The sequence below is a fragment of the Chelonoidis abingdonii genome, chromosome 3 (genome assembly GCF_003597395.2).
Source record: "Chelonoidis abingdonii isolate Lonesome George chromosome 3, CheloAbing_2.0, whole genome shotgun sequence".
Taxonomy (NCBI): Eukaryota; Metazoa; Chordata; order Testudines; family Testudinidae; genus Chelonoidis; species Chelonoidis abingdonii.
The window spans coordinates 198,690,283-198,971,691 of NC_133771.1; the positions used below are offsets into that span (position 1 = coordinate 198,690,283).

At 43.1% G+C, this 281,409-nt stretch overlaps 2 protein-coding genes across 2 annotated transcripts; one reads left to right on the top strand and one right to left on the bottom strand.

The window, feature by feature from the left end:
* The first annotated feature begins 20,054 nt into the window (after positions 1-20,054).
* PCSK2 (proprotein convertase subtilisin/kexin type 2) lies at positions 20,055-226,889 on the top strand. The gene is made up of 12 exons (XM_032806360.2): positions 20,055-20,369; positions 55,631-55,735; positions 133,714-133,827; positions 135,711-135,819; positions 140,172-140,209; positions 181,769-181,845; positions 189,747-189,835; positions 194,026-194,201; positions 212,840-213,055; positions 214,779-214,879; positions 216,716-216,943; positions 224,798-226,889. The coding sequence occupies exons 1-12, from the start codon at positions 20,193-20,195 to the stop codon at positions 225,282-225,284; spliced, it is 1,917 nt and encodes a 638-aa protein (XP_032662251.1). The 5' UTR covers positions 20,055-20,192; the 3' UTR covers positions 225,285-226,889.
* A 4,910-nt stretch (positions 226,890-231,799) lies between these two features.
* BFSP1 (beaded filament structural protein 1) lies at positions 231,800-272,437 on the bottom strand. The gene is made up of 8 exons (XM_032806363.1): positions 272,067-272,437; positions 258,294-258,354; positions 246,399-246,494; positions 244,824-244,916; positions 243,504-243,611; positions 238,843-239,063; positions 234,906-234,991; positions 231,800-233,222 (listed from the first exon to the last, which is right to left on the bottom strand). Exons 1-8 carry the CDS (start codon positions 272,435-272,437, stop codon positions 232,315-232,317), a joined length of 1,944 nt encoding a protein of 647 aa, XP_032662254.1. The 3' UTR covers positions 231,800-232,314.
* Positions 272,438-281,409: the final 8,972 nt, after the last annotated feature.

Below are 281,409 nucleotides of genomic sequence, written 5' to 3' on the forward strand. Positions count from 1 at the left end.
CACTGTTTGACAAGCAATCCGACGTATCCAGATGCACGTCCAGAGCGCCCGTTAGTGTGACTGTGGGGGAAACTTATTCTCGATGCACAGATGTCTGCCCGGAGGCCAATAACATCGATTTCCGTCCACACTAACCATAATCCGATATGTTAATATCGAATTTAGCACTACTCCTCTCATCGGGGAGGAGTACAGAAATTGATTTAAAGAGCCCTTTATATCGATATAAAGGGCGTTGTAGTGTGGACGGGTACAGTGTTAAATCGATTTAACGCTCTTTAAATCGATTTAAACGTGTAGTGTAGACCAGGCCTGACACTTCAAAAGCTCTTAGCATGTGGCGTCAGCCTTCATCCTGCACTTGCCAGTAGTGCCCTTGTTCAGCTAAATGTGGGGAGGCAAGTAAAAATCTGCTCAGAACCAGTTTATAGCAGTGGGTGTGGATCATACCGTATCTGGCTCAAAACAGGGTAGGCAAGAGCTCCTTGTGCCACTGCAACCAGCTTGTGCTATGACACCTTAAGTCCAGATTCTGATGCTGTTACTCAGTAGGCATAAGCGTATCAGAATCTGTTTTAGCATCTGAAGCCTGGTGGTAAATCATTATTTTTTAAACTGCCTGTAAAAGGTGACCATCTATCCCTTACTTTAAAAGGCATCCTTTGTCTGATGCTTAATGTTCAGGATGCACTTTATCCCATATCTCAGCAATTATCATACACTGGATCATACACTGTGATACGCATGCGTGATTTCGTGATGTAAGATTTTGTACCACCAATGCAACACTTGAAAAATGAGCTTTGTCCTGTATCTTTCATGACATTCTCCTTTGTTTCCTTGAATTGCTAGTGGTCGATCAATATCTAAGATGTATTTCAATGAAGTTATAATGGCCTTTATTAATATAATTTATTTGAACTACTCTATATTCTGCTGTGAATTAGAAGACTGAATCAATAATTTTCCCATTCAGAAGCTTCTCTCTGTAGTGGTGTTAGTTTGAGGGATGGATGGACTCCTTGGGCAATATCTAGTTCCCCTTGCTCACATGAGTAGTTCCAGTGACTTCTAAGGGTTGGCTCTTGAGTAAGGGGAGCTGGATTTGGGTCCTAAGAACTGACCACATCAAATCATTGTATAAACTAACCACTTATGTCAAAGGAGTGAGTTTTTATTGTTTGTGTTACAGTAGTGCCCAGAGAGCCCAGCAAGCTGGTGATCTGTTGTCTGTACGTTGCCTGGCACATAGCTAGAGACCCACCCTGCCCTGATGAGCTCACCATCAAAACTGACAAAAGGTCAGAGGGGAAACATAGGCACAGGGGGGTGAAGTGACTTACCCATGGTCTTGCCAACTAGTGGCAGAGGTGGGAATAGCACTTAGGTTTCCTAGCTCTAATGCCAGTGCCCTAAGCTACTAGGTCATGATGCCTGAAGACTTGGGTGTGTCTGGAATGCAGGGTCAGGCTCCTCTTTCCTTCTCATTGGTCCTGTTCTGTGCTTTTCTCTGAATAAAACCATAATCTGAGGACTGTTCAGATACCTTTACATATATTGGCCCTGAATTGTTTTTAGCTCTGCTCTCACTTCAGACTGAATGACATAAAGAGAGTTATCATGACCCTTTTGAATGACAAAGTGCTGACAAATTATTCTGAAGCTTGCCCTCCATGCTAACCCTGCAGTTCTGATGGCTAAAATGCTTCTGCTTGCAAATCTAATTAGATAGCAGGGTATAAATATCTGTGCCTTTCTGTCATTGCCAGATTTTTGAAGAATTCTCTTCTTATTGTTTTCACTCGCTTGCTAGTTTTGTCAAGAATGCCCCAGGTTGTAGGTATGGTAAGAAACCTGTAACTGAGTTAAGTTAGAACTCACTCCACAAGTTATGCATTCCCAATTTTTGGGATGCTCCCATTGTAATTCTAAGGCAGACAAAGCATTGTTTTCCTTATAAAAAGGAACCCCCCTCAAATATTGATCAGATAAGAGTTGTCTGAAACAAATGAAGTATTTTCCCTTCCCTTTGGTTTTATCATCCTTTCTGTTTATGTGGCTCCAGATTTGACTACCCTTTCACGTGTTAAGTAGTACGTTGCTCTGTGAATAGTTCCGTTTGGCTTCAAGTCAATCCGACTACTTCTGAAGCAAGGTGCTACTCACCATAAAGATGCACTGACAAATGTAGGCCTACATATGCTGCTGCACATTCCTGGTACCTCAGGAATCCTACAGTTATTTGAGCAGAGACATCACTGAAAACAAACCCAACCAAAATAACTTTTAGGGGATTTGTTTGCTTTTATGCCAAAAATCCAAATACATCTGCAGACAAAATTATTGCTTTAGGGGAAGATTTTCAAAGGCACAAATAAGTGTTTAGCATCCAACTCAAATATCCGCCTGGTCCTTGTACCTTTGAAAATCCTCCATATTTGCTTTCCATTTTTCTATTGCAATAGCACTTATGAATCCTGTGCAGGAATTAGGACCCATTGCACTGGATACCAAACAAACTGATAACATAAACACTCCCTGCCCTGGATTACTTACAATTTATGATTTTACACTGAGGTGGGCAAACTGCTTCAGCTGGGGAGTAGGATCAGGGGCCGCTCCACACAGTTCCCAGAAGCAGCGGCATGCCCCCCTTCCTGCTCCTACACATGGGGCAGCCAGGGAGCTCCATGCTGCCCCTGCCCCAAGCGCTGCCCCCACAGCTCGCATTGTCTGTGGAAGGGGCAGTGTGCAGACCCTCCAGGCTGCGCCGCCGTGTAGGAGACACTGGGGGGACATGTCGCTGTTTCTGGGAGCCACTTGCCCCAGCCCCCTGCCCTGATCCCCCTCCCATCCTCCGAGCCCATCGGTCTCAGCCCAGAGCACCCTCCTGCACCCCAAACCCCTCATCTCCAGCCCAGAGGCCCCTCCTGCACCTGAAATCCTCATTGCTGGTGCCAGCCCAGAGCCCGCACCCCCAACAAGAGCCCTTCCCCACCGCAACCCCAATTTTGTGAGCATTCATGGCCCACCATGCAATTTCTGTTCCCAGATATGACCCTGAGGCCAAAAAGTTTGCCCACCCCTGTTTTACACAATATGCAACAGGTGAATAAACAGATGGGGCAGGATGGAGAAAGTAACAGTAGTTCTATTTACACCATTAGCAGTTCATTTGGCCTTCATAGTCCCGGGGTGCCTCCATGAGTTCTTCTTTCTGACAATCTCAATCATTTTCAGTGAGAAGTGGCTCATGTTCTCCAACTGGGGCTGCTCCTCTAATGAAAAAGAAACTACTGAATTTTTTGCTTCAAAATTCAGCCATCGGGTGGTGGAGTGAATGAAATATGAAGCACTTTGCCTCTATCAGCTACAACAATGTGTCTGCTGCCTAGGAGATGATAAAGGCCAAGACATCCACATCAAGGACAGTTGGCAGTTCACAGGAATGAGCTGGAGAAGTTTTCCAGGTCCACCATTGTTAACTGCTAGTGGCATTGACATTCTGCTCTCACCAATTATATGTGAAATCAAGATGGAAGGTAAGTACCGAACCATCCACAGCTGTTGAAATGGTTGGATTGATCTTTGACAGCCCGCAAACTCTCCTCACTGCTGCAAGTGTCACTCTCATAAATTCTCTGTGTAGATTATGAAAAGCATTAGTCTCAATAGTGCACAAACAGAGAAACCAAACAACTTGTGCAACCAGTGATAAGGAAATGAGAGCCGAAAAGCTGGAATGAGGTTAACAGATTACTTGGACCCATGTGCTGCAAAGGCGGCAGGCCAGGGATTGTAGTCTTCACTTAGTTGTGTTGAGGAAAATATACTGCACTCTGAGTTATGGGACGCTGAGCAGGTATTTTGAGTTTTAATCAGGGGAACAGTGGTAGAGGGACTGCAAATGACATGCCAAAATATGGTTGATGTCTAAAAATCACAAACAGTTCTAAGTATCTGCATTGTTATACAAAATGATTTTTTTGCAAGTCTCTCTTATAACATCTAGCCCAGTGGTTAGAGGGCTCATCCAGGATGAAAGAGGCACGGATTCAATTAATCTCTCTGCTTCACATGGAGGGGGCATTTGAATTTGGGCTTTTCACATCTTAGGGGAGTGCCTTAATTACCGGGCTACGCTAGTGTTGGGCTCTTTCAAGCTTTTCTTTTCCTGCTGAAGCTTTGAATAAATAATTAAATCTGCATTAGGCCAGAGTGACTGAGAATTAGTCTGGACCCCGATGGTTAGGAGGCTCACCTGAGGGGGAGGAAACCCAAATTCTAATCCCTGCTCCCCAATGGAAGAAAGGTGGGGACTGGACCTGGATCACCAACATCCAGGGTGATACCTTAACCACAGGGCTAAATGGGGAGGCTGCTGCTGTGTTTCTTGCAGCAACAGCAACAAAAACAACAAAAAAAGGTTTAGACACCTAACTCCAGGAGAGAGTTCATGGCTGTGAATCCCAAGTGCAGATAGGCACCTCCGTCTGGCCCCAGCCTTAGGCATCTAACTCCCTGAGAGGAGCGGAGCATTTCCTAATAGCAAGTTTAGGTGGGTCCCCTGCAATGCTTAAATCCCTTTGTGGATCTAGCTCTAAGTACCTTGCTGAACTGGGGCCTGAATTCTGCTGGGGAGGTGGAATTTGCTGGCAGAAGGTCACCAGCCAAAGCCCATTGAAGTGAATGGGCATCCATTGCCTGCAGTGGACATTGGATAAGGCCCATAACGAATAGCAGATGTTGGCTTCTGTCCCATTAATTTATCCAACCTTAAGACTGATGATGGAAAGGGGAGAATATTGGAGTGTTGGCTGTGGTCTGCAGTGTGCAGGAAGTCAGACAGATGATCATGATGAGCTCTTCTGGCCTTTAAGTCTATGAAAATCTATGAGAAACAATACTTAGCACTTATAGTGTATAAGTCCAAAATGCTGTAAGAAGTGTCCTACTAATGGTTTCACGTATCAGAGGGGTAGCCGTATTAGTCCATATCCACAAAAACAACGAGGACTCTGGTGGCACCTTAAAGACTAACAGATTTATCTGGGCATAAGCTTTCATGGGTAAGAAGCCCACTTCTTCAGATGGATGGAGTGAAAATTAGATTCAGGCATAAATGTACATTGGCACATGAAGAGAAGGGAGTTAACTTACAAGTGGAGAGCCAATGTTGAAGGCCAACTGAGTCAGGGTGGATGTGGTTCACTCCCAATAACTGATGAGGAGGTGTCAATACCAAAAGAGGGAAAATTGCTTTGTGGTGAGCTAGCCACTCCCAGTCCCTATTCAAGCCCAAACTTATGGTGTTAAGTTTGCAAATGAATTGTAGCTCTGCAGTGTCTTTTTGAAGTCTGTTTTTGACTTTTTTTTGTTGAAGAATGGCTACTTTTAAATCTGTTATAGAATATCCAGGGAGACTGAAGTGTTCTTCTACTGGCTTTTGTATGTTACCATTCCTGATGTCTGATTTGTGTCCATTTATCCTTTTATGTAGAGACTGTCCGGTTTGGCCAATGTACATGGCAGAAGGGCACTGCTGGTACATGATGGCATATATCACATTAGTAGATGTGCAGGTGAATGAGCCCTAAGATAGACATTGGCGGAAATGCGGTTGTATCTTAGGGCTCATTCACCTGCACATCTACTAATGTGATATATGATGGAAATAATTATTGATTTGCTTACTGAAAAATATTATTCTGGGACATTCTGCTTCAAGCAATTTTGGGGTTGTTTGAGATTTTTCACACACAATGAGATGGGGAAACTAACAGCTGGTCAGCAGCATTCTCATGGGGGCTAAACTGGGAATGTGTGAAATCAGTATGAAAAAGAAAATGGACAAACTTGCCCAAGACATGCCCCAACCCATTTGGGGGCTTCTTAATACCTTGTTCCTTCTGGCAGCAACTGACAGAAGAATGACTGGAACAAGAGTAATCAAAGAAGCGGCAGCAGAGATGGAGGGATGTTCATTTTTCTTCCACTGGCCTTTCATTTTCACTGAGCTATGGAATTTTATCTGAAGTAGAAAATATTGAGCTTTAAGGGTAAATCTCTGTTAAAATGATATTCACCCAAACTGCTTTTTAATCTTTGTCACTGTGCCAACATGAATAAAGAAAGCAAGAAGACATCTTCATGGACCCTTTAGAAAGCCAGGAGAGTCAAAATTAAGGATAAACTTGGAAAAAAAAAAACCCCAAACTTTTCAACATATGGAACTACTTCACTCAAACAACTTTAACTTTGCCCCGTAGAGACCCTGGCTTCCTGTCCTTCCCATTTTTGAGTTCCCTTCTTGTCTGCTTTGTAACTTGTCATTTGATCAGACTGTTTTCTTAGCTTTTAATATAAAAGGCTGTAGTCTAAAAAAGCCATGTAGCAGACCCCTTAAATTTGAAAATGCCGGTAACTGTATCACTGCCTTCCTCTATCTTCCCTGGATCATCCTCTTCTATAAAGGCTTTAACAAGTCTGCAGGTAATGAGGATCCTGCACTAGTACTGCTGGTGGGGTGAGTATTAAAAATGTGCACTCCACAGCATTGGTTTGGGAAGTGGTTTAAGTCGCAAATGTCTCAAATGCTACATGACTCCTCGGCACCATTTTGCTTTCTTCATTTACATCTACTTTAGGATCCAGACCTAGACATTTTGTGTGCAAAGAGATGTTTGTTTATCCCACTCCGGACTCTCTGCCAGTTAAAAGGGCTGGCACATTGTAAAAGGGCCCTAAAAGCCTTTCATCAGCTGGAGGGAGGATTCGCACAGAACAGGCACTGTGGAAGATGCCGTTAGGGAGTGGCCTCTGAGGACCTCCTTGCAAAGCTCTGGCATAAGGAGTATCTGGGGTGGGGTGTGTTGGGGTGGGCCACAGCAGGCAGCTCTGGAGAGATTCTTGGAAGGGCTGTGGCCAGTAGGGCAGCCTGGGAAAACTGTTGTAAATATGAAAGGTCTTAATGACTGTTTAAATAGGGCTGGGGCTCCTAGAGCTGGTCAGGATGAGCAGGACACAAAGGTGGCTTCAAGCTGTCTTAGGCTATCTCTACCCCTACTTGAGTACACATAAGGCCTGGTCTATACTACAAGTTTGTCGAATTTAGCAGCGTTAAATCGAATTAACCCTGCAGCCATCCACACAACAAAGCCCTTTACTTCTATATAAAGGGCTCTTAAAATCCACTTCTGTACTCCTCCCCGACAAGGGGAGTAGCGCTGAAATTGACATTGCCATTTTGAATTAGGGTTAGTGTGGCCGCATTCTGACGGTATTGGCCTCTGGGAGCTATCCCACAATGCACCATTGTGACCACTCTGGACAGCAATCTGAACTCGAATGCACTGGCCAGGTAGACAGGAAAAGCCCTGTGAAGTTTTGAATTTCATTTCCTGTTGACCCAGCGTAGAGAGCTGATCAGCACAGGTGATCATGCAGAGCTCATCAGCCCAGGTAACCATGCAGTCTGAGAATCAAAAAATAGCTCCAGCGCATGGACCATACGCGAGGGGTCCTGGATCTGATCGCTATATGGGGAGGGATTCCGTGCTAACAGACCTACTGTTCCAAAGACGAAATGCCAAAACATTTTTGAAAAATCTCCAAGGCCAATTTTGATGGAGAAAGGCCACATAGGGACTCATATGCAGTGCCGTGTGAAGTTAAAGGAGCTCAGACAAGCGTACCAGAAACCAAAGAAGCAAACGGAAAGGTCCGGGGCAGGGGCCGCAGACATGCCGCTTCTACGCTGAGCTGCATGCAATTCTGGGGGGGTCTGCCGGGGGGGGGGGCACCACCACTACCGCACCCCTGGCCGTGGATTCTGAGGCTGGGGTAATCTCAGCCATGGCTGAGGATTCTGTGGACGGGGAAGATGAGGAGGAGTAAGAGGATGAGCTTGTGGAGAGCACACAGCACTCCATTCTCCCCAACCGCCAGGATCTTTTTCTCAGCCTGAATGAAGTAACCTCCCAAGGCAGTACCCCAGACCATGAAGCCATGGAAGGGACCTCTGGTAAGTGTACCTTTGTAAATATAAAACATGGTTTAAAAGCAAGCGTTTTTTAATGATTAATTTGCCCTGAAGACTTGGGATGCATTCGCGGCCCGTGCAGCTACTGGAAAAGCCTGTTAACATGTCTGGGGATGGAGCGGAAATCCTCCAGGGACATCTCCAGGAAGCTCTCCTGGAGGTACTCCAAAAGCCTTTGCAGAAGGTTTCTGGGCAGGGCAGCCTTATTCTGTCCTCCATAGTAGGACACTTGACCACGCCATGCTAGTAGCAAGTAATCTGGTATCATTGCATGACAAAGCCTGGAAGTGTATGGTCCCGGTGTTTACTGGCATTCAAGCAACATTCATTCTTTATCTCACTGTGTTATCCTCAGGAGAGTGATATCATTCATGGTAACCTGGTTGAAATCGGGAATTTAATTAAGGGGACAGAGATGGCTGTTCCTATGGGCTGTTTGCCTGTGGCTGAAAAGAAATCCTTCCCTGCAGTTAGCCAAGCCAGGGGTCGGGGGTGGGGGGTGCATTGGCGCTGAGCTTTTCACATTTGGCTAGCAAGGATCTTCCCTGATACCAGCCATGCAGTGGGGGGAGGGGTAAAGCGATCATCCCAGAGAATTGGATGGGGTGGAGGGCTAGTTTGGTTTCCGCTGCTGCATGTTAACAGGAAAACCGCAGCACTCAATGGGCTTTGCCTGGTATGTGGGAAAGGGGGTGCGCTGCTTTTATAAATGCTGCAGAAGCCAAAAGATAATGGCTTGCTATGGCCACATGCAAGCCGAATTCTGATGCCTGTACCTGCATCTGTGATCTCTAACACCAAAGCTGCAGGCACTCAATATTAAGATGCAAAATGCGACCCTTGTACCGAAATCACATGTGCTATGTAATGTGAATAGTGTTGTTCACTGTGAAAGAGTATAAGCATTGTTCTGTAAAATGTATCTTTTTAAATACTTCTCTCCCTTTTTTCCCTCCCTCCCACAGCTGCAAATTTTTCAAGCCTCCTTCCTCCGTCCTGAAGGCTATCTCCGATAAGGCGGCGAAAAAAACGGGCGCAAGATGAAATGTTCTCTGAAATCCTGGAATCAACCCACAATGAAAGAGCTCATCTGAATGAGTGGAAGGACACAGTATCACAGTACAGGAAAGATGCCAATGAACGTGAGGACAGGAGGGACCAACGTGAAGACAGAAGGGACCAACGTGAGGAGAGGAGAGATGCTCGAGATGAGAGGTGGCGACAGGAAGATCAGAGGAGGCAGGATGCAACACTGGGGCTGCTGCGTGATCAAACTGACATGCTCCGGCATCTGGTGGAGCTTTAGGAACGGTAGCATGATCACACAGTGCAGCTGCAGCCCCAGTATAACCGCCCTCGCCCCTCACCATGTTGCATAGCCTCCTCACCCAGATGTGTAAGATTGCGGGGGGGGGGGGGAAGGGGTTGCCTTTGTAAAGCACCCCAGTGGACAGCCCAAGCAAAAGGCTGTTATTTTGAACTTTTTTAAGTGGCCTTTTCTTCCTCCCTCCCTCCTCCCAAACCCACCGGGCTACCTTGTCAGTTCTCTCCCCTTTTTTATAATCAATTAATAAAGAATACATGATTTTTAAATGATAGTGACTTTATTTCCTTAGAAAGCAAGCTGTGATCGAAGGGGGGGTGGGTTGCTTACAGGGAATGAGTCAATCAAGGGGTGGGTTTTCATCAAGGAGAAACAAACAGAACTTTCACACCGTAGCCTGGCCAGTCATGAAACTGGTTTTCAAAGCTTCTCTGATGCGCAGCGCTTCCTGGTGTGCTCTTCTAATCGCCCTGGTGTCTGGCTGCACGTAATCAGCAGGCCAGGCGATTTGCCTCAGCCTCCCACCCCGCCATAAAGGTCTCCCCCTTACTCTCACAGAGATTGTGGAGCACACAGCAAGCAGCAATAACAATGGGAATATATTGGTTTGGCTGAGGTCTGAGCGAGTCAGTAATGTGCACCAGCGTCCCTTTAAAACGTCCAAATGCACATTCTACCCCATTCTGCACTTGCTCAGCCTGTAGTTTGAACAGCTCCTGACTACTGTCCAGGCTGCCTGTGTATGGCTTCATGAGCCATGGCATTAAGGGGGCTGGGTCCCAAAGGATAACTATAGGCATTTCAACATCCCCAACTGTTATTTTCTGGTCTGGGAAGTAAATCCCTTGCTGCAGCCATTTAAACAGTAGTGTTCCTGAAGACGCGAGCGTCATGAACCCTTCCCGGCCATCCCATTGATGTTGGTGAAACGTCCCTTGTGATCCACCAGTGCTTGCAGCACCATTGAAAAGTACCCCTTGCGGTTTATGTACTGGCTGCCCTGGTGCTCCGGTGCCAAGATAGGGATATGGGTTCCATCTATCAGCCCCACCACAATTAGGGAATCCTATTGCAGCAAAGTCATCCACTATGACCTGCACATTTCCCAGAGTCACTACCTTTGGTAGCAGCAGCTTAATGATTGCTTTGGCTACTTGCATCACAGCAGCCCCCACAGTAGATTTGCCCACTCCAAATTGATTCCTGACTGACCGGTAGCTGTCTGGTGTTGCAAACTTCCAGAGAGCTATTGCCACTTGCTTCTCAACTGTGAGGGCTGCTCTCATCATGGTATTCTGGTGCTTCAGGGCAGCGGAAAGCAAATCACAAAGTTCCATGAAAGTGCCCTTACGCATTCGAAAGTTTCACAGCCACTGGAAATCGTCCCACACCTGCAACATTATGTGATTCCACCAGTCTGTGCTTGTTTCCCAGGCCCAGAATTGGCGTTCCAGGGCTAGAACCTGCCCCAGTAACACCATGATCTCCAAAGCACCGGGGCCCGCGGTTTAAGAGAATTTTGGGTCCATGTCCTCATCACTCTTGTTGCCGTAGCTGCCTCCTCCTCACCTGGTTTTTCAGGTCCTAGTTCAGCATAGACTGTATGATAACATGTGAGGTGTTTACAATGTTCATGACTGCTGTCTTGAGCTGAGTGGGCTCCATGGTTGCCGTGGTATGGCATCTGCACAGTTCACCCAGGAAAAAAGGCGCGAAATGGTTGTCTGTCATTGCTTTCATGGAGGGAGGGAGAAGATGTATCCAGAACCACCAGCAACAATGTTTTTTACCCCATCAGGCACTGGGATCTCAACCCAGAATTCCAATGGGCAGGGGAGACTGCAGGAAATTGGGATAGCTATGGGATAGCTACCCACAGTGCAATGTTCCAGAAGTCAACACTAGCCTCGCTACATGGATGCACACTGCCGAATTAATGTGCTTAGTGTGGCCACATGCACTCAACTTTATACAATCTGTTTCCAAAAATCGATTTCTGTAAAATTGGAGTAATCCCATAGTGTAGACCTACCCATACTTACACTAGCTCTCCTCCAGCTAGCATGAGTATAAATTGCAGTGTAACCACCGCGGAGGCACAACTGAGCTGTGCTGAGTGCATACCCACCAGTGTCAGGTGAGTTTGTACTCAGCATGACTCAGCCATGCCTTCACTCCTGATACCCGTACTACCATGCCTATACTGCTACTTATACTCACGCAAGCTCTATGAGAGCTAGAATGAGTTCTTGTATGTGAGCTGGAGAATTACCTCATTAGCTCACAGTGTAGACACAGTCTTAGTTCTTTCTCTAAGAGGCTCAGCACAGACTTCTTCCCTTTTAGGGACCCTGTATTACTGATGGCATGCAAATTTACCCGAGTGATATGTATTCTCAACCTTGACACCAATTCAACAAAGCTTATTCCAGGGATTATGCAGAGATACAGTATCTATTGTACATTTTGTATCTTGTAGCATCTTCTAACTACTGGGAGTATCTTCTAACTACAGGCAGCACAAAAATTAATTGAACACAACTCCCTACAATTATTGGGTGGAAGAGGAATAAAAGGTACCTTAACCCCCCTCCACCTGCTACGTACATGTACCAACAGTATCCATCCTTTCTCCTGACCATGGATTACTGGTTGTCTTACCCTTCTCTACAGCTGGGAGAGAGTTATTTTGGCTGGACACAGGCCAGTGTTTTAGTGCTTTATGGGTAACACCCACTACAGGGTCTTGATTTCTTATCCTTTTTCAAGTAGTTTTTTTTTAACTTGTTCAGGGTTAAAAGATGTGGGGGAAAGAAACACCAGTGATGATGTGAGTCAAATATATCCCTGCCACCTCTCCATTTACTTTCATGGGCTTAACCCAATGATGAATTTGACTTCTTACTCCCCAGCCATAAGCAAACATGTTGTCTAACTAAAGCAATGATTTCTTAACAAGAAGATCTTGATTGCACTAAGAGCCTCTTTCTTCCTCAGCTCTTTCAGAATCAGCTTACCTCTTCTTTGTACAAAACTTCAGCTTCTATCATATCTCCCTTCTTATGCTGACTCTGGTGCTATGCAAACTATTCTGCTCTTGGAACAAGGGGCTGATGATAACATCAACATGTACAGCAGAGTAGCACTGAAAATCTGGAAAAAGGCACTTACGCTTTCCTTAGAAAATATATAAATTCCACTGTTACTGTCCTTTCTGCTATGAAAAATCTGATGATCGCTAGGGACAGGGCCAGCGCTTCCATTTAGGCGACCTAGGCAGTCGCCTAGGGCACCAGGATTTGGGGGGGGTGGCATTTTGCCGCCCTTGGCAGCAATTTGGAGGTGGGGGGTCCTTCCGCGCTCCAGGTTTTCGGCGGCAATTCTGCGGCGGGTCCTTCACTGTCTCCAGGACCCGCCGCCGAAGTGCCCCGAAGACCGGGAACGCAGAAGGACTCCCCCGCCGCAGAATTGCCGCCAACGACCGGGAGCGCGGAAGGACCTCTGCCTAGGTGCCAAAAACCCTGGTGCCGCTCCTGGCTAGGGAGGGGCCAAATACAAGAGTAGGATTCTCTCATCCCTTTCCAAGCAAACAACAAGTATCTCCTGAATCATGGCAGCTAATGTGTATACTGAGGGAAGGTGTAATTTCAGCGTGCCATGTTTTTCAAGGTTAGAGTTTATGTGGGGGGAAGGAAAATTCTGAAATTTTGAAATTTGTTTTCATTCAAAATTGGAACAAAAAGTTATTTGTATGATCATAATGTCTACTCGTGGTACAGGACACTAGTGAGATAAGGGTTGTACAAACAGAACAAAAGTGACGGCACCTACCCCATGTAGCTTAAATAGAAATGTCAACATTTCTCGCAGAACAGAAATTCAGAATAAATTTGATTTGGAAACTTTGAGTTGTTTTGTTTTGAAAATGTAAAACAACTATGATATAAATTATATATGAAAGACTTTGACATTATTGAGATTAAATCAGTAAGTTGAAATGATTCATTTTCACTCTTTCCCACTGAAAATTTCATAGGAATTGATATGTTTCTGAAAAACATTTTGAAATTGACAAAACTGCATTTTCCCATCAAAAACTTTGTTAAACTTTTCAACTGGCTTTATTCAGGTTAAGTTTAGAGCTCTGATTGGGTTGAGCAGGTATTGGTATGTGCATTATCTACATGCCACTCGCCCTCACTGCTGATATTATAGAAAGGAAGAAGAAATTACAAAAGCTGGGAAAGTTAGAAGGGGATGTTACCATCCCCCCATACCCCCTCCCCCCATCCCAGTTCTATTGTTCTTTTAGAGCAAAGCTTGCAGCTTCCATACACACTGCTTTCCGACCAATGAGTAATTTGTTACTGTTTTGTCATCTCAGTAGCTGGATTTTCTCAGAAGCCTGTTCTTTGGGTTCTCTAATTTCTTCTTCTGAACTCCACACTTAATCACTTTGAACCTTACTCATATATGACCTGTACCTCTCTGAGCCAACCCTGTATCTTTTCCAATTTTATCCTGGCCTCTTACCAGCTGTCCCCATTGTCTTGGATTTTGGGTTTCCTTTTTCCTTGGCCCTCCACCAAGTTATTTTCCCTTAAGTGTTTTCTGATCTTTTCCACAGCATTTTCCAGTCTCATAGGAGTCCTCTCCTCATCCATTGTTATCTTCTAAAATGTCACCGAGACACCATCTGCTCCAAGCCTCACTGATTTTTCTGAGCAATTCTAGGTCTAAAATTACCCTCACAGACCTCCCCTGCAGACTCTTTCTAACAAGTCATAAAAATGATACAAGAGTGTTGAATCTGACAAGCTTATCTTTTAAATACAAATGCGTCATACAGATAGAATGATTTAAATTCATCACTTTAAGGTAAACTTTCTGCATTGGCTATTTATGGCCTGATTCAGAAAAGCACTTAAACATATGACTAATCACATCTATTTTTTGTGTTCTATTTAGTAAAATAGTTAATTACATTAATTAAATCTCATTGAAGTTAGCCAGGCTTAAGCTCCTGCTTAAAGTAAAACGTACTTTGCTGAATCAAGGCTTAAGCACACGGCCTCTGTGATTTTATTGTATAGATTATAGTTTAACAGTGTTTCACATTGTTCTCATCACGCTTCCGAATACAGCAGGCACATAGGCTGTAATGTATCTTTAAAACCACCTTTCATCTTTTTGGATCATGTGCATGTGAAAGTAAATATAATATTAGGTATGTGGAACTGCTTTTACTGATTACATTAATCATTCTCTACTACGTACTTTGCCATGTCATTCTCTTAGTACTTATAATTCCATGTTACTAAGATAGCTGACACCATGGCACCTGTATGTACTTGTACAATAAATATCCTGTGTTTTGCTGGTTCCTTCTCTGAGGAATGTAGGATTATGAATCCCAGAAACTGTAGACTGGAAAATTGTTAGTGGGCAGCTGAACTTCAAGTGTTCTTCTATGTTTTGAAGGACAATACAATGCTATACAGGGATGATAGGGACTTATTTTAATTGCAGAACCAGTTAAATGCCAACCTCTTAGATTCATACACCATAAATGCAAAGCACTATCTGTTTTAATCCTCTCTCTCTCTCTCCCCCCATTATAGCTTATTTTGAGGCAAAATATGCAGACAATCAGGAGCCAGTTACCTTTAAATGCTGTTGTCAGCATTAATAAATCTATAATCAAAAAGTCCAATTACATCAAACAACAGAGGTCTGTTCAAATTGTTACACCACCAACTAGTCCAGCCTGGGGTTTTTCAAATGCCACAAGACACTCTAGAAACCCTCTAGAGTAAGTACACCAAGCACATTAGAGGACTGATCCTTGGTCTAGAGAAGCACTTCTTGGTTTGATTAGTTGATTTGCTATGATTGTTCAGATTACTGTTCTCTCCATTGTTGTGGCTGAATGTCCCTGAAGCCATTTTACAACAGTTTTAGTATCAGTGCTTATTTTGACAAATCTTCTCAACCCAAGCAGGGTTCTATTAATATAACATACATTAGTCTAAATTTGTCAAGCCTGTGCTCCCTTCTGTATGCACTAAATTACATACATGCATACATACAACTGCCCCTTGTTGATTTAGACACCTGTGCACCCACTAACACCTGCACACACACTTTAAATAGTACATACATATTTAAAAACACACACCAGCAAAATCAATTGGCCTCTGTGACCTTCACAGGTGCCAGTATGAATGTGTACAAATATTAGACTGTTTAAAGTGAGCATTCAAGTATTTTGCATCTGCACTGTACAGGTGCAAGTATGTGACTATTTCTTTACTACCAAGAATAGTTGCCAATTGTAAACCTTTGTTAACCGAGGAATGTTACTGCTGTATTCATAGTATTCTCTAAGCATTTTCTGTGTAAGTACTGCAAGTCCCATGCTGGTGTTATTTAGTTATTAAAAGCAAAGTACAGAAGATTTGAGAGATGACTTCTTTACTTGGAATTGTACTGGCATCTTTCAATTTACTACAGCACCTAGCACAATGGAGCCTTAACCGTTGTAGGCTTCCAGGAATGCAATGTAAATGCCTGATAGCAGAATTTGTTGGACCCGTATCAGTCTATGCTTCTGTCAATACACAGCTCTCAAACAGTATTTAAGGGGCTTGCATGAACCTTAAGATATTGGCTGTTTCTGGGTTAAAGTCTCTCTTTTTAAATTTGTTCTCTTAGGAGTAGGGTGACCAGATGTCCCGATTTTATAGGGACAGTCCTGATTTTTCTTATATAGGCTCCTATTAACCCCCACCTCCTGTCCCGATTTTTCACATTTTCTGTCTGGTCACCCTACTTAAGATAAGCACAAAAGATGGGGGCAGGGGCAATGTCTGTCATTTTTTAGTGAACCCATCTGGTGGATATGAAGAATAGCACTGATAGAAACCAGAGTGAACCTGCCCCCCACAAAGTGAAGGCAGATAGAATGAAGAGTCTCTGGGCCAAGAGTGGAAAAGACTAGTAGATACTTATTGGTCTTTCTCTTTGAGGAAAATAACCTTGGCTAAGATGTGATACTAAGGGTAAAATGGGCATTCCTTGGAAACCTAGCCTGTTTGTTACAGCACTACTTTGAAGTGATTTTTGATCCTATCGTTACTTGAAGTAGTCACAGCATAAGTTTTCCTTCGTGGTCTCCCACCTCCTAGATGGTTCTGGGGAAACCTTTGCCCAGGCACCCACTCCAGTATCCCTGGTACACAGTAGGTACATGGCTATACCACCTTGCACTTAGTTTGTCTTCAAATGCTGTTATTCTCACTTCCCATCTTAATAACTTCTAACATGAATGTCCAGCTTTCTAAAGTGAAGCAATGCCACTTCATGCCATTAATTGCTAAGATGTACTTGATACCTTCATTTCAAATCTCCCCATAACCCCTTGTTTATCCCTATATCTGTTGCTACAAATCCAGGTATTATCTTTGATGCTGCTTCGGATTCCAGTGAGAAATACGGTTATATTCTCATTTGGCAACTTCAGAAAAAATATGTCCAAGGGAGACCCAAGCTTGTTCAAAATGATGCTCGGATGATGATTCATTCTTTCATAACCAAGCTATTGGATTATTGTAATGTTCTGTTTTCAGCTTTTCAAAATGCCACTGCTCACATGCTTACTAGCACTATTAGAGATTTAAGCAATTTAAATCTTGTTCTCAGAGAACTCCACTGGCTTCCACACAGAGAAAAAGCATCTAAAATTTGCTTTATGAGATATTGGACATTCTTTGGCACAATATCATCCAATTCTATTGCCCCAAAACACTTAACTAATGTTAGCATTTTGTTGGCCATGTACTAATTCCAGCTTTCTTTTTGTAAGAAAATGAAGTGAATTTAATTGTTGGGATAGGTAATGGACTGGCTACCCTGGGTTTGTCTGTAGAGGAAGTACAGGAGGAACAATGGCAGGGCACATTTATCGGGGTGCCCCACCAATTTGCCCTGCCAATAGGGTTATTCAGTTGCGATGTCCATTCATTTATAGCATCTTAACTTGAGCTGCCAGTTATAATAGTGTTTTTAAGTTATAGAAACTGATCCACTGGGTTCTGGACTGAGATCACAGACTCATAACTACCATTTTTCTTTAACTGGGAGCATGTAATGGACTTTTCCCAGCCTGAGGTTACACAGCAAGCCCCAGATCCACAACCTAAATACCTTTTGAGGATCTGGGCCCAGGTCTGTCTTAGAGCTGGGAACTGAACCCAGGTATCCTGAATCTAAGTCCAGTGCCTTAATCACAAAGCCCTCTACCTCCCTGCTCTTTCCCTTCCTCCCTTTCTCTTTCTAATATCCCTCCCTTTTTGTTCTCCCCCACCTCAAACAGTTGGCAAACTCTCTAAGGCAACCAGAAATGGCAGGAAGCCATGTTCCCTTGCCCCTGACTATAGTGCTGGGAGCTCTCCATGCTGAGTTAATGGAGCCATGTCCACTCCTGAACAGCTTTTTCTTACTGATGCTCCACCTTCTATATGTCAGCAGCAAAGTGGAAAGCCTCAATCAGAGGAGCAGTTTTAGAGGGCAGGGACCCTTCTAAACATTTTTATAGGGAAGTTAGGATCCTTTGAGGCAGGTAGATCCTAGAAATTTCCCCTTCTATCCCTGAGAAACTGTGCAGAAGTCACTACAGTCCTTGCTTCCTTTCTGGCAAGCTCTAATTAGTGCTAATCATCCTGTAATTTCACCAGCACCAAAACTTCCCAGGAACATGTCAAATGCTTTAGTAGTAAAAAAAAGCATTTTGCAATGGGAATGTCACAGGATCAATTAAAAAAATAACTTGGATTTTTTTTATAGTATGTGACATTATTTTCAGTAAATACCTGCTCTTTGAACAGGCATCTAAAAACCTGCAATTCATTGATATAAACTCTTTAATAGGCTGCAGAGATTGCTTTTCTCCTCGATATTCCATTTGTAATGCATATTTTTTTAGCATTAGTAATTCATTTTAAAGCTTTCAGTTTGGTTTAAATGTGTTTTGGATCAGGCCCTGGGTTTCATTTTTCTTCTGCCTGAGTAGGGGATTTTTATGCAGAGGAAGGAAATCAATAATTTTGTTACAATAAATCAGTTCCCATTTGTTTTTGGAGTGTCCATTCTATCACTGTGATTATCTGTTCCCTCCTTCTCTTGAGGGTATTTTAGGATAATGAAAATAGACAACCCATATACCTTTAATCTTTACTGTTCTACAAATTCTTTTATGAAGATTGTTTTAATCTCTGCTCCACTATAACCATTCCTAAAATGGATTACCACATGTCTACTGTTCTATTTATTTCAGAATTAATAACCACGTTGCACACTCTCTATAACAACACAATTGTTACATCTCAAAGGAGTGTATTTTTCTCTGTTCCTCAGGGAATGTCTCTTCCTTTTTACAATAGGATGGGGCAACTGAAGGATTTTATCTTTCTGAGTGATACATTAATAAATACATTTGTGTAAACCTGCAGAAACGCACAGTAACATCATAGGATCCAGTTTTCTGTGTTATTTATTCCCATTGGAGTTTTGAAAATTGACTCTGTGCAGGCTTTTAATGCTTATTTTCTAAAGAACTGAGTTTCCACCCCCTTTTAAAGCTCTATCTCTTATATGAAGCCCTGCTAGTGCATTGTGTGTCCCCCCCCTCATCCTTGACTGCCTTATTTAAATGACAATATCCATTCTTATCAATGTTTTGCCCATACATTTAGCTCGGAATATCTCATTGGGTGCTTACAACACTCGTAGGTTGCATGGGCTGTTGCTTTGTTTCTCTTCCTCTCCGTGTGCTGGAGGGTTTGAGAGTTTATTAGATAGAATATACATCCAGGTAGGTTACACACACACACACACCACATGTGTTTGCTCCCTCATGCAGCCACCAATAGAGGAAACCATCTAAGTCCTTACTACTTTAACTGCCAGTACATCGTTCATTTCGTTAAAAGCTCTGAATTGGTTTCGCTTCGCTTTACTCCACTGGCTCAGGGAGGAAGGTTTTGTTTGTACATTCCCTGACACGGATTTATATTTCCCTCTGCACAGGGCACAACGTGGTCGGCTCTTGCACTGTCTGTGCTGCTCAGCGTGCCCTCATCTAATGAGGAGACGAGAGAAGCTGGAGTGCAGGCTGGGCAGTGGCGGACCTGGAGTGCACTGTAGTCTGCTGGGCATTGGGAGCAGAGCACGGCTGCTCGGTTATGGGCTGGGGAAAGCCCGTGCAAGGAAGGCAGCCCTGGGTGTACTGATGTCAGCATGTGGGACTGGAGCATCTCCTGCCGCCTAGCTCAGCATGGTCCCCCCAGGGAAACAAGCCTTTAGCCCCCAGTGCAACCCACCACGGGGGTAGCGCTGGTGCTGATCACAGCGCGTGTCTCGCCCTGCCCCGGGAAATGGAGGAATTCTCCAGGGTGCTGAATCAGGCAGCAGCGGGAACCGCTCGCCTCGGGTTAGCCCTAGCGCAGCCCCCACCCCGCCCGCACGTGATTGGCAGCGCTGCAATCTCACCTCGGCCCGGTTGGTGCTTCCCTGGAGCCGCCGCTGAACTAGCGGCGAGGAGGAGCTGACAATGCAGATCTGGCCGCGAACCCCCTGCGCGCAGACCCACCCGCGGCAGCTCACGAGCCGCCCAGCCGACTTCCCCCGCCTCGCCGCGCCAGCTGCCGAGGGAGCGCACACGCTGCTGTGCTGCATTCAGCAGCGCCCTGCCTAGCCTCCCCCCAAACCTCTACTCTCCTCGGCGGCGGGCTTGTGTATTTATTCTCTCCCACTCACTAGGCAAGAGCCATGAAGGGAGGATGCCTTACCCCGTGGACGATCGCTGGGCTTCTCTGGCTGGGGCTCCTTTTGGCAGCCGCTGAGAGAGCCGTCTACACGAATCATTTTTTGGTGGAGTTGCACCGAGGGGGCGAGCCAGAAGCGAAGCAACTCGCGGCCGAATATGGCTTTAGTGGGGTCCGGAAGGTAAGACCCTCTCGCTGTTTAATTGCATTGACAATTAAGGCCGTGGCGTGGTGCATTGTTTTGATAACAGCCGCCCCGCTGCACGTTGATGAGATCTCTGCACGCATTTTATAACAGGGCAGGATACATCTGCAGACAGAACCCTGGTGGGTTGTGTGTGTTCCCGCCCCCCCCCCCCATGTTGTGTAATTAAAATGCCCTTCAATTTGTACTAAGGTCATGCTTGAATGTTGTGGGTCTCTGCACCTGAGAACTGGCAGTTTTCAGAGAGAGAGCAGGAAATCGTTTGTTTGAACACACCCCTCCGTCAGCCCCGCTAGCAAGTTAATGTAAAGGAATGAAAACAAATAAGAGCTGTTTTAAAATCGCTCCTTAATCCCTGTGGTGTAACATATTGAAATAGTGGATGTGCAAAGATCCACTACACGCTACTCATCAGCGGCGACACCATATGATTCAGATCAGGGCTTCTTGGACTAAAAACAAGGAGTTTCCCCGCATGGTTAGTTTAGTACCTAGTAATTCCTGTGTAAACATCCTCCAGTTTAACTCCCATCCTGAAATACTATTAAGCAATTTCTGGGACTGAACAAAAGAATACACGGTGCACACCCATGCGCTTCCTAAAACCTACATACACTGATCACTAATTGAAATTGCTTAGAAACTGCACCGCTATAAAAGATTTAAAGGTAACTAACCGAAGGAGCTTACATAACTTACACGTGAGGGCCGGTTCACATTTGCTTTGACACTCAGAGCCAGGCTGACAGAGGCATCGATATTCATGGTTTTCTCTAAGAGCAATGTGAGATTTTAAGACAAGAGAATTTAGTAAAAGGTAATGCAGGAGCCTACACAGTTATTTGACCTGGAGAACTTGAAGCACCTTTTGACATTGTTTTGTTTCTGATTGCTGAGAAGTCAACCCAGGCAAACCCAAACTGGCAATCTCTCCAGATCAAATGTTAATTAAACCTAGATGTGGATCCCTTAATCCAGGTTATCTGAATAATAATAATTAATAGTATAATTAATAAATAGATTAAACTAGGGAACAGGTTTGATTAAATGCTTGAGGTCAATACAACTGTAGCAGTCAGGGTAAGGCTAAACTCCCAGATGGGAGAGGAATTGTGTTAGCATTGCTGCTCTTTGGTGTTTTTGTTTTCCCAATACTTATGCAATAAGAGCCTGATCCAACTTCCATTGTACTCAATGGGAGTCTGGTCATTAACGTCAGGGAGCGGTGGATTGGGTCCTTCTGTTTAGATCAAAACCAATGTGTAGTTAGACTGCCTTCTCCAGAGCAACTAACTGCATCTGGGCTGTATTGTGGCAGCTCCACTGAGATTTCATTAGAGAAATTAAGGCAAAATAAATTACCACTTTGGCCTCATTCCAACTCTGACTCTGATACTGTTCTGGTTGGTAATACTGAAATCCTCATTCTGTTAGTAACAGGAATTCATTGCTTGTGCTTTTTGGAAGTGATCCTGTACCTGAGCCTCTGTATACTGCTGGGGTTTGTTGGATGTGACATTTTCACCCTCAGCCTCCCCTGTTCTTCCCAGCCTGCTCCTTCACCACCATGTCCTGGGACCTGTCACTGCTTGTGCTGACTAGTGAGGTTGTGGGTCCATGGCAGTGCTTATTTTCACCTTTGCTTTTTTAATTGTATATTCTTATGATCCAGGTGGGGAAAATTCAGAGGAAAAAGAGAAGGCGGTGGGGAAGGGCCACTCCCCAGCAGCCTGGGGGCAAGAGTTCTGATCCTGTCTGAAATCCACAGCCGGGGTTGTACAATTTCACACTTCTCCTATGCATATTAAGAATTGTCCCAGGTATATTAATTTTACATTAAGAACAAGCCTGGCTCCTATTCTTGTATCTTCTCACAACAGAGAGCCAAGACAAAGTTCTTGGTCTCCTAAGGTGTCCAACAGAGCACCTGCTTTCCATGTAATCTGTGCAGATAGAGCTATATTCCATGAACATGCTTCTATTTAGGAGTAAAACCTTCCAGGTAAAAAGACAAAAGCAGTGCCAAGCCAGCAGACTAGCCCACAGCGATGTGTGTGCATGCCCAGGAATCACACTCATAAACTATTCTGCTGTGGTTCACACACTGCACTGAGAGACTTCTAGGTTATGTGATGTTATTCCCAACCAACCTGTGCCTTCTTCCACCCCCTCCCTCCTTACTGTCTCTTTCTCTTTCTCTCTCTCTCGGGGCAGAGGAAATATCAGTGCAATTTTTAAAATGTGTTGCATTTAGCAAGGTCTGTAGCAGAGGATAATACAGAGGAGGCTGATTATTGTCTTCACTTTGATGGCGGAATCCTCACTATGTCTGGCACAGAGTTTGATGGCTCTGATTCAGTGCTCTGATCTCTGCTTTCTTTTGGCTTGTGCCAGCTGCTCTGGTGCTTTTTCAGTATTTGTGAACTCCGGAGACTCTTATCTATCATGTCTTCATTGGTCTTATCTAGTGTCCTTTCAGATCTTGATCCTGCAGAGGCAGCTTTAATGGGACTACTCAGTGCAAAAAGTTAAAAGAGGGCATATGTAGCGTATGTCTGTGCAGAATCAGGGCCTTCAGTTCTAAACTCTTCAGGATAGGTACCTTCAACTATGGGCACCATATCCAAATATTTTAAATAGATCTTTTTATTGAAAAGTTCTAAATTGTATAATGAAACATACAGAAAATACCCAAAATATTAAACTATAGACCAGATAGCACTGATCCTGGTTACATTCTTCAACCGCAAGGGTTGTGTTTGACAGTCTGAAAAATTATTCACTCAAGCCAAATTCTGCCCTCTGTGCTCATGTTGAATAGCACCTCACTCTGCAAGTAGTCACATTTATTTCAAGGGTGTTTCTTGCAGAGGAGGTGCTTTTCACCAGGAGTAAAGCTGGCAGAGTATAGCCCTCATTTGATAATATGTCATACTTATTTGGTCTTATATCTGTCTCTTCACAGGCACAGAATATCATATATGTAAATATAGGATACATATGAGAGAGAGGGTTTACCTTTTACATACTTCAGACAATAATTTTTTTGATAATTTAAGCTATTTGTTTCATAGAAGATTTTTAAAAATATCTAATTCAATGTACGCAGGGTTCATTCATAACTGACAAATGAGATAATATAGCAGGTTGTTTAGCAGCAGATTTCCAGTGATACATAACTGAGAAATTTGTAATGAGGGCTAATATTATGCCTTTTAGCTGTTCTTTGAGAGGCCAGACCCTCTTTGGGTAGGTCTACAATGCAAAAAAAAAAAAAAGGGGGGGGGTTCTTACCTTTGGTTAGCTAACCCTAGTTAACTAATTCAGGCTGAACTGGCAGTGAAGATGCAGCAACTTGGCTCTTAACTCTAGTCAGAAGCTCAAGTTCAATCTTTCGATCCCCTGTGCGCTTTAACTCCAGCTCCGAATCTGAGTTAGTTATAGTCCATATTTGGGCACCTAAATAAGTGGCTTGATTTTTTTTCTAATGCCTAGTGCTCAAGGACTTCAGTGGGAGATGCTGGTTGCTCAGCCCTCTGGAAAATCAGGTGCCTAAATAAAGATCTTGTATTCTGGCATTAGGCACGGATTCTTGAAAATCTTAACTTGAATTTATCTTATTTCAAATAATCCTAAACTCCCTTCTTTTCTTTAATTACATTTTAATGATGTACTTTGATTTGTAAGGTTGACAGCTTTCCAATTTATCTGCCCCTTCCTAAAACAACTCTAAATTTCCTCATAAAATGGTCACTCTTATAAACCACATTCATTTCTTCACGTTCCCACTCCTTCTAAACCTAAACATTCAAAAATCATGAAATTTAAAAACAAAAATGTTCGGAGGGCTTTTTATTTGCTTTTGAACCCTTGAAGCACTCTTGCATCATGTTTTCATGCTTTTGTCCATAACCCTGAAGGCTAGGAAATGAGAGCTGTGCATCCAGTAACTGGGGCTTGAAGAATAATAGCAAATATTGTTAGACTCATGAAAAAATTGTAAGACTTGGCAACTGTGCATTACTATACTTTGCACAGAAAAGTCTGTTAAATTATGTCATACTTCCGACTAGTCCATTACACAATCAATAAATTGTAATTGGGGGGGAAAAGATTACCTAATCTCTACCCAGGATTGTTCTATATTTTTCATTTGCTACTGTTCGTATTCTCTATTCAAGCAAATTAAACTTTGGTTTATTACATGAAGCAATATTCACAAAATATGTGTTTCCACAATAGAGCTTTTCTCAGTACAGATTACAGAAACAAATGTTTAAATTCTACTTCTTGATTTTGGCATCCTCATTCCCAGTTCTTCGCTCTTCTCTCATGAGGCAGTTGCAGATGGCAGTCACAAAGGTCTCCTAATCATAACAGATTTTTCTGCAGGTTTTTAAGTAAGATCAACTTCCCTCCACATTTTGTTTTCATTAGCTACATATCTCATAGTCATGACAAAATGCTGCCATGTCTAAATACTCCACCTTTGCTCATCTTGCAGAGGTGAAATGCTTTGACCAATCAATGGTCAGTGTTCTAAAAATCTCAAAACATTTTGTGTTTGCTGTTTCCAAACTATGGGCCAAATCCTGCATTTGCTGAAAATATGTAGAAGAGCTGTGCCGATGCAGAAAGCAAAGATACATATCTGAGCAGGCAGTGGCTTTTCTTCTCATTTTGCTTAACACCAGCTGGCCTAACTGCATGTCTTTATTTATTCCAACAAGTTCGGCACACAGTTTGGGGATTTGCTCTGAGTGCAAGGGTTCAAAAAAGAGCCAGGTAAGTTCAGGGAGGGTAGGTCCATCAATGGCTATTTGCCAGGATGGGCAGGGATGGTATCCCTAGCCTCTGTTTGGCAGAAGCTGGGAATGAGCAACAGGGGATGGATCACTTGATGATTACCTGTTCTGTTCATTCACTCTGAAGCACCTGGCATTGGCCACTGTCAGAAGACAGGATACTGGGCTAGATGGACCTGTGGTCTAACTCATGATAGTTGTTCTTATTTTCTTATATTCAAGCAACCCTGTCGATGACTACACTGCACTGCTTATGATACATCCCGTTTTCCCTCTTTTGAGCCACACCACTAACTTAGGGAGTACAGAGTGTTGGTCAGGAGTTTCTATGGTGCAGAAATATAGATGAGTGGCAGACTGCCAGATCTGCAGCTGTGGAAGCTCTACGACAGACAAAATCCCCTCCACTCCCTCTTCCAAAGTGGTCAGGCTCCTTCTTCCTTCTCATTGGTCCTGTTTTGTGTTTTTTCTCTGAATAAAACCATAATCCAAGGATTGTTCAGATACTTTTGTGTATTCAGGCCCTGAATTGTTTTTAGGTCTGCTCCCACTTCACACCGAATGCTAAAAAGATAGTTATCACAGTGGTCAGATCTGGATCAGCCCCTAAATCTTGAACGAGGCTATTTTGGGGATACATGCATAGATTATAATGCCAGAAAGGACCATTGAGCTCATCTAGTCTGACCTCCTGTACAGCACAGGCCATAGGTCTTCTATTAACTCCTGTTTAAACTAGCACATATCTGTTAGTAAAAACGTCCAGGCTTGATTTAAAAATTGCCAGTGCTGGATAATCCACCACAACACTTTTAAAATTGTGCCAATGGCTAATTACCTCCATTATTTAAAATGTGCCTTATTTCTACATTTAAGGTTCAGTGCTGCATTTTTGTGCACTGAAAACAGTCTGGGATTGAAATGAGGAATTTTGCCTGAGTAAGGAATGCAGGATTTGGCTCTTGAGAATTTCTTATTGATTTTACTCAAATGTTTAGCTGCCTGTTTGGAGGTCAGTGTTCAGCCAGACTTCTACCTGAGCCTTTGTGCGTGTACCTTCCCAATTTTTTGAGCACATACCTGTGTCTGCACTTTGCGGGTAGGCCCACCAGTGCAGAGATTGCACACATTTCTAACCCTGGAAAGTGCTGATTTTGCATAGGCAAAGTACAGATGTTAGAATGTTTACTATCATGGGAGCAGGTCAGATGCAAAAGGGGAGACCAATCTTTGGGAATTTAGGCCTTTGTGTGTGCACCATAGACATGTATTGTTTTAAAATATAGGATCTGTTTCTGCCATGGGCAGCTCTAGCTTTCTTGCCGCCTCAAGCACGGCAGGCAGACAGCCTTCAGTGGCTTGCCTGTAGGAGGTCCGCTGGTCCCGCGACTTTGGCGTACCCGCTACCAAATTGCCGCCGAATCTGCGGGACCGGGGACCTCCCACAGCCAAGCCGCCAAAGGCTGCCTGACTGCCGCCCTCGCAAGGACTGTCAGGGCGCCCCCTGCGGCTTGCTGCCCCAGTCATGCCCCTGGAGCGCTGGTGCCTGGAGCTGCTGCTGATTTCTGCTCCCATTGAAATCAGTGAGCTGAAGATCAGGCCTCAGACTAAAGCACACCCTAATAGAAGTTCAATAATCGATTTTATGTCATCCTAGAAGATTCATTCACACAAATATTCCTTCATTATGAAAATAGGAAAACCTCTCATTAAAACTTTAAAGACATGATCAGCCAAAGGTACACTTTGATACTTAAATTTCATGAGGAACCCAAGACTTTAATTTCACTGATCAGAATTTAATAATACAAACTGCATTAAAAGGTATGAAAAAGTAAATGTCCTACGTATTTGAGTAGCAAGAGTTTGGTGGTTCTTATGTGTCCAGAAGGGAATGTTGCATGCTCACGCTTCTTGGTGTCTGAACTGATGTGCTCAGAAGATAGGAAGCAATTAGCCAGTAGGAAATATATGATCTGGCTGCTAGAGTTGCACACTTCTGGGTTCTGATGAACCGTTATCCATTTTAGAAAAAACTGGGAGGAAAGTAACTGAGAGGAGAGACACAGCGGGCTAGATTTTGAGGGATCCTTCCGGTTAGAGAAATACATTTCTTAGTACCTGGCATCCAGTCACTGAATGGGGCCAAGATATAGAGCATAGAGGGCTTTTTTGCTCTCATTTACACCAGTGAGTTATTCTGTTGATGTTAGTGGAGTTAGTCCAGTATGGCACAGGGGTAGCTGGGAAAAGCACTTGGCCCATAATGTCTGGACATTTTTTTTGTGTGCATTCTCCCATGGATTCAGCTATAGCACTAGTAGGAAACACTTTAAACTGCTATTCAAGCACAAATAAAAACAAATCAGTTATTGTATGTATACACACAAACACACAGAGCAGAAAAAAAGAAGGAAGAATTTGCAACACAGCATAAAGAACATCTATGAAACAACTTCTCATTTGCTATAGACCTGAATAATGCAGCATCCATTGGTAGTGAACTCTGTAGTTAAGGTTGAAATAATTAACTCCTCAGCTGTAGTTTTCAATTTCGTTTAAGAGCATAGAATGTAAAACGAGAAGTTCATACTTCCCTATTGCTGTTCCCCTCTGTAATTGCATCTCTTATTGTTTAGAAACATGAGTGATTTCTGTTTTCTGGCAAAATACACACATTCAATGGTTGCTTCTAGAAATAACTCCATCAGAGTTTGTTATTGTTTGTGTGCTGCAGATTTGTAATCATGTAGATGTTCTAATGATGCAAACTCTGGCTGCTTATATAGTTGCACGAATTTGTGATGTTGTTTACCGCACATCACCCGAACTCTTGATAATGTTATATTTATAGCAACGCTTTCAATATACTGACAAAATTGATTATAGGGCAAAGACCCAGCAAAGACACGATGGATTTTTTTTCTTTTTCACTTTTCTTTTAAATGATACAGGGCTGAACTGGGAATATACACCTACTTATTTTTACTTCAAAATTGTGTTCAGTTTTCTCAGTGTCAGAGAAAAAATCTTCAAGAGAAGAAATATAAACATGTAAATAACTTCCAACAAACGGAGGATTTAGAAACAATGGGTCAGACCCCGAACTGGCATATATTGATCTAGCTCTATTTACATTAGGTGAAGAGCAGGCCCAATGAATGTTGCCTAAGCCATGCTAGAGTTTGCTATATAACCATAGAGCCTGCCCCAAGTATATGGTCAGCCCAGCTAACTGGGCAGCACCCTGGGGAATTCTGTGGAGATGAGGAATCTACACCCACAGGCAAAGCTGCTCAGTGTTCACCACTACTGATCTGAGGCTACATTAGCTCTGTCAGCTCATGTACTTGGGATTTATAGATGGCCTTTGAAAGGTGGATGTAGGATGTAGGATGTAGGATGAAAGAACTGCTCCCACTGATGGAGCTGGAGGAGGGTCACGTGACTCCCTTGTTTCAGAGGAAGGAGCATCTTGAGAAAGGTAAGCACCTAGGCCTGGATGCACAAATTTTTAGGTGCCTAGAAAATTACTGGGATTCACAAAGCCTGAGGTAAGCACCTAGGCTCCCTATATAATAAATGTGGGGAAATAGGCACCTTGTGTTATGATTCACAAAAGCCAGTAGGACTAGGTACTGAGATGCCTAAGTTACCAGTGGGAGATGCTGGCCAGAAGGTTGTGTGCTCTCACCAACATCTAAGGGACAGCCACTCACCAAAATACTCTTTCCTCACCCACCTATCCCACCCATGGTGACCTGACTAGCCACCACATTGCCAGATGCCTCAGGATGACCAGCCTATAATCACAGCTGCCCATGGAGACCAAAAACCACCTGCTTGCCCCCTGGAGCTGCTACTGTGAGAAACATCTGCCACCTAAAGAAGCCTCCATGATAAGTGATGGGCTGAGGAGCCCAGGGCGAGGAGAGGAGATGAAGGACTGATGTACTGAATTGGGGTTGGTGAGAGCCTGGAATAAATAGACTCTAAGGAGGAGTAAGAGTGGAATTTTTGGTAGGAGAAGGGAAGAAAGAATCAGAGATTAATGGATATTTTGTGGGCAGGAGGGTGCAGGGAGACTATTTTAACCAGGGAGCCCCACATGTTTTGACATTAGATGCTGAATTTTTTGAGGGAGTTCCTTACCACAGCTCAAGAAAATCCACTGCAGAGCTTTGATCCATAGCATGCAGTGAGCTCAACCCCCCTTCCAAATCTTTCCTCTCCCCTTCATACCGCTAAGTGACAAAACCAGTACAGTTCTTCTATGGCTGGAGACTTCTGTGCTCACATGGTTTGTGTCAGGATGCGCTACCTGAGGTGATAGGGTTGATGCAGATGAAATAGCTCTTTCTATTTCCCTTATTTTTACCCTATGTATTACAGTACTAGAGTTTCTTTAGATTATTTCATTCTTGGCTCTAGGCCACGAAGTCATGATTTCAATACCAGAACTGGATAAACACAGATCAAATTGATCATCCTCGACATCAGTGGAGTTACACAAGGGCTGAATGTGTCCGAAAGTGTGGACACTGCAGTGCTGTACAGAAGAGGGATTGTTGCACTTTTAAAAACGCTGTCTTTTCAGGGAAGCATTGAGCTCTGGCAGCAGGCCAGGTGGAAGTTAAAAATCCCATTGCAGTAAGGAGAAAAATAAGCACCAAGGGGACAGGATGGTATAGATGAAATAGAGCAGTGTTTCTCAAACAGGGGTTGCCACTTGTGTAGGGAAAACCTCTGGCGGGCTGGGCTGGTGTGTTTACCTGTCCCCACTGCAGGTCCAGCCGATTGTGGCTCCCACTGGCCGCGGTTCGCTGCTCCAGGCCAATAGGAGCTGCTGGAAGTGGTGTGGGCCAAACAGGGCCGGCTCCAGGCCCCAGCGCACCAAGCGTGTGCTTGGGCCAGCATGCCACGGGAGGCACTCTGCCGGTTGCCAGGAGGGCGGCAGGCGGCTCCAGTGGACCTCCCACAGGCGTGCCTGTGGAGGGTCCGCTGGTCCCGCAGCTCCGGTGGCGCATCTGCAGGCACGCCTGTGAGAGGTCCACTGGAGCTGCGGGACTGGCGAGCGGCAGAGCGCTCCCTGTGGCATGCCGCCGTGTTTGGGGCGGCGAAATGGCTAGAGCTGGCCCTGGGGCCAGGGACTTATTGGCCTCTGCTTCCAGCAGCTCCCATTGGTCCAGAGCAGTGATCCGCGGCCAGTGGGAGCCGCGATCAGCTGGACCTGTGGACAGGGCAGGTAAACACACCAGCCCGGCCCACCAGGGGCTTTCCCTACACAAGTGGCGACCCCTGTTTGAGAAACCCTGAAATAGAGCCTTTGATTACTAGGTCATAGTTTCAAATCCAGCATAATTCAATAGTGATAGGTGTAAACTGACAGACCAGATCCTAAGGATAAGTGACTCTATCACAGGACCAACAGTATGTTTGATATGAATTTGTTGGCAGACTTAACTGAGAGGCTGTGACACTTTGGGGTTCAACCCAGACCAGTAAGGGGTTGTCACTGCTTACCCTGACCATGGATAGCTGCCCTCCCTCCTGTCTGGGAAAACACCTTTTTCTCCCATCAGTCCCAGAGTTTAAAGCATAATATCAGTGAGTATCCATAATGCCCTTACATTTCACAATGATCTTAATCACCAGTGTGCCACAGGTTTTCAGAAAAGACCTTACTTGATACACTTTTATAGTGCAGTAACATTACAATCAGTTGATTCAATTGCCTATTTTTGGGGTTCAGACCCTCTCTTCTTTCTCTTGGGTGTCTTGACCCCAAGTGTCAGAGGCCAAGGACTGAATGGACTTGGACACTGACCTACTGTCCCAGTGCTAGACTCGAGCCTTCCAAACCAGGTCTGAGGCCCTTTAGCTGACATTGTGGAGATGCTTGAATTTTGGTGCACCTCAGAGATATCCAGAGCTGCCAATCTGCCACCTTTCAGGAGAATCAACTTCTTTTTAAGTGTAGGAGATAACCTGGTGTCCTGTACAGTTTTTTTCCTCACTCAGACAAGTTGTAAGGTATAAGACCTTGCCTATACATAAAACATTTGCTGCTTTAACTATGCTAGCATTGTTTAAGTGGCAAAAAACGAAAACAAAACCAAAAAACCCTAGTGTATGTTGCTATATCAGTGTAATAAAAGTACTTATTCTGGTACAGTAAAATGAAATGAGCTACTGTGGTGTAAAGCACCTTTTACTTGTATAACTGTGTCTGCACGAAGGCTTTTACCAGCATAACTATCTAAGTAAAAAATCACTGACATATGCTTTACAGATCTGTCGCATCTTACGCGCGTTTAACATGTGCGATTTCAGCTTTACGTGGTCGGCAAAAACAAAAAAAAACAGAAAAAGAGAGAAAAATAACAATTTTAATACTGTACCTGTAGTGTGGGTGATTCTGCCTGCCACTCAACTCAATGTAATTTTGACTATACGCGGTTTTCACTTTACGCACTAACCGTAGATGGAACTCCTGCATAAGATGAGACTCACCTGTGCTGACATAGTTATACCAGAAAACTTTTTAAGCATAGACCAGGTATGCTACACTTTTACAGATGCCTATAGTGAATGCTTTTTCTGCTTAAGCATTTACAGGATTATTCTAAAAATCCCTAACCATTGCAGCTCACATTTCAAATAGTTGCAATGAAGTACTTGCAAAGTAGTTGCTGCATTATATCTGGAAATTTCTTTGGTGGATTGTTTCAAGTAACAGATCCTGAGAAACTTGTCAGCTGATCAGAGACAATTTCGCTAACCCCCAAATCAGCTAAATTAATCAAATGATTGGGTATGATTCAGTCAGCTGTAATTAAAAACCTTATACATCAGAAACCCGTCTGTGAAATTTCTGTTTGTAAAATAATATCTTGGTAATTGCTGAAAGAATCTCAAATGCAAAAATGCTGTGCAATATGTTGTCGGTATAACTGATCTTTTTCCTGCACTATTCTCCAAGTCATTTCTAAAGCATATTATGAATTGTGTCAGGTCCCCAGAGGACTTGGGTATGCAATGATTTTATGAAGGGTGTAATGACCTGGCTAAGGGGTATGTATATCTGTCCCTCTACTGGCAGGAATAAGAATGCTCAAATGTTAGTCTCTGAGGTGCCACAAGTACTCCTGTTCTTTTTGCGAATACAGACTAACACGGCTGCTACTCTGAAACCCCTCAACTGTTTGTCAGTCTCTCTACACAGGATTTTCAAAAGTTTCTAAGGAACTTTGGAGTTCAGCTCTTAATGTAAATCAGTGGATGCTGGGTATTCACTCCCTTGTCTGCTTTTGAAAAATCCCATTCTATAGTGCTAAAATTGTAGCTCAGCTGGTGAGGGTTTGTGCTTTGGATTAGGAGGATCTGAATTCTATCCCTGTTGTTGCAAGAAGTTCTACATGGCTGTCATGTGCAGTTTAGCAGCAAGCATGAAATCTTTGTTGACCACAGATTTGTTACATTATTATGAAGCTGGCCCCACCCACTTGAACTCTTCAGTCAGTATTGGAGGCTTAGTAATAATTGAATAAGGAAACTGGGTCCTGGCCCATTATTCTCACGTTTCATTTATTTATCCATTTGTATTTTGTATGCCTACAGTAGGTGGGGATATTTTTCATTTTTACAGCCAAATCATGAATAACTAGGACACAAAGAGATTTGTCATGTATTATCATCCTTCCCCGGTAAAATTTCCATGTATATGTTATGTTCTTAACTTGCTTCATTGCCCACTTAAAACAAATAGAAATAATGACCTAACTGCCCATAGATAACCTGTTTTCAGGCAGCCAATAAGTGTTCCAGCTACCCACGACTGAACTAGAGCATTTACTCACCAGTTCAGTACAAGAAGGTAACTATGCAAGACCACACTCTATTATAGCCAAAATTATATAACCATAATTTAAAAACCTGAAACAAAATAACATTTAAAGTTGTAAAAAAAAAATTCTTGATGAAAAAAGAGAGAGAGAGAGAAATGGACAATATTATTTGGCGTTGTTTGGGTATTAAGCTAGAGCCAGATGGTAGAGACTCTAATTCTTCCAGGTGCCTAAGAAAAAAGAGCATGTATTATGCAGCCTACTCTACATGTGCATCCTCTAGCTATTCTCTTATCTTCTCAGACAATCTTTGTGGAAGTACATGTGTGAAATTAATGAGTCTTTTCACAATTATGATTCCTAGACCATGAGATCTCTGGGGCAGAGACTGCCTTTGTTTTACTTGTTTATGCAATGCCTAGAATGATAGAAATCCCTGACTAGGACTTCTACACGTAACTGCAACATAAGTACATGCAACATTTCTGTACTATGCACATATCATACTTTCCTTCATCACTGAATGTCTAGTTATGGGCCTGAGCCAACCCACACTCAATCTGAACCTCTAAATTTGTGCTGGAGGTATTCAGAATCAGAACGTAGGTCTAAACTCAGTTTTGTCAAGGCCTCTATCATTAAAATGGGTAGATCCAAAACCCCAGATCTAAACAAGCCTGAAATTTTGGGCATTTGAGATCCAGATCTACATTTTTGCATTGTGAGCCAATCTCAAAAATCCCACAAACAGCTGTTTTCTTTCTCTCAGACACATATGCAGTCAACTCTTTCATACAGTTCCAAATCACAGTCTGTCTTCCTGTCTTTCCTGAATCCCAAAGTGCATGGTACCCCAGTAGAGTTTTCCAGGCTCTAAAGGCTGAAACATGCTGAGTAGCTAATTAAAAGTCTACATTTGCCTCACTTGATTGATGTAATTTAAGAAAGATAAGTATCAGTACATACTATATTAACTTCAATTTATGATGGCAATAAACTGCTGACATTTATTAATTGGTATTAACAACCAATAAAGTCTTATTCTGCAGCTGCCTCAAAAATCAGTAGGCAAGGCTCTTGATGGTGGGGTGCCATTTTCCCCCCTTTAACCTCCAGCAACAGTGAGTTTAGTTCATCTTCATTCTTTCAAGAACAAGCTCTTAAATCTACTGTGTTTCCTGACAGAGGGTTAGATGCTCTGTTATACTGGTGCAAATCTGGAGTAAATCCGTTGGGTTCTAATGAATTACTTTAGACTCATGCCGGTGTAAATGAGAGCAGAATTTGGCCAGGAGTTATAATGTGACAATGCTAAAGAATCTCAGTAAATTGCTTTCTTCTAACACTAAACACGAAACTTTACTAGAATGAAGAAAACAGCCTTATCTCTGAAACCACCTCTGTATGAATTCTGGGGTAAATATGGTCTCAGCTTTCACCAGATCTGTTCTCTTTATTGTGCAAACAACCAGGTCACTTGTATCGACAAAGAAAAGGGAGGAAAGGTCATCTGGTCAAATGATCCTTTGCTAGGAGGGGGCTGTTGTTTTTGGTGATCCCAATCCTGCTTAGACAGGAATATATCATTTACCCCTAAATTCTGAGAAGATAAATTGCTAGGAGAGTTGCTTAAGCTTGGTAACATGGCTTTTCCTTTAGGCAGATGTGGCTGTTATGATGAGGAAATTGATGTCATGTATTATTTAAATTTTTAAAAATATTTATGAATATCTATTGCCAGACAAGCACCTGAATATATGAATGTAATGATTATGCTTTGCACTTAATATTTTCAAAGCACTGTACAAACATTTGTGAATCCTAACAGGTGACGTAGGTAAATATGTGTAATTACCTTCGTATTACAGGCAAGACAACTGAAATGTAACGAGGTGAATGATTTGATTTGTAGAGGCTCTAAGCACCTGCAACTCTCATTAAAGTGGTTGCTTGACACATCTGAAAATTAGGCCATTATGTACCATAGCCAAGTTGCCAGTGAGTATCAGAGCCATGATTAGAAACTCAGGTGCTACAGCACAGGCTCCGTCCAGCGGAGAGAACACTGCCTCTCTCAGGCAATGATTCATTATAATGGTGCAGCAGCACTGCTATAGCTATAGCTTGGGTCTTGACTTCTGTTTAAAGGCTGACCTTGCTAAATTCTGAAAAAAATGACATGCTTAGTCAAATTCCTTGAATCTTAGTGTGCCTCAGAAGGGTGCAGGGCAGGGTTAGTGACCCATATGGGGGATCATTTGATCCAGTGGTTGAGGTGATATAAGCCAGGAAAAATAACCATTTTTCAAAAAATGCTTTTTTCTGGCACAGCGCTAGAGATCAAACTCTTGATGTAACACAGGCGAAAAAGGTCTCAGTCTGCTGAATTTTATCCAAGGCAGTCCATGATATGCACTAAATCAGTGGATGTGATATATCTTGACTTTAGCAAAGCCTTTGATACGGTCTCCCACAGTGTTCTTGCCAGGAAGTTAAAGTATGGATTGGATGAATGGACTATAAGGTGGATAGAAAGCTGGCTAGTTTGTTGGGCTCAACGGGTAGTGATCAATGACTCAGTGTCTAGCTGGCAGACCGGAGAGTCAAGCGGAGTGACCCAGGGGTCAGTCCTGGGACTGGTTTTGTTCAATATCTTCATTAATGATCTGGAGGATGGCGTAGATTGCACCCTCAGCAAGTTTGAAGATGACACTAAGCTGGGGGAACAGTTAGATATGCTGGAGGGTAGGGATAGGGTCCAGAGTGACCTAGACAAATTGGAGGATTGGGCCAAAAGAAATCTGATGAGGTTCAACAAGGACAAGTGCAGAGTCCTGCACTTAGGATGGAAGATATCTCCCCATGCCACCTGCTACAAGGCTGGGGACCGTTACTGGCTAAGCAGTAAGTTCTGCAGCCAAAAGATCTGGGGATTAACAGTGGATGAAAGCTGGGATATAAGTCAGCAGTGCCCTTCTCAAGAGGGCTAAATTGGCATATTGGTCTGCATTTGTAGCAGCATGCAGAGATCGAGGAAAGTCGATTACACCCTCTATTTCCCGCCACACGTGGTGAGGCCACATCTGGAGTATTGTGTCCAGTTTTGGTCCCTCTACTACAGAAGGGATGTGGAAAAATTGGAGAGAGTCCAGTGGAACGCAACGAAAATGATTAGGGGGTTGGGGCACATGACTTACAAGGAGAGGCTGAGGGAACTGGGCTTGTTTAGCCTGCAGAAGAGAAGAGTGAGGGGGAATTTGATAGCACCCTTCAACTACCTGAAGTCGGGTTTAAAGAAGATGGCGCTTGACTGTTCTCAGTGGTGGCAGATGACAGAACAAGGAGTAATGGTCTCAAGTTGCAGTGGGGGAGGTCTGGTTGGATATTAGGAAACACTATTTCACTAGGAAGGTGGTGAAGCACTGGCATGGGTTACCTAGGGAGGTGGTGGAATCTCCCTCCTCAGAAGTTTTTAAGGCCTGGCTTGACAAAGCCCTGGCGCGGATGATTTAGTTAACGCAAGTCCTGCTTTGAGCAGGGTATTGAACAAGATGACCTCCTGAGGTCTCTTTCAACCCTAATCTTCTAAGATTCTGTGAAATCTTTGTGGGACCCAAACGGGCAAGGTTATTAAGAAAATGTAAATATTTTTTTTCACGATGTGCCTTCCAATACAGAAAAACAGGTGGAGTTTTATATGCTTCTGTAAGTGCTCTAAAATCAGAGCAGTTACCTGGATTGCTTTGTATGTGGGCATGGGGTAATGTTAGGGTCCAGATATTGGGTCATTTTCACGGAGAGGTTACTGAGTTACAGTCGTGTCTGTCTCCCTCCTATCCCCCCCTGTTAAACCATTTCCTTCAGTTGTCTTGTAGTGTTAAACTGGGAGGTACTAATGACTAGATGAATCACAGACCTCTTTGAGATTGATGGCTGTGAACTGTCCCTTCAATTAACATAACTAAGGATAAATTAATCACAGTCCTCCCACCTAAGATAAAAGTAGTTTTATTCTAGGGGTAACGCAATCAAAGTATCTGGAGGAAAAATAGGCATGTGAATGCTTCCTGGCCGGGCCAGTGCAACCACTAGGCAAACTAGGTGGCCACGTAGTGCGCCAAGATTTGAGGGCGACAAAAAGTGGTGCCCAAAATGTCTGGGATGTTCATCTGGCGCCGGCTAAACATGTAACCCTCTTCCCTCTTCTGTGCGAGGGAGCACTGCGGCTTTGATCAGCTCCAGCCAGCTGGGAAATGATGTCATTCCTCCTCTGACCACCAGGGGCGCTGCACTGCTCCTTGCTGCCCTGGCCTTTCCCCAGGGCCCCTGCCCCTGCTCAGCCCCGCCCCGCCCCCACTCTCCTGGGGGGTGGTTCCCCCCTCCCCTCCAAGCCAGTGCCGCACCCCCATGGAAGCCTGGCACCCCCTGCTCCCACAGAGGTCTGGGGTCCCCCCTCCCACTCCCCCCAGGAGGCCTGGGGCACTACACACCGCCATGGGGGGGCTGCGTAGGGCCCCAGAATATCTAGGGGTGGCCCTGGTACTCACCACCCTGCCCGCAGTCAGACCCTGCCATACCCCCCAGCCCAAAGCCAGCTAGCCCCATGCCCCCATCTCCAGCCAGGCCCTGCCACACCCCCACGCCTGAAGCCAGCTCTACACCCCGTCTCCAGCCATCCCCCGCCGCACCCCGCTACCCAAAGCCAACCAGCCCCACACTATGTCAGGTTATTCATTCATTTATTTTCATTAAATATGTAGACTAGATGATGAAATTAATAAATTTTCAAGCCAAATGTGTATTAATTCTAATGAACAATGCCACATTATGCTGTATTCATTTTTGAAAGTTTATAAAGTGGGGATGGGGGTGCAAGATGGAAGTTTCTTCTAGGGCACAAAATATCCTTGTACTGGCCCTGCTTCCTGGAGGGGAAGGGTCTTGGAGGGGAGCAGTGGAGGAATGGGAGTCCTAAACCTTTCTTCCCCTATGGGGAGGGGAGATATAGGGAGTGGATAAATGTGATAAGGAGAAGGGAGAGAGGCTGTGGGATCAGGTGAGAGAGGTGTGGCACCCACAATTCTGCCAGTGCACCTCAACCCCCTTGCACCCCAAACTTCCTGCGCCCCACAATTCTGCCTGTGTACCCCAACCCATGAACACATCTTGTGCACACTTATACTGTGAGCTCCTTGGAGTACAGATTGTCTTGGTTGTTACTAAAATGGTGCAGCAGTGCCACTATAGATAAGGTTGCATCATGACTTCTGTTTACAGGTCAACCTTTCCAAGTCCTCTAAACCAACATGCTTGGTCAGAATCCTTTGAAATTTGATGTGCCTCAGAAGGGGGCAGGATAAGGTAAATAAGCCACATTTGGGATTGTTTGAGCTTGGCTGTAGAGATATAAGCCCTTCCCCCCATTAGCCATTTTACGAAATGTTTGTAGGTGAGGTTTTATTGGCACAGAGCTAGAGATCAAACTATGATGTGGGTCCAGATGGCTCAATTGGTCAAATTTTACCTAGGTTAGTGCCTGGGACCCACTTGAGTCTTTGCGGGACTCAACTTCTGAATGGCATTTAAGAACAGGATCGCTTCTTCCCTTGTGCAGATGTGCAGCCTGGAAGAACTACAGTGCACATGCACCAAGAAAGGAAAGAAACCCCAAAACAATGAGATGGTTTCTGTGCAGTCACTTCTGTTTGTCTGGGATAGTTTGAGGCAAAATGCTGATGCCATTCCTCATCGGTGAATGCCTTGCCAATGGTGTTTCCATCTATGCAATAAAGATTTAATGACTCCTGGTGTCTGTTGCAATATAACATGTTTATTTTATGGGGACATTTACTGTGAGCACAGCAGAATAGTCAGGAGCTGGTCTAGCAGCATTTTTGTTAGAATGGGTTGGGAGAAGTCAGAGACAGTGGACTTTGTGTGTGTGTGTGAGAGAGAGAGAGACAGGGTTGCGGGGGTGGAATGGAGATTTAGGGACTGGGAGAGGGGTTATGGCTGCAGAGGGACAGGAAATGAGGGTGGGTGGTAGGCAAGGCTTAGATTGGTTGCTTGAGAAAATGTGTATTTTGCTAGCTCCTGGTGGGTGGTGGGGAGAGGAAGAAAAGAGATGGTAAGTGACTACTTCCTGATCTTGGGGCAGATTAATGTGATGTTTCCCAAGATGCACTGCACAGACATTTGGAACTGACAGCACAGGTACCTTGGCCACTGAAGGGAAAGAAATATATGTGCTGCCAGGGTCACCAACATATGGATTCTGGGCAGTTCTTGGATCTCAAGGTTGTAGAAGTTTGCGAGAGAGCAAGGAGTACACCATGACATGAGGATTGCTGACTACAGGGTGGAGAGAGGTAGCCTGCACTGGAACCACATTTTGCCCACTCTGCATCATCTATGACCACTGACTTAGGAGATGGTGAAAAACCATTTTTGGTGAATCCCTCAGGTGGAGATGATTTGGGCTTTATTCCTGGTGTACACCTCATACAACCTCTGAGTGCAGATTTGGACCTTATCAGAGATTTGTGTCCAAGAGCTGTGACAGTTTCCTCTGATTTGGATGAGCATTGGAATAATCACTACAGTGACAATATGAAAGCTAGTAAGAAGTACTGGAAGAACATTAATCAGGAAATTGGAGGCTTCATGGCTGACCGGACTGTATGGCATAGAAATATTACCAGCTCTGACACCTTGTTTCTTGGAGATGGTGTACATTTATTGGACACAGGTCAGAAAAACCTTTCTCTCAAACACAAAACTCAATATTTTGGAACAGAAACCCAATCTGTGATTTCTGTCCGGCCCTAATCTCAGCATTGTAGCATCTGAGGGCATGTCTACACTATAAACTTAACTTGCCCTATGTTAGGTCGACATACAGCCACTGCAGTCATTACTGCAGTGGTTCACACAATCATAGAATTGTAGGACTTGAAGGGACCTCCAGATGTCATCTAGTCCAGTCCCCTGCATTCATGGCAGGACTAAGTATTATCTAGACCATCCCTGACAGGTGTTTGTCTAACCTGCTCTTAAAAATCTCCACTGAGATTCCACAGCCTCCCTAAGCAATTTATTCCAGTGCTTAATCACCCTGACAGTTAGGAATTTTTTCCTAATGTCCAACCTAAACCTCCTTTACTGCAATTTAAGTCTATTGCTTCTTGTCCTATCCTCAGAGGTTAAGAAGAACAATTTTTCTCCCTCATTCTTGTAACAACCTTTTATATACTTGAAAACTGTTATCATGTCCCCTCTCAGTCTTCCCTTTCCCAGACTGAACAAACCCAATATTTTCAGTCTTCCCTCATAGGTCATATTTTCTAGACCTTTAATCATTTTTGTTGCTCTTATCTGGACTTTTTCCAATTTGTCCACATCTTTCCTGAAATGTGGTACCCAGAACTGGACAAAATACTTCAGATGAGGCCTAATCAGTGTGGAATAGAGCAGAAGAATTACTTCCCATGTCTTGCTTTCAACACTCCTGCTAATACATCCCAGAATGATGGTTGCTTTTTTTGCAACAGTGTTACAATGTTGACTCATATTTAGATTGTGGCCCACTGTGACCCCCAGATCCCTTTCTGCAGTACTCCTTCCTAGGCAGTCATTTCCCACTTGTAATACCAACAGACCCTGGTCACCAGCAGGCAGGATCGAACCTGGGCCTCTGGAGCTTAGTGCATGGGGCTCTACCTCATGAACTAAAAGCCAGCTGACTCTTAGGTAAGGCTGTAGAGCAGACTCATTTAACTCTCTCTAAGTGGTCTCGATGCCACTAGATGGGACAGAACACCACGTCCAGGAGGTGTCTAGGTTACATATGCACTGAGTCTCTATACAGAATGAACCCTGATGTAATGAGTAAGGATAATCCAACTGATCTTTGTCCTGGTGGGACAGGAATATGAAAGAAAGTCATACAGAAAGATTCTTTGCTGCTAAGTCCTTAAGAGTTCTTTATCATTAACAAGACCATGGAAGTTCTCCACTTACTCATAGCAATGGAATGTTGCATAGGACAGGTATTATTCACTCCCATGCACCTGTATTAAGGAGCTGGTGAACAGCATGATGTATCATAAGCTTCTGAATCAACTTCAGGGGAAGCCTAAGAAGGAGAATACTTTAATATTCTCTGCTGGAGGTGACAAAGGATATATGTCTATGGTGAGTTTCACGTTTGTGAGGTGACTTCTGCAAATGACTTGGAGATGTCAATAATCACTTTGGGTCATTATTGAAGCATGGGTTAGCATTTCCAGGGTGACCTCGAAGTTCTGTAATGGTCCGACAAGTGGTGGCCTCACTGATGAAAGTTCTGTGTTATAGATTTTTAAGTATTGGGATCTACCAAATGGAAGTGTTGAACAGAGAATCCAGAAATACGAAAGAGTAAAAGGACTGTTTATGGATATGGGTCAAGGGGAAAAAATCTAATTAGCTTAGGGTAATTTTCACAGTGTAAATCAGATAAGAACAGAGGTGATGTGGGTAATGTATTATGCAGATTTCTGGTTCTGATGTCATTTACTGTTCACTAATTGAGGAGTAACTCCACTGACACCACCATCAGCGTAAGTGAGATCAAAAAGCATGCCCCTGTCGTCTAAAGAAAAACATTTTACTTTCTTTTTTCAGTTCACATAGTGACCAAAATGCACCAAAATTGTCAGTCTTAAATTTTGCACCATTAACCTCTGTTTGAGATAACTGTGTTGATTTCAGCTTCTGGTGGAATCATATTTACTTTATTATTCTAAATAATGTAGCATGTTTGCCTGCTGTATATGCAGCAGTTATGGAACCATTTAGTTGAATTATTTTATGAGGCTGTTTTTCTTATTCCCAGTGGCCATATGTTGCTGCTAAAAATGGAAGAAACTCCTATCAGACACCCACAACGACTGTACCCTTCTGTGTTCTATCTCTTTCTTGTTTCTTGGCATGGTTGAAGAATTCTCTTTTTCCTGTAACATTGTTGGTATCAGTGCACAGAGAAGTAACCACTGTTTCTAGGCCTCCAATTCAGGTTTTTGACTCAATGATAACAGTTGTCATCTTCAGGCAATGATCTGCTCGATCAATAAACAGTGCAAGACTAGTGCAAAAAGGGGCAACCTCTTATGTACAAATACTTAAAGGGGTCGCTCATGTTCTCCAAACCTGAAAACTATTGGCTCGCTTTGGTTTGATTTGACATTGTTGGTCGTGGTGACAGTACCAGGTTTCAGGGTTGTTGGAATATAATAGAAAAATCTCTCTAAGTTGTGCAGATGCTTTTATGTAAGTTATGCAAACATTTATCACAGGCTGACATGTTTTTTTCCTCCAGCAATAAACTAACAATGATGATCAGTAATCCACCACCTTTGTACTAATTCTTTATACCAGTGCCCAGTATACTGCGGAATTGAACATTCAAATGATCAAGTAAACTGAAGTGTAAATGCACTTGAACCTATATGATTCACAGCACCGAAACCTAAATTTTAACTGTTTTAATTCAGAAATCAGATGTAAATCACTACACAAGATGCAAAGCAGAGGATAATTAGGCTTTAAATATCTATTAACAGGATAACCTGTACAGATGATCAGTGATAATATAAGAATTGGCATTTCTTTCTTTTTTATTCCTTTCCCCTGCCCCCATTTACTGAACTTCTCATGACCAACAACTGCGCCACCCATGCCCTTTCCTGAGGTAGTATGTACAGGAGGAAGGGGTGAGGGAAAGGACATAACTAAATAAATACAAAGGCAAAGATTCCAAGGAGTCCATGTATTTCGACTTTGAGTCTACTCATTAGCTTTTCTTGCAGAAGTTTTTCCACTGCAGATATAGGACTATTCAGAGCCCAGTGAAGTCAATGTGATTATTTCTGTCAACTTCAGTGGGCTTTGGATCAAGCCTGTAAGTCAGGCCAACATGCATTTTTAGGATAATCATGATGTACCATAACAAACGTTCACATTATAGTATATGTTACACGATTTCCATTGACGACTTATGCAAAAAAAAAGAAGAACAGATCAAATAGGACTAAACCAAATAGGTCATAATGTATATTTATTGCTGTCTGAAACTCTTATTTTCCCTAAAGAAGAGGGTTGGATAAGACATATTAAATAAAGCTATAAATACAGATAAACCACTAGCCATACATTTATGAATTATCTTGTGGGAGAAACATTATAAAAATATATAATGCCATTGAAAGTATTTTGGAAGAACAATCTTATGTTAAACACTAATGAGATTAGTGTTGACTTTGCTACAGCCTATCCCTTCAACATATCAGATTTTCCAAGATAAACAACGCCAGGCCTCATTAGTACCTGGATCATGTAGCATTTATAATACTGACAGGTTGGTATTACCAATGGAATCTTAAACCACAGTGATCTGTGCCAAAGTTTCACACTCCCTAATGGCTACAGTATCAGATTAGCAGGGTGAGAATCACGATTAGATATATCATTACGTTTGAAGATCTGAAGCACATGGGGAAGAATGACCAAAAGTATTACATTCACATGTTATCAAAGTCCTTTTATTAACAATTTCATTAAGCAGATGATCAATGCCACAACTGTTAAAACATAGACAGAGATAGAGACAAACTATAAGATGTCCAGCATCAGTGATTTCACACTTACATCCCCTGGGGAAACATAAAGATGAGTAGGATGACCATCAGGTGGCCATCCCCTGGGAAGTTCCCTACCCTCCTGGGGTAGGCAACATCTTTTATCCTGAATTTCTTTGACACCAACCATGCATATGCATAAGAGTGTCAATCCCGTTCTCCTTATTTGCACTTCCACAACCCATGAATTTTAGGGTGCCCCATTTCTCATGGGCTACCCCTATTGTTCCCGTTATTCTCATTAACATCTACATCAATGAGTTACCATAGCAATTTGAAGTTATTACAGAATCCCCTGAAATGTTATGGGGCATCTTGCAATATTAACTGGCAGATTGTGGCATATTTTCCAGTCTATTGCTGCATTGTTTTCAAAATATCAGCACATAACACATTGTTTATTATAATCTTACAGTTTACTGGTACAGGGTTATCTCTTGGTCATCTAGTCATGCCGACCTATTTCCGGCCTGAGACCTTGTGTGACCAAGCTGCATATCTTACCGATCTAAAGCCTGTAGGCCTTGTGTTATAGTCTTATCTTCCTTATATACCTACTATTCTCTCACCAATAATACATGCTTATCAATCTCATATCCCTATAACACTATCCTACATATTTCTATACTTGTACCTACAGCTTAAATCTATTCATCATCCATTGATTACCTACGGGTTAACTACAACAATAAATAATAAAATTACTTGATTATATAGGATGATTAGCTACAATGGGGACTGCAGGGAACACCAAGATATGGCATGAATTATGCCTGGTAGGCCCAAGTCACAAAGTTCAGAACTGGACCTGACCATTGCCAGATTTCAGAAGTGTTTGGGTCTGAAGCTTGGGCTGATCCTTAGAGTTGACAATGTTTTGCCTTCTCGGTCAGGACTAAAACAATGACAAAGTATGGTGCTAGGTAGCTTTGGGCAGCCGGGATGCTGTGTTTTGAATAAAATGCCAAACTGAAGTCCAGATCTGGTGCCCTGGACAAATAACAAATTAGATTTCTGGTGAGTTGTGTGGAAACCTTTGAAACAGCAGTACGCCTAAGTAATATTTTCCAACAATTTATCCAACAATATTTTTAGTCCTTTCTTAATTTTCCTTTGCTTTGTTATTTCTGTATCTTAAAGTGCCTACCTTCCTGTCTATTTCCATACTTATATGGCCCTTATCACTATAGCCGTGAGTGCCTTTGGCTTCAGGCTTGGCTTTCATCTGTGTATTTAAAAGTAAAGCAATTGCTAATGCTAACTGGAGTGAGAGAGAGCTTTAAAATGCATATTAAATATTTATAAGCCTCCTCAGAGCATTTTGTAAGTGGGATGAAAAGGTTTCTAATTTCTGCTGCAAGGTAGTTCCTAGTTCTCAGACAACTGTAACAGAGCCAGTCAGTTCACCGGGGAAATGTGCATCTTCCGAATGCATTTACTACTGTAAGATAGAGATTTTCTTTTCCTTTGGGTGGAAATAGGGCACAAGTAATAGGATGAAAGGAAACTATCTCACCATATTTATGGCCCACTCAAAAAATGAGTTTGAGATCTAGATCAACATCTCAGATATTTGACATTTGGATTGGATTGGGCTCTGGCAAAACAACTATTACGTGCTACGTGATTTTGAAGTTATTCCTGTCTTAATCCTCAGTGCACAGAAAGAATTAATTTCAAACAGGGATCTTTAATGGTTGCATAGCACAAGTGTTTGCTTAGATGTTAATTCAGTTAAATAGTTAAGCACATGCTTAAAGTTAAGTGTGCAAGTAGTTCTACTGAAGCTCCTATTTAGTTTAGGGGCTGTGTTGCATCTGGGTATGTTATGAACCTGATTCACCATTCAGACAGAGTTGCACCTCTCAGAGAGTACATCAGACACAACTGTTCTAAGGAACAGTGGCGAAAGGTGATGCAGGACTATATTTTAGATTGATAGTGCATTTTCTGCCAGATACAGTTCAAATCTGCATCCCCTAGTCACTCCGGATCAACTCTTGCGTGCCCTGCAGAACAATCATATAAACCAAAAGAAGCTTCTTTGTTACAACAGATTACATGTAGGAATGTAGTTATTTCCTGCTCTGAAACTAAGACATTTTGGAAAGCTATTGGAGACTCCATAAAGGACATAATGGAATCAGGTGTTAGATAATCCCTTAGTATTTTTATTAAATTGTCCTGAAAACTCTGAGTCTCGTAAAAACCATGAAAAAACGATCACTCATCTCCAAGATGCTGCTGGAACTACCACAGCCAGGTGATGGAAGAGGAGTGACTCCTCTAAAACTATTGACAGATATAAAAAATGTGGGATATTCTGGATCTAGAAAAACTAACTCATCGTGTTAGAGTTCTACAGGGGAGAAGGAAAAAGGATAGCTTCTTAGTAATGTGGTGGAACTTCTTGTAGTTTTCTGGAAGAAGGTAATTGCCTGCCACCAAACCTGATAGTTTGAGAACTTTTTTTGAAGGGAGAAACCCCTTCAACAATGCTCCAAATTAATATCAACATTAAGATATTAAAATAAGGAAAATAGGAGGAAAAAGAAGAGTAGTTTAATATCGCATAGAGTTTTGACTGGACCACTAATAAACAGATTATACATCTAAATGTAAGAGAAACATAAGTTTGGACCTAAACATGAGATAATAAAAGACTTTAACTGACACTATCAACTGACAAGATGGGAGAGGAAGATGAACAGTAGAAATACATCAGCTACAATATGTGATCAATACCACAAAGTTGAAGAGAGTGACTGGTAGCTTATCTCATCAATATCACTTCTTTAGGCCAATTTATAATTGTGTATTTGTCTCTATATTAAGTTTATCTGTGACAGGGTGGACTAGGCCCTGAGGCTCCCTGGAGGCCTTGTGGCCCTGCCACACCTGACCCCAGAAAAGGGCAATAGAAAGATCCTACAAGCTGCCTAGAGAAGCTGCAGGGGAAGCAACCAATCAGGGCCCAGTAGGCTAGTATAGGACAAGCTGCAGGGCCAGACTGAGATCAGTTCTTTGCTAGAGCTGGAGGAGAGTGGATGGTGCTCCAGGCTGGCTACTGGAACTCCACCAGGACAGGCCCTGAGGTAAGGGTGAAGAATATGCTGGAGTCGTGGGGAAGTGGCCCAGGGAATTGTAGCAGCAATGCAGTTTATTTAAAGGGAGATGGCTGCTATCTGTAGGATCCCAGAGTAAAAGGTATGCCTGGGTCCCCTGAGAAAATGACCTGGACTTTGAGGCACCCCAGAAGGGGAACTGAACTATAATGGCCCAGCTGGAGAGCTGTGGCCAAAAAGGCCCTGTGAGGGTGAAGACATTGCCTCCACGGAGGGACCCCTGGAGCATCACTCTGCACCAGAGCCGGGACAACTTGAGAGAGATGTTTCAGAGGGCACGGAGAGAGGCCCCTGTTGGCCTTGCACTCTGAAAGGAGTTTGCTTTGTTTTTTTCTCACTGACAGACTGTGTATGACTAGGCCTGAGGGCTGAGTCACTGACGACCCACTACAAACAGGTAGAGAGAGTGTGCAGGCACATGCACTTGGCCAGGGGGCGCTCGCGAGAGGTGAGTGCACCTCATTACAACTGGCAACATACAATGAAAACACTGTGATATATAATACAGTGGGATAGGCTGACCAATCGGCAATGTATCATTACAGTTCAATTTTAAGGATATTATAAGCCTGAGACCCTTGCTTTCTCCTTGTTTGTTAATTACTTCATTTATGTCACTTCTTAAAAGTGGCTACAGACTTTGAATGCAGCATCTCTCACTGAGCCTCAAGTAATACTGATTCCACTGTGAGCTTTAGCTGTTTTTAGCTATTGCATCATAATATGCTTGTTATGCATGTACCTTCATTCTGATTATACTAAATTCTTTTGCAGTCTTGTTGGCTACTGTTCCCTTTGCTGGTTAAGGAATGAATTCTTCTGCTGTAGAATAAGGAAGTTACCATCAAAGATAGGGTCAGTTTCTAATCTTACATGCACCATGACAGCACTGTGTGTGTGTCTCAAAATATGCTATTGCACATCTAAAATCTAAATTTGGCCCTTCATATGGTTTCTTTTCATTAACATCTGCACTGAGTCTGTCTCTTATTCAAGAAAAACCCCTTTCGGTATCAACAAATGTTTTATCCAAGTAAAGATTGAAAAGGGGTTAAAGGCAGGATTGTAACTTGTACTTTACACATGTGCAGGGGAACAAAAAGGAACAAGAGCACCCCCCTGCCCTCTTACAGTCCTATTCGGGACACCCACACGTTGGATCCAGGTGCAGATGAGCAGGTGTGTGCAGTACATCTGTTTATTCCCTCCTCAAAAGAGGGCGGCATTGAGTGGACAGAAAATGAGTGGAGACTTGGCTCCACCTCATGCTTTTTTTGACTGTGCAGCTGCTGAACCAACCCTGGGGCTGCAGAGGGGGTATTTGCTGATGGGATAGGCCAACAGCAAATTACCCTCCTTGAGTTATGGGGCAGCAGCAGGAGAATTGTGGCTGCCTAGGTTACAGTTCCTTTCAGAGATACTTACGTAGCAGCACAGCTACGCACTACCCTTCTCTATGGGCTGTGTGCTTGTGACTGAGGCTTTGTCTACACTTACAGTTTTGCAGCGCTGGCAGTTATAGCTGTGGTCGTACAGCTGTGTATGGCCAGCGCTGCAGTGTGTCCACACTGACAGCGACCAGCGCTGCAGTGTGTCCACACTTGCACCAGTTGCAGCGCTGTTGTGAGTGGTGCATTGTGGGCAGCTATCCCACAGAGCACCTCGTCCATTTTGTCGTCTGTGGGAAGGGACAGTACAGCGTGGGTCTTCGCTTCTGTTTCCAACCGACCCGTGCTGCAGGAATCGAGTCCCGCGCCTAAGCAGGGCCCCGCACCTTAGGACCCCTTTTAATTTTTTTTTTTTTTTTTTTTACTTCCCGCTCCCAGCTTGCAGGTCGCTCCGAGGTCCGTGCCTCTCTGGACGTGAGCTCCGTGCGGCGAGCGCGCTATGTGCCCCGCCATCTCCGCTCAGAGCTCAGCCGGAGCTCGGCGGGCCTTGGCGGCGCTTCCGGCGAGCGGACTCCAGCCATGAAGTGGGGCGGCTGGGGCCTTTGTTCCGCTCCTCGGCCAGAGAGCGCAGAGTCCGCGGAGTTGCCGTTCCGCTCGCTGACCGGCGTCCTGCGGCGAGCCAGGTGGAGCGGACTCGCGGGACTTCGCCGGCTTCTGCCGGGGCTGCCTCCGATGCCGCGGCCGAGCGGCGGGTGCGCGGAAGCTCTGCGCGCGCTCTCGGCTGGGAGTGCCGGCCAAGGCGCACGGTCTCCAGGCCGGAGGCTGGCAAGGCCGCTTCCCGGTCTGGGCTCGGCCGATGCGCGCGAACCGCCAGCGACCCCGCGTGGAGCTCTGGGCCTTCTAGAAGCCCCCTGAGCCCTGAGGCAGTGACGGGGGTATTTAAAAGTCTGGGCTCCAGCTGCCTCTGCCCCCCTGTCCTTCCTATAGCCGCCGTGCCCCGCTCCTCTTGCCATTCCCCAGCGCTCGGCGCCCGTATTTAAAAGGTCCCGCGAGACGTAGATTTTAGGAGGGTTGGGCTATTAAGGCTGGGTTCCAGCTGCCTGTCTGCACCCCATGACCTGCCACACCGGTCCGGCCGCCCCTGCTGCTGCAGCCAGTCTGCACTCCTCCCCCAAGCCACCTCTCGTGCCAAACGACCCGTCTGTCTCAGCCAACCATGCCCCACCCCTGCAGCCCTGCCGCACACGCCAGCCAGCCCCCCACACACTGCTGCCCGCACCACTCCGCACAACTGTTGCCATTCCCGCACCCCTGCATGCCTGTTCCGAGTCACCCCTGACTGTCACCCCCTGCTTACGGGGAGTTCAGCACGCCCGTCCCCGAGCCCTGTCCCAATCGCCCACCTTGCCCTGCCTGCAGCCAGACCCTTCCTCAGTCAAGCCCTGCCCTGCTTCAGGCCGCCCATGTCATGCTGCCCTGCGTTTCCAGGCATGTAGACCCTGCGGACGCAGCTGTCACACCACACTTCCCACCCAGCTGGGAGCGTGGCTCAGACCGTCGACACAATGTGAACAGCAGTCATAGAGTACACCAATCCACTCGTGTGAGCTAATGTATTTACTTGTTATTATTGCTGATATGTTATGGACAAGTAATACGTACTAAAATGAGAGGCTTTTTTTTCCACTGTTTTTTCTTAAGTGATCCCCCCCCATGCGATCTTGTGTTGTCTTGGTAGTCATTCCTTTCTCTTGCGAGCCTTATCATTTATCTTGGCGCCTGTGTCCTTTTTCATGGTTGCCTTATCCGCTCGTCTTTCAATTTTATGTTTCTGTGGAATACAAGTTCATAACTCGCTTTCACCTGCGTCTTCTTAGTCTTCCTTGGTTTTTTTCTTAAGCTTTGCAGTCTTTCAGACGTCTGCACTGATGAGCAGTATTCAGGTTCACTTATAAAAAACACAGAGAGATAAACTGTTAATGACAGAGCCTGCATTGGTTTTTAGAGTTTTTGTAGCAATCATTTATACACTTCTGAGCATAGCACAGAGAGGCCGCAGCTGCAGATAGAGATGGTGGTTTCCCCACACGCGGCTCACAGTGGAAGGGGGGGCTGCCACGTAGCTCACCTGGGAAGGGGTGGGGGTGGGGTTGCTTCACTGTGGAAGCCATGGGGTTTCTGTGACTTGTGGAAAGCAAAGAGCAGCTAAGGGAAATAACACTGGAACCCTACACCACATCTGCCACAGCAGCTACTCTCAGAGCCATCTTGCACACGCAGCTCACCTGGGAAGGGTGGGGGTGGGGGTTGCTTCACTCTGGAAGCCATGGGGGTTTCTGTGGCTTGTGGAAAGCAAAGAAAGCTACAGCAGAGATCAATGGGCTTTCCAATCTCAGCTGCTTGCAGGCAGCATAGCCCCACTGCTCCCAAAACATTTGCATCCTTATAATAAAAAGCTCTTTACAGGAATGGCTCCTCTGCTGGTTCCTCACTGCCAGTCCAGCAGCTGCAACTGGCTAGCTTCTTCCTGGCTGGAAAATATGCTCTGCCTGCATGACTCTGGGAGTCTCCAACACACCTCAGTAGCCTCCCTCTCGGGTTCCTCTACAACCTCCCCCTCCTCTCCAGGCTCTGAGTCCAGGGCAGTGGAGTGCGAAGCGATGACCAGAGAGGCTGGAAAGGAATGCTGGGATAAGTCTATACCCTGGAGGCCAATAAAAACGCTGGTGAGGTTCCACACCTGATGACCAGCGCTGCATCACCAGCGTGTCTCGCTACAGCGGAAGCAGACCCAGGTGTACAGAAAACCAGCCTGCAAACAGGGAGTTGCAGCGCTGGCTGAGCTTTTAAGTGTAGACACCTGCTAAGTTGCAGCGCTGTAACCCCCTCGCCAGCGCTGCAACTTGCAAGTGTAGCCAAGCCTTGATGAGCCTCTCTCAGTAAATTCTTCACCCTCTTTTCTGCATCTGGGAAGGAAGAATCACAGAACAGGTGGAAAGTTCGTGAGCAAATTAAAAAAGCCATTTGAAACCAAGATAATTTTTACCTTGCAGAGTATGGGTTTCAGGAAGAAGGTGCAGCTAGGGGCTGAGGCAGGTATAACTTATGTACTTGCCTCCTACACAGACTTTAATCATGTAATTGTTCCCTGGCTTATCAGTTGGAACAGTAGCCTGAGAAGCAACAAAGACATCCCAGAGTCACACGCAAGCAGTAACAGCACCCAGTGGAATACTTTTCACTTCTGTAAAATGTAATCTTGCTTCTGTAGTTAAAAATACGTTCGAGTAATTCCTGTCATTAGCAAAGCCTCTACCCTTTCAATGTTTTTTGTTTCCCCTTTTTAGTTTGTAATTAGGTTTTAAAATTTATTTTTAGAGGTGGTTCCTTTACAGGGTTGCCAGCAGTTTAGGGCAGGGACTTTCTTTTAGTTCTGTATTTGTACAGCATCTAGCACAATGTGGGTTCCGGGCCATGATTGGGGCTGGCAGGTGTGACTGCAGTTGTAATAATAAAGGAAGAAGCCAAACATGACTTTATTTTTACCATATTGTTGTTTATATTATTAACTGGAGAATAAAGAATTAGGGGAGTGTCATCTTGGAAGAGTTGAGATAAGCAGGATATAGAGAAAGCAGCAGAGAATCCTGTGGCACCTTATAGACTAACAGACGTTTTGGATCATGAGCTTTCGTGGGTGAATACCCACTTCGTCAGAGGATATAGAGAGACTCTTTCATGATTTTGCAGTATCTCTTCAAGGTTTTTATAAAATTTACAAGAGTGGTTGCATCAGAAGAGTTGATTGTAAGGAAGTGTTGAACATGATCAATATAAAATATGCCTGAAATCCTTCGAGGCTTATTCTTACCTTGATACACATGGAGAGTACTCAGTGCTATGTTATATTTGTACATCAAGTGGAGATTAATCTGTTTTGCTGTTCTGTTCTATGTAGGTACTTTCATGGCCCTCATCACCTTAATATCTGAGACCCTCAGAATAATTAATACTGTACTTAATCCTCCTTACAACTCTCTCTGAGGGCCCATTTTATACATGAGGAGCTGAGGCACAGGGCAGAGTAAGAGACATGCCAAAGGACATATGGGAAGTCTGTGGCTGGCATTAGGGGGTAGCAAGCAGGGCTGTTGCCCATAGCCCCACGCCATGGTCCACACAAAGCTAAGGGGCTCGGGCTGGGCTTGGGCTTTGGCTTTCTGCCCTGGGCCCCAGTGAGTCTAATGCTGGCCCTGTTTGGCCCTGAAACCTGCTTGCAGCCCCCAGGGGGTTGTGGACCCCCAGTTGAGAACCACTGCTCTAGAGTGTCCTTCCTCCTTATTGGTCATGGAGTTACTGGTTACTGACATTTTATTTCTTTTTTGTAACAGACATGAATCCTTTCATTCTGATTTCACCCTAGTACAAAGCAATGGTCAGCACTTCCATTTGCAAAGCCCCAAGTCACTGGTGGAGAGTAATATTGTACCATTAGTTTCTTTCCCCTGTGGTCTCACTGGTCCATGAGAGATTGCTGAATCAGGACAGGACTTCGGGAAGCCATCTCAAAAGCAGAGGGCCCAATACGGCTGTTTGTGGGTTTGAGCAACTAGTTAAGTCATATTCATCAAACTGTTTCATCTTCTTAGACCTAGTTTTGTGTGTGATCTCTTCCTGATTTCTCTCAAGAGCTTCATTATTTGTAAGTGTTCACTGAAGAGTTTAGACAAATGATTTTCAGACAATTGTTGGTTCACAAACTGTTTGCAAATTGTTCACTACCACTATTAATTACTGACAGTTCCTGGTAAGCAACTGGTCATTTGGTCTTGTTTCCTTACCATGATTGAAGCCTTTCAATAGGAGACTAATAAATGACCAATAATAATGAATAATTCCAGTGCAAATTCACAAAGCTTTTGGGATTCGCAAATATAATGAAAACCGATGGTCCTCTGGCTATTAATAAATGAGTACTGTCACTCTCTGAATTACAATAAATCAGATTGAAGTAGCTCATTTGTGACTATGTTCCTGAATCTGTGATTTTCATTACTTGACTTGGTCTAGTTGCTTTTGCTTACGTTCAAGTCCTCTACATACCCATAGTTGTTTTGCTATACTGTACAATATGTAGGTTCAGTCCAACAAAATGTGCATAGAATGAGCCATAGGGGCCTATTATTTCTCTCCAGATGTGTCCAAAATAGCCAAGAGAATACGTTTCTTTGAAAGCATCAGAAATGAATTCTTGATAGGAACTGATTTGGATGCTTGGTAAAAAGGAAAAATAACCTGACTTCACTGGGGGAAATAAGGAGGAAACCTGACCATGGATTTATGAGAGCTGGAATAATCCTTGTAGTACCCTCTGTTGAGATGAGGGCAGTGTAAATACATAACAAGTCTTCCACAGTGGGGAGTCAGCAGGACCTTCATCACCAAAAGTGAAAGTCTAGGTCACTTGAGTTAAAGAAGTAACTAGTAGAAGACTTTTATTTGCTGTGTGATATAGTTAGTCATTGTGTTACACTCAGATTGTTTCCCCGAATGGTGAGAAGTTCTCCATGCCCTCTCCTTCCTCTCTGGCTTGATGACCTTGTCACCTGCAAAATTTGGTCTCTCTTCTTTCCCTCTCTCGCTTTGTAGTTTTACTGTCCCTGGGTTCAACTGTACCTCTGAGGCGCAGCTCTGTAATGGGGGCAATGTGGAACTGCACTTTTTTGTGGGGAGGTCTAGAGAGGAGATCCACGTAATGGAGGAGGACTTCCCTCCCTCCCCCCCAAAGCCTCCTAGCAATGCTGCGAGAGTGCAGCTCCTATTACACCGCTTTATAGAGAATAGCCTGCTTGCCCTGCATGCTGATGTCAGTGCAGAGATGGGTCCAGGACTTCACTTCCTCCTGCATCTTTTGAGAGCTGTGCACTGCCAGGCCCCATATATACTGTAGCTGTAGGGGATGCAGAGATGGCAGTCAAATGAGGCCCTTGTGTAGTATGCACAAGGAGAAAAAAGATATGTTGTGGCCTTCCACTCTGCCCCTGCATACACTGTGCAGCTATAAAAGGGTAGGCACAATCTTGGCCCAGGTTAGCATTAAAGTCGATCTAGTCAGTGTATTTCAAATAGTAACTAATCCAGCTTTTTTGCTTATCCTCTATGTTCACTGTACATCTTTGCAGTATACACAAATATATCCTGTGTGATCAGTCTAAGGGCTTTCATCTGGAAGACCAGGATTTAGCATCGTACTCTGGATTCTGGGAATTACCATGATAAATAGCTACCCTTTTTGTGAAGGTTCCCCTTTTAGACTATTTTTACTTGAATCACTGTAAAACTAATTTACAAATAAGTCTCAAAGACAGGCAGAGTCTTGGCCCTGTGAGCTGCTGTTTGATGTTACGTATCAAGTGCAGTAGACTCTTGGATATGAGTAGACCCTTTGGAATCTGGCCCTTGATCTCAATTTTCAATCAGAAAAGTTGAATCACGATTAATAATTTCCATGTTTATATTTTCATAAGTGTTACAGACTCATTGATAAAATGTTTTGGATTTGTTTTGATTTAAAACATTTTTAAAACCCCTATGAATATTTGTAATTTTTCTTAATTATTCCCTTGATAATGCCACTAAATTAAGTCCCTGAAACAGAAATATTAGCGTCATTACATACAGCTTGTTTTGAGAAGTAAAAATTTTAGGTTGCCAAAAGGAGAATTAAAAAAACTTTTGGTAGATTTAAATAATTTATTGGACTCTGCCTGTGAAAATAGAATTATCAGAAGGCTTTAGAACTTGAGACACAAGTGGAGCTTTCTGATAGGCTATCAGAAATGTTGTACCATGCTAATAATGCATGAGACCATCTCCTCCCCCCCTTATTTTTCTTTATCAATTTCATTCCACAGTATTGAGAAGAAACTCCAGACACTGCCTTTATCTGGTAGAGAAAATCACTCTTTCTGCCCTAAGTCTTAGAACTTCATTTTAGGTGCAATATAATGGCTCGAAAAGCATTTCTGTCTTGCCTTATTGCTGAAATACAATTTATGGTAATTCTAAGTCATTTGCAGTAGAGAAAATTTTGTCCTTTTAGTTTGGATGTTTCAGGGAATAAGAAATAATTCTGATGTAATTTGGAAGCCCTGCAGAAATACTGGTACTGCAGACCTTGAATGCGGAGTGACATTGATACCAATGTTTACAGGTGAAACAATACATTTGTAGCAAATAACCTTAATGTTATAGGGTAGAAGTGCCTAAGTGACTTAGGAGCCTGTCTTTAAAAAGTGAATAGGACTTGGGCTTCTTTAAAAAAATTCTCTATTGTTCTTAAGTGTATTTGTTTTGGCTTTGTTTTTGTTTTTAATTTGCTCTTTCTCTTCCCCAGCTTCCCTTTATAGATGCTGGGTACCATTTTTATCATAATGGCATCTCCAGAGCCAGGAGAAGACGCAGTCTTCAGCACAAGCTTCATTTGGAAAAAGACCCGAGGGTAAGCTTTTCCCATTGATTTGCCATCCAGCAATCATGATTTCCATGCCAACCAACTGTGCAGTATGGGATCAGATAACCATGAAGTCTTAACACAGGTAATTCCATGCCTGAGCCAAGCTCCATGGCTGCTGAACAGAAGTTAAAACAACCTAAGCTTTGATTTTTAACTTGACAACAACAGTCACAGCTTCGAGCTTGAGTCTTCCACCAATGCTCACACTTATTAATACTGCAATCTCTGCTAGTAGCCTCACTTGCAGTCAATGAATTCCAAAAGGCATGTTTCAAACATAAACAAGACCAGCTGTTCATTTCAGCCCAGCAGACTTTTGACTTTTATTCTAGAAACTCCAGGTCCCACTTGCAAATGAAACTTCTAGTTTTAAGAAGCAACCTCCCTTCCCTCCCCTCCCCCTCAGCATTCATCTCACTGGTGGAAAGAAAAGGTCCTTTACCATAATTCAGTGATCTAGCAGCAGTTTCTTCTCTCTCTCTCTCTCTCTCTCTTCAGAGTTTTTGCTATTATACAAAACCTTCTTAGAGGTTTTAAGATCAGGCTTGACAACCCTGGCTGGATGATTTATTGGGATTGGTCTTGCTTTGAGCAGGGGTTGGACTAGATGGCTCCTGAGGTCCCTTCCAACCCTGATATTCTATGAAGATAAATACTGGGCTGGTCAGAACCAGCTAGCACAAAAAAGTGTTTCTACTGCCCAAAAAAAATAATCTTCTGGCATTCATCTATAAAGCAAATAGATGATCATTTATTCCCCTGAATACCCAACTCGTTTTGTTGGTGTGGGAAAGAGTTTGTGCTGTTCCTTCTACCTAGGTTTTTGTTGCCCTGCCTATCATCATGGGATCTGAGCACCTTTCAAATTAATAAATGAATAAACAAGAAAGTTATTTTAACTAAAATGAGAAGCTGCCTGTTGCTATGTTGGGAGCGGTTGAAGATTTCCAGCTCACTCTCTCTGCCTTTGCAGGAGATGGTTAAAATAATTTGGGCACAGATCCAGCCAACAGTATAGCACCCCTCCTGTCATAAGGTAATTTTCCCAAATCTAACCTTAGCGTCCAAATTGGGTACCTGCATGAAACCTCTAAGCTTAATACCAGCTTAGATCTGATTGCCTGCCACCACCAAAATATAGGTTTGGGGCACTCTGATCTCCCCAACCTTCCCTGGCCCCAAGAACCCAAATCCCTTGGATTCTTAAAACAAGGAGAAATAAACATTCCCCCTTCTCCTCCTCCCAGACTTTCCTGAGAGAGACAGTATCCTGGCAGAGAGAAATTAGCCTCTCTCCCTTCCTCTCTCCCCACCAGTCCTGGTGTTTAAAACCAATCCCTGGATAAAACAGGGAAACAAGGAAAGATCAATCAGTTCTCTAAAAAAATCTTTTAATAAAAGAAGGAAAAGTAAAGAATTATCTCTGTAACTTCAAGATGTAATATTTACAGTCTATAGTTTACAGACAAAGGAAGAAACCCTTCCTCCAGTACCAATACAAATCAAAATATTCCCAGCAACTACACACATAAAAGTTAACCAGCCAAATCCACATGTGCAAATAGAGTAAAACAAACAATTAAAAAGCCTAAATCGCCTGTTCTACTTACTATTTGAACAGAGCTTTAGAGAGCCTGTAGTAATGTCTGGTCCCTCTCATATCCCCGAGAGAAAAACAAAACAAAACACAGAACAAAGGACCCACACCCAAACTTCCCTCCACCCAAGGTTGAAAGTATCTTGTCTCCTGATTGGTCCTCTGGTCAGGTGTTTAGTTCCCTATTTGTTAACCCTTTTCAGGTGAAACAGACATTAACCCTTAACAATCTGTTTATGACACCTCCAAATTGTAGTCAGCCCATCTGACAGCTGGTAATGTGTGTTGCACTGGCCGCTTTATCTGAAACCAAGCAACTGCCAGCTGCTGGCCACCCCCACTTCCTTTAGGTCACACTCTGTTGTGATACTGAGCTCAGTGAGGCATCATGGGTCCTGTGTCAGTATCAGTCAGGTGTGCAGAATGTCTCTTGGTACTCTGAACTACCATCTTCAAGAGTTAAAGGATCTCCATGCCCATTCACTCCTGGGCTTCTTTTCTAAGACTGCCAACAAGGGCACCAACTAGAGTTTGGGTATGTGTGGAATGCAGACCCCTGCCCCCTTAGCATTAAACTGAGATTCTCAAATTCATTTAATACAATTTACCAAACAAGGACTGGACAGTAACAACTTTCAGACAATAACGCCTATTGCAGGATACTAATGAGTGGACTGAGAAGTAAAAGTCTCCAGTTTTCCTTAACCATCCAGTCCTTAAATAGACAGTTTATTAAGAACTATTTAATAAAGAACAGGAGTAGGCAAATATTATACGAGCCAATGGCTGCGTAGCTCTATGTACTTGAAACAAATATTTCTACTTCTCTATAGAGGTCTGTGTAAATCAGACGTGTCCCTTAAGTTGTCATTTTGGCCCTCAATATTGCAAAGGTGGGCCTCCCGGTATTAGTTTATAGTAGACTTGTTGTTGCGCTGACTACGCTTGAACTGTTTGACTGCATAATGTGAACATAGGTCAATACGGAGATTGTTTAATTACACGCGGCCTACATTTCAGAGCTGCTCTATTTTGTATCCATTCAATGGAAGTAAAGAGGACTTCAGGGTCATCAGGGGTCTCAGTCTGGGACCTTTCGTAACCAACACATTCACTTGAATTTTTGGTTTTAATTTCCACTGCCTCCTGATTGTCCCGCTGATTCCTGCACTGCCACATAGTGTAATGATGACTTAGCTTTACGACCTGCTGACCTGCTCCCCCTTGCTGAATAAACCCATATCATAAAATATCCCCAAAATGTGGCAAAGCATGGCCATGGATAAACCCTGATATTTGGTACACCGTTCAGCTTCAGACAAAACTACTGATTTGCTTTAATTTCCAAATTGGAAGCACACTCTGACCTTTCTGATTCTTTCCTATCTTTCTGTGTTGCTCAGTAGGCTCTTTGACTTTTTCTCTGTGGCCCTCCTAACAACTTCATGTGTAGCCTCCCATCTCTCCTAATACTCTCCTGGTGCTTTTAGGACACTCTTGCTTCCAATGAACTCGTGGCCTTTCAAGCTTCTCCTTGCTCTTAGAGTTCTTGATGTTTCTCACCACCATCCTAGTATCTCCTCTCCATCCATGCTGAAAGGTCATCCAAGAGAACTTGGATTTTTGGCTCCTAATGAGATGATTTTTGGTCAAAGCACCATGACTTAGAGAACAGTAATTATTAACACTCCAAAGTGTGATTTCAGTGCCATAGTAATTCATCTCTCATGAATGGTGAGATAATGAGGGGATCCGGAAAGCTCCCATGGGACTTCAAAATAAGAAAACAGTTGTACAGGTTAGTCACTTTTTATTATACGTGTTCTGAGCACAAATAAAACAAGCTCTGATCACAATGATCAGCGTGGGAGCTGTCATTAAAGCTCTAGCCGTGTGCATGGATAAGAGCAAATGTGAACTACAGACACAGCACTCTACTTTTGAACTCCAAAAAGAATCTCTGCAGCCACTAGTGCACCTAAGTGTAATGACTTCCCTCTAGACCATTTCCCCCAATGTGTGCTAAGGAATAAATGTCAGCACTGTCATGGTTAATAAATTCAACACATGAAACTAAGATTAAAATACTATTAAATTGTCAGCATAGCCAGAAAGCAAACTGACTATCTTCAAATCACACGGTCCACTGAATCTCTAATGAGCCACTAAGATTAATTTAGTATTTGTATCTATTTCCACCCAATTTTTTTGAGAAAGTGAGAAATAAAATCTGTGGGTATGAGCTGAAGTGGTAGTCTGTATGTTTTTCAGTTTGAAGAGACTACAATTCCTATCTAATTTTAATTATTAGTTGAAAACAGTGCAGATGTTCATTCAATTAATTAATGTTCTTTAATCAAGTAAGTCCCTTGAGGAAACCATGTCAATTCTGCAAGAGTCCTGGGAGACAGGCCGCAGAATGTACTACGAAGAGGTTACTTTATAATCTCCATACACTGCAGCTGCAACAAGATGTCTTTAAACTTCTTGAAAAGGATCAGTTGTGTAAATGTTCTCTATGTTTGGTGCCAAAATAATTTTGAGATATGACAAATGTATTCAGAATTTATATGACAAAAATCACTGCTGTTGAGAGAGCCAAGTTCAAATGTATGTTAAAATGTCTTCATAGAGTTCGAACAGTGCTTCAGTTCCTGCTGGGAGGAACAATCTTACTACCATTTGTTTGGCAACAGCTATCTCAATATTAATGAAGTATGAAGCAGTATTAACAGTAGAGGGTAGTAGACACAATCGTGTCACAGACTGCAATATTGCTGGGGACTGGTGAAGATTTGGAAATGGGCACATGAACCTCATGAAGGTATTAAACCTCCACACAGTATTTTAAATATTTCTTCCTCTTAGAATGGCAAGTACCATAATAAATTGCACTACTTTCAATGGTGGAAATCCACTCTTGATCTTGTTTTAAAAGATGATTTCTTAAAGTAGGCATATCACAAAAGGATTACAAGACCTGAAATCCATTTACAATTGCTTAAAATACTTTTCTGCCATAAAATGTTTATCAGGTAAAATTCAGGCTTGGATTCATGTGTGTGTTGCTGACTATCCTGTATACTTACAGTAAACACTGAAAGAAGATTATGTAGAAAAGAAGTGCCAAGTATAATCAGAAAGTGTCAATGGACTATTCTAGCAATTTATTCATGATTCATTGTGACAGACCCAGGCCAGTGGGGTACAGGAGTCTGGTCGAGGGCAAATATACTGGTCACTGGATGAGTAGTTTTCTGTTCCCTGAGTGACCAGAGTAGGGGCTGCACTAGAGTAATCAGGAACCTGCTAGAACCAATTAAGGCAGACAGGCTGATTAGATACTGCAGCCAATCAAGTCAGGCTAATCAGGGCAACTGGGTTTAAAAAGGAGCTCACTCCAGTCAGGTGAGGAGGAGCCAGAGGAGAAAAAGTGCATGTGAGGAGCTGGGAGCAAGAGGCACAAGGAGCTGAGAGTGAGAGGGTGTGCTGCTGGAGGACTAAGAAGTATAAGCGTTATCAGACACCAGGAGGAAGGTCCTGTGGTGAGGATAAAGAAGGTGTTTGGAAGACGCCATGGGGAAGTAGCCCAGGGAGTTGTAGCTGTCATGCAGCTGTTACAAGAGGCACTATAGACAGCTGCAATCCACAGGGCCATGGGCTGGAACTCAGAGTAGAGGGCGGGCCTGGGTTCCTCCCAAACTTCCCAGCTCCTGATCAGACACAGGAGGAGTTGATCCAAACTGTGGGGAAGATCACTGAGGTGAGCAAATCTGTCAAATAAGCACAGGACCCACCAAGGCAGAGGAGGAACTTTGTCACATCATATACGGTATCATCATGAAAAGACCACTGAGGCTGAGAGGGGAAACAGAGGAAGGAAATTCACGCTATCACATTCTTGCAGTAGCCAAAAGTGATCATTTGGACTAAGCAGCTCCATCATGCTGCACACAAGGTCAGCTCCTGTCTCCCCCAGGACCCAGCTAGATATCAGGGGAGAGCTCATCCAAACCCTGCTTACATCTTGAAAGCCATCATTTAAAACGAAGAACTAAGTATTAGCTGGTGTTTCGGGGGATGGCGGGTATTTTGTTTGTTTCTGGAGAAGAGGAGAAAAGAGTTTGTTATACCTGTGGAAACAGGCTTCTACAGAAATGCTTAACAAGGGTGTATGCTTCTCCTCTTCTAAATCATTTGACACACTTTCAGTCAAATCCTGATTGCTTTGCTCCCTGCCTCCCCTGTTATCTCTCCAAAGAAAAAGGAGTATAGCAAGGACGTTCTGCAATGTGAATTTTGCCACATGGCCTGAATTTGTAGAGCATTCCTCTATGAGGATTTTTCTGCAGACGGACAACATGTCCTTGGGGAAGGTCTTGTACTGCAACCACCCCTCTGCATGCTGGGCATCACAAATGGTGAAGCACAGCAAAGCTGTCTGCCTGTTCTGCAGCAGTCATGCCTGATGGACCCAAGTAGTTGCACAGCAGTTAAGTAGAACCCATTCAACAAGGAACCATTTCTTAATCTCCTGCTGCCTCTTCTGACCCGTCAGGACATTGAAGATAATGGGTTGGGGAGGGCTTACCCCCTGGAAAGACAATAACTCAGTGTACTCCTGTGATGGGATATTCACCCCACACCAGCATAGAAGGGGTTTATGAGAGTGAGGAAAGGCCAATTAACCATATAGGCCCCATCTGAGGGGAATTAATGGTTTTAATAACCCCTGAGTAATGATAGAACCCAGTTGGAATGGAATAGGCAGCGCTAGGATAAAGCTAGAAGGCTGGCAGTAGCATGGAACTGTAGTGAGGGAGCCTGTACCCACTCTCTGGACAGTAGATTAAGGAAAGGAAAACTGGTGGAAAGGGTGTAGGAAAAGGATTAGGGAAAAGGCAGCAAGGTTTAAGGAGGTACAGACCTTAGCTGCTGATTAGAGGGTCCCTGAGCTAGAACCCAGAGTAGAGGTTGGGTATGGGTTCCCCTCCCAGCCACTGGGGAAGTGGCACTGATTTGGGCAGACAAGGGAAGGCTTCATCTTGGAGGCAGAGACTTTGATACCCCAAAAGAGGAAAACACAGTCATCTGGCTGGAGGGCCAAGCCACAAAGATGGAGCAACCTGAGTCGCAGACAGAGAGAGCGAGAGGCAGCAGCAGTAGAGTAAGCAGCAGAAAAGAGTTGGACCTGGAATGAGCTAATCCCCAGAGTGGCCATGAGGAGGTGCCCCTAGCAATGAGTGCACCCCAAGACAACTCCTTATGCCAAATCCTTTCATCTATGCTAAAAGAACAGTGCTGGACTTATGGGTGGCTATAGGTTATACCAGAAACCATGCCAATCATATGGTTCAACCCTGTGTCCTGAACACTCAGTCTTAGTGACCACAGAATCCACTTATGCTGGTGTTGCTGGTGAAGGTTTCAACAGCTCTGGCTGATTGTAGTCATCTTCACTGCTGTCCACAATGATATCTGCTGGGTGAAGAAGCTGTGGATGTCTGCCACGTAGCTATTTCCTGGCAGTTTGGGTGCCAGAATCCTAGATACTTACCCCAAAGGTGAAAAGGCCAGGATTACAGGGCAGATGAACGATGTCTGGGAGCAAGAACAGGAGTGGCAGAAGGTTTGTGTGAACAGACACGCCCTTCAAGAGCATATCAACCTGCTGGTGAAAGGACTGGAGCTCACCCATGGTGGTTGCTAAGATCACAGTAGCGTTTGGGATAGCAGTATGAGTAGGAGGCAAACGATGAGGATTGGGGTATTTACCAGCCAGAATACAACAATTGCAGTTCTATAACAATTTTAGTGAAAGTAAAAGTGCATCTTCCCCCCCATTGTTTTTATTGTTTTATTTATTTGGGGTGCCTGATTCTCTGAAGTGTAATCTTCTTCAGTCAACAAAGAAAATATGAGTTGATTGCAGAGTAGAGACTGTGCCAAGACCAGAGACCTTCCCAGCCTTGTAGCTGCAAGTAAACAATGGCTTTTCCTTCCTTCATGCACATTGTAACATCTTAAAAGAGACCTCACAATCCCGCCTCCTGCTGGGAGGCCTAAAGGTGTTGTTAGCAAATGTTTTGAAAATGAACATGAATGTTAAGAATACGCAACTCTTATTTCACTTTTTAGGTGAATTAATTTTTAGTTTTTTGTTTGTGCTGGTGGTATGTAGTGCCTCTCATAAAAGGACAAGGAGTTGAAACTCAATTTGTAAAACCTATTTGTTCTATCCAAGATTGCTTTGTTTTCTTTCAAGTTTTAAATGAAGACATTTTCCTCCCACACAGACTCTCCTTTCAGGAATCTGCGTACATTAATTCCACTCAAGAAAGAAGCTTTAATATAGGGAAGAGAACTGGTTCTATCTTCACATAGATGCATGCGTTCAATTCTGAACATGGTGCCTTGATGCTGTGGTGAGGAGTCCATTAGAAACACACATCCATATGAATAGCCACCTACCAGTGATTACTACAAATGTAATGGTTTAGAAAGTGAGCCTTAAAGGGTAAATGTGTAAGGGCCGTGTCAGCAGTAGAAGGAGAAGACTATGTAGGGTTTCTGGGGCTCTGTGACCAATGGACACAGTTTGGAGGAGCCCTTAAACTGCTCTAAATGCTGCCAGGGCTGAGGCAAGGACAGAAAATCAGAGAGCCATAAATGTAGAGAATCTGGCCTTTAGTCTTAAAAAAATCCTTGTTTTATGCACTTTTACTATATTTTAGATATACCCTCATTGGTGCGACAGCTTATTCAGAGATGCCCAACCATTTTGCTGGAGCCCTATTTGGGTGGATTGACATTTGGGTGCCCTCACATCCTAGCAATTGTCACGTTCTTCTTCTCTCTATGTTCTCTCTTCTGTCCTTATATTTTTATGTCTTTGTGCTTTGATATGTGATTGTGATCGTCATTCCCCCTACTCTCCAAAAAGCTGCATGATGCGTAAGGGCACCTGTGGTACCCAAGCTAGCTTGAATCAAGCTAACTTGCATATGTCTGAGTGAGCTGCAGACACACCCTGAAATTTCAGTGCAGACACACCCGGAGTCCGAGACCCTGCATGTTTAAGGTATTTCTGTGGCCAGCTGCATTTGGGGAAGGAAGGCAGGCAGCAGTACAGGAATCACTTGCCAATTGGCCTGCAGCAGCACTTTTGCAGTGGGAGATCAGGGTGGATCTTCGTTCTACTAATGCTTTTCAAGTCCCCGTGGCACCTCTCCTGCTCTGCACGCATGCATGTGCACATGTGGACTAGTCTGCCATTTCTCCCAAAGGGCCAGGTCCCCAGATTGGGAAGCACAGGATTAAGGGCCTGATCCAAAGCCAATTGAAATGAATAGAAAGACTCCCGTTAACTTCAGTGGGCTTTGAAGTAGGACCTTAGGTCTTTACAGTCTGTACAGTGCCCTAACAGTGGGCACAATGCACTGCAAAAGCAGCTTCCCAAAAGCCACACTGGGCTTACTGCTCTCCTTCTGGACAGTTGTATATAGGAATGGGAAAAGATGGCTGACTGTAATTAGCCAAAGGAGATTTCTTCTCTATCTAATATTCAGAAAGAACAGCTGCATTGAAATAACATATTCAGGTACTGTCCTGGGGTGCATATATTTAATTGACCGTGTCCCATTATTAGAACTCAAAGTGCATTGCATATATTTGTGTATGCACATAAAATAGTTAAGAGAAATGATTGTTTTAATGGATGTCTTGTTCTTGGAGGTTGAGATTAAACCACCTGTTCTTGTCCTAAGACAGGAATAATTTAATTGATCATGCTTAGTAAAAACATATCTCAGAAGTGGAAAGACATTGACCAATTTGAAAAGGCTTACAAAATAGGACCAAAGGATAGGAGCATCAGCTGTAATCTGATGGCAAAATGAGAAATATTGGGAGGATAATGGGAAATAATCATTTAATATTTCTGTGTAAGAAATGGTGTAGAATGTGAACTTAGGTCAAAATTATCAAACTTGGGTGTTCAGTGTTCAGGCATCTTAAATAAGTGGCTTGATTTCCGAAGATGGGGGAATTTGCAACGTCATTTGAGTCTGTTAGAAATTGGTGTGACAAATACCCATGAACCACACATTCTTTGCATTGTCTGTCTTTCATGCATGCCTCTTTGTCATTAGTGTCTTGTACAGGACAGCTTCCTGTGGAGTTTCACATATATTTTAAATTCAAAACTGTTTAACACAAACTTTCTTCACATGAAAATATCACGAGAGGTAGACTGTGCCTTGTGTGTCTATGAATGAAAGATCTGCTGGTTGCCTTTTGTTAAGAAAGTGTCAAAGTTAGAATCAGGACTCACAATTTGTCAGACCACTCTGTTTTATTAGCACAGCGCTCTGCCAATAACACCCAGATAACACTGCTCTACAGCCAAAATGCTTCTGAAATAAATGTAGTCAAACTTTACTAATTCTGGGTCTGAGAACGAAAATGATGCTTAAAATTGTTGATTGGCTCTAGTCTAGCTGTTGGGCTCCAGACTACAGCAGTGGAATCTCCTGGCAGGTGATGTTAGGGTTTCCATGTTCCGTGACTGTCAAATGGATCTTGTCCCATTCTTCTTCATGGAAGGTGATCTTGTAGCCTGCAACAACATCGATGGTGTGATGGCAGCCCTCAACATCGTTCACGATCCAGATGAGTGGAGACTGTTCATTGATTCATCGAAGATCCTCGTAAGGAGGGATTACCCGTGCACATTGAGGATATTACTCCTCATTTGCAGATACCTATCGTAACAAATGGATGCAATCGACTCATCCAGCCCTAATAGGCCATCATTGGGTTGTGGAACCAAAAGCTTATACTGTATTACCAGCTAACTGGTCAGGTATCTGTTATCCAGCCCTAAGCATCATGTAGCCATGCAACATCAAATCTGAATGGGATAGAGGGACTGTAGGATAGGAACAATTAAAAAATGAGTCAGGTGGTGGCTTGGTAAATGACAATAAGGGAAAACATGAAGTCGCCACACGATGGCGAGCACGTGCTAACACAACGCGATGAAGCAGAATATATCTAGTGGTAGCGGAGCAGCTAACAATGGCACCCTCAAATCGGCTCACCATCCAGACAAGTATGGACTTGCTGCCGTGACTTTTCATTGATTCATCGAGACGGTCTTAAGTCTGTTTATAATGGCATGAATATAATGCATATCTGTGTTTTTGCCATTCCAAGTCCATTGGTTCATGCGGAAGTCTCATGCCAGAACCTAATGACAAGAGTATTACATTACCAACCCTTTTGAGGCTGCATAAAACTGAATAACGCAGGAACAATCTGCGGAGTGGCAGCTTCCAGCAATGTGAGCGTTGCATCAGCAGTTTGTTGCTTCGTGTGGTCTTGGTCTGCAGAGGCTGGTATTACACAATATGTATTAGCTGAATGTTTGCTGCTCGCGTTCATGGGAGTCTAGCTCGATAGCAAGAGATTCCCACTAAATCAAGATAGGATCTGCACCACTCTAGAACGTCATTGGAGGTCTTGCGTGGATGGGAAAAGTGCCCGCTCGAGCTCACGACTTGTTGAATCTGAGAGAAGATTTTGGTTACCTAGCGCCGTTACACATCCAAGCCTGTGGCTAACTGTCATGACCGCAACATTCCTCTTTGCTTTGAAGGCCGATTATGACAAAACACCGAAGCAGCATTCAGTGGGTACCCTTTCCTGTGGGAAAATGTCCCTAAGCCAGAATGTGTGGACTAGCCTAATATAAAGAGAGAGGTGTCTTGTTGGTTCCTCAGATTTGGGAACTTTCTTCAGAGATGATGCATTTGAACCATGCAGATCTGCGTGGCGCTTGAAGCGAAAAGATCGGTGCATGCGCAACAGTCTATCCAGATTTGACGTGGCACAAGAGCTTCCTTCTCTGAAACACCGCGCAGACAACTACAGGCTGTTGGTGGCAAACCTCCTCAAGGCCTACAACAAGCCTTGGTGGCCAACATATTCAGCTCAGTACAATTCCCCTTTTGCCACTCTCATCTAGATTTTTTTAAATCCGGACGACCGAACTGCGTGGAGTCCTGGCCAACCCAAGCGGTTGTGCGCCCGAGACCGGACCTGGTCGAGAGCGATTTCAACCCAGACGAGCATTGCAAACATATGGGAGAAACCATATCTCAGTGGTCAAATTGGAGCCCGTCACTCGACTTGCATACCTAATTGCCCACGTGGACCAGTGACAAGACGTTGCGTCCATATTCAGAAATGGGATACAAGAGCACCAGAGCAAGCAGCCGGGGTCCGAGATAGACACTCGTACATAGGATTTAAACCTATTGTAACATAATAGTTTTTATATAGCCTTTTGTTTCATAATACATTTTATATTGTGATATAACCCTCCTTTGCGGAATGATTTTTAAAGTGGTTACATAACAGGCACACAGGTTGAAAGATATATCAGTTAAGGTTCAACCTATATTACACCATTGAAAAGACTTTCCATAGGGTTTACAATTTGTCGTTTGAAACACTCTACTACTCGTACACATGTTACATAGATCATAAAACATGGCTCAAAACCACGTGTAGAATAATCTAGGATCTAACTTCTTAAGTAGGCCAATTCAGTTGTTTTATTGTCCAGTATTTGAATTTCAGCACACAAAATACATAATTAAATACCACACTTTAGCTCTGAGCAGATGACTTCTCAAAAATTGTAGACCAGTGTAATGTTGAGGGCCATGCAAGACCCAACACCCAAACAGTTTATCTATACAGATATAAATAAGAGCGGGAATTAGACAAAGGGGACACAGAAAGCCAAAACAGTAACATTCACCTGGGGACGCGTGGCATTAGGGTCCTACTTTTCTTACTAACTGCTTGATCGATCTCAGAGGCTATACTTCACCAGTTGCCCTTAAACAGTGTGCAATTGCTTCTATGTTAATGTCTGTCTATCCTGACATTGGATTGCAGCATTTAATAATTGGCTTTAAGGTACAGACAGGGCATTCTTTATATCCTTTCTATTTTCACAAATATTCATCTACTTTCACAAGCCCTCCTTTTGGGTCACGCTTCACCATTGACCACATCCTGGACTGGTTCCACATATTACCGTTCCTTATCTCTTTGTTCATCAGCGATATTCAAAATCATCATATTAGCACTCTGTTTTGGGCAGTCACCTGCGGTTGACTACAATTTTGATACAACAGGAGGATTAACTTGAAAGGCATACAAAAATCACTAAGATTCCAAACAGGCTAGTCAGGGCTCCCTGAAAACAACAGTTTCCTATGCCAGAGAAATTGAACAGGTTACTTAGCACTTCCATAAAAGAACTCGCTCTTTCTGGGGAAGATATGCGATTTGTTTCTAAGTGACTATGCAGCGATTGTTATCTCATTGTATTGTCAGGGTATAAACACCAACATTTCTTTTCCAACTGAGAGCACAGGTCCACCTTTGGCCGCCAGCACTATGTCCAATGCCTGATGGTTTTGGTGAGGCCACCTGTCAGATCGCCCCTGTTTCCTTTGTCCAGGGTTTATTTAAACTTTCTCCGAGTTTCATTTGGCCATTATTTCAACTACTGCTTGTAACCTCAGGAGTCTCTTTGAGGTGTAGTACTCCCAAGTGCGGATTAAAGGAAACCACCAATGGCCTCTCCCAAAGGGTTAAGGGCTTACGTTTATTTATTATACCCTTGCGTGCATTGGTGAAGTCCTTCTTTTCGCCTGAAATTACAGCAGGCGTTTCTCTATTGGGAGGGCTCTAGTACTCGGAATTGTGGGAAGAGTCGGGCGATAACAGATACCTGGCACCCGTTAGCTGGTAATACAGTATAGCTTTGGTTCCCACAACCCAATGGATGGCCTATTAAGGGCCAGTAAGGTCATTGCAAGCCATTTGTTACATAGGTATCTTACAAATGAGGAGGAATAGGCTCCAAAGGGCCACAGCGTTAATCCTCCTTACGAGGGATGGTGGTATTTTTGTATGGCATTGGAAGATTGTATTATTTTTATTAAGATTACTGTAGGGGGAACATGAGATTGATTTTTCTGTTTGATCCCAGGTTGAGAAAAAATTCATATCCCCATACCAGGCCCGCCACTCTTTAGTTTCGTTTGAATATCTCATACACCACTGGCCACAATATGCTGAAGGCAACGGCTTTTTCCCAGATGCAGCCGTGTCCTATTACACACCCAACACCAATGACCTTTTCCCTCCACCACACTTATCCATTTAGATACATTTATTCCCACTGCTTCCCAAGTGTCATTGCTGTTCTATGTTTTGTTAAATGGACGAGGTCCTCCAGTGAGGTCTGGGGAATTGAGTGGGATAGCCAGGACAGGAACACCAGCTTGAGAGTGGTCTGGGATGTGGCTGCAGACCCAGCATTTAGAAATATTAAGAGTCTCAGCTATCCACACTTGCTTCTGGATAAAAGAATTGTCATTGTGGGCTCCCCAGACCTTAAGACACCAGCAGCCGAGGAACAGGAGCCACGAGAGGCGCATGTTGGAGGCAAGGCCCTTCTGGTTCTGACAACCTCAACTGAGGGAACCGCAGTCACAGTTTTTTGTCCACCAGGCAACAGGTGCTGGGCTCACTACTGCTTCTTTTGGTGGGCCTTGCTTTAGGTTGTTGTCTGCTTCTGGCAACCCTTACGAGAGTGTAGATTGTAAGGTATTGCAGGCTGTTCCTTTAGGTCTTCTTCTGGAGTCAAAACTGACTCAGTGCAGTTCTGAGGTGTTGATTGGTTCGCCGGGGAGGGTGTCTTCTTACACTGTGAAGCATGTATCCACGCTGCGATGCCAGATAGTTTTAACAGCTGTCTGGGTAGTAAGCAGTACCTGATGAGGACCCTTCCTCCGAGGTTCCAAGGCGTGTTTTCAATGGTGGTGCCGTACGTAGACCCAGTCACCTGGCTCAAGGTTGTGGCTGGCGTCAGAGGTGGGTTCCATCGGACTCGAACCTGTGAATGGAAGTGACTTACAGCTTGCATTAATCTCTTGCAATATTGAAGGAGCGTACTGTGAGTCAAGTTCAAGTCTGGAACTGGAGTAATGGTAGCCACAGCTCGCATAGGTGTCCCATAACAATTTCAAAAGGACTCTGTTTATGCCTTTGGGATGGAGTGGATCGCATTTCCATAAGGGCTAGTGGTAAAACGGCTGGCCAGCTTAACTCTGTAGAGTCACAAATCTTAGCAAGCTTATTCTTATGTACACCATTTCGCCTTTCCACAGCACCTGCACTTTGTGGGTGGTAGGGACAGTGCAGCAGGTGTGTGACATGTAATATACGATCCAGGTGTTGCACAATTTGTCTGGTAAAGTGTGTACCCCGGTCACTGGACAGAGTGGCAGGAATTCCCTTGGCAGGCATAATATGGTTTAACAAACATTTAGCAACGGACAGTGAGTCAGCCTTGCGACAAGGAAAGGCTTCAATCCAACCAGAAAATAAACATACCATAACCAAAATAAATTCATATCGTTGACACTTAGGCATTTGTACAAAATCAAGTTGCCAATGCAAGAAGGGTGCTTGGGGCAAGCCCCGGAATCCCTGAGCCACTTTTACAGGTTTATCAATATTGTGGCTTTGGCAAGTGGTACAGGTGGCACAGTGGCGGGCTGCAAAAGAGCTGAAATAGGGGGCGCGCCATCCAGCCTTAGTTAGAGCAGAGACCATCACCTCCTTTCCGACATGCGAAACACCATGTAGCAGGGCAGCCAGCGATGGGTAGAATGAAAAGGGGGCCACAAAGGCACTAGTGGGCGAACGCCAAAGGGAATCAGGATGTAGAGAGCAACCCCGGGCAACCCAGGAGTCTTTCTCAGTTTCTGGGGCAGAGTCCTGGAGCAGAGTGAGGTCAGTGAGGGACGGCGGTGGTATAGAAACAGAGAGGGAATCTAGAAATGCATCTGGGGAAGGTTCTATGTCAGCAGCATGTTTAGCAGAGGCATCAGCAAATGCGTTACCATTAGCAACGTCAGTGTCTGCCATTGAGTGGCCAGGGCACTTAACAATAGCCAGGGCAGAGGGAAGTAAAACTGCATACAGGAGACCAGCGATATAGGGGCCGTTTTTAATAGGGGTACCGGCAAAGGTAAGGAAACCCCGAGCTTGCCAGAGGGTGCCAAAGTCACGTACAACCCCAAAAGCATAGCGGGAGTCAGTGTAAATGGTGGCGGAGCGTCCCTCTGCCAAAAAGCAGGCACGGGTGAGGGAAACTAATTCAGCAACTTGCGCTGAGGTAACAGAAGGTAAAGGCGCAGCTCCTAGGGTTTCAGAGAGTGACGCTACAGCATATCCTGCAGGAAGATAACCTTGGTTGTCTCGAAAACAGGAACCATCAGTAAACAAAACAAGGTCGGAGTTAGGGAGAGGGACATCAGAAAGGTCAGAGTGCAGGACGGTGATAGCAGAGACAGTTGAAAGGCAGTCGTGAGGATCACCGTCATTAGACAAGGGAAGGAGAGTGGCAGAGTTTAACTGAGAACAACGCTTCATGGTGATATATGAAGCCGATAGCAGTAGAAGTTCATACCTGGTAAGGCGAGCAGAGGAGAGGTGGCTTGTATTGCGTTGTAACAGTAGAATTTCCACAGAGTGAGAGACCATGAGAGTAAGGGGGGAGCGAAGGACAAGGGATTCAGACATTTTGACTAGGCGTGCTGCGGGGTTAGGCCTTGGGTGACAGGGTCCAAAGTGGCAGAGAAATAAGCCACTGGGCGGTTCTTCCTCCATGCACCTGAGTGAGAACTCCAAGTGCACATCCAGATTGTTCATGGCAGAAAAGGGTAAAAGGCTTAGAATAGTCTGGCAGCGCTAAAGCGGGGGCAGAAGCCAAATCTTGTTTGAGGGAAACAAAGGCAGAGTCTGCTTCAGGTGGCCATGGCATGGGATTAGGCACAGAGAGTCAAGTGAATTCCTGGAGAGGTTTTGCAAGGGAGGCATATTGGGGAATCCATTGCCTGCAATATCCAGCCATGCCCAAAAATTTTCGGACCTGGCGTGGGGAGCAGGGTCGGGGAAAGCGAAGGATAGCCTGGACGCGGGTGGGAGAAAGCGTACGGGAACCCTGGGAGAGGAGAAAACCAAGGTATGTGACAGAGGCTTGACAGAGCTGTAGTTTAGAGTGAGAAGCCTTGTGACCTTTGTTTTCTAGGGCAGTAAGGAACACTAAAGAATCAGTTTTTGAGGCAGATAATGAGGGGGAACAGAGGAGTAGATCATCTACATATTGGACTAGAGTGGACCCGTATAGGAAAACAAGATCAGCTCGGTCTTGGGCTAATGCCTGGGAAAAGTAAGATGGACTTTCCGTATATCCCTGAGGGGGTGTGGTCCATGTATATTGCTGTCCCTTGTAGGAAAAGGCAAAGAGGTACTGGGAGTCAGGATGAACCGGAACAGAAAAGAAAGCAGAACACAAATCAACAACAGTAAAATGAGTTGCAGCTGGTGGGATAGAAGCCAGGATCGTTGCTGGGTTTGGGACAACAGGAAAAGTGGGTATGACAATACAATTAATGGCTCGAAGGTCCTGAACAAATCGCCCATGATTTGCCATCAGCTTTTCGAACGGGGAGGATAGGAGTGTTACAGGGACTGGAACAGGGAACAATAATGCCTTGCTCCCTCAGGGCAGTTATGACCGGAGCAGTGCCAGCCTCTGCCTCAGGGTTTAAAGGGTACTGAGATAGGCGAGTCAGGGGTTTGGAGGAGTCAACAGTAATGCAGATGGGGTCAGTATTTAAGCGGCCCACCTTAGAGGGATGAGTTGGCCCCAGAGAGGATGGGACCTGCGAAATTAGGTGTTCAAGGGACGGGACCAGTGGGCAACAAGGGACCGGAGTGGAAAGGGACGTTTCAGACAGCAGGGAGGCTACAGAATCACTCAGGGAGGACTGGGAAATTTGTTAATAGACCCCATCCGGGGAACAGTATATGGTGCAGCCAAGCTTACATAACAGATCCCGACCCAAAAGGTTTACCGGAGTGGAATCAGAGAGAAGGAAGGCATGATCCGCAGAAAGGGGACCAACTTGGACCGGTAAAGGTTTTGAAAGGGGATAAGGGGTTGGGACTCCCGTAATGCCCACAGCGGACATGGTTTTTCCGGAGCAGGGAACCGCAGGCAGGTCGGTAGTACAAACTGCAGAGAGCGAAGCTCCTGTATCAACAAGGAAAGGGAGAGAAAGTTCATTGATAGTTAACACACACTCACCCGTGGGAGTGAGAGGTAGTAAAGGAGCTAAAATTTCCTGCGGTTCCTCGGCTTTCCCATCATTGCTGTGAGGCAAAGGAAGGCTGGGGACTGATTGGCTGTGCTGGCAGGGGGTCCAACTGGTTATTCACAGAGTTACCAGGCCAGCTCGGACATTCATTCTTCCAATGTCCTGGCTGTTTACAGTAATTACCAACATCCCCATAACCCGAAAATCCAGTTCCCTGGCCCCTCCCACGACCACGTCACCATCCCTGGTATTTTCCCCGTCCCCGGTACTGTTTGCCCTGCCCTGAATAATGCTGTATTTGCAAGGCCATTAACTGTTGAGATGATTGTTCTTCCTTTCCTTTTAAAGTACGTTGGCAGTGCTCTGCCACTGTTTGCAATTTGTCCATAGTTTCGGTCTCCCACCCAACACTTATTCGTTTTAGCATATTGCCAATAGCGGGCAGGAGGCCATTAACAAACGCACTAGCCAGGGCGCTCTGTCCATTTCTATCTGGTTGCTGTATACCAGAATGTTGCAGAAAAATGTCAGTTAGCCGGGTGCGATAGTCGCCCAGGTTTTTTCCCTGTCGTTGCTTACAGCCATTCGTGGCCGTCCAGTTGGTTTTAGGAGTCCATACCTGAGGGATGGCTTCAAATAGATTTTTTGCTCATTCCCTACACTTTTTTCAGTATTCAGCATTAGGACCAGTATCTGGTAAAGTAGAGTGGCAGTCAGCAGCGAGCCAATCTGCTGCTGTGAGCCATTTTTCATGCTCACTAGGGGCTGCTACAAGTAGCTTGCACAGCTGCAGGAGGTCTGCCTCAGAGGGTTCATATGTATCACACACTAACAAAAATTCCTCTGCAAATTTGGTAGGATTTTCTTGGGGCTTTGGAAAGCCTTTTACAATTGAAAGGAGCTCTGTGCAAGTCCAGGGTTTATAGCTCCAAGTGGGACCCCCGTCTTGGCCCCCAGTATGCAGGATTCGAAGGGGAGCCTGGATATTTTTAAGGCCCAAGCGCAAGCTTTTACAAGGCAGAGCGAGTCCAGAAGAATGGGCCTCGGCAGTACCGGACGATCCAGACAGGTCTGAACTGGAGATCTCTGGGAATTGTTCCTGAGCCAGGAAATCTAGTGACAGTTGTGCCTGAGCTGGGAAATCTTTTGACAGTTATTTCTGAGCTGGGGGCGTGGGTGGCCGTCTATTGATTCGACGCAAGGCTGCCAGGCCAATTAATGCGTCTTCTTCATCCCCGTCCCCGGAATCTAGCAAGGGGTTTTCTTTCATCTTTTCCCATCAAGAGACAAGAGTATGAAGGGGGGTCTGCTCGGAGAACCGGGTAAAGGGGAGTGCTCGGTCCAGTGCTGGGAGAGGAGGTTTCCAATAAAGCTTTTAAATTATCATTTGAATCTTTGAGAGAGGCGAGTTTCGATTCTGTCCATCTACAATTTGCCTCTTCCCACCGTTGCATGAAACAATCGACCTCTCCTTTTGCCAATTTAGTTTTAGATTGTCCGAGTTTGTTTTTTAAGACATCTACTCAGTCCTTGTCCCAAGATCCTAACAGTGGTCACTGAGTTTTGGGATCTCCTTGAGTTAGCCTAGACCATTTTTCCAGAAATTTACAGGAATCTGGATCCTTCCTAAAATACATAAAATGAGCCGGCGTTCCTTTAGGGAACTGCCCCGACTTAGACATCTGGTTACTCATACAAGAGGACTTTACACACCAATCACACAAGAAGGAAATTCGGGTTCATCAGAGTGATGCCCGGTGCAACACACAAAAGGAGCCCACAATCTACTGCCTCAATCGCCCTTGCTTTCACACCAACGGTTTTACCCAGGGTGCGGTGCGGTTGCGACTGTGCAGATTTCACTCACTCGGACCGCGGGGACAGGAACCCCTTGGCCGATCCCCGGACGGAGATGGCACCCAGACTCAAACACTCCACAGAGAGGACAGATAGACACAGAGATAGGACAGTCCTCAGTTCGGATAAAACACAGAAATAATTACCTGACCAGATTCCTGATGTCAGATCCCAGGATCCCTATCAGAATAGAGTGGGAACCAATAGGTTCGATGGCGTAGACCTCACTGTGGTCATGCACCCTTCCGTTCAGAAGGAGGACCGCTCGGGCCAAATGCCCAGGTGCTGGCTGCCACGGTTATCCCACAAAATGGTCAGGAATCACACGGCCCCAGTGAAGACGGTTGCCATCTCGGTAGAACCTCCAAATTGTCAAAGTTAGAATCAGGACTCACAATTTGTCAGACCACTCTGTTTTATTAGCACAGCGCTCTGCCAATAACACCCAGATAATGTGAGTGGCCATGCAAGACCCAAACAGTCTTATTTATACAGATAAGAGCGGGAATTAAACAAAGGGGACAAAGAAAGCAAAACAGTAACATTCACCTGGGGCATAGCATGCATATCCTACTTTCTTACTAACTCTTATCGATCTAAGGCTAGTACTTCACCAATTGCCCTTAAACGGTGCAATTGTTCTATGTTAATGTCTGCATTCCTGACACCTGGATTGCAGCATTCCAACAATTTTGCTGAAAGGTACGGACAGCATTTCTTTAATCCTTTCCATTTTCACAATATAATTCATTCTACCTTCACAAAAGCAAACAGCCATAGAATACTCCATAACTGCTGGTACATTTGAAAATGAATAGCTCTGTAATATTGAAGTGTATTGCCCCTGTTTATAAGACTTTCTGTTACAAAGCTAGCTTCAGTATAAATGCTCTGATTGAAACTTCATGGTTCACAACTCAGGACTGAAACATCCCCAGTTTTACAAAAATCAAAACCTTAACTAGTCTTTAACTCAAAAGCTGGCATCCTTAGCACACTTCCACAGCATTTCATTAGAAATTAAAAATAAATGAATGTGACTGAGTGTAACATCTTGCCTGTTTTATTTTTAACAAGTACAATGGCTATATTTTTCACCTACATTCCTTCCTTTGGTCCCTTATCCCTATGCGTGTGCTGAAAACAATACAAAAAGAAATTTATTAATTGTTTCATCATCCTTAGCCCACATCCTGCTTTGACCTTTATCAAGGACACAATTGCATTAGGACGCTGTGTGGTCATTGAATCTTCCTGGCAGTGAGGGAGTTTTAATTCATTTTTCAGGAGCCCCAGTGCTATCTGCAGCCCCATAAGACTAAAAAGTAATATAGCTGGGGTCTGAAATACCTAAAACTACAAGTAGCAATTTTAAATAAAAGCTTTTTAAAAATCTAGTGAAGTTGCTGGGAAAAGGTATTTGCTTCGTCCCGGGCTGACCACATGGACAGAAGATGCCATGTGGAACCTTACAGTTTGTCTAGAATGACTGATAATGTATAAGGGAAAAGGCAAGCAAAAAAGCCTATGCACACTTGAATAGATTGGGGCTTCAGGGGGTGAAGAAAGTTTTATTTCATTTTCTTTATTTGTGGTCCCAAGAAAGCTGCCATACCTTATGTAGTACTCGAAGATGAGTGGGTTGGAGTACAGGTTTTCTACCTACCAGATGTATCGAAAATAGGGTTTGTTTAAGAAGAAGGGCCTTTTTGCATAGTCAGTAAATATATCAGTATGCAAATACCAATTTATTTGCTTCCAGCGATTCTATCTACCTTTTTTTGGCCAGTCTGTTAACTGGTACCAGTTTTGTCCCCTGGCTTCATGAGCTGCCCTGTGATGGTGGACCTGATGAGGTATTTCAACAACCCCTGTAATCCATCTGGAGTACTGGAACCAAGAGGGTAAGATGTTGGACAAAGGAGGTGTATCCATTACTTCTCTGGTCAGTGTGCTGTGCCTGTCTGAGAGTCAAATCACACCACAGCCTTCTCCTTTCTCCGTGTGTCTTCTGTTTGTTGTTCATGTAATTTCCTTTGGCCTTGGCAGGTGCAGAAAAGTGTTTTACCATGGATGTGACCATTGGTTACGCAACATGAATCTTGGTGATGTTCCAAGTCGCTGTCTGTCACTGGGATGAAAACGGTTGGGTTCCTAAAACTGATTGATTTCAGTGTTGTTGTAGCCATTTTGGTTCCAGCATATTAGAGAGACAAGGTAGGTGAAGCATTGGATCAACTCTGTTGGTGAAAGAGACAAAGGTTTCGAGTGACACAGAGCTCTTTTTCAGGCCCAGAATATAGAAGAAGAGTGCTGTGCAGCTTGGGAGCTTGTCTCTTTCACCTCGCCCACCTTGTCCCGCTAAAATCAAAGAGGCATTCCTAGTGAAATTCACCCCTTTTTACTCAGATTCTGCTGAAATATTTAATTTCTATAGTTAGGAGTTGTGATAAAGCAGAGAAACTGCCAGCCCAGCACAGCGGGGGTTAAAGAAGGCTTTTGAGCTGGGCCCAGCTAGCCCCGCCCTGCTATGCTTGCAGCCAATACCAGACCTGGAGGCAAGATAAAAGAAGGGAGCCTGGTTCCCAGGCTCAGTTCAGGGCTGATTGGCAAACAGGCAGGAGCTAGTTGTCTCCCTGTCTGAAGGGACAGACCACTGGCCTGCCAGTCAGGTCAGCCATCTGGAAGTAGCACTGGTTTTCCAGCCAAGGGAGATTGTGGAGGAACCCCCAGCAAAAGAGGGAACTGAGTGAGTGAACCCCAGAGATATATTGGGGACTTGTCCTCACCAGCTTGAGGCTGCCCTCCCCGAAGTAGCCTGGGACCCCAGCAAGGCACTATCTGAATGCCAGAGGGAATCCTGGGGGAATCAAGCCCCCCAGTAGATTGGACTAGAGGGGCTCAGGCCTAAACTGAACGGACTGGTAGGAAGTAACCCAGGGCAGTGGATTCTGACTCCCTCCTGGGAGGGATTCCAACCCCCTTGTTCCAGCCTCCAGTTGCCTGGGCTGGGATCTAGTGGAGAGGAAGGGCCCAGGTCCCTGTCTCCTCCCCACAGCCTTCAAAACTGAGTCCACACAGCCTGCAGGAGTCTGAGAACCAGACAATCTAATCCCTGAGCCGCTTGGCTACCTGAGCCCTGTTACAGGAGTCTTGTTTTAGGTATTAGTCCCGGAGGTTAGCTGTTCTTTCTTGAATCTTGGGTGCAATGTTTGGCGTTGAGACACTATCCAGTTTTCCAAAAGCGTGGAACTTACTGTCTCCATATTACCAAACAGAACAAAAGGCCTTTCCCATTTTCTGATTTTTTGTGTGTGGATAATTATGCAGTAAACTCATGTTCCAGGTTGTGAAGCTGACAGACTTCCCTAATTAAGACTATTTAATGTAGAGTATGAAAAATGATTTAATTGTGGTAGCAGACCAATAGAATCACGCATAGGCAAGGTTTGTTGCACCCATAAATTTTATAGCACTGTATGACAGCATTGAGAGAGCACTGCCATAATCTTTTTAAAAGGAAATGAAACATTAATCAATAAGGGGCTTTGTTTAAGTAGTTTTAATAAATAATGAACAAGCAAAGAAACCAGATTAGTGGATATGTCTCTTTTCCTATATTTATAAAAACCCACACACTATTGGATAAAAAATATTGCAAGCTTTTTTCATCAAACAAGAACTGAAGTATTTTTCTCATCTGTCACATTGCAGAGTATAGTGTATTCTGCAGGAAACAAGTAATATTTCCATTATGAGTGAAGCACTATATCATCTAGCATGTCTTCCTGGGGCAAGTTCTCTTGTGCTTTATCTGCGCTGTGTGAGGGTTGGCTTTTAGGAGAGTGTTCCAGCTAGGCCTGAGTGTTGAGTTTAGAGCTTTATCAAGTTTATTTCATTGTGATCATCATTTATTTCCCTTTATAGCTCAGTTCAGAGCCTCCTTGCAAGACTTTTTTATGCCAGGTGTGCTACATCGCATTAGAAAATAGTCTATTAGATTCTGTAACTAGCAGGACACACACACTGAGGCCTGGTCTACACTACGTATTTAAACCAATTTTAGCAGCGTTAAACCGATTTAACGCCGCACCCGTCCATACTACGAGGCCCTTTATATCGATATAAAGGGCTTTTTAAATCAGTTTCTGTACTCCTCCCCAACGAGAGGAGTAGCACTAAAATCGGTATTACCATATCGGATTAGGGTTAGTGTGGCCACAAATCGATGGTATTGGCCTCCAGGTGGTATCCCACAGTGCACCATTGTGACGGCTCTGGACAGCAATCTGAACTCGGATGCAGTGGCCAGGTAAACAGGAAAAGCCCCGCGAACTTTTGAATTTCATTTCGGTTTGCCCATTGTGGAGCTGTGATCAGCACGGGTGGCAATGCAGTCCCAAATCCAAAAAGAGCTCCAGCATGGACCATACAGGAGATACTGGATCTAATCGCTGTATGGGGAGATAAATCTGTTCTATCCGAGCTCTGTTACAGAAGACAAAATGCCCAAGCGTTTGAAAAAAATCTCCAAGCTACACAGTGCTGCGTGACAAGTGTAACGGAAAGCCAAAGAATCAAATGGATGCTTATGGAGGGAGGAGGGGTACTGAGGACTCCACTATCCCACAGTCCCCAGCAGTCTCCGAAAAGTATTTGCATTCTTGGCTGAGCTCCCATACCTGTAGTTCAAAACACATTGTCCAGTGTGGTTCAGGGTATAGCTCGTCAATTTACTCCCCCTCCCCATGTGAAAGAAAAGGGAAAAAAATTGTTTCTTGACTTTTTTTAATGTCACCCTGTGTGTACTGAATGCTGCTGGTAGACGCGATGCCACGACAGTAAAGAGCAGTATCCACTCCTCTTCCCTCCCTGGTGTCAGATGGTACAATATGCTTGATAGCTGCTGAGTACTCCTGGCTGGCCTCAGGTGAGGCTGGCCGGGCGCTGGGTAAAAATAGGAATGATTCCCAATCATTCCCAGTAGATGGTACAGAACGGCTGGTAATCATCTTCATCCTAGCAACTGGGGGCTGAGCTCCATGAGCCCCTCCCTTTCATGCGTAAAGAAAAGATTCTGTACTGCCTGGACTATCATAGCAGCGGGATGCTGGGCTCTCTCCCCCACACCGCTTAGTGTCCTACCTGGACTCAGCAGCTGGAGGCTGCCTCCCCCTCATTTGATCTCACTAACAAGTCAGTGTTCTTATTCCTTGCATTCTTTATAACTTCATGACACAAATGGGAGGACACTGCCACGGTAGCCCAGGAAGGTTGGGGAGGGAGGAAGCAACGGGTGGGGTTGTGCAGGGCACCCCTGTGAATGGCATGCAGCTCATCATTTCTGCGGGATCTGACACGGAGCGCTTGCTCTCTGGTTCTTGATACACGGTCTCTAGTACACTTGCCCATATTCTAGGCAGGACTGACTCTATTTTTAGATACTATAAAGGAGGATTGAACTCGGGACTCATTCCCATTTTGCTTTGTGCTCCCGCCAGCCTCAGCAGGGCCACCCATAATAGCAGCAGACGGTACAGAACGACAGATAACCACATCTCATTGACATTTACAATGGCCACAGACGGTACAGAACGACTGATAACCATCTTTGCTATCATGCAAAAAGCAAATGATGCTGCTGCGTAGCGCTCAGTATTGCCTGTGTCACAGCACCAGTACACATAACGGTGACAGTGACAAAGGCAAAACAGACTCCATGTTGCCATTCTATGGTGTCTGCCGGGCAATCCAGGGAAAAAGGCATGAAATGATTGTCTGCCGTTGCTCTTCCCGAGGAAGGAATGAACTTCGACATTTACCCAGAACCACTCCGAAATGATTTTTGCCCATCAGGCACTGGGATGTCAACCCAGATTTCCAAGGGGCAGGGGAGACTGCGGGAACTATGGGATAGCTACCCTCAGTGCAATGCTCTGGAAATCGACCCTAGCCTCAGACCATGGACGCACACCGCCAAATTAATGTATTTAGTGTGGCCGCGTGCACTCGACTTTATACAATCTGTTTTACAAAACCGGTTTATGTAAAATTGGAATAATCCCATAGTGTAGACGTACCCTAAAGGTAGATACAAACCCCTTTGCTTTCACAATGTTTGAACCATTTGCAACAGTCACAGTTTTAAGGATAGAATGTAAATACTGTGAACTAATCAGAAGCAATATGTGGAGGGACAAAATATAACCTTCACATCGAATGTGGAGGAAGACCGGTTGCAGTCAACAGAACAAAAATGTAACAGTTATACAGTATGTCAGCTTGAGTCAGCTGGTACATATCATTCCAAATAAGGGAAATGAAGTGGAGGAAAAATCAAGGCTGAATAGAGTGCTTTGGGTGACTGAGCCGTGGAAAGGAAGTTCTCTCACTGTGTTTGGCATCTTGATTCTGCTGGCAGTGATCAGTGGACTAGAAATAGTGTCACGCATCAGGGAGATGGTCCAGGGTTTGGTTTCTGCTCTGTGAGTTTTGGCATGTTTGGGATCATGACTAAAGAAAGGAGGACAAACCAAATAGAGGAGGAAAATTCTGTAGATGTTGAAGTTAAAATAATGACGTTATAGATACATAGGGTGGAGTGCTGGTGTACATTGTGCAGAAGAACCTTCTCTTGTCACTACCACATCCTCACTCTCTCTCTCACCACTAGGATTATCACATTATAGGAACCTTTTCAAAGCATCCGTTTCTGGGGCAGGCCCTTTAAATTTGCTAGGGCCAAGTGGCTGCAGCCCTAAGAACAAGTCAATGGGAGTCTTTCCATTGATTTCCAAGGGGTGTGGATTAGGCCCCTTAAGCAGCCATTTTGCAATTGATTAGCTGTATCTGACTCTCTTTCATCTAGATTCTAGTAAGTATTCTTGTATGTATTTTGCCTCTCTTGCCACTTTGAGGCTTTGCACATGCAAATAGGATGTCACTGAAAATGAACTGCTTTCAAAAGTTTCTGTTCAGCTAGATTTGTAAATATATTCTACAAGTGCCAATTTTTACATTGTGTCAAAGTGAAAGCATTTAAAAAAAGAATGAGACCTTGATTCACCAAAACAGTTAAACTCATGCTTAGCTTTACCCACATGAATAGTTCTACTAATCCTAATGGGATAAAGCACATGCTTAAAGTTAAGCACATAAGTATTCTCCTGGATTGGGCTTGAATCGCCTATGTTAACTACAGCGTAACTCCTAATACTACTTGCATTGATTGGATACTGTGATACAGCATGGCCAGAGGGCAGCATAAGAGTGTTAGCAGGGGGCCTTATTCCCTGCCAAGGGAGGAAATGTTGTTTTTTGCCTCCCCTTTTTTTATTTTAACGCTAGAAATAAACCAGCTGGTGGCCAATTAGAGCACTGTACTCCAGTTAGAGCACTGACTCCAGTTAGAGCACCTGACTCCAGTCATGGGATATAACCCCTGCTCAAGTCAGACAGGGGGTAGTGTGAAGGAAAGTGGATTGGAGCAGAGTGCAGATTGCAGAAAGAAGAGTTTGTCCAGAGAGAAATAGAAGTTTGAGAGGATGCTGGGTGGATGGAGCCAACAGAAACCTTAGGTAAGGGGCACCAGGCTGTAATAGTAAGAGAGGCGAGAAGCCCTTCACAAGCTGACGGGTATGAGAGGGAAGTAACCCAGGGGAAGAACCGCTAGTCAAGTGTTCACCAAACCCCCAGGGCCCCTGTGTTGGGACCTGGAGTAGAGGGCGGGCCCAGGTCCCTCCCTCTCCACTCCCCTCCTCCAAGGACACTAGGGGAGTGATTAAGAACTGGTTCAGAGGCAAGCAATATCGTCCTGAACCTATTCCAGAGAAGAGAAAGCGCGAGACCCAGAGAACAGTACTGGCAATTTGCCACAATACTTACAATGTGTTCATCAGGTACAAGAGCATTCTAATGTAGAGTATCACACCGTCTTATTAAATATAGAAAATTAAATACTTTAAACAATTCCTGATATAAGGTGTTAAAACATGTCCATTCTGAATTATCTGATTGCTAAATTGAAATAATCTATTGATTTACAATTAGAAAAACTGTTGCAGAGAAGAACAACATTGAGATTGGACACTATATGGTTATGTTTTATGAAAAAGTGAACATAATGTATTGCAAAGAAACACTACATAGGATTACTTGGACAAAGAAAGTCAATCTATACGTGCAAAAAATGTAGAAATAGCTATATAGATAAATGAGTAAAATATAAATAATATAAAAGAAAAATAAAACTACAGTATAAACTACAGTTGGTTTATACTGTGGTGACATATGTAAACCGTGACAAACCATTGCTGAAGATGACATTTAAACAGCAGGATAAAGCTAGGAAATTGCTTAATTTTAACCAATGTCTAAAATGAACAAAACCAAAAACAACTCATCACAAACCAGCGTGGGAGTTGTTATACTTTATCCGTAACGCTTACATCATGAGTTCATGAGACTTCTCCATCTCTAATTGCAGCTGAAATATGTAGTATATTAAAATACTTCATGTGAGCTTTGCTTCTTAAGAATATACACTTCAACCCTGAAACTCAATAGGTATCTAGGAAAGGTAGAATTAATTGGTTAAAACCCCCCTACCATTGCTGTGATGCCTGCAAGCTGTTATCTGGCATTGGTTAGTCAAGTGGTGAGTGCAGACTCTGCTTTTCTGTTAAACTATGTTTTATTGTAACCTCATCCTCCAGTCAACCTCCCATTCTGTTTCATTTACCTGGTGTGCCCTGTCTCACATGTTGATTGTAAACCTTGTGGCCCAGGGATTGCCTTTTTATTTGTCTCTGCAGTTCCCAGCCCTGATCTTTCATTGGGATTGCGGGACTCTATTGCAATACAGATAATAATGGTGAGAATAATGGAATGAGAAGCAACAATCATGGGATTTACACAAAGGGCTTGATGTTAAAGAGATACAAATGATTGTTAGCAGAGAGCAGTGCTGAGATAGTCGTAGGATGCTGAGTTTTGAATGATTCAGTAGGGTGAAGTAAGCTGAGTGGAGCAGATTCTACAGGTTGTTGAACCATCAAGAACATAGCACCCAGCATATGACATGAGACATGGAATGATTGATTGTAAGAGCTACTCTTCGCCAAAGGCCTGAGTCCATGCCTAGTGAAGTAAATGAATACCTTTCCATTGATTCCAGGGGGGATTGGATCAAGCCCAAAAGCTTATAGGCACATTTCTGTAGCGGTGGTAGCTCCTATTAGTTCCTTTTAGTGCAGCTCTTAAGCAAACTTGAGCCTGGTCTGCACTACAGGATTAGGTTGATGTAAGACAGCTTATGTTGACCTAACTCTGTAAGTGTCTACACTAAAATGTTGCTCCCACCAAATGTAACTCACCCACTATGCTGACTTAATAACTCCACCTCGGCAAGAGGCGTAGTGCTTAGATTGATGCAGTTGGGTCAATGCAGTGTCAGTGTAGACACTGTTACTTATATCAACTTTAGTGGCCTTCAGGAGCTGTCCCCCAGTGCTCTGACCACACTGGTCACTGTTTTGAACTCCGCTGCCTGGCAGCCAGGTACACAAGTATATGCCCCTCCCCTCTAAAGACAAGCAAATTTTTGAAATTCCATTTCCTGTTTGCTCCACCTGGAGATCTCACCTAGCAACTGACCGTGCGGGCTACATGCTACAGATATTCTCCTGCCTGGAGTACACAGGAGGTTGTGGATTTCCTGGGTCTGTGGGGAAAAGAGGCTGTGCATACACAGCTCCAATCCAGCCATAGAAATGTTAGTATTTATAAGCAGATTACTTGGTGCATGGAGGAGAAGGGCTACAACAGGGAGCCACAGCAGTGAAAGCCAAGGAGCTGTGGCAGGCAGACCAGAAGGCAAGGTGGCTAACAGTTGCTGTGGTGCGGAGCTGCAAATGTGCTGCTTTTACGAAGAGCTGCATGCCATCCTCGGTGGAGGACCTACCCCCAACAAGCCCATGGATACTTTGAAGGGCCCCAAAGTGAACAGTGAGGAGCAGGTGTTGAATGATGATGAGGAGGGACAGGAGACTGGGGGATCCAGTGGCACAGCGAGCCAAGACCTGTTTTTGACTCCAGAGCAGTTGAGCCAGTTCGTACAGTCCAGCATGGGCGAACTGGATGCAGCGGAAGGAACTTGTGGTAAGTATGTAGTTTGCTTTGATATTGCAGGGACACAACTGTTGATTTACTCTTTTTTTAATCGTGCTAGAAAAGATAATGAAATAACCAAACATAGGTAGAGTTGCTGTCTGCTTCTCATTCCCCTTCACAGTTAGGCAGAAGGGGCCCTGCGGAACAGTTTATGGGCACCGGGATATCTCATGAATCCTCCATAGAGCTCTCTAGGAAACTTTCCTGGAGGTAGTCTGCAAACCTCTACTGAAGGTTTCTGGGGAAGGCTGCCTTATTTCTTCCACTTCAGTAGGACACTTTCCCATGTCACTCAGCGATTAGTTCCTCAGGCACCATTGAGGCACACAGACTAGCAACATACGGACCCAGTCTGCAGACAGATGCATGCAGGAGCTGTTCCTTTTCTGGCACTGTTACCCTCAGAAGTGAGAGATCAGCTAAAATCACCATCGCCTGTGGAAAATGGAGCAAGTATTCAGTTCAGTTGCCCTATCCATAGATACTCATGCCTGTGAGCTATTTTCCCCCACCCCCTTATTGTTTTAACTCGCTCCCTCCCCACCTGGCCATACTCACGATGGGTCGGATGGCTGCTGCCCTGATCTATGAATCCCAAAGAAAAGTGAGAATATAGTGCTTGTAACTTGTGCGGATCAAGGGGAGCGAGTTAAGTATATCAAGTTTCCATTTATTTTTTGAATACTCTCACAATAGTACCTCTGTGTACTGTGGCCTCGACAGTCTCATCATCCACACCAGTGGAGCAACTCAGCCAGATAAAGAAGAGATGGAAGAGGAGGAAGTGGGATACGTGTTCCAAGAGATCCTGCAAGCCTCTGGTGGTTTAGATACCAAGCATAGTGCTTGAAGGATAACCCTTGCAGACAAAATGGACAGGGACAGAGGGGATAGGAGAAAAGCACAGGAAAAGGAAGGGGTCATGCAGCAGGAGATGCTAGCACTTCTCACATGGCAAACAGACATACTGGAGACTGTTGTTGACCTTCAGGTTCAACAGACCCTCCTGCCTCCCTCTACAATCCATGGAGAAGGGCATTCTAAGACTTCCCTACACTAACAACACCCACATTTCATGTGGTGTCTGGGGCTGCTGCACTGCCCCTACCATTCCACCCTGGGGTAGAGTAGAGATATTCACAGCCACACATACGCCAACCCTGTCTCTCACAGGTCAGGGTAAATGGAAATAACTGTTCTTTCCCCTGCAAAAGTTCTTTTCTCTACATTTATAAAGTTTTATTCAGTTATAAATGTGTCTGTTTGCCTGGGTTTGGACTAAAAGTCTATTTATGGAAACTTAATTCATCTTTGTTAGTTCACAACATATGCTGGCTGGGGCTGACATAATTCACAGAGAACAGCAATAGGTGCAGTTGCAATGTTATATTACTACACACACAGCACTTCTTACAAGGTTCATACCAGGTTGCAAAAAACAAATGCAGGCAGAACATATTACCATAATATGTATTACTGCAGCTCTCTTTTAAACCCGTTTTTCAAGCCTCCCTGAGCCATATAGCTCCCCACTGAGCTCTTCTTATAGCCCTGGTATCTGACCGCTCAAAATCAGCAGACAGCTGCTCCGCCTCCCCCAGGGTGGAAACTTTCTCCTCTTTGCTTCATAGATATTATGAAGCAGGCAGCTATAACCATTGGGATATTTTTTTTCACTGAGATCTAATCTCATGAGTAGACAGCACTAGTGGACTTTCAAATGGCCAAAGGCACATTCAACTGTCCTTCTGCACCTGCTGAGCCGGTAGTTGAAGTGTGCCGTGCTGCTGTTGAGGTGGCCAGTATACAGCTTCATGAGCCATGAGAGTAAGGGGCAGGCTGAGTCTCCCATGATCACTTTTGGCACTTCAACATCCCCAGTGGTAATCCTCTGGTCTGGAAAGAAAGTTCCTGCTTGCAACTTTCTGAACAGGCCTGTGTTCTTAAAGATGCACGTGTCATGCATCTTTCCTGACCAGCCCTTGCTGATGTCAGTAAAACATCCCCAGTGATCCACCAGTGCTTGCAGTACCATAGAAAAGTAGCCCTTTCTGTCGATGCACTCTGTGGCAAGGTGGTCAGATGGCACCAATCACTCTGCGCTGTTTGGGAACTATCCATTATGTCCTGCAGATTGCTCCTCTAGCAGCTCTGCAAATACTGGAGGATCAGGTGCACCATGCTCACAACGTTCATCACAATAATGTAGAGCTCTTCAGGATCCACACTTCTCACACAGATGCCAATGTGTGGATTGTTGGACTTTTGAAAAGAGACACGAATTATTATGGGATGCAGATAAAATTATGGGATGGATAAAACTGCATCATGGGACTTTGAAACCATGTTCCCAATCATCCATGCATGACTTGTTTGCCTCCATGAGGCATTGCAAACCTTTCCCAAAACACCCTGTGTTAGATAATGGCAAGTTGCACAGTGGGATAGCTACCCATGGTGCACTGCTTTCTGCATCGATGCAAGTGCTGTTAGTGAGGGTGCCTATTGCCGACACTAGAAGCATAGTGTGGACATGCAAAAGTGATTTAATCTGTTACCACTGTTTAAGCTACTACCACGGTTAGAGAGAAGAGTAACTAAAAATCCTAAAAAGGGCAGCTGTGTGCACTGTCTCCTTTTTTGCCTTCACTGGATTGTAATTTGTCACCTATTCGCTGATCACACTCCTATCTACTCACCCCCATTCTGCATACTTACCTCTGTATTCACTAGTGCTCAGTTTATTTCAGCTTATGCTGCTGAAATTGGCTCAGTAATTCTTCACATACCATGCTGACTGCACTTGCATATCATAATGGCAAGATCCATAATGTTTCAAATTCAAATGAATATTTGTGATGAATCATGTTTGCATGCACAGATTGGCCAGTGCTGTTCTTTGGCAGAACCCAGAATTATGTGTCTCATAGAATTCCTTTCTTAAATCCTCATGTCTACCTTTCATGTTTTACCTTACACTGAAGTTAGCCAAATTAATATCTAGCACATAGGAAAAGATGTTACAGAGCCACCTTTTGAGAATGTCTCCCAATTTGGAAAGGGTTCATGTATCTAATTGTAACAGACAATATGGTCTAGTGAATAATTGGAAAACTGTTTTACAGTCTTTTAAACGATTGGAAATAGATTACATAAGAAGCATTACAGGTATAAAATATTTATGTCAACCTAGAAAAGAAATTGCAACCGATAGGGTTTGTTGCCCAACGTACCCTAGAAAGTATTATTATAGATTTATGGCAATTTATTCCTCTTCTTCCTTGACTTTATTTAACAGGCATTTAAAGTGACATATATTGAATATAACTAGAAACTAATTCATTATATACACACGCAGTATTTTAAATATTTTTACTAATTTGCGTGTTTAAAATTAAGAATTTTTTTTGGCGAATGTATTTCAGATTCATTGCATTCTATTCCCAGTGACTATTGCTGCAAGTATTTTATATTTGGAATCCTTTTATACCGTTTGACTGGTCCCTCGGTCACATAATATTACTCCTGATTCCTAATTGGAGTACAAATGTATAAAGCTTTTAATGACTGTGCCAACATTTCTTGTATCAATAGGTACAACAAAAGGTTGCACAAGCACCCACACCATTTTCTTTGCATGCAAAAATCACTCCTACAAAAGGTCACGGAAAGTAAATGGAAGGTCGTGGAATGCCATCCAAATAGATTCAAGGTTATATTCTAGGAAATGTTTTCAAATATTTTTCTGAAGTAGTTGTTCAGTTTTACATTCTTTATAGCAAGATAGCTGCCTCTGACAGTAGGCTTAGGATGGCCACTAGTAGTTACTAACGTAAATAGATATATTTCACTAGTTATCTAAGATGACAAATGCTTCTTACTTTGTGAACTTTTGTACTGTTTACAGATCAGATCTGATCAGGAAAGTCAGTATGAAATGATGCTCTAATGGATACCTTAAAAACTCTGAGGGAAAGGGTTTTGTTCTAGTTAGGCGCTCCATGCATTTCTTGCTATCATAAATAGATCCTGATTGATATGACAGTCTAATCTACTTGCGTGAAGTGGAAACAAAATAGGCACATTGCTTCAAGTGATTTCTTTATGTTTTATATTGGCACCAAACTACAGACTGAATGCTGAAAATAAATAATCACATGCACAGTTAATTTAATCTTTCATTAATATAGTCTGTCTCCATTTCTCTTGAGTATTTTTCTTCAGTCAAGAAAGATATGCCATAGTGTGTGCTTCAGCTGTTGCAAACCTGAAATCTCCACCAAACAAACCATTGCCAGATTTAATTAGGTCTTTTATATTACAGGTCTCACAGCAAAATTGCTAAGAGGATTACTGCTTGTCTTTAGCTTCATGTAAATCTGCAGTGTTCTTCTGAATATTAAGAACTGGTTCTCCTCCTCCCCTCAGTTCTCCTTGCTTTATTTGGAAGAAGCCCCAAACTTTATTTTTGCCCTTTCTTTTTTCTGCTACCAGTCCACAGCGATGGGTTGCGTAGATGTTTCTCAAGAACTTCAGAAAATCACTTCTGAAACAAATGCCTGACATCTACTGAACACATTGGTTTGTTTTGTTTCTGAAGTTCAGTGATATGTTAAACTTGGTACCAATCCACCTGGACTTCAACATCCAGCAGATATAATGGGCCAAATCCTCCCAATCATTCTGTGTTACTTTGTTGAATTCCATGATGCTATGCTAGTTTTCACCAGCTGAGAGTCTGGCCCAGTGGGCCAGACTCATCCTTGTTGTCACTCCACTGAAGTAAGCATAGTTACATATGGGATGAAATTATTCTTACGTAACGGGCCATCATCAGGTCTAGCTGTGACTGCATATATGTCCTTTTGGAGAACTTGCACATATTTTCTGACAATGTCTGCAAAATGTCTTTATAGATGTAAAACACTATAAATGTTACATTATGATTATTGTATTTTCTAGCACAGAGCAGGTGAATTCCTTTCCTTTCATTTCTTTAGCAGCCAGCCTCTCATATTTTTATGCTTCTGATATTGCAGGATAACAAGTAATCTCTGATGGGTTTGGACAAGAGGTCTGTTTCTCTAAACCCAGAGATGATATAATTGAACACAGCTTTTTCATTTCTGAGCAATAACTCTCTCCTGGGAAAACATCTTCTGGAATCAATTTTATTTTTTTGTGAACCAGAGCTTTTATTAGAAAAATTTCCTTGTTCGCTGTAGCAAAGTGCTTTTTGTTTTGAGGCGTCTCATCTTCTGAAGGAGGGATACTCTTTGATGGCTGAGTCATTAACTGTCTAGATTTCAGACCTAGTCCCATATATAACATTACCCAGGGTACAATCTGGACTGTTAACTGCTGTGTCCCCTCAGTTCTCCAAATTATAGTCCTTTTTACACTGCTTTGCTCTGAGAGTAACTACTCCTGGCCTGCTTTCACACAGCATCTAGCATGTAAATTACTCCCAGCTCTGTTATAGGAGTGCTCTTAGCCAGCCACTCCTTAATTATATTGCAGAGTGACATCAGCACATTCCCAGTCCCAGACTTTTCCTCAGAAATGTGAATCTTGAACTGCTCTCCTGGGCAACACAAGCTCATAAAAAGTTTGTCATTTTATTAATAGAAAATGATATGCACAAAGCTTGTTATCTCAAATGGAGCTTCCCAGACACTTCAATCCAAACACACACTGGTTTAGATAAAAGAATAAAACAAGTTTATTAACTCAGAAGGAAAGATTTTAAGTGATTACAAGTAATGAGGCATAAAATTCTGAATTGGTTACAAAGAAATAAAAGATAAAAGGCAAACTAATACCTAACAATATGCTAAGTAAATTTAAACAAAAAGGTTTCTCTCACCACATGTTTACAGCAGTCTGGTTGGATTCCTTCAGCCAGGGCCTCTCCCCCAGTTCAATTATGCTTTGTTTTTCAAACATTGCTGATGCCATGAGTAAAGACCAGGGGAGAGGTGATTTGGGGCCTCTGTTCCTCATTTTTATATCTTTTCCTTCTCTTTGATAATCATATCCAGCTGATATTCAGGTGACAGTCAGTCTCCTTACATAGGAACCTGCAGCTGCTCCATTGACAAGGTGTAAATTTCTTGCTCATTCCCTTCTTTCTGCCAAAGAATGGCCACTTAACCAGGTGATTGTCCATTTGACTTTGTTGACACCTGGCTGAGGTGCCAGTTTGCCTTTTGTCTCTGGGGAACTGGTTTGGACCTGTTTTCCCAGACTTAGAACATGTCTTCTACAGTAAAATTTTATAACTTTACATACAATGTTGCCACACATATTTTACCAGGATAATAAGCTCTGCAGATTGTTTCCAAATGATACCTCACAAGGCATACTTTGTATAAACTTTATCATAGTCTTGCAAAAAGGGTGAACATAAGAGTACAGACTGTCACAATATATATCTGAATCACCCCTGGAGATCTTTCTCCATCTCTGAGGGACATGTTCTGAGAAAAACTGATCAACATTCTATTGAAAAAATTTGAAAAAATTAATAAAACATTGAAAATTTGATGAGGAAAGTTTTGATTTTGATGAAACCACATTTTTCTCATCAAGCAAATCAAAGAAAAAATTCACTTGGAAACAAAACAAATTTTAAAAATTCAGAAATGTTGATTTAAAAAAAAAGTGGTTTAGTCATGTTGAATCACTTCAGCTTGAAACTGTAAATTTTCTGTTTCAACATATCCAGTTTGAGACTTCTTGGAATTTGTTGTTTCGTTAAAATTATCAATATTTTGACTTTGTTTTGATTTGGAATGGAAAGCAATTTTAAAATGTCAAAGTTTTTTGCAAAAGGAAGATTCCATTTTACAAACATTTTTAGTTCTAAGTCTCTCTTCTCTACCCAACCTCAAATGCATAGCTAGTGCAAAAAAGAAGTGACAAATGAGAAACTTTTTGGAAGAATGTGTCGCTGTAGGCTAAAAAAAATTTCAGTCTCCTCATATTACTAGTAGACATGGATGAACCACCCTCCCTTCAGCCATTTCATTAAACTGAACCTGAACCTGTTTTTAAGGATTGGGATGGGTTTGGTTTGGGGGACGCTTGTTCTGCCTCAGCAATTCCTAAGAAGTCTTCTTGCAACCTGGCTTCCTCCTTCCTTTCAAGAGGATCATCATGACTGGTCTCTCGGTATTCTCTGGGGCCCTTCCTCCATAGGTCTCTGTCTCCCTCTGCCCTGCCATAAAAGTCAGCCACTCTCTGCAGTTCCAGGCCCCCTGATTTTTATGTGTTCTAATGAACGGTTGTTTTTCTACTGAGAGCAAGAGCCTCCACTTTCAATTCTCTCTCTGACATTTTATGGATTCTGAGGATAAACAAGCCCCAGTATGTAGCAGAATTTGCAGAATCTGACAGTGTAACAAAGTCCAGAAGAAAAATGGCCTGAACTAAATAATACGTTCTAGAGAGGAAAGGAGCTTCAGGGAGTAGAGGTGAACTGCATATCTGGAATTCCTGAATGGACGGTTGTACGATGAAAGCCTGTAGGGGGTCGATGTGGTGATTTGGAGGGAGGAACTGAGGGTCCACTGTTGAGACAGGAAGTCAGATGTCATCAGTACTGTCAATCTTCTCTGTCAGGCTGTTGCCTAAGAGGGGTAATAGAGGTCCATGACAGCCTTAGGTGGTACAAGGGTTTAAGTGATCATTCAATTCCTTTGTCATTATCCAAAACAAACACTTTTTGAAGTCATTCACTTCACTAATTAGTATAGAACCAGGAAGATCTGTTCTGTCTAATTCAGGAGAAACAGGCCATACTTTGGGAATTAGTGTAGATTGCCCCCTCCCCCCCAAGAATAATTTATAAAGTACTCTGAGAGCTATGATTTAATAGCCCTTGACAAAAGTGGGTGATTATAATTTTAGATTTAGACCATGCATTCTTCCTCTGACAGCTGTCTCCTTGATATCTCAGTTTGACTTGGGAACATCTTTCAGAGCTTTTATTTGAATTATTAAGGGATGGGTCAGGATATTGCCTCTCCATTAAAATTTTTTTTCCAGTTTATTTTCTCAACTTGGTTAGTGAGAGTTAAACTCTTGTTTGTAGGAAACCCTGTAAGATTTTGCCTATGCTTTTACCAGCACAGTCACACCTGTGCATTGCTCTCTTCCTAACAATTGTTTGCCATTTTTCTTTTGTTGAATCTTGTATAGATGTTTTTATCATTATTTACCAGAGCAACACTACTAGAAAATACCATTTTGGCTACTTCAACGAGTTTTGTGATTAAAATTCAGTGTACTGTAGATAGAATTCATTTTCTCTTTAAGACTATATGTCAGCAATCCCTTGAGGTCAAGGATGATCTGTTTCACAGGTTTTATTTTTCAGGGTCCTCTGGTGACTGAGGAGTCCGATCCTTGAGCCGCAGGCTTGTTGGCAGACATTGCAGGTGGTGTTGGAAGACAGGGTTGGGCCGAGATTGCTGCATGACAGTTGCCTTTCCTGGTGTTTGTTCTGTGACCAGGGCAAGGTGATTTTCCTCAGAAGTAGATGTTGGTTCTCTGACAAGTCTTTGCCAGTTATCCCTATCCTGGGCTGATGTCTCCCAGTGTGTGGTGTCAATGCCACATCTCTGTATATTTATCTTGAGGGTGTCTTTTAAAGCGTTTCTTTTGGCCTCCCCATTACCTTTCTCCTTTGAGTTGGGTGTACAGCAGTTGTTTTGGTAAGCATACATCAGCCATGTGTACACAGAGCCTGCTCTACCTCAGCTGGTGCTGGGTAATCAGGGCCTCAACACTGAAGATGTTGGCCTCTGTGAAGACACTGACATTAGTGTGATGATCCTCCCACTTTATGTTGAGGATTTTCCAAAGAAAGTGCTGGTGCTGGCGTTCCAGGTTTTTCAGGTGTTCTCTATAGGTCACCCAAGTCTCACAGCCATAGAGGAGAGTTGGGATTACCACCACTTTATAAACTAGAAGTGTAGTATGTGTTCTGATGTTGTGATTGTTGAACACATGGCAAGACAGTCCACCAAAGGCAGGGCTGGCACAGCTAATTCTGTGCTCAATCTCAATGTTTACCCTCTTTGACAAATGGCTGCCAAGATAGACAAAGTATTCTACATTTCCAGTGCTTCTTTGTCGATGTAGATCTTCCTTGCTGGGTCTGATGATTGACCAGGGACTGGCTTGTGGAGAACTTTTGGTTTCCTGATGTTCAGAGTTAGCCCAAGGCTTTTGTAAGCTTCAGAGAAGCAATTAAGGGCTGTTTGTAGATCCTCCTTTGAGTGTGCAAATACAGCACAATCATCTGCATACTGGAGTTTGGTTATTGTTGCTGATATTACTTTAGTTCCAGCATGAAGATGAGACAGGTTGAAGAGGTTGCTGTCAGTCTGATATTGGATGCCAATGCCCTGTGGTAGACAGTCTTGGGTTAATGTTTTCATAGCTGCTAAGAAAATGGAGAATATGGTGGGTGCCAGTACACAACCTTGTTTTAGGCCAGTTCAGATGACAAAGGGCTCAGAGGTGGAGCCACTGTACAGGATGGAGGCAATCATCTGATCATGGAGGACTCTTAGAAATGTGATAAATTTGCTTGGACACCCAAACTTTGACATGATTTTCCACAGAGCCTCAAAGTTGAGGTAAGTCAGCGGGGATTTCTTTGGTGCGCAAGATTTTGAGGAGCATTAAATAAGTCTTGTTAGTCAGTGTTTCTCCCCCTACTTTCAGTACTTCAGCTGGTGTGCCATCAGGACCTGGTGCTTTATTGTTCTTCATTTGTTTAATTGCTTCGCAGACCTCCTCAGGTGGTGGTGGGTTGGCAAGAGTTTCCCAGGTTTGGGTAGTGAGAGATGGAGTAGATGGTATCATCATTCACAGTTGATTTCTTGATTTAGAAGCTTTTGGTACGGTTGCTTCCAGTGCCCTTTGATGGATTCATTATCTTTAAGAAGGGCACTACCATCTTCGGATCTCAGAGGTGTGAGGCCACATGAGCTTGGTCCATACAGGGTCTTTGTCTCACAAAAAAGCTCTGCAAATCATGTCTGTCAGCAGATGTTTGCATTTCTTTTGCTGTATACTCCCACTATTGGGTTTTGATTTCTCAGATCCTCCTTTGAACTTCAGCTTCGAGTTGATGGAAAGAGCTCTGCTTCTGACTGAACAGTGGTTGGTTTTGCCAGTCACAGAAAGCTTTTCTGTTCTGGTCCAAGAGGGCTGTAATCTCAATGTTGTTATTGTCAAACCAGTCCTGATGGTAGCCAATGGATTCCTCACAAATCTCATGGATGGTCTGTTTTAGGGTTTCCCAGTCTTCTTCAACTCTTGTGTTATCATTTCCAGGTGTGTATATGGCCAGTTTTTCAGTGAGGAGTGTTTGGAAGTTCTCTTGGTGCACTGAGGATTGAAGTCTTTGGATGTTTGTATTGCCGTCTGTATGATTTGGATTGCTTTCTATGCTTTGGTGCAATCCTGATGGACATGACTGAACTCACTAGGCTATGTTTAGTTCAGCAATCATTGGCTCCTCTCATGACATGGGTGATTTGGACATCTCTTAGATTTTGTTCTTCCACTGTTTTGAGTGGCGGTGTTGCCAAGTTGTTTTGTACTTGTTGCTTTCTCTGAAGATTGTGGTTGTAATCACATTTGCTGAGTAGAAGGATGCCATTGGAATTGGCCTTGCGCACTCCTTCCTTCCCAATGTTGCTACTGCATATGTTAGAATCACGGTCAACTCTTAAGTTCAAGTCCCCTAAGAGGATTATCTTATCTAATTTTGGAATGGATGACAAAATTTTATCAAGGTCAGTGTAGAAGGATTCTTTCTGTTCTTCTTCAGCATCAAGAGTTGGTGTTTATGCACTGATGATGGTGGCAAATGACTTATTGACCACTTGAATGCGGAGGGTCATAAGGTGCTCATTGATGCTGCCGGCGAGCTCAGGTGGCTGAGGTGAAGGTTTTTGATTGCAAAGCCAACACCGTCCGTGTATTTGCCCATCACTTGCTGGTTTCCCTTTCCAGAAGAAAGTGTAACCACTGCCCTCTTCCCTCAGGTGGCCTTCATCTGCATGTCTTGTTTCACTGAAAGCAGTGATGTTGATGTTGTCCCTCGACAGTTCTTGGGCAACAATTGCTGTTCTGCATTTGGGTCTTTCACTTTTTGATCCATCTAGCAGGGTGCAGACATTCCAAGTTGCAAGAAACATTTTTCGTTTTCGACCGCATTGGGAGTGATCCCTCTGGACACAGTTCTCCAGTCAGGTATGGTGGGATAGCCTGTGTTTGGGAAACCTTTTATAGCTCCTTCTCATATGGGGTGAGCAGAGGGGTTCCTAAAAAGACCTGCTCAGTCATGACCATTGCTGCCGAAAATGCCCCCATAACCGAGTCCAGAGGCACATGATGACCATCTTGCAGTCACTGCCTATGTGTGGGTCTGTAACTAGGGACTCCTGGTGATCACTTCACCCATCCCCATCACCACTTTCCCATCACCACAGGACTTTTTTGGGTAGGGGTGGGAAAAAAGTTCTTCCTGTGAAAGAAGCATGTGCATGAGTAGTGTAATGTGCAGGAGCTGTTGCGCACCAGCAGCCACACAAATCTTAGTGGAAGAGGCACCTGGGTCCAGTGGCAAGGAGGTCCAAGACGACCAGGGGTTTCTCCTCTGTTGCAGCCTTTGTCTGCCTTCACAGCTGTTGAGGGGTGATCCTGCTTCATCCACAAGCTCTGTCATTAAGGTCTTGTACTGAGTTGTGTTGTGCTGGGCTGTACTTTGTCTGGTACCTCGCCTTTGACCTTACTGCCATGGGTGACCTACCAGGAGTACAGGACTCCAGATGGCATCGTTCTTAGGGTCTTAAGTATATGCAAGCTTCTCCACCATGTCAAGGTGGCAGCCCAAGGTGAAGTATGACTATATAAGCCTATGATCTTAATAAAAGAGGATAAACGTGTTTACACTGAGTTAGATTTGTCAGCATGAGACCCATGTATTAGACTGCATGAATCCTAGAAATAGGAACTTACCGGTTTAGTTAGACTATAGCTCTGCTGTATGGGGTAGTTTCTCACAGTCACACAAATGGATAAGTTATATTACTCCTGTATGTGGTAGGAAGCAAGCAAAGTTTATCAGGGCTATATCCATGAACCTTATCTGAGAATTTGAAACAAAGGAGGCTTGGCACAGGCAAAACATTTTCTACTAATAATTTGCTGAGCAATGACATATGAATGGAAAACTTGTTACACCTCGTTAGATATCAGTCTAGGAGGCAATTTCTATCTGTAACTACCTGAAGACTTTACCACAAACAAAACCTAACTGAGCCCATACTGCCTTTGTTCAATGCCCAAGGACAAAGAGTGAAATTTACCTCATGCAGAGTTTACCACTTAAGTCCCCAAAATAGGGCTTACAAGAGGCAGCCCTTCACACAAGAGAGAATTTTATCCAAAGGCTATGACTTCACTGCAAAAAATAAAGCTGTATTTACGCTGAGATAGATAACCTGTGATAGCTATCGCAGTGTAAAATCCATGGGGAAACAGGGCTTGGATAATTCTTATCTGGACGTAGCTAGTTGAGGTAAACCCCAGATGGAGATCATACTATTTTTCAAAAAAAATAATCCAATATTGATCTAAAAATTGTCAGCGATGAATAATCCACTGCAACCTTTGGTAAGTTGTTCCAATGGTTAATTACCCTTACCGTCAAAAATGTTGTGCCTCATGACTAATCTGAATTTGTGTAGCTTGAACTTCCAGCTATTGAATCTTGTTAGACCTCTGTCTGCTAGCCAGAAGAGCCCATTATTGACTTTTTGTTTCCCATGTGTGGGTACTTATGAACTATTATCAAATCACCCCTGAACCTTCTTTTTGATTGGCTAAATAGACTGAGCTCCTTGATTTTATAAGTATAAGGCATGTTTTCCAATCCTTTAATAATTCTTGTGACTCTTTTCTGTACCCTTTCCAACTTATTAATATCATTCTTTAATTGTTGACACCAGGGCCAGCTGCAGGGTTTTTTGCTGCCCTAAGCAGGAAAAAGCAAAAAAACCCACAACCTATGATCATGATCTGCAGCTCAACCGCCACCGCTTTAGTCTTCGGTGGCAATTCGGCGGCTGGTCCTTCACTCCGAGAGGGAGTGAGGGACCCACTGCCGAATTGCCATCAAAGACTCGGACCTGCTGCCCCTCACCTTTGGCTGCCCCAAGCAGCTGCTTGCTGGGCTGGTGCCTGGAGCTGGCTCTGATTGACACCAAAACTTGACACAGTATTCCAGAAGTGGTTGCACCAGTGCCAAATACAGAGGTAATATAATTTCCCTATTACTACTAATTTTCATTAGCACTTTTGGCCACAGCATTGCACTGGACAATCACATGTTCAGCTGATTACCATAACCTTAAACAGTTTTTCAGTGTCACCGCTTCCCAGGATAGAATCCCTCATCCTGTAAGTATGGCCTACATTATTTCTTCCTAGACAAATACATTGATATTTGGCTATATTAAAACACATATTGTTTGCTTACAGTAGGTTTGCCAAGCAATCCAAATTGCTCTATGTCAATTACCTGTCCTTTTCATTATTTATCACTCCCACAATCTTTGTATCCTCCGCAAACTTTATCAATGAGGATTTTAAGTTTTCTTCCAGGGTCACTGATCAAAATGTTTAATAGCACAGGGCCAAGAACTGTTCCCTGCGCGACCCCACTAGACGCACATCAGCTTGATGATAATTCTCTGTTTACAATTACATGATGAGACCTGTCTGCTAACCGCTTTGAATCCATTTAATGTATGCCATCTTAATTTTGTATCATTCTAGTTTTTTTAATTAATGTCATGTGGTACCAAGTCAAAATGTCTTACAGAAGTCTAAGTATTTTACATCAACACCTTTCTCAACCAAACTTTTGTAATAGATACAAAAAATCAAGTTAGTTTTTCAGGATCTATTTTCCATAAACCCATGTGTCATAAATAGATAGCTAAGGGTTAATGTCTCTTTCACCTAGAAAGTGTTAACAAACAGCACCTGACCAGAGGACCAATCAGGAAACAAGATACTTTCAAATCTCAAGGGAAGGAAGCCTTTGTTTGTGGTTTTGGGGTTTTGCTTTGTTCTCTCTGGTTTCTGAGAGTGACCACATGTACATACAGGCTCTCTAATCTTTTATTTCAATTTTGTAAGTACAAAGGTAGAAAGGCGGGTATAGTCTTTTTAATTGGTTTTTCTTTATTTGCATGCGTATTTGCTGGAAGTGTGTTAAATTGTATTTCTGTTGTAGAAAGCTTTTTCTCCAGTTTCTATAAGCTGAAAAACCCTGTAATATTACATCTTGGAATTACAGAGATTTCTTATTTTTTTTCTTTTATTAAAAACTTCCTTTTAAAGATCTGTTTGATTTTTTCCCCAGTTGAGGCTCAAGGGAATTGAGTCTGTACTCACCAGGGAATTGGTGGGGAGAAGGGAAAGATAAATTTCCTCTTTGTTTTAGATTCACGGAGCTTGAATCTGTATTGCCTCTGGGTGAGGGGAGAGAGGAGGGGTAGAGGTGGAAGCCTCTGTTTTAAGATTCAAGGAGTTTGGATCACAGTATCTTCCAGGGTAACCCAGGGAGGGAAAGCCTAGGATAGGCACTAGTGAGGGAAAGAGTTTACTTTCCTTGTGTTAAGATCCAGGGGGTCTGGATCTTGGGGGTCCCCAGGGAAGGTTTTGAGGAGACCAGAGTTTATCGGGCACTCAGAGTCCTGATTGGTGGCAACGTATCAGATCTAAGCTGGTAATTAAGCTTAGAGGATTTCATGCTAGTACCTCATTTTTTGGACTCTAAGGTTCAAGTTGAGGAAGTGTACTATGACACCATGTTGATTGGCATTAATTATATGACCCTTCTGCCTTTTCTGTGTTGTTATTGATGGCAGTACCACTTCAGTGTCATAATGCAAATGTGTCACTCTGTTATGAAGCATCTGGTCCAAGGGGAATGTAAGGAAGTAGGAGTATCTGAAAGAAATGTAGAATCCAAATGCAGATAAGTGGCATGCAGAGGACCAGGAGCTTAGGTATATGAGGCACTTTTAAGTCTAAAGGTATCATACTATTAATTCTAGGAAGTTGATTTTTTGACATAGAGTGGGGCCTTTTTAAAAAAGATGGCAGTTTTTTCTGTGTTTAATGTTTATATCTGAAGGATCCATTAATAGCATATTTGTACTATCTTTGAGACTCAGTGGCAGGGTAAATGGCCTATCTGCTTTGGAAACAATGAATAATTCAGATAGAAACCAGTAAGTAAACGAGATCTTGGCAAAATGCTTCCTTACCAAACAGGAGAGGTTGAATGGAAACTGACATCTGAATTTAATACCCACAAAACTCCCAATAAAATGATCAGCCAGTCTATTTTAGGTATTTTTAGAGTGCCAGTCTAGCAACTAATAATATAATACTGTTCATATATAGATCTCAGAGCAATTTCTCAAGGTGGTTTTTCCCCATTTTAAAGATAGGAAGGCTAAGCAACTTACCAGAGATCATGTAGTGAATCACTGGCAAAGATTCAGGTCTCTTGACTCCCAGATCTCTGCCACAGCAGAATCTAGGAGTCTGTGTAGTATTTGGACAATGTTATTATAACTGGGCCTACAAATTTACCCTAACTGTGAGCTCAACTGTAAAAAGTATGTAAAGTTCATAAGATGTTACAGTAACCTCAAATAACATGTTGATGGGAAAAGATATGAAAGGGAGACAGAAAATCTGAATTATTCCAACTACAAAGGCCTACTGCATAATTCAAGGACTGTGATAAGACCATGCCTGGTAAACAAGAAAATGTGGCCTTGGAAATTAATGAACCAAAACTGATGTATTAGATATTAGGCCTAATGGATAGACAAAATAATGAGGGGATGAGCTGTGCTACCCATCACTCTCTTTTGGAGTCCTTAAAGAAAGAGACTTCTGGGGAAAAATATGGAAGAACAGACAGAGGCTTCTGGAGTGAGCTTTACCATCATGGTTGCCTCCCGCACCGTTTCCTGGGATCTTGGACCTTCCTCCTCTTAATCCTTAGAGATGTTCAGATCAGAGTGGGCCAGAGAGGGGGACCCAGATGACACTGCCACCTCTACTGGCTCCAGCTGAATCCCAAGCACCACTTGGAATGAAACAGGATCGGATTTTTTAACAACAGCCACAACAACAGCCCCAGCCCATCTCATAGATTCATAGCCTCTAGGACTGGAAGGGACCTTGAGAGGTCATCGAGTCCAGTCCCCTGCCCTCATGGCAGGACCAAATACTGTCTAGACCATCCCTGAAACTCAATGAACTTCTTCTCTTTTCCCCAAAATGATGGTTGTTACAATCTTTGATGCCATCTAAGGGGGCTTTTCCTTCTAAAACTCTCTCTAGCTAAAGGGAAAAGAAACAAGGGATGTTGTTTAAATGAAAACATTACTGAATACTTTACATTTCAAATGCTTTAACTGTTTTCCCTTCTTTCCTTTGCCCGTAATAAAAGACTGAAAGGATGCCATGGTACTAAGCAGGCTGAGGTTTCTGCATACCAATCTCTGAACCTTGTTTAATGCTGTTTAATGTTGGACAGTAACTGGGTTACGTTAACACCTTTGGCCCATATATTCCATCTAAATTAATACAACAGCAACCAGATACATGATAAGAAAGCAGTGAGAGAGAGAAAAAGGTATACAGGTCAGTGTAGATCCTATAGAGCCCAAATATGCTAGTTTTATTGTTCTTACTTATTGTTTATATCATGGTAATACCTATAGGGCTCAAATGAAATCACCATGCTAGGCCCTGAACAAACATAAGGTAAGAGACACTCGTTTCCCTCCCCCTCCCAAAAAAACCCTTACCTAATTTATAATTTCCTTATTTCTTTGTGTTTTGTTTTATTGTCCAATAGATTTTCTCCCCCAAGCCATCAGATAACTAAACATATCTTCTGTGAGTTAGAAATGTGGTTTCATCAAATGTGGTACAGTTTACTCATGCACACCCTGAGTGTGTAATCTTTTCTGCAGAAAACATGATTTACAGAGTAACAAATGGCTGCTTTCTTAGCAATTGAAGCTGTGAAATGTAAAAGCTGTGTTTTTAGTGTCAGATTTATATATTATTGTTTATATTAAGAAGTACAGTGCAATTGTAAAGCTATTTACATTGTGCAAAGTGATTTGAAACCTCATTAATACAGCACAAATATATATGTAACTACTAGTTCCACTCAGAAAAAGAAAGGAACTAATGATTTTTCTTTTGTTTCTGGTGTGTTTTTACCTCGTTAGGAGCTAGACAGCAGGAAAAGAAGGGAGGACTTATCTCAAGTCTTTATTTGTTCTGTGTTGTGTGTGGTTGAGAAATGGGAAACTGTACTTTGTTTTCCAACTGTGTTCTGTGTCAGAGGCTCAGATAATCTTTAATGGAAATGATTTTCTTTGGAGTTATTCAGACAGAACATTTCTGTGTAGTTATTTATGTACACAGAACATTTCCAGGATTCAAAATCTGCATTCTTGCTTGTGCAAATTTATGAAATCTTGAAAAAGCCCCTTTTCTTAATTCTCTGTGTGCAACTCCATTTGCTTGTTTAGCCACAAACACCAAAGTGTGCAGCCATTTATGGAGAACCTTTGTGTAATCAGGAGAATTAGGTTTGAAGCTAACTGGAAAAAAAAAAATCAAGCTGTAGTCAGAGGAAATTTATACAAAGGGCACTTTCAAGATCTCATGTAAACACAGACCTCCTGTTCCTGAGTGCATGTTTTGTTGGCAGTGCTTCCAGTATAGCATTAATTTGTTCCATGAATTGGAGCTGCTTCCTCATCCTTGGCCAGATTGTGACGTGACTTATATGGCTGTGTAGGGCAGTGGTCTCCAAACTTTTTTGATCCCGCACCCCTATCAGTAAAAATATTTTGAGCATGCACCCCCTGCCATGCCACAGGGCCAGCTCTGCCATTTTTGCAGCCCTAAGCAAAAAAAAAAAAGCTGTTCGGACTCCCACCCGAACTGCTGAAGCAAATAAAAAAAAAAAGCGCTCCTCCTGCTGCACACCCCGAAGGATCCTCCTGCGCACCCCATTTTGGAGACCACTGATGTAGGCGATTAAGAGCATGTAAGTCGCTCCCTACCTCTCCAGTGTCAGCTACCTGTAGTGCGGCCACAATGCAGACAGGAGAATGTTCTCCCCTGAGGTTGCACAGCTGGATGAAGAGTGGTCCGCTGATCCTGCCATCGCACTGCATCAGCCAGCACTGCTGGCCTGCCTTGCAGGGGGAAGTTGTGAGGGGCTAGCAGTGATGACTTCTCCATCGCTGCAAGGGAAAACTACGGAGCAAACTATGACTCTGAGTCACAATTTAGTCCCTACTCAGCTCCTGGCACAGCACAGCTGTGCAGTGCCCCTTACTTGATGCACTGGTAACTCCATGATCTAGACCTCTGCCTATGCTGGTTCGGTTGGCTCCATTGGAAATGGAAATGCTAATTTTCTCTGGAACTGAGGGAAATTGCTTATAGGCAATTACCATAAAAGACTGAATTTTGCCCTCACGTGCACCAGCATAAATCTGGAGAAGATCCAGTGAAGTCAACAGAATTACTTTCTATTGACACATGTACACGAAGCAGAGCTTGACCCATTGCACTTACCTTTCTGGCTGAACAATTTAATTCCAAGTAACAACCAACCTGTAAAAGGGGCCTCTACTGGCACTTTGTAAGTGCCACTTTATCCTCTTTACGGTACCTCAGCCATCTTACTCTTTCATTGCTCCTCAGCTACTTTTGCACTATGTATTGGTGCCGGTAATCCTGCAAAACTGTATTTAGACCCAGGACTTTGGCAATACGGTGGGCAAGTTTCATCCCTGATATAATCCATTGTATCTCTAGTACCAGGCCTGATTGTCACCACTCTTCTTCTGTGATAGCCTTCCAAGGATATAACAACTGGCCTGCACCTGGCAGAGTGAGACACAGAACAAAAGACTTGAGAACTGACACTACTGTATTGCTGACAGGGACTGATTTTGAACTAGACTATTTAGCATTGTCCGAAGACTCACTGAAATAAAGCAGATATGGGTTTAGTGTCATTTCTGAAACGCATATATTTGGTTCAGATCATCCTAAAGATGAGCCTGCCTTTATTGTGTTTCCTTACAGCTGTATTACATCATTCTATTCAGTAGTAGCAGTAGTCTCAGACAATCACTGTTTCCCATGACACAGATTAATACTGGGCATTTTGAGATTATTAAATTCCCCATTATCATTAGGGGTAGCAGACACCTGATAGAGTTGACCATGGATTCATTTTTTTGGGGCAGGGGGGGGGACAAAAAAATCATGGCAGAAACTTTCCCTGGATATTTCCCTTCTGTGCAAGGCACCAACCCTGCCTATTGTAAGTAGAAGATCTGAAATTTTGACCATCATGAACTGAGATTAACCAAAAATGTTTGCGAATTCTGTGAACCAAGTTATCTACTGTGTGAAGCCAGGGCAAGTCATTGTGCAGGGTATGCTAAACATTCTGTCTCAGTGGAAGTGAGCCATGAAGGGTGAGAAGTATGTAATGAGAATGGTAATTTAGAGTTTATGAAAATCTTCAACAGTAAGCAAGAGCACACTTCAGACTGAGTTTTTCTCAGCACCTTGGGGTATATCTTTCTTTCAGTGCATGTGAATAAAGCAGCTCCACTATTCTTAATAAGAATTATGCATGTGCACTGAGAGAAAAATATACTCCACAGTCCAATTATTTTATGCTAATTACTGAGGTGAAAATGTGTTCCTTCATTCCTGGCCAAAAGTACAATAATAAAGCAGCAACAATTCAAACCTTTCCTAGCATAATGACCCTTTTGTTACTTTAAGTTGAATATAAAGCAGTCCATATATCTAGTAAGCATGAGGGGCACATGCAGCATCAAACTACATGGTAGTTTTAGGGGTATCTCTTAATGTATGCATGCAACTCTCATTAATATAAATTCACAGGGGGTGACTACAACCTTTAGGGGAACATTTTCAAAGCCTGATGCAATGGGAGAATGGCCCAGATTTGCACGCACCTGTTATGTATGTAAACCAGGGGTGAAATTCTGGCCCCACTGATGTTTGGAAAATTATGACTTTGGACTGTGCTTTATACTGCTCCATTAGGGCTTTTCATCCTTATGCTTGGGGGTTCTGGCCCATGGAGAACAACTTTATATGTAGGGGAAAGTTTGGGTTGCATCTTCCTTTCTGGCTACTGTTGTAGGGGACATGAACATGACTCCTCATGATCCAGAGATCCCTGACTGCTGGAAATAGTCTCCTGGCAGAAGGTGCAGCTGAGAGCATGCAAGTGTTCTGAGCTGCACCAGGGACTAGAAAAGCCCAGGATGAAGAGAGCATAGAAGTAGCTGACAAACATCTGTGCACTCCCTCTCCTGAGTGTCTCTGTACATGCCTAAGTCATTGTTCAGGATCTGAGCCAGGTTATCTTATTTTGAGCCAAATATAATCTATTTTGCAATGGAAATTCTCGGCACTCTAGAAATCAAGGTTGCTGTTCCATAGGCCTCCACACTGGACACACAGAGATCCAAACGTGTCAGACAGAGCAGACTTGCTCAGGAACAGGCTTGACAGAGGGCCAAAAAACATGTGTAGGTATGAAAAAGCCCTAAAAGTCAAGGGTTATGTCAAGAAAGCCATGCCTGTGGCAAGCATAAAGCCTTAATTTTTTGTTGTCAGTGGCAGTATGTTGATAAAGGGTGAACCCAGGAAGGGTTCAGTTTGGATAAACTCCAAAATTTTAATTCTCATCTGAACCTTCCGAGGTTTCACTTTTCCCTCCTTCTTACTATTCTAAGTACCGGCTTGTTCCAAACTCTGCTCCCAGACCAGCCCAATCATTCTTCCTTCCCTTCTGCTGACGCTACACTTATCTTTGCCACCCTCCTTAATGATATTTTTCATCAATAGGTCTCAAACTTGCAATCTCTCTGTTAGACCAGCTACTCTCTGCCAATCTCAGGTGTTTCTGGAGGCTATCTTGTCAAATAATAAATTGTGGGTCTCTGACTCAGGGAAAGACCTGGAGTTTATGACAGATTCTGAGCAGCATCCAAGCTGTGCTCAGCACAATTCAGAGAGGTAGTGGAGTAAAAGTGGCTTTATGGCACCTTTACAGCCTCTGGATTCTGTGACCAGCTGAAAACATCCTCTGTGCTCCAGGCAGATCTCTTGCCATTACTCGTGCCCCTTACTCCTTGGTGTGAGGGACACAGTTGCCAACTTTCACGTGGTAAATAAGCACCCTGACTTTCACAAGAAGCCAAAAATCAAGCAAATCCCATTTCAAAACAAGCCAATCCCTCAGAACCCCAACACTCTGTGACTAGATCCCCCTGACGTGCAGTCTGGGCCTGCTCTCTCCCCACCATGCCCCTGCTTGCCAGGGGCTGATCAACAAAAAAGCGACAAGCTACAAGCAACAAGCCAAAAATTAGCCAACAAGCAACTCGCAAGCTAATTAAGCCAAAACCAAGCTCAATTTCTGCGTTTTTTTCCCACGGGTTTGGCATGTCTCGTGGGGGAGTGTAAACTCTTGCTGGCTCTTTGCCACCCTGGGATTCCTCTTGTGCAGAAGCAATTGCAAGGTGGCTGGTTCAGCAATGGAAAAGTCTATTTGAGGGTTCTTCTTCGAGTGCTTGCTCATATCCATTCCAGTTAGGTGTGTGCGCGCCGTGTGCACGTTTGTCGGAAGATTTTTACCCTAGCAACATCGGAAGATTTTTTACCCTAGCAACAAACTCGGTGGTCGTCGAAGGCGCGCCCCTGGAAGTGGCGCAAGCTAAAATGTGCACAACTAGAATGATACCACCTAGGGTCCGCTAGCCTGAAACCCATGACCACGACCTTGCCTAGTCATTCGCTCTTCATACCGGCCAGTCGTCGGTCCGTGGAACAGTGGCAGCACAAGCTTGGCTGACCTCCCCACTTCCCTAAAAGGCTACATCGTGAGTATCTTGTGTAGTAGAGTAAAGTTAGTGGTAGTTATACCAGACGGTATTATAATAGATAGATACCATATTTATGATACCTCTATACATTTTTTCTTTACTTAGCATAGTTTAGTTTAGTAATAGTTAGCGGGGTTTCGGGGAGTAGCCCCCTTCCCCGCAACCGGTGCCGGAGCCCTATCGGCCCGGCGGATCTCACCAGTTCTTAAACCATGCTGGCCTGCCAACAGGCCGTGTGCTGACAGGAGACTCCACAGACAATCCTGTTTGCTATGTGCCTCGGGAATCACATTTCACAGCTAACGTCCCCATTTGCCAAGGCTTTAAGCCGAGACAACATTGGAGGCAGGCACTTCAATCACGAGATTTTACACCTCCACCTTCTGCACCGAGCAGCATGGCCACTCCGCGACAGAAGCGCCTCATCGGCACCGGACCCGCGAGCTGCACCTGGTCGGCCGTACTTGGCACCTTCAGAGTCGACTTTCGGCTTCGCTCGCTCCTTACTCCTTCTGAGGTTGAGGGAAGCCCACGACTTCCTCCTGCAGTGTCCCGACAGCTCCCGGCGGCACTTGCCGTGGCTTGAGCAATTCCTGCTCCTGCTGGCTCTTGTGCCAACTGTAGTATTCCGTGCAGCCAGAGAGCTCATCCTAAGTCGGATTGCACGGCACCACGACACCTGCTGCGGCACGACAACGTATGACGCCGGCACGTTTGATTTTCGGTAACCTGCAAGGGCTGTCGAATCCAGTGCCTGACTGCTCCCCGCACGCCCGCCGTGGTCCGAGCTCAGCCTGCCTCTTTTACTAGCTCCATGAAAACTGCAAAACCGCAGCCAGAGAGCCGTGTCTTAAGCCGGATCGCCCAGCACCGACACCTGCCTGAGGCACTGGCAACTGACGTCTGAGCACCAATTCCGATCCCGGTCCCAGACAGGAGACGCTCGTCGAATGCGGCAGGTGCCTGACTAGCTCCCCGGTCGCACGCACTGTGGCTCCCGAGTCTTACTGCTCCGATCCACGCCGGACAGACATATGTTCCGGAACTGGCAAGCCGGATCGCCTCATTGCCACTGACACTTGGCGAGTAGCGCGCCGTCAACCCGGCCTGCACAGTCTGCCCGGGTACTGCATGTAAGATACAGTCTCTTGGCAAGCCGGAGACCCTTGATACCGACTCATCCTCATGTCGGCGGCCATGCTGCAGAGACCCCCGGCACTGCCGGTCATTATCACAGTCTCCGCAGAGCTTGATCCAATCCTGTCGGCGCGCAGAGCCGGCACCGCCGACGTTCCGCTTGCAGTCCCGAGTTGCTCGTTCTCGCTGCGGCTCACCGATTCACTTGCACTCTGCCGCACAAGTCAGGTGCCTGTTCACTCGACCCGATAATCTCGCACCATTCGGCTCCCAGCACCGCTACAGGCACTGTGACTCCGTAGCCGCTCCCAACCTCGAGATCTCATCGACCTCCCGGCAACTCGGCTCTGGTCGCAGGTCCGGATCTCGTTCCAGGTACTGGTGCGCCTTCCGGTACCCCGGTTCCCAGGTGCCGAGTTTGGGCAAGGTCTGGTAGAGGTCAGAGACTCTGCCCCTATGATTTTTCAGCACCCTCCATGCCATCCGGACTACCGCATCAGTGTCTTCCCACGAGCACGACAGCTCTTAGTATGATGCCTCAGGACCCGCGATTCTGGTGGCCCACCACCAACCTGAGAGCCCATCAGGACCTCCTATGGAGCGGTAGGTAGCACTCAATAACGAGCGGACCTCTTCCAAGGTTGGCAGACCGACCACAGGGTCCTGGAGGTAGGGACCGCTAGTGACATGTGTAATCAGCGGTGGTTGCCCCACAGAGGGGGCCCTACCTGCGTTTATTCGGACCATCCAGGCGAATGCCGATACTCTGTGGGGTACGACTACTTGTCTGTCCGTCCCTCCTCCCTGCTCCAGCTACCAATTCAGTTTGAGTTAAAAAAAAGGGAACAGCATGGCAACAGGTGCCAGCCCCGAAATCGAAGAGGGCTAGGCGAATGACCTACTTAGCCAACAAGGTGTATTCTGCAAGGGCCTTATAGCCCTAGTGTGGCAAATCAATAAGCCCTGCTTTAGCCCCTGATATATCATACACCTGGATCCTTAACGTCATATGAATAAATTTATGGGAGCTTCTGCCATCAAAAGACTCCCCACAAGAAGTCAACTGCCCTCTTGGAGGAAGGGCAAAAAAGGCGGCCCAGAGCTTCCCCTCCAGCCTCAATTACCATGAGGAGCATCTCATGGCTTCAGGGTTCAAACCATCCGCCTTTCAGACTTACATTCTGTTGGTAAAGTCCCTCTTTGTCGGTGAAATCACACCCAGTTTGCAAAGCCTGAAGTGCAACAGGGTCCTAATGCGCTCTCTGGTCTCGTGGCGTGCATACGCCAACGATGACCTACTGCAGGCCCTTTCCGTCCCCAGCCATAACCGCCACAGACTCTGTGCTAGCCACAGATAGACTTTGGCAGATGGCGCGGCTGAGGTGGTCACAGATGACCGTCAGGACCCTAGAGGGCCAAGATCAAGGTCCTCGCAATCACGACCGAGTCTGACCAAAGACGAACTTTCGAAGGTGCGCCCGTGAGTGCGGCGTAGACCAGTTCAGGCGGGATCCCACTTCCACTTACCTCTTGCGAATGGTCCCACCAGTTAACTTCAGTTCGCTGTCCCCAGTACACACGAGTGAGTAATGGGTCCACCTCCAAATTGTTTCAACCCTGTTCCTCTTCAGGGACTCACTTCTCTCAGGCGCAAATTCTCTTACAAGAGGTGCAGACGCCCGATGTGGACGAAGGGGCAATTATTCTCCACTATTCCCTCAAAAAAAAAAAAAAATCAAAAAAAAAAAAAAAATAAAACATCAATAATCCCCAACTCATACGGAGTCTCAGACCTATCGCTAGACCTACGAGGACTATCATCCAGTTTATGATAAGGTCTTGACAGTTCTGCATGTGTATCCCTGGGAACCATTAATCCTGTCCTTATATCTGTGAGACTGGTATGCTTGCCCCTCGATATGAAGGACGCGTACTTTCACATCGCCACTTCTTCCCTCCGCACAGGAGATACCTCCGCTTTCTAAGCCAACCCGTCAGTACTTCCAGTTTACGGTCCTGCCTGTTTGGCCTTTTAGCAGCCACTACAGGGCCTTAACACCAACCCGCGTGTGGCCGTAGTCGGCCACCTTCTGGGCCTGGGCGACACCTCCGCGACGTCGGATATGCGTTTTCCGTATCTGGATGATTGAATTATCTGAGGAGAGCTCCCAAGACACAAGTCACAGTTCCTCAGCGTGTGGGCAGCGGCAAGGACCTAGTCACATGTCTAGGCCTGATGATCAGTATGAGAAAACATCGACTCTGGTTCCCCACGCAGAGGTTAGACCTTCCTAGGGCTATCCTGGACTCCGAGCTAAGCCGGATCCTGCTTACCACAGCAACGGTTTCAGGCGATGGCACCTGATCACCAAAGGTCTGCAAACTTTCCTGATGACCTCGGCTCGCACTTGTCTCGGTCTCCTGGGTCCATGGCTGCCTGCTAGTTTGTAACCTGGAAACTGCACTAAGCTCTGCCTCTGTCCTCTCCAAGTTTGGCTCAAATCAGCGTACGCCCTGGACAGGGGCTCAATGGTCACGATTAGTTAGTCCCATTCCCTCGAGCGCACCCTAGGCTCCCTAGAATGTGGCTAACTCCTCCCTGGTGTGGGCAGGGATAGCCCTGCTCCATCCATCCTCAAGCCCTCACGTCCCTGAAACGACGGACTGCGTCATCTCTCGGCTCGAGGTGCTTCCACCTCAGTAACCTTCGAGCTTAAGGCCTTGGTCTTCTCAGGAGCTGGCATTTCCACATCAATGTCCAAAAATGAGAGCAGTCCCGCCTGGCGTGTCAGGGGTTCCAAAGCAGCAGCTGCGAGGGCCGTGGCGTCTCAGTGTTTACAGCCAACACAACGGCCATGTACTACATAAACAACCGAGGGAGGGCATGGTCCTCTCCTCCTTTGTCAGGAGGCCATCCATCTCTGGGACTTTTGCATAGCCCACTCGATTAAATCTGGTAGCATCCTTTCCACTCCTGTGCGCTTCGACTTCAGCAGGGTCTTTTTCTGTCTCATGAGTGGATCGCCCTGACCCGATGTGATGCATTCTGGTTGCCAGAAGTGGGGATTTTTCCCCACATATGGACCTGTTCCGCTTACCCGCAGAGAAACAGGAAATGTCCGAGGTTCCTGCTCCCTCCCAAGGTCTCTCTCCCCGGAACGATCTCGGACGCTGTCCTCATGCCATGGACGAAGGGCCAACACCTTATGCCTTCCCACCCGTTCCCCCCGGCTCATTGGGTCCTGCTCAAACTTCGCATCAGGGATCACATCCATCATGGTCCAGCGGTGGCCAAGCACTGATACGCCACGATTGAACGTTGCTCGGCCACTGTCAATAGCTAACCCAATTACCCTGCCACTCCACCCAGACCTCATACCTCAGGACCACGGCAAGACTTGCCACCCACCGGACCTGCAGTCTCTTCATCACAGCATGGTGTGCTGCATTACGTGACTATCGGGGTAGCAGGAAGCCTTCCAACCTGGTCAACTATACCTGGCCAGGTGGAAGCGTTTCTCCTACAGGTGCCGAAACGCTTACAATCTTACGGTACCTGCTGAGGGTCTGATACCGCCCTCTATATTGAACTAGCCCCCTCTGGCCTACAACAGCAGGGGCCTACGGTGCATCATCGCTGAGGGTACACATTGGCAACCATCTCTACTGTTCCACCCGTGGAACGGTGGTCGCTTCTGTGTTCTCACCACTCTATGGTTTCGAGGTTCCTCAAGGGCTTGGAGCGCATACGCCCCTTAGTAACGCGCCGCCGCCAGCCCCAACCTGGGACCTCAACCTGGTTTTAACCAGACTTGTATGTCTCCTCCATTCGACCCATTAGCGACTGCTGCTCGCTGCTATACCTGTCTTGGAAGACAGCTTTCCTCGTAGCCATTACATCGCCCAGACGAGTCTTACGAGCTCAGGCTCTTATGGTGTTCCGCCATACACTATGTTCCACCAAAGACAAGGTGCAGTTACGACCACACCCCGGCTTATCCTCCCTAAGGGTGGTTTCGGCCTCATGTTAACCACCACTCAATTGCGATCGTGGTGACAACAATTGCACTCCCTGGACGTCTGTACGAGCGCTCGAGCATTTATTTGTTGAGTGATGAGCATAAACCATTAATTTTGTAACACGCCCTAAACTCTCGGTCGCAGTAGCAGACCGAAGGAAAGGCCTACCTGTTTCCTCTGAACAGAGGATCTCATCTCGTGGGTATGGGACGTGCAACGTCCGCTGCTTGTTATGATTTGGACCTCACATTCCCCAAGCCACATCACCATCATGCATTCTACCAGGGCTCAGGCTTCATCTGCTGCCTTGCTGACTCAGATGTACCTAACCCCCGAGATCTAAATCGCGCAGCTCCATGGTCCTTGGTCCAATACCTTTGCTTCGCATTATGCTACGGGTTCAACATCAAGAATGCTACAGCCTCTGGCTCAACAGTGGTTTTACATTCTGAACATATTTCACTCCGACCCACCAGCCTACATAAGGTCTTGGGAATTACCTAACTGGAATGGATATAGCAAGCACTCGAAGAAGAAAAGACGGTTACTCACCTTTGTAACTGTTGTTCTTCGAGATGTGTTGCCATATCCATTCCACACCCGCCCTCTTCCCCTCTGTCGGATTGAGCCGGCAAGAAGGAACTGAAGGGAGGCTGGGTCGGCCGGCAGGGGGATATTATATCCGGCGCCATGGTAGCGGCGCCACTCCAGGAGGCGCCCTGCCGACCCACCGAGTGTTGCTAGGGTAAAAATCTTCCGATGAACGTGCACACGGCGCACACGCACCTAACTGGAATGGATATGAGCAATACATCTCGAAGAACAACAGTTACAAAGGTGAGTAACTCTCTTTTAAGAGAAGGGTTCTGTGTGCTGGGGGTGGCCTGTCGACAGCTAAGGTTGTGGAAGAGGGATACTGTCAATATTGTTAAATTGGAATTTGGTTTGGGGGAAAGGACTGAGATGTCTTGTCTTTTTCAAACCAATTTTCCATCCCTATATACTCCTAACTCTTTCCCTGGATAAGGAAATTATTCTAGAAGAAACAATCTTTGTTGTCACTTCATAGCGGAGGTGGGAATGAGGGGGTGCTGTTATTGTGGTAGCTATAAACTCTGCTAATATGATGCTGTATAAAATCACAGCTCCCACTACCTCTTTTATTAGTGTGTTTCATGATAGCTTTACATAAATCTCTGCATCTTTGTGTTGATGGGCCAGCAGCCTTCCTAGTGTGCAGCTCGATCAATTCAGATTCTCAGTATCTTCCTATTATACTGTGAAAGAAATGCATAATTGTATTCTACCATGCAATGTGTTTATGTTAATAGAATAAGGAAGTGGCTTTGCTGTAAACAATTCTGCTGCCATCTGATGCATGAGCAGAGAGTCTAATACAAGCAGCCCTATATTGTGATTTCCCTTTATCATGAGATCAGCTTTTGTTTTGTTGCTGGCTTCTAGTTATGAAGGTCCTTGGGAAGCCTATGAAGCCTCTGCAATATCCATAGGCTATTAGTTTATGAAGACCATCGTTCTGTGACTGCATCTTTTATTTGCATTGAGTGAGATAGTCACAGAGAGGCCTTAAAGTATTAAAAAGCCAATAATAAATCCTGCTTCCATACATTCATTATTGATAATATTAAACATGTGGGGAGATGCAGCTTTAACTATTAAAAAGGATGGGCTTTTTTAATAAAGATGGTGAATGTCAGGGTATCCTTCAAGCAGGAAGGATTATGAAAATAAGGATTTTTTTTATTAAAGCAAAGTTCATTCAATCATTCATTCATTCGCACTGTCAGATAAGTAGATGAGATGAAGATTTTTGATGGCAATTAAACAATAGTCGGTGATTCCTATGCACTTGAATGGTGAGGTGGAGAGCCAAACCTGCAGACAAGCCGCAAGAGTTCCATGAGGAAGAGAAAGCAGCCATGTGCAGTGGTTCACTCCTTCACATAGTGCCTACCCTCTGTTGGGGGGAGGGATAGCTCAGTGGTTTGAGTATTGGCCTGCTAAACTCCGGGTTGTGAGTTCAATCTTTGAGAGGGCTACTTAGGGATCTGAGGCAAAAAATCAGTACTTGGTCCTGCTAGTGAAAGTCTTGTGAAAATGACTTTTCAGGGTCCCATCCAGTTCTGAGACAGGTACATCTCTCTCTATATTATTATATACACATCAAATAGGAGCAGATGACTCTCAGAACAGGGTGTTCATAATATAGAAAAACAGTGTCTTGTTCAGGTTTTTTAGTCTCCTGCAGATTAGCCACTGTGCTCCCTACGCCTGCTTTCCTCCTTCCTTCTCCCCCGCTCCCTCCCGCAACTGCCTAAACATAGTCTTTGGGAAAGTTTGGTCTGGTCTCTGCTCATAACATAGAAGAAACAGGGAAAGGGGGAAAATGGCCAGTGCTTTGATAGGAAAACAAATGAAAATGTGCATCCCAACTTGTAATAGGCCAGATTGTGAACCCCATACTTATATTGATGAGCAGTTACATGATCACTCCTCTTGACTTTGAGGACAGTCATTCATGTGACTAACAGCTCACTAATGGAAAATATCAGATTCTGAAGCCATTTGTGTATGATAATGTTTCACTGCTATAGGACCTCCCAACCAGAAAGCATCATCTGCTTAGGAAAGCTATAAATATCAAAATACAGCTGAAATAAGCTTTTACTCTCAGCCATACTGAATGAATGGAGCCTCCACCACCACAATGTAATGCTGCTGTTATTTCTTAGGGTAGCTATTCAAAAGTATATTTGTCTCCTCTAATGGGAAGCCATTTAGGCAAGGAATGAGCATTTAAAGCTAAATCAAGCCCATGCAATGAAGGGCTATTGTGTGGTTCTTAAATGAATGTGAGACTACAGCAGGGTCCTCTGCTTGTTTCAGATTGTTGATTGGGGTAGTGGGGGGACAAGTCTATGTTTTATGGGAAAAGCAGAAATAATTTTTTCAAAGAACATGTTTCAAGGCAAATGATGGGCTCTTGGAAGATAGTCAAGTGAGAAGAATTGCGTACAGAGTTAAGTGGAAACACTGAGAGTCACGACAGTGACTTGAAGCCAGGTTTAAAGCACAGGATTAGGAATCAGTTTGGGTTTTTTTTTTCTCTGAGCTATCTACAGGCTACATTTAAGATCTTGACCTCTATGTGCCTCATTTTCCCCAGCTGTAAAATGGGATAATAATGCTTCCTACACATAGTACTGTGAGGCTAAAGTCAGAGGTCTCATGCAAGCCCTATGCATGGAGTAAATTTCACCCGAATGTTTGTAAAGTGTTTTGACATCCTCAAGTGGAAAATGCAAGAAATGCAGTGTATCATTACTGTTATTACTGTAGTTACAGGACAGCGCATGAACTTGATAAATCCTGTGGCTTGGATCATGAGGTATTGCAAATCAGTCTTCCTCCCACTGTCCCTGCTGCTCCGGGCGGGGGGAGGGAGTTTATCTGCACTGGGGCAGCATATACTCTCCAGTGCGCTCGTACAGCTATGCCACCAAGTGCATTAAGGGCTAATTTCCTAATACTTCCTACCAGCCTGCACTAGGGGTTACTAACATAACTGCTTTGCTGCACCTGTTCCTTCTCCCACACTGCAACCTGTTATACAGGTAACTGGCACAGAGGAATGGGGGGGCAATTTGCACCCTTTATCCTCCAAGGCTGTCACACTAGGAGGGCCACATTTTTCTGCTAATAATAAATATAACAAGAAGGATCAAGAGCCTGAGGGGAAAAAACTGAAAATGTATGTTAGCGATTCAAGTCCTCATATAATCCTGTTACTGTTCACCTTATTCTTCCATCTCTTTCTCCGCAGCTAGTCGCACCTGGATTGAAGCGTAGGGATGTTGGGCAGATCCAGGGCTCCATTAGGCAGGGCCGCCGCTTGCATTTAGGTGGCTTAGGCAATCGCCTAGGACGCCAGCATTATTAGGGGGTGGCATTTTGCTGGAGGGGGTGGCAGGCGACTCCGGTGGAGCCGCCGCAGTGGTGCCTGCAGAGGGTCCGCTGGTCCGCAGCTCCGGTGGAGCTGCCACAGTCGTGCCTGCGGACAGTCGGTTGCTCGTGCGGTGGACCTCCCGCAGGCATGACTGCGGCAGCTCCACAAGAGCCGGGGGACCAGTGCGTAGGGCGGCAAAATGGCCGTGCACCTATGGCGCTCAAACCCCTAGCGCCGGTCCTGCCATTAGGGCAACTTTATGTCATTCCCCCAGTACAATACTGCTATAATCGTGATAGCCCTGGGATTTCCCCACTATAGTTGGATCCTTGGGCAGCGCAGAGCTGCCATAGCAGCTTCTACATGACCTGCTCTTCCTCTGCTGCCAATGCAGAAAGCTAAGCTGGGATGTCTCTATGCCTCAATGATCCGTGGTTGATGTAATAGCTCTTTAGGGATTCTGGCACCTTTAGAGCAGCCCTCAGGGTGAATGAGATGGCTCAGCACATTCATGCTGCTATAAGTTGTGCTGAGTGACTAGACTGGCAGAGAAGCGATCATGATTAGGGAAGTGGAAAGGTGAGAGAGTGGACTCACTGCTGTTACCCCTTCTTGGCTGAGCATGGCATAGCAGTTCTCTCCAGTCTAGCACTTCCTGCTGATGGTCCGTTGAGTTCTGTGTTGGTCCACCTCTTTTTGCACTTGGCCCTCCTTCCAGGTCACAATTCAGTTTCACGCCCCTTCCAAGGTACTACAGTTCCAAGTCCACATAGAACAGTACCTAGCATTCCAGTCTCTTCAGCTCCTCTTCCTAGGGGTTACTAAGTTCCAGTGTCCTCCCCTGGGGTATTCAGTGTAGACCACTCAAAGAAAATTCAACTCAAGCAACTCCCAGTACTTTACTAGGCCTTCTCTCAAGCATGTCATGGTGAGAACCCTTTGTATCCCACCATCTTAGTATTCCCTCTGTCTCAGCTCCATATTCAACTCTCTTTTGGGCCCACTGTGGTGAGAATCATCATCTCCTGTAGCCTTTGCCTTTTTACTGTCCATACCCAGCATTTCTCCTGCCTCTAGCAGCCTTCCCCGCACCCTCGGCTTCTGAGGCTTCCTCTCCAGGTCCTACACACTCCTTCCTCAAGACGTCTTGCTGGGTTCAGCCTCATGCTCACAAAGTTCTTTTTTCTCCAATTTCAGAGCATGGCATCCCAGGCTTCCTCTTGGCTCCAGACATTCTTGGTCTAGTTCCAAGCTTTATGCCTCCCAGCCTTCCCTCAGCCTTTAGCCAAGAAGAGGAAACACCCACGTACCTCTCACCTGGGTCTCTTCCCTGGTCTTCCTCCAACTGAGCCTATCCTCCTTCCTTTATGAACATCCAGCACCTCTCTATTGGGGTTATTTGTCTAACACCCTGGCAAGAGCCCCCAAGTGGCCTAACTGGACTCAGACTCTTGTTAACCCTTTCATTGCCTGTGTGGGGTACACACCCCATCACACCTCCTTTTACTGCCGCCACTGCCTTCAGCTGCACTGAGCCACCCTTGGGTGCCATTAAGGATCTGGCCTGTGTCTTCGGTTTGTAGTGCTCCAAGCATAATTTAGGCACTACGGAGATGACAATAGGGAGTTTGGAGTATTGTCTCAGCCACTGGAACTTCAGTCTGTTTCTGTACATCCTTACTATAAAACTAAATACAAAAATCACTCTATGGTGTGTGGTGAAATGCACAGCTAAATTATAAGAATTATATTGTCTTATTTTAAACTGAAGTCAAATAGTTATTGAAGATCAAGAATGAACAGCCAGTTTCTCTGCCCTTTCAATCTTTTGTGTCCCTGCTCCATCTTGTGACAAGTGTTCCCATTACTACACATTGTATTAGCTGATTTTTCATTATCGTTGTTTATTCACTAAGAACTGGATAGAGAACACTGAAGTCATTTAAGATAATCATCGTATTATGGGGATAATGGTTAGCTGCTGCCATCCTGAGCTGATGATCTAGAGCGGAGTTTCTCAAACTGAGGGTCCTGACCCAAAAGACTATCCCAAGGCTATTGTAGAGAGTACAGGGTTGGAAGATCACAAAAAATTTTGTGATAACCTTTAGATCCTTTGTATTTCATTACAGTTCTTAGTTAACCCAGGTTTTCTTGGACATGACCTCTTCTTGGTCCTGCAATCTCCATCCAGACAGATTTTTGAAATATGAACTAATGTTGGTGATTTGGTATTGTCACCCTTACTTGTGCATTGCCTTCAAAGCTGGCTTGCTGGAGAGCAGCGGCTGCTGGCTGGCTGCCCAGCTCTGAAGGCAGCACTGCCACCAGCAGCAGTGCAGAAGTAAGTGTGGCATGGTATGGATTGGTATGGTATGGTATGGTATCCCAACCTGAGCCCAAATGTCTAAACAGCTATTTTTAGCTCTGCAGTGCGAGCCCAAGTCTGAAGACCTGGGATCTGAAACTCTTTGCCACAGGCTTCCACTTTCTCTGTAGATGCACCCTGAGAGACCATACGCTGACTTTGAGATTCAGTTACAGTGTGTTTCTGTTGTATTAATGGAAAAATAAGAGCTCTCTGATGACCAAAGTAATATCTCTAAATTGTCATAGATGTTACCTAAATTCTGCATTGTCTGATAGACAGAGTGCGTCTATTGTATTTCAAAGGCACTGAGCTTGACTCTCTTTTCTTGCACCTTGTGAAGTTACTTGCAGTAGGAGGATGCTGCCACTGATGTGAGAGGAGAATTGTGTTATGGTAGCTGGCAGCTTTGCACGACTAGAATGGACGAAAGCAGCTGCAGCCAAGGCCAGAAGTTATCTCAGAGACTCCGAAGGAAGCCTATGACTATTCCTCTTTCCCTGCCATTCTCAGAAACATCCTGAATGCTAGAAAGGAGACTAGAGTCCCAAAACGGCTGATAAAAGAACAGGAGTACTTGTGGCATCTTAGAGACTAACAAATTTATTTCAGCATAAGCTTTCGTGGGCTACACGAATGCTTATGCTGAAATAAATTTGTTAGTCTCTAAGGTGCCACAAGTACTCCTGTCCTTTTTGTGGATACAGACTAACATAGCTGCTACTCTGAAAACAACTGATAGTATTTCCTATCAAGGACCATTATCCAAGCATTATCCAACACTAAGTAAAAGGGACACAGATAACAGCTAATCCAGCCCAGCAGGCTCTTTTGAACAAAGAACAGGTATCCCTTCTCTTTCTTTCACACACCAGCTTCCAAGGCCTATTGAACTCCGCTCTGTCCCAAGAAAAGAGGAAGTGCCACATCTTAGCAAACTCTACTCTGTTTCCCTTAGCCCAAGGACAGACCAGGAGACAATGGTCTGAAATCTCTAGCACCTCAAGGTAAAGCCCAATGTAGGTGAATGGGCCATTTCATACAGGCATTGATCAGCTTGTGCATCTGATGTTTTGTTATGGTCTGCAGTGTATTCCCCCAAAGACTGCCCTCCATTATTTTACCCTGCCTTGGAATTAAAAAATCTCTGCCAATATCACAACCATGAATCATAGAATCATAGGACTAGAAAGGACCTCAAGACGTTATCTAGTCCAGTCCCCTGCACTCATGGCAGGACTGAGTATTATCTAGAGCACGTCTGTTATGTCTTTGTCTAACCTGCTTTTAAAAATCTCCAGTGATGGAGATTCCACAACCTCCCTAGGCAATCCATTTCAGTGCTTAACCGTCCTGACAGTTACGACATTTTTCCTAATGACCAACCTAAATCTTCCTTACTGCAATTTAAGCCCATTGCTTCTTGTTCTATCCTCAGAGGCTAAGAAAAACAAATGTTTTCCCTTCTCCATGTAACAACCTTTTATGTACTTAAACTATTTATGATATCCCCTTTCAGTCTTCCCTTTTCCAGACTAAACAAACCCAGTTTTTTCAGTCTTCCCTCATAGGTCATGCTTTTTAGAGCTTTAATAGTTTTTGTTGCTCATCTCTAGACTTTCGCCAATTTATCCACATCTTTCCTGAAATGTGGCCCCCAGAACTGGACACACTAATCCAGCTGAGGCCTACTCAGCACAGAGTAGAGTGGAAGAGTTACTTCTCATGTCTTGTTTATGATACTCCTGCTAATATATCCGAGAATGTTTGCTTTTTTTTTGCAACAATGATACACTGTTGACTCATATTTAGCTTATGACCCCCAGATCCCGTTCCACAGTACTCCTTCCTAGGCAATCATTTTCCATTTTGTATATGTGCAACTGATTGTTCCTTCCTAAGTGGTGTACTTTGTATTTGTTCTTATTGAAATTCATCTTATTTACTTCAGACCATTTCTCCAGTTTATCCAGATAATTTTGAGTTTTAATCTTTTCCTCTAAAGCCCTTGCAACCTCTCCCAGTTTGGTATCATCCACAAACTTTATAAGTGTACTTTCTATGCCATCATCTAAATCACTGATAAAGATATTGAACAGAATCGGACCCAGAACTGATCCCTGCGGGACCCCACTTGATATGCCCTTCCAGCATGAGTGTGAACCACTGATTGCTCTCTGGGAACGGTTTTCCCACCCAGTTCCATCCACCTTATAGTAGCTGTGTTTAGGTTGTATTTTCCTAGTTTGTTTAAGAGAGGGTCATGCGAGACAGTATTAAAAGCCTTACTAAAGTCAAGCTATACCACATCTACCACTTCCTCCACAAGGCTTGTTACCCTGTCAAAGAAAGCTATTAGGTTGGTTTGACATGATTTGTTCTTGACAAGTCCGTGTTAATTATTACTTATCACCTTATTTTCTAGGTGTTTGCAAATTGATTGCTTAATTATATGCTCTATTATCTTTCCAGGATTGAAGTTAAGCTGACTGGCCTGTAATTCCCCAGAGTCGAGGTGTGCACAATTCTGGCCAGGGCCAGTGCAAAGATATTTTGTGCCCCAGCCAAAACTTCCACCTTGCACCCCCCCCCCTTCCGTTCCCTCTCCCCTCCCCCCGCAGCATCGCTTATTATACACTTTCTGCATAATGTGGCATTGTTTATTAGAATTAATACAAGGGGATCAGAGGAGATGATCACAATGGTCCCTTCTGGCCTGGAGGAACCTATGAGCAAGGAGGCGGCTGAGAATGCCCCCAGCTCGCAGGGTCTTTAAACATTCCCGGGCTCTGACTACTTCGCTTTCCGGAGGGCGGGACCCGGGGCAAAGAAGGCAGGGTTGGGCTCTCCCAGGGATCAGGTGAGGATCTCCCTGGGGATCAGGGCCAGCTCCCCGCATTGGCACAATGCCACTGGTGAGGGGGGTTGGTGTTTGGAAACAGCACATGCACCAGCCCTTTCCCCTCCATCACACTGCGGGGTTTAGTTTCACTTTCCCTCACCCCAGGAGGCGGCTGCGCCTGGCCCCAGGTACAGCACGTTGGAGGGAGAAGCTCACCTGAGCTCAGGACAGCGTCCTGCCTCCCCCAACGGCTCTGTCCCTCAGCAGTGCTGGTTGCCGCGCCCAGCCCGCTGTCTCCTCATTGCTCCACCGCAGGCTCCCACTGACTGTTCTGTGCGGTGCCCCTCGCTGCGGGGCTGGGTTTGTTATGGAGGCCTTGCTCCCCGCCCTGCCCCGCTCAGCTGACTTCCGTTATGCAGGATATCGCTTTTTGATGCCCCCAAATCTTGGCGCCCTAGGCGGCCGCCTAGTTAGCCTAGTGGTTACACCATCCCTGGGTCCAACCAGTAGTTGCAATGGGTGAAAGAGGAATGGAAATCTACTATTTGTAAAAATGCATATCACAAAATAAGTAGTGAGGTCATGAAGCTTACAGAAAAAAATCTCTGCTCATTGGGTCTAATTCGCCGTTGCCTGGCAATGTCTGTAGTCATTTACATCTACGCAAATTGAATGTAAAATGCTGCCCTTCTGCTTTGGCAATGAAGAAATGTTATGCCAAGAGCCTGGCATAACAGAAGAAGCTCTTAACTAGATGTCCTTGGAATGTAGGTGTTTACTGTTCTACAGTTATATTCCATTCCTGTGAAATTCCATTCTCATTGATAGCTTTTATTTCCTGATCAAATTAAATTGGCTTGCTGTCTTGCAATGGGGCATTGTTGGAACTACCCAATTGCTCTTAGACTCCTATCATTGCAAATGCGGAAATACAGCGTCAATCTCTTCATTCATCTTGCTATTACAGCCTAGTCAATTCACTTGAATTTCAAAGGAGAGGCTAGTAGAGCGCTATTGATTCCTCAGCGGAACTGGCTGAACGTGATCTGCAGCCTCCTTGTGCACATCGATTCCTTTTCTCTTTACTCAGCGCTGCCTGAATGTCACTGAACTGTGAGAGTCTCTGCTAAGTGGACAGAATATTGATTTTTGGCCCGCCCCTTTTGGTGAAAACGTCTCATTTACCAGGCGCTGAGCTAATATCGGGCAAATGAAAGTTCACAAAGTGAGGCACAGCCAAGTCAGTAATTTCATTTTTCTTAACCTGAACTTGGTTAAATGAGGAGGTGTTTAACTCATGCAATTAACATTGCTGGTGGAGACAGCAGCGAAACCTTTGAGCTCAGAAAGTGCATTTCTTTGGTATTTTATTATGGACTGAATAATGATCAACTTTCTACAGTGTTTCCTAGAATGGCCTGACTGTGTGTTGATATTTATATTTATATTACAGTAGCACAGAGAGCTCTCAAATAGATCGAGTCCTATGGTGCTAGGCAACATAAAGACACGCCCTTTGGGGTGGGGACTAATTTAAGCACTTCATCAAAGCTTTCCTCCCAGCTTGCAGCATCCTGGGGGGATGAGATACGTGTAGTGAAATGGAAAACTTCTTGATAATCGAGGATTTTTTTTCCTTTTGATACTAATTTGAAAACGGACCTGCCCCATTTTCACAAGATAACAGCACCTCTGCTCTCTCTGCTGAAGGGTGCCCCTTTAGGTCTTAGGCCTCCATCTGTCACCTCCCACCAGGCAGCAGGGGAGGTATAACAGGAAGGTTGGAGGGCTACTGCCCCCACAATGGAAATATTGGGGTGCCACCCCTTTGGAAATTCTCACACACAGGGATGGGAGGGGCAGAGGCAAGAGCAGGGCCCAGAGGGACTGGAGTGACTGCTGAAGAGCCTGGGAGGGGGCAGGCACCTCTTCTCCCCAACCCTTTCTGCACCCCATTCTCTCCTAACCCCTACACTCCCTCGTGGACCTAGCTCCCTGCGCTTCCTCCCCGTGCCCCCCACTTGCCAGGTGGTCGGTGAAGCCAATCTCCTACCTCCAGCAGCTGCACGTAGCTTGCCGGGAACCAGCTGCACAGCCCATCCTCCTCCTTCCCTTCCCACCAGCTGCCGTCCAGCATCTGCAGCCCTGTGATAAGCTCCCATCCTGCGAAGTACAGCCCCTTCCTATGCCATTCCCCGGAGAAGGGGTACAGGCTCTGGCAGTGGGATCCTGACATGCTGCGCCATGAAGCTGACCTGCAGGGGCGTCATTTAGGGAAGGCAGGAGGATAACCCTACCAAAATCTCTATTGTGGTACAAAATTTGCCCTCCCTACTCTACCTAAATGGTGCCCCTGTCTCTGAGTTAGTTGCTGCTGATCCTCAATAATGTCTCCTTGGCCTCTTGAATCCTGTATGAACTAGTATATTCCTCCTGGGGTACTTCTCTGGAGTTGTTTATCTGTCCCGCTATCTGCCAGAATAGCCCTCACTGATTTTAGTTCCTGTGGGAAGCTTGGTAACCCTCCGTAATGGCAGGTGTGATAGTTAGCCCACACAGTGCCATCTGTTGCATGTTTGGATTTAATAGTGATTCAAGATTATAAAATTCAAATGGAATTAATTAATCAAAGATTATCAGTCAGAGATCAATACAGCCCTGCACAGAATAAACAGATACATTGCCACCCCTGTAACTGAGGGGATGCCAGCATTTTGCACACCCCACATGTAAATTTCAAAACTTCCCCACATCTAACTTCCAAAACCTCTGTCTTTCTGTACGGTATGAGACACATTTTTCCCGGTTAAATTTACATGTATTCTGTTTTCCTAATTACAGATGGAATTTCTTTTATGATCCTCAGTTTACCTGATTAATGAAGTAAAAAGGAACCTCTAATCCAGTCAATATTACTAACAGCCATGAAAACCAAATGAGTTAAAAACGTCTTTCTATGAATCATTATTTCATCCATTACAGAATCCATCTGTAATAACAATTATTCCTTATCAGTCACCCAGTCCATTCCAGAAAACATCTGCCATAACAAGTGTCCCGTATCAATCACCCAGTTTTGTTTATAACATACTTCTGGAAAGTATCAGAGGGGTAGCCATGTTAGTCTGGATCTGTAAAAGCAGCAAAGAGTCCTGTGGCACCTTATAGACCAATGGTTCCCAAACTGGGGTTCGTGAACCTCTGGGGGTTCACGAAATGTTACAGGGGGTTCTTGAGAAAAAATTCCCTAATGGTGGCCAGAGCTGTCCCTAGGGACCTTGGGCAGCATGGTCCCAGCAGCCTGCAGCCCCTGGACTTCCAAGAGCTAAGCAGATCAAAGCAAGCCTATCAATCACGCTGAGGAGATTTAAACTTCAAGACTACTCATAAGAAATGGAAAGGGGAGGTGGATAATTTTTGCTGTTATTAAAATGAAATAGGCAGCTAGTGTTGTTTTTAAAAGTATTATCAAGAACAAATGTAAGCTTTGTTGCAATGTGTGTAGTTTGCCTGGACTGCTCAAGACCTGAATGCTTGTGTAGGAGAAACTCTTTGAGTTGGCTTCTTAAATACCTTCCTGTTGTTTCACATCTGATATTCCTTGATGAAACATAGAATCCTTGTCTTATAACCAGGGGCGGCTACAGGCCCCAGCATGCCAAGCGCGTGCTTGGGGCGGCATGCCGCGGGGGGTGCTCTGCTGGTCACCGGGAGGGCAGCAGGTGGCTCCAGTGGACCTCCCACAGGCATGCCTGCAGGAGGTCCACCACAGTCGCCTGCCGCCCTCCCGGCAACTGGCAGAGCACCCCCCGCGGCATGCCACCGTGCTTGGGGCGGCGAAATGTATAGAGCCACTCCTGCTGATAACAGGCTTATTCAAAATGATACAAGCTATGAAACTGAGATCTTGGAAGTGTGTTCCTGTTCTCATAATGTAATAAAAATACTGTAAAGATAATTAATAATAAATAATATATAATAAGCATGTCATAAAAACAAATTTTATGTTTCCAAGATCACTGCTTTTATAATTTATACTCAAGTAAAGGAGAAAATCCCTGGAGATATTCATTTTTAGGAGGAGGTTCATGAGACTTGACATTTTAGTGAAAGGGGTTCACAGGTTGTTAAAGTTTGGGAACCACTGTTATAGACTAACAGACATATTGGAGCATGAGCTTTCATGGAAAGTGGGTATTCACCCACGAAAGCTCATGCTCCAATACGTCTGTTAGGCTATAAGGTGCCACAGGACTCTTTGCTGCTTATAAATATGTTTCCAGAAGTATTAGTTTGAGGAGTCTTTTTCCTGGACACTTGGATTCTCACAAACCTGGAGATGCTGAGGATAATTAGATACAGCCATTAACAGTATTCAGTCACATCAAATTCCTGAATACAAGTCACTCTCAGGTTAAAAACGAATGCTCTTGGCTTAGAATTCAAACACACGCTGTTAATATCGTAAAGATTCTGAGAGAATAGTTAATATGGAAATGAAGTTAATATACAGAGAAAAAAAGATGAATATCTACTAATGTGATAAAAGATACACCCTTAATATTGTGAATCAAGGATGAGATGCTCGATTGTCATTTTGAATTATTTCCTTGATGTCAGATGAAGTAGTTTGCTGATCTGACCATACTTTACTGTCTGCTATGATGTACCTTTCTCAAGGGAACTCCTGATTTATACAGACTCAGTCTGACAGCACTTCTAAGAGAAACCTTATTAATTATAGCAAGAATCAGCTTAAGATTCCTCTTATATCTTTTGGGATTCATTTGATAAGATGAGTGGTTGGTGTCAAAGGAAAAAAATAACACTGGAAATACTTAGAACAATTATCAAACCATTTCATACCTCTATAATTAAAAGCAAATTATTTTTTCATAACCAGCTATTTATTCCTCAACTATCTAAGTGGATAGTTTCCAGAAGAGGCTTGAATTTTTCAGAATGTGATGAAATTCTTTTTAAGCAGATATAGGAAAATCCAATAAAATTTCTAGATCTGCAATCCTACAGACACTTAAGGATCAGTGTCTTAGTTATAATGCTCTTTAATTTTAGATGTATTGTTAGTTCTGTAGGAACTTTCCTGAAGGAAAAAAGGGTATAGTGAAATTTAAAAAAATTAATACTAACGTGTTAACTGCATCTCTCAACACTTCTTATATTCTCCTGAGTCTGCAGGTCTTGACTATGGGCTACTTTAGTCTTTTCTTTTATAATTGATAATTTGCTGATAATGACATTACCAAGAATTATGAAATATTGTCTTTAATATGTTAAGATATTTTTACTTTACAGGATTAGCTGAATTTAAGGCAAAAAAAAAAAAAAAAGCCTGCTCTGTTTCTGGAGCCGTGCTGTGCCAAGGTGCTGTTCTCTGGTTATGCAAGGCTAAAGTTTCAGCACAGCTCACCTCCCACAACTAGGACTAGATATTCAAAAGAGCTTAGGTTATTTTAAAGATCTTCCATAAAGTCTCACAAAGGAATAACTACAATAGAGTGCCTTGGAACTCTACAGAAGATCTGGCCCCAATTGTGAGTGCTGAGCACCTGTAAATCTGGATTGTGCAATGCAGGTAAAGTCATATGCTGGGAGCAATACACGGCGACACCACCTCAGAAGGAGCATCGAGAGGCCCCTTAGTTTGCTTACATTTGGCTTAACTGCTCCACTCCTGCTCACTGGAGTGGGAGTTGTATGGGTTAAATCTTGTGTGCCTGTTATTTTTCAAGTCTTTTTTGCCTTGGCAAAGTGCTATACAGTGGAGCTGGTTGGAAAATTTTTCTAAAAACTGTTTTCTGTTGGAAAATTTTGTTCAACAAAACTGATTTTTTTTTTGTGTGTGTGTGTGTGCAAACATATCGATTTTGATGAAATTTTATTCAGAAAAAACCTGGAAATGTTTTGAAAATGTCAGAGCATCCTGTTTTGACATTTTTGGAACAAAAAATTTAGAATTTTCATTTCAAAATGAGTTTTTGTTTTGAAATTTACATTGTGTTATATTTAAAAAAAATAAACAAGGGTCAAAATCTAAGTGAAATATTTCTAATGTATTGAACCAAAATGTTTTGACATGTTTTCAGAATTTTGTTTCACAAGAAATTTAAAACTTTTGGCTTTTTGGCCTGATTTTAGATGATTTCCCTCCCCCCCCCAAAAATCTTGAAAATTTTGGCAGGATGGAAAATCCACTTCTGTATCAGTACTATTAAACAGTACCCTCTCCTTGAGGCAGATGCCACTGAGCTCCTGTTTGCTGGTCTAAGCTCTGCCAAGTTCTTTGTTTCCCTGCAGGCCTAGGTTTGTGGTCCTCCCCATGGCCCCAGTGTTTGAAAATTATGAGTCAGCCAAAAAAATCCATGAGATTGCCTTAAAAATCATGAAATTTTAAAGTAATAAATGGTGGGTTCTTTTTATTCTCCTCTGGATTTGGAGCCTTTAGTTACACTTGGGTTATGCTTTTACGCTTTTCTCCACAATGAGGAGGCCTACACATTTACTTTTTGTTCTAAATGAAAGTTGAGATTCTCACATAACCTGACTACTGCTTAGCTGGGACTTTAAAAGAAACATCAGACAACTTGAGATATGGATTAATTCCCATCTATTACATCTCTGTAAGTTTTTAACAGTCTTCTTTCAATTCTACTGATGAGGTAGCTATAAAATAGCCAACCTCTAAGATATGAGTGGATTTAACATTCCTCTAGCAAAGATCTTTTAGCTCTCTTACCCATAAAAGTGACAAAAGAAATGGTTAGGAGACGTGAACATCTGTGTTTGTGGCTACTAAGGCCTTGTATACACTACCAGGGTAAGCCAGCATAAGTTAAACTACTCCAGCTACGTGAATAATGTAAGTGGAGTTGACGCAACTTAGGTCGACTTACTGCGGTGACTTCACTGTGCTGCATTGATGGGAGACGCTCTCCTATTGACTTACCTTATTCTTCTTGGAGATCTGGAGTACTGGAGTCGACCAGAGAGCGCTGTGCCATTGATTTAGCAGGTCTTCACTAGACCTGCTAAATCGACACTAACTGCATCGATTGCAGGAGCATTAATCTCCCCAGTAGTGAAAAGAAGTCCTAAGAAGTAGATAGAAATTAGAGATGGAAAAGATCATCATTTATACCATATGCAGTTTGGGACAGGGACCTTTCTTCTATGGCTGAGATTTTCAGATTTGGATTCGCAATTTCTATTAATTTTAATGTCCAAATCTCTTTGGCTGCTTTGAAAATCTCAAGCCACATGTTTTATGTGAAGCACCTCCCACATTCTAGTGTGTCCTATAAAATAACAATAATAGTCATAATCAGGAGCATCTCCCAGCCAATCCAGGATTGTTCCCACCAACATATTTTCTAGTGTTTTGTTCACTCTAGTCCTGTAAAATTTCAGATGCTGTGAATTCAACCACTACTCTTGGGAGATTATTCCACAGGAGATTATTCCAGCAGGGGCCATTAGACCATCTCGTTTGACCTCCTGTAGAACACAGCCATGGCATTCCATCCAGTTTCTCTTGTATGGAACCCAGTAACTTGTGTTATCATCCTAAAAGGCATCCAGTCTTCGTCTGAAGACTTTAAGAGATGGAGAATCCACCACTTCCCAGGGTTTTTTTTCCCAATGGTTAATCACCCTCACATTTTAAAATAAGCACCTAATAGATATCTCCGTCAGAAATTTTATTCCTGTGATTCAGTCTGAACTTTCCTTTATTTAAATTCAAGAGCAGAGATGTCTCTTGATTCTTGAGATGAACATCCTGCCCCCTCCAGCTGGGAGGGTTGTGTGTGCTCTTCCGCTGTTATTGATTTTGTGATAGATGTATCCACTGGAATAATTTTAATATATGTATCATTCATGCTCGGTGTAGCACATGGTCATTTAACTGCAGGAGCTCAGCAGTACAATTTACACTGTTCCTTCAAAATGAGCTGATTTTCTTGGCATTTTTCTGTTGCACAGGGAGAGGCATTCAGTTACAGTGCAGTGGTTCTTGGCCCTCCTGGAGCAGTACTGCAGTCAATTGATTATTTTGTTAATTTGTCCTATATCAAAATCCTGCTGGTTTATTATCATCCAAGTTACTTTATGCACCATGCATAAGTGGAAATATATTAAAAATCAATACTTGAATCTCTTTTTTCCTTGCAGGTATTTTATCATCAGTGAGCTACCTTCTTTGATAAATGGCCCTTTTTTCCTCTAACTGGAATCCAGCTAGTAACTCGTAAATGATTTAGTCACATGCTAATAAAAATCTAAATGCTTAGATTGTGTTCATTGTTTAATCCTGGCACTTAATGAAATACTATAGAATGAATGAAAGTAACAAGAGGCCATTATTGTTGACAAGTGAGCCAGAGTCTGAGAGAATGAAAATACCTTGCATTTTTAGGAAGCAAATCTTGTTTCTCCATTAGTTTTTAATGACTGTCACGCTTCACAAAGCCAATCTTTCATGATGCCATTTTCAAAAGTTTAAGGCCCTGATCTTGCAAACAGTCTTAACTACTTAAGTTTATACATGTTTTTGAGACAATGGGACTGCATGTACAAGCATTTTCAGGATTGGGCCTGTCCTGAAGTTAATGGAGTAACAGCTTTACTGCAGCAAGAAAGGAGATCAGAATGTACCCCAATGGCTCTGTGTATTCTCTAGTGTTGCCTATGTGCTCTATCTACACAAGGAAAAACATGTGTATTTAGAAGATAATAGCTAACACGTTTAAACATGGGCACTGACGAACACTGAGAAGCAGTGGAAAGAAGAATTCTGGGAATGTCAATCCGGGACTGAGTTCCCAATGAAGTAATCAGATAGCAGAGTGGAGTGCAGGACGTCATTGTTGAGAACTGGCATAGTAAAATGCGATGAGCCAGGCATATAGCGAGGCTCACTGACAATCGATGAACTGCAGCTGTCACCGAGTGGTACTGACGGGAACTGAAACAACCACTCAGCTGACTTCCAAAGAGATGGGAAGATTTTATTGTGAAAAGACATGGCCATGCATGGAGAAGGAAGGCCCTGATACGAGAAGAAAGTAAGACGTGTTGTGATCGGTTCAATCTATACGAGGGCTGAAAGACCAATCAATCAAGGTGATGTTTAAAATCCTAGTATAGACAGCCAACTTTATCTGTTTCAATATGCTGGCTGGTCAAAGTGAACCGTAAATGCCTTCCCCCCTCCTCCCAACTATACTAGGATTTAAAACATATTAGCTATTGGGATCTAAAGAAAATACATCTCTTTTAGATGCACCCTAGGAAAGGGGATAAAACACTCTAAACTAACTCACTGCTGCCACGTAGGTGCATGATTCCAATGAAGTCATCAGAGCTGTGCATTCTTATGCCAATGGGGAAGTCGGTCTTATGGGGAACTTTTGGTTGTTTCCTGAGACCTATATGAATTTGAAGTCATCATATTAACTTGGCATTGTTACACCTTCTGTGTGAGTGTTCAGTGGGATGAAGGTGCACTCTGGCCTTGGGCTAGCTAACCTGAGATAAAATCCTGGTAAGGACAAAGCAGCTTGTAGCTTTCACACATATTAGCAGGTTAAGGTAAAGACCACGGGAGATATTAGGGTTCACTTAGTCCTGCTAGTTCATACAGAAACTTCATCTACATTCTCTCCACCATGATTTTACCTTGTGTTAGGTACCACATGAGGTAAGAACTAGAGCTGAACACAATTTTTCAGAGGAATAGTTTAGTCAACAAAAATGCAGTTTCAGTAAATCCGAAACTCTTCATGAAGTTGACACAAATAGTTTTGGCTGTTTACAAAGCAACTGGTGGAGGAGGCCTAGTTAGTGGTGCTACTGTTGTTTAGAAGTTAGGGCACCAACCTTGGCCGTAGAAACCCCACGTCCAAATCCCCACTCTGGAACAGACCCACAGCACACTTCTTCAATCCACCAAAAATGCCAAAAAATTTCTGGTTTGGTTTGACCCTGAACCATTTTTTTCCTTTTTGCATGGGTTGAGCAGGGGATTGAAACTATCACCAAGCAAAAAAATCAGTTATTCACCCAGCTCTAATAAGAACACAGCTTTCTTCTTAGTGAACACAAGCCTTAGAGCAAAAATATTGCATTTTTAGGTTTTAACATACTGCATACATCATCTTTGTGTAAAACATTCATAAAACATCCTGTAGCATGATTTTTGTTGGAGGACGTTGCACATTCCTTTCTGATATATTTCCTCTTCTGACCATAATAAAGATGTAACAATTCACTGCCCATCAGACCTGGGAACACTGAATAGTGAAGCTTTCAGAGCCAATTTTTGTGTGTCCTGTACCATTTTTTTCAAGTTGTCTTGAAGAAAAGACATGGAAATGAAAAACTGATGTTTAAGGAGTCGCGCTCCTACAATTTCAAATCCTTGCTCCTTCCCTTGTTGCAGTGGGTCATGTACAGCCAGTGGGTTTGTATGGGAGTACAAACACTTGAGTTTTTTTTTCTCTGGCATTCTCCTGTAATGCAGTTTGATTTCTGTTCTTTAATTTATTTCATGTGATTTGGGGTTTGGAATAGCAAGCAGAGGTGGTAACTGACAAAGGCATAATCACGGATCATCTCTCTGTTGTCTCCATGGCACCACCCAGCCTTATTTTAGAGATCTCCGACAAGCTGCTCATCCCTTTCTTTAACTCAATACAGATATCCAGCAAAGTTCAGTAGTGTGTCTAATATCTGTGGTTTGATCTGTTCTGTTCATTTCTTCCGATCTCCGTGTAACCATCTAAGCTGACTCTTTCCACTGAGTCTTTCTGGGCAATATATTTGGTTCACTGTCAGGCGTTGTGAGAAGGTGCTGTTAGCCAGCTTCCTGATAGCTTAGAGAACACTGAGGATACTGGGTATGAATAGAGTAGGAGGGATTTAGGTAGTTTGAGTGGGTTTGGAAGGTTAGAAGGGATCACTTGGACCTACAGAGAACCTGATGAGCTGATGAGGTAATTAGCTCATGGGTGGGATAGCTGGGAAAAGAAGGCAAGCAATATAAAAGGCTGAGCCAGGGAGCAGAAAGGGAGACTTCTAGTTGCTACTGTATCTGATCTATCTGGTGCACAAGGGAGAACAGTGACAATAAAGACACTTGGTGAGGGTACATTGATAGACTGTGTGTGCTGTTTAATTCACCCAGGGGCTTACCCGTCTACAGTGTTTCCAGGTGCTGAAGGGGAAATCAATTTACAGCCAAGCATTTATAGTAAGGAAGTTCATAAAAACTGGCAACACACAAAAAAATATTTTAGAACCTCAAGTGCACAGATGAAGTCTCCTACGCCAACTATTTTTTTCATAGCACAACCTTTTGGTAGAAATGAAGTGTTATTATACTATTCTGTGTATCCAGTGTGCTATTTTTGATACAAGAAACCAGGGCTGGCTTTGAAAATGCATAGGATAAAAGTCAATACTGGTTCAGATCCATGTCATTATTTTAACCAAAACCTGAAGCCTGGAGTGGGTTTTCTTAAATAGCCTTGACTTCTATTGATTAAGAATGTTTGACTTTTCTGAGAAAACACAAGTGGAAAAAATTACGTTACAGATATGGATGTTGTGTTAATGATATAAACATTACTATTCCAGATAAAGAAGGCTGTGCAGCAGGAAGGCTTTGGCAGAAAAAAACGAGGCTATAGAGAGATCAATGAAATTGACATAAACATGAACGATCCTTTATTTACAAAGCAATGGTACCTGGTAAGCAAATCAGTCATTTTTAGTTGAGATCTTCAGTAACCAAAACCCCCCACAATTTACTTACACATTATTCCTTCTTGTTGCAATAATCTGGGAACATGCCCTCCAGATTTCTCACTAGAACTTTGAACTTATTCCAAGAGAATTTTTCCCAGGATATATAGGGAACCTACTGTATTCTGGGACTGGAGTTAGGGGCATGATCTAAAGTTCAATGATGTCAGTAGAAAGACTCTCATTGACTTCAGTGGGCTTTGAATCAGGGCCATAGTGGGGGTTGTGTGCGCCCTCATGCAGTGCAGCCAGGATTGTGAAAATTGATAATGTACCTTAGTATCAAGTCTCAATACTTTGCTTTAAGAGCTCTTAATCATACGGATGCAACCAGTGTCTATGTGGAAGCTCATAAATGTGTGTTACACAACTGTTTGGAAAATGTTGTCTTCCCCTCCCCGTTGGAAAATTTCAGTTTTTCATCAAAAAGAGTCACAAATGGATTTAGGCACAAATCTAAGAAAGGCAGGGTGGGTGGGGGGATGTCACTTTATATCCAGGGCACCTATCTGGAAATATATGAGAGCCACTTGTGAATCCCTGCTCAGGCTTTCCCCTTCCAAGCTGAGTGCCCTAGCCGTGGCTCTCTACATATATCTCCTATTCAAGCTGTTGCATTTTGTTTAAATAATTAACTATTCATTCAGCCATGCACACTTTTTATATATAGCCTCATGGGATTTGGACAGTCAGGTTCAAATCCCTGCCCCAAGTCAGGCAGAGTGGGGATTTGAACCTGAGTTTCTTACCATAGTTTCCTTATGAAGCTAACTCTTTGCTTCCAGATTTCCCATTTTAAATATACATATAAAAACAGTTAAAGAGGCTTGAAATCAAAACAATTTTTTCTTGACTTCTTGATTCACTGAAAATTTAAAAAAAAAAAATTGGTTTGGGGTTTCCCTGAATTGATTTTTTAAAAAGTTTTTGGACCTGCCAGTGAACCAACAAATTAGTTATTTGGACAGCTATAGTTGAAGGTGTCACGCGTAGGAAAGAAACCAAAATGGGAACAGAAAGAACCTCAGGAGCTATAAGAAAGTTGTTGATTAGAGCTAGTCAAAACATTTTTGTTGAAACTTTGTTTTCCAAAAGAAAATTATTTTTTTTAAATTGAAATGTTTTAAAAAATGTTGACTTTGACAAAAATTCTAGGAAAAAATCAAAACAAAAAAAATCATTTCAGAAAATTTTCATTTAGGAAAATTATGGATTTCAAGTTCAGAATTTCAATATTTTGTTTCAGAATTTTAAAATTGTTTTGATTTTTTTCATTTTATATTTATTTTTACATTATTTCTTGACATGTCAGTAGTAGAGGAGCATAACGTGCTCTCCTACTACAGATGTGTCAAATATGACAATATAGTAGTTATTTGTGTTTAATTTGACTTTTTAAAATTAAGGGTAGATGCTGCTTAGTACTGATTTGAAACATATTATATTCTTTTCTAGATCCAAGTGTCTCCTGTTTGTGTTGTCATGAAACAATCTATTAAACTATTTCAAATATTGTTTGCAGTGTTGTTGTAATTATGTTGGTCCCAAGGTATGAGAGAGACAAGGTGAGTAAGGTAATACCTTTTGCTGGACCAACTCCAGTTCATGAATTAGATAAGCTTTTGAGCTATGTGGAGCTCTTCTTTAGGTCTGGAAGAGGTCAATTCAACTATCTGTTTCATTACAACACAAACAGGAGACACTTGGATCTAGAATAGAATATAATAGAAGATGTTTCAATCAGCACATTACAATAGTAGACTATCCGTACACACACACAAAAGAAGAAGAAATAATAATACTCTTTTCCTTTTCAATTGATGTATTAGATCAACACTGGTCAAGCAGATGGGACCCCTGGCCTTGATCTAAATGTGGCTGAAGCCTGGGAGCTGGGATATACAGGGAAAGGTGTTACCATAGGAATTATGGATGATGGTAAGTGAGGATTCCAATCCACCCAACTAAACTGGCCTTCAGCGTTGGTTCTCCACTTGTAAAGTAACGCTCTTCTCTCCATGCCTCTGAAGAAGTGGGGTTTTTTACCCACCAAAGCTTATGCCCAAATAAATGTTAGTCTTTACGGTGCCACCAGACTCCTCATTGTTTTTGAAGACATGTAAGACAGCTTTAGATGTTTAAATAGCTTACTTAGTACAATCTTATGCAAAACCTTTTTTTAAAAATTTGAAATGAAGTATAACCTAGATTAATGATAATGCCAATGCTGCTCTCCAGGTTCTGTAAAGACTTGGAGATCGGCAGGGGAAAGCATATGTGTTATAATTGGGCCATTGAAATGTGAACATCCAAACCTTATACAACTTTAAGTAACCCCTAATTATTATAAATCACACACACAGCTCTTTTATGGCCAGTAGCTGAATGTGAGGCCTCACATTGACTTCAGTGGGCTTTCAATGGGGATTTCAATTGCCTTGCACCCAGTAGATATAAGAGCATTTTCCCTTGTTAAAATATTGACCGTGTACAGAAGAACCGAAATAATTAATACTTTCTCACTGGATGTCCATAGTGACCCACATATTATATACATTAATAGTTTAGGGTAAAATGGAAGTGGGAGAGAAGATACAGCATGTTGAAAACACAGCTGTACTTTGCATGGATTCATCAGACTGTCAAATACAAGAAAGACAAGGTAGGTATGGCAACATCTTTTATTGGATCAACTTCTGCTGGTGGAAGGTACAAGCTTTCAAGCTAGAAAGCTCTTCTTCTTCTCTCATGACCTGGGCCAGAAAAACACAGGTTCAACAACACTGCAAACAAAATATAGGAAGTCTCTTACATTTTCTCAGCGCTTTTGAGCTAGTGAAATTTTGCAGGAGCTGAGTACACTCGCCATGGTGACTGAACAATACTAAAAATAGGAGAAAGGACTGAAACCAGCAGTATCTTCAGTGATCCACTAGGATCTGTCCCTGTTCTATTCTGGCACCGCCCCCCCCCCCTTGTTCCATACTCAAGTGAGACGGCTGGGTAAATAGTGAGGAAGATTGGCCTGCGGTTACATCAGTATGTGAAATGTCTCACAGCTCTCTTTCTTCTTTTCATTGGTCCCATTTAGCAAGGACTGCATTTTCAGAGACTGGGTACAATTGCAACCTGGGTGACAGTGAGCTGGTTGAAGCTCAGTCTAAATTAGACTGCTGAGGCAATGCTAGTTAGCTGGAGGATGCATTTAGAGAGTGGAGCATGGAAGGAGTTTTTTCCCACGATTAACTGATACCCTATGTCATAGCTTTCCTACTCAGATCTGAACCTTAGAGTTCAGAAAATGAGATGCTAGCATGAAACCTCCAAGCTTAATTACCAGCTTAGATCTGATAGCGCTGCCACCAGCCAGGAATTCCAGTGCCTGGCTCACTCTGGTCTCCCCAAAACCTTCCCTGGGGGACCCCAAGACTCAGATGCCCTGAGTCTCACAACAAAGGGAAAAATAACCCCCTCCCCTTGTCTCCTCATTTCCTACTTCCTCCCTGGATGACCCTGGACGATCACCCTGTTTCAATTTTCCTTCAAATTGCCATCCAGTTTCTTTCACCCTCATCAGAGTCCCTGCAACAGGGTGAGCCTTTGCTGCAGATTTTCCCTTCCTCAATCTCCTTGAGCCCCACTAGGAAAAAAATCCAACAAGTTTTAAAAAGAAGCTTTATATAAAAAGAAAGAAAAGACATAAAAATGGTCTCTGTATCAAGGTGACATTATACAGGGTTATTGGCTTAAAAGAAAAATGAATAACAGCCTTATCCAAAAAGAAATACAATTAAGAAAACATTCCAGCAAACTACACACATGTAAATAAAAAAAACAATATAAAAGCCTATTGTCTTTCTACCTTCTATCTTTGTACTTACAACTTGGAAACAGAAGATTAGAAAGCCTGGAGATAGTGATCCCCTCAGAGACTAGAGAGCAATAGAGACGAGACAAAGAACACACACCCAAAACTTCCCTCCCGTGAGATTTGAAAAATCTTGTTTCCTGATTGGTCCTCTGGTCAGGTGTTTGGTTCCCTTTGTTAACCCTTTACACGTAAAAGAAACATTAACCCTTAGCTATCTGTTTATGACACCCTGTGACTATTCTAGCAAGCCAGTTACTTGCAGGAATGTTCACCAACACAGCACATTTTAAGCAAATGTTTGCAGAAAGCCAATTCTGACTTTGTAAATGTGAATATTTGCACTTCAAAGAGTTATGATCATCCAATCAAAGAACAGAAACATTGTGTGTGACCTGTGAAGGCCAGCCAACACAGCTCAAATTACCAAGAGCCCTTGCCCCCTCGTCATTTACATCAAATTTGCTGAATTGTTTTGGTGAGTGGGTGGTATCTGAAACAAAAAGTCAAATTTTGTTTTGACATTTTTTTAATGCCATTTTTATTTTTTATATGATTTTTCATTTTGATTTTTTTAAGTTGTTTGGGTGTAAACAAATTTTTTCAATCTCTTTGATTCAGCCATTGAACCAAAAAAATCAGTTATTTTCACAGATCTAGATTAAATCCATGGATTATTTTGTTTTGTTTTCCAGAATTTATGCATTATGAGTTTCTCTTTGTTTCTGGACAGAATCACAGAGAAGTCACAAATTTGTCATAGTTTTTGTGCAAAACTATAAATAGGCTCAGTTTGCTCAAATTATCAATGGATGTGAGTGAATCTGTGGGGGATTTTCTAATTTGTAACCAAATTCAGAAGCAGATAACCGAATGTCACATATCTTAAATGTCACACACATCTAGTTTTAAGCTCAGTAAGCACCATGAAATATCTTAGTAAGCTGAATGCTCGGTCTGTAATGGTATTCAGAAGTTTGCAAACCAATCTCATCCACCATTAAGAATTCTCTGGCACTGTTTGTGGAAATAGACATGTTTGCCTGAGTGATCTCTCCATTTTTAATTTAGGTAATATTCTGCTTACTTAATTTTCCTGTGCAGTTTCCAGTGGCTATGATAGTTTCCTTTCCTCTCCTACACTTGTGTATTAAAACTGTATGCTATTAGGGCCTGAATCCAGAGCCCACTGAAGTCAATAGGTTTTTAATCAAGCCTTTAAAACTTTGCTGTTTTCTTAACCAGAGGTGGCTGCACCTTAGTGGTAGGTGAAGTAATCTGTGTGTCAATATATTCAATAATAGAATATAGATATATATGTTTGTAAAGTATTTTGGGATCCTTTCAGATGAAAGGTACTATATAAATGTAAAATATTACTAGAACTACCATTGCTAACCATATATGATCCAATTTAAATACTTGTCCCATACATTTGGTTGCTCATTTCACACTTTTGGGTGCAAAATGGCACTTAGGTACTGACTTAATGGATTAAAGCTCCCAACTAAGCTCACAGCAGAACTGGTACCCTACTTTAAAAGTCTACATATGAACACTCTCAGAGCACACAAGCTTTGAGACCATGTAGCAGGATGGTTACCTGCTCCCAGCCCTGGCAGGGTTAAAACCAGCCCTGGAAGAAGGCTGGAGGGCAGGGAGAACAGCCCAGGCTGAGTGGGAAGCAGCCTGCAGCTGGGCCACACCCCAAACTGAGCAACTAGGCCTTATAAGAAGGCCAGGGCAGCCAGAAGCTCAGAGTTTCCTTCTCCCTCTAGAGGGAGAAGGGCCTGGCTGCAGGAAGTTAGAGAAAAAGTACCTGAGTGGAGCAGGGCTGGGGAAAGGCAGAGGAGCTGGGGAGCTCCAGCCTGGAAAGCCCCAAGCTGTGGCTTAGCACAAGGCCAACAGGTACCGGGGGTTGCAGGGGGCAACACAGGGGTAGGCAAAGGCAGCAGGTCCCAACCTTGCCAGTGAAGAGTAGGCTGATACTGCAGTTTGCCCCAGGGCATGGGGGTTAGATGATGACAGTAGCCTTACACTGAGGGAAGTTGGGGAAAGTGGGTGGGGGTTTCCCAGGGAGGGGAGACCCTGAGAGAAAGGGGTTACTGCCAGGGGGCAGCACCCCAGATAAAGGGGCACCTGGTCCTGGGAGGGACATGGGGTCCAAGTGATAGCAGATCATGGGCCTGCAGAGGGTGCTGTGGGCTGGAAATCGAGCTAATTCCCTGAGAGACCAGCAGGCATCGCAGGGGTGAGTCTGCACGCTTACAGACCAGCATTATTCCTTATTATGGTTTTTCCTATAGTAGCAATTGACTCTTATTGTGCTCTATGATTATTATAACGTGTGTGTTGTAGGGGTTCTGGTTTGGTTTGTTTAATGTTAACCTTTGGTTTGTGTGCTGTCTCTGTCTCATTGCAGGAATTGATTATCTTCATCCTGATCTTGCCTCAAATTATGTAAGTACACACTGACCTTTCCTGTAAAATGTGAGGCTCTTTATTGTTTTGGTCTGTCTTTCATACAGTGTTTACACACTGAATGCAGGAACTGCAGAGCTCAGCTACTGATCTTGCAGATGATAAATTTTACATAGAAAGCAAGTGGTCTAAAAATGGGACCTGGCAAATTGCCAGACATGAGCTTCCTGGGTAAGGAATGAAACAGTGCGGAGGAATGATGGTGATGCCTACCTTTAAATAAGCTGCAGTTTGCAATATTGAATTCAGGACAGAAATGAGTAACCTGGGAATTGGCTCCAAATCTTGCTATTAAAATGCAGAATTTACCTAGTAGGTGCAGAACAGAGATGGTACTGCTGTGGGCGGGCTGCTGTTTGTTCACAATGGCTATAGTGCGTATGAGTTTGAAAACTACGGTAACCATATACTTCATTTACAATGTGATTAAATTCAACATTTCAGAGCATTCCCAGATCCTGCACGTGAACTGTATCTGTAGCACAGTCAGACACTGTACAGTGTAAAATGACTTTCTTCAGACTCGCCTCCGATCTACCTGTCATAGTATTAATCCTCAATTTGAACATTAGAGTTCAAATATGAAGTACTAGCATGAAGTTCTCTAAGCTTACTCTCCAGCTTAGATCTGATAGGCTGCCACCAGATCAGGAATTGCTAGGGCCTGATCCCCCCTTTCCTCTCTCTGGTGTCCCCAACCCTCCCTTGGTGGGACACCCAGATTCCAAATCCCTTGGATGCTAACAGCAGGGGAGAAAACCCCTTCCCCCCTCCTTCCCAGGCTTGCCTCTTGGTCTAGCCTGCAAGTATCAAGAAACCGGTTTCTCTGCTTCCCAAGAGATAAGCGTTCTCTGCTCTCAGGACAATTGAGATGCAAAATACCAACAGCTTGGCTTTGCCTTTCCCCGTGCCTGCCCTTCCCGTGAGGGAGACAGGTACCTGAGTACAGAGGTTTCACTTTCTCTGCCTTACTAGAAAAAGAAACTTCCACAAGTTTTTGAAAAAAGAAAGCTTTATTATAGAAAAAGAGACAATACAGACTAATAACTTGCATAAACATTTATACAGGCTCCCCCTACTTAAGAAAATCTGAATACCCCAGTCTGATTTAAAAAATAGCCAATTTAAAATAGACCAGCAATCACACACAGTAAGTACAAAGCAAAGCATATCATAGCCGATTTTACTTTGTTCCCGGTTTGTACTCACTGCCCCTTAGTAGAATGAGAGAAGATTGGAATCAGGCAAGGTAGCTTGTCCCTCACAGCCGAGGAACACAACAAAGACCCAGCAATCCACATCTGTAATACAACACAACCAAATGCTCCTCATAGCCGAATTACTTTGGCTGATCCCTTTTGTACTCACAGACTCTTGGACTAGAATATTTGAGAATAAGCATGGAGGTTAAAGGAAACCGATTGTTTTACTCATGTACCCAGAGACATACAAAAAAACAACAAAAAAGACCCCGAGTATACAAATTCCCGCCCCTGACTTTTAAACAATCCAGTTCTCTGATTGGTCCTCTGGTCAGGTGTTTGGTTACCCTTTCCAGGTAAAAGAAACTTAACCCTTACCTTACCTATCTACTTATGACACTACCTCTTCATAGTCTAGACTCCATTCTCATTGTCCTGTCCTCTTTGACGTTACTGCTCTGTCTACCTGCTTCTGCTGGTGCCCTCAGTTCCACTCTCTCTGTGTTAGGCTTTTTTTACATTGAAACTGATTGCTACGGTTAGGCCATTTGTTGTGCAATGGGGCTCAAAGAAGCGTAAGCCTGATGACGCTTTTGCCCCACTTAGGTAGCCAGTATTGCCACTTTCTTGAAACCACACACAATGGCTGTGGCTCTCATTGCATATCGAGGTGAGAAGGTGTGCCACTTTCCACTTTCTCGAACATTTTTTGGAACATCTTTTTGTCAGGCATACTTCCCCCACCCCCTCCAGCCCACATAAGGGATTGATTCCATGGTCTTTGTTATAGGGCTATGTAACAAGAGGAGTGGGGGCTTGGAGGGCCAGTTGGCCTAGTGTCTAGAGTACCTGGCTTCCTGCTTCTCTGGTTGAGGTGCCTCAGTCTTTTAGGTGGGGGAGTAGCGGGACCTGGGCCATCCCATTCATACAAGGCCCTAGGGTACAAGCTGATGTCACCCCTGAGTAGGGGACCTCCCAGTAGGGAGTATACATTCATTGCCCTGGGCTGCTTCCTACTGTTGCCCCTGTAGTTTGAGGCATGGCCCCTATAGTCCAAGCTCCTGTGGTGGCTTGTCTCTTAGTAGTGTCACCTTGTGGACCCTGGGTGACATCCTGATGTGGTCCCAGATTCCTTGGGGCAGGGCAGCTGTAAGTTTGGCAGGATGAGAACCCCCACAAGATCTCTATGCTTTAGTCAGACAGGTTCCTCTTAGGCCAGGTGCTCCTAGGTATCATTCTCCAGCTCCTTTGGCCAGGAAGACACTACTGGAGTCTGTGGTGACTGTCTTGGCTGGCAGGCTAGTGATCCTTCCCTCAGGTAACTCCTGCATCTTCGCCTGTCAGCCCCGAACTGAGCCAGGCGCCTTCCTTTTCTCTCCCCTCCAAGCCTGGCGTTAGTTGCAGAGATAATGGAGCTGAGCTAGACTGAATCAAAGGCTCTCCTTAACCCCTTCCATGCTAGTGAGTGGTTCCTTTGTGCTTCAGCACAGGCTATTATAATGTTTGCCAATTTTTAGTTACAGAAGACATGAGAGAGAGCTCAGTATCAGTTTTCTTTCAATACAAAAGCTGAAATTCACCACAGTACAGAGGCCTGGCACAAGGCTCATACATTGCTTAAGTCTCATTTAAACTATATTTTGTAAGTTCAAACAGGACTTAAGTGGTGCATAGACCTTGTTCAGGCTCTCTGCACTGGGGTGTAATTCACAATAAAGGAATATACAAAAACATGCAATGCATTATGCCTATCACATGGTCCTGGGTAATCTTTAGCTATACAGTAGGCTCATTGATGTCACCTCTGTTTCATATTCATGAGTTGCTGTGAAAGATAAACACAGCTCATAACCTTGTCATGTCTATATCTGTGGTCCACATACTGAATGTGGAGAAAGGTAATTCAGTTTCACAGAGGATTTGGTATTTCAGAATCTAGTTTCATTCTGATTTGGGACAAAACCCAAAGATTTCAGTCCTCTGTGAAAGAGAATGGAGCCCTGACTCAGGCCTGGTGGGCTGTGGAGCATGTAGGAGCCTAAAAGCCTCAGGTAAGCTGGGGACCAGATGGGCTGCTGAGGAGCCAGGCTGATATGCTGGCAAGTAGGATTCCATCAGACCTCAGCCTCTGTTCTGTCAGAACTTCAATAAAATTGAACTATCTTTGTGCGATGTTTAGAGTCGGATGAATTGGTGGTCTCCGATGTAAAATCGATTAGCTCTAATCAGCTGTTCTAAATCACCCACCGTATAGCTCTGCTGAACAATCTCAACATGTCCATGGCATTTTCTCCATCCATTAGACAGGACAACTACTGCCATTCTTTTCAATTGCCTTATTGCTACTGCAGTGAGTTTTCTTATTTAATATCGTAAGGTCTGGTTACAAACTTTATGAATTTGGGAATCCTGAAAGCAGAATTGCAAACAGATTTGATTTCCAAGTGTGATTTAAAACAAACGAGGAAAGCTGAATTGATGGTTAAAGAGAGATTACACACATACACTGGCACAAAAATGACAGGGGAGATGATGATATATTTATTCTTACATAGGAGTCTTTTCAGCCAGCTATTTTTTAAAACAGTTTCAAAATCCTCCAGTGCAATTAAAGAGAATAACAAGCACACGAAAGGGTGAAATTCTGGCTCCACTGAAGTCAAGAGCAAAGTTCCCACTGATTTCAACAGAACCAGGATTTCACCCGGACTGTGTAGAAGAGGGAGGCGTGCATGAATGGCAATGCACTTGGAAAATAGCTAATCAAGAATGTAAAGTGCAGGGTGGTCAGTTTCACACCTTATTAATCTACTTAATGACTTGATTGCAGTTATTAAATCCAGTGTTTTTTAACTACAATATGCTTATCTCAAATGAGTGACTAAGCAGGAAGTTTATTTAAATTGAAACAAATAAAGTACTCTACACAAAGATGACCTTTACATGTGTGGTTTTTTGTTTTGTGGGTTGTTTTTTTGTACATTTAGATTAGGGGTCAGCAACCTTTCAAGAGGTGTGCCGAGTCTTCATTTATTCCCTCTAAGGTTTAAGATGCCAATAATACATTTAACATTTTTAGAAGGTCTCTTTCTATAATATATAACTAAACTATTGTTGTATGTAAATTAAGGTTTTTAAAATATTTAAGAAGCTTCATTTAAAATTAAATTAAAATGCAGAGCTGCCTGGACCGGTGGCCACGACCTGGGCAGTGTGAGTGCTGCTGAAAATCAGCTTGCATGCCGCCTTCAGCACGTGTGCCATAGGTTGCCTACCCCTGATCTAGATCCAAGTGAATAGCATGTTATTACTGCTACCAACATAATTTATCCAGCAGTAATAGTGTGAACAAAACATGAAAGATGACTCTGTTTCTAAAAAGCTTATGCTTGACTAGAGACACAAGGTGAGTGAGGTAGTATCTTTTATTGGACCAACTTCTGTTGGTGCAAGAGACAAGCTTTTGAGCTTACACGGAGCTCTTCTTCAGATCTGGGAAACATATATGCAGAGTGTCACAGCTCAATACAAGGTGGAACACATTGTTTAGCATAAGTAGTTAACAAATTTCAAGGGACCTTCCACCTTGAACTGGTAAGTGAATATTGGTAGGCTTTGCAGCAGTGTGTTTTAAGGCTATATTTGAAATGGAGAGAGGATTCTCAATACATCTGGTAAAGGAGGGAGTCCCAGGAGTTAGGAGAAACATGGAAGCAGGCACAAGCATAAGAATGTGAGAAGGGACCACATGGAAGTGTGTTTAAAAATGGAGTTTGGGCAGCAGAAAGGAAGCACGGGGGAGCAGGGGAGAGGTGAGAGCTAGGAAAAATGGAACCAGAGCTGTGCAGAGCCTTCAGACTGGCTGCCCTTGATGTGGAATGTGAGCGGCAGCCAGTAAGGTCAGCAAGAGAGTGACATTGTCCAAGCAGAGGGTGAGGAAGATGATTTTGGCAGTGACATCTTTGATGGACTGCAGGGAACAAGCTGAGGAGAGGAGGGGGAGAGAGAGGGAGAGGGAGTGTCTCAGTGCTAGATAAAGGATTTGTTTATAGGGACGGAAGGGAAAGGGTGGAATTTAGAAATGCTGTCGGGCAGTGTTCCACAAACTTGGGATGCCAGTTGTGAAGGGAAAGCCCGTGGTGGGCCGGGCTGGTTCGTTTACCTGCCGTGTCCGCAGGTCCAGCCAATCGTGGCTCCTACTGGCCACAATTTGCTGCTCCAGGCCATTGAGAGCTGTGGGAAGCGGCGGCCAGTATGTCCCTCGGCCTGTGCCACTTCCAGCAGCTCCCATTGGCCTGGAGTGGCGAACCGCAGCCAGTGGTATGTGATCAGCTGGACCTGTGGACATGACAGGTAAACAAACTGGCCCGACCCGCCAGAGGCTTTCCCTTCACAAGTGGCTGAACAAGTTTGGGAAACACTGCTGTAGAGGAAAAGCAACAGCACTGAGTGACAGGCTCAATAGGGGGAGATGAAAGTGAGGTTGACGTGAGAAACCGAGATGAGGACTTTCCAGCAGTGATGGAGAAGGGAACAAGAGGGGCGAAGAGGGCAGGAAAGACAAATATACAAGGAAGATTGTGGTCCCTGACTGACAATCACTCTCTAAAACATCAACACAGACTTGATCCATTTAATACAAGAGCCTAAAACATGAGGAACAAATTGAAATAAGCCATTGTGTTTCAAAGATATCACTGAGCTTCCACAGAAAATGTCCATATAATCAAGGCAAGGACAGTCTATATAGCTAGTCCATGTGTCGTAGATTCAGTATGAATTAGCTGGAGATATAAGACATGGCACAGTAATATCCTGATCCACATTAATAATCATATTTAAGCCAGTGACCAAAAAGCCATTTTAAAATGTCATCTGGTGCAAACTTGTTACTTATGCAGAGAATTGCTTTTGCTTGACTGAGTTGTAATTTGAAGCAGGTACCAAAGATTTGGTTTAAGCTGGATCTAAGAGCAGATCTAGATCAAAAAAACAGATTAAATCATACTGCTGGGACTGGATCACTCATATTACCAGGCTCTCACAAGACCTGTAGTCATCTGTTTGTGAGACATGAGAGTTCCTGCAAAATAGGACCTCAGTTTTCTGACATTTGCAGAGTAGGGTGGCTCTTTATTCATCCCAAGCATCTATGATACATAGCCTGACATCTAGTGTTTTATTCTACTGTCCGTCAGCATAGCATGTGGGCACCTCCTACATAAAATTGACAGCAATAGTGCCTACTGGATTTCATGGAGTCTCGGGCACCTCTCCTTTTTCAGGGTAAACATACTGCTTCTTTTTTAATGATTTTTGTTAATTTTCTTTGTTGTACGCTTGATTGGGGTTTATGAGATAGAAGGGGGTGTCAGGCTTGTGAGTGCCATTGTTACGATGGAAAGAACTTTTAGAAGAGTTAGGTTTAGCATTGTTCCTAAAGAGTCAGACTCTGGATTCACCTGATTTCTTCCGGAAGTGGAAAGCCCCTCCCTTGCTCCCCTCTCCCCCAACCTGCTGTAATCATCTATAAACTTTCAATATTGAGAGGCAAGGAAATCCAGTGAACAGACAACTGAGCTGTTCAATATGGTAGAGAGTAGTGCTAATGCCATGTTGTATAAAGTAAAGAATGTGATCTTGTGCTCTTACCCTAAACTGTATTGGGCAGATCTTCAGCTGGTGTAAATTGACCTTGCTCCGTTGCCTTCCCTGAAATGCAATGGAGCTATGACAGTTTACACCAGTTAAAGATTTTTTCCCTTATTTTGTGAAAAACAAAGTAATTAGCCCAAGGCTGGGTAAAGTGCATCTGTCATAGTGACAGAGTGGGAGTGAGGTTTGCCCAATTAAAAATTCACATCATAACTCTACAAGAGACAAATAATTGAATCTTTTTGACATCTCTCCATATTGTGTGCATTGTAAGGGAAACCTTGTTTTTCCCCCCGCCACAACCTATGAGAATTGCTTTAAAAAGTGAACTTTCTCAGCTGTTTCCAAGCCACTTGACGTTGGAGTATTATAGGTTGTCAAAGGAGAATTGGGTAGGACAAATCTTTTTCTCCTGTGGAAACCATAAATAATGCTTTTTTATTATTATTATTATGTCACCTAGCCTGTTACATCACGGGCTTTGTTTTAGCCTTATAAAGTATGGGCTCTTGAGGCTGCAATAAGCCATCTCATGATCTGAGTGCTTCTAGCTCAGTGGTTCCTAGACTGGGGTTCTCAATGTTACAGAGAGTTCTCAGGGAAAAAAGTCCCTAATGGTGGACTGCTGTCCCTAGGGCAGTAGTCACCAACCCTTTTTGTCTGGCAGGCACCAGACAACAAGCCATGGAGGACCATGGCCGCGGAGGAGCAGCTGCCGAAATGTCGCCGACAAGCGGCAATGTCAGTAGGCGTTGTCGCCAATAAGCAGCGTCATCCAGAGGCGTTGCCACTGAAATGCTGCCGAAATCGGCAACATTTTGGTGGCGACGCCTCTGGATGACGCTGCTTGTCAGCAGCATTTTGGCGGATGCTCGTCCGCAGGCCAGTACGTGGGTGTACTTAAATGCACCGGTGGGTGCCATGGTGCCTGCAGGCACCGCATTGGGAACCCCTGCCCTAGGGACTCTGGGTAGCAGCCTGGAGCCTCTGAACTTCCAAGAGCTAAGACGATCAAAGCAATCCTATCGATCACACTGAGGAGATTTAAACTTCCTTATAAGAAATGAAAAAGGAGACGGATATTTTTTGTTTTTAAAATTTAAATAGGCAGCTAGTGTTTTTAAAATCATTATGAAGAACAAGTTTAAGCTTTCTTATAACATCCTCTGTTTGCCTGGACTGCTCAAGACCTGAATGCTTGTGTAGGAGGAACTCTTTGAGTTGGCTTCTTAAATACCTTCCTGCTGTTTCACATCTGCTGCTCCTGGATGAAACATAGGAGCCTTGTCTTATAACAGGCTTATTCAAAGAGATAAAGTTACAAAAGTGAGATCTTGGAAGAGTGTTACTGTTTTCATAATGTAATAATTGTAATGATACATAATTGTGTAAGCATGTCATAAACGCAAATTTTATATTGCCAAGATCACTGCTTTTATAATCTATGCTCAGGTAAAGGAGAAAATCCCTGGAAATATTCATTTTTTAGGAGGGAGTTTGCAAGACTTGACCCTTTTTAGTGAAAGAGGTTCACAGGTGGTTAAAGTTTGGGAACCACTGAGCTAGCCTGAAATTTACAATAACAGCAGAATGACATGAGCAAGAATTGGCTTTTAGCAAAACGTTACTATTGAACATTTTTACTAATGATATTGGTCAACATTTTAAAACTTGGATGCCTAAAGTTAGGGGGAATCTACATTTTAGGCCCCTAAATAAAAGTAGCCTGATTTCCAAAGGCCCTAAAACACCTGCAGGTTGTGCTTTCATGAATAAGATTCATGGGGTTTCAGCACAGTGCAAAGAGGCATTAAAGATGCCCTTAATTGGCAGCTGGGGATGCCCCTGACATGGGAGAACCTGAGGTGGCACAGAACTAGTTGTAATAGTATTGTGCCACCCCCTCACAGCTACATGTGGTGTCCTGGAAGCATGATGGGGTTTAGATAGAACCACTGGGGTCTCTACAAGCTGGTGTTCTGAGTTATGCCTGGGGCCAAGCTGGCCTAAAGATCAGAGTCTTAAACCCACCTCCTCAGCTGTGCTGAATGAGCTTTGGTGCAGATGAGGATTGGGGCTGAAGTGCAACTAACTGTATGTCTACACTACAGGATTATTCCAATTTTACAGAAACCAGTATTTGGAAACAGATTGCATAAAGTCGAGTGCACATGGCCACACTAAGCACATTAATTCAGCAGTGTGCATCCATGTACCGAGGCTAGCGTCGATTTCTGGAGCGTTGCACTGTGGGTAGCTATCTCATAGTTCCCGCAATCTCCCCTGCCCATTAGAATTCTGGGTTGAGATCCCAGTGCATGATGGGACAAAAACAGTATTGCAGGTGATTCTGGGTAAATGTCATCAGTCAATCCTCCCTCCATGAAAGCAATGGCAGACAATCATTTCATGCCCTTTTCCCTGGATTGCCCTGGCAGACGCCATAGCACGGCAACCATGGAGCCCGTTTTGCCTTTTTTCACGGTATCGTATGTCTACTGGATGCTGCTGACTTACGCAGTACTGTAGTGCTACACAGCAGCATTCACTTCCCTTTGCAAGGTAGCAGAGACAGTTACCAGTCCTATTGTATCGTCTGCTGCTGTCATGGGTGCTCCTGGCTGGCCTTGGTGAGGTGGGCCGGGGGTGCATGGGCAAAAATGGGAATGACTCCCTAGGTCATTCCTTTCTTTACGTATTGTCTAAAGGAAGAATCAGTCCTGCTTAGAATATCAGGCAAGCCTATTAAAGAATCAGAGAGGCAAACAGCCATACCAGGTCAGAGCCCCAGACATCTTGCAGAAATGATGAGCTGCATGCCATTCTAGGGGGTGCCCCTGCAACAACCCCACCCATTGCTTCCCTCCTCCCACATCCTTCCTGGGCTACCGTGGCAGTTATCCCGCCATTTGTGTGATGAAGAATGCAGGAATAAGAAACAACCCTGACTTTACTGAGATAAAATGGGAGCGGGGACGCAGCCTCCAGCTGCTATGATATTCCAGGCAGGACTGAATCTCCAGGAGACAAAGCTTAAAGAAGGGAATGACTAGGAATCATTCCCATTTTTGCCCGGGCGCCCCCAGCCGACCTCACCGAGGCCAGCCAGGAGCACTCTCGGGATGACGACGATGGGTACCAGGCCTATTGTACCATCTGCCATGAGGAAGGGAAGGCAATGGGATGTTGCTGTGTAATGCTGCAGCACTGCGTCTGCTAGCAGCATCCAGTAGACATATGGTGCCATTTGAAAAAAGGCAAGAAACAATTTTTCTCCCTTTTCTTTCACGGGTGGGGGGGAGATTGACAACATATACCCTGAACCACACGTGACAATGTTTTTGACCCTTTCGGCATTGGGAGCTCAGCCAAGAACGCAGATGGTCTTTGGAGACTGCGGGACCTGTGGGATAGCTCGAGTCCTCAGTCCCCCCCGTCTATTTGATTCTTTGGCTTTCCATTATGCCTGTCACGCAGCACTGTGAGTCCCTGATGTGGCCTCTGCCTATCATAGCCTTGGAGACTTTCAAATGCTTTGGCGTTTCGTCTTTTGGAATGGAGTTCTGATAGAACAGATTCATCTCTCTATAGAGAGATCAGATTCACTATCTCCCATACGGTCCATGCTGGAGCTCTTTTTTGATTCTGGGACTGCAAGGTCACCTGTGCTGATCAGCGCTCCACGCTGGGCAAACAGGAAATGAAATTCAAAAGTTCGCAGGGCTTTTTCTGTCTACCTGGCCAGTGCATCCGAGTTCAGATTGCTGTCCAAAGCGGTCACAATGGTGCACTGTGGGATAGTGCCCAGAGGCCAATGCTGTCAAATTGCGGCCACACTAACCCTATTCCAAAATGGAAATACCGATTTCAGCGCTACTCCCCTTGTCGGGGAAGATTACAGATTCCGATATTAGGAGCCCTTTATATCAATATAAAGGGCTTCGTTGTGTGGACGGGTGCAGGGTTAATGTGATTTAATGCTGCTAAATTCGATATAAACTTGTAGTGTAGACCAGGCCTAAGTGTAGCCATTCCAGATGGGATAGTCTGCCTAATTCTGGACTTGCACACAAGTTTTACTTGGGTTTAACTCCCTGATTTTACAGGAGTTGCTCATGATTTATGCTAGTGTAAGTTCAGAATTTCATGGCTATAGTGAAAAGGCTGCTGTCAAAGTTTTTTCCCCACTTTGAACTTTAGCATCCAAAAAGTGGGGACCTGCATGGTCACTTTTAAGCTTAATTACCAGCTTAAATTTGGTATGCTGCCATCAGCCAAAAATATAGTGTTTGGCACACTTCCTGTTCCCCCAAAACCTTCCCTGGGGAGCCCAAGACCCAAACCCCTTGGATCTGAACACTAGGAGAATTAGCCTTCCCCTCCTCTTTTTCCCCCCAGACTCTCCCCTCTCTGGGTTACCCTGAGAGGCTACACTGATCCAAACTCCTTGGATCTTAAAACAAAGAGGAATTAACCTCCCCCCCCTTTTCCCCCCACCAATCCCTGGTGAGTTCAGACTCAATCCCCTTCGGTCTTAAAACAAGGGAAAAAATCAATCAGGTTCTTAAAAATAAAAATTATCTCTGTAAAATCAGGATGGAAAATGTTTTACAGGTATTCAGATTCATATAGTCTAGAGGGACCTTCCCACCACCCCGCCAGCCTGAGATTCAAAGTTACAGCAAACAGAGGTAAAAATCCTTCCAGCAAAAGGAAAAGCATTCACAAGTTGAAAGAAAACAAACAGAAGACTAATCCACCTGGCCTGGCTACTTACAAGTTTGAAACATGAAAGACTGATTCAGAAAGATTTGGAGAGTCTGGTTGCACGTCTGGTCCCTCTTTTTTTTTTTTCCCAAGAGCGAACAACGAACAAAACAAACAAAGACTTCCCTCCACCAAGATTTGAAAGTATCTTGTCCTCCCATTGGTCCTCTGGTCAGGTGTCAGCCAGGTTCACTGAGCTTCTTAACCCTTTACAGGTAGAAGAGACATTAACCATCTGTTTATGACAGCTGCTATTACGGATATTATAACTGGGTGACCCACACAATGGCCCAGATGCTATACAGAATTCATATCCTCCATGGCTATGGTGGCAGGATCATAAATATTTAAATCAGTCCATACATATTTTATATGAACTTTAAGTTTAAATAACCTCTGTCTATCCTCCATAATATTTTGGTTTTACACTAACTGAATCCATAATATTTAGCTTGACATTAAGGGGCACAATTACAATTGTTCTCCCGACGTTACTGTATGCATCTTCATTTCACAAAGGGAATTTCACAGGTTTAAAATGAAGTTGAAATACGTCATTTAGCGGCTTTGGAGTCTAATAACATGTCATGAAAATATTCCCTATGGCAAAAGAAGCATCCAACATTCTACAGTGAAAATCCTGTCTTACAAAAGAGGCAAGCTTTGGCTTCTGGTGTTAGGTTGAAAATAATATTTGACAGCAACAACTCCCCCTAAAAAGCAGAATTCACAGTAAATATTTGTTCATATCAAGTGCCCCCTGTGACGGGTTAGATCACAGAACTCCCCTTGGGAGCTGCCACCCGATGTGCCAAGACTACCTCTGCTCCTGTCTTCTCTGCCAGCTCAGGACTCTAGCACCCTGTGTTGCTGAGCCAGCAAAGACCCAGGGTCTGAATTACTTGCCCCAAAGCTGCAGGTTTACCTGAAAACAGCTCACAGAAGTGTGCTTGTCTTTAGCACTCAGATGCCCAACTCCCAGTGGAGTCTAAACCCAAATAAATTGTTTTACCCTGTATAAAGCTTATGCAGGCTAAACTCATAAATTGTTGACCCTCTATAACACTGATAGAGATGCACAGTTGTTTGCTCCCCCAGGTATTAATACATACTCTGAGTTAAAGTAAAAAGTGATTTTATTAAATACAGAAAGTAGGATTTAAGTGGTTCCAAGTAGTAATGGACAGAACAAAGTAAGTCATCAAGCAAAATAAAATAAAACACGCAAATTTATTTCTAATCAAACTGAATACAGATAATCTCACCCTCAGAGATGCTTCAGTAAGTGGGGTGGTGGTGTTTTTTTTTTCCTTCCCTCAGACTGGACACCTTCCAGGCCTGGGCACAATTCTTTCCCCTAGTATAGCTCTTGTTCCAGCTTAGGTGGTAGCTAGGGGATTCTTCATGATGGCTCCTCTCCTTCTTTGTTCCACCCACTTACTTAATCTTTTTCATAAAGTGAGAATCCTTTTGTTCCTCTGGGTTTCCACCCCCTCCTTTTCAATGGAAAAACAGCAGATTAAAGATGGATTCCAGTTCAGGTGACCTGATCACATGTCACTGTAAAACTCCAAACCTTCATTCCTTCCAGCCTGACTCACAGGAAGGCCTGCCCACAAACAGAGCCATTCAGCCAATTGCTCTGGTTTATGGGAGTCATCAAGATTCCAGACCACCATTAATGGCCCACACTTTGCATAATTACAATAGGCCCTCAGAGTTATATTTCATATTTCTAGTTTCAGATACAAGACTGTTACCTTTATACAAATAGGATGATCACACTTAGTAGATTATAAGCTTTGTAATGATACCTTACAAGAGACCTTTTTGTATGAAGCCTATTCCAGTTACATTATATTCACTTCTTAGCATATTTTTATAAAATCATATAGACTTCAGTGTCACATCCCCAACCCCATATGGTTCCTCAGCTCTGCTGTCCCTATCATCTTTATTCTGCTTTCTGTTTCTAGTCAGCTTCACAAGAAAAGTGAGAGCTGGGATTGATCCTAGCAGGAACTGTGAGAACATGTGCCATGCTGTTATCAGAAAAAATGTTTGGTTCATCTTTGAGCAAGCACTGTCAACAAATGGAAGCTATAGAGATTATTTTTTTAAATATCAATTTATTCTTATAAAAAATCAAGTACATCTGTAAAAAGATGTCAAGTACACAATAAAAAATTACAAATACAGTTTAAAGTAAAAATTATGGTGAATGTTCCAAATGGAGTAGGAAAAAAAGACAATGGAAGTAAGCTATCCAATCCATTCCCTTATAAACTTTGCTTTTTCATTCATTAAATCTTAACTCTAATGCAGAAGGTTCTATATATTTGATGAAAATGTGGAAAGGTAGTGGCGGTGTGTTACAGAACTGCCTTTAGGAATCTCCTTGATGGAATATTGTTTTTCATGAGTTTCAAGAGTTGCTGTAAAAATGCTCGTTCAGAACTAGCTGCTCATGGTTGACAATCTGGTGCTAATGGGCCTGAATCTGTAAGGTGCTGAACACTTTGGCCACAGTCCAACAGAACATTTGCACAGGTGAGTTATCCCATGTACTTCAGTGAGATTAGTCAAGTGATCATAGTTAAACACATGTTGGATTGGAGCCCTCTACACTTTTCAGGATTGAGCCCATAGAGAGTTAGGGTCTGATCTAAACCTATTAAAGTCCTTGGAAAGACTCCCGGAGACTTCATATGCTTTTAAATATCCAGGCAGAAAATGTCCAAGCAACAATGTAAGGAACATGCAATGTGTTGTCCCTGCCCCAATTCTGTCCTGTGCAGAGGGCTCCTCCTCTGCCAGGAGCAAACACTTCTCAGACAGGATTGCTTCAAGTGCTTCCCTGTAAGGTTGATTACTGCAATGGTAATTTTCATTACAGTCTGAAAGCCCTTTCATATGTATGGAGAGCAGCATTCTGCTGTTCCTATACTGTACAGGCTACCTTTCCTGTGCAGCTGGATATAATAGGTATAGCTACTTGCTCTCCAGAAGTCAGAGAGTTATGACAAAGCCGGAATTTTCCATTCTGCAGTGACTGCAGAGACTATCTTTGATGTAGTATCAATCTTTTCTTTCAAGCCTTGGAAACTCTGGACTGGCTCTGCCTTCAGGAAATTATTTTTTCCACTATGAGAACCCTAATTATGAACTAATAATTAAAATAGGAGCCTAATGTAGTCCATGGTTTACTTGCAGTTCAGATCATACCCACAGAGCTAGTGATTTTTCAGATTAATGATCTCCTAGGAAGAAGAATGAAGATCCACTGCAGAGTATGAGAGCTGTTTATTAAAAGAGGAAAATAAGGAGAATAGCAGCTGTTGGTTTTCTGTTCACAAATTTCAGTAAATTGTTTGAGAGAAAAGGCCTGTGTGAGAGCAGAGGTATATGGAAATAAAAGAGGACAGGAAGAGAGAGAGAAATTGGTTCTTATCTCACACTGGTTTTGGTTCTAGTGTAAGTATTCCAGGCCCAGATCCTCAATTGGTATAAATTGGCATAGATGCATTATCCAATTTACACTAACTACAGATCTGACCACTCACTAAAAGTGGTGTAAATGAGATCAGAATCTGGCCAAGAGAGTTTGACTTGCTCCTACTTTTGCACAATCCATGAAGATTCCAAAATATCATCAGATACCTGGTGGTGAAGGTTAGGAGGCAGACGACTATAGACATGAAGCAGTTGCCTAGCTCAGGTCTACGAGAGACCACTTGGCTCTGCCTGAACCTGAATGCATGTGTAGTGGCTTTGAGTGGTTCCTTCCAGTTAGCCTTGGAGGGAGGACATTCCATCTCACTATGCCACCTAGTTTTCAATAATCAATTGGCAGGGGATTAGGAAGGTATAGTAGCAGTTAGTGGTATAGGGAAATGTTTCCCAAACTTGTTCCACCACTTGTTTGGGAAAGCAGGTTCGGCCAATTGCAGCTCTCCCTGGTCGCGGTTCGCTGCCCCAGGCCAATGGGAGCTGCGGGAAGTGGCATGGGCTGAGGGATCTGCTGGCCGTCACTTCCTGTAGCTCTCATTGGCCTGGAGCAGCGATCCACAGCCAGTGGGAGCCACGATCGGCCAGACCTGTGAATGTGGCAGGTAAACAAACCAGCCTGGGCCGCTAGGGGCTTTCCCTATACCAGTGGCGGAACAAGTTTGGGAACCACTGCAGTAGGGTATTTTGGGGATGGGGCTCTCTGGCTGAAGCTGTTCCACTTTGTATCATTAAAATATTAATTATGTGAGAGAGAAAAGGAGAGAGGATGATTAGGCAGGGATTTGAAAATAGATCTCTCACATGTAGTATGAATGCCCGGACCACTGCGTTATTGGCTATAATGGGGTGGGTTTCTCTATTTCTAGATTCTTTCATGAGAAAGAGCTGATGTGGCTTAGGCACCTAACTCCATGAGAGGGTTCATGGCCTTGAATCCCAAGCAGAGATAAGACCCTAAGTTAGGCACTTATCTAACTTGTGAGGGGCAGAGCTTAGACCCCTCTCCTTGGCATTTCCTACTGACTAGGTTAGGTGGCTACCCACGCAGCTTGCTGGATTTTGTAAATCCCATTTTTAGGTGCCTGACTCTCTCCAGGCATTGTATTGTGAGCATGGGCACATAACTTAGGGCCTAGGATCCCATTGGGCAATATTGTTCCTTAAGAGTTAAATGTTGCAAGGCTGAGTGTTGCAATACCTAAGTCCTTTTGTGGATTTAACCCTTCTTGTACAGTGTTGTCCACTGAAGTATAGCAAACTATTGTGAATGTGTAGGTATTTACATCACGTACTCCGAAAATCATCTCAGCCCTTCTGCATAAAAGCCATCCAATCCTGCTATACCTTGCACTATCCTACAAACTGTAAAGGATGGGGGAGAACTTGTTTTAGGGTGACATGGACTGACAAGTTTCTGACAGCATCTATGCTTGATTCTGCTGGGGTAAAATATAGTAGATATGGAAGCAGCAGAAAATTCTTTAGTGGAAGAAGTTGAGATGGAAGAAAGTGATCATAAACTGTCCTTTCCACCAGGGTGGTGGAATATATCAGATAGTTGGATGGCTTAAAAACAAAATCAGAGAGAATGATAGAGATATAGATGTTGGACATCTAGCCCTCTGTCCTCAGCCAGATCCTTAGCCCTTTGTCTAGCTAGTTTGTGTTGCTCAGGCAACTTTTTGCAGCTGGATAGCTGCCCTTGGCATTCTGAGGATGGGCTAAATAATTGGATTTTGGACCTGATCCTGTACTCAACTATGTTAAAGGCAATGAAGTTTCATGAGTATAAAACTGATGTAAGCCAGAGAAAAATCAGGCCTTTTGTTTAGACAAACATATGGCAAAGATGAAGTACATTTGAGATTGTGCTAGATTTGTTTCCAAGGTTCATCCCACCAATATATTTGATTCTCTTCATACCCCTTAGCCCTTTCATTTGGGTAAGGATGTGAAGGAAATAGCTGGCCCATCTGATCAGGGGCAGAATGGTAAGCAGGGGTGTCTACTTGCTTTGGAGTGGGAAACTGCTGATTTCAAGAGTGCCTTTGAGCCTGTCCTAAATTTACTGTACATGGAAAATGTTTATTGGGCCACAGGATGTTTTCCAGGATAAAAAACAAGTGTTTTCTACAGCAATGGAAGTGTTTGCAGATGCCAGTTACAATATTCCTTGAATATTGTATATTAATTATGATGACTGTTAAATTCCTCTCTTCTGTCTCTCTAGCAACTTAATATGTGCGCAGCTAATGAGATAGCAAAGGGAAGCTGTGATGCTATGAAGAATATGGCAGTGTCGTCTTGTTTTATGAACTATGAAGCTACATTATAATCATAAATACTAGCAAAGCTTTTTACCTCTAAAAGCATTTACAAAGATGAATAGTTGAAAATGGCAGGAGGGTCACAGTTTAAATTTTCCTCAAAATGGATGAAAACAGGTTCTTATCAGTTCCATCTCATATTGTCTGAGATAGAACTGGCCTTGTTCAGCATAAGAACCTGCAATTTTCAAGGAAGGAGTGATTTGCTTCAGACACAGTGTATCTTAGGTCACACTCACAGCTGTGCTTGCAGCTGAACCAAAATTATTTCTTGCAGCGGAAATATTATTCTACCTGCTTTAGTAAAGCATAGATGTTAGCACAGTATGAGAGAAACTGAAACCACTTGGCATCTTCCAAGATTTGGAGCCACTGGCCAGATATTCAGCTTGTACCAGTCAACATTGGTCCATTGACATCCATGGCTGCAATGGAGCAACGTTGATTTATACCAGCAAAGATCTGGCTATAAAATATTCTGAGTGGCGTGAACTGTACACTGAGGAGCAAAATGGCAGCTGGATATCACTGTTGCTGTGGACTAAGATTATCCTCAAAGCACTGCAGGATTCTCAACATTGTCAGATCTCTTCCTTTATTGTGTCCACCTGAGAAGAAAGTCTGAGTTAAATGTATTTCTGTTGTGTAAGCCACCAAAAAAACCAACAACAACAAAAAAAAAAAACAGAAAAAAGCTTAGTGCCACTGTAGCGAGGGGGGTCCCCTCCCCCACGCTCCTGAGACAGGGAATAGGCTAGGAACCCTGCAGTCCCGGGCAGAGGCCCGGCCGCCTATCCCCACCCCCAGGAAGTCAAGGGGCGGGACCGGAAGTTCAAGGCCCCCTCTGCCTGTTCCCATCCCCAGGAAGTCAGGGGGCGGGACAGGAAGTATAAAAACCCAGTCCCAGCCCTCAGTTAGAAGGAGGCCGCCGGAGAAGGCAGACGTGGGTGCCTGAGCTCCCGCTGGGCCCTTTATCCACGCCGTATCCGAGGGGTCATGGCCTGACCTCCGCCTGGGGCCAGCACCCAGAGCGCGGGCCGCGCCTTCCGGACGCTCGCCCTGCGGAGGACTGGACCGGGACCGCCGGACCCCGGTACGCTCGAGACTGGACTGGACCGCCTGAACCCAGTACCCCGATGACTGGACGGGACCCCCGCTGCCAAGCCTGCTGAGGAACCTATAATCTGAGAACCCCTGGATCGACGCGGCAAGGGCCAAGCGTACCAGGGGAGGGGGAGGTTGGAAGCAACCTGGGGCGCTGACTACAGTCAGGCCGCCGAAGCCGCGAGCCGATGGTCGGGTGCATGGCCAGATCCACTGACCATCCGATCAAGTGTGTTTCGGTGGGAACCCTGCGCTCAAGCCGGTCAGTGTGTTTCGAGGCCAAGGATCCCCACTGACCGCCTTAGCGGCGACAGCCGCTACTAGGCCCCGGGCCGGAACGCAGTGGAGTGGAGGCCTGCGTTCCCTGGCAACCCATTAAAGGGTGCATACACGCTCACCCGCCCTTCCTTTACTTAACTTGATCGCCTCCAGTTGTCCCTGCTCTGCCTGCCCCGCAAAGGCCAAGAGCCCCTAAACTGATTCTTGCCTCTGCCCGCTCCAACAGGGGCCAGAGCCCCTAAACTGCTTCTTGCTCTGCCCTGCCCCAAAGGGCCAGAGCCCCGAAAACTGTTCGTTCGCCGCCCGGCCCTACCCAAGGGCTCAGACTACTGACTTCATTCGCTCAGCCCCTGCGACCAGGAGCTGAGCCCCGGCCAAGGCCGTTACAGCCACGCATGTTCATTGATAAACTAAAGACTACAGTTTTTGTCGTCAATGCTTATTTCTCCACAAAACTAAAGTAATTGCATCCTGAGGAGGCACAAGGTTGTTCACCACTTCAGTAATTACCTACTACTGTTCTTTTTCACTTGAAGCGTCTTCCATGGATAGTAAGTTAACTATAGTTTGCTCAAATGAGGCGTGCCCATGTATGGGAGTAGGTGCATAGAGACCAGACGCTGCATGTGCAGCTACCACAGGTATACATAGTGGTTTAGCTGGTGAGGCACTGTTACGTGTGTGGAGTAGAGTGCCATACACACCTGAACTTTTAAGGTGTATATACCTAAATGGTTCTCTGCATGCTCAAGCAGTGCCTCTCACACAGCGATGGCTACAGGCGCCAGTGAAAGAAGCAGGTGCCTGGGGTGGCCAATAGAAAAGGGCGGAGTCCGTCCGTTATTGGGACGGCACGTCCGAGTCTTTGGTGGCATTTCGGAGGTGAGTCATTCACTCCCTCTCTTCTTCTTTGGCAGCAGCTCAATTGGGTTGTGGTGTGGTTGGTTTGTTTGGTTTGTTTTATTCTTCGCCGCTTGGGGCAGCAAGAAAGCTGGAGCCGGCCCTGCTCTCACATCTACATTTCTGTTTTGGGCAGTGCAGGCACTCACGGCCTCCCTTTTTCTGGAGCCATTCACAGCTGCAGTGAATGATTCTAGCAATGTGGAAAGGGTCTGGCAGCAGAGAGGCAGCTGCTTCCCACTACCAGAGTCTTTCACTGTGGCAGGGAAAGGTTCTGGCAGCTCTCTCAGCAAAGCCTTTTCCCCACCACTGTGAAAGTCTCCAGCATCAGAATAAAGGCTCTGGCAGGGAGGAGACAGTGGGGAAAGATTCCCAGTGACTCCACCATGCCAGATCTTTTCATTACAGTACGTAGCTACATTCCATAGTGAGTGTGGACACAGCCTTACTTTCACCGTGGTGTATAGCTGCACATATCTAACACACTACCACAAGTGTACAGAAGGTCTAGGAGTTCAAGAAATGATGCTCCTGCATCAATTCTGGGCTGATGCTTTTGAATTTAGCTTGTTACTACTTCCTGGGCTTGTTCAGGTGAGTCTTGTGGACTCGATTTTTGAAGATTTTTCCCCCACACCCCCTTTATTATTTGGAATAGAGGGGAAATGCAGCCACTCTATTTGCTGTGCTCATGGAGAGACGTAGTATTGGGTCATTTAGGGTTTTTGTTTTTTTTTTTTCTTTGCATCTCAATCTGTTGATTTAATTTGATTCAGTCCTTGACAGAGTTGATCGGGAATTTTTCATCAGTGGTTTTTTGATGGAAAAGGCTATTTCTGCCAAATTGACATTTTCTGCAGAAAGATTTTGATTTTCCAGAAAATATTTGATTTTTCTTTTGGGAAAATTAAATATTTTATTTTGGATCAGTTTGATCCAAATCATAATATTTTGCTTTTTTTAACTGACCCAAATTGTGTTTTTTATTTTTGTTTTATAGGGTTTGTTCAATCAGTTAAAAAACATAAACTGAATTTTCCCATGGAATGTTGCCTTACAAGATTTGTAGTTCTAGCCCCAATTCACTTCTATGGGCCAAACTTCCTGGAGGACTCCATCTTCCATAATGCATTTCTTCTGCATTACATCATAGAAGTGACACGACTCTGGCTGCATTATGGGAAATGTAGTCCAGCCAGGGAGCCTGACCCATAGAAGAGCATAGGAGCCTCAGTTACAACTCTCAAAGGCAATAGGGAAATTCAGTTTTGTGTTGAAATGCTGTTCAACAAACTTAAATGAAACATTTTTGTTTCAGGAATGTTGGAACGTTTCATTTTGATCAAAAAAATTGAAACTTCAGAATTTCCATTGAATGGAAAATTTTGACATTTCAACATTTTTGTCCTGCTTCATCACCAAAATCAGCTCTAGCCTTTGGATAATGCATTTCAGATGCTGGCCTCTTAGCTTGCAGCTGTACAAGACAAGCTTCAGTTGGAAGTTACAGTAAGTCACCATTTTCCCTCAGTGGGAGTCTTTCAAGCCCACTGAGAAGTGTGGTGAGGAAAATTGAATTCTCAGAACCAAAAGTAATTGAATGGGCAACAAAATAAGGGGAGGAGGAGGCAATAAGGGATGGATTGTAACCAAGTCCTGTGTGAATGCGTAAGCTTGTGGAAGATCCTTCCTGCTTTCCAGAGCTAATCACAGAGTCCTGAGTGAAAGATCTGCTTCTGGTTAGTGTCCCTAGCTACCACTTAAGGGGCTTGGGGTAGATGAGACCATGGCCCCACCACACTCAGGCCACAACAGTAGAATTGGCCAGCTGTGGAGAGAATCATACCCTTGTTGTGCACTACCTGTGCCCAAACCTCTCACAGCTGGCCTGGGGGTAGTGCATCTCCATGCCCCTACCCATCTGTGCCTGTGCCTTACAAGTTCCCGAGCGCCTTATAAAGTTCCTAGCACTTCCATCTAGTACCAGCTGGAATTGGTCTAGAGGGAATGGTTTCTGGATCCACAACCTGCACCATTCTCCTCTTGATTAAGGAAAGTGAAAGCTAGAAATCTTTATTTACTATTCTGTTTGACTGTTCCTTGATGCATGACAACACATTGATCCTGAGAGCAGTGAGACAAACATTTACATGTCTTGGGCTTTATTCACTATCATTCCTTGCAAATCTGACGAGCTCATGTTGTTCACTGCCCCCGAAAACAGCATGTGATTTCTGGAATGCATTGCAGTAGGTGCCAATATATATACTGAGCAGGTAATGCATGGAAGATGGGAACTGACAAAGGGGTCTAAGGGCTTGATTTTCCTCTCCCATACACAAGTTTGATATAGTGGAATTACTCCTGCTTTAACCTAATGTAACTGGGTGGTAATTTGTTTTTTGTTATAACTTAGACAAAGGTAAAGATGACTTATCATACTGAAATGCTTCCCCTTCACTATTATTATTTGTAAATTATTCTTGCTCACTTGAAATGCCTTAGTGTTTCTGTTCCACTGCTTCTCCCTGATGCTACAGATCTTTTATTTGCATTGATTGTTCTTAATCCACAGCATTTATATTCTCCATATTATCCTAGTGCTCACTAGGATTTCTGATGTGCAGTGGTTGTATATATGTTCAAAATATGAAAAAAAATTGATTTTGTTCTCAGCTAAACAACTTTATAATTAAGGTTTTGTTTGGTTGCCTGCTCCAGATCAGTTTGGTTTTTTAATTAGTTTTAAGTTTATACAATTTTCCTGGTGGATGCAATCCATATTATAAAATTAATAGTGGAATAGAACAGAGCATACCATATATAGAGTAAAATCCTGGCTCCACTGAAGTCAGTAGGAGTTTTGCCATTGACTTTAATGGAGCCCGGATTTCACCCATAATCTTCATAGCATTTGTGGATCCCATTAATGGTAGGATCTTAGTATTTGACATACTATGTACTCTTTGTCCGAGTTTTTCTTTACATTGCATCTTCTTAAAATTCTGTGCCCGTATTTTTTTCTGGACTTTACAAATGTTTCTTTAAGTAAGACTGTTGGAGAGCACAAAGACTATACAATCTCTGAAAGCTCTATACTTCGTATTTTGAATGCTAGATAATGTTTCAGTCTTACATCCTGTTGGAAGCTGTCATCTTAAGCTCCGTGGCACTTGAGTCAATTGCAAAATCAGTCAACAGTCATACCATGTCAGATTAATGTAATTCTGAAGCTCTTGTTCAGTCAACTAATCGTATCTAAGATACGCCATTTGCATATTCAGTAAGTTACTGTTAAAATGTTGGCTATGGTCAAACCTATAAATCTCTCACAGAACAGCCTTCTGATGATATTTAAATGATAATGTAGGGTGTATGGGGTTGTCAGGGAGGGGTAGTACCTCTGGTGGGGGAGCAGTGATACTCCTAGGAGTAGCTCATCCACTTTGGTCCCCACTTGACACTTAGGTCTCACCTGAGGCTCCAAGTAGCTGTCAGCATGCGACAGCGGCCACACCCCGGAAACCATCTCGACTGGCAGACTAAACCAGGTGAGGGTAGCCGATGAGTCTGAGACCCTTGGTGAGTTAGGGCCTGTCTACCCATTGCATGCAAAGGCTGGATCCGGTTGACTGAGGAAACCTGGTTCAACGGTCAGGAAGGCGGTGACAGCAAGCATTGTGGAACACTCAAGAGCATGACAAGATACGTAGGCATCCTGGTCATCCACTGCGTCCTGCCCTATCTCCAGCCATCTTGACTCTTGTCCTGCCACTGGATACAGATAGGAACTAGGAAGAGAGAGTGAGGTTGATCTCGCACAACTCTCCCTCACTTTAATCCAATTCACACGCAAGTCTCGACATCATATCACATCACATCATATCAAGTCCTGTGGTGATGGGCGAGCAATGAAGCAGCAGGTGTAGATACACTGGGAGCTGTAGCAGTGGACCTGCACACAGGCAGCTCAGGTATAATGGTTGTTCCTCACTGACCGAAGCAGCAGTGGAGCTCGGCATCTTCTTGAGCGAATGAGCAGCTCTATTCAGGATTGCACTGGTCACCTCCGTAGAATGAGGAGGGGGCTAGAAAAGGTGCCCTAAACATTGCCTGCTTCACCTTACCCAGGCCAGCATACCATGGCTGGCGGGGATCCCATAAAAGCGGTCGAACAAAAACAAAACTTAATGACACCGATCACCAGTGGCACATGGAATGTACGCACGCTACTGGACAACATCATGGCAGACAGACCGGAGAGAAGAGCAGCACTTGTTGCCAGAGAGCTTGCATGCTACAACATTGACATTGCAGCCCTTAGTGAAACTCACCTTGCTAATGAAGGACAGCTGTCCATGTCAGGTGGAGACTATACATTCTTCTGGAATGGCTGCAGCAGTGATGAGTGTCGCGAATCTGGAGTTGGCTTCGCCATCAAGAATCATCTTGTTCGGAAACTTGCCAGTCCCCCCAAGGGTGTGAATGACCAACTCGCGACAATACGGCTTCCGCTCCAAAAAGGAAAACAAGCTACTTTGATCAGCGCATACACTCCCACAATGACCAACCCAGAGGATGTGAAGGATAAATTCTGTGAAGAACTAGATGCTCTGCTATCATCAGTGCACCTCACAGACAAGCTGATCCTGCTTGGCGATTTTAACGCAAGAGTCGGATGTGGGTGCCGCAGCCTGGGAAGGAGTCATCGGGGAAAAATGGAGTGGGAAAGTGTAACAGCAATGACCTGTTACTGCTGAAAACTTGTGCAGCACACGACCTTCTGATCACCAATACAGTCTTCCGCCTCCCTACCCGTAACAGGACTTCATGGATGCATCCCCTTTCCAAGCACTGGCATCTGATTGACTGACTGCCTTCATCAGGAGAAGGGACAGACAAGATGTCAGGGTTAAAAAAGCTATGTGTGGCGCTGACTGTTGGACGGATCACAGGCTCATAGTATCCAAAACGAAGCTCCGTATCATGCAGAAGAGACAACCGCAAGGCTGTAAGGATCTCAAAAGGATCAACGTGTTGAAGCTGAAGAACAGCAACATCACTGAAAATTTAGCGGAAGACCTAGAGAATGAGCTTGCTGATCTTCATATTGATGCTGAGAGAGACTGGGAGCAAGTCCGCAACAGTGTTCATACAGCTGCATCGAAGGTATTGGGGCCCTCCACACGCAGACGGCAAGACTAGTTTGACGAAAATGATGCAAAAATCCAGGCCTTACTTGCTGAGAAGCACCGCCTGCATCGTGAATATCAGAACGACCCATCCTCAGCGGCAAAGAAGACCGCCTTTATCAACGCTCGCAGAACAGTACAGAACCGACTGCACAAAATGCGGGACTTGTGGCTGAGCACCAAAGCAGATGAAATACAGGCGTATGCGGACAGGAACGACTATAAGCAGTTCTATGAAGCCCTCAACACACCCTATGGTCCACAGTCTTCTGGAAGCTTTCCCCTCCTGAACTCTGATGGCACTGTGCTCCTTACAGAGAAGACGCAGATTCTCCAGATATGGGCTGAACATTTTGAAGCAGTTCTCAACTGCCCCTCAGTCATCATTGATGAGGCCATTGACAAGATGCCCCAGGTTGCAGTCAATGACTCCATGGATGCTTCACCAGAAGAGGACGAAGTGAAGAAAGACAGCTGGTTGATGGCAAGTGGCAAAGCCCCAGGGTCAGATGCCATACCAGCAGAGGTGTACAAAGTCGATGGACCTGTGCCGCTACAGAAACTCACTGAGCTGTTTCAGTCCTTCTGGAAGCAGGGATCCATTCCACAGGAATTTAGAGATGCGTCCATCGTGCATCTCTGTAAGAGGTAGGGCAATCGCCAGGTATGCGACAATAACCATGGAATCTCGCTGCTCTCTACAGCGGGGAAAGTTCTTGCATGGGTTCTGTTGAACTGATTTGATCACTCACCTGGAGCAGGACTTACTGCTAGAATCACAGTGCGGCTTCCGCAAGGGACGTGGGACTATTGACATGATCTTTGCTGTGAGGAGAAAGTCAAGAGCAGAATCGTGAACTCTGCACAACTTTTGTGGACCTCAAGAGAGCGTTCGACTCTGTCAGTCGCCAGGGCCTGTGGAGGATCATATCAAAATTCGGCTGTCCAGACAGATTCATATGAATGGTACGTCAATTTCATCACGGTATGATGGCTCATGTCCTGGATGATGGTGAAACATCTGAGGCCTTCCCAGTCACCAACGGCGTCAAGCAAGGGTGTGTTTTAGCACCCACTTTGTTCAGCATGATATTCTCTGCCACTCTGACTGATGCCTTTCAACACTGCACTGAAGGAGTAGGCCTGAAGTACAGAACTGAAGGGAAACTATTCAATCTGAGGCGACTGTGTGCCATCACCAAGGTGAAGGAAACTGTACTTTGAGACTTTTTCTCTTTGCCGATGATTGTGCTGTGAATGCTAGTACAGAGCCAGTAATGCAAGCCAGTATGGACAAGTTTTCATCTGCATGCAACAACTTCAGTCTCACTATTAACATCAAGAAGACTGAGATCATGCACCAGCCAGCTCCCCACACTCCGTACTCAGAACCGTCATCACTGTAAATGGACAGAGACTTCAGGCAGTGGACCACTTCACGTACCTGGGCAGTACCCTTTCCCGAGCAGTGTCAGTCAATGATGAAGTAAACTGCAGAATTGCTAAACCCAGCTCTGCATTTGGCCGATTGCGCTCCAATGTCTGGAAACATCAAGGGATCAGCCTACCAATGAAGCTGAAGATGTGCCGAGCAGTGGTGCTTCCAACTCTGCTGTACGCCTGCGAGACATGGACTGTCTATAGGAGTCATGCACGAAGGCTCAATCACTTCCATATTTCCTGTCTGCGAAAGCTTCTAAAAATCAGGTGGCAGGACAAAGTGCCTGATACTGAAGTCCTTACCAGAGCCAGTCTGCCATCAGTTCACACCCTGCTGATGAGAGCCCAGACCAGATGGGCCGGACATGTCATGAGAATGTCAGACGAGCGCATTTCTAAACAGCTCTTCTACGGAGAACTCATCCAAGGAAAGCGCTCCCATGGAGGACAAAAGAAACTCTTGCATGTGACTGTTCCTCACTTCCGAGAATTTTGTTTTGATTTTTCCGTTGGTTTCATAGGCTTCCATACAAAAGAAACCATTAAAATATTCTTTATAAATGAAACTAGTTTATAAAAAGGAACATTGAAGGTCTTGAGAAGACACATGGCAGATATTAGTCAGGTCACTTAATGCAGTACTAGAAGGTGCTCAGGGTTGAAGATGGAGAGCTAAGAACTTCTATTGAATAGGGTACACAGTGTGGCTTCTCAGGAGCTTTTAATCCTAAAGCATGCAAATCAACCTGCATCTCCTCTCCTCGACAAAAGAAATCTAGGTAGTAGCTTGTATAGTATTTTCTGATTTACTCTTGGAAATTTGGAATTGTCTTACAAGACTATTACATGGCCTTACATCTTGTTCCATCTTTGTACAATTTAAGTGAAACTCTGCTTGAATTGCCTGTAGGCTTGTTCCTTCCATGTCAATCTGTAAAGCTGTAGAATGCACTGTCTGTACCAGTTTACTGCCTTCAGTCTCTTTGCTGCCTTTCAGATCTATAACAGTTTTTTTTTTCTTTCTGCTTTTTATTTAAAAAAATGCAATATTGGCCAAGTCAAGCTGCTATAGCTAATACTTGCAACAAATTGAACCATACCAGGTTCCCTCTTCTGCAGAGTTTTAATTTCTACTTTGTTTATCTTGTGATAACATGACCAGAGTTTCACATGATACAGCCTTAACATATTGCCATTATTACTTTAGAGAAACAAATGAGATTACAGCAGCATTTGCATTATCCCCTGCACTTAATCATCAATCTTGTAACTGCTAGGTTTTTAAAGGTGATGACCACATTCCATCAACACCATGTATAATGCCAGAATGACCTCTTCTGGTGTAGAGTACACCTCTAGAAACATACCCAAAGGCTTGCTTTGTCTTCCTCATGGATAGATTTAGAGCCTAATCTAGCACCCGCTGAAATCAAAAGGAATTTTGCCTTTGACATCAGTATGAACGAGACTGATCCCTGAATATGTTAGCTGCAATAAATCCCTCAAACTCCTCTATCCCTTGTTGTTGTGTTCTTGATTAAGCTGTAGTCCCTATAAGCATGTGTGGTCTCCTCACATCCTGGCCACATAACCATGTCATTCTGCCACAGTTACCACTATAGTTATCTTCTTACTATACGCCTTTAATTTGGAGGGCTTTCTAATGCTGATTTAAAAAAAAAAAAAATCTCAGCTGCCACTTTGCATTTGACAATGGGAATCTTTCCATTGATTTCAATGGGCTTTCTATCAGGCCTACTGAGATTAGCTAATGCATACGAGAGACAACTGTCCTCGTCCTCCTCCCATTTCATGCCTCTGTAGATGGTGTAGGTATGCAATGGCTGCCATTAAAACTCAGCATTCGTTATTGGTTACCACAGTTCAGTGTTTAAAGACAGCACTGTTTATTATTCTAAGTGGAGGAATACAATTAAGGATAATGGACCTGAATTTCCACTTTTTTTAATGCCAGCCACTGTGTAGGTCCTTAATGTTTTTCAGTCAAACTTATTGAGCTCTGTCCAACTGCTAATAAAATACAATGTATAAATCAATGAATCTTGCATTTCTAACCTTCTAGATATGGAAGCTTTTATCTTTTCACTTTAAAGAAATCAACGAAGAGCGCATTGCATAATAAGAACTTGAAAAAGTTCTGCTTGCTCTGACAGTGCTTAACAATAAATCCTTTAATTTTCAAAGCAACATGCAATGCTAAAACCATCCAATTCCCCTTTATTTTATGATGGGCGAACTTCTAAGACCATTGTGCACCACTTTGAAAGTTAAAGGGGAGCTAGCTAAGCAAACTGATAGTTATCAGCTTTTGTATTTTAGCTTCCTTTTTCCATTTGTAAATAGAACCTGGCTAGGTAATCAGCTGTTCAAATCCTGTTGACAATGGGAGTAGTACTTCTGATTTCCTACACATCACAGTGAAAATTACAGAGCCACGATAGTAGTAAGGTAAGTTGTCAGATAGCCTTTATTTAGTAGTGTAATTGAGGTAGGGTAAACTGGGGAATATGGGGCATGGTTTAGGTTAGTTTACCCACTTTGTTTTGTTTTTACCACTGCCTTTATTTAAAAAACCTATTTTGATACTTTTTCATTCTCAAATTTGTGTGTGTTTCAATAAAAACTGATTTCTGCCAAAAATTCTTATACTTTTGCTTAAGCCAAAGAAATATTGGTGAAAAGGAAGGTTTGAGGGTAATTAGATAAGCCATTTAAAAAAAATTAAGTCAATTACAATAGCATGTTAGCATACTACATCCTACATTACTTGTTCAAGACCAAAGAGTCTGTTTGCCAACTGGGGAGCCCACCTCCTCTGAGTATGCTAGAAACTGTAACCAGATTTCTAAATACCTGGGGCTCCTTTTTGTCTCTTCTCTTGAGCACAACTTGGTGTGAAAGCTTTTCCATTATAAGAACAGTCCATATTTTCTAATTCCATAAGGAGGGGATGAGGGTGTCACATTGTTTCAATAAGGTGCAATACAGAAGTTAGTTGTAACAATAATAATGAAATATCATTCTGTTTAAAATGCAGCTCTTTTATTGCAGCATTAAATAAGGAGGCCAGGGGATTTCTAGGAAGATGATCTTTTATCATAAGATAAATCTGTTTAATAATTTCCTTGATTGAAGGGGCTTTGAAAAATTGTAGGTTTTCTTTCTGAAAAGTCTTCCCATTCTTGTTGTTATAAAAGCAGACTGTAATTCAAAAATATCTTGATACTGAGACTCCAAATGTGTTTTATTAATTGTAACTCATTTTGGAGTTAGTTGTTCAAGCTTCAATATTTGCACATCCAAAAATTCCATGAAGTCGCCATAGGATTTGTAAACTTCTGATAGATTGTGCAGGGTTTGTAAATTCTGTAAGCCAAATAGTTTTTAGTAAAAGTAGATTAAAAGCTTGGCAACCTATGCCTAGGTAGTTTATAAACTGCAAACAAAGTAGCTCTGATCCAAGATTATCATTACTATTGCTGCCAATCTGCCATCTTGGAAACTTTGTAGGCTTGCAAATTTCGGCTAGATGTATTCCTGGAGGTTTCATCTCCTGACGTGATCTTTAATTAAAGATTACTCTTTAATTCCTGGAGATTCCAGGACAATCCTGATGGGCTGGCAACCTTAAAACTTTGTCTCAGTGTGACACTAGGACTGCCCCTTCTTCCAACACCAGTGTCCTGTTCTGACCCCAGCATTGTGCTTCTGCAGAGTGGTGGTGGTGGTAGTGATGCCGAGTCTAGGTATACTCTAAATGTAACTTTGTTTTATTTACACACAAACAGTCCGCAAGGTCATCAAACAGCTTTCAGGGCAATCCCCTCTTTCAGCATTCTCAGCCCAGCACCATTGCCCAATATCTAAGGAACTCCTCTGCCTCAGTTATTGACTCTCTAATTGGAGGTGCAGGCAGAGAGCAAAATTTCCTGTTGTCCGCTCAACTCCTTCTACCCACAACCTTGTATAAACAAAACTAACAGCTACTCAGCATATCTTCCCAAGACTATTCATACATAAAGAAAAAGAACCTGTAAAACTATAGAATATCAGGGTTGGAAGGGACCTCAGGAGGTCATCTAGTCCAACCCCCTGCTCAAAGCAGGACCAGTCCCCAAATGGCCACCTCAAGGATTGAACTCATAACCCTGGCTTTAGCAGGGCAATGCTCAAACCACTGAGCTATCCCTCATCCCAAAGTATCTGTTTGTTTGTTCTCACTCTGTTTTCTGGATCAACCAGTTGAAGCTGCACCCCGCTCTCTCTGGTCCATGAGTGTCATGTGGCTCTGCAGCTCTGTCTCGCTCTCACTTTTTTCTCTTAGGCCAGTCTCTACAGGCTCAATGACATGTTCTTCCAAGTCCGTAACTTCCTTCGTTACTGCTCAAAGCGTGGTTGTCAGATCCTTTCTCATGACCGTAAACTCTGACATCGCTCTCCACTGTCTGCTAGCCATTTGGTTTTCTGCAGCCCTGGCATTTCTCCCTGATTTACTTAACTTATCTCATATAGTTTAACACTTATCCAGTTATGGATAGCAAAAACAGTAGTGTCTAGCCACCTGTATCTTAGCTCATCTGTCAGTCCACTCAACTACAAAAGAATCCTACGAGTGGGTACAACTGGGCCTGATGTTTAACAGTGTCATCTAACTTCTACTATAACACATTATTTTATTTTAGACATCAAGGCTAGATTCTGCCACCTTTATCTAAGGAGTAAAAAGCTACTCTGCATGAATAGTGATTGTAGACTGTAGCCCTCATTTAGCAAACTTTCGGGTTTTTGCTTGTTTACTTGCTTTTAACTATAGTATTCTGTGAAAATCCTTTTTTCTGAAGTTTGGAAATACGAAGGCCTACATTTTCAAAAGTGACTAGTGATTTTAAGTGCTTCAGTTTTGGGTATGCAAACTGAGACCCCTTAAAAGGGTCCACTTTTCACTGAATGGGCATCTCTAGTTAAGCAGCCAAAATCAATGATCAACAGTCACTTTTAAAAGTTAGACCAGATACTTTCTTTCTATCTTAGCAAAGTTTTGTTTTTCTGGGCATGTACTCACAAGTGTGAATGAAATATTGCCAAGAAAATCCAGCCGCCTTAGTTTAAACACAGCCAGTGCAGAGGAAAATTACTGAGATGGGAAACTGCGAAGCAATCAAAAGAAAATTGCAATTATTACTAATGCTTATGCGCTTATAAAAAAAAATAAATTTTTTCAGTTATGACACAAAAACTCTGGCTTGTAAGAAGAAAATAAATTAAATAAATACAGACGAATAGTCACTTTCTTGCAAGTGCTTCCTAAGCAGAATCAAACAGGAAATATCTGGTTAAAAGGTTTTTATGGTTCCAGTATAACAGATTATTCAAGTTTATCAAGTACTATAAATTCAGGCTGGTTCTGCTGGCATGAAAGAGATCTGAAGGGAACATTTTTCTCTGCACTTGGCCAAAACATAAGTAATAATACAATAGGGTATTTATTTATAAGTACTGGGCACTGAGAGTTTGGGAAAACAACTCCACTATATACACACACACCTTTCATTTAGAGAAACTGGAACAGACCCTGAAAAGTCATTGAGTCCAGCCCCCTGCCTTCACTAGCAGGATCAAATACTGATTTTGCCCCAGATCCCTAAGTGGCCCTTGCAAGGATTGAATTCAAAGCCCCCAGGTTTAGTAGGCCAATGCTCAAACCACTGAGCTATCCTTCCCTCTAACCTAAGCAGCCCTTAACAACAAATCATAGATACTGATGACTTTTCCTCATTAGTTGCAGGAAATTTGGTGGCCAGAGAAGTGAAATACACTGTAGTTGTTAATTATGGGAATATATAGAGAACCAAATTCTGCTCTCAGTTACTATAGTCACAATAGAGATGTGTCTGTCAGTAAGGTTGAATCTAGCAGAATTTAGCTCGGAATCTACAAGAAAAAGATCTAGGTTTTGATTCCCATTTCCCCATTCACACTGATACTATGGGCCTTATTGTGAGTCAATTTACATCCAATCTCATTTAAATTATGAGTGATTCCACTACATCAACGGAGTTTAACTGGTGTAAATGAGGTCAAGATGAAGCACCATTACTTTAGTGCTCATGGCTGCCATCCAGACAAATCTATCTATTGATCAGACACAGCTTTAGGAGGGGCAGTTTATGCTTCCTTCATGCTGCTGTACCAATGTGGCTCTGCACTGTTTCAGAGGAATCCTCACAGGAGGTCATATAATAGCTGTCTCCCTGCCCATTCCAACCTTAGCCTCTACTGAAATTGTGAAGAAGGGTAACCAAGGGAACAGCTGCAGTTCTGCTTTTGTGATGTGGACAATTTTCTTCTGCAATTGGATTCAGGCTGTCATCTCATTCCAGAGAGGCCTAATTTTTTAGAGTAAGGCTGGTATTTTCAAAGGAGTCTAAGAGAGTTATGTGCCACCTGTTGTTGCCTCTCAGTGATTTCTGTGGAGAAGGCTGCTAGCTCTTTGCAGGTAGAACTACTGGGTTCTGAAGTTACAGGCAAGGATTCTGTGCTCACGTGGTTTGGAGTACTGCAGTGGGGAAAGCTTTAGCAGTTTGTGTGGCAGAGAAATAGGGAGTTCGTGGTTATTTCCCCATGGCTGAGGGTTGTAAGAATTTCTTGTTCTGGACGCTATCTGCAAAGAATGCCATAAATTATGGGCCAGTCTCTTGGCTGGGACTTAGTGAAGCTTCATAGAAATCAATGGGGTTATGCTGATCTACACCAGCTAATAATTTGGCCCCATGTATTTCTGTGAAATAATTAGAGTTTGGAAGGTTATCTGGGGATACAGGTCTTGTTTGTGAGGATGCACCCAGGTTGAAAAGCTTCATCTGATAGTGTTGCTCATGTTGGTTTACTGGCCATGTCTTCAGGGAAAGTAGGAAAGAAATTAGTGAAAAGGAGATATAATAAGAAACTACATGACATTCTAGTGCTGAGTAGCAATGAAGAGAAGAGTTTGCACTTCACAAATTGATCTAAAGAGCAGGAGAGCACAATCTATGATTCTCTCAATGAAGTGGTTCTCCTTTAAAACAGCTGCCTTAAAATATTATTTTAATGAAGATAAACAGAAATGTTGACAATACAAGTTGTTTTCGTACCTATACAAGGCAAGAAAATACAGAGTCAAAGCACTATACGACATAAGCCAGAGCAAATACAATCAGCATCCTGATACAAAAGCATACAAAGTCAGTAATTTTGTTTTTAAACAGTTTATCCCATTTGCTACCTAATTCCTCAAATAGTTTGGTTTCTAACCTAATAGAGATTTGTTTGATTTGAGGAAATTAATGCAACTGTCTTGAGGCTATCTTCCAAATTCCTATTACTATGATGTTACCCAGAATGTTGTTATCAGCTTCAATTAAACTAAGCTGTCCTTGTGACTGTGGACTAAAGCTCTGTGCAGAAAGAGAATTCCATTTCATGGAGCATTTTGAATCTCAGAGCTTGTGAGGCACAGTTCCCACAGCTTTCAGGCTCCTGGTTCCCCATCGGCCAGCCAGGAAGCCTGGGGATCCCCATTCCACAGTAGCCACATAAGCTGCAAAGGAGCCAAGGATCTGGGAGCTTAGGTTCTTGGAATCCAGGGCTTCCAGACTCTTGGCTCCCATCAGACTGCCAGGTGGGTGTTGAAAAACCAGTCAGGCAAGCCAAGGAGCCAGGTAGGTTCAAACTATCTCCATTCAACGTTCCAATTTCAATTAACTGGTGTTCCCAATGGAAAAACATTCTGACCAGCTCTGCTGCAGACAACAAATGCATTTCCTAACTAAGGAAATCCATGTCTCCACTCCAAATTTGGTTGGCAAGAATGAAGAGAAATGTGATATTGTTTGTGTAACCCTTCTGTCAAGTGGAGTTGGCAGCAACAAGGGTCGAGTTCAATATCTAAGAGTTCTTTTAACAATACAACACAGAAGAAGCTCAAGCCACCATGCAGTAACCTGGGAAAATTTACACACCATTCCGGGCATCTCTAAGAGGCAATACTTCCCCTCTCATAAGCAGTTAGTCTGAGTATCGAGAAGAAAACTTTTAATAAAAAAGGGGGAAAGAACTTGGCATTAATTTGGGGAAAATGCTGCAAGTATGTCCCACATGCTGGCCTAAGTCTTAACTGATAGCCCGGTCTAAGTATTATTTCAGCTCTAGTGGATCCATAACAAAACAAAAGACGCCGAGTTGAGTCTAATCAGCTCTGTTATTAAACAGTGGAGAGGGAAAGAGTCAAATGATGTCTAGGACTGTTTGGGCAGAGACCACACCACCAGGTACAAGCACCTGTCCCCACCCACTCTCCTCTCCACTCGCCTTTGGCCCCCTTACGCCTTGCTTAGAGGGTGCAGTTCCATTGAGAGTGACTCTCCTCAATCAGGGCACGCCAAGCATAGTTCTGGTGCCCCCACTCACACGACAAGGACAACGACCTTTCATCACCCCAGCACCCAACATCAAAGTGACTTGCAATCTGACACCAACCAAAAGTGATCATTTGGGCAAAACAGCTCCATTATGCTGTGCACCTAGGCAGAGTCAGTGTGTCTGTGCCAAAAAAGGCAGTTCCTGAAGGCTTTTCCCCCAGCTTACCACCAGATGTCAGGGGAGAGCTCATTCAGACCCTGCTTACATCTGTGGATGTTTGTGCAAAACACATGTGGCATGCTGGAGCCCTACTCCACTAATCTTGTCCAATGTTTTTGTTTTATTTTAAAATGCTTAATTCTTAGAGCAGCCGTTCCAGTTGGAAGCTCTGTGGACTGTTGCTTTGCATTCTGAAATCATGGTTGCACGTTGTACTGTACTGTCAGTAATTAGTGAGCTCTGAGAACAGGCAATATGCAATATATCATCACCCTGGGAGGAAAAGTAAAATCCCTGAGGCAACACTGAATAGCTGGATCAGCAATAGAGAAGAATCATTAGGTCTGTGAGCTTGGGTGCTAACCAAGGGCCGGTATATCCCATCCTTTTCAAATGCCTTTCCAATCTATTATAATCTGGCTCTTTTCAAAGAGAGCAGGATTGGATTGCTGCCCTTTCAGTATTAGAAGTCTGCTGGTTTTATCTAATTGAGAATCTTCTCCTTTTATGATGTACCTATAACTAATAAGTACAGGAGCTTCTTATATTGCTAGAAGCAAACTATTGTATTCACAGGAAAGGAATTTTTGCAGATGACTTGTCACTTTATTAATGTGTTCTGGCTGTCGGCAGTGTCTGAAAACTCAGACTGTGCTGGGCCAGCAGTATTCCATCACATTTCAGCCCAAACTAAATCACTTGTATGAACAAACCTGTAATATGCTGCAAATAGTTATGGTTGGTTTGTGTCTTAGTGTGCGGGAGATGAACACAGGGAACTTGCATTAACTGTGATGGGAATTTTGTATACAAGTTATTGGGCTCCATACATGAATGAATGAATACAATTCTATATCTTGGGATATACAGGGGGCCAGACTAGAAGATCTAATGAGTCCCTTCTGGCCTTAAAACCTATGAAACTAGGAGCCCGACACCACAAGGAGCGTGTTAGTGAGTCAATAGATTGCCCCCCCGCGTTCACAGGATTTCATCTTTCCCTCTTGCTTTCTGGAGTCATGCAGGAAATACCCTTTCTATTTGAATGTTGTGTTAGTAAATGTTCTCATGGAAGATACCAGATAGAACTGAAGAGCAAAGTCCTCATTTTATCTACAGAATGATGTGATATGAACCCATGAAAGACTGGCATCTTCCTGCCAGGATACCTCATATTTATCAGGGAGGTCATCCCTAGCGAGAAGAAGGGGATTTATTCCCTTGGCCTACTTGGTCCTAGACCTTATTCATTGAGGCTGTTAGTGAAGGTGTCAATTAGTATCAATTGTGATGGTGCTTTCTGGGAGTGGGGGAGAGGAAGAGAAAGAGATTTTATGTAGGTGAGGCACATGGCCTGGTGCATAGAGCACTGTACTGCAGGAGACCTGGGTTCTATTCCTGGCTTAGCCTGCCGGATGATCTGGTACAAGTCACTTCACCTCTGTGTCTGTTTCCTCATCTATAAAATGAATATAATGCTACCCACTGAAGAAAAGAACTCTGCAATAGCTAAGTATAATTATTACCTCATTTAAACGAGTTCTGGCAGCCCATCTGTTGTCCTGTTGGGGATAGGATTTGCCACCTTCATCCCTCTCTGTGGAGAAGGGAGACCACACACTCCTACCACTCTTAGACTGGATCTCTGGGCTACAGCCCCCCCTGTTTCCCAGCCATGTTAACCCAACAGATCCAGCTGGGTTTGACCAGAAGCACCGGCAGACTTTTTGGCACCCTAGGCGGCGGAAGGTCCCACCCCCGAAATGGCACCCCCGATCGAGGTAGTGGAAGGTCCCTTCCCCGAAATATCGCTGACGACCACGGCAGCCGAACATCCAGCCACTGCGCTCGCCACCCCCCAAATGTTAGCACCCTAGGCAACCACCTAGGTTGCTTAATGGGTTGCACCGGCCCTGGATTTGACACCTGTATGGCCTTTACCTCCATGAGCCTGTAACAGCAGCTGATTAAAATTATTCAGAACCAACTTCTTCAAAACAAAACATTTTTTGTTCACACAGAGGTACGGAGCAAAGGGTTAATACAAGAACGGCCTGTACTCATTGGACTCACTTACACCAGAATCTTTCCTTGAATGCTTTTGCATGTTCCCTTGACCCCAATTATCTCCATGCCTGCTACAGTTTTGAGTCTCTCACTGTCACTGTGTCTTTGTCAATCTCTCCCCACCAAGGCAGCTACTGGCAACCCACTACAGCCACCTTCTTCCTTAAGCTGGCATCTTTAAGGCTTTAGTATCCTCTTTGACCTTAGGCTGGTGTCTGGGGAAAAGTAAACTTGGCCAGCTTGGCTGAAGCATTCCCCAGTCCATAGCTTCCCCCACTGTTCTCTAAGGAGACTTATCTGTTATTGTTTCATTTCACGTTTTCTTCCCCCACACCAGCCTCCTCTGATTTAATGCTATTCTATAAGGAAAATATCATCAGGCAGGAAAATATCATACAGGTAAACTAAGATTATAAAAAATAATACACAGAACTCCCTCATTCCCCACACTAGAAAACACCAACAAAATGAAGTAAAATATCCCCAATCTCTGTGGGTGACAGAGGGGATAACTCAGTTTCTATACATGTCCAGGCCTACCCAGGGGTCCATGTTATACATCTAACTAGGTCTCTCTAAAGTCACCCATCCCTGTAGCATCTGACTGCCTTCTGTCCCATATACATGAAAACAAAGAGCTGTATTTGTTCCAAAGAGAAACAGTCTTTTAGAAGAAATTGTGTTGCTCACATAGTCGTGTGAGCATGTTTTGACAAAAGAAAATACAAGAAATTAAAGATATGGGACAATCCTAGCCTGATTCTGACAGTCTCAATCAAGGATCACTGGGTTCGAGTCAATATTCTATACACACAGAATAAGGACAAAGAGCAATGGCCCAGAGCTAACACCAAATTGCACTGCGCCCCAGGCAGGCTGACAACCTGGTGTCCATTTGCTGATACCTGTACATCTAATTGCAAATAACAATGCTGGACCAAAAGAAATGGTGTTTATAATGTTCACTCGTACCTCTACTTGTACAAATTAACTACCTCTGCATTTACATATTAAACAAACTGTATACCTAATTAGCAGATTTCCTATGCATTTATATATAGATGCCTTTTTAAAATGTAAATAAAAGGTTACCAGGGCTCTGAGAAATCTTCATGCCAGAACTGTTTGCAGCAAGAACCCTGTGGGACTTTTTGAATAGTCTTGAAACAAACAGAAGGCAAATGCTTCAGCTGGCAAATAGGGGAAGCCTTCCCCATAGCAACACTGTTTTGGTGCCATTGTTTGGGTGTTTTTCAGTGAGGCATTTTGCCCTCAGCTATGCTCCCCTAGGCAAAGAATACACTGTTTTGCTTTTCCATCTCATGAAGAATTTATTCTCTGCACTTAAGATCTTATCTACAACAACTGAATTATTTATTTCCACTGTACAGCTTTGAACAGTACTCACAAGCAATTTGTCAAAGACATTACACACCATCATTTAGGCTTATAGTTTCTTTGTCTTGTGGTCAGTGTAGGAGTCAAGAGAAAACCGGAAGGTACAAGACCAGTTCCATAGGGAATTGTACCCATATGAGGGAGCAAAGAACTGAATGTCATGTTTTTTTTAAAAAAAAAATCTTAACGCACAAAAGAATTGTGGGCCAAAGTCATCCTTATTCAACTTTTTTTGTTTTTAAACATACAGGAGAGCTACAGTCTGTAGGGTGAGTTGGATTGTTTTCTGACGCAATTTGCCCATCCCTACTTTGAATATATAGTCATATAATTATATATCTTGAAGGACCTTCCATCCCTTCTTTCTTTGTCTGATACCAACACCAAGAGCAGCTGATGAGTATACAAAGGGTGTCTGCATGTCTAATTCCTTCCTGACAAATTAGCCACATGTAATTTCCTTTGGGTTTAGCAGATGGGGAGTGGATTGAATCTACCCACACCAGGATTGAAATAGCAATTTTCACTAAAGTGAGAATTTTATGGGGAAAAAGGTCAGAAATTCTGCACCAAATGAGGAATTGGCAAAGCCCAGAACTCATCAAATTAGGTTTTGAATGTGAACATACTCATATTACTGGCTAGGAGAATGAGATTTGAATTAAAATTAGTTACCTCCAGTTTGCCTAAAATCCATGCCATGCATAATCCATGGCAATAGCATTAGAAAATTCTTTAATTCCTAATTCAAATGCATTTCTCTCTAGAGGAAACAAACCTAGAAATTGGTACAGAGTGTACTTTATCTCCTAATTATACTACCCATAGACAGGCAGGATTTTCATTCTGACTTTACCATGCCCAGATAGCTGTCCAGCTGGTCGTACTGTAAGTGGACACAGTACATGTTAATACATGAAAGGACTTGATCTTTTTCTGTTGACTCATTCACTTCTCTTTGGTGTATTATACACCAACAGGGAGGGTCAATGGCAAAGCTCCCACTGACTTCAACAGAACCAGGATTTCATCCTGATAACTTTAAGATGGGGTGTTTTGAACTAGCTATACATTTTCTCTCTGTCATTTAGACGCTTCACCTATGTACTGTTTTGAATTCCTATCGTCTGGCTTTTGCTGCAAAATTGCTGGCAGTAGTCCCTTAAGTTCTCACAGTCATGAAAAGCTTCTTTCACAATTAAATTAAAAAACATAGAGAACAAAAAAAGTGCCACAGTGGCTAAACAACAAAGTAAAAGCAGCAGTGAGAGACAAAAAGGCATCCTTTAAGAGGTGGAAATTAAATCCTAGTGACGAAAATAGAAAGGAGCATGAACTCTGGCAAATGAAGTGTAAAAATGTAATTAGAAGGCCAAAAAATAATTTGAAGAACAGTTAGCCAAAGACTCAAAAAGTAATAGCAAAAAATTGTTTAAGCGCATCAGAGGCAGGAAGCCTGCTAAACAACTAGTGGGGCCACTGGATGATCGAGATGCTAAAGGAGCACTCATGGACAATAAGATCATTGTAGAGAGACTAAATTTAATTCTTTGTATCAATCTTCCCAGCTGAGGATGTGAGGAAAATTCCCACACCTGAGCCATTCTTTTGAGGTGACAAATCTGAGAAACTGTCACAGATTGTCATTAGAGGAGGTTTCGGAACAAATTTGATAAACTAAACAGTAATAAGTTACTAGGACCAGAAGGTATTCACCTAATAGTTCTGAAGGAACTCCAAACATGAAATTGCAGTGTACTGTGTAATCTATCATTTAAATCAGCTTCTGTACCCAATGACTGGAGGACAGTTAATGTGATGCCAATTGTAAAAAGGGCTCCAGAGGTGATCCTGGCAATTACAGGTCAGTAAGCCTGACTTCAGCACCGGGCATATGAGGAGAGATTAAGAAGACTGGGACTTTTCAGCTTGGAAAAGAGATGACTAAGGGAAATATGATAGAGGTCTATAAAATCATGACTGGTGTGGATAAAATAAATAAGGAAGTGTTGTTTACTACTTTTCAATACACAAGAATCAGGAGTCACCAAATGAAATTAATAGGCAGCAGGTTTAAAAAAAAATAAAAGGAAGTATTTCTTCACACAATGCACAGACAACCTGTGGAACTCCTTGCCAGAGGATATTGTGAAGACCAAGACTATAACAGGGTTAAAAAAAGAACTAGATAAATTTTATGGAGGATAGGTCCATCAATGACTATTTGCCAGGATGGGCAGGGATGGTGTCCCTAGCCTCTGTTTGCCAGAAGCTGGGAATGGGCAACAGGGGATGAATCACTTGATTACCTGTTCTGTTCATTCCCTTGAGACACCTGGCTTTGGCCACTGTCAGAAGACAGGATACTGAGCTAGATGGACCTTTGGTCTGACCCAGTAGGGCCATTCTTATGTAAAAACTAGGTTGAGTTTTTAGCTTGAATCTACTTCTCCTCCTAAAGAAAACCTCCACTTCTGGACATTTCCTGGTTCTGCCACTGACATGCTGTGTGACCTTGAGCACTTTACCGATCTGGGCCTCTGTTTTCCCCTCCCACTCTTTGTCTGCCATGTCTATTTAAATGTAAATTCTTACTATTTTGTACACTGCTTAGCACAATGAGCCCTCCCTCTCAAGTGTGGCCTCTGGGGACCACTCTGATACAAACAATGATAATAATAATGCCCAACAGTTGTAATACAAATATCTCAAAGCACTATAAAAGGTGGGTAAATGTTATCCTCAGGAAGATGTGGCATGACTTGCCCATGGTAATCCAGTGACCCAGAGACAGAAGTCGGAATAGTACTAAACACCAGCCTATGCTGCTTGCATACCGCTTTGAGGAAAGTTCATCTCAGACATTTAATGCGGTAACTCATAATAGCTGAGATGCGTTATGTCCAGCAAACCAGGTATATCAGACAACACTCAGATGGATAAAATAGAACAAAAAGGGGAGTTTATTAACATTTTACAAGTTCCCTCATTCTGCATTCTGTTTTGCTTTGTTGGCCTGTTTTCATGCAGACTCGTTGAAATATTTGTGTTTTCCAGAATGCCAAAGCCAGCTACGACTTCAGCAGTAACGATCCCTACCCGTATCCCCGCTACACAGATGACTGGTTTAACAGGTAATAGAGCTCAGTCAGCTGTCACTTCAGGTGTTAGGAAATCATAAGGCTCTACTGATAGTTTCAGTGTCTGTCTTTCTGCTAAACTCTGTGGTTTTCAGCACAGAAGTTGCTGTGTCTCTGTTGCCTGAAGATTAGATATTACTGTTTTCACATTGATTTTATCATCTAGTGTGTTCTCCTGGGAACCTCTTCTATCACTCTGATCAGCTGAGTTATGGTATGTAAAGTGTTTTCTACTCCAGAAAGGCGAAGGCATACCTGAAATGTTTGTGGAGGTGACACTGTATATAATTTTCTGTCTGCTAACTGAAGAAATCATGATACCCAAGTCTGAATTTATGCTTCATAACTATTTTTTTATTATTCTCCTTCCTCCATCATCACATCTCACCCACAGCCTTCATGTTATTTTAAAGGGAGCAATATGGAGACTGGGATTTTATGAGCAGGAGGAAATCTGTCAGGAAAGGCATTTGAGAACAACTTGAAAATACATGTAAAGTTCTCATAAAGACTTGATGTCACAGTTTGCCACAGTGCCCCATGGCCACAGTCCCTAACCTCAGGCTACTGTAGCATCAAACGACAAATATCTCCTTGAACACAGCAGAGGGTCAATATGGTTATTTACTGATGAGCCTCAGGGGTAGGACAGGTGATGGAGCAGCCTGTATTCCCTCTTTGCCTTTTTTGGTACCACACCCAGGGAGGAGATGCACAAATCTGGCACTGGAATACATCAGAAGAGGCCTGCCACTCTCCCTGCTGTTACTTCCAAGGTGAGCTTTGCCCTCACTCTATACTCAAAGCTTTTAATGGACTTCAAGTTCTTTGTCTAGCAGTGGCACTTCCTGCCTTCGTAAGGGATTTGAAAACTGGCTGAAGAGCCATTCCATAAGTAAGCAGTGTCTGTTTTCTTAGGGTAGTCCAGAAACAAGTTCCATAACACCTGTGACTTTCTTGAAGAAGGAGCCTTTTCCATGGTTACTGCCTCCCCTATAGCAGCTCCTGAAGCCTTGGGACCTTGAGAACCCCCTTTCCTACTGTCCTGTTGGAACCATCCTTTACTCCATGACAGGAGAGTGCACTATGCTGATCCCTGGACCTCCTATGGTGGGTTTTGTACCTGCACTGGGAATGAAAACATTTCCCATTGTTAAATACAAAGCACACATTGGCTTTTATATCGGCATGTTGAAGCCAAGGTTTTGGCACGGGCAACCTGCTCTCAGTGAATGTCAGCTGGGTAGGGTGATAAAGAGTCAGACATTTCAGCAAAGGTCCTGATCTATTTCACCCCAGGGTAAATTAGGCTCCTCTGCTATCCTCTGACTAAATTCTCTTTAATCACACTCCCCTACCCCACGCCGCCATATGTAGCATGAGCCCCTACTATTAAGTCCTTATACTTAGGGCCCTACCAAATTCACAGCCATGAAAAATGCATCATGGACAGTGAAATCTGGTTTCCTCTTCCCACCTCCACCCCATGAAATCTGGTCTCTTGTGCGCTTTTACCCTATGCTATACAGATTTTGCAGGAGAGGCCAGCATTTCTCAAATTGGGGAGTCCTGACCCAAAAGAGTTACAGGGGGGTTGCGAAGTTATTTTAGGGGGGTCGCAGTATTGCCACCCTTCTGTGCTGCCTTCAGAACTAGGAGGCTAGAGGGCGGCAGCTGTTGACTGGGCACTCAGCTCTGAAGGCAGCATCCCGCCAGCAGTGGCGCAGAAGTAAGGGTGACAATACCATACCATACCACACTTTTGCACTGCTGCTGGCAGTGGCTCTGCCTTCAGAGCTGGATTCCCAGCCAGCAGCTGTCCCTCTCCAGCTGCCCAGCTCTGAAGGCAGCGCCCCCGCCAGCAGCAGTGCAGAAGTAAGGATAGCAGTACCGTGACCCCCTCCACAACTCCTTTTTGGGTCAAGATCCCTACAATTACAACACTGAAATTTCAGATTTAAATAGCTGAAATCATGAAAAACTTAACGATTTTTAAAATGCTGTGACCAAGAAATTGATCAAAATGGACCGTGAATTTGGTAAGGCCCTACTGATACTTAAACAAGGAAATACGCCTCTCGGGGCTCCTCACATAGATTATACTCGCATAAATGTGTGAGGCTGTGCACCAGTTCTCAACAGTCTGAGGCACCTTAGGCCTGTGGGTTTGTCCTTCTCATTTTCATGCTTTTTGCTCCCTTCCTCTGTCCTGAACAGCAAGATAGATAGATCCACAAATTCCTCTTTCCAAATCTTTTTTTAAACCCCTTTGAACAGATGATTCTCAAGTGGACAGTGGATCTCACATAAGCTCTAGGGTCATCAGCTGTCATGTCTCCTGCCTTTGTTGATTCGGAATGATGCCACCTGGAAACGGGGGGGGGGGGAGTCCCCTTCCTAATTGCTCCATATTCCTTTGTGGAGTACCAGTCCCCCCAAACCTTTGACAGTCGTATCCTCTCATCTGAGAGGGGCCCACACTCATCAGGGAGGCTGCGAACCTATGGGCTACCGATGCCAATGATTTTGCCAGGTCAGCCCACATCCCCGGGCTGGATGTCTGATGGAGGAGGGATCTGGGTTGCCGTTTTGCCCCACTGTGCTGAGATTGGCAATTCCCTCCTTCAGTGCCTGAAGGCTGCTGACAAACTCCACTGCTGCATCCTGAGGATGCCTGAAGAGCTCTTGGCAGATTATGGGTGAGGCGCAGGCCCAGGGTCACTCAGCTGCTCCTCATCATCTCTGTCCACCTCTGAGGCTTGGACCCTCACTGTTCTCAACCTCAGACCCTGAATCCATCCCTTGCACCTCCTGTAGGAGGGGTTCTGGATCCTAACCAGGAAGGACACCCTCTTTTGACTCACCACTATCTGCAAAATTAACTATTCCCGCAGAGGTCTCAGCTCCTGCCCAGCTGCTCCCCATAACCTGTGACTCTCCTCCTGCACCTGTGGCAGGCACATTGGTCCTCGACTGATCTCCAGTTCCACAAAAATGGAGTACATCCTGCCCCTGCCCCCTGCTCCGCCTCTTCCCACAGAGGCCCCCCCCCACTTGCTCTTCTCCCTCATCCCCTTTCCTCATTGCTTAATTCTCTCCACCTCCCTCCCCACCCCCCAGCTGGGCTCCCTCTGCGCGAGGCTGGGACAGGAACTGCAGCCCCTGACATGGACCCTACCCACCCATGAGATGCAATAGGAGGCAGTGAGTAACCCCTTCCCTGCTGTAACAGCCAAAAGAGGCTCCACATGGCCTGTTCTGGGAACTGGGGAATGCTAGCCAATGAGCACCCCTGTCTCCTAGCTGGCCAATGGGTGACAGACTCCCAGGGGGAGGAGCTACTATTGTGCCTTGGTGAGTGTGTCCCTCCCTTGCTGCTGGGACAGTCCCCCTTTCACCGCTGGCCCCATCAATTTCCCCCACCCATTGTTGCAGATGGGTGGTATTTGATAAATTTTAGGGGCAGATCCTTAGCTGGTGTAAGAGTCGTACAGGGTTAGCTTTTCAAAGAATGGACTATGAGGGTCCAGTTTTGCTCCTCTTGCAGTCAATGATAAAGTAAATGACTTAAATGCATGCAAGAAGGAACTGCAAAGTGAAATATCATTTTTACATAAATAGCTTACAGAGAAATATTTTCTTTAAGTGATTTGTGTAACAGGAGGTGGAGAATTTTTAAAAAAGGGGAACCAGGGGGCTTTTGTTAGCAGGCAGCTGCGTGTGCAAAATGTCATTAGATTTTTAAAAGACTCAGAGGTGTTCATGCTCAGAGTATTACATTAACCACAGCTGCTTTGCTTTTAAACACAGATACCTCTTCTAACTCATGCTATTTAAGACAGCCAAAAATCTGTCACCTTAATTCTAATAAACGGTGGTCTCTGAAACAGTAGCATAGTGAGGAATGGGAATTTGGGAGGGCCCCAACTTATGGTCGGTGAGCAATGACTAGACAGTTTGGCTGGCCCCCTTTTTTGGCTCCAGCATTCTGGGCCCCTTTTCCTATCCCAGCTACCCATTCCCCATCACCTCTTGTGTCATGTCCTGTACCCCACACCACAGAAGCAGCAGCCTCTGCTTCCTCTGTCACATAGTTGCAGCTGCCTGGCTCTGACTGCTGCCTCCCTGAGTGCACGGTTCCACCAATACAGGCTCTTGCAGGAAATCTGTTTGCTAAATTGTGTGCCTCCTCCCTCCCTATTGGGTGGTGGCAGGAGCAGTTACTGACTGAGTTGGAACAGCTGGGGGAGAGGGAGATGCTCCCAGGATCAGAGGCTTTGTCTCTTTGCACAGCCCCTGGAGCAATCTGCTGCTGCTGTTACAGGAAGGGGGGTGTGTGCGGCAGGGGTATCACACAAGCTTAGATTTGGGTGTGCCTGGGTGTTGACTGGGAGGGTCGTGGCCCACCCATGTTACACCTCTGCACTAAGGCACATAGGGATGAGTGTCTGTTTGGCCCAGTGTGTAGGGCACTTGCCAGGGATTTAAGAGGACTTGGGTTCTGCTCCCAGTTCTGTCCCTAACCTACTGCTTGATGCTGATCAAGTCACCTCTCTATTTCTCTCCCTATCAGAAGGTGAGTACTTGAGCATCTCTTGCTGTGTGTATTATACAGAGGAGCTGTGCAACTATTAGCTTTTTCAATTTGCCGGCACTTCCAAAATGTTGGATTGGGGTGGGGGGATTCATTTCAGGTCAAACCAAAAATGAAAACCTTCAAAAAAATAATTGGTGATTTGAAAAGTAAAAAAATCATTTTAGGTAGAAATAAATGGTTTGTTTGACCAAATGAAACATTTCATTTTGCTTTTGAGTCTTTTTCAGCACTTTCAAACAAATTAAATCTATCTGAAGAACATTTTGAAACACAAGTTTGTCGCAAAACAAAAAATCTGAATCTTTAATTTAAAAAATGTTGTGACAAAATGTTTCAACTTTTTTTTTTTTTTTTTTTTTTTTTTATTTTTTTTTACATGAACCATTCAGCAAAACTGACTATAAATCTGCAAAATGTTTTGGGTTTCCAAATCTGCAATTTTCAGCAAAAAAAAAAAAAGTTTTGGCCAACTTGTTTTGCCTAGCTCTAATATAATGGGGCTCCTTCTCAGGCAGGGCCTTTAAGTGCTACTGTAATACAGATAGATCTTTATGTGACAGCTTATTTCTACTTATGTGGTCCTATAAATATTAACACTTTATATTCTCCATGTTCCCTCCCCCTCTTCCGGATATTAAGTTTGTCAAACATATTCAGTACTTCTGAAGAACTTGTTGGTCAGAGTTACAATTATCCTTCACCTCTATTTATTAAAGGTCATACCTGCAGTGTTCCCTCTCATTTTTTCAGTCAGTATAATGAGAACAACATAATGGATATTTGGGGATTTGTATAAACAGATACAGCAGCCTTTTCTATTGCATTAACTACTCCTGAGGGCATTCTGCACCAAAAAATTATTTTTTGTACACAATATTATAAAAGTCTGCAAATTTTATTTGCCAAATAAATGTGGAGACTCCAGCCTGACATTGGGGAGCACAGGCCACTGGCTACACAGAGGTGTGAGATCACTGTGCAGGTCTCCCCTCCCGGGACATGGACTCAGCCGTGAAGCTGCACCCAACCCTGACACAGTGCAAGGACCGGGCCTGCCCTAGAAACACCACATAACCCTGCCCCTCCATGCCAGGTGCACCAGGTGTGGCCAGGCAGGCTCAGCAAGGCAGGATCCAAGTGTGGAGGGGCTCAGTGTGGGGAGAATCCAGGTGTGGGTTGAGAGGGCTCTGTATGGCTGTGGATGGCTCAGTGGGGGATACAGATGTGGGGGAAATCTGGATGCACAGGAGCTTGTTGGGGGGGTTCTGGGTGCAACTGTAACAGAACACTGCGGGGGAGTCCAGATGAAGGTGGTTGGGGCTCAGCAGGGGGTCTGAGAGTGGGGGGGTTCAGTGGGGGCTCCAGATGCTGGGGGCGTGGGGATCAGTGGGGTTGGGATCCACGTGCAGCTGGTTGGGGATCAGTAGGGTTGGGATCTGGGTGTGGGTGGCTCATCGGGGTGGTGCAGGGGGAGGGGGCTTATCGGGAGGGCCTGGGTATGAGGGGGTCTGGATGCACTGGGGTTGGACAGATGGTAGAGCAGCTCCCTGTACAGTGATCCCTCCACCTGCAGCTGAACAGTGATGGATGCAGGAAGTGTAGGTGGTGGTGGGGGAGAAATCTGCAGAGCTTCCTACAGCCAGGGGACAAATCTGGGAGTGGGGAGTGACCTGCCATTTTTAGAAAGCTTTTGAACATTGCAGCTTCCCTGTGTGATGGGAGCAGTGTCACACCCTGTATTCTACAGGTGACTAGATAATGAATGCCCAGCCGCGCTGTACCTTTTTTCACAGTTCTTTTAACAAGGACAGTCAAGGAAAACCTTCTGAGTTATTGAAAGAAAATTATCTAGCACATGTACAAGAAACATATTTCAGTCTTTTCCCTGCCCAAAGAGCCTTCAGAAAAGGGTCCTGAAACAAGCATAAGATTTTCATGATGGTGGGATATTTGGAAACCAGTCATTTTCCTACAATAGATGTGCCTCTAAAAACATAAGCTAGGAAATATTACAGGAAAAAGAATATAGGGTCCCAAGATTTCTCACACCTCTGAACCAGCCTTTTCAACCTGCACTTTGAGCGAAAGGGAAAGAAGATAGAGGCTGAATTTAAAAAAAGAAATAAAACAAAATAATCCAGCTGCCGCAAGGTATAAACCATAGGAGTTTTTGTGACCTTTATAATATGGTAACGCTAATGTTGTGAGCCATCAGGATACTACAGAGATAACCACAATATACATACATAGAGGGTAATATAATTTAGGTGTAGAAAATATCCCATCTGCTAAAACATGGTAAACTGTAAAAATATATATATATATAATTTATTTATTTTATTGGAGAGGAAAACCAGATGCCCTCCCTCCCCACTTAGGCCTCCAAGCCTAATTTGGCGCATATTTTCAGCACTAATTTGTTAAGGATTGTAAAACACTTTGAAGATGAGAAATATGATTGAAGCACAACGGGCTGATTTTGAACCTGGGGCCTTCAGCGCCAGAGCACAGACTTGTGCTACATGAGCTTAAAGAAATCACTTTATTAGCTACCAGCAGTACTGGGCTGGTATCTTCTCTGTGGACTAGCCGCTAAAGGAGGATGAGAGACGCACAGCGCCCTGCCTCACTTGGCAATGCTTTTGCAGCTGGTGTGTTGTGACTGCTGCATGACATGCTGACCCACATTGTTACATGCTCCCCCGTCTGTGTGTTGCATCCATCTGCTGCCTGTTTAGATTGTGAGCTCGTCAGGTCGGGGCAGTCAGTTTGCTGTGTGTTTGTACAGCGCCTAGCACAATGGGGCCCTGATCCGTGGGGGCCTTTAGGTGCTACCATAACATGCAAAATAAATAATAAGAGTGCTAAGTACTATTACCGTACGCTGTTGAAGTGCTAAGTATTCGTATTAGACCACTCTTTCCAGTGCTATTTCTACTCTCCAACAAGGTAGAGCCTGCTTGAAAAACTGGATTCTAAAAAGGGCTGAATAACTTTACGACTAAATAGAACATAATTATGCATGCTAGTATTAAAATAAACATTGTTCAGGCTTTTGAGGGTAAACTGGTTACTCCGCATACAGCACTGTGCATTTTTCTAAGTGCAGCAATGGAGTTTTGCTTTTTTCTGGAGCATCTGGTGTTAACTGGGACAAGAGGAAAGATACCAGTCTTGATTAACCGATTGGCCTGATCCAGCATGTTCCTGACGGTGTATGATACTGTGTGTGCAAACTGGGTAATAATGTTGATCAGGAGCAGTGATTTAGACGGTCTCTCTTTATTCATCTTTGCAGTCATGGAACCAGGTGTGCAGGGGAAGTGTCGGCTGCAGCAAACAATAACATCTGTGGAGTTGGCGTGGCATACAACTCAAAGGTGGCAGGTATGACACCAATACAGTTAGAAACCCCAATCCTGTTCTCCTCACTCAGATTTTCCTTGGGTGAGGCTCCCACTGTAGTTCCCAGGAGCCTTGCCCAGGTAAGGACTGCAGGATTTGGTCCAGAATTTGTACTTCTGTCACAGAAGTTTTAAGTGCTAAACATTTAACATCTCTCTTTCTCTTACTCTCCTATATTGTTAATATCCTTAATTATTTAACGAGGGGTTAAATCCTTCTGCTCATTCTCATTTCAAGTCCTGTTTTCATACTGATTTCAATATGAGCTAACTTATTTCTTCTTTTGTGTACTGTTGTAGGTCTCATCTGAAATAAATCTAAATGTGCAGCAGAAGAAATATACTTGTAGTTGTACTTAATATGATGCAGAGATGAGCTGCCTCAGATTTTTTTCCTGTCAGTTGTGCATCTCAGAAAAAGCAAAATCCACTCCATTACACTGAACTTATCTCTAGGTTTGCATGGGGCCAGATACCCAGCTGGTGTAAATCAATGTAGCACCATTAATGTTGATGGTTGTTGACCCCAGCTGACAGTTTGGGTCCTGGAGTGCATGCACAGTGATTTCTGTTCTGATGGTTTAGCTGGCCTCCCTTTTCGCTATTATATCTGAATGATCATCGCATCTAGATCCATAAAATAATAAGCTTCCCAAATCAGGCACATGCCCAGAAGCAAAATCTCCATGATGGAATAGCAAAGCAATTTCTACTAAGCAATTAAGCTAAGACAGTTCTATTGTTTTATAATTGGCTCAAAATGGCACTCTCACAGGGCGTATTGTTTTTTATCTGCCACTCAAAATGGTTCAAAACTCTGTCCCGACTGGGAAAACCCCAAGGAAATTCACAGAACCAAAAAAAACCCTTCGAACAAATAAAAAGCCAGGATTTATGAAAAGGATATAAACACTCGTGTTTCAGGAATTAATCACTTCTGACTAATGAGACTTAAAAAGGAATTTTCTGTGGGCAAGTTGTCTAATGCAGGATTTTTTGCAAGGATTTGTGAAGCAATGGTTATCAGTTGCTCTTGGTGACAAGATACAGGACTTGGTGCTTGTGGACATAGTGGGGTAATGCACTCTATGGGGGTGTGATTTCTAAAGTGCACTAACCTATTATGCATTAATTGGACTGTGTAGACCCTCCTGGTTCACTTTCATGGAGTGGTATTTGAAATAAGACCACATTAAAGAGCTCTAGCGAATCTTATTGCACTCCAGCAGAGTCTACAGACCAATTAATGCACAACACATTCATGTGCTTTAGAAATCACACTCTGTAGAGGGTGTTATCCCCTGTGGCCCCAGGTGGACCACTGGCCTGAACCCAGTCTGGCAGTTCCTGTGTTCCTCTGCCAAGCAAATTATCTCTACACATCATGATCAACAAAACTAATTGAAATAGTATTATTTGTTCAGGAAACCTAAGCTCAAAAACCAAAAATCAGCTAGCATATACAAAGTGCTATTTCAACTTCTGACTCTTTACTTGCAATGAATGAACGTTAAAGGGTTTGGATGATGAGTCTGGTTTAGATCTGCACCCCAAAAAGGGGTGGGGGTGGTGAGGGTGTAGATGCGAGTATGTGCATGTGCATGGGAAAATACACAATAGCAGCTAGACTTCTTGGATCTGTATAAATTGAGTTGAAAATCTTGTAAGAACAGGGTTTGTCATGAGAGATCTGTTACTTCCTGCTTCCTTTCAGCCAGTTACTTATTAAAGTGCGCAGGTCTTCATGACTGCAGGTTGTTCTAGCCTGTCTCCACTGCAATGCCTGCCCTTCCCTTCAAAATCTGAAGGGGAGGAGTGGTGTTATTGTTCTAGTTTCTGCAGTCAGCGAGACATGAAGTTCAAATTTATATGTAGCGTTGCATTGAGAAGGGACCATTGTCACCATTGTTCAGTAATTACACACATTGATCAGAGAAGGGCACGGAACACAGCATTTATATTCTGATATTGAACACCCACATTTGCATCCATTCGGTTCAGGGCTATCTCTACTATTCATGCAACTCTCTAACTTCAAGTCAGTTATTTATAAGCTATATAGCAAAGCCCTTGGGCTATGCTAATGTCCTACAGAAGCTGTAACAAGCTACCACACTTGTCAATTTGCTAACAAAATTCCACATTGAGGTACATTTATTTTAAGGCGAACAACATCCCATGTTTCTAAACTGAGAGAGGCTCTGTTTTATTACTGAGGTCTTTAGCACCACCCAGGGGCCAGTGGAAATCAGTAAATCCATCAAACCTCTGGAGGAAGCTGACATGTTTATGACATGTCTCTGGGTCCCATCCTCAACAGGTGTAAAGTGGCGTAGGACGTCACCGCCAGCTGACGATCTGGCCCCTAACTTTTTTTCCTTTGATCCCACTTTTTTGTATTGAAGTCAAATCTGATGACTTGACTCACATTTTAGCTCTGTCTGGGCACTCTCTTGTCGTTGTCTGTGAAATTCAGCAGTTTCAGTTCACAGACATTCATGCCAGCCTTTGCTTCTTTGAGTGTATGTGGGATCTCACACCCTGAGTTTCAGAGACTGCCAATTTTGTGGAAAACAAAATGGTTCAACTCGAAACATTTTTGGAAAAAAAAAAAGTTTTAAAATTGTCAAAATGTTCACATCTGCATTTCAGACATGAGAAAATCCAGTTTTCCAGTTCAAAACAACTATTTGTTAAAACAATTAGGCTAATTCTATTTTATTTTTAAATAAAAAATAGTCAAAATCAAAATGAAACATTTCACAATTATGGAAATAAAAAGTTTTGTTTGACCTCAACCAATTTTTTCCAGGTTTTCAAGATTTCAACTTTAGTGCCTGGTTGAGAATATTTTGAGGGACAGGAAATCTGTTTCCCAACCAGCTGTATGTTTTTTTTTTTTGTTGTTGTGGTTCCAGTCCATTCCTAGTTTAAAACATTGAAAACTAATGAGTTCTCACCCAAAGCCATACATGGAATGAGTTTACTTTAAACCATTCCAGATTAGTCTCAGGCAAGACTCAATGAAAAGTCTCTAACCCTCAGCCTGGCCTGTGTTTGGGTTTATAATGAATCATGATATAGTGTTGTCCCCAAAAAGGCTTGTGTTGCTCAAATCGTCATACTCTTTGACTTGATTGGAGCTGGAATTAAGAGACAAATTAAATCAGCCTATACTGGAAGTTATCAAAAAAAAATTCAGTATGATAGCCGTTTCCCTACTGTACATGTGTACAAAGGTACAGATGTCATTATTTCCATATAAGACATTTGTAGATTTCCCTCTCCTTTCTGATTATAAACACTATACCATATTGTGAAGACAAGGGAAAACCTGTTGGGAGATGAATGAAGTATATAATGTGATTTAATGGTTAGGGGAGAGTGCTGTGTAAGAGTTTTGTGCTCTAGTCCTTGAATTTTTCACTGACTGACTTTATGATCTTGGTCAGATCACACGATTTCAGTCTCAACTTCCCCGTCTGTAAAACATGTGTAATTACTCTGTAAGGAAAGAGTGTGTGAAGCTTAATTGTTTCTTAATGTATTTGGAAATACTTGGATGAAAGGCAGGGCCGGCTCCAGGCACCAGCATCCCAAGCAGGTGCTTGGGGCGGCAGTCTGTGTGTTTTTGCCCCCAAGCAGTGCACTGAATTGCCGCTGCGGATGGCGGGGACAGTCTGTGTGCCCTTAGGGCAGCACGGGCATTTCCGCGGCGGCGGAAATTCAGTGGCAGCTTCTATGTTCAGCTGTCCGTGGCTGAAGATGGAAGCTGCCGCTGCATTGCTGCCACCGTGGAAACACGCATGCTGCCCTAACGGTACACGGACTGCCCCTGCTGTCCCCGGTGGCAATTCGGCGCGCTGCTTGGGGCGGGGAAAACAGTAGAGCCGGCGCTGATGATAGGTGCTGTATAACTGCAAAGTTCATTAGTAGAATCCATAATAAACCACTCGCTCCTTTCTGTGCCCTCACTTCATTGCTATAGATGTATGGTTTGATGATAACACTCTGTTGTACAGACTGGAATGTGATCTTTCCATACAAAATTATTGTAGAACTAAGATAACCAGTGAGCTGTAATGCCTGAAACTGCAGGTATAAATCAGATCCTGAGCCTATATCCTGTCTTTGGCAATTCATAATTCATTTTTATGTTGATTACATCAACAGGTATCCGAATGCTGGACCAGCCTTTTATGACAGACATTATTGAGGCTTCTTCTATCAGTCACATGCCGCAAGTCATAGATATATATAGTGCCAGCTGGGGGCCAACTGATAACGGAAAGACTGTGGATGGACCTAGAGAACTAACTTTGCAAGCCATGGCAGATGGTGTGAACAAGGTAATGTTTCTGTTAAACACACTGGGGATGATGACTGTATTGCTGACACACACTGGGCATTGAAAGCACTGCAGGTGGGTAGGTCAAAACTCTGCAAATCACTTAGGAACATTGTAGAACACAATCTGATTATGTCACGCTGTCCCAGTTGTAGATTTATTGCTCACAAATCTTTGCCATGGTCTGCACTGCAGGTGGTTCCTTCTGCAGCACCAGTGTTTGCATATATTAGTTCCCTGGTCTCAGGACACAGTCTGTCTACGTTAAAATCTCAATCTCGCTCTAAATCGAGTGGCATGTATTTGTTCTGTTCTGTCATATGGGATCACAGTCAAAATGTGAAAGACCTATCTGATCATTGTGTCTCAATGTCTTCCAACACAAGCCATGTGATCTGTAAAGGTGGCACAACTCTGGCTCTTTCTGTGTCTCACCAGGTTCATGATCACATTTTGAAGTTGTACTGTCTTTCAGTCATTTATAGATAACCCTCATCGCAGAGGTGATGCACAGTGATTGCATTGTGGCCATTGGGGTTTTAATCTCCAATCCCCCTGGACATAAACTCACCTCCTCCATGCTAGAATCATTCTTTAATCCCCCTTCTCGTGATCTGCTTCTCAGATGTCTCTTTCTTCCCACCGTTGGGCCAGATATAAGCAGGAAGGTGAGCATTAGCTATGAGCATGCATCAGTACTGGTTAGGGAAAGAACTGACTGGAGAGGCAGAGCAAGGAGATGAGACTGCAGCTACAGAGAAGTGGATAGGGAGCAAAAGTGAATTGACTGTAAGAGTCTTCTTCAGGGGGATCAAATGCTGAGGGGAAATCAGAGCTACTGTTTATACTAACGGGACAGTATGTACATCTCATTGTCATTGTTGTTATGGAACTAGAATCAGCTCGGCATCTATTTTCAGTTCTGATCTGTAAACTGTTCTCCTTTGGTTTTTTCCTGACAAAAAATGCTATTTTCATTTAAATTGAAATATTCTGAAAAATGGTAGATTTTGACTAAAGTTCCTGGGGGGATGGACTTTGAAAGAATTTTGTCAGAAATTTTGTTTTGGACAATTTTGAAATTTCATTTTGAATTTTATTTATTTTTTATTATTTGTGTTATTTTACATTATTTCATGGCATGTCAGTAGTAGTACATAACGTACTGCTAACTTGTCTTAATAAGGCATAACATAACAGTTGAAATATTCCATTTTATTTATTTAAAAATAGACAGTTGCTACTTAGTACTGATTGAAACATCTTATCTGTTTCTAGATCAAAGTGTAGCAGCAGCTGCCCTTAATAGTTTTAAAAAGAAGTAAAACATTTTAGCTGCTGCTGTGTCATAAAATAATAAAAATGTTAACATCCAAAAATAAAATTCAAAACATTTAGAAATTCCAAATTATTTTTTTTTTTTTTGGTAAATTCAATTCCATGAGAAATTTCAAAAATATTTTTGTTCTGAATCAGAATGACAACAAATTCCAGAATTTCTCATGGAATGGGAATTTGGAGCTTGAACCAGCTCTGCTTGTCTTGTCTCTGCCTCTTCATTTCTCTTTCCTTATTATAAAGAGCTGGTCCAAAGCTCATTGAAGTAACTGGAAACACTCCCAGTGATCTCAGTGGCCCTTAGTGTTCTAGCTAAGCATTTCATGCATTATTTAGCTCTATCAGGCACAGTGGGCTACAGCTGTAGAGATTAGAGTTGTATTGCATTGTAATGCAAGGGATTATGCAGCATATCTACTTTCACACTTACAAAACGATTTTCTGCTTATTTCAGTCAGTCAGTTCCCATCTCTGATCAAAATTAGGGGCTGGTAGTTTTAGCCGTACAAGCACCTAGGTGAATAATTGCTGATAAAGCTAACAGTTATGTCTGAATAGCCTAGTTCCTCGGTGGGATGTGGGAAGTGGCTGCTTTCTGTGTTTTTGTGCAGCTCAGAAGGGGGCTGGACTGGAGGTGTTTTGGACTGGAGTAGACCTCTAGCGATGAGGAGGAGAGGTGGTTTGGAACCATTGGACAGAGTAGTGAGTCCCACTCATGTAACCCCTTGCTCCTGGAAACCCTTCCTGGCCCCTCAACCACACAATGAGTTTTCGTACACCCAGTGCTGTATGGAGTGACTCCTCTCCCCTGTGTTGATTGTACGCAGTGTATTTATGGTAAACCTCTTTGAATTTCCCCAGTAAATCTTGGGAGATTTTGTGTGGTAGCTCTGTAATTACTCATTTTCCAGCTGAAGGATTTCCTTCCCACCTCCCATCCACTACGGTCCTCAGAACAGTACATTCAGTGTACCATGGTTTGGGACGTGGTAATTTAAAATGAATTGTTGTAGGTAGTAAAGCTTTCTTGAATCCACAGTTTATGGTGATTTGCCCTTAGCAGATGAATTATAGGCACTATCTCAATCTTGCTGTAAATTCAGCAACATGCTCAAATAACTCAAGCAAACTTGTTAGAGATTTCCTTTGAATCTAGTCAGTCTATTGTACAAACATTACAAGACTCTGTGGGCCTGATCCTTGGTGGCTGTAAGCTCCACTGAATCCAGCTTATATCAGCTGAGGGTCTGGTCCTGTGCTGTTAATGCATTTTAAAAACTGTGACTGTTACATATATTTTGCAGTATCTAAATCAGGCTCACCAGGGTGGCATTTTAGGAAAAAAATAAATAAATGAAAGGTAGATTCCTTTCTATGTATGAATATTTTAGAAAGTGAATAAAGAGATAAAATGCACATTGATAAAATGAATACTAGTTCACAAATGGTTGACAGTATAGTGGGCATGCATAGCGCTGTTACTGTAACAATCCTTCATTAACAGTAAGAACTGCACTAGCCTGCTATGTTCTTTCACCTTAGCAAGCTACCCAACATTTCAGCAAAGGCTTCCCTGATCCTCTACCATTCCCTTGTTTTGGGACGGTAACTTTTTATTTGTGGTATGCAGACTATTATTTAAATAACAGACTAATACCTTCAGGGATCCAGGTCAGTATATCATAGTCCACTGGGAAAATATTAACTGTCTTCATGTCTGATTGTACTCCCACTGAAGTCAATGGGAGCAGAATCAGGCCCTTAGGAGACAAACACAGGGCTGGAACTTTCCTATTAAAACATTCATGTGCAGAACGATCTAAAAGTGACAGAAAAGGCACTAATAATCCTGGCAAGAGAATGTGAGCTAGTCTTAATAGAGGTATCTTATGTTCTCAAGAGAAACAGATTTGAATTTGTAGTCCCAGTTTGTGCAGTTTTGTGGTATTTAAAGAGCTTTTAATTAACTTGCTATCATATCACAATATGCCTTAGTTTGTTTTGTGGAATTATACTGGCATCACACCTGCTTATGGCTGTGGAACGTTCAAGAACAGATTTTTTTTTTTTTTTTTCCCCTTCTAGTTCATTATCTCTACACAGTCCAAGCATCAGAGCATTGGGCATATCCGATTCTTTTATATTTGTTTCCCTCTGAAACAGGAGAGCAGTTCCCTTTAAAAAAACATAATTGCTATGCAGGGACATGATGTACTGCCACTTTCAAATTACGTGCCTTCCCATGTCATTGCAAATTTCAAAATCAGTGTGAAAGGAATCTCAGTACACATCCAGCTGACGTTCATAGAATTTAAACAGAGGAAGGAATAAACTGAGAAACTATATAAAAACAATTGTGTTGCCTAACACTATTGAATAATAATGTTACACTCAACATATACTCATTGCTGCATGCTACAAAGGAAGACACAATCACTTTCCTGAAAAGCTTATGGTCTGGAATCAATATTTGTTTCTAGTATTTTACATTGAAAATAATAACAGGACACATCTACCTATACAATGTATGTTATCAACCTGCTGAATTTGTAAGTCAACTAAGCTCCCCAGTCTTCCTGGAATATTTAGCTCCAAATGCTTCTAGTGTCAAGTTCAGCAGCTGCTGAACTTATCAAAATATTCCTATCCAAGGTGTGCTGATCACAGCATCTGGGGGAATCTGATCTTCTCTGTTTTTCTCAACATCTAGTGCATACAAAATGCAGCTGTTAACACCATCTGCCTTGCTTGCCATTTGGATTATGTTGCTTCTCTTTTTGAAGGCCCAGTTCAGCAATGCATTTATGCACTTTGCTGGGACGTATGTCCAGTTGAATTCAGGACATAGGCAGCTGTGACCATAGTGTGCTGTGCCAGCTCTTCTCATACTGAACAGTATCATTTTGTTGTTCCTTTGTGCTCCCCCTGTCTATATCCACCTGCTATCTCTGGTCTTATACTTAGATTGTGAGCTCTTTTTGTTATGTCTGCACTGCACCTAGTACAATAGCACTGAGGTTTCTATGCTTTATGGCAATCTGAATAAACCTAAATTGCTTACATGTTTTGCTGAATCGGCCTGACTCCCTCCACTGGCCACCTCTTCTCTGTTTCATCAGATTCAAGCTTCTTCTGCTTAACCTTCCAAGTCTTGCTTAACTCTGCCTCTAACTACTTATCTGTTCTTCTTTCATTTCATATCGTCTCTGCTACCTCTTCTTTGCCAGCTTGTTCCTCCCATTTGCTTCTCACACAAGTATCTCTGTGGTTATGTCTACACAACAATGTAAGCCAGGGCTTGACCCCAAGAGCAAGCCTATCCCCCCCTTGCGTCCATACATCAATTGTGATAACCTAAGGCTCAGGCCTACGTTCCAAGGACCCTGCAGGGCTGGAGGGTCCGAGCCCGTGTTGAGCTGGGACCTAGGGTCAGAGCCCTGTTGCTTTCCTGCGTGCACAAAGACCTGGCTTCACTCTGGTCCCAGAAGTCTTCTGGACGTATCCCAGAGTTCCTGGGGGCAACTTTCTTGGTTCTCTGTATGCCAACAATCTGTGCTGCAGTCTATTGCACTCTGTTGCAAATGGCAGCCATAATTCCCTTTGGAAATGGACATAGGTGCTGGAACTAGGAGTGCTGGGGGTGCTGTCACACCCCTGGCATGAAGTAGTTTCTATCACATACAGGGTTTACAATTTGGCTAAATGGCTCTCAGCACCCCCACTATACAAATTGTTCCAGCACCCCTGCAAACGGTAGCAGTTCAGCTCAGAGTTAACCCATTGTCTGCTGAACACTGGTCTGCAAGCACACTATCTGAGAGTCTGCAGGGTTCTCAATGGAGACCGGTCAGAAGAAGTTTTTTGCAAAGAGATCTACTTCCTGGTCGCAAGAGCACAGCCAGATTTTGGTGAACCTGTGGGGTGAGGCCAGTAAGCCGGTGGACTTCAGCAAAATCACAAGGAGTGACAACGCATACCAGCAGATAGCTAAAAAGCTGGCAGCTCTGCAGATTTTCTAGACTGGCGATCAGTGCAGGGAGCAAATTAAGATGCTAAAAAAAGACCCAGGATAAAACTGCACTAAGGGCAACTCTCCAGCAACATGCCCATTTTAGGATGATTTTGACCAGGTCCTGGGCACTGTGCCTAGCAGAGAGCCTACTGTGCTACATAATGACCTGGTGAGCTGGCTCCCAAATCCAGCATGGGGACTGAATGCAGCCAGGATCATAGAGTGAGTCTTGTAATGATACCAGTCCCATGGCAGGCTGTGGATCAGACTCAACAGAACATTCCTGTGGCCGGTAGCTTCCTGCAGCTCCCATTGGCTGGGAATGACAAACCGCGGCCACTGGGAACTACAGGTGGCTGTGCCTGCGGATGGTCAATGTAAACAAACTGCCTTGCCGGCGGATTACCCTGATGGGCCATGTGCGGCTTGCGAGCCGCAGGTGGCCCTCCACTGCTCTAAGTTCTTATGCTGCGGAGTCTATGATACTGAACATGCAGTCAAGGAGAATGGTTTTTGTGAATGCAAAGTTTATTGTTTGACCCTCAGCTCTTTCTCTCTGCTGCTCTTTAAATCAGATTGGTGCAAATTGATGTTTGGGAAGGTAGCTGAGGAAGGTGAAAAGCAAAACTGTGTATTTCTTTGGTGAAATCTACTTCATTACGTGCATTAACACCCTCAGTTTCTTTCTGTCTTATTACAGTGCGAAAGGTAGACCCCTCCAGGGCAAGACAGTATTCATGGGTATTGCAAATGCTTTCCTGGGAAGAAAACACTTGGCCAATCTGCTTCACTTTGTGCTGCTTATACAGCTTTGCTTGAACGTAGTGGACGACTGAATTCTAAGGCACTCATGTGATATTAGAAGGAACCCAACGTGTTTGCTGCTGCTGGGCATCCTATCAGCAAATTTCAAGTTCATATGCTAGAAGCTTCTTTTTAAAACTTCCAGCTCCTTATGTGCATAGGGCATTCTTCAAAACTCACAGCAGGATGATTCAGGGGCTAGCATGCTAGCCTGGGAACTGGGAGACTTAGCATCAATTCCCTGCACTACCACAGGTTCTCTTTGTGATCCTGGATAAGTCCCTTAGCCCCTGAGGGTATGTCTACACTGCAAAGTAAGCCCAGGGTTACTCAAACCCAAGGTAGTTGTTAACCTAGGACTCAAGCATCTACACTCCTTTTTAACCTCCGGTTAGGAATTGTTGAACTCTGTGTCCTAGCCTGGGGCAGCAGCATCTACACTGCATTATGTGGGCTTGAGTGCAACTGCCCATATCCCAGACTTCCTAACACTCTCCCAAAATGTGGCCTCTCTAGCCCTTTGTTCAAGGTGCAGTATGGGGAAAACTTGGCTGTCTAGAGGAGAAAGAGAAAATCAGCTTGTGGGATTGTGGGGTACTTTTTGTGGACTCCCAGAGCACAAGTCCAGTGGGGATGTGTATGCACTGCACAGCAATGGAGCTTGAACCCTGAGTCCTGACTTGACTCAGGCATGGATCTTCCACTCCTGGGACCCTGGGTCTCATCCCTGGGTTAGAATGATTTATGTGTAGATGGAAGGGGGGTTAGGCTTGAGCCTGAGTTCCAACCCTGGCTTACTTTGCAGTATAGACATACCCTCTGTGTCTCAGGTCCCAATCTGTACATGAGAATAACAGTACTTCTCTACCTCACAGGGTACTTTGAGGATAAACACATTATAGTCTGTGAGGCACTCAGATACTGCAGTGATGGGAGCCAGGTAAGTACTTTAGATAGATTGAAGTTATTGAGAACATTCTTGTGGCATTAGTGGTCTTTGGATCAGGCCCAGAGAAATTTGGTTTGAAATCCAAATGATAGGCATTAGCAAACCGTCTCCTCTGCACACCTGATGTGTGATTGTCCACTCAGTGCCCTGAGGGGCACAGCTTCAGAGAAGTGCCATTGGATCAGTGTATGAGCAAAGTATTAGGGAACAATAAGACAACAATAAGACTGAGAGCATAAATGCACCCAAGTTAGGACATCTGAAGTTCCTGTTCCCATGGGTGTAATAAAGCACCATCATGTTTAATCATATTCATACTCAGTGGGACAAATTATAACCCTGCTTCTCAACTGCATTCAGGCACTGCTCTGGGAAGATCATCCCAGTGTTGGCTGGATCATCTGAAGTCATAGAACCAGTACAGGATCATCTTTTGCAGCATAGAGACCATGACTAGGGAAAGGGGGATATGGTCAGGGCTCCTCTGTGCTTCAGTGGTCTCCAGTTGCCATAGTGGCTTCAGGGGCAATTGGAGGCTGGCATCAATTAGAGCAGCCTGACGGCTGAGATCCTGCTTGCTCTGGGGCAGCAGTGTAGCACACAGCCAGCAGTGTGATCAGTGGGGCACAAAGGAAGTTATGCACACAGCTCTCAACTGTGCTCTGCTCTCCTTGAGTGCTTCTGAGGACTGGGGCCTATATTTGCACTGAGAGCCATAGTTTTGCATAGCCTGACTTTTGTGCTGTCCCAGTCTTCTTTGCAATGTTGCATTAATATGGGGCGTTTGGGGCTTGGTTTGGTTTTTTTGCTCCGAGGGCCATTTAGGCAGGTTTTCATGATTGCAATGGGTGTTAAGGGCCTAACTTGCTTAGATGTTTTGAAAATCCCTTTAGGTGCCTTACTACATGCTAAATGCTACGTTAAATACATTTCAATGTCAGGCCTGAAGTTCTTTCTGTCGTTCGTTCTTTCTCTTGTTCTCCTACAATATGAAATCTACATTTGTGACTATTTTCGGAATGGTACAATACCGATCAAAAAGCAAAGTCATATGTCTTTTATAGACTCAAAGATGAATAAACATGCAGTCCAGGGCATGATTCTCAGACACTAGGATAGTAACTGATAAATAAATGATGAGAGCTGAAAGGTTGACAGTGAGTCAGGGACCTGTCAAGAATTTAAATTTGCTATTAAAACTGAAAATGATACTTGCAACGTCCTGGAAAGAAACTTAAGATAATAGAACCCCTGCGCACAGCAAGTTTAATATCCTTCTCTCTGATGCAATAAATGAAAATAAATAATTGGGAGTGATATGTGGTGTAATGGGTTTTTTTTGTTAGGAATATAAAATTAAGTAAATTGCCAAGCACAAGTAATATTCATCCTGTTGCCACTGCAACTTGGAAATAAATTCAAGGAGAAAAGACATTCATGAGAATTCCCCAGCACATGCTGCCATATCCTCCTTAAAAGCCTTCCTCCACACCTCCTTCTGCTGTGATCTCTGCAGTAAAATCTCAGCTGATTATGGCTAGATTGGGATAATGGCAGAGATCTTTCACGCTTATCTCATTTTTTGTTCCTTTCATCTGATGGCTAGGAAAGAAGTGACTCAAAACTGCTGTTAACGGGTACGCACACGCTTGTTGTTTCGCTTGGCCTTCTCCCTTCTGATTGTTTGTTACACTCATTCTTGCAGCCTGTTGTAATCACGGGATGGATTCCTATAACTTTACTCACACCAAGAAGCACTTTACTCCACAAGTAAGGTATTATGCAGCATAAGAAAGGGTGGCAGAATGTGTCCCTCTGACTGTAAGCGTTTGGGGGCAGGGGAGCCTGTTGTTATTTGATTGGCCTAACACAATGAGACCGTTATCCTGCGTGGGTTTCTTAGTTGCTATTGTAATACAAATATCAAAGAATAACAACAATAATGCTAGTGTAAATGGATTTGGGCTGTTGTGCAGAATGAATCTGTGCCCTCCCTGTTCTTGATTGCACTCTGGTAGGCCGTTCTTCATGGGAGTTGGTGGCACTTACTAGAAATCAGTAGACTTGTAGGACCAGTTCACCGACTGTCATTACTATCAGCAGAAAGAGAAATAACATAATAAATACTAAATAAACTAATTATTGAGTTAGCAGAATATATAGAATAAAAATTGATTAAATTTCATACATTTTAAACCTCAGAAAAGCTGACAATTAGTACAAGCATGCGTTTTACACAGATAAACAGGTGAGAACATAGAGCATGATCTAAATTACACTATCTAGGAAACACCTTTTTGCAAAACAGGTACAGCATGATTGGAGGGGAAGATTTCAGGGTTTAAGTCATCTCTAACCATGAGAAACCAGGATGAACACTGTGGGGTTTGGACATGGGGGGTGGACAGATTATCACACAGCTGCCTACTGTGGGGTTCTTTCACTTTCCTCTGAAGCATCTGATGCTGGCCACTGTCTGCAAAGGGACATTGGACTAGTCGGACCATGGGTCTGATCCAGTATGGCAATTGCTATGTGCCTAAATGAAAGACTACAACAGAATAAGGGTAAAATTCTGTCCTGTCATGCACAAGTACTTTGGGCTGGAGAGGAAGATGCACGGGGAGCTTTGTCTCCCCAACCACCCCTGCCAGGAACAAGACAGGTTACACTCCTTGGCACTCGCTTGAGCATTAAAAAAGGGGCCAGGCTAATACACTTTCTCTCCCAGTGCTACAAGGGACATTGCCATCTGACTTGCAGTGTAGACCTCTAGCCTTCCTGTCCACATCTGTGATCAGCAGCAGAAGCTGGGGTTTAGTGAGAAAGGACATATGCTGCCTCTCTTTGGATCTGCAGTAAGGTGCATAGCTAAGCATGTTGCCTACTGAGGTTTCTTAACCTGCATCGGCAAAAGGGGTCCTCAGCCCTCACCTCTACATGCTACTGTGCACACATGGATGTGTAGGCATGAGCACACCCATCTCTTTGGTGAGTTAGGGCAGGATTTCATCCCAAACTGAAGGATAAATATTAACGCACATATGGAGCACAGAACAAAGAAAAGGGGGATGGAATTAAAGATCAGTCCAATAGATTCGAGATTGATCGGCTGACCCATTAGGCACTCATACGGAAAGAGGAGTGGTCAGCACTAACCACCACACCTAGACATGGCATTGAGTGGCAGATATCATGGATGGATAGATGGTATATAAAGCTCATGGTTGACTAGATGTCTTGCAAGATGAGATGCTCCCTTTTGGGCCAGTTCTTGCCTACTTTGGGGGCTGCACTGGCTGGGGGTGAGTCAGATGGGATACTTGGCATAGCACAACCCTCCTGGACATTGCACCCAGAGTTAAACCAGGTGAAGTCCTCTGAACTAGGGCTGATTCTAATCCAAAATATAGGCCACAGTTGCAATCTAGAAGTTTTCTGATATGTCTCCATTTTATGAGTGCGTCCAAGAGGCTGCTTTTTTCTTGCTGCTTCAGTCTTCCAGCTTCAGCTATTTGAATTTAACAGACTGAAAAAAGTAATCAGAACAGCCAGTCTCTGCCTATTGCATTTTTATCATTTAGGGTTTTTTATATTATTGTGTGCTAAAGGATAGGTCATGGCTTGAAATAACTTATTTAGCTTTGGCCTGCTCAGCCAGACTATACAGCATGTTATTGATTCCTTCACTACTGGTGAATATTTTAGTGCCCCCATAATGTGGTTTTACCTAAGAAAATGCTGTGTGAATAGAAATTGCCAGGGGAGAAATAGTAAGAATTTATAAGCTAATCATGTCAGTGTAATTGGGTTCTCCAGTGAAAGAAGCTGTGAGAATATTAAACATGCAAGAAATTATTTCTCATTTCCCCCTATCCAGTGCTATGGAAATTGCACTTCTTTTGTTGGAAGGTGAAGGTTGAGAGCAATAATTTATCAAATTTAGCTATTCCTACTACCACCTACTCAACTCAGTAGTTTAATGGGCATCAAGAAATTAGTTTGAGATATGTCAGTCTTGTGTATTAGCACTTTTTCAAAGGAAGGCTTGCTAATTCTCTCTTAAATTTAGGACCAGTGCACTGCTACAGCTTTTATAGTGTCAGAGCTATGGGTTTTAATCGTGGGTTTTGTCTTGTTTGTATAAGTTAAGATAAAACTTTATTGTAACTTTAGAGAACTGTGCTGCATCTCTGAGGCCAAATTCCATGCTCTGTTACACTGTTGTAAATCTGTTACTCCATTGATTTAATTACCACTGGTAAAGTTGACAGTTTGGGCAGTTGAACTGTTTTCTTCTCCACAAAGACAAGACCCAGCTACTGCTGGAACAGGGAGAGAACGTTACCATATTGCAACACAGTGCCCCAACATAGGAATTTTGGTAATGTAGATAGGTCCTTGATTTGCATGTTTCATCTTTTGGATTTAAATTATTGTTTTAAAGGCACAGGGCCAGTTCAGTTTTGATTCCATTCAGTTTATAATGCAAAAGCTTAGTGCAAAATATTTTCATTAATTTGGTGCACTTTGTTTTAAGTGAAAACACTGGAGTGTTCCCTTCAGTGACTGAAACAAAAAACCAGCACTCAGCTAATGCATGAGAAGCAAAAATGAAACCGACAGGCCCATATTTATAGCACGGTCTGATTGGGGAAAAAATTAATACTTTAAGTGGTGAAATTTAAATGAGATGTTTAAAATCCTTTCTCTGTGTTAATAATGTAAGGTGTTTCAAAACCACTGATGGGGGATTACTTTTGAAATATGAATGTTTTATGAATTTTACAAACGTGATTAATACTAGAACTGTGCAAACTACCTGCAAAAATGTAAGGCCAGACTCAAATATCCTAACTCACATTAAACACCACCAGAGTTCACAAGGGATCCCACTGAAGTAAGTGGGACGATGTGAAGAATACACATCATCCGTGTGATTTAATGTAGCTATGCCAATTTACAACAGTTGAGCAGAGCACTGGCATATGGAGATGAACAATTATTGGGAACAAACAGTATCTGAACTCTTCTGAACTTCAGGCTTGATACAGGCTTTGGCCTAAAATTCAGTTCCATTCATATTTTATCTAAACCAACTCATCCATTTTTATATTGCAAATGACCTACCCGATTGAAGATAACTCCTGAAAGATCTGTTTGTGTGTGTGTGTGTTTACATATGAACTAAATTGAGCTATGTTTTCGTCTATATGAATGCCGTCTTTAGATATGGACAATGGCTTGACCATTAAGTTCATTTTTTATTAGTTTAATTAAAGAAAAATATCAATTATTAAATAGTAGCAATTATATTAACACTTCAAATAAAAGCTTTCAGTGGGCAGGGAAGTTTGAGCCACCTGTTGTGAATCAATAAGATATGGCCTGTGCCTTCAAACTCCCTAGACAGGACACCCTTTCTGGTCAAAGAGCATTGCATGTATGAAATACTTGCAGGAATGTGCTTGCAGGAAGGATAAATTCTGTTGTTAATGGAATTAATGTATAAATAATTCAGGAGACAAATCAAAGGGCTATAGTTGAGTCTTTCTAAAGGATGCAGTGATGGATTTCCTTGAATATAGCACTAAGGACATAGCTCTAGACTGCAATGGGAAACCATACGCATATACGACTTATATTAGGCTGTATAATTCTTGTTGTGAAATGTTGTCTATATTATGGATTCTAATCCAATCTAGAAACTGATCACTCAAGAGACAAAAGCACTTATTAAGGCAGGTATGATCCAAATCTGAAACTCTAGTGAAAAGGTTTCAATACAAGGATGGAGATTAGGCCCTAGTAAGAGAGACCTGGCAGTCCAGGCCATTCAACTAGCCAGCACCAAACAGGACCTGATACATGAAGACATGTCACTATTCCAGCTGGATGCAGGATTCCAGCTTGCTCTTTGCATGTAGGACAGGAGGATTCAGACCTTGGTTTGAGGAGTGATAGGAAGATGTTTGATGTGTCACTTACACAGAACAATTTGGTAAAAAGCATTCGGGCAGGGCAACATGTTCCAGCCATGTTGTCTCGTGGGTAACAATACAGCCCTGTTGAATGTAATTAACAGTTGTTATTTAAAGACATGGTTAGTATTTATTCTTATTTATAGAGTTCAATATAAAAGCATTAACCTTAACTACAACACTAGAAGAGAGAGAAATGTACTTTCTCTTATGGGAAAGCAGTATGAGATTGAACAGTAATGAAACAAATGTAGTCCTGTGGAAAATTCATAAGGGCCTACAGAAAGGACTCCAAAAACTATAGAGTTTGATAATGAATGATATCATCATCTTTTTTTAAAAAAACCATCCTACCTAACTCTATGGCAGGGACAAAAATTACTATTAAATTATACAGGAGATTCCAAAATATTTCCTCTCTTTCAAGGGGAAGAAAGAAAAAAAAATCTGTACAAACAGTTAAACGTGAAAAGGAAAAAGAAAACCCAATGACAAATCTGTTTCTTGACAGAAAACAATTTCAAACTGCATGATGTTTTTGTTATATTGTTCAAAGATGAACCTTCACATTTTTTCCCCATACTTCCCCTCACACCTGGGAGAAATTGCCTGTGAACTTTTGAAACCATCACGTTGTCCTTCAAGTCCCTTCTTAAAACTCTCTTTTGCCATGGATTCTAAAAAGGTCTTGACTAAGTGAGGCAATTGGTGTGCTGAGACTAGTATTGTCACATTGTTTCCTTGTGCATCCCCATCTGTCTGTATCCACCAGTTGTCTCTTAGGGCAGGGCTTCACTAAAAATGCTGCAGTGGCATAGTTAATCCACCTCAAATGAGTGGTGGTAGCACTTCTCCTATCAGTACAGCTATCTACACTGGGAGTTAGGTTGGTATAACTGTGTCACTCGAGGGTGTGGATTTTTCATACCCGTGACAGATATAGTTATACCAATGTAAGTTTATATCAGGGGTGGCCAAATTGTGACTCGCATGAAAGTGTGGCTCGCAAGCCCACTCCGCCCCTGTATTCTCCACCTACCAGATGGGGGAGGGGAGGAACTCGGGACCTCTGCCTTGCAAAGGGGTAGTGGGGTAGGAGCTTCTCTCCAGTGGGGAGAAGGGTCTCAGGGCTTCAGGCCTATGAGGCACACCTGCTGGAGTTTGGGGCTTCAGCAGGAGTGGGATTGAAGCCCCAAGCCCCAGCTCCCAGCAGGTGCACTCTGGCTCTCGAACTTCTGAAGACGGTCGTATGTGGCTTTGAGCACCAGTAAGTTTGGCCACTTCTGGTTTATAGCATAGACCTGGCCTTATAACTGGATTGTAAGGTGTTAGGAGGAGAGGCCATCCTTTTGTTCTCTGCTTCTACAGCGCTCAGCACAGTGGGGTCCTACTCCATGACTGGGGCCCCTGGACACTACTGTTAACACTGTGAGTACTGCAGTAATAAAGAGACATCTCAAGAGTTTTATTTAAGGAGCTATTTCAATAATTAGCCTGCAGTGTTACCCAACAGTCTAGCTAGCTAGACAACAGTAAAGGGAGTTTTCTGAAAGTATGAGCTCTACAAGGCAACAGTTAAAATGGAAAACATAGTTACACAGTGGGCAAGCCATGCCTATTTTAAGTGGTAGTGTATACCCAAGATTACAAATAGGCAGATTGTTGGTTTCTTCAGCTAGATATTGTTTTAAAATAGTACAGCAGCCGCCGCCAACATTCCATGTTTTGTATGTGCTCCTGTATTGCGTTTCAGTATACTTGGAACAAACAGTGTCCTTTAGACGTCTGTTATACCTGTGCCAAGTCCACACTGATTCACCCTCAACTCCCAATTTGAGTTTTGGATTCAAAAGAGCCACAAATCCGGAAGCTAAACTTCCAGCTGTATTTTCTGGGGAAACGAGCAGGAATCTGAGTGAAACAAACATACAAAAATGTAACAGCTCCACTGTCTCCTTGTTCTTTTCTCTTCTCTTCATGTCTTTCTCCAAGCTCCCTCTGGTATCTTGGTTATGTTCAGCATTTACTTACTCCTACCCTGTTCATGGCCTGAGTCTGCCATGTTTCCTCATGTTGAGTAACACTTACCATTAGCTTTAATGGGATTAGTGTGAGTATATTCATGTGAAAGTCCGGACTTCAAAAGGAGGCACTCAGCATTAGACAGATTTGTAATTAAGCCCCAGACCGGATAAATTTCCTCCAGTTTTCCTGTTTCCAGGTTTTATTATGCACGTTTTGATCAGCTTTAATATCTTCACTAATAAGAGGAGAACTTGAAATATTTAAGTAATCAACCAAAAGTTTCCCTTGGCAAACTGTCTGAACCTGTGAAATCTGCCACACTGGGGGGGGGGAATCTCAAAAGAACAGGATTTCTGAGATTTCCAGCCCTTCGTTTGGGCTAGTAAAGCCTTTCCAACGGTGTTTGTGCACTTCTGTTTCCAGACCTGGCTAGAATAGAGAAGTGAGAAAAACGTAAGAGAATTGCAGAGAATGTGATGAGGGAGTTAAACAAACTTTTTTTGAATTCTAAAATTTGTTTACTTGTTCCTAGAGGATGATAACTCAGGGCATTTAATATTTTATATAAATGAATTATTTTTAGGAACCTGTCCCAACCAGCACTCTATAGCCTTATACTCTGCTGCTTGCACTTATCACCTTGTTTATTTTATTTATGTGATTTATTCTTCTACACTGTATTAATGTTTCACAAACTTTTGCTAATGTGATAGAAGAATCCCTTGTTAATTATCCTAATGAAAGATGTATTTAAATATAGGAAAGTTAACAAGGAGCCATGGAGATTAGTGACTATCTTCTATTCCTAGTACAAAAACACTGCCTAGCCTCACTTACTCTTCCATCTCTGGAGTTAGCAAATTGGCTAAAGTATAACATCACTATTCTTATCCAATTAAAAGTGCAGTCCTGCAAATTAAGAAAGAAGGTGTTCTTTCTACTAATACTGCTAAGACCAAAGGCCATCTCAGTGCCATCATTGGGAATAGTTTTGGGGTATTACCAAAGATAATCTCACCACAGAGGGGAAGCATTGCCTTCTGGCAAGCACTTACTGGGTCCCTGTTTCTCCTTTTCCCCAAATCTACAGCTACAAGTCAAATGGGTATTTTAAAATGGAAGAAAAAAGCATCTTATTTTGATGCTTTGCTTTTAAAGAATCACTTGTTGGACAGATACAAGCCCATGCCCCTTAGTTTTTGTTCTCACAGCATACATTTTTACAACAGTATATCCAGGCACTTATATCTAAAATGACTGACCTCGAGTCTATATGGGTACCTTTAGGCTGATTTAAATAAGCTATCTGGTGCCATAATCTTTATTACAAGAGTTCTTCTCCAGAGAAGAAATACATCCTAGCAGCAGAAATCCCACGGTGATATCAGTGAATTATAATGCTACTTGCCAACTCGTTTAAAAATAATGAAGTTGCATTGTCCACTGTGTTATGATAAAAGATATGAGGCACTGCTGTGAAATGGGATTTGATATCAAGTACAGTCAGAGAACATACTCTCTTAAAATGACATTGTAGGGGGCTGTATTCATGTGCTCCATGACTTCCAGATCACATTTGCTAGGTAGTTTTCCTAACCTTCAGCACGGCACACATACCCGAGAGCTAGAAATTAAGCTGTGTTCTTACTCCCTTTTATGTTATCAGAAATAAATGGGGGTGGGGGTTGAAGATTAAAACTCAAAGGGTAAAATCTTCAGTGAAGTTAATGAGAATTTTGTTATTGACTTCAGTGTAGCCAAGGTTTCATCCAAGGTTTCAAGACTCTCAGTCAAAACATTTCTCTATCCAGCCCTCACCCCTCTTTTCTCGGGGTAAGGTGCTGAAATAACCCCTCCCTCTTCCTGGTTGCATAGAGTATGTGGGAGGATACCACTTTCTTTTCCTTTAGCTACTGAGAGGGTTCTACCCATCATGTCTTCAGCTTCATAAGGGGAGTTGGGAGGTGCTTTCTGTTGATGATTCAGTTACTCTCATAGCAGTATTGGTTCTACAGCACTGTCAGTAATTCAAGCTAGTTTGGTCAGTAAAACAAATAGACATGAGTAAAAGATGCCCAGGGAGCCAATCTATTGAGCAAAGAAAGTGGTGACAGTTTGACATGGTTTCCTAGCCACACTCAGACCTTAAGTGTACCTTATAAACCCGGTCAGTTAGATGAATAGTATATCCATTTTAACGATCTGGAAAAAGTGGTAAGCAGTGGACTGGCAAAATCTGCAGATGATACAAAACTACTCAAGATAGTTAAGTCCCAGGCAGACTGCAAAGAGCTACAAAAGGATCTCACAAAACTGGATGACTGGGCAATAAAATGGCAGATGAAATTCAGTGTTGATAAATGCAAAGCAATGCACACTGGAAAACATAATCCCAACTATACATACAAAATGATGGGGTCTAAATTGTGTTACCACTCAAGAAAGAGATCTTGGAGACCTTGTGGATGGTTCTCTGAAAACATCTACTCAATGTGCAGTGCCAGTCAAAAAAGCGAACGGAATGTTGGGAATCCTTATCTATCACTTTCTTAATAAGACAGAAAATATCATGTTGCCTCTATATAAATCCAGGCTATGCCCACATCATGAATACTGTGTGTATTGTGGTTGCCCCCATCTGAAAAAAGATATATTGGAATTGGAAAAGGTTAGGAGAAGGGAAACAAAAATTATTAAGGTATGGAACGGCTGCCATATGAGGAAAGGTTAATAAGATTGGGACTTTTCAGCTTGGAAAAGAGACAACTAAGAGGTCTATAAAATCATGACTGGTGTGGGGAAAGTAACTACGGAAGTGTTATTTACTCCTTCTCATAACAGAAGAAGTAGGGGTCACCAAATGAAATTAATAGGCAGCAATATTAAAACAAACAAAAGGAATTATTTTTTAATGGATGACCTGTGGAACTCCTTGCCAGAGGATGTTGTGAAAGCCAAGACTATAACAGGGTTCAAAAAAGAACTAGATAAATTCATGGAGAATAGGTCCATCAATGGCTATTAGCCAGGATTGGCAGGAATGGTGTCCTTAGCCTCTGTTTGCCAGAAGCTGGGAATAGGTGAGAGGGGATGGATCACTTGATGATTACCTGCTCTGTTCATTCCCTCTGGGGTATCTGGCAGTGGCCACTGTCGGAAGACAGGATACTGGGCTAGATGGACCTTTGGTTTCACCCAGTATGGCCATTCTTGTATTCTTATGTCTCCATAGTGCTTAGTGCCTGATATTGACTCCAGGTTCTAATGAATCCATAAAATGTCTTAGCACAGAAATCTTTGGTGTGCCAAGCAAACAAAATGATAAATGAGAACACTCTGCACATAAAAGATTGCAGAACAGGCTGTGATTAACGGTTAACTGGATTTTTAAAGTCTGCAGCAGTCCATGCACTTTCAGCTTGCTACTGATGTACATTTATCTAGGGCTTGTTTTCTCTTTGACAGATGGATGCCTTGCTTCATGTTTGAATGCATAATTTAACCTGACAGACTCAATTTCTTTTCCACAGGGCCGTGGCGGCAAGGGAAGCATCTACGTCTGGGCCTCTGGAGATGGTGGCAGCTATGATGATTGTAACTGTGACGGCTATGCATCAAGCATGTGGACTATCTCCATCAATTCTGCTATTAATGACGGCCGGACAGCTCTGTATGATGAAAGCTGCTCTTCGACCTTGGCTTCCACGTTCAGCAATGGGAGGAAGAGAAATCCCGAAGCTGGTGTGGTGAGTGCAGATATTATTGTGCTGTTGTCCTGCTCCCTACACTCTCACACGTCTGTATGCATCATTTTCTGCTTAGCAGCAGCAGATGTTCCTTTGTTAAAATAATATTTTCTCATTCACAATACCCAACAATGCCCAAACTGTCAGCTGATGAGATGGGAGGTCAATATTGAAAGCAGCAATGAGCTTCTGTGTTTTATGGCTGCATGTAGGTGGTGTTCCCTAGTTATCAGAATACAACTTGGAAAGTGAAGCTGGGTCTTATTTATTCATATGTCCTCAGAATTTTTAATTCCCTTGGAGACTTTCTTTGTGTAATTGCATGATAACAAAGAGTTGAAATCCCCAGCATAACACATCACCTCCAATTTGAGCATATTTTAGGCTAATATAGTCATTGCCAATTTGTCTGTAACCCTGTGTAGGTTTGGCAGAATAAGGTTGATAACGAAACAAGTTCAGGGCAAAGTAGTTGTGAAATATGGAATATTGTCAAGCTTCCTGGGTGGTTTCTGCATATTCTCGCTCTTTGCCAGTCTGGTTAGTGTTTTTCTTGAGAGGTTGGTCTAGGAGTGTGGTTACAGAAATGGTTGTTTATTTAATAGCTTAAGAAGCCTCTAAAGCAAAGGATTAAAGCTCCTTTTTAATGTGTGTAAAACTCTAAATAAACATCCTTGACATTTGCATCACAAATTCCCATTGTTTGATTCAACAGTGATCTGTTTGTTTGTTTGTTTATTATTAGCATTGTAGTAACACCTAGGAGCCCCAGGCATGGACCAGGAATCCATTGTGTGAGGTGCTGTACAAAACCAAAGATGGAGCCTGCTCCAAAGATGACACATTAGGTGTCAGATTATACCTGATAGGAGCAGGCCCATGCTGAGGGAGAGTGGAGCTTCACACCCTAGGGGTACAATCCCTCACAGTTCCAGGGGTGCACTAGGAATGTTTCCACTATGCCACCTCTTGGAAAGGTATAGCATGCTCCTCCCAGTATGCTAGCATGTGATGGGGAGTCTCTTACTTTAATAGTCTTCAGATCAGCCAGGGTGGATCTGATATTTAAAAAGGGCCAGGCAGGTGTCTTAATAAAACGGTCAATGTTTGTCAACAGATACTACACATTTTCCAGTTATTTCATGTTCTGAGTATAGAGACAATCTGGACTGTCCTAGATCTGTTGTATGAGTTTGAAAATACTGACTTATTTCATTGGGTCAGTTGTATGCATGAAGTGATCTACATTACATACATGACTATCACTGTGCAATTTGCTTGCACGCTGTGTCACGTTTCCCTCTCGTGGCTAGTCCTCATAGATGATAGCACCATATACTACTGCCTGCTATTGGAGCTACTCCTGTAACTCAAGCAGTAGAAGACTTCTATGGTGCTAAAAGTCTCGGGTTCAAATCCTATTGATGACTGGCGGGGCTTTGTGACATTTATAGAAATATAATATCTTATGAATTTTAGATGTTAATGAATATTTACTTTTTACTGTCACTGTCCAATCACGTGTTCCCACCTGCCCTATGTATCTACCCATTCTATTTTAAAGGTGATCTAGTAATTTGAAAGGGCAGTAATTATTCTATTCCTAGTGACAAGTATAACATTACTCTAATCAACAAGCATTGCCTTCCATTCTGTTCCATGTCTGTAGCACAAGGGAGAATGAAATAGCTAGTCTTACACATTTTTTTCGATATTTTTGCAGGCTACTACGGATTTATATGGCAACTGTACCTTACGTCATTCTGGAACATCTGCAGCTGCACCTGAGGCTGCTGGCGTGTTTGCATTGGCACTGGAGGCTAAGTAGGTTTAGGAGAAGAGGGGATTTTTTGTTTTTTTGAATTACTTGTCTGTCATGCTGAAGTTAAAGGCTGTTAAAGCTAGAACAGCCAGATCCAAAGCCCACTGAAATAAATAGAAAGGCTCCTATTGACTTCAAGGGCTTTGAATCAAGCCCTGGGTGGAGAAACTTAGATAAGCTTATGTAAATAATGCAATGCCCTAATTTGCATAGTGTATATAAGGTGCATTGCCTTATTTTCATATATTGATTCATTTTACAGATATTTCCTCCCCTCCCTACCTGCTTTGTCTCTGGTTGCCTGATGACGGGCCCTTCATAGTCTTTCTCTGACTCCACCATCTGTCTCCTCAATGCTCCCTCCCGAAGCTGACTCACCTGTTTCCCTCCTCCAGTTTCCTCTGTCCCCACTTCGGGCTGTGTCCCCATGGACTCCCCCTACCTCTTGAATTTTCCTCTGCTCTACCACCAGTTGCTCCCTGACAATATAAACCCTGGCTAGCACCCAGTTCCCCACCCACCCATGGCTATAGAGGTATGGCTAGAATGACTGCCTACACAGCACCACTGTCTCCATCATGATGCCCTGTGCACTTGCCATATTTCTATAGCTGTGAGCAGACTGGAGTTTGTGCTCCAAACAGGGTCTCTTTACTTTGAGTTCTGGAGGACTAATAGGTGTCTCTATGATCTAAAATCCTAGACCAGTCTGTGGGACTCTGACCATAAAGAGTGTGTCTACATTGCAGCTGGGAGCAAGCCTCCCAATCTCATAGGCTTTACGGTCAAAAGGAACCATTGTGATAATCTAATCTGACCTCCTGCACATTGCAGGCCACTGAACCTCACCCATCCACTCCTGGAATAGACCTCTAACCTCTGGCTGAGTTACTGAAGTCCTCAAATCATGGTTTAAAGACCTCATGTTATAGAGAATCCACCATTTACATTAGTTTAAACCTGCAAGTGACCCATGCCCCATGATGCAGAGGAAAGTGAAACCCCCTCACCCCAGGATCTCTGCCAGTCTGACCCAGTGGAAAATTCCCAAATATGGCGATCAGTTAGACCCTGAGCATGGGGACAAGACCTACCAGGCAGATACCTGGGAAAGAATTCTCAGTAGTAACTCAGAGCCCTCCCCATCTAATGTCCTGTCTCCAGAAGTTGAGGATTTTTGCTACTGGCAGTCACCCATGGGCCACATGCCATTGTAGGCAGTCTCAGCAGATAGACTTGGGCTAGCATGCTAAAAATAGCTAAAACCTGAGCCACAATGTCTATGCCTCTCTTTTTAGTGCATTTACCTTACTGAGTGTTCAAATACACTGGTCCTTTCAAACTTATTATGGAAAGAGAAAACCATCCTCTCTTCATCGTCGTCATCATGATGTTCCTATTATGCCTCTGGCCTTTAGGGCAGTGACGAAGCTCCTCCACTCCTGTCTGTTTCTGGCAAGTCTTTCAATGGTTCCCCAGCGGTGCCCCAGGTTTTTCAGTTTGGCTTCCACAGCACTTCGCCATGTTGGTTATGGGCAGCCTTGTTTTCACTTCCCTTCTGGTGCCATCTTATTGCTACTCTGGTGATGGAATCAGTTTCCATCTGAAGCACATGACTGATCCATGTCCAACGCCTCCTGGCAAGGATGATGCTCAGATCCTCTTCACTGCACTATGTCAATAGATCTTGGTTTGAGATTGTTCTGGGCCAAAAGATACGGAGGATTTTTTCTGAGGCAGGTTTTATGGAATGAAGACAGTTTTGGACATGTCATTCTTTCTCATTCTTCTTCTTAACACCACAAAATAACAACCTTTTCTATGTTGTTCTTCCATAGCCTAGATCTGACGTGGAGAGACATGCAGCATCTGACAGTGCTCACCTCCAAAAGGAACCAGCTTCATGACGAAGTCCATCAATGGCGTAGAAATGGTGTTGGTCTGGAATTTAACCATTTGTTTGGCTATGGAGTCCTCGATGCTGGGGCAATGGTTAAAATGGCAAAAGACTGGAAGACTGTTCCAGAGAGATTCCACTGCGTTGGAGGATCAATACAAGAACCTGAGTAAGTGAAGACAATGCTCTTTTTCCAATCTATGGAGTTTGTTCCCTTTCAGGCACTTAAGTGATCAAAGACAGACACGCACAGAAACAGTGACCCCAACACCCCCTCAGTATCAGATTTTCTCCCAGAAATGTATGTCCCATACTGCCCATCCCTCTCCTTGACAGCACAAATATTTTAAGTCTATCACTCCCTAAAAGGAATAATGTACCACCCGATTATCTCAAATAGTTATTCAGACACTTAAATTTAAACCCACTGGTTTCGATAAAACAGTAAAACAAGTTTATTAACTACAAAGAGAGAGATTTTAAGTGAGTTCAAGTAAGAAGGCATAAAAGTCAGAAATAGTTACAAGAACAATAAAGATAAGATGTTTCCTAAAGCCTAATTTAACAAACTGTACTAGAATCAAGCAAAATGTCTTTGAGTCCAGTGAATGCAATTGGCAGGGAGAGACAGGTGCCTTGGAGTATTTCACCCTCCTTTTTGTAGTTTCAGTCCCTCTTGAAAAATATTACCAGTTAGGCCAGGACACAAAGGCTACGTGGAAGGATGTTCACTGCTGGCTTTTACTCACATGTTTGAACTCCCTTTGTCATCCCTTCCTGTTTGATGACTTTGTTTACTGCTTAAATGCAAATTAAGTAGAGCACATATTCCTTTGTTTGGGACAGACCTGTTTGCCAATTTCTGTTTGGGCAGAGCTGCGGGGTTTAAAAAAGTGCTAATCACACCATACAGGAGAATCTTATAGCTTCACGTACCATGTTACCACACGTATTTTATCAGGACAGTACTGACCAGCAAATCATGACTTTTCAAATGATACCTTAAAAAGCATACTTTGTAAAAAGATTATTACAATAGTGTTTGGGTGTGAACACATGGGTATATTCTGTTACAATGTGATATATTTAAATTTGGCAATTTCCTACTCTAGTGGATAATTTTAACTCTGGAAAACTATAACAATCACTCACAGGTATCAAATATTCAGTTTGAACATTACAGCATTTAAATGTGTGTGTTTTATGTTTTCCACATCTCTAATTGCCAGCTAGGTAGGCAAATTATTTTCTGATTACTTTCATGTGCAAAGTAGAATGAGTCAACAAGTGAGTCAATTAATACTAATTGACTACAACAGCTAAAGTTCAATTTAATTATTTGAAATACTAATCTAATGATGGCCAATTTATGCCTATAACATTTTCAATTTGGCTTTTCAGTGCCATTGTTAAGGGCATTATTATTTATAGGAAAAAGAGAAGAAAGCAATGTACCACCATGGCACAGAGCTAAGATAGGCCAGGAAGACTGTAAGTTGGTTTTGCAAAATCTCATCCGTTAAATTTTGTTTCTGCAAAACCAAAGCCAAAGGATGATTCAGATTTGACCTAATAACTAAAATGCTGAATGATTTATGTTTATAAAGACAAATTGAGCTAAAATCTCCCCTCAAGTAGAGCTGGGCAGGATGAAAAATCAAATCATCAACAATATTTGCATCCTGAAAACCCTTTTATTTTCCATTTTGGGTCAATTGAAATGTTTTGTTGTGATAATTTCAAAATGTTTTGTTTTGATTTCATCATTCTTTTCTTTTTAATCTTTTTCACTTGTATTAGCTTCAATTTCTAAACAAAAATTTGTTTCAAACTGGAAAACATTAAATGGAAAATTTTAACTTTTTTCTGACCTTACTTTTTGCATGAGAAAAATCTGTCAATTGCAACCTTATTTCATGAAAAGTTTTGGTTTTTGATAACTCAGCATTTTTTAACTAAAAGACGAATGTGTTGAAAAATTTCTGACTGGCACTGTCTCTATCACTTTAATGCAGCACCCTTAAAATAAACGGGGATTATACTGAGGTAAATGAAAGAGGTTAGTCTGTTACGTCTGGCTGTGTCCAAATGTTAAAATTGTAAAGACATCTTGTGAGCATATTCAGCAAAAAATAACTCAGTACTGTACCGCATAATCTCCTCCTTTCTTAATTTCCCAGTCACATTACCACTACTGAAATGTATTAGATAGAAGTATGCAGTTGTTTTGCAGTGATTAATGTCATCCCATCAAAAAGGATCCTCAACTGAAAGACATGATGGGATGGCAAAATAAATGAAAGTTGGTGCTCTTTACTGCTAAAGTATTTTTAAAGAGGTGCTTTGCCCCAGTAGAGGTATCCAGGGAACAAGGGAAATGGCTGGAATGTATTTGCTTTCCAGGGATTCCCAGGTACAAGAAAGCCTTTTTGGAGACATCTACGCTGTGATAAAAAACCCATTGCACCAAGTCTCAAAGCCCGGGTCAGCTGACCTGGGCTGGGTCTGCCAGGCAAAAAACTGCTGTGGAGACGTTTGGGCTGGGGCTCTGAGACCCTCCCCACTCCACAGGGTCTCAGATCCTGGGCGTCTACACTGCAATAGTATAGCCCCACAGCTGGATCCTGGACTGTCCAAGTCAGCTGACCTGGGCCAACCGCAGCCAAGCCATAGGTCTTTTATAGCAGTGTAGACGTTCCTTTCGTGGCTGCTCAACTTGCCAAACAGCCCCAGAAACTGCAGGGGAGGCCCCAAAAGTGTCTTGAAGCCACCTTTTCACATCCTCCTGAGCTATGCCTAGCACTGCTCGGACAAATTCCAAGATCTGGCTTTCTAAGGGGGAGGTTTCAAAGGCACAAATGATAGGCCATTTCAATGAGAGTCAGGCACCTTACTGGTAACTGTACTTGAAAATCTCTCCCTAATCTGTTACGGACTCAAGCCAGAAAATACTAGTGTACATGTGATTCACCTAAAATATTTGATTGTGTTTTATGTAAATGTCTAATAATACAGTGTTGATGCCACACATCCGACATACCTCTCGTGTGGATAATAAAATTCATGATTTGCAACATCTTTATACTTTGGGTTTTAAAATAAAGACAAAACCCATATGAAGAGGATCCAGCCCATCTCCAGCGATTCTGCTTGGATGATGAGCGTAACTGACATTTTGCTTCAGCCATGGATAATTGTTTTATTTTTGTAGTTGGGCATTGCTGCCGCAATGTTTTCTATATTTAGGTTGGTGAGCACAGGATAGACCAGTGTGTGCCATAGCAACACTGCTGATTAGCAGAAACAGGCTAGGGAAGAATCTACAGCCTGTTGTCTGCGATGTGACGAAAAGACATCAGTATTTAAAGTTTGAGATTCTCTAGGCTTCAAAATGGAGGAAATATGGATGCCAACAAGACCTCAGTAATGACACCACACCATTGGAGGTTGTGTCGACTTCTAGCCAGGTGTCCTGAGCTTGATTAATTTGATCTGTATCATCGCTGATTTATAACTGTTCAAAGAAAGTTTTTTCAAGTTTTACTGGCAGAATAACATATTTCACATCTAAGTGACTTTTAAATCAGCCTCCCTCCTCATCTACAGCTGGTGCATGCAGTGTAGCAAATCAGATTTGGAAGATAAAATCTTCATAGCATTATACCTTTATTTCAAACATTTTATGTTATTAATATTGTGATAGACCCAGGCCAGTTGGGAACAGCAGAGTAGTAGAAGGGAGATATACTGGCCACTGGATAAGCAGTTTTCTGTTCCCTGAGTGATAGCCTGGAGCAGCCCCTGCTCTAATGAGAACATTTGACTCCAATTAACCTGCTAAGAGTCAGGTGAGGCTGTTAAGCACCTGACTCTAATTAAGGCCCATCTGATGCTATAAAAGGGCTCACTCCAGTCAGGCTAGGGGGAGCCAGGGGGAGCAAGTGTGTGTGAGAAACTGAGAGCAAGAAGCATGCAAGAAGCTGAGAGTGAGTAGACATACTGCTGGAGGACTAAGGAGTACAAGTGTTATCAGACACCAGGAGGAAGATCCTGTGGTGAGGATAAAGAAGGTGTTTGGAAGAGGCCATGGGGAAGTAGCCGAGGGAGTTGTAGCTGTCATGCAGCTGTTACAGGAGGCACTCTAGACAGCTGCAATCCACAGGGCCCTGGGCTGGAACCCAGAGTAGAGGGCGGGCCTGAGTTCCCCCCAAACCTCCCAACTCCTGCTCAAACACAAGAGGAATTGACCTGGACTGTGGCTTCTACCAGAGGGGAAGGTCTCTGGGCTGTTTCCCGATTCACAGGTGAATCTATGAGGTGAGCAAATCTGCCAATAAGTGCAGGACCCACTAAGGTAGAGGAGGAACTTTTGTCACAATATGTACATATGTACAATTGTCAAGATTCTGCTCCCTTTATACACAACTGAGTATTTACTTATTCCTCAAGTAGTCCCGGTAAGGTACTACTCCATGCAATTAAGGGGAACAGAATCTGGCCCAAAGCCATTAGTAATGCTCTATGAAAGGCAGTGTGGCCTAGTGGATAGTGCAGTTGCCGGGGTCTCAGGAGAGATGGGTTTTAGTCCCAGCTCTACTACTGGTCTGCTAGATTACTTTAGACAAATTATTTTGCTTCTTTGTGCCTCAGTCTCCCTATCTATAAAGTGGGGGTAATTATCCAGATTTCCTTTGTAAAGCGCCTTGAGATCTATGATGAGAAGAGCTATGTAATATCATCATTATAGCATAAGACTCAGGAGTTACTTCATGATCAACACTGTCACTTTTGAGAGGAGACAGGCTTATGGGCACACCTTTGTGAAATGCTTTCTTTAGTGCTTGTAGAAGAATTGTGCTATTTTGTTGTTGTTGGAAAAGGGTGGTATTTAAGGGTGTAGCAGTTTGTACTCGTTTCTCATCAAAATAAAAACATTATTAAACAGCATGACAGTGATCTTGTAATAATTTACCTCCTTCTTACTTTACTATACTAAAAACCTAGGCTGGAACAGAGCCTATTTATCTTTTTTTAAAAAAAAAAATAAAAAAAAATTGGATACTGTTCTGGATTTTAGGATGTTTTAATAAACTTTATTCTAAATTATTAAAATAAAGAAAAGGTCACATTTTCATATACATTTCAGAAAGCTTTAACAAAAACCACCTTAGGTTTGGAAAGTGCATGGTAGTTAAAGGGAGAACACTGAATGATGCTTCTTTCCAGGTTGCCCCTTCCTAATCTGAATTAATTTGGTTAATAATCAGTAATTAATAACAATTAATACCTTACATGTACAACAGTGCCTTTCCTCTTAAAGAATCCCAGAGCACTTTACAAACTTCACATACTCTTAAAACAGCTGAGTTAGCAATCTCACTCCAGGAAAAAAAAAAATGCCATGAGAGCTTTAATCACTACGGGTAGTCTAAGCCTCAGTCTTACATCTCATCTGGGGAAGATGGCACCTCTAACATCAGACTGGAACATGCATTCAGTGCAGACTCAGTGGTAAGAGTGCCAGCTGCTGACTCACTCACACCACTTCCTTCAACCCTAAAGTATTTTGGGGACATTTACCGTCCAAATATTGCTCTCACCCAAGCCTGCTTAACCTACGAGGTCTGAAGAGAGCGAGGAGATAGGAGGTCTCGCTGAAGCCACAGGATATACAGACTCTAAACTAGTTAATGATGCTTTAGACATTTTGATCTCTATGGTGTATTGCAGTGAAAGATTCCAAGACACCAGAGTTTAACTATTATGTCATTTGATAATGGACAGAAATGCAGCTTCCTCTTGCAAAGAGTCAATGGTTGCTAAGTATCAACAACCTTATCGTTTGGGGTTGCTCTTGCTGCCAAGGGAAAAATCATGAATTTCAATATTTAAAAGCTAAGCCAACTTTACAAAATAAAACTTTTCAAAGTCCATGTTAAGTGCCACTTTTCCTATGGACATGAGTTCCTGCCTAGTGGCATTTCACCCTGTTATGCATTTTGAAAAATTAATTTTTTGAATATACGAAAATAACCCTTATAAAGGCTCCTTTTGAGTCCCACTGTATCACAATAGCACCTAGTAAAATGTCAACCTTATTTTTCTGATTGCAAATGTTACTTTTAAAAGGGAAATTCTGTTTCTTCATCCCAACATGACCAATGCTGCACTTTTTAAGAGTGACACATGCAACACTACAGAATTATGAACAATTGCATAATTGGGGGGGGGGGCATGGAAGTTAGCCATTGAGAAGAATTTTTCGGCAGGTCAGAAGGCAAACAGAGTTTGATAATTACATTTAAAGGATTTTTGTAATGACTGAAGTAATTCCTATATCTTTCAGCTGCTTCACTCACTCAGAGGCAACATTTTACGTTGTTCACTGCATGTTGCTGTTAAAGGCATTCACAGGTTTTTACACCCCCTCTGTAGTTAGTGTGATTTGTGAGGAAATTCCTGAGGTAATTTTTCAGGGCCCAGGAGTGCCTATTGGGCATGTGCTAATGGCAATGTGGAGCCACACTGCACCAACATAAATCCTCCCTGGCATTGTCGCTTTCTCAGGTATGGTGTCTCCCAGAGTTCTCAGGCATACCTGGGGAGTGAACTCACTGCTACCACTCTCCATTGGCTAGCACCTGAAAGGAGCGTACCAAAACTCTGCCTTTTGGGTTAAAAATTGGGGAACAGTTGCTTTGCTCTCACAACCATGAAGAGTGTAATTGTGGGCACAAAATGTGAAATCCAAGCTCCTCTAACGTCAATGGCAAAACTCCCATTGACTTAAGTGGGGCTAAGATTTCACCCATAGAGTGAAAATTGCACTCATGCAGAGGCTGGCCATAAAGTTTGTCCCCAGTTTTTATTTCAACTGTATTCAGGCAATTTTTGTTGAGTTCACTGGAAATTTCTCTACATAAGAACTGAGTTATAATAACTAAGGAAGAAAGGTCTCAGGATTTGACATATTGAGAATGTGGTGAAGTGTGTGTGTGTGTGTGTGTGTGTGTGTGTGTTTAAAATGTCAAATATAGCCATTTTTTAGTATAAATGAGCAAACAAAAGTGTGTTATAATCCAGACTAAATTAGGGATAGGGCTCATGGTTTGGGTTTGAGTGCAGATTAGGGCAAGGATGCAGATTTGAATCTGATAGTTCTGAAATGGCCTCCTGTCATTCTAGCCAGAAATGCTTTGACATCCTTTAATAGTAACTGCCTCGCAAGATTAGCTGCTCTCAGTTTTTCTAGAGAATATAACCTATAATTAAACCAGAACCAGAAATACTAGTAAGCAAAAAAAGCCATGTATAATTTTTAATAGACATTGCTATTTCTTAATTCTCAGCGTGTGCTTCCTTAATATGTTCCTTCTTTCTGTGTCTGTTTTGTAAACTACTTTCAAGTCAGGTGCTGACTTGCTCCTTAAAATGCCGGTATTGTATTGATAAAGCTTGAATCCTATCGATCTGGATTTGGCTCCTTTATTGCCTTTCAATAAATTGCTTTGAGTTAAGAAGGAAATGGTTACATCCTTTAATATTAGGAGGCTATGGGAATGAACTGGTAACATAATATAAAAAATAATGATTTTAGCAAATATTTAAAATAAGTACCATCTGGATTTGGTGCCCATGGTCACTTTAAATGTCTGGATTTGGCTTGCTTTCCACTTTGTTATGTAGATGACTGAAGAGTTTCATAATGGTATTAAATTCAGAGTCAGTTTTATGGTGATGAGTAAATATGAAGATGACAGTGGTGACCCATATGAAGTGATAGTTAAATTGGTGAGGCAATAGGTCATCCCTGAGCACTTACTGTAGTCTTCAAATCATGTATGGCACAACCTGCAACTCTTACTTGTCCAAGGAGTTCCGTTCTCACTGCTCATTCATGTTCTTCAATTTCTATTATAGTATTTTTGTGTTTGTATAAACACATGTAGATGTTTAATGAAAAATAAGGTGTGCCTCACTGTATATATCATTGTAACCTATTTTATTATTGTTAAACCCTCAGAAAAATACCATCAAGTGGCAAGTTGGTTCTAACACTCACAACTGATGCTTGTGAGGGGAAAGAAAACTTTGTCCGCTACCTAGAACATGTGCAAGCAGTTATAACCGTGAACTCTACTAGACGAGGGGACCTCAACATCAACATGACATCACCTATGGGGACTAAATCCATTTTACTGAGCCGACGTCCAAGAGATGATGACTCCAAGGTGGGTTTTGACAAATGGCCTTTCATGACAACACACACTTGGGGAGAAGACCCCAGAGGCACTTGGATTCTGGAAATTGGATTTGTTGATAGTGTGCCACAGAGGGGAGTACTGAAGGAATGGACACTGATGCTACATGGGACACAAAGCGCACCATATATAGACCAAATAGTAAGAGATTACCAGTCCAAACTGGCTATGTCCAAGAAGGAAGAGCTGGAAGAAGAATTAGATGAAGCGGTAGAGAGAAGTCTGAAGAGTATACTGAGCAAGAACTAGCACTGTTCTGCATGTTGGTCTCTCTTTCCTTTCTAGATCATTCTACTCACCTTTCTACTATCCAGACCTCTGTGTTAGACACATTACAATGTCTCCAATGCCAAATTACCATACTTTATTGATTTTAAAGTCTTAGATCCTGTCAATGATTATTTTAATTACAACCGAAGCAATCTTTTTTTTCCTCTAAGCCACAAATATGTTGTTCCCTATCAACTACTCTGTACAGTTTGTGACTGTAAATGATTGTGTCATACAAATAGGTAATAACTTGCAAACAAAACCGTGATGGCTTTTCCCTTCATATTTTTGTGGTAAATGTTGTTTGTATTTAAAAATTTTAAAAAAGAGGGAGTAAATTTTAAAACTGACAGTGGTAATGAACCCATTTGGTCAGCTTTCATGATAGAGATGTTAACAGTAACAAGTTGGCTAGAGATGCCTTTGAATGACCAACAGCCTGATTCTGCACCATTGACTTCAATGGGAGTTTTCCCATTGGCTTCAGTAAGAATAGGCATAGGCTGTAAAAGGAAAAAATAATCCTGAGATGAAGAATGATGGTAACCTCCTCTTGGAAATTGCCATTTCCTTTTTACTTATACACACCACAGAACATTTTTTGACTTAGAGATGATTCATTTGTATGTAATAAGTGAGATAAAATGTCTGATAAAAGATGTGCATTAGGAAACAGGGTCCAAATGTTCTAAAAGCACAAGTATTTTTTTTAAATTTGGTAATTCAGATCAATTTATGCCAAATCATCACATTTGGGAATGAAATTCAAAATGGAGAGCTACCCTTCTGCGATGTGCATCTGCTCTCCTTTATACTGAAATGTATTATAGCAGCATAAGATAAGGCTGTGTCAGCATTTCCATTACAGACCCCTATATTCTGGGGTTGTTAATTTGCTATAGGAGAAACTTGGCATATGAACTTTCAGTCCAAAAGCAATTTTTAATTCAAATTTTCTTATTTTAAATAGTAGAGTTTGTCAGTTTTGAATTGTACCTGTTTATTTAAGAAGAAAAGCTGCTTAGATTGTTTTGATATGTGCACAATGCAAAGTTAGTTTTGACTAGCAATAAAAAAGAATAAATTTGTGAAAAATTATCCCATAAATCATTGTTGCTGTTTAAAGGACCTAGTCTTCAAACTCTTACACTTAGGAGTGTTTTTAGCATCTGATCCAAAAAAGTAAATTAAACCTCTCAGAGCCTGATCTATCTTACTGCCATTGACCTCAATGGAGATGACACACAGTGGCAAACACAACACCCAAAAGTGTTTGTAGGACTAGGAGCCCAGTTAGTAATCTCTGAATAGTAACTACAGGCCCAATCCTGCAAACGCTTGTATACTTGCTTAACTTTAAGTACATGAGTCGTTACTTTGGCTTCAGCAGAACTACTCCATGTGCATAAGTGTTTGCAGGACTGGGGCCTAGGATGTTGGCAGTAATTAGTTTCAGAATTTGATTATTTTCTATTTTTAATATGCAGAATATGCACCTAAAATGTGTGTTATCAAGAGCTGCTTGGGTTAATCAGTTGCAAACTACAATTAAAATGAATACGTATTTACCTAATGATTAAAAATGATACCCCAGAATGTATATTTCTATTATCTCAAGTGAATATTCATCTCTTATCCTTCCATAACAGGATTTTTTTTTCTTTTCCTTTCAAATCCCAAACAAATTATCTACTTAAACTATGTTTACATTATGTATACTATAAGCCAAGTTAAGCACCTAAGTGTTCGTAGGATCTCCATTCCCTTACACCATTGTTACTGAGGGATTACTCCATTGAAGACAATGGAGTCACACTTAGGTGTAAGTGGGAGGAGAAACAGGCCTTCAGGCTTTACTTTTAAAATACCACCTAATAGGAGTGACTTTTAAAATCATGTTGTTGTTCATTTGTACCAATAGATGGAAAGCATCAACTATATCTCATCTGGGGGTCTTAAAATAAACCAAAGGACACCACGGGCCCACTTCTAACCTCAGATACACACACGTAGGCAACGAGCCAATTCTTAAAGTAGTAGGTGGGTGTCTTTGGAACTGGGAAGACGCCCATTGTCTTCAATGGGTTTGGAATTGGGCCTGTGATTCCCAGTAGTTAATGGGAGTTGCACGTGCATGTGAGAGGGAAGAATTTGCCCCTAGTATGTGTACATATGCATTTGATAACACACAAACACACATGATATATAGAATATACATATAATATTGAACATAATAAATATATATACACTCATGCATCATGTTTGTGTGTATGTATTTACTAAAGAAACAGATCATTTAAACATATTAAAGAGTATTCTAAATTATGGGAAAAGTTCTTGGATTAAGAGACATCCTTGTGGCAATTTTAAATGAAAGTGTACGTTAATTCCTATTGCATTCATGTAATTTTGCAAATCTCTGTTTAAACATTAAATGTCTTATATAGCAGCAAAATAACTTAATGGGTGTTCATATTTTCATAATATTGACTTAAATTATTAAGTGCAAGATGACTGTAAGGGGTGATTAACAGAAATTGAGTTTTGATATGCGTATATAACTACAAGTGTATATACTATATATATATATATATATAGCTAGACTTCAGACTCTTCAGAATTTTTGCATCAGAGTAAGCACTGAAAAATGTCCAGTTAGAAAAAGTTTTTATGGTATCGCTGATGCAAAATAAAATTAATTTATTAGCATTTATAACAGAGGAACTAATTCAGGTCTCGATTTAAAACAGGTGAATGTTGTTAAAATATAAAGCCCTGTGATGATGTTTTATAATCTGAGTAAAATAAAGAGATGTTGTAAACTGGCAGGTCCTATCATCATTGCCTAGCAGAAGTTATGGGGGATGTGACGTGCATTCAGTGAAACCACTTCAAAATGCTCTATTTTTAATAATGGAGGTCTGATAAAGTAAATCACATCTCAGGTATGTTCAATACACAAGAGATAAATATCTGCATCAAAGAGAGGCATCCCAGCATAACGACAGTAAAACTAAAGCTGTTCAGCAATGTTTTAGCTGTTAGGTGTGTTATACAGTGGAGCACTGTCAACTGAGGCCCTAATTCAGGAAAGAGCTTAAGCACATGGTCAAAGGTAAGCATGTATTTGAGTCCCGTTGACTTCAAGGGGTGTTAAGTAAAGGCTTAAAGTTAAGCACCTGCTTACGTGCTTTTCTGCATCAGGGCCTGAATGACCAACAGTGCTGTGAGACACAGTGCAGCTTGTCCTGCGAACAGCCAGCCTTCATTAGATCCAGCTTTATTGAAAGTGGAAGTGGCATTCAGCTTTTCAGAATGCAGAACAAAAAACAACTGCAAATAGCCATTTTGATCCACAAGAAACCTTTGTCTTTCCTTGGAGTTTTCCTGGTTTTAGTACCCATTTATTCCTATAGGACAGGAATCGCATGTTATTAGCAACCCAGCTATCTAGCCACCCAACGTGACTGAAGCGCTAAATGATCCCAGGAAATTCATTTACTCAATTCCCATTGTCATGGGAGCCAGAATAGAGTAAAACACAGGTCTTGTTCACAGTAAAGAGACTGGTTTAACTCCTGAGGTTCAATATCCCTTCCATGATCGTTGTTAGCAAGAACAGATATAATTCTGGCTATTTATGCACAAGTTACAAGTCCTGGGCTTTCATATTGTGGCTTTCTCTTCTATACAGCTATCTACAGTGCTGGACACAATACCATTCTTCCCTTGTGGCTGCTTTATTGCATGACTGGTAGGTCTGTGGAACGCATACCTCTGAACTTAGGAGCCAGTCCTGCATGGTCTCAGCTTCTTCTAATGTCAATGGGGTTCAGGGAGTTCAGCCTCTCACAGGCTTCAGCCCTTAACTAACACCAAAGTGCATTAGTTTTGTTTGAGTACAGTATACTGCTTCCCCCACAACATGGGGCACAGAACTTAGTTCATTTGGAATTTGTATCATATATGACGGCCTCAAAACCAAATTTATTTTAATCACAGGGTGAAAGTCACCCCTGTGCATGGTGACAGCACCACTTAAATCCACTTGAGCCCTATTTTTGAAGATTTATGTGGGTGGATGGACTTTGTGCTTAGGCCTCTGCACAGGGAAGACTTTCCCCCATACTGAGTCAAAATATGTTTCACTAGCACACGCTGCACTCAGCTGGACTCATTTACCTAGGAGAAGCCCCATCTCCTTTTGTAGGGTAACTAGAATCTGGCCCACTGTCTACATTTAAAGATTCCTTGTCTACAATAAGCTGCAAAACAATCTGCTATGGAAAAGGAGCTTATGACATATACTCCGTAGCATTACCAGAAAACAGCAAAAAATCCTTTAAAAATAACATGATTTGTGAATGTAATAGTCACACACACGATTTGCGAATGTAATAGTCTTTCTCTCTCTCTCACACTCACACTCACTCTCTCTCTCCCCCCCCCTCCCCCAAGGAAGCGATTCTGCTGTTGTAAGATTGATTGAAGTAAAATTTGATTAGTCAGCTTCTTGGCCTTTTAGTCTAGAACTATTTTTTTCACTGTTCAGTCTTCAATTAATTTACCAACATCTCTGCATGCTGTTAGTGTGTGCATTACCTATCACTGTTTTCAAAAAGACACCATTTTATAAAAAGCACAAGATGAATGTAGGTTAGCTAGTAAAATGCATCATCAAAGGAAAAAAGTATGCAGATGGTTCTTCTTGTCCTATAGTATATAATAAGGAGGAGCAGATTAGGGGCATGAGCCTGATTCTTGTCACCTCTTAATCAATAGGTATTTTATCAGTGCTTGCAGGGAGCACAGGATCAAGCCCTATGTAATACAGAACATTCTGAGATGCTGCAGTAGGAGTTTTGTCAGAGGGTCTTGTTAATTTAAATCCCAAAGCCCTTATCAATCCTGAAGACCTTACACAGTTTTTATTCAGCCCTTTCAATACATGTTTTGTCTGAGTTAAGGCCTTCACAGTTTAGGCCTGACACCTGCAAAGCACTGAAGTACATGCTTAATTTTCACGGGTCTACTCACATGCTTGCACTTAAGTACTTGCTTAAGTCCTCAGCTGGACCACAGCCGTTGCCCTTAAGTAATACCCAACTTATGCACACATTTTTATGGCTCTAGAGGTGAAAGATTTTATTCTCATTGAAATTGCTGGGACTACTCACATGAATAAAGTGAGCAGGATTTGGCCTACATGGATGAGATAGTAAGAAAGCAATATACATATGGGAGCATCATTAACATTTAATGATAAATTTGTAGTTCTGGGTAATTAGAGTTGGTTGGGAATTTTCTATTGATTTTTTTTTTTTTTTTAATGGAAAAGGACATTTTCCCAACATCAAAAGTTCCCCATGGAAAATTTTGATTTTTTTTCATCAAGAGCCGTTAGCTTCTATGGCATCCATGGCTGGACTACATTGCCCATGATGTACAATGGTTGAATTGCTTCTGTGCATCATGGGAGTCCCAAGACTGTAGTGCATCAAGGGAGCTGTAGTACAACCAGCAATCCTGGCCCACAGAGGAGAATGGGAGACATGAGGCACCCGAGCTACTCCTCACGAGGCATTGTGGCAGCTCCGGTTGATGCAGGTGACCGTCCAACTAAGCTGAAATAAAGTGTTTTGATACTTCAGAATCAAAAATTTTTGGCACTTTCCCTCTGTGACAAATTTCCATACTTTGGCTTATCTGTACATGAAAACAAATATCAAAATATCAGCATTTCCCACATGACAGAAATTCCAATTTCTGACACACTGTGTAATACTGTAACCGTAGTTTCTCTTATGTGTCAAAAACAGGATACAGTCCTGCAAACCTTCACTCCCTATGTGCTTGAGCAATCCCCTTGCGTTTAATAGCACTGCTCCCATCAGTAAGATGTTGCAGGATCAGGTATAGGGTTTCTAGGTCTGGATCAGTAAAATGCAACAAATTTGAGGGAAAAAATAATAAAATATACACTGAAAATACTCCAACCGGACAATCTTTGAAATGTCTGCAATCCTCTGAAGAGATTCCAGTGTGCACTAAAGACCTCGACCTCAATAACAGGATTTTGCAGCAGGCACAATTTTAAATAGAGTTCAAGGAAGCTATTTTTTAAACCAGACAAATAACAGACATTCAAGCATAAAAATTAGATGCAAACTGCTTAAAAATAAACACAATTAAATGAAAACCCTAGTGAAATCCTGGCTCCCTTGAAGTCAATGGGAGGTTTGTGTGTAAAGGTTGAACTAAGCTTCTTAACCCATTCTTTTTTAAAGCTGTCCCTTTTTTCCTTTTGGTATCGTTGCATATTTTATCTTCAGTAGCCTAGGTGATATATAGTAAGATCTTAATGACAAATTCAGCCATATTTTTGTTTGGTAACATATCTAAAACTAAATGACTGCTCAGCTCTCTTATACATAAAGGGTATAAACAGGGATAGTTGAAATATGTTACTGAACTAAAGTGCTTAGTCTTTCACCTCGAAAACATCATGTCAGTCAGTTTGTTAATTGGTTAATACTAGCTTGGTTAATGCTACTGTTTGATGTTAAAGGTAACACACACCCACTGTGACTATGTTCTTTAGGATGCAAAGCTTTTATTCAATGAACCAGATGTCACAAGCTAACATTTGCAGCTGTCTGAAAATTGGAAACTAATGGCAGCTAAAGCATCATTAGAGGAATATAAACGGCAAGGGGCCAATTTCTATTGGGCGCATATTACTTAGGTGTGGTTTAGACAAGCAACTTCTTAATAATTACTTGTCTTAATCACAAAAAGCGTTTTGTAAATGAACCTGCTACTAGTTGCCCAAGTACATTTTAATGATTATTACATTAAAGGTAAACCTACACCAGACAGAATTGCCATTAATATAGCAATGTTTTATATCAAACAGCAAAAGTCTCACTATGTTAGCACTGTGTCAGGGAAAAAATAATTACGTCATTTAATAACTATGCCAGACAAGTTGCTTATCAAACGATGTAACTTAAGAGCCTTCGTCTCCTAGCTTCTTCTTGCTTGTCTTCTCAATCGTTGTCTCCACAATCATAGCTGTCTCTTCGTAAGTCTGAATTCTGTCATCTGAAAACTTCTCAATGGATTCCACTACTTCCACCTTCTCATAGCTCATGGAACTGGGTAAGCCTGGTTCTCTGAATGCTTGGCCTTCTCGTTGGTCTTCTTTGTCATATTCTGTCTCTTCAAATACGTCTGGCTCTGAAGGGCTGGCTACAGCAGCTGGAGGTGCTGCCTCAGGCTCAGTGATGTCTGGCTGCTTTGAAGGCTCTTCGGCTTTTTCTTCTGACTTTCTGCCCTGTTCATTTATTTCTTCTCTCTCTTCAAGCTCATATTGCATTTCATGGACTTCCCCTTTCTCATTTGCTGATGGTTCAGAGGGTTCAGGCAGCTCTGGAATTGGCTCCACCTCCTCACCATTTGGTATCTTTCCATTGCTAGTGGAAACAATGATCCCACCTCCAGCCGGGGTGGAGGAAGAATAGAAGCAAGGATGGTCATAGCTTGCTTCCCCTGTGACAAGTACATAACGCCCTTTGGTAGGCTCGGGTCTCTTGTAGCATCTAATTTTCTCTCTTACAGTGTTACACAATTCATCAAAAGCTTTACTTATCCGAGCTCCATCAGGCACATCCTCTGGGACCGTTTCTTGCTCATCTAGGTCTAATCCTTCCTGCTTAGGTTCACATATTACTGTGCTTTCATGTTTAAATTGAAGCTGATCCTGATGAAAGTCTTCCAGAGTTCTTTCATAGCTGTTTTCAGGTGAAAACCCATCTAGGTCTTTGGAAGTGATCTCCTTTCTTCTAGAAATTTTCTTTGCCAGACCTTTTTGTCTTGGTTTCGCACTTGCAATCTCTTGCATAACCAGGGTGATATCTAAAGAAAATCCAAAACAAAGGCAACAGCACACACCATTGAAAGGAGTTGGCCAAGGCAGTTTAGCAATTTATCTCCAAACCAAAGGGCCTGATTGTCAGTACAGTGTGTGCAGCACAGAGTGCAGCTGCAAAGGTGGGCATGTATTCATTTTATGTATGAAGATGGTTATTCTGAGTATGCGACACTGGGCACGTATCCATTTTGCATGTGCAAGCACCACTTTTATGCATAAAATATATAAATACTAACTTTTGCATATACAAAACTGAGCGCACAAAATCAGCATCTCTAAACGATGAAGACTATACTAATGCTCTGAAGGTACATTTAGGGCTCACTGCTGCTTTTCAATAGAGTGTGCAACACCATTATCTGGGATCAGTAGCAGGATTAAGGGCTATACCCACATGGAAGTACTTCCTGTGGCTGCTTCACAGGACTCCTGGGCTTTCCAGCTGCAGAAACATCTCCCAGATGTGACAGGAAAAACATCGCCATGTTAAAAAACATTCCCCCCGCCCCGTTCCTTGTGGAAGAATTGCAGACTCCACCCAGAGCTATCCCCATAAATGTAGATCAGGTTCACGTGAATGTTGACAGGAGACTCACTGATGTCCTAACACAGAGGCAAGTTCTTCCCTTACTCTCTAGACCCTCAAGTCAAGTCCTGTAGGTAATGATCCAAAGCACAGTTAGATGCATGGGCCAGATGCTCAGCTGGTGTAAATGAGCATAGCTTCATTGAGTTCCTTGGAGATGCATCTATGTACACCAGTTGAGGATCTGGTCTCCATGCATTAGTAGCTAATTTGTTCACTAACAAACTTAATTAAAGCCTGCTGTATTTGGCAAAACACCAAAAATTTGAACATGCAACAGCTTATCTTCATTTTCTAACAAACATGCCTTGTTTTCAATAAAACATCCAATTACCCATCTATTTATCATGATACTTCTGAGACATTTATCAACTTGGTATGCAAAGTATCTAGGTATCAAACCATCCATCTCCGTTGTTAACAAAATCATTTCTACTTTAGCCCTGGAGATTTTTCCTTCACTAGTTCCTGCTCTTACGAACATCCTAATTCTAAATGTATTAATCATACAGTTCTGAGGAGCAATCATACAGAGTGGAATGTGACTCCATTCAGCTCAAACTGGGTCATGGCAGATAAACAAGACTAAGTTGCCTATCTGTACACCTCTACCTTGATATAACGCAACCCGATATAACACGAATTTGGATAGAACACGGTAAAGCAGCGCTCTGGGGGGGCGGGGCTGCGTACTCCGGTGGATCAAAGCAAGTTCAATATAATGCAGGACAGCGTTATATCGAGGTAGAGGCGTATTTGCAGGGCTACCCAAATGATCCTATTTTGTTTAGTGATAATGAAAGGATTGTCAGACTTGGGATATAACCTAAATCCTATGTGATCTCTTTGCATTTTTTTAAATGTCCTACCACCAGTATAGCTAAGGAACCAATTGGTTGGGGATCCAGCCTTCAAGGGCCAGATCTGAAGTCAACTGCTGTAAACTGAAAGTCTCCCATTGACTTCAGTAGGCTCTGATTTAGGCGTCAACAATGGGGCCATGCTGAAGACCAATGAAAATGGTTTAAAATGCAAATGTTCCTGTATTTACTCAAACAAGAAAAGAATATCAGCCATTTACCTCGCCTCCTCCAGGTTGTAACCTGGCACGGTCTGTAGCTCTGAGTGAAGAGTGCAACTGGGGTTCCAATTATGGCAGAATTTAACCTGGCAGAGAGAATTTGCATGAGTCAAATTTCCCCCAGAATACCTTAAACAAGTAGGACAATTCGTCTCACAGCAAAATGGGAACATAAAATAGCATTCAAATCAATATAGAGCATAGGCCATGTACTACTGGCCAGAGTCCCTACTGGTGTAAATCAGCAATGCCTCCACTGTCTTCAATGGAACTATGCCGATTTACACCAACAGAGGATCTGGCCTCCTATAGTTACATATAGCATGTACAGCAAAGCACACAGTTTTAAAAAGCAACCCTAGTTTTGTCAGGGAATGATTTCATGATGTAAGGGGAGATTTTGAAAGGCACAAAGGGCAGTTAGCCATCCCATGCTCTCTGGAAGTCAGCGGGATCTGGGTATCTAACTCTTTTGACGATCTTCCCCATAGAACTAAGGGCCAGCTACAGCCCTCAAACTATATGCATATGCAATTTAATGCAAATAAGAAAGTAATCAATAAAAGTAAACTAGATTCTTTATTTAACTTAGTGCAACAGCGCTTGCCATCTGCTCATTTTTCTTCATGCAAGCTCCCTCTAGTGTTCCCAGCTGGGCACTGCACCTACTTGTTCCTGCTCTGTTCAACTAACCTTGCATATCACCTGCAACTCTGAATGACCCAGTGAGAGCTCAAAGGCATAGAGGAGAAAATGCCCCTTTGATTCACAAGAACACACACAAAATGTAGTTTAAGGGTAAGGCGTATGGTGACAAGTATCGGGTCAAAAAAAAGCCAAAATCAGTTCACTTTTCAATTCCCCCCCACTAAAGGTTCTGCAATGCTGAAATACAGTGGGTGGGGACGGCCAGCTGAGTCAGAAAGCATAATGGAATTGAGACACACTGTACCTCAAAATAACACCCTGTAACCCCATATGAACCACTTGTATATAGTTGATATTTTGTGTAAAAAAAAAAAAATGCCTTTAGAAGTATCATTGGAAAAGTCATAATCTATTGGCCATTACTAGCCTGTTGAAATGTAGGTATCATTATTGTATATGAAGTTATGAGATTTTTGTTATATGTTTGTCACTGAAACATGATGCAATCTGGAAAACACGCACAGACTACTAGCTCTTCTCTGGCAACAAAGGAGTGACCAACACCCACCCAGGTGTTAAGCAACCACCATCGGCCATTCACCAGCAAGGGAGTTTTAAACAAGAGATTTGCAATTCACATGCGAGTCAGTTGCTCAAGCATGTACACCACGGGGCTGCCTAACCCCCCCATGACACAGCAAGGATTTTTTTCCAGCATCGAGGACAGAATAAAATAAGGGACAGTGACATAACCACCTCACCTTATTGTGATCGTCACTAACCCTGCTCAGCTGCCTTCTAATCTTGGAGATGTCTAACATCCCTAGGAATCTAACTCTCTATGATTAAGTCCCCTAGGTGCCTACATTTCTGTCATTGACCATGAGCAAAGCTGCTTCAGTCTCAGCAACGATACAGCTGTCTCACACCTAAACCCCAGCGAGATCTTCAAACTGGGTGCTGTCCCACCTGGAGGGCCTATGCTGGTATGCATGCCCAGAGCACACCTAACCCCACACCAAATGGCTGTGGGGTTGGGGAGGGAAGAGGGCTGACGAGGAGCTAGACCTAGACTCCCAATGCTTTAGTCTAGTGGTTAAGGATATGAGAAGCCCAGGCTTAATGCCCCTCTCTGCTTGAGGCAGAGACCACATGTGACGTTGAGGCTTCCATCTCTCAGATGAGTGTCCTAACTACTAGCTATGGGATACTTTGCTGGAAGATTTCAGAGTGGTAGCTGTGTTAGTCTGTATCAGCAAAAAGAATGAGGAGGCCTTGTGGCACCTTAGAGACTAACAAATTTATTTGAGCATAAGCTTTTGTGGGCTAAAGCCCACTTCACCAGATGCATAGAGTGGAAGTCTCTTACTCTCTCCTGTTGAATCATAGAATATCAGGGTTGGAAGGAACCTCAGGAGGTCATCTAGTCCAACCCCCTGCTCAAAGCAGGACCAATCCCCAGACAGACTTTTGCCCTAGATCCCTAAATGGCACCCCTAAGGATTGAGCTCACAACGCTGGGTTTAGCAGGCCAATGCTCAAACCACCGAGCTATCTCTTCCCCTGCAGTTTATAAAAAGCTGGTCCACAGTTTATAAAAAAATAAATATGCACTTTAATTTAAAGAGAGTGAGCACATATAATGTTATAGGCTAGTGGGTAGGTGTGGCACTCTGAATTTCAGAGTAGAATCCTGGCAGCCCCAATATTCACAATGGTAATATGATTATATGTTTTGTACAAAGCATGCTTTCTGAAGTACCATTTAAAAAGTCTTGACCTGTGGACCATCAATACCCTGTTGGATTGTATGTGCTATCATTGTATGTAATGTTATGAAGTTTTGCTATGTATGTGTATGTTATTGAAATATTTTGTGAGGTTGAGATAACCCACAACCAGCCTTTCAGGTATAATAATGGAGTAGCCAGGTGTGCTGATGGCCCAATGAAGGGAACCCACTCGCCCACCAACCATCTCAGAAGACTTCTCAGAGAGAGCATGTAGACAGTGGAGATTGCTTGGCCAATGGAATCGGACTCCCTTTCACAAGCAAAAGATCTTTCCAGCAAGTTGGAAGAAACTATAAAGAGGGGAAGTGACATAATGGCTTGGTCTCACTCCCCCCACAATTCAGCACCTGGAAGAAACATCTAGAGGATAAAGACTTTGAACTGAGGAGGGTAGTCCTGGGCTGGAGGAGTGCCCCAGTCAGTGTACTGGGGTTTGTACCATCCATCAGGGTAAGACACCGCTTGATTCAAATCCTATTTGGTTTACAGAACTAAGATTGCAAATTTACTTGTATTTCTTGGGTAACCAACTTTGTCCTACATGCTTTTAAAATCTATCTTACTGTAGTAAATAAATCTGTTTATATTCTCCCAAACCAGTGCGTTTTGGTTGAAGTGCTTGGAAATCTCAGCTCAGTTTACAAAGGCTAGTGTGTGTCCTCTCCACATTGAGGGAGGGGCAGACTGGGAAATGAACTTACACTGGTAATGCTTCTAACCAGACAAGATAGGCCAGTTCTGGGGTGCAATGCTGGGGAACTGGCTGAAGTGTCTCTACTGTTGGTTCGTGAATGGCTGGGAGCATTCATGTAACTCAGGTAGGTGTGTCCCTGCCTCTGGATGTCTGCATAAATGCAGTACCTGTCAGAGGTTTGTAGCTTACCAAGAGTATCACAGTGTGCTAGGGAGCCCAGGTTGGTGGGACAGATGGCTCAGTGGTCCTACCTGCCAGGTTGCACCCTGGGAAACCCATCACAGTAGGGCACTCACCACAGAGGCAGGAAACCCAAGTTCAAATCCCTTCACCACATCAGGCAGAGAAGGGAATCAAACCTGGGTCCCCCATTGTCCTTTTTGTATAAATAATTAAATAGTTAGTGGAATGGGGGATCGGAACATGCCCTAACCAGTAGGCTGGAGAATCATTTTCTCTATGGCCCAATGAATGTTTCAGCATTTTATACAAAGTGAAGCCACTGTAACAGTCAGGACTGAGAGAGCCTGACCCCACGGTACCTCCTTCCCAGTGGTTCATGCACTCACCTGCAAGGCAAGAGACCTGGGTTCCGGTCACTATTTCACATTAGTTAGCAGGGGGAGAGTGGTGGAGAGAGCAGTGAGCAACAGGGGTGGAGCATCGAGGGAAAGAGGTGGAGCAAGGGGTGGGGCCTCGGGGGAAGAGGCGCAGCAAGTGGGGGAGGTTCCAGTGCTCAGTGTCAGGTTTTCACAAATCAGAAAGTTGGCCACCCTACGCCCCATACAGAAAGTAGCCCTACCGGTTGTCTTCATTCTCAATGATACGTTTATACCGCTCCAGCTCATTCTCCAGGGACTGCTGATATATCACCAGCTGGTGACAGTCACTTGTGTACTTCTCCAAGGTTCTTTCAGCATCCTCTATTTCCTTCCTAAGGGCTTCAATCTGCTCGTTGTACAGCTGAACCTCGTCATCATAGCTCTCTTGAGTGCTCTTAATAGCTTGTTCCAGCATGGTTGTCTGAAATAAAGGAAATTGAAAGCAATGATGTACAGCAGTTCCTATGTGGGGACTGAGACATTTTCAGAGGACTCATTAAATGGTGAGACATACTTTTCTATGTCAGCAAACTAATGACTGAAAATAAGTCATATCCTTTGGCACGAATATTGAAGAGGAAGCAGACTACAATACTATACATGGCTAGTGAATACAGATGGGTGGTTTTCCCATCCCATGAGATTTTGAGATTTCAATTTTTTCCCCATACTGAAGTGAGATGAAAAGTTGCAACCTCAAACATTTTCATGGACCAATAATCCGGAAAAAAAAATCAGATTGGTTAAATCAAAACATAATTCTGAAAAAGTTTGTTTTGCTTTTGATCTTTTAAAAACCCTTTTAAAGTTTAAATTAAATAAAGTCCATAATTTTTCCACAGAAATGTTTGGAATTGAGAGCTTTGGTGAAACTCACTCTTTTCTGCAAACAGTTTTGGGTTCTACAAATCTGCATTTTCCTATGAAAAAGTATTTAGGTCAGAGAATTCCCCTCCAGCTCTCATTATGCAGATGTCTAAGTCAGCCAGATGAATACCTTCCACAAAGGTCTTGGATTCCCTTGCACAAGTTCTGAAAACCGAGCCTGATGCTGCACCATTAAAGCCTATTGGCATTTTCATTACATTCATTTAGTTATTAATTCATATTTAAAAAATTCATCTATTGCTCCCACCATGGTCATCTATTCCATAAATTAAAACATTCAAGGCCTTTCTATAAATATATCCATCATAGCTCACACTACTCTGAGCAGCCTTAATATCGACAGTAAGAAGATGGGCTTTGCAAATCTGGTCTCTGGCAGACAAAAGGGAGGAGGGGAGCAGGTTTGAAAATCAGAGGAATAAGGATGGTTTTTGGGCTGCAGCATAGACAGGAGGTTTGAGCTAGAGTCCTGACGCCACTGCAGATGTTACGTATATTTCCAGGCAAGTCACTCAGAGTTTCAGTGTTGGTTTAGTGGCCACAGTGCTGCATTTGCGGGGGGTGGAGACGGGACACACTAACGCGCTATGCCAACAGCAATGGCCAGAGTCGTTCTGCCCATGGAAGACACAGGCAGTCAGAATTCTTCTGGCAGGAGCAGGCTCATGGCTGCTTCTTACAGCTCCTTTTCGGAGGGTCAGCCTATATTCTTCTTGCACCATCTCTTTTTTAGAGGAAGCTTGGCTCGAGCCCCCTTATATCCCACCCAGCCCCAGCAGGTTGCATAGCACCACTACAGTTGCTATACATCCCTTGTACATGGCACTCCAAAGACACCAGCACAAGGATTCCCTCTGCTGACCAGACAGGAGCCTAGAGACAAGAGCTCCCTGTTCTGCCCAATGGGGAGGTGGCTAAAATCTGGCCCATAAGCTCGTTCTACCTCAGATTCACCAGCTGTCGGCTGGGAAATATAGTACTTACATATCTCATTACTGACTGTAAAGCTCACCTTAGATGGACAGGTGCTACATGAGACTGAAGGTGATTCATTCTGAGACTGCCACTAGTACAGCCATGTTACTAAATGTGACATCACTGGTGCCACGGGCATTGTGGGAGCCCAGCGTGCAGCGCCGCAGACCAAGTTACAGCTAGCTGCAGTGCGTGTGTAGTAATTGAAAGACAAACTTTAACGTTACATGCTGCATCCTGCCACTGACCCTCACAAAACACTTGGAGAGGGTCACATACAAGGAGCAAGCAGCATCTAATCCTTCTGGGATTTCTACTCCACCACCCAGTGAAATGATGACCAAGGAAGTAGTACATGGGAGTTTCCTTTAAATGTTAATAGCAGAACATTCTGGCTTGTAGACTAACGTCTGTGCAGTGACTCCTGCATATAAATGGGATTTTATTAATACATCACTGGAATGTAAGTTGGCCACAAGATGGTGCTGTGTCACTTGAAAAAAAAAAAGAGGAAATTGCAGCAGTGTTACTTCTGCTGTTATTTGCCTAGCTTATTACGTAATTCCTATAGCACTTTCTTTTACAAACAGTCACACTTTATAAGAAGAGTTCACTCATAACTAGGCTGTAGAGCAGTGGGTCTCAATCAGCACACAGCTGTGGTCCATGTGACATCCTCAGGGCCATAACTTGGGAGAGACAGGAGGGGCACCTGTCCCAGATGCAGAAAACGTGCAGGGTGTAAAAATGGGGTGGTGTAGTATCGGGCCATAGGTGCTGGAACTACAGGTGCTGGAGGTGCTGCAGCACCCCCTGGCTTGAAATGGTTTCCATCATATACAGGGTTTACCATTTGGTTCACAGACTCTCAGCTCTGGTGCTGGGGGCAGTTACCGGGGAGCAGTTTCTTGGTGGGGGACTGGCTGCATGGGGGGCAGTCCCTGGGTGGGGGACTGTATGATGGAGGGGGCAGTTCCAGGGGGGTTGGATGATGGAGGGCATTCCCTGGCTGGGGGTGGGGGCAGTCTGGGAGGGGTTGGGATACAATCTCTGGCTGGAGGGGCTGGGTGCATGGGGGGGCTGTCTCTGGCTTGGGGGGGCACCCTGCACTGGGCAGCGTTCCCCATCTTTGCCAGCAGGCTCAGCAGCTGTGCTCTCTGGGCACTCAGCCTAGCTGCACCGCCAGCAGCAGTGCGATGCAGCCATGCCCTCCTTACAGTAAATTCATTCATTTTAACAGTTAATGTTTTGATTTATTTACTAACTTAAAATGTCCTTGGCAAACATTTGCCAGTATTGAACTGAAAGGTGCTGTATCGATTTGAATTGTATTGCTGTCATGTAACAAATACTAACCTGGGGTTTTTTTGTGTGACTGCACAGGCAGTGTATATAGTGTGTGCATGCTGCCCACAACACACACAGAGCTGGGTAAATAGGTTGAGAACCACTGCTGTAGAGGGTTAATAAATCATTAACATATTGCTTTAATAATTAATTACTCAATTGTTATAGACTGTGAGGAGGGAGGGAGGAGGAGGGGGAGAGCTGTTTCCAGAGAACCTGAGTGATTTGTTTTATTGGGAAAAATTCCACCCTTAGATTCCAACAGCTCAACAGGTGGATTATAACCACGGCTTATAAACCCCTATAGTCCCTTTTACTGATATTCTCAATATGAGCATAACTGCTATGTGTCATTTATTAACCCTTTATAAATGGAATCTTAATATAAAGTGTCACCTTGAAAACTAAGGTTTCGTTCTGAAACTGTGACTGGTAAAGGCCAGATCATGGTCATCTTTTCTTGGGTTAACCATCTGAGGGCAGGTTCTCTCAAGCTACTTGTACATCTGAGCAGAACTCAGGCACCATCACAGTCCATGCTGTCCCCTGAGTCCTGACTAGGGTGTTAAACACCCCCAGTAAGCTGAGGTAGAGGTGTGGCCTTAGTTCAACCCCCCTGCGTGCTGGCCAGAAAAGCTGTGGAGACTCAGCAATCTGCTGTAGTGACAGTTCTTCCCAAGATCTCCGGGAGGTGCTGTGCATCAGCACACTGTCCCTGGAATAGACAAGTAAGGGCTCCTTTGTGCAGTGCTAAGCTAAACATTTCCCACAACCACCCATTAATTAGGTCCTTCTTAGGGGTGAGCATATAGGTCTTGACATTCATGGCTTAAGTTGCTATTTCAGCCTAGCCTGACAGGATCACAGAGCCCATTGAACTGCTGCAGAAGGCACAAGCCATACTATGAAATTCTTCGCTGGGGACAGGCAGGAGCTGCAGGAAATGTCCTAGTAACTCATGCCCTATGAGTCAGCACTGCACAGACACAAAGACTGTTGTTGCTGATGGTCCCTGGGTTCTGGCTGGAGGTGCTAATTTGTTGTTATCATTATCAAGGATATTGTTAGGCTGTTGTGTGAAACCTGACATGCACTTTGAGGAAATCCATAGATTTTAAGGCCAGAAGGGACTGTTGTGATCATTGAGTCTGACCTGCCTCATGGCACAAACCATAGAATCTCACCCAGTAATTCCCACATCAACCCCAGCACTTGTGGAGTGAATTTAGTGCTCAGGGAAAGCGCTGAACTGACAGGTCTGAAGACCTCTGATTTTATCCAACAGTGCCAATGCATTTCATAGTGGATTGGGGGAAGGGGAGACTCAGACCCTGGACCTTTTCAGTCCTTGACCTGTCTGCTGAGACTGTCCATCAGCAATCCAGTTGTGATCTGGGCATCTTGTTCCACTAAGTACTGGATTAAGGCCTCCGATCACTTCCACTCAGCCTACTAAGCAGCTAGCACACAGTAATGACTGACCCTCTGAAACTAACTACATAAATCTTCATCCCATGATACTGGACCTGTTAGACAGAAGGATGAAGCTGAGATAGGTAAAGTTCAAATAAAAAAATCCTTTTCAGGCATCTGTCATACACTAGCCTGAATCGATGAGAGTCACTAGACTTTCCAGTTAGTTGTATGATACCTCAGTCTGCAGTTTCAATTTCTGAGTCTGCAGCTGACAAAGAATGCTCTTGTACTCTTCCAGCTGACTCTGCAGGATAGGAATTCTCCTTTCTGCTATCAGCCTTTCCTGAGAAAAGAAGAAGAAAGGATGTCTGATAGTGTAAACATGCCACCAGAGATTTCATTACCTGCAGTCAATCTAAAAAGACAAAATGAATGATGAGATGACATCTCAGCCTCTTGCTACATAACTTTAATCGTCCCAATGGAGGCACTGTAGAAGCACTGTAGAAGCACTGCTTCTAGTTTAAAATAGTTAACTTCATTTGAAAGGAAAAGGTTTACCATGCTGCGGTGTAGAGCAGACTAGTAAATGTCTGCTTATGCCACTCACACCCAAACAACAATTGTTTCCTGGGGTACTGTCTTACACTGGTGCGAAAGTGAAACCCCACCACCTTTGTCTCACCTCATTTCATCCAACCAGTTTGATTCACAAGGGTTCATCCCTCTTTCTCTTGCCCCATCTTGCCTCTTTGGAGAGGGAGCAGACAAAGTAGGCTCACATCCCCATCATCAAATCTTGGAATCTCTTTACTCTGATGGGACACAGCCCTACTTCTGCTGCTGCTGGAGTAGCCTTTCAACATGGGGTTGGTATAGATCCCAGAATATATCTGGTTAGCAGAAATCCCTGGTCAAGACTTCTGACATCTCTTTTGATACTTAAGCTCCTAAAGCTCATTTAAGGTTTTCAAAGCTGCAACTTTGATCTTCTGTTGTCATCATTAGAAATTCCACATTTACTCACAGATACCACGGCACCTCCCTCTACTTTGTTCTATCTGCTGTTACTTGGAACCACTTAAATCCTACTTTCTGTATTTAATAAAATCACTTTTTACTTATTAATTAACCCAGAGTATGCATTAATAACTGGGGGGGGGGCAAACAGCTGTGCATATCTCTCTATCAGTGTTATAGAGAGCAAACAATTTATGAGTTTACTCTGTATAAACTTTATACAGAGTAAAACAGATTTATTTGGGGTTTAGACCTGATTGGGACTTGGGCATCTGAGTGTTAAAGACAAGAACATTTCTGTAGGTTGCTTTCAGAGATGTGGTTCAGACCCTGGGTCTGTGTTGGAGAGGATTGGTGTGTTTGGCTCAACAAGACAGGATGCTGGAGGGAAAGCAGGGCAGAAATAATTTTGGCACATCAGGGGGTTTCTGTGATCCAACTCATCACAGAGTATCTCAGGCACTTAGGGTAAATATCGACTATCACATTACCAGTGCTCACTACATAGCATTTATTTACTCAGTGAAACACTTACCTCACTTATTCCAGCTGTAATGGTGGTCACACTAGGGGTCATTTGGATGATCTGTTGTAAAATGCTGACATAGGTCTGTATTTCCATGATATTCTGTGGTGGAGTAAAATCATTGTAATTAATAACTAGTAAAGCAAGATTTTCAGTTCAACTGATTGACCTTCTGTGATTTATTTCTTGATGATAACTTCTTTCACTTGTAAAAGTATAGGTCAAATTCAGATCTGTCATAAATACACGCCACCCTGACTCTAGTGGACTTCTACTCATCTGAACTGGGCTCTACATGTCTTAGCAGTTTAGTACCCCAATCACCATATTCAGATAGCACTTTGCTAAAGCTGTTGGGTTACTGATGAGATGCAGCATATTCTTAATTCAGTATTATGTTACTCATATTTTAAAGGAACAAATGGGAATATAATCTGATCTAGACACCAGTGGAGGAGGAGGAGAAGGAGTAAGCGTGGTTAATGGCGTAACGAAGACCGGTGGAAGAAGGTTATTTTCAGTTGCATGGCTGATGTGTAGGACTGTGACTCCTTTCAGATGACACTTCGTAAATGTGCTCATAAAAAGTTGACCAAGTCCAGTATCTGGTTTGAATCATTGACCATTGACCCTGTTCTAGTTTTTGCCCCTATGGACCTGATCTAGCTTCCATTGCTATCAGTGGAAACAATTCCAAAGAACTGTGGGAAAGGATTAACGTTAGTCTCGATCCTTTTATCAAATCTATTCCCAGTTTATATATGGCTCCTGAAGCTATTTAATGATGGGTCTTTTCCTGGGAATGCCAGACTACAATTCTCCGAGTCCCAGATTAAATGATAAAAGATTCAAGCAGATCCTGTTAATCATAAAAAGAACAGGAGTACTTGTGGCATCTTAGAGACTAACAAATTTATTTCAGTAGAAGCTTCCATGGGCTACAGCCCACTTCTTCGGATGCATAGAATGGAACATATAGACAGAAGATATTTATACATACAGAGAACATGAAAAGGTGGAGGTAGCCATACCAACTGTATGAGGTCAATCAACTGAGATAAGCTATCATCAGCAAGAGGAAAAAAACCTTTGAAATGATAATCAAGATGACCCATAGAAGGTGTGAGGAGAACTTAACATGGAGAAATAGATTTAATTAGTGTAATGACCCAACCATTCCCAGTCTCTGTTTAAACCTAAGTTAATTGTATCTAATTTGCATATTAATTCTGTTCTTTTTGCGGCTACAGACTAACACGGCTGCTACTCTGAAACCTGTTAATCATGTTAAAGATTTTTGACTGCTGATCTTGAGTGAGTGACCTTTGATAAAATACAACAAGCCTACTTGTTGGTCTAGAGAATACCGAACTGAATGTATTTTATTCACTAACATATCCAGTCTTACCTGGGGTCACTGTGGTTGTTTGAACCTTTTCAAAAGACCTTTTCACAATAAAACAAAACAACAAACCTTTACTCTGTAGGTGTCTCAAGTGGCTGCTAAAGGAGATCAAAGGTTAGCGTGACACTTTTCAACCTTCCAGACTCCTCTCTGAGAGGTGGGGAATTCAGTGCAATTACCTTCTTGTACCTGTCCTTTGTGGCATTAATGTCATCCTGCAGGAACTGTGATTCAATCTGAAGTTCCAGATTACATAACAAAGCTTCATCTGCTTCCTGCAGTGCAGATAAACATAACACTTTTAGTACTGGCTTCAGGATCACTAAGAATAGAGGAGTCATTTATCCAAAAGAGTGAATCATTTAAAATTTGTAGCCCCCTATGTTGAGAATTAAAGACTAATGGGAGAAACAAGGGTATGATGAAAACAACAAACATTATGCACTTTCATCCATTTGGCTCTCCTGTGGTATACACTATTTTTCTAAAAAAAGCTGATAAAGACAAGCAGTTAATACATTTCAGTACTGTGGGGCTGTCACAGCTCATTCACCATATGCTTTATGATGGCTGGGAGCCAAGGAATAGACACTTTATGAAATACCTATCAGTGAAGCTTGCAGTAGTGTCTGATTCTAAGCAGGAGGAATTAACAATATAAGGCATTGATTTCTCCAATATTTATGACAGCATTTGATATGTTGACACTTTTTAAAAATATCACACTAAAGAACATACCATATTTCTGTGCCAGCCTGAAATTTTTCATTTTGTGACGTCTCACATATTGTAAGCGTGTGGACTCACCCCTGTGGTGCCTCCTGCTGGTCTCTAAGGGAATTAGCTCAATTTCCAGCCTGCAGCGCCCTTTGCAGGCTGATGTCCCGCTGATGCTTGGCCCCAGTGTCCCTCCCAGGACTCAGGTGCCTCGTTATCTGGGATGCTGCCCCCTGGCAGTAACCCCTCAGTCTCGGGGTCTCCCCTCCCCGGGAAACCCCCACCACCTATCCCCACCTCGCCTCAGTCGTAGGCTACTGCCAGTCACAACTAGCCCCCGTTCCCTGGGGCAGACTGCAGTGTAAAAGCCACTCATCATAGTATCTCTGTGGGCTTAGGACCAGGCCCTGAAGCCTGGGGAGTTGCCAGTCTGGAGCTCCCCTGCTCTTCTGGCCTTTCCCCAGCCCTGCTTCAGTCCAGTAGCCTTTAGGACTCCAGCAGCTAGGTCCATCTCACTCCTCAGCAGAGGGAGATTCTTCCAGCCCCTGGCTCACAGCCCTTTTATAAGGGCCAGCTGTGCTCCGTTTGGGGCATGTCCCCTGCTGCAGATGCTCTGCCAATCAGCCCAGCTTTTCCCCTGCCACAGCCCTCTCCCAGGGCTGTTTTAAGCCCTTCAGGGGTAACCACCCTGCTACACACATCATAAAATTGGATTTTTCTGTGACATTTCTGGGACTAATAATTATTAACATGGCAGCCCACAAAAACTAGAAAAGCAAGTCTGGTGGCAAAAAATTGCAATTAATTGTAAATTCAGGAGGCAGAAGATGCTTAGAGTCCAGCTGGTCTAGAGAAATGAACACAGAATGCAAAATAATTACCATGATTTACACCTGTGTAACAGAGAGCAGTATCTGGCCCCAGTATTCCAACTCCCGTTTCAATTCGAAGAGGTCACTTGGCTCATTACTCGGTTATACTACTTTAAACCAGCTCCTGAATAGAAAATACTTCCCAGTAACTTTCAATCACACAATACAAAATAACAAATTCTATGGGGATAAGTTTCAGCCTGCTATCTAATACATCAGCATCTAATTAAGTATATCATGCGCCAATAGAGTTTAGTTTCTGGTGGGACTCCTGAACACGACCAATTGAATCCTTGTTGCAACTCCCTAACACTCAATGGTTCCTATGACATTTTATAATGTACTTAAGTGGGAGTGTTTCCATGAAGCTATAAATGCAATATGAACCGGATCCAAAGCTCATTGACATCAAGGGAAAGAAATTCACCAATTTCAGTGGACTTTGTATGTGATACCTGAGCTGGCTGAATTGCACCAATACAATTGAATTGAGATTTACAGAAGACAAAAATATTCCTTGCAGTGATAAAAAAGGTATTAAAATATATCAACAGATGCAGGTGTGGCATCTATAGTATATATCAGGGGTCGGTAACCTCTGGCACGCAGCTCACCAGGGTAAGCACCCTGGTGGGCCGGACCAGGACAATGGGGGCTGTGGGAAGCAGTGCAGGCGAGGGATGTGCTGGCCGCGGCTTCCTGACACCCTCATTGGCCTGGAGTGGCAAACCACGGCCAGTGGGAGCTGCAATTGGCTGAATCTGTCAACGCAGCAGGTAAACAAACTGGCCCGGCCAGCCAGGGGAGCCATGTGCCAGAGGTTGCCAATCTCAGGGTAATCTGGACCTTGAGTAAAATACTAGCCTCCGTTGAAGTTAATGGCAAAAAAGCCCCAAAACTTCACTCCTTGTATTTTGGAGGATTGTTTACACGTAACTCTTGGTAAGGAAATCAATGCATTTTGGCAACTTCTGTGACCAAATGTTTGTGGGTAAGACTTTAAATAACACAAGCTCTCTGAAAACTCTGGAGACATTTTTTCCATCACGTAAACTCAGCCCTTTGCAGTTTCTCTCTGTCAATGGTTTTGTTCTGATATCACAAAATCCCATAGATTTTCAGTAGCTCTCATTCTAGAGAACAAAGTACATCCTGAGACCAGGGCGGGGGGAGTCCTTTTCTCAATTGTTTTTGCAATTTGTTTACTTTCTGCGTTTGGCAGCACATTAAGTATGGTTTCACAATTTCCCGATACAAGCAGCTATTCAGGTCATTCCATCTGCTGTATCAGTGCATCTCTGACCCAGCAAGAGCAAAAGGAAATTGTAAAATATAGGAATATCTGATTGTAAAATCGAAAATTTGACAGTGAGTCTCCAGGGTAGCTATACATCCGAAAGTGCATTTAATTCATATTTTCACATTAACTACATTTCAAGGTGATGGTGTCTCTTTAGTTCTATCACATCAGGTTTTGAATGGTAAGTTGTGCTCAACAGCAATAATCATCAGTTTTGTAGCAACTTTGGGGTAGCCATGAATGCTAAAATCACTAATATTTCATGGGCCTTATTCTGATCTCATCTAGATAATGTAACACCACTGGCTTCAGTGGAGATCCTCCTTTGCTAGGCCTCAACTAACCAATGCATTTAAGCACATGCTTCATTTTAAGCACATGAGAAGTTCTACTCCATTCAACAAAGCACTTAAACAAGTTATTAACTTTAAGCACCCACTTAATTCCTGATGAAATCAATGTGATTTACACATATGCTGAAAGTTAGGATGCTCTTCAGTGATTTGCTGAATCTGGGCCTTATACCAGAGACTAGAATCAGGTCCAATGTGTCTGAGTTTATGAGATAGTTACATTCTAAATACATATGCTTTTTTTTCTTGACTCATTTCTTTCTTCATAATTCCAACCACACTGCTCATGGCAGCTCCTCAAGGTAAGAGTATGCTAGGGAGAAGGTCTGATTCAGTGCTTTTCAGGATTTGGGATAGAAAAGTGAGCATGTGCACTGTGAACCTACCTATATCATACTTGCGAGCACATGTGGGATTCTGAGCTCTGTGGTAAATCAAGCATATCTCCACTGAAATCAGTAGTGTTACACTGGTGTCCAGGAGATCAGAACCAGGCCCATTCAATATAATTGATTTTGTCATCTATGATAATCCCAAAGTTGATGCAAAGGCTGATGATTAGTTCTCAGGAAAGTGTGTTCTCCTTCAGTGGTTCTCAAACCTGGGCTGCCACTTGTTCAGGGTAAGCATCTTGGTGGGCTGGGCCAGTTTGTTTACCTGCCGCATCTGCAGGTTCGGCTAATCGTGGCTCCCACTTGCTGCGGTTTGCTGCCCCAGGCCAATGGGGGCAGCAGGAAGCGGTGCGGGCCGAGGGACGTGCTGGTCACTCTTCCTGCAGCCCCCATTGGCCTGAAGTGGCCAGTGGGAGCCGCGATCGGCTGAATCTGTGGATGCGGTAGGTAAACAAACTGGCCTGGCCTGCCATGGGCTTTCCCTGAACAAGTGGCGGCCCAAGTTTGAGAACCACTGTTTTACTTCACACAAAACCTAACCTGACACAATTAAAAAAATCATCAAGGGAAACTAAGATCTGATCTACACGTAAACATTAGGGCCATATAGCTATGGTGCTAAGGGGGTGTGAAAAATTCACACCTCAGAGTGTGACCGCTATGCCCACTGAACCCCCAGTGTAGATGCAGCAAGGTCAATAGAAGAATGCTTCCTTTGACCTAGCTACCATCGCTCGGGGAGGTTAAGTGCCTACAGCAATGGAAAAAAACCATTCCTGTGAGAAGTGTCTATGCTATGCACTACAGAAACATAGTTACAGCATCGGAACTAAACCTCTGTGGCATCTGTAGCATAGACATGGTCTGAATAAATAACTGACTACACAGAGGAACATGTGACGCTGGCTATGCATAAAGCACTGTCAAATGCACAAAGGAAACAGAAAATAAGGGAACAAATATTTTCTCCTAATCGACTTCAGTCAGAGTAACACTAGATGTTGCTTGTAACAACAGGATCTTAATGGGGGGGGGGGAGGAAACAGATTTTTAAACATATGGCATCCCTTTAAAACTCACCACTTTCAGTTATCAGAGGTAAATATCTGGCCCAATGATCAGATCATGTGCAGTGAATTAAACACTTGCCTCTCTGGGCAGGGCATGTGACTATGGTGAAAGAGGGATTTCCATTTTTACATGCACAGCAAATTAACCACCAGGGCTGATATGCTATTGAGAAATGTGTTGATGCTTGCGATTTTCATGATGCCATTGACTCATCCAGCCAGGTTTGCTGATGCACCAATAAAACCACCATGAACTTTTTTTACTCTAGTGCTAGTTAACTGCACTGGGAGCAAACGCCACTAATTAAAACAGACCATGACCAGAATATTCTAAGCCAGTCATCAGGCATTTGGGGAGCATTTAAGCAGCCTTAATGATTTCCTATTGAGAGAAAGATCAGCACAACAATAGAGTTAGGAGTCTTGTGGGGGAAGCAGACATCCCCAATTAGCAAGAATTTTTGTATGTAATGAGCAACATCTAGTCTTCAGCTTTTCAAATGTTTGCCCAAGAGAGAAAATGTGTTTGCAGTTTTTCTTTTTAAATAAGCTAGATTTAGCTATGCATTCACTGAACCCTCACGCTGTATCAAAACAACACAGCATCCAGTTATTTTCTTCTCAACTTGGCATCATCAGGGCCACCCAGAGGATTCAGGGGGCCTGGGGCAAAGCAATTTTGGGGGCTCCTTCCATAAAAAAAAGTTGCAATACCATAGAATACTATATTCTCATGGGGGACCCTGTGGGACCCAGGGCCTGGGGCAAATTCCCCACTTGCCCCGCCGCAGGTGGCCCTGGCAATGATCAAGGGCCCAGATCTTCAACGGTATTTAGAACCTAACTCCCATTGATAAATAGAGATAGGACAAGTCCAGTGCTCTGCAGAACTGCTGTTTAATGCTTCTGTACGTTGATGTGTTCTTCTCTATTTGTAAAGATTCCTGCATGTATATAAAGCAATCAGGCTTCATCCTGAGTATTATGCACAGAAAATGAATTGCGAAGCAGAATGGACTTATCTTTCTGAGTAAAAGCCATTGCATTCCCACATTTATAAATTGACCTGAATGCACCCAAATACTAGTTTAAGCATAAGGTGACGGATATGGGGATGTGAATTCTGTGTCACTGATAAATATGGACAATGCAATCATGTCAAATGCCAGAACTTTGCTTTCAGCATAATATGTATCTCATATCTGCTGTCTGCCCTGCTGTAGGGAATACTGCTGTTAAGAACCTGCTACAATGTGTAACATCCTCCATGTCATTTGATATCATGTGAAATGTATCAGTGGCACAGAATTTTACCACACACACATACATGTATGGAGTAAACTGTTTGCAAAATGGCCTTCATGACAGGGCTTGGATCCCTGTTTGTTGTTAATGGAGAGAGGTATAAAATTTACAAACAACAAATCATTCACTAAACTGAGCCCCTTTTCCTATTCAGCAGTAGTCTGCAAGCACACAGTAAGGCTCTTCGTTATTCAGATGGATCAGTGACTGTTGTGCATGGACAAATTTCTTCCTAAAGATTGCTCACAAACTGGTTACCTCAGTGAACATTCTAATGCTCATTTGATAGTTTGCGCTCTGCGGTTTGTCATCTTTGTCAGCTGATTGTTTTTGTTCCCTGATTGCCTTACCTAATATTTATAATCCCTTCTGTCTGTGTGAAAGATGCCATCTTCACTGACACAATAGGAACCTCCAGAGCTAAGTGCATAGCTTGAGCTAAAGCTCTACCTATAGCTCCAGCAGACTCAGCCACAGAGAGAGACCTCTAACACACATTCACGCTTTGATAATGAGAAAGGGTTTAGTAGAAGTTGTATCCATTAGTGTGGTACATTAGCGTGCTACATTTTGCTTTCTCTTTTTATGTTCCTCTTTATCAATAAGGCACAAGAGAGAAATGTCAGAGATGTCCACGAGACCCCTGCCATGTCTGCTCACAACTTCACAGGAATCATATTTCCCAGCAACAAATTTGTTTTTCGGGTTTTCATATGTTTTAAGTGAAAAACAAATATCTCCATTTTTTGGCAGAAAAGCCAAATCTTCAAACTGTGAAACTGCCTTAAACAAAATTTTTGAGTGAACCTTTGTGAAAATGTGTCCTCATTTTCACCCATCTCTGATCACTATGAGCCAGATCCTGTTCAGGCCAGGTGATCACGATGGGCCCTTCTGAATCTGTGGCACTGGAGCCTAGCCTGTATCAGACCAGTGGTTGGTAATCTCCATGAAGGGGCTAGGGAGCAGGAACCTTTCTCCTCAGCGGGCAGAATGGCTGCAGAGCTGCTCAGAGAAGGCTATTTCTGCCCAATGGCTGACCTAGCACCCCATGACCCTTTGTGAAAAGAGAGGACTGAGGATCCATGCAGCACACAGTTCATGCTCTACCTTGTCCCCCATCCCACCCTGTATTGTCACAGGTAGGCCAATGGAGTTGGGCTCTGAACTACATGTTGGGGTTCATGCTGTGCCACTTTTGAAAATGGACTCCCTGTGCGTGGAACCATACTGGTTCTGATGCCGGGGAGACCTCCCTAACTCCAGAGATGACTAGATTTGCCTTTCCATTTGGTGAGCTTATAAAATACCCATAAAACTTGTTCTAAGTGAGCTCCAATATACTGGCAAATTCTAAGCACATGATCTCTTGGAAATATGGAGGAGAAGGGATGTTCTGGACATTAAAGAGTAGATGAAAAAAAGTACAAGTCATTCAAATGATCCCTGTGTGCGCAAAGCCACGTCTGCATTTTGCAGAGGGAAGGAAAAACACTGTTTAATATGCCAGAAATGGGATAGAAACATGAAAGATGAAGGATTAGCAATGAAAATAGAGCTGGGGAAGGAGACGATCTATTTTTCTTAATTCAAAGAAGAATGCAAACAGCAAAGAAAGATAAATTTGATTTTTTTTCTGAATTTTATACACCTGGCGTTGAAAAACCTTTTCTAAAGACGTTAATGGACTTTTCAAACTCTTTGCCATGCAAGCCATTATTTGGTCTACTGGCTTAATTTTGTAAAGTGCACATCTAAGGTAAAACTTCGCCTGAAAAGAAACCATTCAGTTTTCTTCCTTTGCTATGGAAACTAGATTTGCACAGTGAGGGGCCAATTCTGAGATGGAGTTGAGTTCCTCCTGCAGCCAGCTGAGTGCCTTCAGTTTTCATTGAGGTCCATGAGAATCGAAGTTGCTGAGCATATCACAGGATCCGGACCTTGTGGCTCTATTTAAATGCACATTTTTCTCCACTCATCTTCTAGAGGGACAGACAGACATGTTGACTGCATGGTATTCACTTAAAAGAGATACAAAACTTATGATTTGCAAATGGATGGACTTTTGCTGACTACTTGTGCATTGACTCCAAACACAGACGGAAGACAAACTCTTCTGGGCACAGAAAGGAATAATGAAAGTATTAAAGCCAACTCTAAACACACTGGGCCAGATTCTGCCATCCCTAAATGCGTTGGGCCAGAGCCTCAGATGGCATAAACTAGCATAGCTATATTGACTTCCAACGACACTGCACTGACTGCTAAGAGATGCTCTAGCTAGCCTATCACAACCAGACATCATGTGCTTGATGCAGGAATCACTGGGTGAAATCCTGTGGCCTGTCCCTTGTGATCCACTTTCCCATCTAATCATGTCTACTGTTTCCAGGGGCAAGTCTGGGAATGGGGAAAACACAGTCACTTATTTCTTCTCTAAGGGATAAAGAATACAGAAGAAACTGGGTGAGAGCAAGAAACTTCAGATTTTTGTATCTATCTGTTGCCCCTGTTTGGCCCCTCATTACTGGAATATCTGAGTGCTCTATAATCTTTAATGTATTTATCCTTACAACACCCTTGTGAGGTATGGAGGTGCTATTATATCTTGTTAGCTGTTTCCAGTAAGAAATGTTTATATGTCGGATGGTAGTTGAAGACAGAAGAATCCAGGAAACAAAGCTGCCAGGAAATGTTACATTTTAACCTCTTTAGAAACAGCACTAGTAATTCAGGGCTCAGTTGTGCCTCAGAGGCACAGTCCAACACAGTGGCGGCTACAGGCACCAGCATGCCAAGTATGTGCTTGGGGCGGCGAGCCGCTGGGGTGCTCTGCCGGTTGCCGCGAAGGCAGCAGGCAGGCTGCCTTCGGTGGCTTGCCTGCAGAGGGTCCGCTGGTCCTGTGGCTTCGGCGGACCTCCCGAAGCCGCGGGACCAGCGGACCCTCCACAGGCATGCTGCCAAAGGCAGCCTGCCTGCCGGGCTTGGGGCGGCAAAATGCCTAGAGCCGCCCCTGGTCCAACAGCTGGACTTGGTGCAGAATCACACCGTCCCAGAGGGAGCACTGGGAAGCACTCTCACTACTAGAGTTCCCACAGGTGCTGAGCTGCATGCACTCTACTATATCCCCTGTTTAGGATGCATTTTACTGCCTACTGTTCAGTGAGATGGATCCACTGGCAGCTCTAGAAGACAGGCACCGATAGGCCATCTTCTCCCTGTCCCTAGGAGAGTAAGTTGGGAGTCCCTGTGCTTGCTTAAATGCAGGAACTGGAATACTGCATGTCTCAAGTCAGGATCAGATAAGTGGCAACAAAGCTGCTTGTGGCCTTCCTGTCACTGAGAAACTGCAAAAGAGTCAGGCTGACTCTGGCCCTTTGCCGTTAAATACCAGGCATAAAATCCTGGCTCCACCTCAATCAATGGGAAAACTCCCGTTGACTTCAATGGAGCCAGGATTTCATCATGGCACTAGGGTTAGGCACCCAACTCCCACTGATTTTGAATGGTACTGTGCTTTATAAATCCCAGCTCAAGTCTTTATGCTGTTCACCACTAACATATTTTGCGGCACTGTAAAAATTGCTCTACAAATGAAAGATATTTGTTATCTCTGTGATAAGAATTAGGGAGCTTGGCACTAGCTCTTTTTAATATTCATCTGCTATTTTCTGTGTTTTCCCTTAATAGTCTTATGTTCATTTTATCACCATTTGGCTAAACGGTATGACTTACAGAATAGCTTCAGCATTCTGCCTACATTTGGGTCCCACATCTTGGGCTCATGATTGTCTAGCACAGTTTGAGGACGGAGTATTATTCTTTTTCATGGAAAAAGGACAACACTGGTACAGGACCAAGATGGAGAACGGTGTTATGGCTTTCCGTAGGTACTGACCCACCTGCACTCCAAAACAAAAATCAAGCTTCCATCAGTGGGTTGTTCACCTCCTTAAAGGTAAGCCTCTGCTCAAGGGTTCTGATTGCAACAGTATTCAAGGCATGCCAGAGATCAGGCCCTTCAAAATCCTCTTAATCTGCAGAAATCAAGGAATGAAACGTCTATTTTTTTTGTTAACGGGAACATGGTGTTATTTAATGGACTTGACCTTTTCCTGCAGGATAGGATACAGTTTTAATCCTCAAAGCCAGATAATCTCCTTGAAGCTCCCAGACTGTCGTAACAGGACTGACAAAGAACTGACAAACCCATGAGTGGAGAGACTCATGCAGTTTTCTCTGACCAGGAGCTCAATAATTACAATACACCAGATTAAAAGGATTTCTTTGATCATTGAGCTGAATGTTTAAAAAACATGACAGTACACATAAAGATAGGATCTCTGTTAAGTGAGATTGCTTCCATAGTAAGAAGAACTGCTAATCTATATAACAACATTCCAGGAGTCTCATTCTGTCCATGTGTCACTCTGAACCCTAGAAGGTTTGTTGAGTCAGTGTGAAGTGATGGAAATAGCTAAAGCATGGCTGAGAGCAATTTTTGTTTAGAATATCACCAGGTTCAATCATCACTGGGATCTGTGGTCTGTTATCATCCAATTTTTAAGTTCTCAGCCATTTTGGGCTTTTTTTTTTTTTTTTTTTACGCACCTGACTTTACAGATTACACCAATGTGACAGCATTGGCTTTCAGCTATTAGTGGTCAATAAATGCAAAAAGAACAAAATAATGATTAGGGAAAACAGCCATTTTCTAGATCACTTTGCTTGCCTCTGGCCAGGAGCTCTTTTCTTAATGAGCTCATTGGTATGGTGCTTTCAACCATGCAGACAGTAGCAGTTTACAGCGACCAGAACAATCATTTTTATTTCTCTTTGCTTTATAGCCAAAATGATACATATTCATATTTAGATGTAACTTTCTTTGCTCTGCTTTTCCACATCGTTATCATCATATCAGAAGATCTCTCCTACAGGTGGCCAGAGGCACATAACAGCAAGAGAGATACAGTGGGAATGCTTTGCAGGGCAATTCTTAGTGAAGGATCCTGATAAGATGTGTAGCTTGCCATAAAGGCCCGTCAAGGGCTTAAAAAATCCCAGGCAAATGAGGGACTACATGGGAAAACACACAAGACAAATCACCCATTTGTAGAGGAAATGAGTTTAAAATCTGCTCTCTTGGGCTTTCATTTCTCTTATTTATTGATTTGTACTATATCTGGTTTGATATTAAGGAACCCTACCGACAATCAATGTTTCCAACGGTAAATCAGTGCAGCCATCGTCTGTCCTACTGACATGGTCCAGAATTCCGTTCTCAGGCAAAACTCCCATTTACTTCAGTAAACTCAGAATCATGCCTAATAGCCCGAATCCAGCTAAACACTTACTAATGCACATAACTGTAACTTAAAGAGGCCTGTGTTACTGGATCAGTTACAAAGTTTATATTCCATGGGTCTAGGGACATGTAGGATAACAAAGGAAAGAGTAAGTCCAGTTAATGATCAGATAGGTCTCTCTCTAAGGGCCTAATCCAAAACCTATTCCCAGAGACTCCAGTATGTTTAGTATCAGACTCTAAGGGCCAGATTTTCAAAGGTATTTAAATACCTAAAGATGCAGATAGTCACCTAATGGCTTTATCATAAGAGTCTAAGCAGGTTAGGTGCCTAATTCACATTGAAATCAACCTTTGAAAATCTGTGGCGAAGGGCTTCCCTTCAGGGTTTACAGGATGAAGAGAAATCACCCAGGGCTGGAGAATGAGGGAAGGTCCCTAATTCTCGCACTATCCTAGATTCCAATTTCTTAATGTTATTGACAATAAAGTTACTTGCATAAACTAATAGCTTATGGCCAGAAATAGAAGAGAGGATGGGAACTGTCCTTTCATGATTTGTGGGGGCACCAATATGTGTGACTATGGGAGAAAAAGTAATATTATATAATATAACCAAAATAAATTCCATCAGAACTAAAATAACTGCTTAAAAATTAATCGAACCAAACTGAATGGACATCAAAGCAATTTTGTCTAGTAAATGAAATGAAAGGCAGCAGTTGATGCAAACAGCACACTCTTACTGTAACAGGCTCACCTTATTAAGGCGTTCAAGGGTCTCTTTTAGCTTCTGCTGATATTCACGTTCATTTCTGTACCTGCAAATAGGACAAAGAAGATGAAGTCGAGTGGCTTATCTCTTCACATACTGTGTCTCCATCTACAATATCATGCACTATAGAAGCGTCACATTTAAGTTGACTATGAATCTTGACCAGGCCCACAAGGTTTATTCATAACTTAAGCATAGATCTTTGGCTTCAGATGGTGAGTGTAATTCTTGTTTTGATTAGGTCCCTCTAGTCTTTTCATCAAGCAACAAGCACAATGAAGCGGATGGACATTTGCCGTGACTTCTCCAAAGAAAGTCTGAGGATAGATCTTTTCCAATAAAATGTCAGTGATTTACATTTTACAAAACTGTATCAGACAACAGTGCTCACCATTTAAAAGTCACTATTTACCAATAGTTACCAGACTCGATAGCTGAGATATCACAATATTTCATTCTGCTGTTAGAGGAGATAACTGTGACAGTGTATCTGGGATAATCTGGTGTGATACAGTAACCACTGATAAATGTTGACATTTTAATTGTGCCCACGGTAAATAATGTTGCAATTTGTGGTGCACAGTTGATTTCAATGGGAGTTTCATCTGAGTAAGAAGTGTAGAATGAGGATACATTTTGATTTTCTTGGTTTTTTTTAATATTACCCATCATTTTATATTGTTCATAAACTCCAATGCAGATTTTAATGAGCACATTATTTAACATTGCCTGCTGAAACTAGAAAATGCATGAACTTTTACATGCCATTATAATATACTCCTATATATATGTACAGAAACATACACATATGTATATGTGAAATTTCCTTTATTCGAGAAAAATTGGCAATAAATAAATAAGAAAATGATGTAGTTTATGCTTTGTTTCTCTCTGAATTAAGATAAATATGGCATAAAAGGTTATATTTTAAGAATGTCAGCTTTGTATTGTAATGTACAAAGAATCCTCTCATAAAGAGATTTTTCTCATGGAAAGAAACAACCACCACCACCACCCCTAAACGGTGATATATTGATTGATGGTAGTTCTTTCTTTGGAGATGGCACAAAAGAACCCTTTTGCAGAATCTTCTCCACTTTTTCTTTAAGAAAAACAAGACTGTAAATAAGCTGCTTAACCAGAGAAGTAATTAAATGAGATGCTGCAATTAAAAAAACAATTAGAAACATATTACAATCCTGAGCAACCAGGTTTTATCATCAAACACCAAACAAATTGCTCATCAAAGTCAGGTTGTTGCTGGTGGCTGAAGAATGAGATAGATACAGCCTGGCTGCTTATTCTTTGCTCTCTGAAGTAATTTCTACTACAGAAGTGCAGAAAACAAAATTGCCATCTTTTCATCATCTACTTTAAACATTTTAAAATACAGTTAGTTAGCTCAGGGAATGGAAATCTTCTGTTTATCTATAGAGTAGGTGTAACATAGGCTATGGTAGTGAATACTGCCTGAGGCTTAACCTAGGAGGAAAGCATTAAAGAGTTAGAAGAGAGTTCTCTCGTTCTAATAATTTAATCCTTCAACTCTCTCCCAAAATCATCAGTTCCTTCCAGGTGAATTCATGGTTTCCAAGGCACTTGTCCAGTCACTAGAAAACTCCTTTCATTCAACGCTAGATTCATTCACTCCTGTGGAAGCTGTCCCACTTTGTATAAAATTCTTAAATATTCATTGGAGCAGAAACTGGAACATGGGTCTCCCAGGAGAGTGCCCTAACCACTAGGCCACCGTGTCATTCTCACCCTCTTTCTGACCCAATGACGATTGAGAGATAGAAAGAGACCGATTCCTGGCAAACCCTACAGCTCTGTGGTTAGGGCACTCAGCTGGGAGGAGGAAGACTCTGCTCCCAATGAGACAGCATGGGTACTTGCACCTTGATCTCCCACATCTTGCATGAGTGGACTAACCACTGGGCTATTGAGTATAAGGGGACTTCTCCTTGTCAGTGTTTCTTGAGAAAGGACTGATCTGGCTTAGTATATCAGAGGGGTAGCAGTGTTAGTCTGGATCTGTAAAAGCAGCAAAGAATCCTATGGCACCTTATAGACTAACAGACGTTTTGGTGCATGAGCTTTCGTGGGTGAATACCCACTTCGTCAGATGCATGAGACATGTATTCACCCATGAAAGCTCATGCTCCAAAACGTCTGTTAGTTTATAAGGTGCCACAGGATTCTTTGCTGATCTGGCTTAGGCACCTAATTCCAGGAAAGGTTTCACAGCTATGAATCCTGAGCAGAGGAAGGCACCCCCTCCAGCCCAGGGGGTGGGGGTGGGGCTTAGGTCACACGCCTCACCTTGGCATTTACCACTGTCTAACTTAGGCAGCTCCCTGCTCAGCATGGTGGCTTCTGTGCACCCCATTGTTAAGGCTCCTAATTCTCCCCATGCATCTCAGTGGGGGTGTCTGGGTGCCAAACTTGAGGCTGAGGATTCCAGGAGGTGGCAGGGTGCCTGAAGTTAAGTATCACATTGCTGAGCTTAACTACCTTGTGTGGGTCTAGCCCCAAGTGACTCGCTCCAAGTCACACAGGAAGTTTGTGGCGGAACTGGGAGTTGAAAGCAGGTTGCCCCATGTCCTAAGCCAGCATCCCGCAACTGGGCCATCCTATGTCTCTCTTTGCAGCGCCCCCCCTTCCACACAGCACAGACCGTCTACAAAGGGATCAGGTGGGGCTAAATAAGCCTCTTTACTCCCTGCACAGTGTTGCAAGCGCAGAACACAATGCTATTATTCGGTGCCAGTGGTGAATTGGGAACTCCTAGCAAACTGGTAAAAAAAATGAAAAGGTTGCTTAGTTTCACTCTCGCTTCTGTACATTCATGACTTTCTTCTGCTGAAATGCTGTTCTGTAGCTTCCTAAAGCAGAGCTTGTCAGTAAATCACAATAGCTGTCCAAATGTTTCCCAGTGCAGCAGCAAAGCCATTCATCCTCTGAGTTAAGACCATATTCATTATGGAGCTTTATTAAATTGCTGACCTAAAACAAATTTTATTGGACCTTGTAAATCTCTTCAATGTGCAGTTGGCAACAAACAGTTCATTAATTTGCATAGATATATTCTGGCAACTGGGAAAGAATGAAAATCATAGTACATCATGAAAATCATACAGCCATGGTAAAATGCTGCTCTCTCAGTAATTTAACTGACTGAATTCAATAGAGATGAGGCTGACAGAGTCTGAGTCCAGATCTCAACTCCACCACAGTTCAGGGAGGGGAGATATCTGATTCTGGCTCATTGACTGAATTTCCATATAGTCCCATTAACTGAAATATACTTAGCAGCCATTTCCATCATTGTCGTTTAGCCCAAAAGCTAATGGCATAAGAAGGCTGTTATAACACACATATGTTACTCCACTCTACACTCCCTTGTGTGTTCATGTATCATCTGAGGATAAAGCATTACACTCAATATATTGTGATGTTAGCATGACCACCTCTTGGAAGAGATTTAAATCAATCCCCATTCTGTTCTGCTCTTTTCTGTACATTAAGAGATCTATGCAACTTCTGAAAAAGTCTTTCACACATACATATGGATATCACATGTTTAAATGCATGGTTACTGCACTGGCTTTATACACTCACTAAACTGCCAGGATCTTATGGTATTTGTTGCCTTATAAAGCTCATTAGTACAGTTCTCATAAGAAAGGCGTGATAGAAAACAAAATTATATTCTATTCTCTTTCTCTCGAGCTGTTTCTTCTATCGTGGAGCCCAATCATGCAAAAATGTGCATCAATAAAAAAATACATGGGAAACTGCTGAAGAAGTGCAATGACCAGTTGACTATCCCCAAAGGTGAACAAATCACATGCTAGCCAAGATTTTCAAAGTGACTAGTATTTTCTATGCCATTTTTTAGTGCCCAACTGGAGACCACCTTAAAGGCATCTGATTTTCAGAGGGTGGGAAATCAGTGCTTTCTGAAAACAGGCCCCTTTAAGTTGCCTCCAGTTAGGCACCCAGAAATTGTGACACTCAGAATCTCTAGTCACTTTTGAAAATCTTGAACAGTGAAAGGGCAAGTCAGTCAGAGGACAGACCGACTGGTGTACCTGTGCTGATATGGTAAGTATGTGAGGGGCTGAAACTGATGAACTGAAGGTCAAGGTCTGCAAAGTCGTCTTTTACCCTCATGAAGCAGATACAGGTACTAAGATCCTTATTCCTAATAAAAATGTGATCCTTAGCTGGCAGTGTGGATCCAGGGCTAGACAGTGGACAGTGGACTGGACAATGTTCTTCATACCTTGTCTGCTGCCAAGCAGCAAGCAGAAGAAGTCAGCAATGGAGGGGCTGTCGCTTCACTTGTGTTGCTGCATATAGAGTATGAGTTGCCACAGGAGTAGGGAAAAGCTAGTAGGTGTCCTTTGAAGAAGCTGCCTGATTCAAGTAAGCTAGAGCAGACCTTTAAAAGATCCACCACTGCATTGCTTTCCTCTTTCAGCTGTCAGAGAGCTACCAATATTCGAATTCTGCCACTGCACCCCAGAGTTCAGCTATTTAACAGAATCCATGAGCACTCCCGTTAGCTGATGGCATCTGCCTATTGAATATGAGGGACATGTACAGTCTAGGAGTTATAACAGGACTCATCTCCATTTCTGAAATGCCAGACTTCAGCAGTGGCTAGAAATATCTATCTCTTCTCCAGTGGATAAGTAGAGAGAACTTATTCCTCACAGATGTAGACCTAGCCACAATGATCCACATCTTTGTTATTCAAGGCTGGACTACAGTCATGTTCTCTCCCTGGCATTGATACTGGGAGGCTTCCAGGAGTTGAATGTGGCTCAAAATGCAGCGTCTTGTCTCTTAAGCAGAACAGTAGACAAGAAAACATCACCACATTACTCAGCATTCAGCCACCCAGTGCTGGACTCAACTCATGGTCCTGGTCCTGGCCTTCAAAGTGCCTAGATGCCTGAAAGCTGCCTCTCCCTTAACTCACTCCAAGAATATTAAAATCAGCAAGGAAGAGGAAGGTACCTGGGATGAAGCTTGCCAGAGCTGGAGACAAAACATTTTCAGTAAAGGATGAGCAGCAGAGGAATTCCCATGTACAGGAGGTCAGGATGACCCCATGTCTTGTCTCCTTATGGCACAATGAAGGAGACGTACTTTCACTAAACTTTTCTCACTGGAAACACCAATGCTTTGGCTTGTAAGTCCTTCTTCCCAATAGATACCTCTGCCAAAGAAAAGACAAACTATGGAATGCAAGTCCCACCAGGACGATGCACAAGCCTAAAATACTTGCATTTTGTCTTGCAGTACCTGTAATTGGCAGACTAAGAATGTACATGACATAGCTTATACTGCTTATCTCTGAGGTACTGACTACTACTTGTATTAACAAGAACAACGAGCCCAATCCCAAAATCTTCCTTATTTAGTTCTTACTATATACCACTCTCAATGAAGTATTGTCACTGCTATGCTGCCCCTTTTGGTAGTGTAGTCCACTAGGGCCTGGGTGTGCCCTTCCACTAGGTGTAGGGTCCTACCAAATTCATGGTCCACTTGGGTCAATTTCATGGTCATAGGATTTTAAAAATAGTAAATTTCATCATTTCAGCTATTTAAATCTGAAATTTCACCGTGTTGTAATCGTAGGGGTCCTGACCCAAAAGGAGTTGGGGGGGTCACAAGATTATTGTAGGGGCGGGGTTGCGGTACTGCTGCTGGCAGTGATTCTGCTTTCAGAGCTGGGCAGCTGGAGAGCAGTGGCTGCTGGTTGGGAGAGGCAGAGGCTGCTGCCAGCAGCAGCACAGAAGTAACACCCTTACTTTGGTGCTACTGCCTGCAGAGCTGGGCCTTCAGTCAGCAGCCGCTACTGTCTGGCCACCTAGCTCTGAAGGCAGCAGCGCAGAAGGAAGGGCGGCAAGGTATGGTATTGCTACCCTTACTTCTGTGCTGCTGCTGGTGGGGTGCTGCCTTCAGAACTGGGTACCTGGCCAACTAGGGTGACCAGAAGTCCTGATAAAATCTAGACTGTCCCGATATTGAATTTGTCCCACGTCCCAACTGAAGTATAGCTGGGATGCCATTTGTCCCTATATGTTGTTTCGGGCATTTTTTTTTCCTTTACACTCACACGTCCAGGTCTTTGGTGGCAATTTGGCAGACAGTCTCTCAGTCGCTGATGATCTTCAGTGTCGGGTGCTTCTGTCTTTGGTGGCAAGATTTATTACCCGCCGTCAAAATGCCGCTGAAAACCATCAGCAACTGAAGGAGCCTCCACTGAATTGCTGTCGAAGACCCGGATGGGTGAATGTAACACTTAAAAGGCACCCTCCCTGCGGCAGTCCCGATATTTTCCACTTAGCATCTGGTCACCCTATGGCCAAAAGCCATCACTTTCCGGCCACTCAGCTCTGAAGGCAATGAAGAAGTAAGGGTGCAATACTGTAATCCCCCTAAAATAACCTTGTAACCCCCTGTAACTCCCTTTTGGGTCAGGACCCCCAGTTTGAGAAATGCTGATCTCCCTCGTGATATCTGTATAGCATAGGCTAAAAGCACATAAAAGACCAGATTTCATGGGAGGAGGCCAGATTTCATGGTCTGTGACGTGTCTTTCACGGCCGAAAATTTGGTAGGGCCCTAATTATGTGTCTTGTGCGCAAAGTCATCTCTCTTCTAGGTGGTATCACATTTTCGGGTGCAATATAGATCCTCTGAGGGGCGGTGTTACTGCCTCTCCTGTAACTTGATTGCCATAGAATGCTTTGCTGTTGTGGCTCTGTTTGGATGCTTCCAGCCAGCATACAACCATGCACTTGAATGTCTTTCAGCAGCTCTGACTCCGCAATTCTGATTCCAACAGCCTGCTTGTTATACACTGTCCCTCTCTGGACTCCAGCAGCCTTGATTACACCTGGCAAAATGACCCATCATCCCCTAGTCCCGGATTTTCCCCAAACCATGTGATCTGCAATGTCCAGCTCTCTCCTGGACCATTCAGACATACTAAGGTTCATTTGTTCCTTTAAAGACACAATACCCAACAGCTTGCTACATTAACAGAGTTAGCATTCACTTTAAACCAAACAAAGCACTGCCTGGTTTAGATTAAAAGTAAAACAAGTTTATTAACAAAAAGAGATAGGATTATAAATAAGTTCACGTATAAAGGACAAAGTTAGCAAACAAAAGAGAAAAATGCAAAGACTTAGCAAAACAGGCTACAGCCTTTGCTCATGATAGTTTTCTTACCAATCTACCTTCCAGCAAGATCGCTGACCAACCCCTCAAGTCAAGGATCTCCCACAAAGTCCAAAGTGCTCATTTCCTTTGTCTTCATAGGTGAAATATAACTTGGGGTTCTCTGTTAGTTCCTTTGTAGTCCAGTGAATCTTTAAATGAATTCTTCTGAAGGTTCCCCCCATCAAAGTAACATTCATTCAAGCTATGAGGAAAGCGACAGAGTCTCTTGGTCTAGGGAGTTTCATGCTGGCTTCTTCCCACTCTAGAGTTTGCTAAATGCAAATTTATCTGTTTCCTGCAATCTCCTCTTCCTGCTGTCTTGATAGTCCTGCTGACCGTCAATGGAATTTGTGTGCCTGTTGTCTCTTAATGTACCTTGGAAATATCTTCCAGGTGGCAGAATTACATTCCTTTGTCTAGCCCTGCCTGTCAGTTGTACTTTGATAACATTATTTCTAATATGTTTATAATTTGAAAGTTGTCCTCCATACATATGCCACACACTAATATTAATGATCAGTATGTCATTATCTTTCTGCTGATATCTTACATAACATAATTAGATACAACTTATGAAATTAGTGAGTTGGGGTACACTGAACTGGTCAGGCCAGCTGACACACACTATCAAAATATCAGCGAGCCCCTTGCTGTCTTGCATTGGGAGGCTGTTAGGGTTACCATGGGTCAGTGGATGTTGAGGGCAGCAGAATGTGTACAGGATGGTCTGGAACTGTTTAACTGGATGACATTTTGAAGACATGTACAGCCACCTCCTCCAACCTCTTACTAAGGCTCACTGCTGTCCAGTGCCTGATGCTCTGGTCATGGTGCATTTGATGGATTCAGTCATCATGTATGTACACCAAACAAGTCATAGGTAACAGGGGAATAAGAAGACTGGAGCTAGGACATGTCTACTTTTCTGTTCTATTCTATTTACTCAGGTTATTTTACTGAGCTCATCACCAAAGAATCTGAGCACCTTTCAGTAGAGCATTAAGCAATGCCATACGCCCTGGCCATGTCTCACTCTGAGCAAACCAAAAGCAATGGCTTCTGCAGATAGGGTTTGGAAAGCGGCTCTGAAGATGCTTACCGACTATGGAGCGCTTCTTATCTCACACATTCCAGCTGTTGTGCTACTAGAGGTGTGCCCCGTACCTCTGATTACCAGTTACACGGTCCCCCTGGCTTCACAAAAGGGGTCCAGTTTGGGAGAAATATCAATTAGATTTAATCATAACAAAAATTGTTATGAAGAATTATTGAGGAATCCAGCACCCAGCTTTATACCTAACAATCTCCAGGGAGTTACATTATGGACAAACCCCATGAGTTCTATCTTTGGATATATTTTAAATGAAACACTCTGTTTTAATGAGTAAACCTTTAATTTTTTTCCGTTAAAAATTATTTACGCTTAGACATTGACATTAAAATAATCTAGTTTGTAATAACTTTCTGAATACCATGAAGAGAGCGAGAAATATACTCTGTATTTTCAGCCTTCCCACATGCAAAATATAATACTGCTATGATAATTATACTTAATACAATTAACATAATTAGCAACATGGTATTGTAAGCTGTGGTAGGCAGTCTGCAGGAATACTTAAGTGAGTTCTAGAGAAAGAAGTCATTATTCATTGATACATAGAGTCTGAATTATTCATGCTAATATAAAGAGATGTGAATCCCATTAAAGATAAACAAAAAATAAATTTGAATGTAAGATCTGTTTTCAAGTGGTTCATCAGGATTTAATTCTGTAAATAGTGTAGCAACCCTAGTGCATTTAAAATGTAACTTCAGAAGGACGTGTGATCTAGCTCAGTGGTTTTTCAACCAGAGGCCGCAGACCTCTGGAGGTCTGTAGACTTTGTCTAAGGAGTCTGCGAAAAGTTGTGGTTACCATAGAACAGTGTTTTTTAACCTGTGGTCCACAGAACATGTGGTCCACAGACTATGTCTAAGATTTCCAAAAGGGTCTTCACTCCTATTCAAAATTTTTTAGGGGTCCAGAAATTAAAAAAGGTTGAAAACCACTGCAAGTCAATAGAATAAATTCAGTGTGTGTGTGTGTGTATGTGTTTGAGTGCTAGGATGCTAAAATCTTTGTATTTGTAAGAGGCGGGGGGGTTGGGGGGAGGTGGTATATTTGAAAACAGGTAATCAAATGTGCCAGTTGTAGCAGTTATTTTTTCTTTTTGGTCACAGAAAAAAGCAAGTATTCTATACTGCAAAAAAAGTGACATAAAACATGTTTAAGTTGTGGGTACCATTAGTGGGTGTGGTAGAAAAACATCAGTGACTGGACAGTCCAGCCAGCAGAAACCAAACATAGAGCAGCTAAGACAGGACACAATTCAGCTCAGTGAGACTCCATTGGTGTGAAAAGCTATACAAGAGTAAAAAACAAACCACAGCCAGACAGACCCCTTAAATATCTGTCAGAGGTAGGTACAATTCACTCAGCAGTGTCCATTCCAGGGAGCTACATGAGCATGATGCCATCTCTATCATTTCCCTCCTTTCTCCCAGGGTTAAGGACCGATTTTCTTTATTGCTTTTTTATTAGAGATTTTTCATGATTCCTGCCAGTTTAGGAAATGTCTTCTTCATATACCTTCATACTTTGCACACTGAAGCAGAGTGCCTCTCTGTCATATTCACTCAATGTGCAGCAAAAGTAAAAAAAAAAGCTAACGTAATGTTAGGAACCATTAGGAACGGGATAGATAGTAAGACACGAAATATGACGGTTGTACTATATAAATTGATGGTACGACAGCACCTTGAATACTACATGCAGCTTTGGTCAGTCCATCTTTAAAAATATATATATTAGAATTGGAAAAGGCTCAGTGAAGGGTAACAAAAATGTTTAGGGACATGGAACAGCTTCCTTATAAGGAGAGATTAAAAAGACTGAGACTGTTCATCTTATAAAAGAGACAACCAATAGGGATATGATAGAGGCCTTGACAATTCTGAATAGTATGGAGAAAGTGAATACACAAATGTTATTTATCCCTTCACATAGCACAATGAAATTAATAGGCAGAAGGTTTAAAACTAACATAAGGAAGTACTTCTCAATACAACACACAACTTCTTCATACAATGCACAGTCAACCTGTGGGATTCATTCCCAGGGGATGTTGTGAAGGCCAACAGTATAATTGGATTTAAAAAAATAGATAAATTCATGGAGGATAAGTCAACCCATGGCTATTAGCCAAGATGGTCAGGGACACAACTCCATGCTCCGAGGTGTCCCTAAACCTCTGCCTGCCAGAAGCTGGGACTGGATGGCAGGGGATGGATCACTTGATCGTTGCCCTGTACTGTTCCTTCTCTCTGAAGTTCCTGGCACTGACCACTGCTGGAAGATAGGATACTGGGCTAGATTGACCTTTGGTCTGACCCAGTGTGACCATTCTTTTGTTGTCACTCTCTGTCACAATGGTTGCACAGTCACTCCTCTCTGGGTTTGGACTGCTTTGTGCCTCCCTATTTTGATCTCTAGTTTATGGTCACCTTCTGTATTCAAGGAGAGTCTGTCTCCATTTTGCACATTTCACTGTAGTGAGTTAGTCTGATGGCCTGATAGTTCTGTAGCAGTCTTGCTTGCTGCTTTTTTTTATTGGTTCTTCCCAGTGACCTGTATACTGGTATTCTAGATATTGGATTAATATCTAGAGTATTTTGTGCCTTTGGGCAGATTTCTTTGCTCTGAGGATCAGGAAGTTAAAGATGTTGATCTTGAGGAGTGATTTAGAGTGTAAATGGAATACAGCATTTTTTCCTGTAATGCAACCAAGTCTGAGTCTATTGCTCGATTTGGGCTACACAGGTATGAGTTTCTGAAAGGATTCTTCTTGTTCCTGTATTGTTAAGGGGGGACCAGGAGGGATGGTAGTTTCTAATGACGTCTTCAGGCGCAACTGTTTTTCTCTAGTGATGCTGTTTTGTTCTTGTGTCTACTATCCAGGTTGAATTCCTTTATATAAATCCCAGAAGCACTATGCCTTGATTTTTGCAAATCTATATTGTTGGGATATCTGTTTGCTTATTTGTCTTAAATTCTTTCCCAGTTTGCCAGAAGGAATTAGTGCTTATCATGTCCTTAATCTGCTATTTTTTTCTTTCCTGGGCTCTGGTATTTTCTGCTAGAGCATTGGATTGTAGTTCTCTAGTAAGTCATGGTGAGCACTCACAACTTACAGGTAGAAGCTAAATCCAGAGGCTCCAAGGCAGAAGGACAAAAGCAATCAGTGTAGTTACTCAAGGATCTCTAACCCAGAAAGAGAGACGCAAAAAGGAGGGTGCACTGCCTCATTCTTTAAAATGGGCAGCGTGTATTCTTGTGAGTATTTCTAGTGATCTCAACAAGATTACTCCTGAGAATAAGTGCTATTCAATGTGAATAGGGATTGCAGAACCAAGCCCAGACAGTCCAAGACCCCCATAGACCCTACTAAGGGAGAAGAACTTTATGAAGCTGAAGATACAATTAACATATATGTTTAAATATTATAAAATACAAGCTACTGTATGTATAATAAGCAACATACTTTTCATAGTAATTCTTTCATACCACTAATAGCTAAGAATAGATTCAATCTACCTCCCAATGTATTCAAAAACTAGGAGACAGGGGTAGGAAGAAGCATTAGGCACTTGGGGGGGAGGAATCAAAAAGGAGACATTTAACATTATTTAAGTTTCAAAAAGTTCTTGATTTACTTCATTTTTTTTTTTTAGTAATAATAACAATGACACCTGGCTCATCTTTAGTGTGTTTCATCAGGAGATCTCAAAGCACTTTACAGAGGGGTCAGTAACATTATCCCTGGTTTTGACTTAACCCTAAACATTTGAAAGTACAAGGATTTGCTTTTCTCTTTCTTCTCCTGTATATGAGATCAAAATCAGTCTCATCAATTGTCCTGTAGAGTAACTGGAATCTTAGCTATGAGAGGCCACCATCTCTCCTTAATAAGCACATCTGCAGAGCTGGGTCTAGGACTCTGCTACTACAGCTCCTAACCGACTGGATCTTAGCGCCTGAGTTAAGAGACGTTCTTGCCTAACCATCCCATACAGAAGAAGCCTTATGTCCATTCAAGGTGCTATCTGCCTTTGAGGACAACCATCTCATACAGATTTAATGCCTTAATGGGTAAAATTTACTGCTGTGCAGAAGGTCAAAGGACTAGGCACCATATACCCCCCTTTTGAGGGTTTACATAGTAAATATAGCCTTAGTATAGGAGTAAATTTGCATTATTGGCTGCATGACTGGGCCTTGGCCAAAAGCATTAATAGTTATTATTCCTGACAATCTAAGTCTTCGCACAGAGCTCATGAATGAGTTTTCAAATAGATTTAAACCATCTAAGAATAACCAGCAAACTGGCTTTGTGCTAGAGAGACATGAAAATACATCAGACAAAAGTCACCTTTGTCCCTCAGCCTCCCAACTGGGTTGTGCCTTTTTTACTGTGCATCTTGCAGACCTAAGCATGATGCTCCTAAAGCTGACAGCGTGCTTACCTATGCATTCCCTGCAAAGACCATGCTACTGGTAATAGGCAGGAGGAGTAACTGGTGCACACAGAGCAGTACTCTCATCAAATGCAGCCTAGGGGTTCTCTGGTGCTCCTAGTTACGTTCATCACTTTTCTTCTTCTTTTTGGAGGGGCATATTCTGTGCCCCCTAGGAGCTCACTCTCCCCCATCCTCACCCTGGAAGGAGCTCAGTGCCCCCACCACCCTGGCAAAAGCTCACTCTTTCCTCCCCCCATTCCCCAGCCTGAGCTCACTCTTTCCTCCCCCATCCTGCCCCGGTTCTGACAGAAGCTCATTCTTCCCTGCCCCAGCCCCAGCCCCAGCTGGAACTCATGTAACCCTCCCCTCCCTTACCCCACTCCTGGGAGGAGTTTGCTTTTCCCTGCACCTCGGCAGGAGTTTGCTCTTCCCTGTCTCCGTGTTCCCGGGGCCAGAGAAGTTCTGTGCCCTGACAATTATTGGGAAGGCCCATGCCCCAGCTTCTCCCCTCCCCCTTGAGCATGCCCCTGTTCTTGGGCACACTGAAGTCAATATAGCGACCATGCATCAACATCCAGGACAGATCCTGGCCCTATGGAATATGTCTTATGGCTTTTTGACTCATTAGGCAATTAGAGGATACTGCTGTCAGCCAGGCCTTCTCCTACTATGAGATAGCAAGCAAATAACACAATTTGAAAGCAGGGGCTGTGGAGGTTTGAAACAAGAAATGGGACTCGCCTCCCTTCCCTAAAGAAATGCATCTAACTAAGAGAGCTTTCTAGAGCCAGACCAAGGCAAAATGGTTGTTTGAGAGAAAAGTGCTTCTACAGATGAAAGATGGCACGTTCCCCCTTAACAGTGATAAACACCCCTAGAAAGTGGTAACATGTAAGGGTAATAGACACCCAGAGTGAGGAGCTGGGCAGCACCCCTTGACTCTGGCTGGCTTACTTGTTACGGTATTCATCAAGCATGCGCTGTGAATCCTTGTCCTCACGCTCCAGTTTGGCCCGGTCGGCAGACAGCTCACGGATGCGCAGGCGGTTCAGCTCAATCTGCTCAGTAAAGGCCTCCTCCAAGCCGGCCAGCACATCCATGCGCTGGAAGGTCTCCAGCTGCTTACGGAAGATAGTGTTCCGCTGCTCCAACATCCGGGCCCGGTTGATGTAGTTGGCAAACCTCTCGTTGAGCTCCTGCAGGTTCTCCAGGCCCTGGGCTTGGGCCAGGCTGCTGAAGTCTGAGGTGCCCCGGAGCTCATCATAGGCATCAGATCGCTCATACTTCTCCTTGCGCACTTCCCGCAGGTAGCTACTTCTATACATGGCTTGGGGGAGGCTGTGCATGCCCAAGATCCCCTCTTCTGTGTGTCGCTGTCTCTCCAGTTTGGATCAGAAATGTGTTTGGGGGATTTAGGAGGGAGAAATAGAAATTAGGCTCCCCATCCTCAAATGCCAATGACTTCTCTCCACAGCAGTGTGTGGCACTAAATGCCAGCCACCAGCAGCAAATTAAATAAAATCAAATAGCCCCGCCTCATTCCTCTCTGCCTTTCCAGAGGCTGTCAGCAGTTTGAGGGACTGTTTTCTTTCTTTCCATGAGCTGCAATTGTGTGTGGCCAGTATGAAAGAGAGAGAGTGGCGTCCAGCTTTTGTCGGTGGATTAGAACGCTATAAAGCGACCACAAAACAAAGACTCTGCAGTTTTAGAGGCTTGAGTTCAAAGCATTTGGTGGCTAGATTTTTGGGCTTGGAGTTGTTTGCACGAGGACAGTGTATGGAATCTTTTTGCTGAATCAGGGGTTTTGCATGAGGGGATGAGCAAGAGTCATGTTTACCTTTTGCCTGGTCTAATGTTTTTTGTGATTGTTCCAGAACAAAAGGGGAGCTGCGTACAGAAGGACAGTGCAAATGAGCCCTGCCCTGTGAGCAATGGAGACATTGACTCTAATGCTTTTCTCTCTTTCCAGTGGCAAAATAGGACTTGTCCTATGCTCTGTGCTCCAGAACCACACCCAGCATCACAGTGAGGGATTCAGAGACTACGATGGTGTCTCAGCAGGCCTCTGTCAATAATCCTTTTATCAGAGGCTGCTTTTCAAACATGAGCACATCTATGTTAGAGGCCCAGACAGTACACCTGAGAACCCTCATCAACACTGAGGTACCATAACAGTCGCTTCAGGCAACTAAGTGCAAATCTAGCTGTCCACATGTGGAAGTAACTGAGAGGGATAAGTCTGGAAATTGGGTTTTAAATCATATAAAGAAACAAAATTAGGTTTTGCAATTATAAGCCTGAGCTCCTGATCATTTCCCTGGTGTTTACATGCACAGCACTCCACACTTAACGCTGCACAGGATCAATCCCTTGGGGCTGCCCTCACTCTAATGTACCCTGTCTGGACCCTGGATTGTCAAGAGTTCAGCTCCCTTTTAGGCACCTAAATAATAGCCAGATTTTCAAACCTGCTCAGCACCCACCACACAGCCAGTGTTCTCCTGGAAGTCTGGCCAAATACTGTGATGCAAGTTTAGAAGCTGGGCTCTTGAAAATCTGGCCCCAATTTTGAGTGCTGAGCTCTTTTGAAAATTTGGTCCTTGGTTTGTATGCTTATTGGGAGAAGGATGCTATTTATTTGACACAGCATGTAAAGAACCATTCATACGTTTGGCACCATATTAACAATGATACAATGCCTGATTTTTAGACACGTTGAACAAAAAACAACAACTGTGGGTCTGATTTTCAAAGATAATACTGAGCAGAGACCACTGATTTCCATACAGCTCTGGCCGCAAGGGCTGGCTATAATTTACATTCTCTCTAGGCAGCTACCAATTTATACCAGCTGAGGATCTAGTCCATTCGGTGCCACAGTATTTCACTGTGCCATAGTACTAGAATTCCCTCTGCTTCAAATGGGGAACATCACAAATACTATAGGAAATTAAACTACCACATTAAATGCTGGACTGTTTTTAATGGCACTCCTGGTAGCTCCCTAACAACGACACCATCCATCTTTGGGCTCTGTATGGGTTCTCTTTTCAGACAAGGCTCTAAATCTCTGAAAGGTCATTGTTGCCTGTGTGTTCATTAATGAAATGTATGGAAAATTGTTACCAGGAAGTGTGTGAAACCTGTGTCTCTCTTTGGAGACGGTGTGCTGCGCATATATATCCTTTTGATCTATGACCTGCAATATCAAAAAGGAAAATTATTTAATACAAGCCACTTGTATCTTTCCTTCAGCATCCCAAATTATTTCTTGCTAGTCCTCCTGAGAACAGAAGAGTAGCAAGTTATTTAGACCAGTGCTTTGTATTTAAATGTACTGTATGAATGTATCAGAATGGCCCCCAAAATGGGTATTTTACATTTCCCCCCTCTTTTGGATTTTAACAAGTGCTGTACATCATTAGAGGAAATCCCTATTAAACTGGTTTGTTTGCTAATGTGTTTTTCGGCTGGATGGATAACTGAGCTCCGTGACCATTTCAATGAAATGTGGCATTAGCATTCTCTTGACAGCACCATCAATCTGCTTGCAGTCCTTCGTACTCAGTTAAGCCAACACAAGCCACATTTCTCTTTCATCCTTTTCCACTTTCTCCTAAGAACAAGCATCAGCTTGGTCAAAGTCTGTCAAGCTGACAATCGAGATTCACTTCTGAACCTGTTCCAATGAAGCTGTGGTCAGGTTTCAAGCTCTGAGAATGAAAAGCTCTAGGTACCAGCATGAAGTATTATGGGCTCCAGTCCTAAAGTCCTTGCTCAGGGCTCTGTTGTGCCTTGAAGGCACAATTCCATGTTTAGGATGCACCAGCCCAGGTGCAATTCCTCTTTGAGCTGTTTGGATCCCAGAGAGATTGTCCACTGCTACATCCCTCATTCATTAAACATAGCCTCCTATCAAAATGGCCAGCTTTGATGGCCATTGCCAGGGGATGGGGCAGGAATAGGTCCCTGGCCCTACCTCTCTCCCTGTCTCTTTAGAGGGTTTTATGTACAATAGGACATAGAGGAAATGGTTAGTGCACTCTGGGGAGTGCCAGGACTACAGATGCCCCCTGTTGCTGAACAGCACCGCAAAAGGGTGGAGCTCTTTGCACTCTTCCTGTTTCCCCATGCACCACCATCATTTACCACAGGGCAGCAGGTCAAAGACCCCAGTTATCACTTTGTCCTCATTAAGGCAAAATCTCTATTGACATCAACTGCAACTTGCCACATCAGGACTGAATAACAATTGAATCACGACTTGAAGAGATGGGCTCTTTATTTTTATTTTCCAAACTGAACATTTCCTTTAGTACATAAAGATGCATGTGTGCATGTATATTTTTCGTATGGGGCCCAATTCAGTGCCCTACAGTTGTATATCCCTAAATCTTGGATCCAAACTTCATAGTAGACTACTCTAATATAGGTCATCATGCCAATAAAGTCTCGCTGAATGGAAACTGAGAGCATAACAAAGACTCCATGAGCATTTGCAAGCTATTATTTAGATGACTAAGTCTTGCTCATGCAAGGTGTCCCATCAATTTCATAAGATTCATATTTTCATCAGCACTATTTATCAACTGGGGCTTGTGGCAAAGCCACTGCCGAGCTCAGACTATTTCACTTCATGAACAATTTTCATTCTGCATTAGATTGCTTTGAACTTTACTCACTTGGCGCTGAGGGAGTCTAAATTGCAACACACTATCACAAAAACAGCAGGACAAACTATAGGCAGACTTACAGCAGATGCATTCCCAGTGGAGTCCAGTAAATGTAATCAGCAGAGAACTGGCCCAGCAATAAGTGTTATTGCTCTTAAATGACTCAGCTGGGCCTGTGAGGGGCTACCTTTTATTTAGGGCTGAGCAGAATAGCACTCGTGCCAGAGGAGCTCAGAGAGGGATTGTGCAGTGTTTCTGGACCTTGTACAGTATGTGCTATGGGAGAAGAGCATAAGTTCTTTGAATATTTCCATCCTCCCAGGCACAACAAAAGGGCCAGGGACAATGTGGCCCAAAGGCAGCAGGGACTACAGAGCCACGCCTTGGGTAGGGCAAATCGGAGTGACCACTCTGGGCCCCACACTTTGGGGGACCCCGCGGGCCAGTGAGATTGGCTGGCACAGTCAGTCCCGGAAGACGAATCTGTTATTTCTGCAGGGCCCGACATCTTGTTGGCAGTTAGCAGAGACAGCGCCCAGTTTGGCCACCCGTGTTTCAGTGCAGCCAGTCCCCCACCCTGACTGGAGCCCCAAGCCGCCGTGGTGCTATGGCCAACAACAGCCCCGCGGTAGCAGTGGGCGGCCCAGGACCAGGCCAGATCCGTCTCGCCGGCCCAGCCGCTGATGCAGAGTGGGGCCCCCAAGCTGGTGAGGGCTGATTTGTCCCAGGCCCCACATCCCCCAAGGACAGCCCTGAGTGACTATACAAGTGCATTAGTTAGTGCTGATATATAACTAGTCTCAAAAAGTGTCTTCTAGCTAACATCCCAGGACTATAGCACTACAGCAAGAGTATGCTGTAACAATGTCCTAGGTTAAGAACTAGAGATCTCCCATTTACACTAGTTTTACACACAATGGAGTGACTCCTGACTTATGCATAAGGAAAGGGGAAGCCAGCCCATTCACTTATAAACACAGTGTACATGAGACAGAGAGAGACTAACTGCATTCTCCTTAAATCACACAGTATATTTACGTGCCCTGTAAATAACCCAGGTGCATCAAATCATATCCCTGATGCTTGGGGGGCACTGTTTACCCCAGGGTTTGGTGGTTAAGGCACTGGCCTGAGACTCATGAAGAGTTCTACAATCAATTCCACACTCTGCTGCAGACTTCGGTGTGACCTTGGGCAAGTCACCTAATCAATCCATATCTCAGTTCCCCACCTATAAAATTGAGATAATACTTCCTGTCTCCCACCCTTTGTCTTGGGGCAGGGACTTCTCTTATTATGTGTTTTTACAGTGCCTAAAACAATGAGGCCCCAATCTTTGGTAGTACAAAAAAATCATAAACTGTGCACATTGCCAGATATTCAACAGGAGCTACAGAGGATACGTTAGCAGTCTATGGCCAAACCCCAGCAACGGAAATTTGAGGGGCAATGGAATGACTTTGCTTCAGAAAATTGAAACTGAGTTTTATTTTGTATACAGATCAATGAACTATGATGCATAAGGGATGGACTAGTTTTTCTAATGCTCTATAGTTCTTTGCAAGCAAGAAGATTCTCTAGTGATTTTGCTATCACCTGGCTATGTAGTGAAGCAAATTTTGTAAAGTTCTCAAGGAGGCATTTTAGAGATAGGAACCTGTTATAAAGGTAAATTTAAGGGAGCAGAGAATTAACACAAGGCTCAGCCAGAACATACTCTATCTGAGACAACATTAAATGAGTTTAAATTGTTTCACATAACAGAAGGGGACAAAATTAAGTCTCCGATACTTTGGGAGAGCTCATCAGCTGGTGTAACTCAAAGCTCCATTGAAATTAATGTAGCTGCAGCAATTAGCACCAGTTGAGAAGCTACCCTCTTATCCCTGGAGGCAAACTACACATTTTATAAAAGGACTTTGTTGCTAACAAGAATGGTAAAACCACACAATTGAAAAAATATATAATGTAATTGGTGATGATAATTGCAAACAAACCCAACCCACCACTGCACAACATGTAGTGAAGGGATGTCTACAATAGCTACTTTGAATTGGCAGTCTGTGTTGGTAAGGTAAGTTTGCTTAGTGGAATAATGGCCCACTTTTGTGGAATGTCTGACAACAAATGAGATAAAGTGAAGGGCAGTGGCCTCAGCAGATGTACTGAGCAGGCTCAGATGAACTGAGCCTGCTCAGTACACGTAAGTAGCACATTCCTACACAGAGGAGTATCCTTCACTGCATCAGCAGTGGTAACTTTCATGGATGCCAATACTCACTCACTAACAAGATGTGTCACTTCAGCAAAGAAGCCTACAATAAACTCCCTGAAAGGATAACACCAGTTTGCAGCAACATATCTTGCAAGAACTGCTAACAGCTGGATTGTTCTTATTCCACATGAGAGATTAAGCTGAAGGTGAGTTTGTATCACAAATCACAACTCTCTTGTATAAATGCCATCAGAGCACTGTGACTTTCGGATTAAACTAGATGGTTCCTTGAGAAACTAATTTTTCTGACAGTCATGCAGATGGCTATTCAGAAATGCTTGGTTTCATAGGTGACGCTTTCATGCCCCGCACGCAGAGGAAATTGAAGCAAAGGACTCTCCTGAATTCCACGTACTGAGAATGAGCAAAACACTGAATAATGCCGAAGTAATGGCATGTGGTTTTTGATGCAGGAAGGCATCACTTGTAACATGAGAATATGGATGAAATAATCAGAATGGGAAATGCCACATTCAGGCAGACTGCTATTTGTGCCCAGAATACAATATTGGATATAGGGTTAAAACAAGCTTCTAACAACAGCCAAGAGCAAAGGTCCTAAAATGTGTTAGAACAAGGATGATGCTAAGAATGGTGAAAATCTTGTGGTGTGTGTGTTGTCACTGAATAAGAGCACCAGCGCAAGAGTGTAGTTCCGAAGGTAGAAGGAAATACATCAGGATGCATCTTGATGCTGGCTTTGCCTTCTCAATAATTTCACTACAGCAGCACAAGCAGACTCTAAACCACCATCCTCCCAGTATTCCAGAGTGGCAACATTAACATTATCCTCTCTTTCTTTTATGTCCTACTTTAAATGTTATTGATTCTCCCTGGAAAACATCAAAGTTTGTTCCTTCCACTGCATGTCAACTGTCAAAGCCCATGTCTGTATCTTGGTAATTTCCTGCTTGGACTGGATTCATAGAGATTTAAGACCAAACAGGACCAATATGATTGTCTAGTCTGATCTCCAGTATAACACAGGCCAAAGAATTTCACCCAAAATTCCTGCAGTGGAGGGAATTATTTTTCTCAGTGAAAGGATTTGTCTACACAGGGACATTAATTCAGATTAAGGTAGGGTGTAAATTTAAAGTGGAACAATTATTCCTGATTAACTGCATGTATGGATGCTTTTATTCCAGAATAAGAGTGCCTTATTCCAAATTAGCTTAATCCACTCCAAAGTGGATTTAGAACTTGGAGAAAAGGATTTAATCAGGAATAGTCAATTAGGAATATCTGTTACAGGACAATTCCCTGTGTAGACATGCCAAGCCCTAAGAGAATATTTCGGCAACACCAGTAACTACTGCATAGAAATGATTGCTTTTTTTTTTTTTTTTTGGTAAAAATATTTTTTTAAATAAAAAAAATGGCTTTTTGACCAAGATGAAAGTTTTCTCAGAAAATATTCGTTTTGAATGAAATTTTCCAGTTTTTCATTAAAAAAATGTTTATGGAAAAATGTTCAGCTTTTGACTCTGTTGTAGGCAAAAAGAAAATCAGGTTTTGGTTTTCGAACACAGAAAAAAATTACCAGATATTTTTGAAAACCTGAAAATTTTGGGGGAGTTGATTTTCATGGAAAAGGTGACATTTCTTTTGTGGGAAATAAAAAATCTAATTTTTTTTTTAAATTCCCACCAAAATTAGACATAATTTTTTACTAGCTCTCCTACTGCGTTCTCCTTCACTCTTGCCTATCTGACTCCTACCTGACACACCTCTAGTCTCACCTACATTCTGCCACAAAACTCAGTTGCCAGAATCTCTGTGAGGTGAACCTGATCAATCTAATTACTCAAATGCGTGTTTGGCTAGGATGCTTGGACTAATGTCTTTACTCTTAAGAAAATATTCCTGGGGAGCTTTAAGAAAAGTCACAAACATGATTTTTATAAACCCATAATCTTGTTTTTAATATCAAAGCATGCTAATTTTCACAGCAACAAGTGGTCATTAGCAAAGATTTAAGGCCCAAATTTCTAAACCTGAGTGCCAGAATTTAGGTGCCTAACTCTGTATTTAGTCTCATAATTAAAAGTAACGTGCTTCTCAGAGGCACCAAGCCCTGTGGCTCTCATTGACTTCAGAATATGATACTATACATAAGATGGACATGCTCTACAGAGAAAGTGCTTCACATGGCATTAGGAGTTCTTCTCTATTTGCGAGAAATGAGTCCTTTAACTTTCCATCTATTAACTGCCAAAGAATTTTTTATGATTGTCAAGAGGTTTCAAGCCCTTCACTCATTTGTAGAAAGCACTCTTGACACCTTGTAGGAAGCCCTCATCAGCATAGTGTCACCAACTTTCTAATTAGAGAAAATGGAACATCCTTACCCTGCCCCACCCTTTCCCGAGGCCCCATCCCCCGCTCACTCCATTCCCCCTACCTCCGTGGCTCGCTGTCCCCCTCCCTCACTCATTCACTCATTTTTACTGCAAGGCCCAAGCAGGCACCAGGATTTGCCACAGTTTGAATGTAGGAGATGGCATGTGTGATTCAAACACCCTTCACCTCACCAGAGAGAGATTTTAAACACTATTGTAAAATTAATTGCCCCCCCAGAAGAGTCCCACTCACTCACAATGAGCAAGATTAACGAGACCATTGCAGGAGCTTGATTTTTCTTGCCTTCACCCAACCGTCCTGGTAGGGGATCCAGTAGTGCTGCAGCCACTGACTGACTCCTTCCCTACTTGACAATGGACTATATAGCAGCGAGGAAAGTTATGCTGGTGCAATGTTTAATGACTAGTTAAATTGTTTAAATGTATGATTTAATAGACAATATATGCAATGTGGACAAATTAATGTTATGGGAGTCTTAATGTTAACATTTCCTGACACGTTTAAATCTATAACATTAATATTGCATTGATGTTATTGTATGAATTCATTATAGATCTTCAATGTTAAGAAGGTGAAGTTACATAAAATATAATTCATGCTGCAAAAACTGACTCCTCCCTATTGTACCATCCTGCTAGCCAAGAGATTTTCTGGTGTTCTTCAAGGGTTTTCACCTGTACTGTGTTCCAGATTTGTCCCAAAGCAGGTTGAGAGGAAATATGTTAGAATGGCACACACAGCATGATCACTTGTCCTTGGTTCAGTGCCCTATGTTCCACGCTACACATCAATAATCACGCAAAGCATTGTACACTGTAATACAATGGTATTTGTATAGACTGAGTGTCACAAAACACTGGGGAGGTGCTGTCATAAACAGATGGTTAAGGGTTAATGTCTCTTTTACCTGTAAAGGGTTAAGAAGCTCAGTAAACCTGGCTGACACCTGACCAGAGGACCAATAGGGGGACAAGATACTTTCAAA

Excerpts from the sequence above, each read along its gene's own strand:
- PCSK2 (XM_032806360.2), top strand. The coding sequence starts at position 20,193 with ATGAAGGGAGGATGCCTTACCCCGTGGACGATCGCTGGGCTTCTCTGG. Across the intron at positions 140,210-181,768 it reads CTGATCTTGCCTCAAATTAT|AATGCCAAAGCCAGCTACGA; the intron begins GTAAGTACACAC and ends TGTGTTTTCCAG. Across the intron at positions 189,836-194,025 it reads ATACAACTCAAAGGTGGCAG|GTATCCGAATGCTGGACCAG; the intron begins GTATGACACCAA and ends TTACATCAACAG.
- BFSP1 (XM_032806363.1), bottom strand. The coding sequence starts at position 272,437 with ATGTATAGAAGTAGCTACCTGCGGGAAGTGCGCAAGGAGAAGTATGAG. Across the intron at positions 243,612-244,823 it reads TTACAGCTGGAATAAGTGAG|GAAAGGCTGATAGCAGAAAG; the intron begins GTAAGTGTTTCA and ends TTCTTTTCTCAG. Across the intron at positions 233,223-234,905 it reads TACAACCTGGAGGAGGCGAG|ATATCACCCTGGTTATGCAA; the intron begins GTAAATGGCTGA and ends GATTTTCTTTAG.